Source organism: Hippichthys cyanospilos, chromosome 11 (assembly GCF_059441005.1).
Source record: "Hippichthys cyanospilos isolate Australia breed blue-spotted pipefish chromosome 11, RoL_Hcya_1.0, whole genome shotgun sequence".
Lineage (NCBI taxonomy): Eukaryota > Metazoa > Chordata > Actinopteri > Syngnathiformes > Syngnathidae > Hippichthys > Hippichthys cyanospilos.
Window position 1 is genome coordinate 3,927,414 of NC_142379.1, and position 288,358 is coordinate 4,215,771.

At 39.1% G+C, this 288,358-nt stretch overlaps 3 protein-coding genes across 10 annotated transcripts; 1 reads left to right on the forward strand and 2 right to left on the reverse strand.

The window, feature by feature from the left end:
• Positions 1-8,703: 8,703 nt before the first annotated feature.
• Positions 8,704-189,901, forward strand: cadm1b (cell adhesion molecule 1b). 3 transcript variants are annotated; one of them, XM_088427626.1, is made up of 11 exons: positions 8,707-8,852; positions 129,025-129,045; positions 136,856-137,002; positions 145,955-146,107; positions 149,585-149,722; positions 157,101-157,259; positions 159,212-159,308; positions 160,498-160,670; positions 172,051-172,101; positions 189,488-189,616; positions 189,726-189,901. In XM_088427626.1, exons 1-11 carry the CDS (start codon positions 8,777-8,779, stop codon positions 189,842-189,844), a joined length of 1,263 nt encoding a protein of 420 aa, XP_088283752.1. In that variant the 5' UTR covers positions 8,707-8,776; the 3' UTR covers positions 189,845-189,901. The 3 variants fall into 3 exon arrangements, with proteins under 3 accessions (XP_088283753.1, XP_088283754.1, XP_088283752.1); XM_088427627.1 differs by lacking the exon at positions 129,025-129,045 and having other exon boundaries at positions 8,704-8,852; XM_088427628.1 differs by lacking the exon at positions 172,051-172,101 and having other exon boundaries at positions 8,706-8,852.
• An 18,881-nt stretch (positions 189,902-208,782) lies between these two features.
• arhgap32a (Rho GTPase activating protein 32a) lies at positions 208,783-231,204 on the reverse strand. Of its 3 annotated transcripts, none has more exons than XM_088427977.1 (23): positions 230,955-231,204; positions 224,960-225,077; positions 223,490-223,586; positions 222,143-222,225; positions 221,917-222,001; positions 217,897-217,983; positions 217,684-217,821; positions 216,852-216,944; positions 216,586-216,708; positions 216,397-216,474; positions 215,808-215,889; positions 215,558-215,707; positions 215,045-215,147; positions 214,601-214,745; positions 214,322-214,404; positions 213,664-213,771; positions 213,451-213,596; positions 213,165-213,378; positions 212,916-213,064; positions 212,768-212,842; positions 211,927-212,244; positions 211,724-211,852; positions 208,783-210,747 (listed from the first exon to the last, which is right to left on the reverse strand). In XM_088427977.1, the coding sequence occupies exons 2-23, from the start codon at positions 225,046-225,048 to the stop codon at positions 208,916-208,918; spliced, it is 4,407 nt and encodes a 1,468-aa protein (XP_088284103.1). In that variant the 5' UTR covers positions 225,049-225,077; positions 230,955-231,204; the 3' UTR covers positions 208,783-208,915. The 3 variants fall into 3 exon arrangements, with proteins under 3 accessions (XP_088284103.1, XP_088284102.1, XP_088284104.1); XM_088427976.1 differs by having other exon boundaries at positions 213,138-213,378; XM_088427978.1 differs by lacking the exons at positions 221,917-222,001; positions 222,143-222,225; positions 223,490-223,586; positions 224,960-225,077; positions 230,955-231,204 and adding an exon at positions 219,692-219,959 and having other exon boundaries at positions 213,138-213,378.
• Positions 231,205-236,498: 5,294 nt separating this feature from the next.
• igsf9ba (immunoglobulin superfamily, member 9Ba) lies at positions 236,499-287,527 on the reverse strand. 4 transcript variants are annotated; one of them, XR_015867297.1, is made up of 21 exons: positions 287,211-287,527; positions 275,569-275,766; positions 270,008-270,154; positions 263,563-263,714; positions 260,712-260,829; positions 258,262-258,403; positions 257,594-257,739; positions 255,557-255,840; positions 255,367-255,486; positions 254,847-254,997; positions 252,542-252,665; positions 250,759-250,934; positions 250,152-250,378; positions 249,983-250,067; positions 249,269-249,430; positions 249,143-249,188; positions 247,480-247,566; positions 245,114-246,736; positions 243,704-243,746; positions 240,939-241,072; positions 240,088-240,101 (listed from the first exon to the last, which is right to left on the reverse strand). XR_015867297.1 is itself a non-coding variant. In XM_088428389.1 (20 exons), the coding sequence occupies exons 1-20, from the start codon at positions 287,272-287,274 to the stop codon at positions 239,899-239,901; spliced, it is 4,389 nt and encodes a 1,462-aa protein (XP_088284515.1). In that variant the 5' UTR covers positions 287,275-287,527; the 3' UTR covers positions 236,499-239,898. The 4 variants fall into 4 exon arrangements, 3 of the variants coding, with proteins under 3 accessions (XP_088284515.1, XP_088284516.1, XP_088284518.1); XM_088428389.1 differs by lacking the exon at positions 243,704-243,746 and having other exon boundaries at positions 236,499-240,101; XM_088428392.1 differs by lacking the exons at positions 240,088-240,101; positions 240,939-241,072 and adding an exon at positions 242,510-242,974.
• Between the last annotated feature and the right edge of the window lie 831 nt (positions 287,528-288,358).

The following is a 288,358-nucleotide window of genomic DNA, read 5'->3' on the forward strand; positions in this document are numbered from 1 at the left end:
TTGGACAAAAGGATGTGTTTTCTGCACAAAGGTAACTTGGACACTAATATCTTTTTTCATTAGCATGTGAAACATCTCAACAGTCCTTCCCTTTGATAAAACATGAACAAAAACAGCGTTTTTGATGTCAAAATAACAATATGTGCATAACTACATTACAACAGTGTTCGACTGGCTTAATATTAAGAGGAGAACTGGCCACAAGTGTCTATATCTATTCATTAAAAAATATATATATACAGTATATATATTTGATGAAAATTCTTGTCCATGGTACTGAAAGAGATAAGCTGATTGTGTTCAGTAATGTTTACACAGTATTCACATTGTGCAAAGTTACCAAAACAGGCATTGTTTAAAAAAAAAAAAAAAAAGGCTATAGGCGTCAAAGATCCATTTTGACCCTTTTTTATGAAGTATTGTAATAATTTTGGGGTATTTTTCTTCCACATTATTTTAGCCAAAGAATGACACACTTGTGTGATAACTTAAGTGGTCGTGCCATGTTGGACTTTGACATATTGTCACCATCTGGGTGAAATTTCAGCTCCTGAGAAGAAATTAAAATCCTTTGATGTAAAACTCACAGGATTGGACAAAATATTGCACAAAGGTTAAATGCATGTCAGTTTGCACGTTTTTTTGTTTTAACTTAAGTATAGGTCAGTTGAATCTACTCGATTTATGTGCATATTCCCTATTGCGAGGAATAAAAGAAGGCAATAGGAATAATGTAAGCACACAGTTCTTCGCCTAATTGCATCACCGCTTCATGAGGCGCTATGGCGCACAGCTCCACACGGGCGCAAATGTGACTGGCAGTGCTATGCACGCTCCTTGTTCATAAATTCTATGATTAATATACACTGCTTATAATCTGTGAAAGCATCCTGGCGTGAAGGATGAGGATTATATATTTTTTTCATCTCGCAAACTAATTGAAAAGGGCCAGCATGGTGCCGCTATCGCTCACGTCCTCAGCTGAGTTATTGCCAGGCTGAGATATGACTGACAGGGGAAAGGGGAGCTGGAAAAAAAAGGCAGATTTAATGAACAAGAGCGTGACTGTTGAATAGGCAGGTGCCGGACTGGGCACCTGAGCAGGTTTTAATAAAGATATGTGATATTAGTCGGCATTCATGCGTCCAGATAACACCTGCGGTGTGTTGCTCCTTTTGTTCAATGCTATTTGGACAATAATGATACGTGAGAGGTATACATCTAACAATTTGTTTATTATTGCAAATGTAGTGATAATGGGGCTATGAGAGAGGATTGGCCCGTGAGTACTGTTTTTTTTTAACACTAAATAACTCATAGAAAAAAGATAATTGCTGTATGAATTAATGAGATGATGTATTAACAGTCCACAAGTTGATTAAATTGTTAAATATAACCTGAAATGTAATAATTGTGTAAAAAAAAAAACATTAATTATATTATTACTCATTATTCAATTAGCTTTTCTTGTTTGAAACTTACATCACATTCTTTTCACGTCGCGAGTCAAAATGTAACAAATATGAAGCCAACTGCCAGGAGAAACGAAATCATATGTGATTCATAAATATAGAATATTCATGTTTATGAATACAGATATTCTATAACATACAGGATGTCAAAATATGCCTAAATATGTATATTAGTCCTCGTTGACATTATTGCTCATTTCGCTGACCTAATGAAGATTACTAGGACAGCATACCAGGCCAGTGCACACGCAATTTGTTTTCTTATATAATTAAGGTCACAGGGAAAACAAAAGCAATCTTTCATATCCTCTCCCTGTTGTCCTTTTAAAATATTCATTGAAGAAATTGGTGGATGAATACATTCCTTAACACACAGCCCATTTATAAGCCTAATATAATTTGTTGTAATCTAACCGTTTTAGATTGGTGTGGCAGTTTTCCTATATTCTCGAAAAATACATAAGACCAGAATAAAAGTCCTCATTTTAACATATATGATTTGGAAGTTTTGAAAGAGTACCTTTGAAAGTTTTGGGACATTTTCCCAGACAAGACATCGCGGCCTCCCGGCGGGTGCCTTTCATCTGGATTTTAGGAGATGAAAGCTTAGTTTATGCAAGCATTTTTCCCCTCTAATTAATATGCAAATGTTTCCCGTTCCATCGGGAATTTAATGCTATTTAGAGGAATTCTGGCTATTTCACAACTGACGATACACTTAGTCAATTCATTGTCACCACCCATGATGAAGTACCATATATTTTTTTTAGCCTGCTCTGAAAACAGTTGGTGCTGTCAGTGAGATGTCATAAAATTGCTAATTAATGCCTGTAGTGCATGGCTATAATACTTGTTGTTTGATTCTTTTTCAGCACGCTTGGTATTGTCATTTTTAGAATAGTGGGAGAGTATTAATTAACATCTATATCTATCTATCTATCTATCTATCTATCTATCTATCTATCTATCTATCTATCTATCTATCTATCTATCTATCTATCTATCTATCTATCTATCTATCTATCTATCTATCTATCTATCTATCTATCTATCTATCTATCTATCTTGCTAGCAAGCTCACTAGCTAATTCTATAATTAGCTAGCTCTCTATCTATCTATCTATCTATCTATCTATCTATCTATCTATCTATCTATCTATCTATCTATCTATCTATCTATCTATCTATCTATCTATCTATCTATCTATCTATCTATCTATCTATCTATCTATCTATCTATCTATCTATCTATCTATCTATCTATCTATCTATCTATCTATCTATCTATCTATCTATCCATCCATCCATCTTGCTAGCAAGCTCACTAGCTAATTCTATAATTAGCTAGCTCCCGCTCTCTCTATCTATCCATCCATCTTGCTAGCAAGCTCACTAGCTAATTCTATAATTAGCTAGCTCCCGCTCTCTCTATCTATCCATCCATCTTGCTAGCAAGCTCACTAGCTAATTCTATAATTAGCTAGCTCCCGCTCTCTCTCTCTCTCTCTCTCTCTCTATCTATCTATCTATCTATCTATCTATCTATCTATCTATCTATCTATCTATCTATCTATCTATCTATCTATCTATCTATCTATCTTGTTAGCAAGCTCACTAGCTAATTCTATAATTAGCTAGCTCTATCTATCTATCTATCTATCTATCTATCTATCTATCTATCTATCTATCTATCTATCTATCTATCTATCTATCTATCTATCTATCTATCTATCTATCTATCTATCTATCTATCTATCTATCTATCTATCTATCTATCTATCTATCTATCTATCTATCTTGTTAGCAAGCTCACTAGCTAATTCTATAATTAGCTATCTCTATCTATCTATCTATCTCCATCTATCCATCTATCCATCCATCCATCCATCCCTCCATCCATCTACATATCTATCTAAAAAGCTGAGCTGAAAGATTTCCTCGTTCTTGGAGAAAAGATTGTATTAAATGTAGCACTTATCTATTTCAGGATACATTTTATTAAACCATCCCAGCATACATTTTGCGATACTTAATGCAAATGTACCACATTGAAACAGGACTGGTAATGTTGGTGAGGAGGGTGTACTTGACTTTATTTTGAAAGTGGTGCATTTGAGACAGAGATCTACTGTCCTATCATAGTTTGTAGAATTAGATGGGCCACTTGAAGCAATTACATGTGAGGGTTGGTGGGAGGCAACAGGTCGATAACAGTCCTGATGAGCACCGAATAGCTTGGAGAGGCCTAAAAATGCAAAGTGGAAGTCCTAGACGGTTCTAATGCTCAGTAGATGGAATGACTGCAAGCATAGTTTGGATTGCCCATGTAGTATATAGCCATTGATTTGCTCGATTGCTAGTGTATAGGAAACTCGAGTATTTGTGCAATTAAAAGGGGAAAATGTGAGCCTTTGTCATCAAAATATGCAAATAATGTAGCAGAGGTTTTCACACAAATGTCACTCAGTATGCAGGTACTATACCTCATACGGGTGCACGTGTTTTGCACCTGAGAGGCATGAAGAATTAATGACCTATGTTATTTTGGGAATATCATTTCCTGTAATCATTCACCAATATGGTTGAGATGAGTTGAATGATTCTATATAAGCTTCTTCACTGTAGTATGTAGGAAAAATATTCATGTGACATTTTTGGTCCATTTATTCAATTCTATGAATGAACAGCACACACCTTATATATATGTATAGTGGCTTTTGAGTGTCTGTTTTAGGTCATTTGTATGGTCTCTTTAATCTTTTGTGCAAAAATTGATTCTGAAAACAAAGACACATGGGCCAGCTCATTTGTAAATGATTGGTTCTCAAATGGGGATGCATGTACCCATGGTGACATGTGAGGACATTTGAGGGGGTACGTGACATTTTAAAATGGTTTCTTCGGGTATCAATAAACCAAACTTAATGCCTTTTTAATGGCGTGACATGAACAGTGTAGTTTTCTTTCCAAATTAAGAACAAATAAAGTGGAACATGAAACATTTTTTTTTTCCTCTAAATTGTATCACAGTAAGTCTTGTGCAAAATGTTGGATGCCTTTATTTAGGTTTTACCCAGGTACACAATTTTCAGGGAAGAGAATCAAGAAATAAAAGCAATTTTACACTTTCTAGCTCCTGAAGTTGCTAAATGAAATATACGTAGAGATACCATCAGAAATGTAGTCCAATAAATCCATGCCAAGTATTTTTTTTCTGGGAAAAATACTGTAATTCACATGGTGTATGCTATTGAAAAAAGGGATTGAGAATCTCTGTAGTAAAAACTGCAAAGAGATGCTCACACAAAATGCAGCACTGAATCAAAATAATTGAAAACATAAATAAAAAAAAATGGCTCAGTATGGACCCTTGAGGCACACCAGCACCTTTTGAGCACTGTGTTAATGTTCAACTTTTTATTTGTGCATTATGCTATGGTATCTACAATAATTATGAATGTACTTTTTAGCAGTAAAAGCTCTGCTTTGTCTTTTTTTTTTAGGTACATTTTGAAAATGACTGCTAAATGCTTACTTAGCGAGAGTATCATAAAATTGGCTGGATTTGCAACTATAAATGTCTCTTGTAAATTGAACACACTCATTCCTGGGAGGGGGGGGGGGAATTGGTTGGGGTGTGGGTGGGTCACTTGCAAGGCTCTGATTCAATTATTCTTCCCTTCACAACAGGAGGAAAACATTTTCATGGTGAACGGTTTTTGCCTAAATAGATTAGCATCTCAAATAATTCAATTTCCGCTAATTTGATTGATTCCCTTAGCAAGAGCAAGAGGGGATGCGGGGAGGAGGGGGGGGGTGCGGAAGAAATCTTAATTTAAAACCATTGCATTTCTAATCAAACATTAAAACCAAGAAAGCGACCCGCGCCAGAGAAAATCTTTTATTAGCACTTTTCACGCAAATTGAAAAAGCGAATGCTGACGGGAGCTCAAATTAAATAGCCGCTAGTGTGCGTGGATAGGCTATGAAAACAAAACATGGGAAAAACAAGCTGCTGTAATGACTGATGGCGCCTTCAACAGTCAGGCGACGACATTACAGTAGAATCAGACGAGACGCGGAGGCGGGACTTAGATTAGAAAAAAAAAAAAATGTGTCGCCCAGCGAGACGTGACACATGCCGACAGTAGAATGGAGCAATGGATGATTTAATATTCGATGAGAACCACTAAATAAAAATAATCTTTAAGCAACTCTTTTAAAAATACAATAAAACACTGAAATCACTAAAACACTGATATCAATCGGTATCAACATTGGTATCAATATTGGTATTAATTCACTTAAAAATACAATAAAACACTGAAATCACTGAAACACTGATATCAATCGGTGTCAACATTGGTATCAATATTTGGATCGTTCCGCCCATTGCTTTTGTTAATTTTTAGCATTTTTTTTTTTCTGCAGGCCACCCAGCCAGCCTCTAATAGTGCACACACTCACTCGAACATAAAATGTGCGCAAGTGTGTGTGGTGGGCCATTACTACTGAGGAGCCAGATGAAGCAGTTCAGTCATCTGATCCATTCTTATCCATTATTCATCCTGCTGGGTCCAGGCACCCAATTCCTTTTCTCCTCCATTTTGGAACAGGAATTCAAAAAAAGAGAGAGAACAAAACCAACTGTCATATTTAAAAAAGAAAAAAAAAAAAGAAGAGCAGACTGGTTCTCAAGAATACTTTGGAGCAGCATGGCTGGGATCTGCATTACAATTACATTGATACTGAATTTGAGTGATATTTTTTCCAATTATCTGTGCTTGACATGATTCTTTTTTTTTGTAATCATACATATGAAATTGAACGTCTCCACTTTGCACTATTAACGTTGTCATAACACATCTGCAATATTGGCCAATGATAGCAAGGTTCAACACAAGCTAGCTCCAAAACGGTACACAATTTTGTTTTTTTCTACAGTTTAAGTGGTATGAAAAAAAATGAATAGAATTATAAAACTCTGAGATGTTATTATAAGTTGTTAGTTGGTTATATAGAACATATGCATATATATTATGTGTTTATATTTCAGCCGCGTAGTTTATGCATATACAGGGTGTTATATGAATTATGTAGCATCTTGTCATATCTGTAGGAATATGTATGTAGCTATATTTATGATTGTAAATATATTTTTATAGTTTTTTTTTATAAAATCTATACACGTGCCATATATGTTTATTTATATATTGCTATTTATACCGAATTATAATGTATTTATATATACAGTACATAGTGTATATCTGTGTCGCAATACTAACATAATATTATACAAGAATACCTAAAAGTAGTAGGAAATGAAAAAAAACAAACTGTATTTTTGGTTCTTCCTACTCCCTTTTGAACAGAGTATGATTTTGTTGATGTTTGGCTTTACTCTCAATTTTATCCTTCTCTTTTGTATATACCAACAGTATACTGTAGTTTTATATACATATATATATATATATATATATATATATATATATATATATATATATATACACAGTATATGTTCGGGATTAAATCATTCATACTTTTTTAAAACATAATACATGAGCACATTTTAAATTTTCTACTTGTTACTTTTACTTAAGTAAAGGAGTTTTAGTCAAAGTATTTGTACTTCTACTCAAATAGAAAGCGGGAGTACTTTTGCCACATTTAGCTGTGTGCGTGTGTGTAATGTTGAAAACACCTTGCGGAGACATTGATTGTGTGAGTGGCAGGCAGAACTGGCAACTGGCAAGCTGCCACAGATAATAACATCTGAAATAAATTTGATGGGCGCAATTCAATCTGTATGGAGAGAGAGCGAGCGAGGGAGAGGGGGGAGAGAGAGAAAGAGAGAGAGGGAGCGAGCAGTGAACTTGTAAATGCTATCTGCTCATCCATGGAATGAGGACTGACACGGCGGGCCCCGTCGAATAGATTGCGCAATTAGCGGCCTTTTGTGGCGTTTGGATGCGTGGAGATCGTCACGCTCCCCCAACGTTTCCAATTCCCAGGGTGCTAACTTTTATGAAAAGAAGACACATTGTGTTAATTATTCTTTTGGGGTTTTTTTTTGTTTTTTTTTGGGCAACTCTACATGAATGTCTGCTGTGATCCAAGCCTCCGCTTCATGATAGGACTACAGTAGTATTACATTTTTAAAGTGCAATATTCCAGTAAAAGACAGGGGGCAGTCTGTAGTAACATTGAACATGATAGAGAGCCAAGGCAAACATCTTTTTATTTCTACCCCTTATTTCCAGTTTCAGCTCTTTCTTCTCATAAAACACGAATTTGACTGTAATGAATCACACATAGTCACTTTTTCTCGATGAAATGATAGCCAATACAAACATTTTTGATAGAAATGCTGAGTTTTGAGTGCCATTACAGTAGCACATGCATTATTGTGGCAGCTGTCAGTATTTCATGAATATATGTAACGTATATGTGTGCTATACAGTATATGTATGTGTATATACAGTAAATATGTTTATAGGCATATATTTTTATATGTATGTGCATAAAAAAATCAAACAGTATATATGTACGTAATCTACAGTATGTTTACTTTATATTATATGTATATATGTGTGTGTATCGTTGGATATTATTTGTGATTTTTGCACAGGCAAGTTACTATTCAAATAAAAGTTGTAAAAGCAGCTACAGGTGCACTCACTGTATTTTAAACATTGAAATTTTAGTGGAAAGGTTTTACACCAATTCCAGTTATAATCCGCCTGTTCCACACGCATGCACACATATAAAAAGCTTTGATCATAATTGGGGAAAAATGTCCAGAAAGTCAGAAATTAAAAATAATGTCATGTTTAATTTGAGAAATTTGAGATTCTCCCAGTCATACAAATTTTCACGCACGTAATTTCATTGAACGATATTCGCCAAACATTGAAATAATTCAAAATATGTTGATATTACTTCTCAACTACATTATATATGTAATATTTAATAACTATGATGTATAATAGATATCATAACGATGTATTATCCCAACTTACTATTTACATTTTCATATATGCGTTGACATTTTACCTCGATCCATGAACATATTTTCTGTACGTCCAAAAACAACGTTAAGCGCGCAATGCCTGCAGAGTCCCGCTTGCCTTTTTCAACATAATGCAGAATGCTTGATGATGGCACGCTCAACGTTTGATCCCTCCCCCTCCCACCGGCCGTCCCCTCCTCTCTGCCCTCCCTCTCTTCTCCTCATGGGTGCACATTTCCATCCCATGGCCCGCTCTAGGTGATCGAACGCCGCCAGTCTCCAGCAGGTGTCCAACATGGCGAGCTCTGCAAGCGGATCTCTCGTTCTCCCCCTCTCTCTTGTCGTGATTTCTGTCGCCTTCTTCCTCAAAGGTAAGTTGGAATGCATTCGCGATTGCAACGTTTACGACGCAGCCGTTTAAAAAGCGCAGGGGGGGGGGGGGGGGGGGGCATGGAGAGAGCGCCAAGGGGGGTGTTGGCACAAGTTGTTTGCGCGCAGCGATGGCGCACGAGAGTCCTCTTGCTTTTTCAGCGTCTTTCTCCTTTGCACCCTTCCACGCCGAGATCGGAGTCAGCGACGAAAATATGCGATTGTCACAGCACATAACGCATCCCGGTAGCCGATCCGGCGTTGGTTTTAAAGGTGTTGTCAGTAGTTCCGGCGCGATGTGTCAAATATGCGTGGGGAAAGTAGCGCACGATTGAGGGTGCAACAAGAAAGTAGCGCGGTTTGAATCAAGTTGGACGTCCTGGAGCATGCGGTGATACTACAATCCTAACTGTACACGCAGGCGGGAAAACACGCATTGCAGCTGTGTTTCCACTCACCGTGTCTTCCTTTAAGTGTGTGTGTGTGTGTTAACTACTGACATGTCTGCGCACGAATGTGTGTACTTTCGCTGCCTGATCGTTTCCTTGCAAAAGACATTCGCGGTTGCAACAGAGTTGCATGCGTCAGTCTATCTGTGTGTGTTTAGTGAGTATGTGTGTGCGTTTGCTTGTGAGATACCCCCGCTGACACCGGTGGCGCATATACAGCGGGTAAAATGTCAGCATGCTGCTGGGTTCGATCTGCCTCAGCGGTGTATTTTGTGTTGTTGTTGCTGCTGTTGTCACTTATTGGCTTGTGTAAAAATGGAACGTATATAGTTTTTTTTTTCAGTTGAATTCAAGTGTTTGGGGGGGGGGGGGGGCGGCTGCAAATGGTTCAGTGAACGCATCAACAAGTCCACAAAGCACAAAAAAAGTGCAAAACAAGCTTGCCAAACCTGAAGTACATTTTCACCATATGCTCACTTTTTGTTCCAGTTTTCACACATTGACTTTTATCTGCTGAGCAGATTTGTACTATTTTTGCTCACTAAGAGAGAAACACTTCAACCGATACCATGTACTGATACCTGTAGTCATTTTGATACCTTCCTGAGACCCAGCTTATTAATTTGTCTCTGTAGTGAACATTATTTTTTGGTTTATACCTTTTTGACTCATTGGACATTAAGTCCTAGTGTGCTCAGTTGAGGACATAGTGGGCTTTTTAAGGATGTCTCAAGTGGCTGCATGCAATTAACGTTGCTGTCTTACTGAAACAAAATCAGGAGTGCGGCAACAACAAAGAGTACCAATACCAGATTTCTCAAACTGCTGCAGTCTGGTGCCAACTACTGGCGAGGAGGACTTACTTAGATTTTTTTTTTTTTTGGGCACCTGTATCGGGGACTGGTATTGACAACTTCCACAAGACCTTGATACATTACAGCAAATTGTTCATCAGTCCAAAATGGCATCTGTAATCCATACTACCCCATTTCAAATATAGACAGTTTAAAATATTTTATAGTGTGTAAATATGACATATTTGATGATGATCAGCATTACTTTCGTCTAACGTTTTGTCACTTGTCAATTAAATTCACTGTTTCCTCAAATAGCCCTCATTTTTCCCTTGAAGGGAAAAAAAGATAATAGCAGTCATTATGTCTGATGTGCTGTTGTGCGTTCATGTTTACATACTGCCCCCGTCCTGTTAACTTCGTGTTTCATTAATCCGCTGTCACTTAAAATCACTTATCACTTGACTAGTAGTTACCATATCTGCTTCACAGTTCTGTGGTTCTGGGTTAGAATCTCAATTCTTCAGGTACATATATATATATAATATATATATGCTGCATTGTATCTAATGAATTGCTCCGTAGCTGGCTGTGAAGCTTGTATTTCACAGTTCTTGATTGTATTATTCATTGAATTGGAGTGGAACCGCATTCGGCATTGTCTTCCCCTCCACGCCCCTCCTCCCCATCCTCACGTTAATTTAATTAACCTCATAGTCAAAGGGAATAATATATTGTGTATGCGTCCTGGCACTCAGTAGATGACTAGCATTCGGACTTGCGCCAGCTGGAATGCGGATGGAAAAAAAAAAAAAACAATCTTTAAGCCAGAGGTGGCAAAAGTGCTCACACTAGAAGTGCAGGGAGTCAAGTCAACTCGCTTTACAAGGAGCAGCAATGTGTCACATAGTGTTGTAAACAGTTCTTCTTCAAAGAAGGCTTGAAGCTGTTTATTGTTGCTCCCGGTTGATTTTGGAGGACACAAACACACAGGAAAATTGCACACAGTGGATTCAAAGCAACCAAAACTTTGTCTCATTTAGCTTATTGATAATAATGAGAACGCCAGAAAAAGGCTGGCAAAAAGCATCACTTTAATGGACCAATATTTGACCACAAATGGTGAAGCAACTTAGATTGACAGACAGTATAATTGGGCTCAATTCCGATACTTTGAAGAGTAAATATTCAGATGACTGATTGAATGAGCAAATAATTTTGTTGGACAAAAAAAATATTTTTTAAATGTACAGTTAACAGTTAGAATAATGAAGATATGAAAAAGAGGCAGATCATGTAATTTTTTACCCTACTTTGTCCTATAACAGGGGTATTCAACAAGCCATTGGTGTGTGTGATATGAATCTCATTAGATTTTGTCTTATGTTATCATGTACTAATGTGTTTAAAAAAAAAGACTTAAAAAATGTAATATTAACCAAATAACTGACTATAAATAATTTAGTTATCTATAAAATTGTATATACCTAAACCTGCATTCTTTTAAAACTTAAAAGAAAAAGCAATACAAATCAACTTTCAACAACTGTTAATTATTTACAACAACGTTTATACGGGTTACAGCTTAGTCTAAAACTGAAAAAAAGTGCTTCATAGTGCCTGAAACTTCAAATAAAATGATGAAAATTCTGATTTTATTGTAATTACGCTTCACATGACAAAAACCATTCCCTGGGGTCATCCGCGCCCCCCCTGGCATCACCTCGTGCCCCACTATTTGAGAAGCGCTGTTTTAAAGGAAGACCGACCTATTAGCATAGCATTTTCCCCCCAAATTCTTCAAAAATGAATGGCAATTTTCTAGCAATTCGTGTCCGCTGCCATCCTGAGTACCGATACCGAGACGATACCTTGTAATAAAGATAACAAAATCAATCAAATATCTATACCCCCCTTCTTGCTACCGCTGCCTTAAACTGATACCGACATTGGATTACGGGTGACACACACGTAAAAGTGCTTAATACCAGATTACGATTGTTAATCATGTGCTTATCATGAGTCGTCACGACACATCCTCCCCCCGGGGGAGGGGTCTCGGTATCAGACGGCTTCACGCGAGAAAAGGTAGCCCACTTATTGTCGCTTTGAAGCCATTCGTCAGGCCTGAGCGATGGCGAAGTGGATCAATGCGGAGCTGTCACCGAGCCCGCGGGCGCTGCTGAGGGACGCGGTCTCAGAGAAACAAAAGGAAACATACACTTGTTACGGGCGGGGGGTGGGGGGGTTGGTAGCCCCCCACCAGCCCACCGCTGCCTGGCAGCCAGCAGTTTGCCAGCGTGAGTGATCGTGTTGTCCGTCTCTCTATTCTGTTCTCTCGGTGATGATTTAAGTGTTGAGATCGCTCAGATTTGACTTAGTGTTGTGGTGGAGGGGGTCGTCAAAAGATTTTTTTTTTTTTTTCGTCAAAGGCGCACACGCAGTCGTCTGCCATTTTATGACCAATCATTGATTCTAAACTGTGTCAAAATGAAACAAGTGAACCAGTTTTTAAAAGCCGTGCAGTACACTCTGATGTTCTGAATTTCTGGTCTCCTTTGCCAATATTATAAGGATTTGATGGTCTGATCCAGCGGTTCTCAATCTTCTTTGTGATGTACCCCCCTGTGAAATATGTTTTCAGCCAAGTACCCCTTAACTAGTGCACACACACAAAAAATGGCGTGATAAAATATGCATTTTATTTTACGTAACCGTCTCTAAATTCCCAAATAATGACTCCAGAGGTTGAAAGCTATTTGAAACACAATAATGTTGTGGACGTGATTGCTTATTGCAGTCTAGTGCCAGAGGAATACATTAAATATGTATACTTTAAACGTTGCTGCATGCACGCTAGACATTGTGGTGTGGGGTTAGTGTGTTTCGTCATAAGTTTGCCAAACTAATAAATGGGGCAAATTAACCATAAAAGTTGAACCACAAAGGTTTTTATGCATGTATGCACACTTGATGGATTTGAGTGGAGTGTAAAGGAACTAATTCTAATTCTGATAGTCTTTTTATCAAGTGGTAATTGTGTGTTGACGCAAATGGAGCTGAGAAAAGGGATGTCACCTGAAGTGCAGAAATAGAAAAGTGTGATTTGAAGGCGTGATTTCTTTATTTTATTTGATCAGGGATGAACTCCTGAAAAAGTCTCACTTTCTCAGGTTTGAATGCTCAAACATCACTCCATTCATCAGAGGAATGTGGAATTTTAATTGCTTTTATACGAATACTTTAGAGTTGTAGCCCATCCGTGTAATGTGAAATTAGTCAACCTTATTTCTGTGATTCTGAAGCTTGCTGAGGGCGAAGGTGGCCATTGTCAAGCGGGCAAACTCTTACGTCAAAGGCAACATGAACAGAGTGACAAACACAAATTAGCGTTAAAAAGCGGCATGGTGAGTATTGGCTCATTTGCATAAGACAAACCCTCCCTCTCAAACCATGATCATCTCAGTGATGCTAGAGAAAGCGGCTAAGGGGAGTAAGCGCTGTATTTTTATTTATTTATTTTTTAAATCTCTGGCACATTTTTAGCAAATCCCAGGACACAGAGGAGCTTTTTCAATCATGAAAAATGGTCTCCTTTGAATTAAAAATTGAAGTGATTTGTCTTGCAGTCAACAAAGCCAAACACAACCAAAGCAACCATGTCACTTAAAAAAAATGACTTTTTTTATTTTTGCCGTCAGTTGGTTAATAATTCACGCACCTTACTTCATAAAAAGACTTATTCCAGCAGCGCGCCGGAGAATGATAATAATCCTGCACTTAATGGCCCGTTGATAGTGCCCACGTGTGAGCCCTGTGCATTAGATCACTCCAGTACATCATTTGTAACAATAATTCGCTCTTCTATTTAAAGAAATTGAATTTATTGCTCATTAAATTTACATTAAATGGCTTAATAAGCCCCCCCACACTAATTGCTAGATAATGCATGGCTCTACTTAATGTGCTGCTAACTAATCTTATTATTGGATGGGAGCTTCGCATTGAGTAGTGTCACTGACTGGATACTTGGTCAAGAGTCATTTGGGCCACTTCCATTTTCTTCATCACACTTTACATGGCCAGCACTCCTTTGTTCTTGTACAGTGTGTGTGTATATATATATATATATATATATATATATATATATATATATATATATATATATATATATATGATGCACACTAAAACAGGCCTTTATGTCAGCGAAAATTGAGATGAATATAATACAATTCTTATCAAAAATTCAGTTAAAATGGTTTATGATAAATGGCGGTGGCTCAAAAAAAAAAAAATATATATATATATATATATACATGTATATATATATAGTATATGTGTGTGTGTGTGTGTGTATATATATATAATTTTTTTTTTTCTTTTTTTCTGCCAATTCTAGCCCTTGCAATTTGGGGAAAATGCATATTACTACATTAGCTTTTAGGTGTGAATATAATTTATTGTTCAGCCCAGAGCATCACTCCAAAAAAAATAAAAATAAAAATCATAAAAAGTGGACGTGGGTTAATTATGTACTTAGTAATGGAAGTTCTTATTCTGCACAGTTCTGTGGAAAATAATTTCATTATTTTTTTAAAAGAAAGTTAAAGGGATTATTTTACAGAGGGCTTAAAAAGAAAATGACTCCCCGCATTGTTTAGCATCTTTTAACCAGTACGCAGGGGTTATAAAACCACAAAGAAAAACAAATACTCATTCGTTGTGCATTTCATTCACAACATAGCTCAATATTCTTCACATACTGTAATTAAAAGGGCAACATTTAAAAGCAGTGCCAGTCAAGAACAAGATTTTTAAAACGCCGTGTAAACCCTTAATCATTGGTTTTGGAAAGTAGTATTTTTTTTAACGTGGTTTTATAAATCAATAATTTGAATTGATTTGAATCCTTCTGATAAGAAAAGATACCTGGGAAACAGCAAACGGAATCATACAAATGAACAGAGAAGAAATTACATTTTCACGGGTGATTTTGGTTGGTATTATACACGGGTCCATGTTATCCGTGGAATTTCCCGATCTAAATCTCTTGCATAGTCAACTAAAGGTGCAATAATTAATTTTCAAACCAACCGAGTGCAAATTTCCCACCGAGCACCTGATGATCTCTCGTGGCGCACTAGTTGAAAATCACTGATTTACACCAGAAGCGTGTCTGTACTCTCACGCAGAAATCCAATAAAATTGATCTGGGGAGCAAAGGTTTCTCACCGCTCAAAGCAAATATGGAGTTTTCAAGCCGGCGATGGTTGGGTGGAAGAAAGTTTGTAAAGAAGGGGTCTTTACAGGGGACCCATGTGCAGGGGTGGGTGAATGTGAAAATATATTAATTTCCTACAAGGTCAGGCAAATTGCGCAGTCATCTCTGAATCATGTCGCAAACATATTAAAAGGGAAAAAGAGCTGTGAAACCTTGGGAAGCATTTTTTCTGAAGTAGAACTGTAGAAAACCTTCAATTAGGACAAACGTAGGATGACGGCGCCTTTTAATAGCGACGTGGACAGAAGCGTCCATTCATAACTACGGTCTTCAGTGTTAATGAGGAAAACGAGCATCAATAGCACATTCTTTTCCACTTGCTCTCATCCCATTGGCCGGGGTCGCCGCAACGCTAACAATCGGGAGGGAAAACCCGAAATGGGACACACAGGCCACATTAGCATGGCTGATGGAGCAATCACAAACCGCCATTAAACCCGAACGAGATTACTATTTCCCCTTCCGTGTTACACACCAAACTCGTTTTGGGCTTTACAAACACGCCATTGGATTCCGCCTCACGTCCCCGCCGCTTATTTTAAGGAATGATTTCCGCGCTTTACGGATGGATGCGTTTCAGTCTGCGGCGCCGCGGCGGAGGCTACAATCACACGCCTCTCGTTGCGCCGATGGGCGGTTTTGCGCGGAACATTCCCGGTATCTCAATCTCTGGCTGCCGTTTGTGTCGTGGCAAAATCACAGCTTCTGGACGGCGGGTTGTCAGCGCTCGCCGGTGCCCCGCAAAATAAACTTCCCGGACTGACTCTGGTTCATTCAGTGGTGGCGTGTAATTTGAAAATCCTGTAATTTTTTTTTTTTTTTGGAGATCAAGTTTCTTGAGTTTCCAAAACTATGGCTAGCAAAGTTGTAAATGGTGTCTTGAGATATGAATGACTCAACTTAAGTGCAGCATAAGCGGTTTCAGTCTGTTTGCTGTCATCGGTTCAAGTTTAATGTTAGACCGAACAAAAAACGATTATGTGTTGACTACTGGCAATGAACACATAGCTTTGCGCTTCTTAGCTTCATGCTAACACACAATGTAAAATGCTATTAACAAGTTAATAGTTGGATCGATAGTCACTGTTTTAGAAGTTAAACACAAATGGTGTAGCAGTACAAGTAGACATAATTCAACAATCCTGTTATATTCTTGATCCTCAACAAAACAATATTACCGTATTTTCCGCACTATAAGGTGAACCGGATCGTAAGGCACACATTCAACAAATTATCCATTTTAAAATCGTTTTCATATATAAGGCACACCGCATTATAAGGCGCAAAGAGTAGAAGCTACATCGGTGGCTGGGGTTGCGTTTTTACAAAATCCCACTTTTTTTTCGCCCCTTGTTCCCATATAAACTGCGTTAAAATTGGAGCAGATAATACATACAAAATTTCAAACAGGGTGGTATAAAAATTTAAAGGCAAAAAAATACATTTTGAACTAAAATGCAGAGGTATTAATGGAAGAATTTACATGATTAAGGCAATGAAGTTTTTTTTTTGTCCCTCAAAAATCAAAACTAGCATCACACACACACACAAACACATATATGTATGTGTAAATATATATATATATATATATATATATATATATATATATATATATATATATATTTTTTTTTTTTTTTAATGAAGACTAATGTTCACAATTGATTAGTTCTACCCAATGTCTAGCCCTTCTTCCACCTTTCTTCACCCTTCTACATTTTTCACTCTGCTTTTATTGTCCCTTTATTGCCTCTTATAAGCATTATACGCTTTGCTTACTCTCTTATTCCACTTTGTTTTATACCCAACTAAAACCAATACGCATCATTGCTTCTGCCCAAATGAACGTAGACTCGCTCTGACCTTGCTCTCTCTCCTCACTCCTTTTTTTTTTTTTTTTTTTCCCCAACCACAGTCGTAAATGTTTCTGGCACGGGCTATCATTCTATCATTGAATTCAAGGGAACCTTTGCATTACAGTCACATGGCATGAGTTAGAATGATGGCTTTTGAGTGAAGCTGAACACTTCATCAAATTCACATCGACATCACAATGTAGTAGGATGCAATTTAAAATTCCAAAGGCTGTATTTTGGGAAAAATGTATTTTGAGTAAATTCTCTCTCTCTCTCTCTCTCTCTCTCTCTCTTCATATATATATATATATATATATATAGAGAGAGAGAGAGAGAGAGATCATATATATATATATATATATCATATATATATATATATATATATATATATATATATATATATATATATATATATATATATATAGAGAGAGAGAGAGAGAAAACTGCGAAAAACGGCCGAACGAGGTTTTTTTTTTTTCCCTGATAAAAACAAAAATGTAGCTGCCATTAGCTTAAAAATGTAGCTGCTAAAATGAATCGATTAGCTGACAATGAACTAATCGACAACTATTTTAATAGTTGAGTAATGGCTGAGAGCCATTGTTTCACGAAATTGTTCGAAATTGTTATTAATTCTTCAATATTATCTTTTTTGTCCAAACAAAATAAGACTCTTGCAAACATCTGCTTTTTCTTCGAAAACAATTACCGAAGCAGTTACTGGATCTGTTTCCAAAAAGCTTAGTGAATACAACATTAATTCCTCTCATTTGCTATTGTTTACTTGTTGTTTAGCAATTATTCAAACACTAAACAATCCCAAATAAAAATAAGTTCTTGTTAAATTAACAGGAAGTAAAAAAAAGTGATTAATACACTGTACGCAAATCTACTTTTATCTGATTATTCAATTAACTGACGGAAGAATCGGTTCAAGAATCGAATATAAAAATATTCAATAATACGTATTTAACCAATCTGAAATCTGTGATTCTGCAGCAAAGTGCTGTAAATGGGTTCACAAAATCAAGCTAGCACACTTAATGGCCAAATTATGGTTGTTTTTCATTTTTAAAGCGCTATATGTATTTTCTTAGTGGTTAGCTCGACAACGAACGTAAGTGGGAGTGGCATTAAACAGCAAGAAGCCTCTCATTCGCGGAATTTGCTAAACTGCCATTTGACGACCAATTTGCCGAACCCCCGGTGTTAAATTGTTCATAAAATGCATAATACGTAGTCACAGATAAACCTTTACATCCCCTAATAGAACAATAACGTGCCGCAGCTGTCACTCTCCGATAAGAATAAAAATGAAAGATGGAAATCAATTTGTGGACCTGATTTAATATCTTGTTTTGAAATTTAAGGGATAGGTAATGTTTTTTTTTTTTTTTTCTTAACACCTCTCCAGCCAGAGTGCTGTTTGCCGATGCATTTATGCGCACATATGAAACGTTATTCGCTTACGCGGCGGGATGTGTGGAAAAAACACGGGGGCAACATTAGAATAACCGCGTCCGTCCGCATTACCGTTCTTTTTTCTCCTCCTTCTACCCGCGGTTAATGTTTCTCGAATTTAATTTAAACAGCACTCCTCATGGATGGAATAAAAAAAAGTCGAAGTGGATCCGTTAAAACTACAAAACTGAATTTGAAAAGCTTGTTTTGTAATTTGGTTGGTGTTTATTTTTATTTGTTTGCTGATTGTTAGGATTGCTGGCATAAAGTTTCAAACTCTCAAGCGCCTGCCATAAAATGATGAACATTTTTTGTACCTTCGTTTCATAAACTTCACACCCGACTGATTAATTGTCCGGCTGATTTAATTGGCCGATATTAACGCTCCTATAACCAGGAAACGTCAGACGACTCTTATTCCAGTTCTTATGTTGAAAGGTATTAGTTTTTTTTTGTTGTTTTTTTTTTTGAGTGTAAAATATCGCTACCCAAATAATTACACATTTAAAAAAATCATCAGATTTTTGCATATTTTTCAGTATTTTAAAGTTAAAATACCTAAGTACAAAGCAATGTAGAACACACACATTTTTTGCCTGTAAGTCCTACCATCGTAATGGTTAAAAAAAAAAAAAAACTGTAATTGAGCGCTCGTGTGGATATAAAAAAAAAATTCTCTATCATTGTTGTTTATATTTACGAATCTTTCCGAAAGTTTGGAACTTCTGTTGTGCGCTAGCATTGATATCATTGTTTTTTGCCTTCTTTATGTTGAGACCAAGTCTACAGCGCCTCTGCTGGTAGCAACCAGGCAGCGCACTCTATTTTGACTCTGTTTCTCCGAGACTCGATTAATGGCAACTGTGACTTATCTTACTTGAGCAGATAAACAAGATGCAAGGCCAGCTGTCTCCCGCGCAGTCACCTGACCTTTAATCTTTATCTTGGAAAGATGAAGTGACCAAAAAGAGCGATTGCGAGACCTTTGGCTGCCTCTCGGTTTGCCCCGTCGGAATATTTTGCTCTCGCTTCGGGCTGATGATGTGTTTAGGCTTCAAGGTATATTCGGGTTTTTTTGTTACACTGACATTCCTGTTCTGGGTTTGAATCTTGTTTGGTTGTTTGCTTCTTCTTGCATAGACGTTCATACTGGTACTCATCCTCTACTTTGGGGTGTAAAAATGTGAGAGCAGGTTTTGGGGGTCAACTGTTAATATGCTGTTTAAAATAGGTAAATAAATACATACATACTTCCTTGTTGGTCCTCTATACAGTATACCCCAGTAGAATAATTGTTTTTTAAATGTCACAAAATTTTCCATTTTACATTGTCTCTGCGCTCTTATTTACATATTTTGCATTTAAAAAAAATATATTAAAAATTAAGTAAAAATGATAATTTGGGCCTTTTTATCGCTAGGACGTTTAATCGGTCAGGCCTCGCTGCAAAGGGTTCCTAGTTTTACATTTTACACTTCTGAAAATCTCGAGAGATCTCAAGTCTTTGAAAATACGTAACACTTGTGTGCCAATAACGAGAATTCTCGTCAAATGCGTTGATTTATTTTTAAATGATTAATAATTACCGTATTTTTTTGGACGATGGGTCGGCAACATCAGACTGAACATGTCTGCGTCTTTATCACCAAAATATTTCTTGAAAATGGATGAATGGATGGATTTTTTCAACAGAATACTGCAGAGTTAAAACAGCAGCTCAAACTCATAATCAATGTTTTCATAGCGTCTTCTGAACGTAGTGAACATACTATATAACATTACTCAGACAGTAATTCATATATACAATGTTTTATATATATATATATATATATATATATATATATATATATATATATATATATATATATATATATATATATTGGTGTACTTGTTTCATACTTTTGCATACAACGCTCTTTCCGAAAAACACAAAGGATTACGTCACCACTATAGGAACTTAACCCCGTAAAGTGAGCCCCCACCGTACGAGCAATCAAAAAGTCACTCTCCCATAATACAGTATGTCCTCTTTAAGCGGTTTTGCGCCGCCCGCCTCGGGGACGTTCTGCTCCTGATTTCATCCGCGTGACGACACACCATCTTAATTACTCTCGGACGTGGCGCCCCAATCCGTCTTTGTCAGGCTGATCGGGAGTGTGCAGACCAAGCACAACGGGCCCGACCGGGATCCTATTGATTATTTCTTATACTTGAGTCATTGCACTGCATGCGCGCACACATATACGCACGCGGGGAGGCAATACAGCTAATGGAAGGGGAAAGTCAAAGTCACATTGTTTACATCGCGGATGACAGCTAAATGTATTTGGGAGGAAATATGGAGCTGACGTGCCGGCTCTCAAATGGCACCGCGTTTTGTATCTAACAAGACGCTGCCGAACCATCGACTGGTCAACTCAAAACATGTCATGTTTCATCCATAAGGACGATAATATGGATCCGTTCATCGTCCATCCGTGTACAAAAAGTCCAAATATTGACGTATGTGTTTACAACATCGGGCAGCGAGACTGAGCCGATAGAGAGCAGAAGTCTGGGATAACCGGACATGTGGAATCAATAATTCTGTACCATGAACCTATGTTCATAATAATAGGGAGACTCAACGTTACCCTTTTTTCTTTTTAGATTGACCCCCGCCATACGAAATTTATCCGTTCCGGAGTTGGGATCATAAGGCGAAATCGTAATATGGCGGACAATAGAAACCTATGATAATTAATTGTGTATACATATTAAAAATTGCTAACAAAATAGTATAGTAAATGCTAATTATATATAATACACATGTATGCAATAGAATAACATGAATAAAAAATATATAAAGGAAAAATGACATTTTATTTACCTTTGAGTGACATTGACTTGAGATTCTTACGGCCATAATCCCTTGTGACTGTAGCCTAGCCTAGCCTTCTTCGTACTGTATTTCTTGATTATCTCCAGTTTCGTTTCCATACTATCATCTTTAACATCACTAGCAAGCTTGGGACCCATGGCCAACCAATTAAAGTTTGAATTAAGCACTAAAATGCCCAATAAATACAATATTGGACCACTCACATGAGATCAAGTCTTTAGCATATCGAAATATTAGTGACGCCGACCAATAGCATACCAGCATCTTAGTGACGCCATGAAATTGGCCCCGCATGCAGGCAGTTTTACGCAACCAGAAAGTAAGATCAATTACTTAAAAACGGCTGAAGAGGGAGGCAAAACAACATAAACACAGCCAACCTCACAGGTCATGAATTCTAATTCAGTGGAATATTAAACTTAAAATGTTCAATCAAATTGCAATCAAACACCTTAAAATATATTGTTTTGTTGATTTAAAACATAAAAGGTTCTGGATTTATTTTGTAAAATTGTGCTTTTCCTCATGTAAATCGCTTCAAAATTGGAGCATATAGACCGCTTAAAAAATATCAAACATGGTGTTATCAAAATTTTAATTGTAATAGATACATGTATCGCTTCAATGCAGAGGTAAAAATTGAAGAATTTACATGGCGATTAAGTTATTTTTATCATCCTCCAAAAATGAAAAGTAGTGGTTTATGCACCGTATAAGGCGCACCGGATTATTAGGCGCACTGTCGTTTGTGAGAAAATGGAATGCTTTTAGGTGCGCCTTATCGGGCGGAAAATACGGTAAATGATCTCAATGTTTTCCCAGACCTAACCTTTTGTTGTTTCTTCTGTATACACAACAGTTGATTGTTCTCTGTTATGCAGCAAGCTTCTAAAATCAGACGTAACCCCACAGTGGTTTGGCAAGTAATTAGAGGCTAATACCATCTCAAAATCAGCACCAGTTTTTGTTCTTTTTCCATTCTTTCTTTCCTCTGGGGGTGCTTTTGTTGGGTCCTCCTTAATGAGCTATGGGCTTTATTCCACATTTGACTGAAAATGTTTTGTTTCTTTTGTCGTGCTTCTGGACTGGAAGCTTGATCAACTTGTGGAAACAAAAGTCTAGCTGGATAAAAAATGGTAAAGTCTCGGGGTGACGTGTGATTCTCGTTTGACGCGAAGGGGTGGGTAGTTACAGCTAACTCACAATATTTGTTTTCAAATCTTGTAATGTTATTTTACTTTTGACATTTTCACAGAGGTATTTTTGATTTGTGTGTATGTTCATCATTGTGCCTGGCTGATAAAAGTGCATTTCAAATCTCCAATAATAAAAAAAATAAAATAAATAATACACAGTATTTACAACTCTAGATGCACCTATTTTTGATATTCAAATATCCTGCAGTATGAATTTTCATGCATGTGTATGTGGATACCTGATTCATACAGATTTACCTGATATTACCTGTATTTATACTTTATATAAGGCAGTAGTCTCACATAGAGCAGCGGTTATATTAGCGGCCCTGAAAGTCTAATTAGGGTGAAGGTTCTACCTCAGCAAACATGATAACAATTAAAGTTTCCACTTGAAATTCCAATTCATAACAAAAGAAATCTCGGTAAGAGATTTACAACACTCTGCAGCTTTGCACAGATCTCGGGCACGCCTACAAGACACGTGATTGGCTCCTGGCATGACCATGGGAGTTGGGGTGGGAGAAGATAAATCATTGGCTGATTGCAGGAGGTCAGGGCAGGAGTTGAAATCTACTCCCGCCCCAACTCCCATGGTTGTTCCAGGAGCCCATCACGTGTCTTGTAGGTGTGCCCGACAGCTGTGCTTCCTCAAAGTCACACACGCTGTGACAGAGGCTCCAATAATTCTAAATCTCATACCTAGATTTCTTTTATTATAATTTGGAATTTCATCAATCACACTAGCCGACACGGAGCCCACAAGCGCCGCTAGCTAGCGGCTAATTCATGCTGGGTGCAGCTCTAATGGTGGTCGAGCCACCAGTAAAAACTGGCAACAGGTTCCATATTTTAATGTCATCGGCGTTTGTTCTCCGCATGTGATTCCAGAGCGGCGTTGCGCCGTTTGTATCGGGACTCAGAACCGACTTCAAAATAAAAGTGTACCAAGCAACTGACAGTTATTGTTTTCATGATACAAGCTTTAATACTAATCGACCTATTGATTGATAAGCGTAATTTTATTGCCATCTGACCCCAAAAAAAAAAAATCCATATCATTGAGTCCCAACTTATCTGTACACCGCATCACAAGTACGGTACGACGCCATGTGCCAAGATATCAGTTCAGTACGTTCTACTTTTTCCGTGCGGAAAATGAACTTTGTTCAGCTCTCATGCTGTTTATCGAACATATGGATTTTTTGCCCCTGCAAGTCTGCACGTCGGGGGTGGAAAAAAAAGATCAGTCTCTTTTGTGTAAGCTTTCTCCGTTCGCTGTAAGCGCTCTGCGCTCCCGCCATTCACTTGTCGTCAGCCTGTCGTTTGAGCGCTCCGCTTTGATTCCCGGTTTTGTGCGCGTGAGACAATGCGCGAGTCTCTGGTTAGAATCGTCATAACAATTCCTCACTCTACACATTTACCGTGTACTGTTTTGCTTCCAGTTCAAAGCCAGTGACTCACTGGAAGGGCTAACTGTATAACCTTAGTCGGTTTGTTTAGGCTCCCTGCTATTGGCACTTGTGTCCCACCTCGTGGGAAAAGCTGCTGTATCTTGTGTATATATGTATGGATGTCACGACCAGAGAGAGGCGGATGCGGCCTGAACCACTCTGGCTAAAATGCTCATAATGGCTTCCGTTGTTATTGAAGACCTAATGTCCTTTGTAAACGGCCAAGCTACACTTAGGTGTGAGACCATTACCTTGAAAAAGCTCCGCGAAAGGTTTGTTTCGGGACACGGCGCATTAAAAGACATGTATTTATTCGTCTCGAGGTGCGGCTGCATTTTGTGTGTTTAGTTGAATTACCGTAAAAGAAGAAAAACACACCCAAAGGAACAATAGATATAATATTTCTATACATCAGCGATTCCCAACAACTGTGACCACTATATGAGAGATCATCAGGCGTGTCAGGAGAAATGAATTTATTGTATGTATTTGCTCCTAAATTATGCACTGCAAATAATGTCTTTGTTTGTATATTTATACCAGCGACATACAGTGACAGTCGGAACAATGAAATTCTCTAGATAACACCATGCACAATAGAAATTCATTATCTCAAAACCTTTAGTCTTTTGAGTAACATTTTGGAATTTGTAATTGTCATACACAGACTAAGCGCACAAACCGTGAAGGAAAAAGCACCACACGCATTTTATTACCGTTTTGCAGACTATGAGCTGCAACTTTTTTCTCATGATTTGAGCCTTGCGGTTTATAGTCCAGTACGGCTTATCTGCAGGTTTTTTGAGGGGGGGGATTTGCCCCTAGGAGACAATCCACCGCTAAAGTTCAAGTATCATTAAAAATTTACAAATTACAGTATGTATAAATTAAATAATCTTTTCAAGAGTTTTAAATAAAAATTGCCAAATAGATAAAAATCTGATGTTACAAACTTATAGTACAGAGCGGCTTATCCGTGACAGTTTTTTTTTTTTGTTTTGTTTTTTTCAGTTTTTTACCAGTGACTTTGTTTTATTTTTTCATTTTTTTATGATTTTCATCATTGAAAAAGGTTGAGAACCTTGAAATCTTGAAGTCTTTTTATTGGGTTTGATTTGAAGGGGAGTTTGACTATAACTATCGTTTATGGTTTTTACACAAAAGAGAGCCTGCATACACGCTGTGATTTATTTATTTATTTCTGAATAAAAACAAGTATAAACTAATTTTACGACTTGAGTCTGCTTCGTAGCTTGGAGCGTAAAACACGTCAATACATGTAAACAGAGCTCATGAAAAAGAATAGCTTTTTCCGGACCTCATAAAATGGCAGCATATTGTTATTGTGAGGAAGCTCGCCAGTGGAGTTAATGCCTATGAGCACTAAGATGACATCCATCAATTCAGACGTTTTATTGGAAATGCTGGATGGGCTGCTCGAGAGATGTAAATGGTTTTGTTAGCGTACGGCTACGCCTGAACGGGCCTGGAGGTGCCGTGCGACGGAATGAATGGGTTTGACCCGAAGGCTGCTGTATTGCTCTCTATCAAAATATCAGTCAACATGTCACTCGGGATTCATGGAAAAGTTTCGCCATTGAGTTAAGAGTCTTGCCGTCGCTATTCCCTGCCCTATACACCGATTTTCATTTTTAGATTTTATTCTCGATTTTTCTTTTCAATTCTTTTCAATTTACCCCACCCGCATCAATTTAATAAATCTGTCAGTCATTGTGTTGATAATGTTAAGGGATAGTTTTTGCCAGTGCAACGGTACAGCTACTCACGAACGACTCTTGTTACGAAAAATTCAGCCTCGGCGGAGAAAAGTTGTCTCTAATAACGAGAGAGAATTCAAGGTACAAAAGGTGACATTGTTGGCATGTAATATAGACACTAGCGGTTGCGCCAAACATGCCTGTAATGTAAAACGTTATCGTAACCAGTGATGTCTACCATATTTGATACAGTTCATGATGCATATTTATCATTCGTTAATATGCCGGTTTGCCCACAAAATAGTTTTCTGCATTGATGTTTACTGTGGTCTTCCACTTTTCATCTTTACTTGTTTCATCCACACTTCCCACCAACAATTTACACCGTAGAACCAATAAACATCAAATTTACAATAACTACGGCTAACATTATACATATTCACATAAAAACACTTATGTAACATACCACTTTGGTCTGATGTTCGCATTGTTAGCATGTCACTAACACTGACATCACACAGGAAGCACTTTGCATGACCCCAAAATAAACTTAAATAAACCAACATACTCAAAAAACATATATATATATATATATATATATATATATATATAGATAGACCAGCATGTCCTCGACTGAGGCCATTATGACATAGTGGGGTAGCAGCAATGAGTCAAAAGGTATAGACATATAGATATAAATAAATACAAACGTCCACAACAGTGGACAAATGAATAGGCTGAGTCCCAAGAAGATGTTTAAGAGAATTTTCCTAAATCCTTCTTTTTTTTTCCACTCAATAATGAACGGATTTATATCAAATCCCGGCATATGCAAGAGCTGGGTAAAAATGAAGGCGTAGTGATCCGAGCCACGATCATCTCAGCGTCACGCTTGTAAAAAATGTACAACATGAATTCTATTTGTCACCTTCATCAAAACATCTCGTAAAGTTTGAGCTGATTGTTTCTCACCGGGAGTGCGCAAACGGTTCTTTTATTCTCCAATCACGTTCCCCGCCAGTTTAACTTCCCCTTCAGAATGACGTGACATTGAATTGCAAATGACAGCAAATGGAAAAGTTTTTAACAAGGTGTGACAGCAACCCGAATCCTCCCAATTAACATCATAATCCATTCTGATTTGGCGCCAGGGGAAAGTGGGTGAAATCCCTTCGCTGGTGTTCCGCGAAGATGCTTCGACTCTCGCGCTGGTAAATTTGCATACAGCTGTGTATCATTTTGACACACCCCCAACACCACCACCCTTTTCACTGTATCTCATCTACTATTTATTTAAATAGCGGCTTCAGCCCAGTGGAGGTTAACGCTGCCTAATCCGTCAGAATGTTTGATTTCAACAAGAGAGCGTTTGGGATTTTTTTTTTTTTTTTTTCCCCTCTGAGTAGGGCTGGATCATTTTCAAAACTCATCTAATGGCAATTGCAATGTAATATACATTTATTTATTTATATATTTTTAAAGTCTTCTTGTATTAGTACGTATGAGTAACATAAGTGGCCAAATTTCATCGCTTCAAATTTCCACGCTCATCATATAAATAAATAAATAAATAAATGGATCTGCCGATACTGATTCCTGACTATGTGATTCATTAACTATTTCAGTACCGAGCGTTATTGGAAAAGGAAACATCTAGAGAGCCAGTATATTTAGCACTTTCATTCACCTGCTGCGTTATGAAAGCCTTATGAAAGATTGACTTCCATTCTTCAGTTAGAATTGATAAAGGTAATAGCTGTGTTGTAAGTGTGGAAATACTGCCACCCGATGGTCACACTTATCACTACAGTGCTCAATTTGCTTATACTCGGGAATCATTAGTCGTGTCAGCTCTTCTCCATTAAAAAACGTCTTTGATCAGAATTTTATTATTTATTGTTGTTATTACTATTTTAAAAGACGAGGATTTTTGTCCAAGGTAAAAATAAATAAATAAACCATCCACACATTTTTTTTTTATTCTTAAATTTTTTTAATTGTTTTAAAATGTACAACATCTTTTTTATTGCTAATGAATCAGTTTAAAGCAAGTCGCCGAATAAATTTAAACGTTTACCCCGCTGGCTGTTAACTTACCTGGTTTTCGGCTCGGTAGCCATGTTGTGTATAGTACACACAATTTTATTTATTTTTTGCTTTTGGCGATTTATTCTTTTGACAACATCTGTGTACTTTTTACCCCCCTCCCAAGAAAAAAAAAGTAAAAAACAATAAAACTCTGATCAGCTGAAAATAATACGATCGGTCCAATTTCTGGACATCTCTAATTTAAATAAATAAAGCCAACAGACCAAATAGAAACATTTCTTTTCCTACTAAATTTCAGACATTGCGATATGCAAATCACATTCTACTACATTACCTTGAAGATTTAAATTTGATTGCTCAGTCCTGATGTTGAATATTTTCTGAAGTTTTTGAGCGTTGTCAACTTGAGGCGCAAACAGGTTGAAATTTTAACAACATATTAATTGTTTATGACCTGAAATTGCCATTCTCCTCTCACCTCATTGTGTGCGCGCCTCGGGCAAGAAAATAGAATAAATAATGAATTGTTTTTCGATAGGAGGCATGAAATGAGAGCGCTAAGGTGTATTACAAAGTGTAGCCAATCTATTCGGATTGGTATTTCGAGTTTGTTTTTTTAATTTTTCCCATTGCGGTTACGTTTATTCACCGTAATAAATAACCTTATCGCTCTTTAAGATTTCCCCAATGCAGAAGCTGCTTTTTGCGCTGCTGGCGTTATATATTATGACTTTTATCGGGGTTTAATGTTAATATACTTGACTTTAATAGATATGCATAAAACGTTGTAGACAACATTGAAACGAATCTTTTTTTTTCTGCCCTTAATGCTTGCTTTTACATAAAAAGTACAGACCGAGCTATCAATCAAAATAAGATGGCACGGATTCACGGCAGTCTCCATTTGTCCCTCTGAAATATTGAGCGGAATGAAGACAGATGGCTTTCACCGTGCCGTTTTAATGGCGTAAAGCGCACAGCGTGGGGCGTGTCCATCTTTTTTAATATCTGTGCAGGAGGTGCTCAGGTTATGATGGTTTTGACGGTTGAGGTTTCGCCGTTACAATCGGTAGGCGGCCGTCTGGTTTGCCGCTGTACTTAATGATTTGGTCGGTCCACATATTTACTGTCTTTTTTAATTAAAATATGGAAGTATTACTAGTCAGTCGCGCATTTGCCCGGAGACAAATTTTGCAGTCAAGTCATTTTCTTTGTGACGCTTTTCATTCATGGGTCCGATTGTGACCTTGTGTGTGTTAGGAAGAATGGAAATACTTTTTGGCATCCGGTCTCAAGGACCAGTGAGGGACCCAAGTGGAAAAATGAATCAAGCGGCATTTTCTAAGATAAGGTCACAACATTTACCCTTAATTGAGCTCGGGCTGTTCTTTGTAAGATTCATTAAATGCAACCACAGTTGTTTTGAGATGACAATGGACATTTTTTTTGTGCCTTTGCAACGCTAGATCTTAATATAAATCGATTATTATTCTTGGAATATAAATTGCGGTATCAATGAACAGTTGTATTTTGATAAAATTCCATACATCGGGTATACTGAGCCATAAAGAGCACCATATAAGGCGTACTACTACAAATTAAACTAAAATCAAGTCAATACCCATATATATATATATATATATATATATATATATATATATATATATAGAGAGAGAGAGAGAGATTTATATATATATATATATATATATATATGTATATATATATATATATATATATATATGTGTATATATATATATATATACTATATATATATATATATATATATATATATATATATATATATATATATGCTTTTTCTTCAGGCACTACATTGATGCTTATTTTCGGGTACGGGCCTAGGATTAAAAAAAAAAAAAAAAATCCCATATCCAGTCAAGACTGATAAGGATGACTGGAACATCGTCAGTGAAGAAATATCGCTGCCTCAAAAGTGACCCAAAATATATTCTTGGCAACCATAGATCAAGTTAAGGCTGCTATTTTCTGACGCCCCATTCGGCCATCCATCAATAATATCACATAATCTTCAGTCAGGATATATATTTCATCGTTTCATTATCTCCTTTTGTCACACCGCTGTTTGTGATTAATCGTGAGCGTTCCCCATGCCAGGAGGGCAAACTTGTCAAACATATGCGTAATGAGTGTGTAATTGTCTCAATAAAACGCGGTGACGCTTTGCCGTCGATCATGTCGGAATCGGATTAAAGCACTTTTCACGGCGCAAGGCAGAAAATGCCTTAAGAGCAGGAGATGATCTATGGTGGCGGCTGTGGCCCGGCTTATAACGCAGACGCGGGGGTCCAAGGACAATCTGGGCGCAGATAATGCCCAGCTGAGGCCACACTGATACACACATTTACACGCACACACTCACACCTGCCCACAAACACTACTAAGTGCCTAAGACAGATAAAAAAGTATTACAGGAAGAAGTGAGTGCAGTGAATATTTTTATGTCTACATTGTTACAAGTCAAAATCGGTTACTAAGATAATTAAAATTGAGATTTGCCTTGGCCTGCTACAATGTCAGTTAACAGTTTGAGCATCACACTTGGTAAGGTCTTAAAAGAGGGCTGCGACCCACAATTAGCCGATTGAGGAAACAAGATAATTTTAATTTCCATACCTTTATTAAGAAGATTTCAAATTAACTCAAGTTATTTATATTTCAGGTTCTGGTTTGGTTTGAACACGTCATTGTTTTCCAAAGGGAAAGTTTTATTTTGCTTCAACATGAATTGAAAGCAGAAATCGGGTTTACCGTTGAATAGATGTAATTTTGAGCAATTAGCCAACGTATCCTCATGTTTGCTTGCAAGGCTAGAAATATTGGCCCTGGGTCACTTTGACCCTGAGATGTAGTCACCCAAATGTGTCAGAAATGGGTCTAATCCAAATCTCATATTGTATTTTAACCAGTAATGTATGATCACTTATCAAGAAAACCAATGATATCTCCGGGTCAATATGACCCAGTGGTGTGTGCATTTATCCAAAAGTGTCAAAAACCTTAAAAACTACTGACAAAGTAACACAGGCACTCAAATTTATACCCTGTTACATTTGTTTCTATGGAATATAATTAACATCCTGGGTCAATTTGACCCGGTGTCATGTGTAATTAATTGTCCATAGTTTTCTGGAACCTGTGTTTAATTTTGCTGACTAATAATTTGTCAGAAAAAACAGTAATAATCTTGGGTCCCTTTGACCCGTGTTTTGTTGATCTATAAAAAGTTGCAACACTCAAATTTATACCCTGTTACATTTGTTTCTTTGGAATATTAATAACATCCTGGGTCAACTTGACCCAGTGTCATGTGTAATTGTCCAAAGTTTTTTGGAAGCTGTGAGTAATGTTTGCTGACTAACAAATCCTATCAGAAAAAGGAAGAATAGTCATGGGTCACTTTGACCCGTGTTTTGTTGATCTATAGAACGTTTTAAAGTGTAAAAAATAACCAAAAAAAAAAAAACAAACCCTAATAATAACCCATACAAATCCCATGTTTAAATGCAGTTGATTATACATAAACTATTTTCAACTTTTACGATCACCTTCAAATGGGTCAGCTTGACCCACAACATAAGGATTATTAGGATATTAATAACAGATGAATTATAATTCAGAATTTGATAGATCAGTTATCATTGCACCTCCACAATCAACAAACAGGAAGTCAAACGACCGTAACTTTGTAATAACATTAAGAACCGAACAAACGCTCCCTAACAAACGCTATTTTAGGAATTTAAATCCAAGACGATCAAAGTAAAAAAATGCGTTACCGCAAAAACGAAAACAAAGCGTTACAAAACTTTGCAAACTCTCGGACGTTTAAACAAGCGACGGCGTGCCGCCTGTATACCAATGGCGATACATCACGACGACTGTCATCCAGCTGGCTGGAGTGATGATGATTTAAAAGGCTGGCTGAGAGGAGACAGCTTGTCTGAAAGCCTCTCGCGCGTCTGACGCCGCAAGAGTCACCTTCACGTCTCCTCTTTTGACGGAAAAGGAAGCCTCGATGGCTCTCGTAAATAAACGCCGACGGTGATTATGATTCGCCCAACAAACCCACTGGCGGGCCGTCCCCGCTCGTGTCAACGTGACGCTTTAAAACTCGGTAATTACGCCGTTGATGGCCTGAACCGTTCAGGGTTGGCGAAAAGTAAATAGCTCCATTTTGCCGTAAACGGCGTCATATGAGCCGATGAATATGCAGAGGTGACCGACGCATGGCTAAACACGTGGCAATTTCCTTGTCTGACATGTGTCTGTGAGAGCATTTAACAAGACACTTATCGCACTAAAAGTTTGTTTACCCACAACCAAGGCGTCGTTACGGGCTTCGTCGTGTACGCAAAGTGAGGCGACGGCAGGCTGCTAATAGTGTCACCGGCAATTAGAATAAAGTCTTGACAGACAGGTGTTGACCTGCCAACTGTCATCCAGGTACCCGTGAAAACTCCTTCTGTTAAAATCCACTTAGCAAAGAAATTCCAAGTCAAAGGTATTGCACTTTTCTCATTATCACGTTTAGCGTCAGCAGTGTTAGTGACAGCATCGGATAACTTTGTTTTTTTTTTTTTTTTTTTTTTATTACCCGAGTAATATCATGAATTATGTTCTATGTTATTTAAATACGCACACACAAATATATATGTATAATATATATATACATATTGTGGTGATTTTTCAGAAATTTGACAATAAAAAGTACACTACAGTCCTACTGTGTCTTTTTAAAAATCTGATTTGTGATTAAGTGGCAGTTAATTGAAAATATACCGTATTTTCCGCACTATGAGGCGCACCTCAAAACCTTAATTTTTTTAAAAAAGCTGACGCTGCGCCTTATAGTGTGGAAAATACGGTAATTCATAAAATAACATTTTTTTTCCTGTTTTAACGGAACAGATTTAAACTAAAGGCTGAAAAGATTTTTTACAATACTGCATTCTTTAGTATTTAACTTTACGACTGCAAAACTGGTAAAAAAAATTGATCATTTTTTCAGCATAGAGTTAAAGGGGATTCTTGAATGTTTTTTTTTTCCTTGTAGTGTGTTAATGCGTAAAAATAGTGAACAACAGAATGGGCGGATTTTAAGAGAGCTAGTGTCGGCCAATTAATTTGACCGATTAATCGGTTGGGCCCTAAAGCATACTCAGGGTGTAGATTAAGAATGTAAAATGAAATTAAGCAGAGGTTAATGAACCAGGCACATTGTTGGGTTACCCATATAAAGCCTGTATAGAGATGTATTAACCAAGCAAAAAGAGCCTTCTTTTGTATATTCTTCTCATTTTGTTAAAAAAAATGCCAGTCTATTTCAGAAAATGTTAAATTGTAAAGCGACCATGCGGACACTGTCACGTTTGAGTGGATGACACGCCCACTTGGGACATGGCCACTTTCACTTTTGGTTTTTAGCATTCAAGTCAGTCTTCAGTCAGATTTCCAAACGCTCAGCATCGCAAATGGAAACGCTGCCAGGATGACCGAAAACACTTTCGGCTTTAATTTCGCCTAAATCGAGACGAGCGCGGGGCGGCGGGATTTGCAATCACGCGGAGAGACGTCGCCCTTGGGTTCAAAGAGCGATTCGCCATCGTGGAGTGGAACAAAAAGCCTCGGCCCTTCAAAAAAAAAAACAAGTCCTCACCTCAAGGTTGCGAGCGACGAGGCTTTGTGCGCCAAATGAAATACTCAAGGAAGACATAAGTCTCATTAAGACCCATAAAGGACATCCCTAATAAAATTCTCATCCTGACATGCAAGAGCTCTCCAGTGATGGCTGATTAATTGCCGGCGCAAATGAAAGCATGAGAAAAAGCCGCTGGTTGGGAGGCTGCAATTTATCCTCGGCTGTCCTCTCGTGCCCCCGTTGCCTGGGGTGGAGATCGCCCGGCTAGACGAGGAGGGGGCGCGATGTGACGGGGGGGCTGGACAGAGACTGGGAGGCCGCCTCCGGAAAAATGAAGCTCAGCGTTCTCATATTAAGTGCAAAGAAATTCGTTAAGTAGGCGGAGGTTTGTCGTTATTGACGTTTGTTTGCGAGCAGGATTACGCTCAGGTGACTTCATCCAATTTCCATTCCATTTCCGTTGTGTGTGTGTTTGTCCTCAAACAAAGCGCTTCAAGAGTCAAGATTCAAGAGTTTTATTGCCATATGCACAGTAATACAACACGGGGAAATTCTTATTCCGTTCAATTCCCCGAGCAGACTCCAATTCATAATCGAGCATATAATAAAGTAGGCAATAAAACAAAAAGAAACAAACAAAAAAACAGTAATAGAGCAATAAGGGCAAGGATAATCAACCACTAATAAATGAATAGACTTACATTCTGATCATATCATTGAACGGCCAATGTTCAGCTTTTACGCAGTTTGGGATCTTTTTTCTTTTTTTTTTTTTGAAACAAAACATTGTCATTGTATATACCAAGCAGGTCGTACCTCATTTCAGAAATGAAGGCTTTCTCTGAAAATATTTTTCTACTATGACCCCACAGAATGAATAAGAATTTGTGCTTTGTTTGGCTTGATCTTTGTTTTTTTGGCGCCGCCTCTGGTCATTGTTGATATACAGTATATATCTCCCTCATATATATATGAGGGATAATGTGGTTTCAAGATCTGTCAGTTAATGACGTACACTTTGTTTTGTCTCTGCGAAACTTGGCCCATGACTTTTATTTCATATTTTCTATGTAAGAACGTTGATGTATGATAATATGGCCCAAAATAGTTTGTTGATCCAACAACTCGTGACTGTGGATAACATGCTAGCTACTATTAGTTGTTATTGTCGTCATGTTATATAGTGCATGCGTTTAGCTCGTTTGCATTTTCGTTTGTGCAATGTATCCAATCGTAATCTCACCGAGTCTAACAGAATGGAATCATTTTGCACCCCACGTATTGAAAACCAGATTCCTGATGAGGTGTCTTTATACCAGCTGAAGAAATTGACCACGTTTCTGTTATTATTGTATACGGTATAACCTATTTTTTTATTGTAAGTCTCTCTAAATTGTCATCCTTTTCAATTACAACTCGGTCGATACTCATAAAAAGTCTGCGCGGTCAAAATAGGGCAACAAAGGAAAAAACTTAAAGCTATCATGTCCGTTTTTTATAGTCCTGTTGGGGATTTTTTTCTGATGGCTGAAGGGCTTTTTGTGTCTAAACAACAGCAGCGGCTCTGCAGTGAAAGTCTCCGAGTGGGCGTCACCCAGTTAACCCCTAACCACGGGGTAAAAGGATATGGAGGCCATCTGGTTGCACTTTTTCTTTTGGAGTGCGGCGTTCAGGCATGGTGCCCACGTGCGCGCTACCGCAGGAGTCGGGTGACGGTCATGAAAGAGCGAAAAGGCTCCGAAATCTCCCAGTGGGGCAGCGACATGAATATTCCTGCTCTTATTTTCTAGGCCGCCTAGATCGTGACCCCGTCGCATCTGTCCGCACGGTTAAACATTTATGACCTCAGAAAAGTTTTATTTTCAGGTGCACGGGCAAGGATATATAAATAACGTATTTATGATAAGTAGGGCACCTTAATGGGCTGCCACAACAACGAAACCAAATCAATCCATCAATGCATAATTTATTTATACCACTTATACAGCGTGGATAGATTTAGCTGATCCCTGAATACTAGCTAAAAAAAAAAAAAAAATCAATATGCATACACACACTGCCATGAAGTAGCAGTTTTGATCAGAATCCAATACTAGCAATCTATTCATTCGGAGTTCTGGCAAAGGGGCCACCTTCATAGTCGGTGAACATAGTGTACCTCACCTTTTCAATGATAATAGCCTCTGGGAAATGGAGCCGCGTGGCATTTTTCAGTTAAAAGCAACTCCCATTAGACAAGGCCATTTATAGTAAACGTAAGATACGCATTTGATAAGCTAGCGGCGTTGCGCTTTCCCTTTGTTCTGACGAGAATCGCTCGATCCGGCGAATCCTGTCATACAAATCATTTTCATGCCGGCAAAGAGAAACTAGTAGCTAACGTTAATCATGACAAGAAGTTCTCGTGGCTCGGCATTATGAAGTGAAAAGGCATTCAAGAATCTTCAGAGCCACATTCAAATGATTTAGCTGACTGTCTATAGTTGGGCCCGTAGGTATAATTTGGAGAAAATTCATAACTTGTTCGTTCCATTCTTGCTTTAAAAATCATCCGGGGTGGAAGTTGTAGGGCTCATATGCATCTCAAAATACCCCAATCGGAATGATATTATGACAATGGTGAGTGTACGTAAACATTTAAGAATATTTTAGCCTGTTGTTTTATTGCTAGCCCCTAACATTTTATAATAACACTTTTAATCCAGGCACCAAAATAACTGGCTTCAGATAAATACAGACTTAACTGGATTAAGATAAACTGCCTCAGTTAGTCAAAAAAAAAGTTGAATAGATGTCACCTCTTCCTAGCTTGCTAGCAAAATATGGTTGTAAACCTCGAAAAATAGTTTGCTTGATGTTATTTTACTGCTAACATTTTACAATAACGCTTCTAATTTAAATACCCAAACTAGCGGCGTCATTTAAATAGCAATAACTGCCTAAGCTAATAAAAACTGGTTAAACAAGTAGCAAACTGATGAAGCCAGCCCTTCCAAGCTAGTTAACAACACATGACAATGTCAGCTCTTTCTAGCTAGCTAACAAAGAACTGGTTGAACAGTAAATGTTTTGGTCAATTCAAAATTACCTAGCTAGATTATGCTCCTGTTTTGAAACTCGCCAGGGGTACTTTGTGTGAACAACAATTAAAACAATTCACACGGTTTGACACGCTAACTCTTGCTAGATAACTTTTGCTAGCTAGCAAACACAAAAATCCCATTTGGGCTATGTCGCTTCAGTAAAATATGGTTTTGTTTTAATATGCACGTAAGTCCCATTTTTGTCCGGCTTGAGCTCGTCAAGTGGAGCAGGAAAGAACAGAGCTTGGCTCCTCAAAAGCATCAAAATTGGATCAAGTTGACTTTGAGCGCTGTGGCAGCTCAAAATCAATATTGGACTTCGGCAAGCTATTTACAGTACCTTGATCATGTTTGACAGAGGCTCTCAGTGTGAGCAAATCACTGGCCAAATGATTTTTTGGGGAGGGGAAGAACAACGCAAAGAAAGAGAACTAATCTCAATGTTTTGAACCAAAAAAAAAACGCTTTATTTGATTTGAATCTATGAGACCATCAGGTTTTTTTTCTTCATATTTAATCTAATAAAGCTGCCAGACAGACCACTTATTGTTTATTGACTTATTTCTCCTGAAGCTGTTAAATACGCTTTGAAAAAAGTCTGCAGAGTTGGACAAAGACAAATCGTGTCGCAAGATTCTGTTTTCACATCATCTAAGATCAAAGATTGCCATTTGCTGTACTTTTTCGATTATACAGTATGCCGGTCTTGAGGATCCCCAATTTTACCGCAGTTTGGGGGATATTTACAAAAACCCGTCCGGGTGTAAGCCGACTCCTGACTTTAGCGGTTACATAAAAAACATGAATGTCAAAAAAAAAAAAAAAAAAAAAATGCTCAAGCACGATTATGTGAAAATCCTTTGAAAATAATTACTGAATTATTTAAATCTCTGTTCAATATTTTTCCGTGGACAAATATTTATTTATAATTATTTCTTTTTGAGAACAGGTCCGACACTTATGTTGATTTTATTTTTGTTGTTGTTGACTAATATTTATTTATATATATATATATATATATATATATATATATATATATATATATATATATATATATATATATATATATATATATATATTTTATTATTTTTTTTTTTTTGAACAGATCTTTGCTGTAATCCCAAAAAAGGACATTTTGTTTAATATCTTTCTCTGGACAAATATTTATTCATAATTATTTCCTTTTGAGAACAGGACCGACAGTTTATGTTGATTTTTTTTGGTGGACAAATGTTTATTAATAATTAAGATATTTCTTTTTGGTACCAGGTCTCTCCCATGATCCAAAAGAGGACACTTTGTGTTGATTATATTTTTTGTGGATGAATATAAATTTGAAAGGTTCTAAAATTTAATCAATCAGACACTAATGGCATATTTTATGCTCTTTTTGTTTGTTTACGGGGTACTTGGCTGAAAGCATTTTTCACAGGGAGTACATCACTGAAAAAGTGTGTATTTCCTGTATATTATAGTGTATTTTCATTCGTATGCTGTTTACTAAACTTTTATTACTGCAAAAGAGGAGCTATTAATTTATTATGTTGCTGCGGAGCTGTATTTACCGCCCATACGACTTATTTCACAGACGTGTGGAGAGAATTGGTCTGCTCTTTGAGTTATGCGATTATAAGTCTTATATGGGGGTTGAAACTTACGAAAAAAGAGGGAAAAAAAAGTATGCTCTAAAATTATTTATATATATATATATATATATATATATATATATATATATATATATATAAATTCAATAAAACTTTAATATATTCAGCGAAAACAGTTAAATAGCTGAAGATATATTTTTTGCCTGAGTAGAACCTGGAGGACAATAAGGTTTTGCATCTTTAAGCAAATTAATTTGTAGTTTGAGGTGTGACAGCAGTTAGAAGTGCAAGTGAAGGAGCGAAAATAATGAAATGACTCCAACCTCGGGATTTAATAAGCCAGAAAGCACTCATTTCACCTTTGAGTGCATGTGCGCTGTGTTTAATTCCTAAAGAAAATATCCTACTTTCCTTTGAGTGCACATCATGTCTGTATACAGCATAAGAGCTAAAAATGATGTTTCATTTAGGCATTCGCTAATGACAATATTTATCTTTCAAGTGTGAAAACACTCACAAAAAAAAAGTCTGGAGTAGCGTTGCTTTTTCTTATAAATGTTCTAATACGGTTGTGAAATTGGTAAATGCATGCGGGCCAATAGGAGGGAACCAAGTGGTGAAAACAAAATTGCACAAAGCGAGAAAAGAATGAAAAAGAAGCGATGGCAAAGTCGGTGAATTGGTGTTGACGCTATTTTCTCCGAAATTCAGTTTTGAAGGGTGAAATAGAGAATAAAACTGACTATTATGTTGCAAAAATGTGTTTAACATTTTTCACAAAAGGAGTATGGAGTTAAAAAAATCATAAAAATACACAAAGCAAGATTTCGAGCTCGGGTTTTCCGCACGTTGTTTCTCTGTATAACAAATGAAAAAAAATTCCCACAAAAATCGCAGATTTTTCAATGGTTTCTCTATTAATCCGTACCAAAATAAAGTTGAGTATTTTAATATTTTTCCTTTTTAAGAAGCATGTACCTGTAAACCTTTCCCTTAGGTTTTTGTCATCAAAATTCCACAAACCTTTGTAAAACAAATAAAAATAAAGTTGTAACTATTTACATACTACTAAAAATAACTTGTAATAAGTAGCTTGAACTTTTGAGTGCTAAAATGTTACAGTATCGATGTGTCAAAAGGATGTCTATTCTCTTTTTTACGCTGTTCACGCTAAAATGAAACCTTGCACATAACTGAAAAAAACAAACTAGGTAATCACTTTTTTCACAGACGGCTGATAATTTTTTTTTAATGTGTGCTAACATGCTAAGGCTACTAAGCTAGCTGCTATGTTACAGACATATATTAAACAAAATAATTATATAAAATGCATACATTTTATAATCTTAGCACCATGTTTGCTGGCCAAGTCTGGCTTTGTCGCCCACGACAACTTCAGCATGAAAACAACACAACAGCCCACGCCAAATAATGCTTTTATATTATTATTTTTTTAGCTTAGGGTTTTTGCAGTGGTGCCCATATCCATGAAGAAGCATTTTAGGCAGTTAACTTTTAATCTAGCATCATTTTTGCCTTCAGATAGCATTTCTTGGCAATAGGCTAGCTTTCACCAGAAGGATATGGGTAGGGGCCAATAGGAAGGGACCACCTGGTGAAAATGCAAATTTTACAAGCGAACGATAAAATCCCACGTCCACCGAGAAGCGATCGTAGATTGTTAAACTGTCGGTTAATTTTTCACTGTATTTTTTCTGAAATACATTCTTTTGAATTGTTAAATACAGAATAAAATTGTTTATTTTGCAAACGCTTGCTTTGGGTTTTTCTCAAAGTGGATTTTCCAGCTGCTATGAAGTTGAAAAAAAAATCATATAAAAGTTTTGGTTTATATTTCATGCTATTTTCTATGAAATGCACTGTTTTCAATTGTGAAACAGAATCAAATCGGCTCTTACGTTGCAAAAGTTTGCTTTAGGTTTTTCTCAAAATGGAAGGTCCGACTGCTATGAAGTTGAAAAATTTAAAAAATAAACGTCAGTTTATTGTTCTTGCTATTTTCTATGAAATTCGCCGTTTTGAATTGTGAAATACATAATATAATGGACAATTACGCTGCGGCAGTTTGTTTTCATTTTTTTGCTCAGAATGGTTTCCGCAGCTATTAAGTTAAAAAAAAAGAAAATCATAGAAAAATACTGAAATTTCAATCTCAGTTTTTCGCATTCTCCGTCTTGTTTCTCTGTACAAAAATAACCCAAAGAGCACAGAAATTTCACTTTGCTCCCTTTCTAATGGCCCGTAACCAATATAACAATAATAATTTGTGCTCTTTCTTCTTTTAGCATTCTTTTAAGCTCTAGTTTTGTTTATTTATCCACGATGTAGCTCTTAGCTAGCATCTTTTAGCTAGGTTCTAACCCCATTTCACTCGCACGAGCAGCGCTCACGTTTTGGCTTAAAGTGATTTATCCCCCAACAAATAGCATTGTGACACTTTTTGACGGGAAATCTTTTCCAGCTAAGCGTTGTTTCCGCCCCATTCAGCACACTACTTCCTTCAAGTATTTCTCATTCAAGTCCCCGAAAATCATTTCGCAAAGTGATTCCTTTTCTTCAGCTAAAGCTCTCATGATTCAGCGGGCAAATGAAGGAGGCAGAATAACTTTGACTTCCCGCTCGCAGCCGCCTACCAGCTGCCGGAACAGAAATAGTAATGTATCATTATGTCTTGCATTGAGGGAAAACACCCTATGTTTTAGCTTTTGCCGGAGGTGTGGCAATCAGTGGGTGTGTTCGCGCATCGCATTTTATTTCAAAAAACATGCAGAATTAAATCTGGCAGCCACACTGTTTTTGCATCTTCCAATTGTTTCTTTTTGTTGTTGTAACACTGAAACAAATGAGCTTTGACTTGCTAACTGTCGCGCATGGAGGAATATGTGTTTAAATTTAGGTGTTGTGTCGTCGGGCAGTCTCATACGCACACATGCTGAGCCGGCTGCAGGTTTTTGTCTGGGATGAGCCCGACGACTGTGTAGAGCGCCCCCGCATGACGCAATGCGCGGCAAGTCGGCGCGCCTTTCAACTTTGCCTTTCAAGCTTGTCCGTCGGTTGTTTCTTCTGGTTTGTTTTGTGTTGGTTTTTTTTGGATTCGGTATTGAAGAAGTTACATTTTGTCGACTTCCCTTTGTCATATCAACAAAAGTCTTTTCATTGGCTGACTCTATTAATCACTTATCACTTATAATCTTATCACTTATCCGCGCCGATATTTGACACTTTCGATTATCGGCATCCATTGTTTTTAAAAATTTGATGACCGATAATTCCGCTGAACTAGGTAACACTCCGTTTCTTTCGGAGGACTTTATTTACCGTTTTCATTTCACTGTTTAACTCATGCCGATAACCCACAAGCACCTATAAATAAAAAGTTATTTTATTGTATTTTTTTAATGAAATTTTCGAGGAGTTAAGATGAGCTGTTTTACCGAGTCGAAATGACTTCAATGGACATGTTATGGTTGTGAGAGGCTCAATATATGCACATTTATTTTTTCCACAAATGTATCATGGTACTTGAATGCTCTACCTGTGCTGCTGTTTTGGTTAGCAACAGCTGCTTTTATGTGCATTAACAATAGTGTCTATTATCTGATTGCTAATTAAAATGTTTAAGGGCATCAGTTATAGTAATAGCCATACTGTAGATATTATATACACATTGTCTACTTGTTACTTCTACTATTCATACAGTTCTCATTAGTGGGCGTGTCTATTTCAGGAAACAACAAATCGAGTGGTAGCAGGTTTCCGTATTAGGCGACTGGGTCGTAATTTGTGCGTTGTTGAATCAGTGGTGAAGCTATGTTTATAAAACACAGGACAGTATATTTTCATTATATCTCACACTTGGTGCTTTAATCTCCCGATCTGCTGCGCAAATAACAAAAGACAACACAAACGCGGCTGAAAGAACGTAACACTGCAAAGAGCTTTACTGTAGACATCTTTGCCAGTGAGAAAATTGGCCCTTTTAGTGGATTTCCCATTTGTACATCTGACGTTCTCCCCTCTAAGAATAATTTGGCTTCATTGTGCTGTCGAAGTGCGGTTGATCATTAGTTTGTCCCAATTTCATTCTTTTTCTTTTTTTTAGTCCTGTATTTAGAACAAAAAAAAAATCCCCAACAGTCCTGACGAATTCTTCGGATTGAATCAGTAAAGTGGCCGGAACAGAAGAAGAAGGAAAAAAAAACAGCATACAAGGTTCTGATTTATAAGTCCTTTTCAATTTTCACCAAGCAATTGGGCAGATTTATACCTGTATTTAAAATAAATGCATTCATAGATTTGTTTATCAATGATGTAACCGGCTAGGTGAGTTTTAATGACTCGCTGTCTTGTAAATGTAATTGATCGTTGTCCACCGCGTTGGCCTCCCGTCTGCCGCTAGCAAAACGTTTATAATCTACAAAGGCTTTTTTTATTTTATTTATTTTTTTCCCAGGACTAGCTTTTATCCACAGGACTGCGTTTGTTTTTACAGTGTCTATAAAACCATATTGAAAATAGGAAAGAAGGATCGCAAAGGTTAACTGAGTGAGACAAATATATTCACTTATTGGGTTCTGCCATCGGATGATTTTATTTTCTGGTACAAGTCACACAGCAATCGGGATTGTGTGGGAGGAGAATTGAACAAATGGTCCATAATTTTAAAAAGACAAAAGAGTTCTGTTTAATATGAAAATATTCTCATAGCAAGAGATGCTTCAAAATGATGCATGGGCAGAGGGCCGGAAGTGCATCAGGAGCACGGAGGATCTGATAACTGAAAACGGCGTACTGTAGAATCGGCTAATTTTTCACAGTCTTGATCATTAAATACATCAAATCAGGAACACTAACGGCATGATCCATCAAAAGTTTGGAGACACCCTCAAGTCCATCTAGCCAGCCATATCGTCAATCTATCCATCCAATCATTAGCCTTATCATTCAACCATCTTCAACCCTTATATTCAAATGATTTCGTAAGACAAAAACATTATAAGGAAATACTCATAAAATTATTTGTAAACAAAAACGAAAATGTTCCATGAAGAAAATAGTGTTCAAAGTGTTCAAATAATGTCCAAAGTAGTCCTCAAGTACTGATAAGTACAAAAGTAATTACTTTATACATTAAAGAAGTAATTTACTACTGTAGTACCTAAAAAAATGGATTACCTTCGTCATAGTAGTATTACCACAAAGTATTACCTTGGTACTTTATTGCCTAAACTACCTGATAATGTAAGTACCTAAGGTAATCAAATTTTAGTACCTAAAGTAATCAATTACATCTTAATACCTAAAGTATTTGATTGCTTTGGTACTTATCTACCTCAAGTAGTACTTAATTCAGTCCTAATTAAGTACTAATTAGTACTTAATGACTTACTTCACCCTTATGCAGCATATTGTGTAATCGTTAAATCTTTACATCATAGGCATATCACATCAAAGAGAAAACAATAAAAGAAGGCACTAGTAGCTGAAATTTCACCCAGATGCTGCCAACATGTAAAAATTCAAAATGGAGTCTGCCACATCTCTCACTCTCTCACTATATATGTATATATATATATATATATATATATATATATATATATATATATATATATATATATATATATATATATATTAGTGAACAAAATAATCTTATTGGCTATTGTAAGCAACCGGAAAACCAGAGCGCTGTCTGTTTGTGAAAAAAGGTAACAAATCGGACATTGTATGCTTTGTGTTTCTTTACAAAGTGACATCGCCAGCTAGTGGCCTATTATAAAGCACACAGCCGCCTTTTTCCAAAAGCAACATGGAGAGCAGCCAAGGGAAAGTGATTGACACTTGTGGAAATAACCGCAAATGTGCAAAAAACACACTGACCCCGATTATCACAAACCAGGCCGACACAATTTACCTGCCCGAGCAAATAAAGAAGACTGGAATTGGATGGGAAACTTAGCGGCGTCTAAATAACAAGAACACAACATCTTTAAAGCAACACGTGTGGAAGTCTTAATCCTTTCCCAAAGAGGCTGTTCATTGGTTGGTGAGGCGTTGAAGCGGCAGCTGGACGCCTGATATGGTGAAACATGAACCGCAGTAAATACAAGTTGGCTTCTCCTCAAATTGGGGAGGAATGGAGTTTTGCTAACAGGGTGCTTGAGGTTGAATAAAGTGCCTCTGAGATGTAGAGAACTTTGGGGAATCCATTTGGGAAATTGATGAAGTTTTTTGAAAGTTTTCATCACTAACTTGATTATTATATGACGAACGGTCAGTAGCGGCGGTAAAATTATGTCGATGGAATAGTCATTTCAAATAAATCTGGAGGGTTTTTTTATGTAGAAATGTGGATCGAAAGTCGGATTGTCCTAGATCTTAAGAAGTGGCAATAACTGCAGAAAATCGTTTAGTGCAGTTTTCATGGCCTAAAAATGGCAAGTAATGTACAGTAATCTTTCCGAGATTTATCCAAACTTACCTAGCCGTTTGCTCTCGTGATGTTATCATGTTTTTTTTTTTTTTCATCACCGCTATCGAGAGAGGCTTGACAAAAAATCAATGGTAAAATACAGTGGCTCTTAAATGTGAGACTTAACAGTTTCTGCAGGTACCAGCAAATCTAATTTCATGCTTTTATGTGTTTCCTTTTTCAAATTGAGAGCAAATGAATTAGAACATGAAACAACTTGTTGTCTGTGACTCTTTCGCAAAATATTTTTTTTACCTTTGTTATGTTTTATATGACTGCACAGTCATTGTCAACTTTTTGGCTGCCATGTACAGTATGTCCATGATTACTTCATAGCTTTAGTGGAAACTTCGCCCCTATTAACATGGTGACCATGTACAGTATGTCCATGATTACTTCAATACGTTTGGTGAAATCTTCGGCCCCACCAACATGGCCGCCATGTACAGTATATCCATGATTACTTCAGTACCTTTGGTGGAAACCCAACAACATGGCTGCCATGTACAGTATGTCCATGATAAGAATCACTAGCTGTAATGGAAACTTCGGCCCCACCAAACATAGCCACCATGTACAGTATGTCAATGATTACTTCAATACTTTTAGTGGAAACCTCGCCCTCCCCATCATGGCTGCCAAGTAGGCTCTACTGCTGGCTGTCTTGAGTCGGTGAGCATGATGCAGAAATACCATATTTTCCGCACTATAAGGCGCACCTAAAAAGCCATATTTTTTTTAAAAAAAGCTGATGGTGCGCCTTATAATCAGGTGCGCCTTATATATGGATCAATATTGAGATTGGTAGATGGGGAACGAACTGATAAAGTAAGCTTTACCTGCTTCTTTTGTGTGTTTACAGTTGAACAAGGTTGCTCATATTGACATTGAGTTATTATGCTTTTGAGAGATATTATTTGAGTTATTATTGTTATTACTTTGAGTATTACTATATTTTGATTGAAAAAGTTTTAAAATATGTCATTAATTGAGGGTGCGCCTTATAATCCAGTGCGCCTTATAGTGCGGAAAATACGGTACATCTTATTGTATTAACTGAAGAGAATGAACCCGACGCCGTTCTCCATCAAATCCTGTTCCCGACGATTTTGAGTCCGTTGACTCCAGCGAAATTAGAAGACCGTTGGTGAATTAAAAGTTTTGAAAGAAGAAAACTATTATACACAGCACATGAATTGTGACAATAACCCCATCTGATATTCACTTTCTTTTCTCTCCGGATAATGACTAAAACAATCATCGGCGGAGCCAATGAAATGTATACCCCACTTCCCTCCGCTGATGATTATCTTGTTTAAGGTACATCAGCTGGAAAATACACTCCCGTCATTTGAATGCCAATGGTTCCGCCGCGTGTGCGGAGAAAACACAATATTGTGCGCTCTCGTATTGCTTTTTTATCTCGAGCGATGCATTTGCAGTTTCCATTCAGAGGCTCACGACTGTATGAAATGTGCAATTAGACGATCGTCGCACCTTTGAATATGACCTTTACCGCGGGAGAAAAGACGTCTGTGTGTGTGTGTTTAGTTTGTGTGTGTGTGTGTGTTGCTCGTTCTGTTGTACTTACGGGAGGTTTTTGGATAGCCTCGTCATTGGCCCACAGCTCTCTGCGCTCTGCCCGAGGCTTTAATGAAGATGGCTAAGTGGTGAGGGGTCATCCCCCCTGCATAAAAGCAAAGCATACAAAACCTTTTCTCGGCCATTATGTTCATTCCGACCTGCTTTGTAAACATTACTTGGATGTAGGCTCGCGGAAGTGGTCTTCCTGGTTTTTGGATGAGTGAATTTAATGTATTCGGCCCTTTCGGCTAAAGCGCAACAATGAAACGAATGCAGGAGATGGGTAAATATTTCGAGTTTGACCGTTTTTGTTAACGTTACCTGGTTAGTGGATTTGTAAATTTAATGGATACACCCTTTTCTGATGAAAAACTAGCACACGGGGGAGAGACAGAAAATTTGCCAGCTGATGCTTGTCCAAGTGGGGGGGAAAGTCGACCAAGTCGGGTCTGTCAATTTAAACAGTATGTCAACTAAAAATATCTGCCTTGAGGCTCTGCCGGAACCATTTTTGTGCCACCGTTTTCTACACGGACATTTCTCGCACACTTACACAATGTCGCAATATCAGCAAGGGAGAAAGAGAAAAAGGAATATCTAAATTTTGGGATCAGTTCCAATACAAAAAGGGACACATATAAAATGTTCAATCTTGCAAAGTGGAAAAGGCAGACCACAGAGGCAAGGGGATGAGTATGCAAAGACCATCTTGACGTACACCTCCTAGTGGCTGAATGGCTGATAGTATTTGTGTGCATAAAAACATACTGATTTGGTAGTTAGTAAGCGTTCATTAAAGGCAATATAAGCAAATGCTTTAGGTGTTTTAAACAGTAGGGGGCAGTAAGTCACAAACTGTTCCGACTCTGCTTTTCAAGATAAAGAAAATGCACATTTGTTGACCTAGCTTACAAGTTTACAAGTTTATGGAATATTGCATTGCTAAAGCGCCATCTTTAAATAACTTTAAAACATTCTACATGTATAATATAGATATTGTATTATATATGTGTGAACTTTTATGGTAGTTAGTCCTTGTTAATGTCAAATAGTCATTTTTTTTTTTTTTATTTTAACATGCTAATGCTAATCGTTATTGCTAACCGGCTAGCATAGGCAAATTTTGTTGGCCTAAAAGGTTTTATGTGTACACTCAAGTAAGGTTCACCTTTAGTTGAACATAAAAAATTGTGTGTTGGCCTGGTTACGATTACTCGATTATTTGATGGAATAATCGAATGGATAATCACTTTTAAAAAGATAGTAGCAGCCCTAAACCATATAAATGACATTAGTCTTTTGGTCTATCGTATTATTTTACCCAGGCGTCCGTCAACATCCGTCGACGTTTGTCGTTCGGCATCCGTCGGTCCCTAAAAACTACCCCCGAAAACTCAAAAGCAGGATTTAGTAAGAAAAGTTGCCCAATTTCCCCATTTTTGTATTTCAAAAATGTGCTGAATGTTTCCTTTTCTTATTTGGGTTCAACTAATTGTTCCTAATTGATCTCAACGGGAGATTTTAGTTTTGAAAGCTGACCAAATTGAACTTCAAGGTACCACTTAGGGGAAGCCGTGGCTTTTAATGCTCCCCTTTCCCGATTTTTTTTTTTTCTTCCCGAGCTCGTCCGCCATGAAGGATGAGCTGTTAAAACGCTCCGCCGAACGCTCCAGCAAGTCTAGCGTTCCCATCAGTGATGTTTGGGCCTGATATCTCCCCTGCAGGATAATTAAGGAACATTAATATTCAGTTGCGATAACCGCCAGCCTGTCCAGTTTCTGCATGAGCGCTGCAGAGATAAGCTCGCGCTAACTTCACCGCACTCTGTTGGAGTCGAAATGAAAAAAAGGAAAAAAAGGACAAATCCGTCCTCGGTTCTGCTGGCGGGAACTTCTGGAGCGAGATAGACAGATGGTTATGGCTTTTAGATTTCAAAGTGACAAAGTAAAACCAACGCCAGCTCTAATTCTTTCATGGCGGCGAGTTTAACGCGAGCGGGGCCCCTTGTTGGTGACAACAAAGAGGATCCGCCGCCACTCCGCGCATCAGCCCGCCGAGTCCGAACGAAGCGGGCTTTCCGCGCTCGACTGCTTCTGCCTTGAGGCTGCCGGAGCCCTCGGTCCTGAGAGGTAAATGGATGAATGGGGGCTTTATGGAGATGAGGAATCGTAATGGTACTCTCCCCTCAATCCCCGCGGCTGGAACACTGGCTCTCTGTGTCTTTTATCAGACACATGAAAGCAGGACAATACGCCACTCTGCTATCAACAATATGGTGTCATTTGAAGCAGATTATCCCCGTGTTAAAGAAGCGGCAGAGAAAGGGAAAAAAAAAAAAGGCCAGCAGCACAAAGGAGCCGGACGAGATTTCGCCTCCCTGCGAGGAAATCCGACGTTCCACTTGATCTTGAAAAATCTAATCTGCCAAAGTGGCTGCTCATTGTCAGTCTCATGAAAGACTTCTTTGGGCTTATTTGCCTTCGGTACACCTCAAATTAAGCGTCGTGGATGCGAACGCTATCCAATATATCTTCATCTGGAATGTTTTGAACGGGGAATGAATGTTAAACTGCAGCCATTAAAGCTGTATAGAGATTTTGTGTGGGAAGAGAAAGATATATGGTGGATGGTTGCACAAGTGGAAACTGAAGAAACAAAAACAATCCTATGACTCAAAATTAGCGCTGCGCTTGTATTTTAATGCGGTGATTTTTCGAAAACAAAGAAAAGTACACCGAACTGACGGAAACTCAAAAGAGGCTCGGTTATGTTCTGGGGCTGCTTTGATACACCCAGCACTGGATGTACGCAACGTATTGCTCGTTCTGGGATCAAAGGATTATCGAGCTGGTTGAGCGTTGTTATGACTATGCTTCCGGGAAGAACTTCAAAATAAAAGCGTGCCAATGCCGTTCGAATCATGTTACTTTTTAAGTACAGTTTATTTTGAAGGATTAGCTGAGGTCCTCAAAATGTTTGGTTTTGACGACCGTACAGTGGCTTAATAGGCAGCAGATCATGTCCCAAAACATTTTTTATTCTGCAACAGGCGGATTTTTTTCTTTGCATGAGGATGTAAGAAAGAGGGAAAGTACAAGCTAGCTACTGCTTTTAGCTACTACGGTGTCAGTAATTTAATCTTCTCTCTTCTTCCTCTTTCCTCTTCATCTTCCTCTTGTTCTCTTCCTCTTCTTTCTTCTGTTCGTCTTTTCCCCTACAACATATTTTTCTTCTGCCTTTGTCTTCTTTTTTCATAAATCGCCAATCGGCCACTAGGTGGTGGGCCAAGACAAGCAGTCTGTCAAGACGGAGTTTGCATACATGTTTTTTTTAAAGCACTACTGTGGTACACCTTTCGACTTTTCAATCATTTATTGAAATTATTTTATGATCCCAAATTTGTGATATTCTGTTATTTGGAGAAGTCCTTTCCCCGTACATCTGCAAAAAAAAGGTCAATGTAAAAACGTTGGTGCAAATATGTTTGAGTCTTTAATCGCAGAAGTCTGTATGTTGACAGACCCGATGTGGTCGACTTTTTTCCCAGCTCAAATGATCTACTGTAAGTTTTTTGTTACCAAAGGAATCAGTGAAAGTCCTTCAAGATGATAAGTTAACTTTAATCTGTTTTCCAGAGATCGCCAGCACTCATTTCACATTTTGTTGTCTTTACCTTTGGGTCAAACACAAAGTTCAAGCATCTTTCATGACCCTTTGTCTCACTTGAGGGAAGCCTTTCACCCCGGCAAGTCTACTTCGAAATAAGCCTGCGGCTGCCAATGTTCTTGCTTCCTCCGGGTCCAAGTGAGACTGAGTGACAGAGCAGTTGTTTTTTTTTCTGTTTTCTTTTTTTTAAACATTGACTTTTTCAGCTTTAGCCCTTCCAAATGAAATCATGGCCAGTGTCCATGAAACAATTAATATTTTGAGGCGAAAGTACTGCTGCATTTTTAATGCCACATCTGGCTTTTGTGTCTGTGTTTGATAGTGACCATGAAAAAGATGCATAATGCTGTGCTAAATTTTTAGATACATAGGTACCTTTACTAAATTTTGAGTTAGTTACCGCTTAATTCAGTGGTTCCCTTTATTATTTTGTTTTTCAGCCTAAACATTTTAGGATGAAAATAAAGGCTTACTAAGTTTTGCAGTTTTACTGGTCTGCTATTGGTCGGCGTCACGGAGTCACTAAGATGCTGGTCTGGTCGGCGTCACGGTTTCAAGATGGCAACATGTTAAATACTTATTCGCGTTTGAGTGCTTACAATATCGTATCTATTGTGCATTTTAGTGCTTAATTCAAAGTTGAATGGGTTAGCCATGGCTCCCACCATTGCTTGTGATGTTAAAGAGAAGAAGATAATTAGTATGGAAACAAAGGTGGAGATAATCAAGAAATACGAAGAAGGCTAGGTTAGGCTAGGCTAGGCTACCCTTGCTAGGTAATATGGCCGTGTCACGTCACTGAAAAGTAAATAAATCCTTTATACATTTTTTATTTGATGTTATTTATTAGTATACATGTATATTATATATAAATAGCACTTAATATTCTGTTACCAATTTCTAATATGTATATACAATTTTGATGTTTTTACCAGGGGTTTTACACGTATTAGCTAATTACCATAAGTTTCTATTGCCTCCCAAATGACGATTTCGTCTTACAGTTTCAACCCCGGAATGGATTCAATCAATCAATCAGTCAATCAATCAGATTTTATTTGTATTTAATCACCGAAGTCTCAAGTCAGATGAAGAGGCCATGTCGAGACTTATTTTGAAAAATTAAGTCATACAGAGACATTTTTTTGGTGTAAGGTACACAACAGCTTTCAAAGATCCCAGAAGGGGAAGGAAAAACTCCAAAACCCCAATTTGGGGAAAATCAGAAACCTTCAGAAGGGACCACAGGTGGGAGGAGCCCCATTCCAGGCCCACAGGTTGAAGTGGATGCTGCATGTACCAAATACAGACAAATAGATACACATTACAGACATGTAATGGATTAATTTCGTATGGCGGCGGTCCACTGTAGTTTTCTCCAACAGGACGTGGAATCAAAGGAAGTTTTCTTTTGATGCCCTGCCCAAAATATTTGTCAAATTGGCCTCACTGTTCCAATACTTTTGGAGTGGAGTGTAAGCATCTAGTAATTAACCAAACTGAAAGAGTACAAATAAGAAGAAGCGTAATTATTGGTAAGAGGCCAAACTTGGGTTCGCCATAGTTACAGCCCACACTCGCTTTCCACCCCTCCCTTTTAGTTTCTTGCCGACATTTGCACCATCACTTAATTAAAGCCGGGGAGGGTGTTGCATTTTGGTGTGACAGCAGGCCCCTCAATGATTTGTCCATGGATTGCCGCATTTTTATCTTCTGCTGCTATGACGCCGGCTATAATACCAAATTGAAAGTGTGTTTAAAAACAAAAAACAGAACAAAACTGTTTAACAAGCGAGTCTCTGCAAACATTGATGCAGTTTTTTCAAAGGCCCCCCTCCTAGTGTACTTTATACATAATCCATGTTTTTGTTTTGAACTGGCGCCCCGCTGTCTGCATAGATAAAAGTAGCGGCTGCAGCAGTAGGAACCTGGTGAGGAAAATAAATAAATAAAGCGGCACTGTGACAAACACAGCTTTTAATTGGACATCACGGCGGACGCAAAACCGAGATCTTCCTCACTTTGGCTGATTAACGAGCAAACTTTTTCGTTTTATGTAACATTGTCCCCATAATGCCACTCGAGAACAAGGTCACTGTGATTTTTATTTTCTTTTTTTCCGGAAAAAAACAAATTAGCATCAGGAATGGATTCCAAGTCGGAGTCTGATTTACTGCCCTGGGTATTATTTTTTATTTTTAAATGGAGGTGCTGTGTACAGTATGTCTTAATCATTCAAGGTTAGCAGCTGTAGGCAGAAAGCGTTTAGCCCTCCTACACACACGCGCACACACACATCCGAATGAAATTGCTAAATAGCAAGCAAGTTACAGGCCGTTAAATGAAAAAAAAACTATATATTTTGGAATAGTGCCGATCAAGATTGGACCAAGTTCTTTTTTTTTTTCTTTACCTCCTCCAGGGTGATACAGTTGTTGTACATGGAGATGAAACACAACCAACATTGGTTTTGTCAGACCTAGGCATAGGCCAATATAAGTTTCTGAGGGTATGATAACCTTGAGCAAAAATAACACGGTATGAAAATTACAGCTCTATTTTTTCATTGAATTCAATTTTATTTATTTTTAAAGTAAATATTGAATGTTTGGCACACTGAGAAATGTACACCGAGTACAGAAAGGATCAATAAATAAATAAATACATGAACATTCTTCTTCTTTTTAAATTGTCACGGCTCTGTCACTGATACGCTATTTTCAGGACATTGCAATGTGCTTCCATGAATGTCCACTGGGTGGCACACTACATTTAGGAAACATCCTCAAATGATAAATTCCCCAAATTATTTCGATTGAGTTTACCTGTAACCCTTAAAGTTATACATAAAGCTAGTTCGTTCGAATATCTTGAGAACACATTTGTGTTTTTGACTTACATTGCAGTGCATTTCCATGAATGTCCACTGGGTGGCACACTACATTTAGGAAAAATCCTCTAATGACAATTTCTCAAAATAATTTCGATTGCTTTCGCCTGTAACCCTTAAAGTAAAGCTAGTTCGTTTTAATATCTTGAGTATAAATTTGTTTTTGACTTACATTTGAAGTCACGTTTTCTGAGCCATCACAAGTTGCTTTTTGTATGGTAAAGCTTTAAAACTTCGTCCAATCATCTCCCAGAAGTGGGCTACATCAAAATTCAGCGTGCTAATTGGTTTACACACATGCGATAATGTGTCATGTCCTTCAGTATGCTGCGTAGGTCAGAAAGGAAATACTGGAAATGTAAAACTTTTGTTATAGTGCGGAAAAAATACCATATACCGTATTTTCCGCACTATAAGGCGCACCCTCAGTCAATGACACATTCTAAAACTTTTTCCATATATAAGGCGCACCGGATTATAAGGCGCACCTCCAATTAATGACATATTTGAAAACTTTTTCAATCACAATATAGTAATACTCAAAGTTATAACAATAACTCAAATAATAACTAAACTCTCAATAGCATAAAAAGTCAATGTCAATATGACATTGACAAAAGAAACAGGTAAAGCTTACTTTATCACTTCATTCCCCATCTACCAATCCCAATCTCAATATTGATCCATATATAAGGCGCACCTGATTATAAGGCGCACCATCAGCTTTTTTAAAAAAATTAAGGCTTTTAGGTGCGTCTTATAGTGCGGAAAATACGATAGTAAAAAGGCGATATACCAAATACATTAAATCACTATATTTTAGGGCTGTCGTTTCAATACCGCGACACCGTGATTTCAGCTGAAGGTTATCCAACTGTCAGAATCCGATATTACGACCCCGAACCAAAGCGTTTCCGTCTTCATTCATTCTCATGCTGTACACGGGCCTCAATCGGCCGCCAATGAAATGAAGCGATCCCCCGAGCAGTTCCAGGACTTAACCAGACCGGACGTCCGACTCCATATGCCTTTTTCTCCGCCGCTGAAGCGCTGCCAGGCCTGTCGGAATTGCACAAGAGACAGTGTAAAGCGGCCTTTTGGATTTGTGGTTCCATCCCGCCCGCCTCCGCTTGCCCCCACCTCGCTAATGGACTGTCCTCAGCCAGAGGTGCTATCCATCACACGCAGTAGCTGAAGTCTGGAGCCTCTATAAAGATTAGGACTGTTAAGAGAAGATGGATGGCCCTTGTCAGCGCCCAGCATCATCCCACAAATGCCTAAATTAAATCTCAAAATTCTCCAGGGGGGGGAGGAAGCTCAGATTAGCCCGGTAATAGCGGACACCGGGCGGGTCCTGACGTGCCCTTGCTATCATTACCTTGGAATATTTATGAAAATTGTCAACATTACCCTGATGCGTCGATTGAATTTTTGAGAGAACATCTTAAATCTCCGCCTTTAAATCTCCCTCGCGTCTCGGCACGGTCAGGAAGTCAAAGCGCCGACCGAGCGGCCTTTTTTTTCTCGTCTACGGGAGTTAGTCGCACGGTTGTTGAAGTCCATTTTTCCTCTGACCTTTTTGTCTCTCTCTTGTTTTTTTTTTTTCCTGTTTTTCGCCGGTGGTCTTTAAAAGGCTTGTGGCTCCCGTGGCCTTTTAAAGGCCGTGCTTATGGATTTATTTGCCCTCGCCGAGACTGCTCGCGCAAGGTGGCGCGCTTTCTTTTCTTGTTTCTTTCTTTTTTTTTAAATCATCTGTCGGAAGCCCTTAGAAGCAAACACAGCCAGATTAATAGACGCACAAAACATCCCCTTTTCTCTGGCTTTAGGGGAGTGTAGCAACACCACTGTGCTGTCACGTTACTTCGACTTGACATGCTCAACTGGAAGGAATACCTTTTGCTCCCTAATGGGAATGTTTTCAGCAAAAGCCTATTTCACGCTGAATACAGCAGAGCAGGGCTTGCTAAAATGTACAAGGGGGAAACATTCATCCAAGAACCAGCGCATATTCCTAAGTACAATGTAGGGCGGGACAATAAATGTAATTTATTTGATTCTGTCATTTTGAATAGGAAAAAAAAACGACCATTTTAAAAGGAGGTAAATAGTGAAATTGAGATTTTAGAAAAGTGGACTAATGCTGGATGACAGGTTGACAAGTTATGTTTACTTAATAGCCACTATCCACTTTCCTGTTATTATTATGGACAGTGCTTCTCTTATTTGTTGAGTATACCTGAAATTGTACCCTTTTACCCCTAACAAACGGATTAAAAAAAGACATTTAAATAATCTCATAATCGTCCACCAAATGTTAACTGTATTGTTAATCTTATCCAGGTTACAGCTCATCTGAATCTAAAAAAATTGCGTAAAAAGCATCAAAGTACATGAAATGACAAAAAAAGTCAATCCTTATACCACAATTAACTGATTTATATTACCGTATTTTCCGCACTATAAGGCGCACCAGATTATAAGGCGCACCCTCAATTAAAGACTAATTTAAAACCCTTTTCCATATGTAAGGCGCACCCTCAATTAATGACATATTTTAAAACTTTTTCAATCACAATATATTAATACTCAAATTAATAACAATAATACCTCAAATAGTACCTCTAAAGTCTCAATAGCATAATAACTCAATGTCAATATGACCAACATTGTTCAACTGTAAACACACAAAAGAAACAGGTAAAGCTTCTTTTATCACTTCATTCCCCATCGACGAATCTCAATCTCAATATTGATCCATACAGTATATAAGGCGCACCTGATTATAAGGCGCACCATCAGCTTTTTAAAAAAAAAAAATTAGGGCTTTTAGGTGTGCCTTATAGTGCGGAAAATACGGTAATCTCTTCTTTCTTAGGCCTTGTCTACATGTTACCAGGTTGATTTAAACCCGCAGTCTCTCCCCCTTTTTGTGTGTAAAAATAAAAACAAACAAAAAAAAACACCATCCACACTGCTTTGTTTATTTAACGAAATCGTCGAAAAAAAGTAACTCTTCATCCATTTCTTTTCGATAACAGATATATTTGTAAACGTTTGCTGTAGTTGGAGCTGGTTGCTTTGCATTTATGTGGTAGGCTAAACTTGAGATGTTTCTGTGGAAAGCAAGCTCGTTTGACACATCTTCATTTTTTTCTAAATTCTTTCACATTGCCAGAGTAATATCCTCATTAAGTTTACTGTAAATTGAGGCCGAAACAGTAAAATTGTGACTTGTGTGACTTGCACCTCGAAAATCCTGTTAATTTCAGATGAATCCCTCCCCTGCGTTGAGTATCCATTTAACTTCACATTTAACCATTAATTACCACTTTCAAATAAGTTCCACCCAAGATTTTGAAGTTGACTTGAAACCTTCCAGAAATTTACTGAAAAAAATCCTCCAATTCTTGATTTATTAGTCCATAAATCCTTATTGCCGGTTGAACTGAACAACCAGGGTCGAGATGCGTTCAGTGTCCTGTTCTATGGTTATCATCACTTTCCTTCTTTGCGTTCTCTGGAGAAACCATTCAAAATGTAAATGCACTTGCAGAGTTAATCTTTCAATTAATCCTTAATTTGCTAATCCAAAATTCCTCATTGTCTCTAACTTGTAGTGAGCAGATGGAACAAGTTGCGATAAACTCAGGTTCCTCTTCTATGGCTATGATCACAGTTTTCTTCTTCAGTAGAGTTAATCCGCGATTCATTAATCCTTGATTCCTAATTACCTCTTGAGTTGAAAGGCTTGGACAGTCGTGTGTTCTAAGTGTAGTTTTCTGTTTTATGGTTGCCGCCATACTTTTCCAATTTGCCATCTCTGGTGAGGGAAAAAAAAAATCACTTGTGGAGTTAATCCTTCAATTATTACTTAATTCATTTATTCCTTGTTGGCACTCATTTAAGATCAATTTGGCAATAAGTGCAGCTTCCTGCCTCTGGTTTTTGTAACCTCTGGTGACAAAAATCAAATTCAAAGCCACGTGGACATAATCCTTCACTTTATTACCAATTACCGTAAATTTCAGATGATAAGACGCAACTTTTTTTCTCATGCTTTGAACCCTGCATCTTATAGTCCAATGCGGCTCATCTGTTTTTTGTTTTTTTTTTATTAGCCATAAGAAGGCAATCTCTAGGTAATCAATGAGCGAGAGAAAAATACCCCAAAATTACCTAAAAAATACCTCAAAATTGTTTATTTTGAGATTTGAACTGCTCTTTTACATGCCACAATGGGACACTGCACTAGTAAATGCAAACACGGATGTTATTGTTATGTTGGTGCAGTATTTTAGCAATCCAAGTGTGTTGGTGTATTGTTGAAAATATGTTGGTGATGCTCTTGTTTCTAAACATGCTGGCATGCTCAGTAAGGGTTGAAAAATTTCAAAAGAAAATTTTAAAGTGACACTATGTAAGATTTAGACCTTTTTCATTTAAAAATGAATACATTCAAGTCTTATAAATTAAAAAAAAAGCAAATAAATATGTTCTTAATGACCAACAATATGTTTTAAACATAAAGTCTAGTTATCATTAAATTATATTAAATGGGGGTGGCACTCCTCCGGAGGTCGCCATGTCTGTTATACGGAGTAGGAATGTATTTTGCTATATTTACCGTAATACCCCTAAAGCTTAAATATCTGATGTTAGAGCCTTCAACTTCTAGTCGGTGCGGCTTGTATGTTGACAAAATCAAATTTTCGGTTACATTTTTGTCAGTGCGTCTTATACTTGCGATTTATAATCCGAAAAATACGATAATCTTTTATTCCGTGTTGGTGCTTGTACCGAGCACCTGCAACAGCGAATATATTACTTGAGAAGTACGATTCCATCTTCTATGGTTATCATCACACATTTCCTCTTCACAGTGGAAGGAATTAAAAAAAAGAATAATTTAATGAGCTCATCCTTACGGTGCCAAGGAAATCACGTCGGCTGTGCTGAATATCCACTCGGTGACGCGAATTGAATTTCTGTCCTGCTCCGGATGTTTCGCTACATTTGATAGTCAGCAGTTGTTTATTAAAGGATCAATAGTGCAGACGCAGCCATCAATTAATCTTGCTATTTTTTTGTGTGTAAAACGCTCCGTGCGCGTGTGTGCGTTGGTGCGTGCGCGCGTGCGTGCATAAGAGACAACATCCAGCTCTTTGCTTGAGGCCCAGGGGAGAGTTGCTGCCAGTCATTTGGAGTTTGAAGTGAAATGAAGAGCCACCAATCTTTCCTCCGCGCTGTCTGCCATTACCTTCAAATCCAGCATCAAGAAGCTCACAGATGCTTGACGTTTTTTTTTATTTTTTTCCCCTCTGAGGAGCGCACAGATAAATGGAAAAATGCACTTTGAAGTTATTCCGCTGTAATTTCCGAAGCAGGCCAAAATCAATCCAAAAAATTATATATTGCTGATGTATATCTGTGAGGCTCAGGCTATTTATTTAGTGTTGTGTCCCGTTTTGTCATCGGACATTATTACAAACGCCATGTACTCGAATGAACACATTAGGAGGGTAGCGCTAATGATAGACATCAAAAACAAAAGTGAACACAAATAAATAAGCATGGTCTCAGGAAGATATTGTAGAATTTGTGATTTTGGGGTGACCGTATTTGTTCCGTCTCTGCACTGAGGAAATATCAACGTTCAAAAGTAAAAAAAAAATAATTCCAACTGTCCCGAGCTGACATTTTGTGGAGCGAAGTACTGTTTTTGTTTTCGGGCTAGGGTTTGTCTCGTTCAGCTGCTTGGTAATGCAGCATGGACAATATGTGTCTATTTTTATGCTGGAACTGTTCTTCTCCTCAATATTTGAGTTTGAGATACTCCCTCTGTGGTTATTTATATTCTGATGAAATGTTATTTGAAAATTAAGTTAGAGAGGACGAGGGAGGAAAAAAAAAGCAAAGGCAGTACAAAAAATACATGATATAATTATTAGTTCCAAACCAATATTTATTTATTTTTTTATGTCAATTCCTTATTTGGTAGAGTAAAATTCCGAGAAGGAATAACCAACCAATTACCGTAATTCCCGAAATATAAAATACACCTGTGCATCTGGAGAAATCAGAAATCTCATGAATCTAGATGATTTATCAATGTGTTGGTCAGTCATTTAATCTTTAAATCAAAGGCATTTTACACCAACAGGAAATCATTGAAAGAAGATACTAGGGAGCTGAAATTTCATCCAGATGGTGACATCACATTACAGTTTGGAATGACCAGTTTAGTTAACGCTCTTCCAGAAAGTGGCATCTCTTGGCTAAAATACTGAGTTTAGGATGTTTAAGAATGTGTTCAAAAATGAGTTTTTTTACCGTATTTTTACCTTTATCTTTCTACTCCTGGGTAATCTCATTCATATCATGCGAAAATAAGAGATCATTGAGCTAATAACTCCTAATCTTATGCTATCAAATTTGCACTAACGCTAACGACCCTGGCTTAGCTCCTCTCCACCATACAAAGGTCTCCCAGTCAAGATGCATCACTTTAACTACTTCCACTTCCTTGAATCATTTACTGCTACAATAAGGCTTTGGTGCCAGCACGTGTCGTAGGTCACCAAAATTGGATGCCAGCCTGCAAACGGCACCCGGGCCGTATTTTGGACACCGCCTTTTTTCAATATATCACAAAAGTCCTGTTCTAATACGGAAACTCGCAGCCCCACCATGCGTATTGTATCTGAGCGGGAAGGGGTGAAAAAGAGTAGCTTTTCTCATTTCCTTTCGCTGTTTTTTGAAAGTGAACCACATTAGCGTGGCGGGAGAATACGGCGAGACCGGTAGAACATCCCCGCCTCGGCGCTGTCCAAATGAGGGATGCGCTGAAGCCCCCACTGCAGATGCATAATGATGTGACAGGAATATTGAAAACGAGTCCCGTGTCGGAGTTTAGACGCACGCTCCTGTTTTAACACTTTTGTCTCAGCGGCGCCAAAGCACTTGCTGGTTTACGGCCGTCAAGCTGTTGTAAGTTAAGTGTTGCGTACCAAATTACTGCGTGGAAATTAATTTGGGATCTGCGGTCGTGCTATTCACTTTAAAAAATAAAAATTATGTACTATATATATATATATATATATATATATATATATATATATAATATGAATAGTATATGAATTTAGAGGTGGACTAATGTTCAATTTCCTGTACAATATCGTAATAGTGTCACACACGCAAAATCACACAAACACACACACACACACACACACACACACAATCATATAGGAAGCAAAATTTGAGTTGAATTTGTTGAACCTTTAAAAATCTATTTAAGATTCCATCTCCAAAGGAAACTTAACATTTCAGTGCGTATATATATATATATATATATATATATATATATATACACCTATGTATACTGAATGCACAGATTCATACATATTTGCACGTCTATGTAATGTATATGTAGTACATACACACACACATTTTTATATATATATATATATATATATATATATATATATATATATATATATATATATATATATATATATATATATATATAATATTTACATTTATTTACTACACACGTCTATAACATATTCACACATGCTACACTAGCCATCTAGCTAGCTATCAAATATAATTCAGCATGGGTTTCAACAATACCTGAGGTGTGAAACGGTCGAATATCATCAAAGCACTAAATTCCAATTCCGGTCGTAAAGTCGTATGAATTTTTTTTTTTTTTTTTGACACTTTAGAACGCTGTCGGCGCCCGCAGGAATATTAAAAAGAACGACTCCCGCGCCGGTGTTTGGGCGCGCTCTCCGGCCGTTTGCCGTTCGAACGGCCACGTCGGTGCCAAGAGCACTCTGCGCTTTTTACGGCGGCGGCGGCGGTCAAGCTGTCGGGCATCAAGTCGCGGGGACGGCGGGGGCTCCTTGGCACTGCCAGCCCTCGCGCCGAGACGCGTCGGGGGAGCGGACAACGCGCCATGAAAATCCATGCTGTCCTGACGGCTACAATTAGTGTCAGCTAGGGTATTGAGTCTTTAAAAAGGACTCCTGGCCTTTTGGCTCCCAGCCTGTCTGGCTATGGATGTCTCTAATGAGTCATTAGCCGCATGGCCTCTTCCTCTCATGAGCCCACCCCATAATGGCACACCTTTCATCTATTTTACAGAGAGCCTGTCGTTGGTCATTAGTACAGCTCTGAAGTCCTATTACCTTTACGTCAATGATGAATGAATAGAACGCGGCTGCCAAGAAACACAATAGCCCTTTGTGCGCCCGTGTAGTCGGACACCGGTCTTTTGAAAATTTCATTCGTTTATAGTTGAGAGAATTTAGCAACATGTCAAGAGAAGGCTACAAGAGTGACATATTTTTTTCGAATTTTTCATCAATTAAGAACACTTTACGGACTTAATAGCATGCCCGGGGTATGCTTGTGTTAGAAATCCGGGATCAAACATCCAATATTTCCTTTTGAGACGGTCCTGTATCATGCAAATGAGCCACTGCTCGCCCCGCCCACCTCTACTCCAAGGCCGGTTCCAACGACAGCTTTTGTTGCCATTGCGTCAAGGGGTGGAGCTGACTGCGAAGCATTGATGGTATTTTTCACCTCAGCACTTCACTTACACTTTTGCCCAGAAACGAAATCCCAAACCTTGGATTGAAACCCTATCCCCGGCCAAATTCGCTTGAAATCCTAATACTTGTTTGAACTCCGAACTTCAAATCCTAACCCCATCCTTGGCCTGATTCAAAAGCAATCTTTGGTCAAAAATCTATAATCAGGCTTGGAACCTTAATTTGAAACGCTCAATTTTGTACTCAAGCCCTTGTGTTAAACACTAACCCCAAATTAGCTCCAGTATTTAGTTGAAACCCTGTCTTGAAACCCTATCATTGGCCTAAAACCCCAATTTGAAACCTTGATTTTCATTCGTAACCCCAATTTGCTCTTAAAACCTCAATTTAAGAATTTGTTGGCATGGAAACCTCATTTTTTACACTCTGTGTCTTATATGGCAAATAAACCCACAGTTGAACTCTAATTTTGGATTGAAACCATATCCTTGTTTTAAAATCCTAATTCAAAACCCCGACCTTTGTTTGAAAGCCTTAATTTTTCAATTTATGTTGCTGTTGTTGACCTGGAGCCTCATTTTCACTCTCTAGTCCTTGTATGGAACATTAACCCAAGTTGCATCTTTAGTTCAAACCCGATTTTGAAACTTTGTATTTCGCTCAAAACGCTCATTTGAATCCCTAACCTTTGCTTTAATTGTCAATTTAAAAACATAGTTTTTCTTTGACAATTCGCTTTTATATTCTACCACTCAAGAACCCTAATCCATAGATCAATTTTCAATCTTGGATTGACATCCTAATTTTGAACCCTACCCTGGACTTGAAGCCCAGGAAACTCAAACAAAAAACCCTAACCTTTGCTTGGAACCCAATTTTGAAATAATTGTCCTTGTTTGAAATTCTAACTCAGACTTGAAATCTGGCTTTTAAGTTTGGGCTGAAATCTGAATCTGTGTCTTGAAACCCTAATTTGAAACCCAATACCTTGATTCAAAAAAAAAAAAGTTGAAAAAGTTGAAAAATTCATGTTTGTTTCAAACACTAACTGAGGTTTAAAACCCAAACTTGAAACCCTTGCCTTGTCTTCTCAAATAGAGGGGTGGGGGGGTGGGGGGGTGATGCCAGGGGGGGCGCGGATGATCCCAGGAAAAAGGCTTTGTTTTTGTCATGTGGAATGTAATTGCAATAAAGTAATAATTTTCATCATTTTCTTTTAGTTTCAGGCACTTTGGTGCACTTGCTTCTTCTTTTTTTCCGTTTTAGACTAAGCTATAACCCGTATAAACGCGATTAAAAATAATTCACAGTTGTTGAAAGTTGATTTATATTGCGTTTTTCTGTTAATGTTAAAAAGATACATGTGTAGGTATACATAAACAATTTTTGTCAATAATAATCTTATTTATATTCGGTGCATCGACTGGGGGGGGGGGCGAAAAGGTTCCTCTTTTCTGAGGGGGGCCTGGCAAAATATAGTTGAGAAACACTGCTCTAATTTAACCCTTACCCAAACCCTAACCCCACACATAAAACCCAACCTTGGACTGAAACCCCATCCTTAGCTTCATACCCAATTTTGAATATCTATCGAGCTTAAACCCAAGCATATTTTTCTTCTAAACACACACCCAGACCGAGAGAGTCTTTTGGCAAAAAGCCCGTTTTAATGTGTGCCGTCCCAGATGAGAGCCTGACATGATCCATTGGGCGCTGCAACCATATTTGAGAGAGAAGCCCTTTTAGTTTAATAAAGTCTGAGCTGCTTAAAAAACACACAGCCATCTTGTTTTTGCCGCTCGGTATCATTTTCCATGCCCTTGTCTCTCTCGCTCTCTCTCTAAAATGATTCACCTCTTTTTGGGTTGTTGTTTTGCTCTCGTGTCTGCTTGACACAAAGATTGACAACCACAAGCAAAGTGCAAAGTCACGGGTTCGCATCCTGTGAGGTTTAACGCGAAATGTTTTGCATCGCGGCGCCTGAGGTAATATCCGAAAAACACAAGCGCACTTTGAAAAATGTGATGGAATTGTGAAAGGAGTGAGATCTAATCAAGGCTTTTGCGGTATTTTGTCCAATCCTTTGATCTTTACATCAAAGGCATTTCACATCAAAGGGAAAGCATTGAAAGGAGACACTAGGGAGCTGAAATTTCACCCAGATGAGGACCACGTATCAAAGTGTAACATGGCAGGATCGTTTAGTTATCACGCTACTAGGAGAGTGTAGAATGTGGAAGATTTTTCTGCCAAAAAATGGACACAATACTGCACAAGATGACTGACGACTTAATGCGAAATGTTTTGCATCGCGGCGCCTGAGGTAATATCCGAAAAACACAAGCGCACTTCAAAAAATGTGATGGAATTGTGAAAGGAGTGTGAAATCTAATCAAGGCTTTTGCGGTTCTTTGTCCAATCCTTTGATCTTTACATCAAAGGGAAAGAATTGAAAGGAGACACTAGGGAGCTGAAATTTCACCCAGATGAGGACAACGTTTCAAAGAGTAACATGGCATGATCATTTACTTATCACGCTACTAGGAGAGTGCCATCCCCTGGCTAAAATACTGTACGTAGCTTGTGGAAGATTTTTCTCCCAAAAAATGGACACAATACTGCACAAGACGACTGACGAATGTGGGTTAAGCAAAAAAATGAAGTTGCCCACCTCTGCTTTTGCTAATGTAATGGTTGACATAGCAGACTGGCTTGTAATCGGTCCAGAGTTGAGTCATTCGGTATAAACAGCCGATGCCGCCGGAAACTTGATTAGGATGAATGAATTGCACTTCATCATTCGTGGCGCCGCGTCCTATTGCCGCACTTGTTTAACTTTGTTGCGGTTGGGACCTTGGCTGTTTGTTTGAAAGTCACGCCGCGATTACTTCGTAAAGCTGCGCAATTAAACGACTGCTTCATCAAGGTTACCGAGCGAGGGAAGACAAAGCGTTGACAGCGACGCCGCTTTGCTTACAACGCAGCCATCAGCTCACGTGCTGCAAAACACAATGCGAATGCTCACTCTCTTCGCAGGAAAAAAAAAAAAAAAAAAAACTTGCCACGCCACTCGAATGAGCAGTTGGCAGTTCTTAGCGAAGGGAGACCCGCTAAGGTGGACAACCTTGAACCGCCTCCTCCTCCGTGCTCCCGGTGGCTGACAGAGCGAAGCCTTCTGATTGATTATCAGTAGCCGTCTAGACGCGAGTGCTTTGGCCTCGTGTCTGGCTGGCATTGTGTGGGCTAGCCTGTCCGTGTCCTGTTCTAGTGGCTGTCACCTCGCAGCCAATTTAAAAGACAGGAGGGAAAGCCTTCCATGGTGCACCTGTGACCCACGGTCCAACGGAGAAAAAGTGGCCAGCGCTACCGTTTTAATGATGTCCAGTCGAGCCGGCGCCAAAACAACAGTTCGCTCTAGATGTTGTTTTTTTTTTTTAAACCCATATTTTTAAAATGGAAGTCAACCACAATGTTTTTATGGGACGAAAATATCTTTAATCCTTATGCAATAATAGTTAGCGTTAGCATGTTAGCTAGCATACACGCTTGTGCAGTATTTTTGAGTCATTTTCTTCCACATGATTCTCACTCCTGGCAGTGTGATGACTACGGTGTTTTCTGCACTATAAGTCACATCTAAAATCCTTCAATTTTATAATCCGTTGCGCCTTATATAGTGCATTCATTTTTGGGTAACGGAAAGATAAAATGTCATTGTCATGTAAATTACCTTTGCATTTCAGTTATAAAAGTATTTTTTATAATTAAAATTGTTATAGCACTCTGTTTAAAATTCTGATTTGATGTTTAATCCTTATGTAGTAATAGTTAGCATTAGCATGTTAGCTAACGTACATGCTTTGGCAGTATTTTGACCATTTTTGGATCGTTTTCTCCCACATGATTCTCACTCCCGGTAGTGTGATAACTACCATATTTTCCGCACTATAAGTCACACTTAAAATCCTTCAATTTTATAATCTGTTGCACCTTACACAGTGGATTCATTTTTGGGCTACGAAAAATTAAAATAACTTCATTGCCATGTGAATTATCACATGGTTATAGAAGTATTTTTTACAATTAAAATTTTTATAGCACTGTTTTTGAAATTCTGATATGATATTGAACCAAACTTTTTTGTAATCGTAAGGTATTTTTCTCCATTCTTCATATAGTACTTTCCACACATCATATTCATTCTTCATTTCTGGTTGTCTATTAATAAAACTTGACTGACTCATCTGATAGAAGCCACTACAGTAGATAAAGATATGGCATGGCTTTTTGTGTAACATATGATGACAGCAGTGTTACCCGAATACAGCGAGTAAATACAGATAAAAAGTTAAAATAATCAGCAAATATCGGCTGTTTGTCTGATGTTTGAAGGACCTTAATCCATAAGGTTGAGCGATAAAAAAGACATTTTCCCACTTAATAGAAAATTGCAAGTAGGAAGGGATTCCTACAACTCTTGGGGAAAACCAAAAAAAGAACAAAACACATCAGCGTAGGTGTGAATTCGCAACAGCCAAACAGCAACGGTGCAAGTATCGCCTGCAAACATCGCTGGACGTATAAGGGCGACCTTGCGATAGCGTGAACATGTGTTTAAAAATAAATGAGCCGACGGCCTTTGAATTCCATTTCCACAGCTTTCATTTGGCTCTTTTGCTGCAGGTTTCCCGCATAATAGCCACTTGTCCGTTCCTTTGCCACGATTTCACATCAAAAGCGGATGATTGATCAAGAGCCCATTCAACGTGCGTCTCGGTAGTCTTTTAGCTTTTGTTGCTGATTAGCCTTGTTTGTGCGGCCGCTTGGTTGGCGCTTGCCTTGTGGGGTCCTCGCACTTAAGCGGCTACAAACAGGCACCGAGAGCGAGACAAGAGGGTGTGAAGAATCACGCTGCGTGATGTAACATCCGGCACTGGAGGACATCCTTGTCCTTTGAAGACCGCCGAGTAACACTTTACGCCGTGCTGTGCGTCGAATGCCGCTTTTCTTAAGAGACGCAAACTGCGTTTTTTTCCTGGGTTTTTGTTCTTTTCTTTCAGGCTTGGCACAGTCGCTGCTGGATGAGAAAGGGGGAAATCATTAGCCAGATCAGCCTGTACCAAGCCAGCGGTGTTTGTTTATTTATTTATTTTTAACTCTTTCGGTGCCAAGCGTTATCCGAAAAGGTGCCGGCCGATTTTGACGGATCTTTCGAGGTCGAGAAAATATTGCGTCTTATGTCTATGTACGCATATTACCGTATGAAAGATCGGGTTTGTTTTTTTACCTCGAAAAAGCAAGTAAGATTGTAACTTATTCCGTTCTTGAGTAATCACTGTTTGAAAATAGGTCATTTGAGTGACACTAAGCTATTTTGGACTAAAGGAGAAAATGAGCTTTTTGTGGAAAGATGTTTTTCTGCACAACAGTGACTTTGACACTGATATTTTTGTTTGGTGGCATCTGAAACATCTCAACAGTCCTTCCCTTTGTTGAAAACATGAACAAAAACAATGAAAATGTGTTTTTGATGGAAAAAACAGTTTGTGTTTATATATACAGAATATATTTATATTACTACAGTGCTTGATTGGCTTAATATTAAGAGGAGGGCTTGCCATAAGTGACATCTATCCATTCATGAAAAATAAAAAAAAAAACATGTCGTCTTGTCACTGGCACGCAATGAAGTCTTTCTAATTATTTTACATGACAAAATTTCTCGTCCATGGCACTGAAAGAGTTAATCGGGAGTTTTCAGACCATGCCAAACCTGATAGCAGGGCTCTCAAACTTCATTTTTAAACTTATTTAAGCCTTGTGCGGTATTTTGACCATTTTTGGGTCATGTGCTTCCACGTCATTCTCGCAATATTTTAGCCAAGGGTTGGCACACTCCTGGTAGTGGTTATGCCATGTTGAACTTTGACATGTTGTCACCAACTGGGTGAAATTTCAGCTACCTAGTATCGTCTTTCGATGCTTTCACTTTGATGTGAAACGATGTAGATCTAACGATTGAACAGAATACAGGAAAAGAGTTAAAACACTAACAAGATGAGTTAAATGCACTAAATTATTTGAATCTTAGATAGGAACAATGATGTGAATTTTTTAACGTGTCAGTGGGAATGAATAGGCAATTTTGGGGGGGATTTTAGTGCTGAAAATTTTGAATATTTGGTCCGGTGAGCAATTTCTTCCCAATGTGAAGTGAATGACCTAAATGTTTTGAATTTCAAGGAACGCTGATGTTACATCACAGGTATCAAACTCTGGCTGGCTACATCATTTTGTGTGGGCCACGAAATGCTGATTTTGGCTAAAATACCTCATTTGCAAGTTGTCTTCAACTTAAAAAAAAAAAACAAAAAAAAACGTTTTTTGTTCCCAATCTCAATTCTGAACAGTTTTCACCAGCCTCTAATTTCAAGGTACATTTGTGACAAACACACTTAAAATAGTCACTGGGTGAAAACTAGGATAACTCGAATGATTTCAACATTCACGCAATGATTTGTGGGAAAATGTAATTTTTGGGAACTAATAGCCTGGGGGACATGAATATTTGGAGGATCTTTTAAATTAAATGATGTGAAGCAGATGAAATAAGTAGGAGTGATCCCATGTCAAAATAGGCTAAAAAGAATAGTAACTTGACTTATGAATGAATAATGTATTCAACTGTGCAGGGGAAAAATAAAGAAAATGTAATGCAATTTGGGTGAACTAGACTATTCTCCCATACAGTTACCATAAAATATAGTCCCATCAAAATCCCGATGGCGGAATATAAATATATAAATAAAACTGACTTAAGGAGCTTGCGGTGATGTTATATAAAAGAGGCCAAACAAACAAACGAATACTGTTTTTCTTATTTGCATGCAAATGTCAAAAACTGATTCCCCTTGCATGCCTTCTTCTGGGACGGCCTCATTAATCTTCATGAATGGAAAAACACGATGATGGCAGCAAAAATGAACACAAAAGTCCACAAAAACAGTGTTTGTAATTTTAAGGAAAGATGCGCACGCTTTCCCCCCTCAAAAAAGATTTCATAAAGACCTCAAGTGGACTTTTTTTGACTGGCCGTATAAACTAAAATATATCAGACTTAAACCCCACAGAGTATGCTTGTTTTGGAGACTAATATTAAAACACAAATGGTGCAACAACACATATAGACAGATAAGAATCCTCAAAGGTAGGGAATTCCAGATCACATAATTTTGCGCTTATCAGAAATAGGGGGGAAAGATCAGGAGTATAAAAATGTATTTTTATTTTACTGAAATTTCTTTTGGGATTTTTAAAGGCTGGAAAAGTACACAGATATTGCTAAAAGAAAAAAAATAGCCTGGAACGCGACTATTTAACTAATAAACTGCCACGTAGTGGCCAGGTTTTTTTTGGGGAAAATAAAAATACTGAAATATTGCCATTTCATCTCATCAGTGATTTGGGCATCCTTATTCACAGGCATATATTCTTTATCCCCTGCAACAAAAGACTACTTGACTAATAAAACACCACCTAGAGGCCACTTTGCCTTTTGGAAAAAGGAAAAAAAAAACATGCTGAAATATTGCCATTTTATCTCATCAGTTATTGGGGCATCCTTATTCACAGGCATATATTCTTTATCCTCTGCAACAAATGACTACTTGACTAATAAAACACCACCTGGAGGCCATTTTGTTTTCCTTGAAATATTGTCATTTTATCTGAGCAGTGATTTGGGCATCCTTTTTGACAGGCATATATTCTTTATCCCCTGCAACAAAAGACTACTTGACTCATAAAATAAATAATAATAAAAGAAAATAATAATAAAAGAAAATAAAAGAAAATAATAATAATGATAAAATATTAATAAAAATAAAAATAAGTAATAATAAAAGAAAATTAAACGCTGTCCAGGAGTGTCATCACTCCATTCATATAAGTAAAAAAGGAAGTGTTTCACGTCAAGAATTTTTGTCGTTGGCAAGGAATAAGTTAATAATCTGCCACCTAGTGGCCATTGTAAAAAAAGCTGAAATATTTCATCTCATAGGTCTTTCATTTCAAAGCAAAAAAAAAAAGTAATTGGCCTCTCTGTTCCAATACCTTTGACGGGAAAAGAAAACATTCAATTGGCCATCTTGCGGGTTCTGCCGATCCATATGGGCTGGCTCCACGCGAGCGTGAAGTGGCCCGCGCTGCCTCCAAACAAGACGCCGAGCAGCGTAACAAATTGGCTAATCTGCCCTCGCACCGTTTCAATTACACTCCAAAGGGTAGAAAGTCCATGTCGGCGTGGCGCTCAAGAAGGCCAGATTGGCTAATCTGTGGAAAAGCAAGCCGCCGAATATTATGCCTCCTGATTTCATGTCCTTTTCTTGTCTTTTCTCCTAGGTAAGCATTTTCCGGCCGCCGCGTCTCGGGGGATCGCGCACGTGCGCGTGTGGCGCGGCCGTCCGCTCGCTTGTCTCGGCTTCGGCGGCGACGTGACCGATTGAGGTGATGTACTGCCGTGTATCCACAACGCAATTGCTGGAGGGGGGGTGATTGCACAACTCACTCTCTCTCTCCCCGGTAGCGCAAATGTAAAGCTCACAGTTGCTGGATGAGTCGTTATTTTGGAGGCCACAAACGATTTTAGCGTGAACGCGTGCTGACATGCTCTTTGCGCTAAAACAAAGCGCGTGCAAGGCATGAACAAGGCAAATGATAATGTTCCACAAAGGGCCTTGTATAATTTGCCAGATTCAAAATGGATCACTTCCTATATATTTTTTATGGGGGTTAATATTGGAAAAGGTATTTTTTCACCTTTTGATGATAGTATTTCCTCCAAGCGGATTTCTAATGGCTTGAAACGTTCGGCAGAGGAGATGGAAAGGATTCCAAGAGGCAATTAGAATAAGAAATCATATGAAATGGAATCGTGCTTTTGATTGAAGCTTGTTGAAATGCCCTAGAAAGGAGGAAAAAGTGGTATTGTCAATGATGTTATCAAAAATCTATCAACTTTTATGGTTGAACAAAAACATGCTGCATTTCCTATGGTGAAAAAACAGATATTTTGAGACTTTTTTGGGGGGGTGCGGTGCTTCAATTTAAGGGTCATCTTCAAAATAGGAACTGCTTGTTTTATAAAAAAAATGCAGATTTTTATTCAATGTTTTATTCTTGATGTATTTTTGAAAGTTATCTTGCTTGTTTTATGGTTCAACAAAAACATGCCGCATTTCCTGGGGTGAAAAAAAACAGATATTTTGAGACCTTTTTTGGGCAGGTGCGGTGCTTCAATTTAAGGGTCATCTTCAAAATAGGAACTGCTTATGTTTTAAAAAAAAATGCAGATTTTTACTCACTATTTTATTCTTTATGTATTTTTGAAAGTTATCTTGTTTGTTTTATGATTCAACAAAAACATGCTGCATTTCCTGGGGTGAAAAAAAAACTGATATTTTGAGACCTTTTTTGGGGGGGTTGGGTCATCTTCAAAATAGGAACTGCTTATGTTAAAAAAAATGCAGATTTTTATTATTTTAATTCTTTGTTTTTTTGTATTTATGTATCTTTTTTTGTTAAAGTAAAAGTTGCATATTTTCAAGAAAAAGTGTTATATATATGTATATATATATATATATATATATATATATATATACCATATTCATATCTTTATTGTTGATACTCGTTTCATCATACTTCATTTTCCTCTTCCAAATACCAACATCGGTTTCCGAAAAATCCATATGGGGCGGGAACCTAGTTTGGGCGCTAACTCTCAAGTGACATCTGCCCTTGTGTTGCGCTATCGACGTAAAAAGCAGCAGTTTATATTCCAGCAGCCGCTCGGTATTGACGCTGGAGAGAGAGCGAGGGCGGTTGGGGGGCCGCGCTTTCACGCAGCGGTTGGCCGAGCCTCCATTATGCATGAGCCCTGACCGCCCGTCACCAGCTGTCACCGAGCAGACCGCCGAAACCCGCCCGCACCCTCGGGGTCAGCGCGGGCCGTCAGGGGAGGCTGTAAGTTGAGTCCGCTGGCTCGGAAACTCCCCGGCTAGGATCTCACTTACTTCCAGCCCCCCCCCCCCCCCCCCGGTCAATAGCGCCGTGGCTGGCTCCGACTCGCTCTCGTCGCTCCTCAAAGGCTTTCTGATCTCGTCTCTCGGCGGGCAGCGCTTGTTTCTCAGAGTTGACGTGACAGCGCGGAAGGATTGAAGACGCGGCTCCGATTTTCAGGCTCTGATTTGTTTCGACGTAGTCGTAATGAGAGGCGAGCTTTTCAAGCTGGCGTACAAGGAAAGTCAAGGTGACTTAAGAAATGCTTTACGAAGGTAGCACGCAAGCCCAATTTTTTATGGGAAGGGGGTGACGAGCTCCTACGTTCTCCTGATGTGGGTCTCACAAGGAGTTCAGAGGGTGTTTCCAAACTTTTGACCGACTTCTTGAGAAAAGTAACAATCATCCGTTGTTACTTCCGACTATATAGTGAATTTCCGTTGGCAATAATGCAGAGATTTTGCCGTGATTTGTTGATATTTTGCTGACGACAACACCGACGATTTTGAAATGACGTTTTTTTGGCCACAAGTGATTGGCCAAAGTATCCGGACATCTACCGTTGGCATGACGATTGAAGGGATGCACGTATATCAGTGATAGTTTTCCTAATCAGGCCATTATATCTGACAGCGACGCCAATTATGATGATGCAGCATCTAGTTTTTTGACCCCACGCTTCCCTTGTCTGCAGCGATGATGTCATCCCGCCGCTAATGCCGACTTTATTGTCTATTCAGCGCATCTAAAAGTGGCCCACTGGAGCAGATGGTGCTGGAGGCAGGAGACCAACCCTTGTCTCACCTCAATCTGGACAGCAGGGCTCATCGCTCCCTGGATGGAGTGCTAGCGAGTTTTGCTCAAGGCGGACAGAATAAAAAAAAACAAAAAAAACACAAACAACAGGCGCCTGTCTTGCGAGACTCCTAATGGTGTAAACATGTGGCAGTGCTACCTTAAATGCCCCAAAAGTTGTACAATTTTAAAAAACTTTACGAATAATAGTCATTTGCCTTTATTTTAAATGTTATTTAAGGCAAAGCATTCATGTAAAATAAATCTGATACTTATAAGTTATTGCCTGTGCTTGGTAAAAAAAAAAAAAAAAAAGGGAATAGGATAGAAGAAATAATCACATTCAAAGGATGTTTGATACCACGTTTTTTTTAAACCGATACCAGGATGGATAATCTACTTTTGAGAAGTCATCCATAGGGCCTGACTGATTATTCGTTCTGCCATTTTAATCACCTGATTAACAAACAGCGGGGCAATCAACGAAATCGCTGATATTTGCTGATTATGTTAATTTTTTTTACCATTCTGTACTCTTAAGCATTTACAGCAAATCAACATTAACGAAGAAGAAATGTAAATTGCTGTTTACATAAATTCAACCCCAATTAAGGTTATTTTTGGTAGAAAATTCCACTGCAATAACTGTGAGATTTAAAAAAAAAAAAAATGTTGTTTTAATATTTAATAAACACAATTTAAAAAAACATCTTCCGTTTACACAGAAAACTTAATGGTGATATCAAAATTTTTGTCTTTTTCATTCATATCATACAGTAAATGAGTTTTCAGGCTTCACTTACTTATCTTTACATGAGGAAAAGTCAAACTGTTGTTTTAGAATTGTTCGTTAATTTAATACAGAAATAGACTTTTTCCTAGACTCCGCGCAGTAAAAAAAAAAAAATTAAATAAAATCAGCCTTTTAAAATACTCTAAATTTAACAACTATAATACAAAAACTAACAAACAATGAAAACAAAGCTATATAGAAGAAAAAAATAAACCTGTAACTACAAACTCACTCTAAAAACTACCGTAATTATCATACAATAAGCTGTAATTTATTTCTCGTGATTTGAGCCCTCCAGTTTATAGTCCGGTGTGGCTTATCTGTAGTTTATTTATTTATTTATTAATAGCAATGAAATTGCAATCCACTAATGAAGCAAAAGTGCGTGTATGAGTTCAAGTTATCAATTTATGGAACAACAATGGAATAGTTGGAATAGGAATAGAAAACAAAAGGAGGCAGAAGAAGATCGTATTGAAGTATTCATTTTGAGAACTGCTGAAGATAGACTGTTGAAGATAGAATTTTGCTGTAAGCGGGCAGATAAAAAAATAAAATAAATAAAACTTCCATATACCATTCTTTTGCATAAAAATCAGATGTTATACCCTGCCTGGTGCAGTTTATAGTCCGAAAATTACGGTAAAATTTTAGATAACAAACCAAAGAATTGAATTTAAATAGCAAACATCGAAACAAAACAAACATAAAAATCCCAAACCCGTAACGTTCGCGCGTTCATCGGTTTCTTCACCATCGTCTGTGTAATAATTACAATAACAATATAATTAGTGGATAAAATGAGTTACAAAACCAATTCCGACAGAATATATGACGGTCATGACCACACACTAAGTGTACATTGGGAGCGGATCTCCGCAAGGAGGAGGTGAGACCCTCCTTTGAGTCTATTTAAGGCGACGTAGCTGAAGTCGTGAAGAAGCCTATAGATTAGTGCTAATAAGCGCCCACTGTAGCTGCTCGTCTCGCACCCACCCACCCACACGCGCGCAGTCAGAATCTTATCAGGAAAAAAAAAGCCTTTGTACTGAAGCATCTGATTAAAGAGAATTGTAGGGGAGTCAATTATTGCCATGGCACCGCAGCTGTGAAGCTAATTACAAGTGTGACCACGCCCGTCAAACGTCTCAATTACGTTTTGGCCATTTTGCATGAGAAAAGTCTTTTTTTTTTCAAAAAAACGTTCACTTTTTTAGCTGAATTCTTATTGCTAAGGATTGATTATACAACTGTGAACAAATCGGAGTTGTTTTGCTATCAGGGTGTGATTTTTATTTACAGTATTTCTCGATCGATAAGCCACGTTTTTCTACGGTTTTGGCACGAATAAGACGCACCGGACTAGAAGTCGCAGGTCGTAACATCCGATAGTTAGGTTTTTTTAATCATTTTTATTGAAAACTTTTTAACTGCCTGCTTACAGCAATAAAACCTAACATGGATGGATCTTTTCAAAATAACACAAGCAGAATACTGAAGTGAACTCATTCAGTGCCACGGACGAGAATTCTCGTCTTCTAAAATAATAACAATACAAAATAAATTCTGGTCAAATACGTTTTTTTATGGAGCGGAGCTGTCACCCTTGACTAATGCTTATCTAATATAAGCCAATTGAGCACTGTAATAATAACTGCGACCATTGGATGGCAGTGTTTCCACATTTATAACACAGCTATTATCTACATGCAATTCAAAGTGAGGAACGGAAATCAATCTCTCATGAGGAACCACCCATATTTACGCAGACAAAACAAAATAAAAATAAGAAATGAAAAAAATAAAGATAAATAATAATAATCGAGTACAATAATAAAATATAATAAACATTTAATAAATACTAATAATACAATAAAATAAGAAAATAAAATAAGAATAATAAAAAATGAATAATAATAAATAAATAATAATAAAATAAAAATATTGATCCTCTCTCCTTTTTCAATAACGCTTGGCACTGAAATAGCTGTTCAAACTCAAAAAAAAATATTTCCATAATGACTTCTTCGATCTACCTTTGTTTAATTGATTATTTTTGTAAACTTAGTAAACACATTGTACATAATTCAGATATACAATCATTTCTACATATGTACAGAGATCCCTCGTTTTCCGTGGTCCTACTTGTTTTATGATGTTGAGTTGAAACAAAGGCTGCAATGTAAGGAGTTATGTGGGAACAATCTAAAAGCGCCGAAGCACGCTCAGCAAACAATAAACACGATAGCGCAGTCTAAATAATACATTACAGGGCAAATTGCACTCGTTTTCATTAGGATTATACAATGGGAGATCAGTCATATTTGGGATCATGTGATCAAGAGCCATCATAAAACCCCCATTAAGTGTCCAGGCAGTGGTTTTAGGAACATTTTTACATTGTGAATTGCCCTGAAAGTAATATCAATTAGTTAACAGCATGGACACACTCACTTAACTTTAAATGACACATTTGGAAGAGTAATAAATGTCACACATCCAATTGTGTTCATCAATAGCTGTTTTGCGCCGTAACATGAAATCAACAAATGTAAGACACCATAAAGCTAGCTCTTCATTTTCACAAACAGATGGACTTGAATGCATCACACCAATCACAATACAATGCTTGAAATTTATGTATATTTATTGTAGAGTACTTTTGTGAATTTAGGAGCAATGAATTTATTAATATTTATTCATTCCAATGATAATGTGGAATTGTTCGTTTCCAAGTTGGCCTATGAAGCGCATTGATAGATTGTTACGTTGTGTTACTTCGGCGCTTGGCATGAATACGTTTGCTTCCTCGTCTTCGGACAGCGTCCATAAAGATGGCGGTTGCTCCTTACGGATCACCGATGAAGTGTAGCGAAAACTGGCACTCTTGAACATTAACGATCTGTCGTTCAAAAATACTTGGACTTGGGCTCCTGATTCACAGTTTAGCGAGCCCACCGCTAGCTACATCATTGGTGCTTACAGGGCTCAAAAAAGCTGGATAAACAGACTCCGAGACTCCTTTTTCCTCAGAGCTTTTAATGCTCGGAAAAAATGCAAGAAAACACTGAAAATAACGATTGCACTCATTTCAAACTATGATTGTTTACACCTATTTATATATTATTTATTCCATTCATTGTTTATGCTGCATTATTAATACGCACCAATCGGAGCCGCGGTCCCAATTTTGTCGTCGGTTTTGTGTTTTGTGTTTTGTGTTTTGTGTATAATTACAAAGGAATTGTGTTCTGTTCTACAGCTTCATTAAATGCCCCTTCCACAAACAGAACTACTGGAATGCACATAAAATATTCACAATTATGGATCGATGTCATAATCAACCGATCGTCTTGGATGAAGACGTGTCCAGTGACAGTCGGAGAGTTCGCCGCATATGTCATGTGTCTGCCAGCCATTTGAATTTGAATCCCTATTCATCATTCTCTTTCTAATATTAAAGGTCATATTTGCATCAGCGTTGATAAGCATTTGGTATGCAGGGCTCGAAGCGCCGCTTATTGCTGGGGAAACCGCGCTTCGGTCAGCTGCCCGGCATTTCAGGGACGCTGCACGGCCTTCAACGTGCTAAATGCTCGCTGTGGCACATTGGCAAACATTTGAACAGAAATCCAATATTATGAGATATTTCAGACCTATGATAAAGCATTTTTCACTGATCATACCTCATATATATATATATATATATATATATATATGTGTGTGTGTGTGTGTTTGTGTGTGTGTCTGGAATTCCAGAAATGAATATTGGTGCCTAGCGTTTATGTTTTTGAGAACTCACTTGAAGACTTGATGAAGGTCCACTCTGCCCGCGAGCTTCTGCCATCTCGCAACCGCCTCCTCCAACAGCAAGACTGAGAAATGTAAATCAGGACGCCACTGCCCGCTGCTTTTCAGACGCCCGGCTCCATTTTACACTTCTTACAGCGAGCGCAGACGTAGATGATTGCTAAAGATTTTAATCACTCATAATGACCTGGCGTGGATGCCCCAAAGTCAATCTGATTTTTTCGTGTTAAAACCTGTGATGCAAGTAGGAATGGGATGGAGATAGGGTTACTTTGTTTCTGATATTTGAAGTTGGGAATGTTGTGATGTGCTTTGTCAGAAAGGTTCCAGGACTCAAACATTTCATTTCTATACAAACATTATTTTTCTTCATCACGTTCTTAAGTGCCCCTACAGTACCTCGCGATCACTTTTTTTTTTTTCACAAGAACCACCTAATTTTGAGGATCTGCCGATACAAAGTCAAAATTGTGAACCTCAGAAATGTTATGACAAGAAATAATCCAATAGTTGTTTTTAATTCGTTTTATTTGTTAGTTTACAAAAAATGTAGCACACCATAGATATGGATTTATATGGAACGGAAGCTGGAGATAATCAAGAAATCTGAAGCTAGCCTAGCTTAGGCTACCCTTACAAGGGAATACGGACATAACAAGCGCCACTCAAAGGTAAATAAATCCTTTCTATATTTTTTGTTTATGATGTTTTCTGATTGCATACATGTATGTTATATATTCGTAGCACTTACTGTACTATTTTGGTAGCAATTTTGAATATTTATGTACAATTTTGATGTTTTTACCAGGGGTTCTAAACGCATTAGCTAATTATCATATTTTTGGATTGCCCGCCATATGGTGAATTCGCCTTAGGAGCCCTACCGCGGAACAGATTAATCTTGTAACAAGGAGGCCCACTGTATTTAAATGACTGCACTGGGTTCAAAAGCATAAGCGCATGACTTGCAGTAGTCCAATCTGAGAAAGGACTATGGGCCGCAAATGGCCCCCAAGCCGTAGTTTGGATACCACTGCCTTTTTTTTGGGGAGTCATTTTTGAGTGTCGGTGAAGTCGTGTTGCTCCCAGCAGAGCAGAGCTTATAAGCGGAGGCTTTGTGTTGTGGTTTCTAAGCGATGGACGGCAGCAGACTCTTGTGTCAGACAGACAGTGACTGAAGCAGCACATTGTCATATTTGGGTTAACCCTGGAAGTAAGATGGATGGAGCGAGTTGACGGCGCTCCATCAAAACTGTCTGTGGAAGGCCTGATGGAGCTCGGGATGTCTGGCTTACCTTTTTGCATCATTTTTTTTTTTCAGATATAAAATTGCATACCGCCCCTCTATGAAACCTGAGACTTAATTAAAGCTACGTGGCAAAGATCCAAGGTTGCGCACATGTGGAGGCCCACTAATCAAACGGGACACCTGTGCCGAAAATGCCTTCAGCTTGGAAACCAATATGTTACAAGCTCGTGATGTGCATATTGATTATCTTTGTGATTTGGACTTTTAAATCAGCAACATCTCTTCCTGCCCGTAACCGAATTTGATCCGGTTTTGTGTTTATTTCGTTGAAACGACGCATGACTGAAAATTCATAGATCTTTAATAGATTAGGCAGTTTGTATAAATATTAGGTGTTGGGATTTGAACGTCCCGGTTCTCGCGGAATTGTTTACATTTAAAACTTTATGCTACACTTTGATACCAAGTACCGTATTTCCCGCACTATAAGGCGCACCGGATTATAAGGCGCACCCCCAATTAATGACATGTTTTAAAACTTTTTCCATATATAAGGCGCACAGGATTATAAAGGGCACCCTCAATTAAAGACATATTTTAAAACTTTTTCAATCACAATATATTAATACTCAAAGTAATAACAATAATAACTCAAATAATAACTCCAAACTCAGTCAATATGAGCAACCTTGTTCAACTGTAAACACACAAAAGAAACAGGTCAAGCTTACTTTATCACTTCGTTCCCCATCTATGAATCCCAATCTCAGTATTGATCCATATATAAGGCGCACCTGATTATAAGGCGCACCATCAGCTTTTTAAAAAAAAAAAAAAAAGGCTTTTAGGTGCGCCTTATATTGCAGAAAATATGGTATATGTGATATAGATGTGATGAATCTCGCAAACGCAGCCTATGTTATGGGGATTAGTTTTGAGTTATTGACATTTTTTTTTTGACGGAAGTCCATTTTAGGATTTCTACAATAACAACCTCCTTAAGGTCTCGACTTTCAAACTGCAATCAAAGTCTATGAAAATAAGGGAAAATTAGTACACCATGCGCACCATTAAAAGATGATTGCGCCAAAACGTTGAACTCCCGTCCACAAAAATGAAAAATACTGTGACTTTTTTTGTTATTGATTCAGAGTATTATGTTGACACACGCATACATTCATTTACACTTATATTTTTGGTGAAGATCGATCAAGAGTTTGAATGAGGAGATTTTTGTAGAGGTCACAAAGGAGGCTCGCTGGTTTGTTACATACGTTGGGCATCTTTTTTTTATTGTTTTTATTCATACTTATACAACTTGATGACAATGAAATTTCAGTGGTGTTCTTAAACTGCAGATCTGGAGGGTAAATTTTGAAGGGTATTCAATAATACGACCAGCCTATTATAATTTTTACTTGTCCTTCAGCCTGACCATCTATTTTCTATAGTTCTTGTCCTTATTAGCCGGGGAGCTGGAGCTTATCCCAGTTGACACATGGCGAGAGGCAGCTTGTACGCTGGACTGATTATGATTATAGTCTCAGTTCGAAGAAAGCATTGCTGCTATGTGATGATAACGGCTAAAAATTCGACCTCATCGGCGTGTATGCACCAACATGTCCGTATTAGTCTGCGATGCTCGAGAAAAAAAAAATTAACGCTGATTGCGTTAGAGTTTCTAAAGTCGGGAAATGTCTTGTTGAGGCAGGTGACCAATTCATTTCATTTGCTCGTGTTTTGTTTTTTTTAAGTTCTTTTCATTCAAAACCTCACCCGCTAATTGCTGTGTTTCCGACTCATCATGTCATGCATGGATCATATCCAACATTCTGCTCAAAGAGCTTTGTCCTGTCCTGACACGTTCTATCGCGGCAATGATCGTATTAGTACGGAATGTGATGCTCGTAGCAATCTGCAGTGTGTAGTTGTCTATTGGTAAAATCTCCGCGTGTGGACGAGGCTCCTGATAGCATCAAAATTGTTATTAAGCAGATGTTGATGCAACCATCATTTAGAGCCAAGTATGTGTGCATATATTTATAGCTTATATTTCTTTATATATTATATTATAATCGTTATGTACCACATTTTCCGCACTATAAGGCGCACCTATAAGCCTTAATTTTTTCAAAAAGCTGATGGTGCGCCTTATAAGCAGGTGCGCCGTATATATGGATCAATATTGAGATTGGGATTTGTAGACGGTGAATGATTGATTAAGTAAGCTTTACCTTTTAGTTTTGTGTGTTTACAGTTGAACAAGGTTGGTCATATTGACATTGAATTATTATGCTATTGAGAGTTTAGAGTTATTATTTGAGTTATTATTGTTATTACTATATTGTGATTGAAAAAGTTTGAAAATATGTCATTAATTGAGGGTGCGCCTTATAATCCGGTGCGCCTTATACTGCAGAAAATACGGTAGTTATAATTATAGATTATTTATTGTACATTGCTCTTGTATTTTTTTTTGGGTGGGTGCTATTGCGTATAGTGCAAACACACAACATTGACGTTGACAGTCTATATAACCGGTGTCAAACTCAAGGCCCGGGGGCCAGATCCGGCCCGCCGCATCATTTTATGCGGCCCGCCAAATGCTGATTTGACTTCCAAGTTTCTGGTTGAAATCTTGCAAGTTGTCTTCAAATTTCTGGGAAAAAAACTGCATTATTTTGTCCCCCAATGTCTCTTTTTTGAACAGTTTTTACCAGTGTTGATCTTAAAACTAAGTGTGTGATTAACACACTCAAAATTAATCAAGAGTATTTCAGCTTATTTTTTCACTTGGCAGTTCTATCGTTCATTCCATCAGATAATGGAAGCAGATTTTAATTTGCTTTAAATCACAGGTGTCAAATTCAAACCTCGGGGGCCAGTTTCGCCCAGCCGCATCATTTTATGCTGCCCGCCAAATGCTGATTTGACTTCCAAGTTTCTGGTTAAAAGACCAAACTTACAAGTTGCCTTCAACGTTTACAAATTTTTAAGGGGGGGAAAAAAAAACATGTTTTCTACAGATGCACATTAGCATTAGCTACCCTCTAGATTTGCTAGCGATACTACTGTGCATTTAGTTCCAAAGTTTCAGACACAGAGGGCATGTAACCGTTTTAAGTCTTTTTTTTTTTTCTCCTCCAAAAAAAAACATACTTTGACTCAGGTTCCACTCGACCGAGACTGTTTATGTGCCTTGGTAGGTGCCGTTGTTTTGGTTAGCCTCTATCCATTTTCTATGTAATTTTGGTCTCATTTGTCTTTGGGCAAGAGATGCGTACGGCCACTCTTGTTGCACTGTTAAATGTAGATTTTAGTTAACAAAAGAGCAAAAACTAAAAGCAGGGCTCCTCAATCCTCGCGTGAAGAGAGAGGTGCGTATGAGTGACTCCTTGGCCGCAAACTGACTTGATAAAGAGTGTCTGGAAAGCCAGCTCATGTCAGTGTGTGGTCACTCATGAAACCCCAAAATTCCAAATGATCCCAGCGGTTATCGTTGGAGGATCTCCATGAGACATTTCTGGTGTGCAAGTGTGTCTTTTTGAAGCTATTTTGGGTGCTGGTGTTGGCAGGTCTCCTGTGCAGCGTAAAGCTGGTAAGCCCCAACTATCCAATAAAATACAAGCCGAACAGCATGCCGGGTGTTCCCCGAGCGTTCGCTGCTATAAAAGGGACAGATGTCTTAAAGCAGCCTCATAAGAAACACTAGAAGTATTCTTGCTTGGTTGGCAGGAGGAATTTTGCTACAGGTCACAGATCTGAGGCTTCTGTGCGGAGTTTTCGTCAGGGTTGAGTAGTTGAGTTTTTGGGTTGAGGATAATAAAGCGTATTCATAAAGGGGAAAACGACTAAACTTGAATCATATGAATCAAACTCAAGGCCAAATCTGGCCAATCACATCATTTCATGTGGCCTGCAAAAATCAAATCCGGAGCGTTTATGAAAAAATACCAAATTGCAAATTGCCTTTAAGTTTACTGAAACTGAGAATCGCAATAATTGTTTGTTAGATCATGTTCTGGACAAATATTTGAAGATGATTTTCAAAGAAATTTTACACCAATTTGTTGTGTATTTATAACAATATGAGGGAATTACACATCACAGCCACAACCAGAGTTACCGCAATCTAATTTTTCCACTCGTGATATGAACAGATGGTTTAGCCTAGAGTATTGTCCGATCCTGATATCAATCCGATATCAGCAGGAATGCTACATGCGTCTCTTCATTTTTTTTTTCTATGAAACGTGAGAAGAGATCAGGTAACACTATTCAAACCAAGAACATATGTGAGAAAATATGACTCATTTATTCCCAAACTGAATATGCTTGCATATGAGTGCGAGTATCTGAGATTATGGTTGTAGAAGGATAAACGTTTTTGTTCTGATATCAATATCTCATTGGGAAAATAAACAAAATAAATCTTTCATCAGTCAGCTGGGATAGGTTCAAATTTATCCGCAAACCGAATGGGGGTTAAAATCTACAGAAACCGGATTGGCTTGGACTGAATATGGACCACAACATCACATTACATGAAATAGATCCCACACTCGAATTCACTGGCGAGACAGTTTAGGAGCTGCTAATTTGGTTAGCAACAGACTTCAAACGGCGGTCTCTCATTCACCAAATCAAATAAAATTCCAGAGTGACTTCAGACGTATTCGAATCCGATTTCCCCGAAGATCTGACATGCCCCAACGCAAACACACATCCTGCTTGTCAAACAATGACACACTCAGTCAAACGTTTTTTTTTTTTAAACAACTCAACTCTGTCGGATGTGGCAGAGGTAAAGTGGTTATCTAAGATAAGAAACGTCTATCCTTCAACTGGAAATCACATTTCCCACTCAAAGGTTTTATCTGCGAGGGCCACCTGTGGCAATAACCGCGAGTCGAACGGACGGCGCCGGGACACGAGAGGGGGCATCGGCGCCAATATCCTCTTGGATCCGCGGCGGGGGACACCGCTGTGCATGTTTAAAAAATCCCACCTGAATGAGGCGCTTGTGGCAAAAAGTCAAACGGTCTTCCAGATGGTGATACAAACTACCGCAATCCCCAACGCGCTGCTGTCTGCTCAAGTCAAAGGGTCATCCGAGTGAATCCGCAATGCCCACTTCACTTGTAATCATTTCAAACCGCTCGGGTTCTGCCGAGACGTCCCAGACTGGGCTAGCCTGTATTTAAAGCAAAATAGTCTGTTTATATGACTCCTGCTCTAACTATCTTTGGAATTGAAATCAGATTCCTTTCACTGCTAAATTGTCAGGTTGCTTCTGACCTTGGCCAGGCGATGCATTCCCCGTGGATCGCATGAATTTGGCTCTTGAGCATCTGCGATAGAACATTGCTATTTGCAGATGGCGGGGTGATGCGGTACTCTTTTTTTTTCACCTTATTTGGATTTCATACATAGTTGATCATTTTATTTGATCGGGATGAGTTGTCGCCGAGGTTTTAGCATGAAGCTCGACGTACTTTTGTTTTGTCGTTCTGGAGCTTCTTATACGATACACTGAGGTTTACAGTTTCGTTTGAGCTAACTACTTTGAAGATTACAAAAAACAAACTTGATTGAAAAACTGCACACAGAGTATCAAACCTAAAAAAAACAGAAATTTCGGACAAACTACAGGCTCAGGAAAATTCAGGAATCGAACTCCCGAACAGACAGCAATAACCACGTCAACTTCGAAGATGACCCCACAAGAGCTTAAAGGAAACAGGAAACTAAATACACTCAAATCTAACAAGACAACAAGGAGCACCTGGACAAGACACAGTTGGAACAGGGATCTGATTGGCCATCACAAGGAAAGAAGGTGAACTCTGATGGGTGGACGCAATCACACTAACAAGGGAAACGAAAACATGACCTAATATGAACTAAGGACCAAACCACCCACATTGTGAAAAGACAAATCCAAGCCCAACACAGACCCAGAACAGAAAGAAACAGAACCCCGGCATTAACCAAAACACAAAACACTACAGAACATAACACTCAGGTTGAACGTAAGTACGAGGAGAAGCAACAATAATTTTTTTTGTCTGTTATTTTGAATGGATAGAACCACTCATTATTTATGCTCTCAAAATTTGCTTATGCTAATTAATTATTGATCCGGATTAGCATGAATGCACTAGCAGTTACCATTTATATAACATACATCATGTTATATGTGTTACACATTTAATAGTGTCCTTAAAGTCGCTTACAGACCATGCTTCACCAATTTTCCATGAGTAATCTTGCGAGTGGAGCTGCGCGTTAGCTACTATGTGGTCAATAACTTCCTGTTCTTTTTTGGCTTCTTCTTCTCATTATCATTATAATTAGAACATTCGATACGAATAAAGCAGCAAAATCCAACCGTCTATAACAACTGAAGGCAGCGACCATTTTGTCACCCGCTGTCGACTGAAAATGACATCACATTGCTTAAGGTAGCAATACGTTCGTAACAAGGTTCCACTTATAGGCTAGTTAGTTACATAAAATTATTTAACATTAATACAATGTTTTTCCCTCATCGTTGATTGGCCCATCTTCTATTTTTTTTCATATCAAATCAGGTTTTTGAGCATAAAGGTTTGCCCACTCTTGCCCTAACTGCTCAATTTCGGGGAGTTTCTCGAGTGTGGCAAAAAAAAAAAAGGCTGGATGTTGTTCCTGCTAGCATACAAAATCGCCTGTGAACAAGATGAATGCAGATGCACGCTCTTACTGCCTCATCTGTTACTATTGCTTACATAAATATTGGCACCGGTTCCTCCCACTTTCTCCTGAGCTGGCAACCCTCGAGCATACAGAAGGGAAGAGAAAACGCGGAGATCTCTTAATATTTGGCAAAGTCACCCGCGGCGGTAACAGGGGGGGGATACTTCGTCATAGTCACGGTCCCTGTCAGGTAGCGTAGACCTTGCCAGCTTTTTCAATTTCTGCTCCCCTCCTCTCTTTTAGAAATGTGCCAAGGCGGGAGAAATACCAATTTGCGTGTAATCTTATTTGTATAACATAGTGAATCGAGCCTGCGAAAATCGTGCTGAAGGACACCCGCGGTGATATTGAAGGCAGGAACGTGGCGTAAGGACTTACGAAAAGAAACCGCATCTTGAGGAGGAGGTCAGCAGATGGCATGAAAGTCACCGCTCCTGATCCCTGATGGACTGTGGGGAGCCTATTTAGCACACGCTTGTTTATCTTCTCATGTTAAATTGCTGGAAGGTCTTTGTCATCTGGCTCGCCACTTGAGGATGGTCACAATAATGTTTGAAAATATGTCGATATTTTTGACGGGGGCGAATGTTTTCCCATTCATGTCGTTATAGCTGACTGGCAATGCTTTTGTGTACCGCGTTGTCTACACGTGTCAGTGCAATAAAGTATCGAGCCGCCGTTGTTGACCAATAACACCGTTTAATGTTAGTGCCCCGTGTTCAGGACTTGTTGTCCATCTATCAAGGGTTTTACCCCAGAAAACCCGCTTGCTAAGGTGATCAGGGATGGACTGAGAGTTTATTCGCCGCCAAGGGCGAGGGTGCATGCGCTTCATCTGGCGGTGGGGGCAGGAAAAAGCCTGGCGGGGCGCCAGGTTCAAAATACGCTGCGGGAAACTGTATGTTTATGGAATTATTTGCTAAAGCAAGCACGTTAATCAAAGCATTTTTTTTTAATAAGTCTTCAATGTATGCTCTTTTTTTACACAGCTTACAACAGCTTTGCACATCTAAGTCAGATTTATGATGGGGATGATGCTTGATGACCTTGAATCAAATCATGTGACACAGTGGGTACGGGATTAATCTGTTCCGCCGTTGGGATAGTAACACAGATTCTCCGTATGGCGGGCAATCCAAACCTATGTTAATTAGTGTAAAACCCCAGTTAAAAAATCTAAATTGTATAATTGGTAACAAAATGGTATGGTAAGTGCGACTTATATGTAACATACAATTAATAAACGTAACGTGAAATCAACGTAAGGCAGGGACGTCGTAAACCAGGGGTCCACTGTATATACATTTATTCTCACATCAGATACGTTTTTTTTTTTGTATTGTTTTAGGCTATGAATAACCAACCGGTGACAACAACGCACTAATTCAACATAGAAAACAAGGAGTAGAACTAATTAGGGTTCGCACTTTTTGAAAACATGTAAACCACATTGAAGGGTAATCTCTATTGTTGATGGGTTTTTTTGTACTTCAATTTTGCAATGTGTGCACTTACCACACACTGAGATCCTGAGTTTTCGATATTGCTCACATCGAACTTTTGTTTCGTCGTCATGTCGCATTTCCTGTTCCGTGTCTCTCCTCGCACTTTCCCTTTTTGCCGTCGCCGCTACACTTCCGTGCACCGGTGTCACTCCACTGGACATCCTGTAGAAGGGAGTCTCTTATCGCTCGCCGAGGGGTTGGAGTCCTTGCCAACCCCACTTCACCCGTCACCGCTCCTAATGGCTTGTGTTGACTTACCCGAGGCCACGCTTAAACAAAGCAGAGCGCCGTGTGCCGTCCCGCTGAGAGTGTAACAGAGACAAAACACAGGTCCAACACGGCAGACGTGACCTTCCGCCAGCCTTTCAAGTCACCGCTGGGAGCTGACGAAGAAGGAAGTTGACCATCTGCTTGAAACGGCCAACTGGGAGGCCGGCGTGCCGTATACCGGTAGCAAGGCTTGAAACCATAAGTTCACTTGCAGCCAGCGACATTTAATGACTTTACTTGAGGCGCTTTTTTCCAATCGCGGCGTCTCAATCTTTTCCATTACTCTTGCTCTGTTAATTACGCTGTCATATTTGTCTTTATAAATAACGCCGACGATTAATTAGTACCCCGAATAACAACGTGTTGACTCGGTAATGGTGTGACAAGTGATTCAGTCGCTGAAGACGGGCAACGCACGTATGCCGGCATCCACACAGACGCTTGCATGCGCCACGCTTTCACCTCACATTTCAGAAGTGTTTTTTTTCCAGTTTTATCAATAAACAAGACAGCGCACCGTTCTCACCTCCTTCGCGGTTTGTCGAGCCACCAATCGCACAGTTGGTGGTACCATATTTATACAGTTTTTTTCAAGAACTAAATATGCGATCGAATGGTAGTTCAAGTCCAATGTCTGTGATGTTTAACAAGAAGGATTGCCATGTGAAGGATAAGATGTTTACCGTATTTTTCGGTCTACAAGCCGCACCGGTATAGAAGCCGCAGCAGCAAAACATGAGCAAAAAAAAAAAGATTTTTGTCACGGATAAGCCACACTGGACTATAAGCCACAGGTAGTAACATGAGATATTTACGCAAAAAGATGCTACATGGGAGTTTGTATTTTTTTTTTTCATTTTTTTTATGATTGTCTGCCAACAGCAACATCCTCTCTTTAACAGACTGAACATGCCTGCATGTTTAGTCCCAACATATTTATAGAAAATGGATGGATGGAAATTTTCAACTCTAACAGAATACTGATAGTAAATTAGCAGTTCAAAATCGAAATCAATACTTCAACAGAAAGTTCTTTTTATCCTTTTTTATCCCTTTTTATTTTAGTGAACATTAAAACACATTGCACATAATTCATATATCCAATCAAAAATACATGATTAAAATCATATATACTGTGTAGCCTACTGTATATAAAATTTACATGTCACAAATTTAACAAAAAATTTATACATTATCTTATTCAATTTTAATAATGTATTTTTAAAACTCTTTGCGCACAGCCATTGATTAACACCTTTTCAGTCATAATTCATAGTTGTTCCATAAATTGAAACCTCGAACAGATACACACATTTTCTTGGTGGCTAGCAAAGAAAAAAACAACAACAAAAAACCCCAGATAATCCACTCTGAGCTATAAACCGCAGGGCTCAAATCATGAGGAAAAAAGACGCATCTTATAGTCCGAAAAATACGGTATATTAGCTTCTTGCGCTTGCTAGCTAACAACCGGTTAGCTGCCACAATGCGTGTCACTTGTAAATAAAAGTTTGCGCATTTGCGCTTAGGTTTTCCATTAGAATGACTTGCTACTCGATCCAAGTGAAACTAATCCTCCTGACTGTATTTCTATCGCTCACAGTGCTGCCTTCGGCTCTATCTCGATGTGTTTTTATTGCTGTGCTTGTAATCAGACTGCTGTCCTTCTCTAGATTAATAATGGCTGCCGTTTTTGCCACGCGCTACTTTGTCCAAGATGTCATTTGGCCACAGAGCATGAACCAGTATTGGGATGAACGACTGCATATCCCATTAAGCTCGCTGTGCTACCCTCGCATTCTGTCTTCTTTTTATGGAGCCACGCAGGCTAACAAAATACTAATAAAACAACAACACAGCAGCACCAACACCGTTTGAGCATTTTAATTATTTCTCATTTGAAATAGTACAGCGCGACATGGAATATTTACAGACATGTTTACAAGCCAACTGTAAGCATTTTAGCTTTCAAGAAATTGTCATTACCTGACCGAATATATGTTGCATACGTCTGCCTTTGTATGCTATGTTAGTATAGTGGTTCTAAAATGTGAAGGAACTTCAGGGGGTACATGAAATTTTAACAGAGTTTCTGCAGGTATCAGTAAATCTAAGTTTCAATGCCATGACACCTGCAGTACAGCTTTCTTTCAAATTAAGAGTAAATTAATTGGAACATGAAGCAACCTATTGCGAAATTGTTATAGTGACTCCTATGCCTTTATTTTGTTGAGTTTTACACACATGCACGTTGCAATTAGTGACACAATTTTCCAGCATACGAGCCGGAAATAAAAAAGATGATTTTACACAATCTATCTTTTGAAACTGCTGAACAAAGTATGCCTGGAGATACCTCTACAAATGTAGTTCCAAAGTTTAATTATTCAGACATGGATGGCACAGAACTCTGTTTTAACTCATCTCCCCTCACCATCCAAAATTGATCGGCGCCGGTCTTGGCTGGAAAAAATATTTCACCGCGTACATCATTCAAGAGTGGTTGAGAACCACCGTGTCCGTAAGAATGTTAGCATTTTATCAATTCCCGCGAGAAATGATAGCCGGCTACAGAACAAGATGTAAAATCCTTTTTGAGCTGTCTCGACACTTCTCTACTCGCGCTGCTCTTTTGTTTTATTATACCACACCATCTGGGAGCATTTTATGAATTTTAATTTGAATTAGGACCAGACTCCAATCCTCATCAATCTACATGTGCACGTTCTTTCCTCAGATTATCTCGTTTCATGCTAATATGAAATTAGCGTTTTTGTACTTCTAATTCGAAGTAGTAACGGGTAGGATGTAAATCCTGGTTAATCTACTTAAATTATTCAGTGCCAGGGATGAGAAATCTCGTTTTTTTAAAAATAGTAATAACAATAATAAATAATAAAATTCTGGTAACGTGCTGGTTAGCACTGTAATGCTAACTATGACCATCGGATGGCAGTGTACAACACAGCTAATACCCGCATCAATTCTAACTGAAGAATGGAAGTCAATCTTTCATATGCCAGCACCCATATTTACATAGACATAGCACACAATACAATCCTCCACAATGGAGGAAGAAGGAAGTGGTTTCTGTTCCCAGATTGCTATCTTGCAATTTGTAGACCATCAATTGTTAGCATTTTGGAAAGTCTTCTTCGAAATGCTACGTGACAAACAGGCAAGGGGTTAGCACACTAATAGTTATTGTTTTATCAATGATCATTGTAGTTACTACTGGCTACAGTTAGAGCTAACGTTTCAGCATTTCTTAGTAGATACGCTTGTTTTGTTGCCACTCACGCTATTGCTAAAGGTGGAATTAACATTCTGTCAGTCCTGAGATTATTTCGTTATCTATAACTCCTCCATATGTCTTTTACGTTAATAATCCCATACTGGTTCATTCTTTTTCCTCCCCCTTTGCGTCAGAGAGCATTTGCGCGCGAAGCAAAAGTTTGACGGAACAGAATACAAACAAAAACAAATGCAACTCACTATAATACTGGATGTAGTTGTCGTAATTAGCGGGAGCTCTGCATTTATTTCTCTTTAATGAGCTGGTCCCATCACAGGGCAGGCCTAATGAGAGACAACGATACCCGTAGTGTGTTCCTTATGTCCATTCTTAGTCGTAATTTTGTTTTGGCTGGCTTCACAGCTGAGTCACAAAGAAAGAACGTTGGAAATGGAAGCACTCAGAACACCGGGTTTCTACTTTTTAACGAACGTCACAGAGATGAGTAGTTTGACGTTTGTGCGGAGGCAAAGGCGGATGCGCCTGACTTCTTTCAGACTCATATTCATGGAATAAATGTTTTTGTTCAGCGTCTCCTACTTTATCCCGCGATGTACCGCATACATAGAAAATAGATAAATGGCATCTTTTTACCATTCACACCTCGTCCTTGTATAAGCTTAAAAGCTTATGGAACCTACGTTAGCTAACCGCTAATGGACGAACCGACTGAGGACTAAAGAGCGGCGGGGTAGCGCGGCCACGGCGTCCACTCACTCAGCTCCATCTGCACGTTGTGTTTGCCCTTGGAAGCAAAACACGGCGGCCGGCGCTGGTGAGTTAATGAGCGCTGTGGAAAGGTTAAGTAAACAGGAGGGGCTGGCCTAACTGGAAAATGACTAGCGCCCTCCATCATCAGACCATCGCCGAGCAACGCTGGCGGTGTTCTCGTGTCATTCATCAGCTCTGATTTTAATGATGCGTGGGTAATACTTACAGCGGTATGCCAGTTGAGCATATTGGCACCCCCCGCTTGCGCAAATGCTTTGAGGCCTAATTGGAGTCCGTGGCCGAGGGAGCCGGCGAAATAAAAGCCAATTTAATTCTCCTTGGAAGCATTTCTTGGACTGCGCGCGCGACGGCGGGTGTAAAGCGAAATGGGTGAGGTGTTTTTAGTCTCTCTATCCTTCATAGTTTGGACTCTCTCTCGGAGTTGCATACCATGATGGATGGCCGGATTGTGATTCAGCATTCGGCGCCGCCCCGGTGCCGAGCCGCTGTCTCGTCGGACGACCATTGTTCTCCGGTCTGCTGGAGGAGTCACCTTTATCCGATTGAAATAAATGGGATATACTCAAACTGAGACATTAATTACAAAGTTTATCTCCCGGCTAAAGTACACTAATAAAGGACTCTAATAAGGCATCCATCATAGTTGCACTCTACGGAGAGCGGCTAAGGGCACCGGCCAGAGGTCATCGAAGTTTGATGAATGAAACATACCGAGCCACACAAGACTGTCACGAAACGTACCCTGTGTATGCACATCACAGTCCTTAAAATGTTCACTGCAAATCCTGTAAAGTCCCATGTAAACAATCCTCCCCCTGAAAAAAATCACCCTTAAAAATCTGTTTTATTTCCGTACCTGTGTATAATTCGATGCCCCGGATTACTGGTTTCCTTTGTTACACGTGCCATGATTTTTTTTGGTTTCGATTGCCAAAATATTGTCATACTTTCTGAGGGTTTAGGTTTTTTTACTTTCGACACGTCTGATTATGTATACTTTTGGACTATGAGATGAAGAGACATCAGATCTAAAGTGCTGAGTTGGAAACAAAGCCCAGTTTGTCTAAAAGTGATCAGTAGAAACGGCAACTGTGTCGGGCCTTCAACGTCAGTCTACAGAGACGTTTTTTATGTCTATTAAACAGCCTTTGAAAAGCGAAACCGGCAGGTTTTCTCCTCGGGCGGTTTTTGAAACTAGTCAACGATTCTGCTGGAAACTACTTCAAAATAAAAACCTGCCAAGGCACTCCATCCATCCATTATCTGTAGCTGTATTATTCTAGTTAGATTTTTTTTTTGTTTGTTTTTACCGGTAAAAGTCTTTTTTCAAATCTATGTATAATAACAGTCGGACGTTTTTGGATCATCTTAAATGGAAACAAATATGGCTTCTTCACAGAATTTTACAGTGGTGTTTAAATTGTTTATTGTGTTTTCGGAAATACCCACTGGGTAAGGTTTAGGAACATGGATGTGGATAGTGTTAATGATTAGGGTCACGACTTGGTGAAAGTTATCGATAAAGACAGGGTTCAGAATAGGGCTATATAGTTAAATAAAATCTTAGCATGGGTTTCTGGTTTCTTACTGTGAGTGTACATAAGGTGCATGAATGTCAAAATCCTTTGGATAAGCGATTTGCAGGGGGTCCAAAAATGTTGATTTTGGAATACAGTGTACCACTAAAAGATGCTCGAGGCACTTCTAGAGCGCCAATGTCAGCGCTACCGGTCATAGGCTGTTGAACTTTGTAATTCTTGGCAATCTTGGCATTGTTTCATTTGTGAATGTTTCTCTGGGGATAGGGACTTAATCGGGGTTAAGAGAGACGTTAAAAATCCGGATGCTTTTATTGACATGCTGTAGAATGTTTTCTTTGGTGAAGAACTATTCACTCCCTAGTCACCAGCTTCATTCCAGGGATGAGCTTCTCATTGTCACAGTGTTGTCTTCCTTGTCAAAGCACAAGTGTAAACGCTGTTTTTACACTCTCGCCCGCAGTCGATGGTGACAAATGTGCTGCCGGTGGCGTTATATGCCAGTCGCTGCAGGCCTCAGTTTATCCTGTTGATAAACAAAACGGGCCTACGCCAAAAAGCACCCGCGGAGAGGATCGCGGTTCTTGGAAGCCAATGGCGTCGAGTGACCATCAAAGGTCATTCGATTGTTCCTTGAATACCTGATTTGAAGGCGTGACATTTTCATCCTCTCGCTCCGTCAGCGTGAACGACTTTGAGCTTTCGGCGTATTCCCTCCTACCGCGAAGAGTGTCGAACAACTGATCAAGCTGCATATTCAACATCTTTCACCTCTCAGATACTATTTTCCTTTTTACGGCTTGAATGTTTGATTCGCCCCTAGCTTGTTGAAACACTTGATCTCGAGAGATGTTCAAGGTGATTACCAATGTATTTCACAAGAACACACGCCTCTGTTCCGAGACGAGTAACGCGAAACTCAAGTTTATTCCAACACAAAAAAAAAAAGTTTCTGCAGTGGTGCGGTTCTATTCTCCAAAGCTCTGTCAAATCTTTTGTTCAATGTATGGATTCATAAAAAGAAATCATCACCTGTCACGTGAAGTCTTCGACAGCTTTCAAAGGGTTTTCTGGGACAAAGCAGCAAATTGACCATGCGAAGTGCAATTTTTGCAACCATATTGTGGCTTTTGGCAGAGACTCAGAATGGCTGACATCTCCGCTGCTGTTCCACTGTGCTAAGATTGCACCAGCTGTCTCCCATTTGCTTTCTAATGTCGTCTTTGTTAACGTTTAATCAGTCGTCTGATGGCGGCCTGACTGGAGGGCAGCCTCCCTTGTGCGTAGAACGCATACGGCGGAATGGCAGCTCCACATGTACTGGTGGCTGGAGTGTGGGGGTAAATGGTAATTAGTGTAGTAGGACAAACATTGCGTCCATGTTGGTTTTGACTCGGCCCTCACGTTGACCAGGTCTTGGTCTTACCTCGACCTGACATTTCCTCATATTTAACCTTGATATGGTTTGATATAGGCTCAGTCTTGGTCTTGACTGGGCTTCAGCTCAACTCCTTTCACACCAAACAGTCCAGAAACGCTGAGATCCTGGTCGCGGTGGTTTCGGTTCTGAAGTTCCTGGTCTGTGGGCCACACGTTTGCGTTCATACCGAGGGACAGCGAACGGGGTAGCTTATTCTAATCGGGCTGATAACGTGAAGCAGGGGAGGGTGGGGGGGGACTGCGCTACCTCTCCTGTCCAGCAAGTGGGTCACGTACTAGCTGCTGAGCTCCAGCACCCAAAAAAAAAAACCACCTCACCAAGTTCAACCAACCAATCACCGTTAGTTAGCACAACACGCCCCCCTCGAGCTAGCCTGGTAGTTAGCTGCAAACCCTAGTCGTGACCACGTGCTAAGATAGTTCCTGGTAGATGTTTGGGGGCACCTTGCAGAACCGGATTTTTTTTTTTTGGTTTGAACAGAAAGGGGAACTCAAGGGTTTACATGACTCGACCTCTCAAAGTGTCCGTCTCCAATCATCTTGACTTTACTTCTTTTTTGGTCTCGGATGACTTTGATCTTGATTTAGACTGCGTCACATTGACTTGGCCACGGTATGGACCGCCTAAAATTTGCTTCAGTTTTGGTTTTGACTCAGTCATGCGTTGCTTCAGTATTGACCAGGCCTTCACGCTTACATTGCTTTGTTCTCTGTCTGGGCATAATGTTTATTCTTCAAAGTTTTTACCTTTTCCTCAACCTGCCGTGGTCGCGTTCCTTATTCTTTCATCTCATCTCAGTTTTGGTATTCATTTGTTCTCAATAATGTGGTTTCTACAGCAACGCTGACGATAAACGTAATACTTGCGCATCCTCATGAATAAAAACATAGTCGATGGTTGAGGGAATTGGGCTCATAAGAGTTTGATCTAATTAGCTTTTAATGCTTTGTGGTTTTGATCTTAAAGGGAGCAGAAGCAACGCACGCCCTGCCCTCATTTGCGTCGGCTTTGCGTAAGTATAAACGTCCAACCACATGACACATAATGAGCTCGAAGAAGACATAGGGCAAACGCATCTGTGGTCAAAGGCGTGTCTTTTAATGGTGAAACAGGTGTCATCCTGCACCACATTGTGTAAACGTTAATGCGCATTCAGTGATGATCTTCTACCGGTCTGCAGAAGAATAGCTTCTCATATGCAAAGCAGCCCTTTTACTCTTGAAGATCTATTATTCAGCCTCTTGTTTGCAGAGCACATTGCCAAATGAGCTTTGGCTAATTCAAACAACTCCAAAATAAGTCCACATGGAAACAAGAGACAAAAAATAATAAATAATAAATAAAAAAGCGGCGGCAGGAGCAATTAGTCGCATTGAGACAACAACACAGCTCCTCGTCTCGTCTCTCGTTTTGTCTCCCTTTGGTGCCATTAATCACAAAATCTGTGGACTGTGATCCGCGACCATCATCCAGAGAAATTTAGAGCTGCTTTTGTCTAAAAAAGAAGAATATGAACTGCATCTGTGGTACACAGCTGTCACTTACGCTACATGGTTCAAGTGACACGATTACATCCCCCCCCCTCCAATACTTCCAATTGGGATATAATGAGAAAACAAAGAAGATATCTGCAGATTTTACTTCGGCTCCATCTAAATGTGAATAAACGGCAATGTTGTACACATTCAAATGGGGCAAGAATCTGCCTCGGCCCGAAATGGGCAGACTATGGCCCCGGGGGCCCTTTTTAATTCGCAGTGCTTTAAAATAGTAATTGATAGCATTTTTTTCAAACTGTATTTTGTTCATTCAATTTTCCGTTATTGGAAGAGTAATTTCAATACAATTATCCAATTTAAATACATGGGACTTGAATAATCATAATTTATTACTAAAGCACATCGGGTTTTGTTCTCTTATCAGGTTTATTATTCAGGTTATTCTGGTTTGTCAAAATTTACAACTCTTTGCAGCGCTTGTTTGCCCATCCCTGGTCTAGGCCTACAATCATTGAAAAAAATTGAAATCACGATTATTAATCCGGTTATTCATCAGCTTTGGTCAAACATTTATGTATTGCCCTTTTTTAAACAAGTAGAACACAAACAAGGCTTCAAGGCTTGATACTTACAAATGATAATAATCTAAAATAAATAAAGTAAATAATTCAAACAAATGGCACACAGGGCAACACGGCTAACTTACTTGCTAAGTGCAAACCAATGAAGAAAAAATGAAGCCTACTTAGATCCAAGCATTTTGTTTACTTAAAAACAAATTTGAATCCCTTAGCAGTCAAAATGTCATTTTCGGTCTTTTCAAACTGAATTTATTCCAATTTTTGCCAATCCAATTTTTCAAAATGGATTTCCATTGACAGCTAGCACTGTATATATTTGGTAGTAGGTTCGAAACTCGATGCCATTTCACACTGGTAAATATAAGACTGAGAAAACCAGATGCTTTTGTCATGCAAACATGTGACAAACATTGCCCCCTTGTGGTAGGATGACAAAATGTTTGATTTGACATGCAGTGTCGCCGGCATTGTGTAAGTTTTAGTCATTAAATCATTTAATTTTAGGCATACCAATTCAACCTGGTGGTCTGCCACACAATTTTAAACGGGTTTTTGTAAATCGGCTCTGGAAGGTTTCATTTTCTACCCTTGCTTTTCTGAGTTTCCTCTGGTTGTTCAAAAACATGCTCCCCTTGACCAAAGTCGGCTAGTATGGGTTTCAGCTTGCCGGGGACCCGAATGGGTATGCGCACCATAGAAAAATGGATCAATGGATCGCGTCATTGATTTTTACACCAAAACGATCGGCACATATTTCCTCCCGGCCCAAGCGTAAATCCAGTCTGTCCTCGATGTGATTCCGACAAGATAAAGCGGCGCTACCATCACAACCGCCTCCTGTTATCGCCCGCAACGCACGCCGGGGCGGCGTTTTAAGGCTTTTGAAAGGACACGTTTTAAAACCAAAGTGTCGACGCTCGCTCTTCATTCCGCCGGCATCACAGGTTTCACCCCCTGCAGGCGGACCAAAGCTCTGCGGTTCGCCTGGGGGCAAGCTGTCGCGCTTCCCGCCTCGCTGGCTCCGCTGTCATTGGCCGGAGCCAAAATCTAGCCGATCTTTGCCTGCAGACTTTTTAAAAGTCTCCGGCGAGAGGTCATGTATTGAATTAGAAAGTCGACGGGGGGGAATATATATTGGTGCTGGAGCAAAAGCAGAGTATTAAACTGCATTTCTGTGGCCTGGAGCGGTGCATGCCCTGTCAGTCTGGCCTCGGCCCGCTGAGTGACTCTGCACTTTATTTCCAAGGGGAGAAAAAAAAAATTTAAATATCAGGGTCAAGCTCTCTATTTTGTCCAACTCTCAATTAATATTGATAGTCAAAGACCGGGGCAGAAGTAAAAACGCCCGTATTTGTCTCGGAGTAGAACGGCATACAAAATAGTGCAAAACGCAATCTGGAGAGAAGCCACCAAGTCCCTTGCAAACACCGTGAAGTGCGCATCATTTATCTTGGTAAATGGCTACAACGGGGAACACCACCAGTAGCAACCTCAATAGAGTGGAGTTATGAAGGCTTTATGGCCGCATCTACACTAAGCGCGCTTTGACGACCCCCGAGTTGTTATGGGAAATCAGCGCGCCAATAAAAAGTCTCTTCAAAGTTACCCGTGTTCCGTCGGCACACGTGTTTTTGTCCTAGAAATAATGAACACAAAAAGACCTTTATGTACATTTTCCCCAATTTCACAAAATAAATCATTTGTTATTGTCGTTTTTACAGCTTGGAAAAGATTGCGGTAGAAATAAAGGTTATTCAGTTGTTCAGAAACACAAAAGCGAACGCGTCAAAATGAAATGAGAGGCTTCAAAATGCCGATATTGGGAATACAAAGTGCCAACATACTATATCTTTAAATAACTATTAAAGATTCGCTAATGAAGTGACGCTTATGAATTGAACATTTAGTGAGACGTACTGTATATGTACATTTGATTGCGAGCTAAAATGATCACATACTGGTAATTGTTATCATCCAAATGCTAAATTAATATCAATGTTATAACAGCCGCAGTTTCACACAATTTAAATTTAATATTAATTGTTGCCTTTGGTCAGACCTTTTTTGTGTGGATCGTAATTTGAGCTAAAAACATCCATTTTAAACAAAAATTCCTAAAGGCAAGATTCATACAAAACTAATGTTTGAGGTTTCATAAAGAATGTATTGAGCACAACATTGACCGTGTAAAAGAATTTGCTGATAAATTAAAGGCTTTCAACTTTAGCCCACATTTCTGCTATGCTTATGCTAATGCTAAGCCACCATTTTCTTTTCAAGCCAAAAAATTAAAAATGTTGAAATGAATAACACTAAAGGTTTTATGAGGACATCTTTATATACAATGTTTAGTTCCACTTAAAATTAAAATGGGAGCTCTATAATCACGTCATAATCTTTATTTCATGACGCTACAATGGTAAAGGTAATATGAAACCAAGGATTTATGAGAACCTCTTTATGTGTAATAATGGTGAGCAACAGTCTTTAATTGGATTGCTAATCAAGCTAGGAAGGTCGTTCACATTTTCATTTCCTAATAAATGTGACCTGTGCGGAAAGAATCGAATTTGGATCAATTCAGGGTGCAGTGTGAACGTAGCATTTGATGCTAACAACATGCTCAGTGCTTCCATATCAATGCTGACCTCATTTAGTTTCGACAATAGATATTGAAATATGGCTCAAATTTAACACTAGCATATTTTAGTAGCTATGATTGAAATTAAATTAGGTTATAAAGGTTTTATGACGCTTTATATTTACTGGTTAGTGACGATCTTGAGTATCATAAATTGATTTTTTTTTAATAGCTTTTGTTTTTGTGTCAATGTATTGTTAGTTAGACAGTTAGACAAAGTTGTTTTGACATTATTTTTGATGTGGAAAATATGGATTCAGATGGTTCAACTCAGACAGAAGAAGTATGTTGTAAACAAGTCTGAATAAATCAGCTATAAATTTTTGCTCATTAAAACCGGAAGCAAGTGGAAGGTTGCGAGCCTCTTCGTGATTACAATAACTTTCCGGTCATTATGAATTTGTGACATGAGGGTCAATCTGAGTTTGTGCTTGAAATCTTCATTGTGTTGATTGAACGCGACTCACCCTTGGGGAGAGAATCTAACTTTTCTCATTTAGCGCTACAAGTTCAAATGCGTAGTTTGAAACTCTATAAAATTAGTCCTAAGGGAAACTTTGTTTTTGCATAAGTTATCTCCCTTTGTCTGTCTGGTTGATGCTGCCAGATATTATTTTTGTAATATGATAATGCATAGTTTTTCTGATTATTTGCCGCTTGGCCTCTTGCCCACATTTAGCTTAATAAAAAAGTTTCATGGCATTGGGAAGTAAATCATAACCAAAGTACTGACCTGCAGCCAAACTTCGAGAGGATAAATCTAGAAAGCTCTTCAAGTTCTTTTAATTTGAATATTTCATATTTGTGTAAATTATGGCCACAGGCATTGAAAGTTTTTACTTAGGGCAGTGGACACTTCAGGCTTATTTATATTGAATGACAAGGCCAGCTAAGAGATTTTGTGGAGTGCTCTGGTGTATATATATATATATATATATATATATATATATATATATATATATATATATATATATATATATATATATATATATATATATATATATATATATATATATATATATATTAAGAGCATGGAAAATGTTTTACTTCGGGATGATGACTTTTAGTTGGTGTCATGCCATTTGATTTGAAGCAGACATTTGATTGGCTTTTCAAAGACAAAGAAGAAGAACAGGAAGTTATTGACCTCAAAGTAAATAACAGGTAGCTCCACTGTCAAGTTTATTGTTGAATCATCGTCATTAAGTGATTTCAGTGGCAACATTACATGTGCATGTACATATGACACTATGCATGTGCGTTTATTAGCCTTGAACGTAATCGCTAGCGTGCTAATGCTAATCACAAATGGAAAATGTTTTTTTGAAATAAATGGGTGGCAATAATAGTAAACATACTTAATGATGGTTTATCACTCCCAACGTACGTATGATACATATTACGGTAATGTTGTCTGATTGGTTTATCTCTGCTAGCGTTCATAGTGTGATGTGTTCCTTTGCTTACGTGCCTGTGTCAATTGTAATTGTTTGGAAAGTCAGTAAAATCTCGTTGCATAATAACATTTTTACAGATTTTGCGCCACCAGATTGTAGGGCGCGCTGTCAATTTTTGAGACAATTAAAGATTTTTTGTAGCACCTCGGGGTAGGGAAAAATCCGGCGCAACCAAATTTTAATCATGCATACTAGACAGCTGAGTGGTGCTATTTTGTGATTATTGGTCCACCTGAACAAATTGGAGAATGTCCACTGGGCTATGTTGTGCTCATCTACAAACATATATTCACTGTGGTAAATAGCTTGTTGTTTTCCCCTCCTGAATCATCACAAAGCAACGTGCTTTGGCTTTTGCATTCTTACGTTGAAGGTCAACAATCTGTGTGTGTGTGTGCGTCTGTGTGTATGTGTGTGTGTCAGATTGAAGAAGTAATCACATTTCTGTCGCCCGTGCCTGGACGGAACGACAGTAAACCGAGGATGATGGGACAAAACATGTCGAGGAAGAAAAGAAATGACGTGCAAAAGCGGTCCAGTCAACTCCCAATGATTTAAGAGTTCTACATAAGAAAGACTGATGATTACAACAAGATGGCCGTGGAGGAAGTAGCTCACAGCTGGAGCTTAACTTTAGCTAAAGTTTAGCTTTAATATCGAATAATAATTTTCAGACTAATCTAATAAGATTTTTGACCCTCTCGCATGCTAAAAAATCAAAATATTACAATTCTCTTTTAAAAAAAGTTATGTGAAGCAATTACTGTTTTCCAATTACAGTGGACCCCCAGTTTACGACGTCCCTGCCTTACGTTTTTTTCCCCTTACGACGTGGACTGCAAAGTTTTTTTGTGCCCTCTCCACGCCATTTTTTTTCGCCTTACGACATTTAAAAAATAAATAAATACAACTTCTTAAAAACATGGTGGTCAGTGTGCTATTTTGATAGCAATTTTTAATATTTATATACAATTTTTACGGCAGTTTTATCGTTGTGCCATTTCTTTTCGAAGTTACTGCCTGTTATTTTGGAACTTTTAATTCTTAATCTTCATATTATATCGTGATTACGAAGATGACTATCATAATTATTTTATATGTATTTAGTTATATATTTATTTGTTCTTTTTTTTAAATGTTGCCAAGTATCATCATCCTAAATGACATTCTGACATGAGCTACTGATATCACCCACCTCTCAAAGCCGTTGCTATTTGAGATATGTATATCCATATTATCATAAATTATCATATGAAAGCGCTCACCCGCAGTTCCATGTCGAAAGGTTCGCAGGGAATGAGTTGATGAGTAGCACGTGTGCATCCCTCTTGCTTGACACCTGACACTGAACATGCGTGTTTACACCGAAGATCTTGACGCTTGCCTGTTTGTTTGCGACTTACGCTCAAATCATATACAAAATCACGGCGGTACATAACGTAGAAAGATGCGCCCGAATACGGAATCAAAAGCATCTAAACTTTTTACTTAAAGGGCCAGGCGGCAAAACGCTTCTCTCGTTTCAACCAAACTTTGAAGATTGAGGCTAATCCGCTTCTGTTAACTGAGCCTCGGCAGGTTTAAATTTAGCCTCCTTTAAAAATAGATGCATATTAAAAAGCTGTTGTTTCGACAAACTCGTGAGACTTGAACTTTAGCGCGCGTCATTTATTTACACGGCAACCGCGCAGCCTCCCTCTCTTTGCGGCCCCGTCGTTTGCGGCGAGGGGAGAGCGCGTTGCATTAATCTGACTAATGAGCTATCACGCCGCATAAATAAATCCACTGCAACAATAATGTATTTTAATAAGAAATGCTAAAGGCCGCTCGGATGAAAAATTACCTCTCAAAAGTCATCTCTTGCGGAATAAATCTGACTTTCTTTTTTTGACGAGTAGAAGTTGATTTTAATAATTGATCAGCGCAAAGTGCTGCGAGAGAGCGTTGCTGATAAGCAAAAGAATAAAATTCAGCATTGAATCCTTATCGATCCACTTTGAAGAACGCTTAGTGGAGGAGTCGCACACTCTGGGATTATTTATGGAGCCTACTTGACCCTGCAAGACTGCGTTTAGGGCCTCCCTATCGACTGGCTGCTACTGTATATGCACACATGCATTGCATACTACATCTGACCTGACAGAGATTAGCATAGTAGAACGCTACGATACGTAAACTCAAAAACCATTTGACAAGAGTTTTCTGCCGCTGAAACCAGTTTCACTTGCCGATGTAAAATTCAAGCGTCAAATTGTCCTTCTGTCCCCCCAAAGAGGATGGAGTCCTTCATTTGAGACTGTATAGTGAGCTTGAGCGCTGCTAGCTAGCAGACAAATTATGCTAGATGCAGCTATAATGCCCGAGCCACTGACAAACGCTGGCAACAGGTCTCAGATTTTTTTTTCGTTTGTTAATTTGTTGTTTGCTGCATCTGCAATTTTACTTGCGTGTTTTACACTCATAAGATGGATGGATGGATTTACAGATGGATGTAGTTTTCTTTCTTTCTTTCTTTCTTTCTTTCTTTCTTTCTTTCTTTCTTTCTTTCTTTCTTTCTTTCTTTCTGTCTGTCTGTCTGTCTGTCTGTGTGTCTGTCTGTCTGTCTGTCTGTCTGTCTGTCTGTCTGTCTGTCTGTCTATCTATCTATCTATCTATCTATCTATCTATCTATCTCTAGCATGCTAGATAAATAAATAGAAAGCTAGCTACAAGCTAGCACTGAAGAAATGCTAACTATCTGTCAGTCTGTCTGTCTGTCTGTCCATCTATCTATCTATCTATCTATCTATCTATCTATCTATCTATCTATCTATCTATCTATCTATCTATCTATCTATCTATCTATCTATCTATCTATCTAGATAATTAGCAACTAGTTAGCCAGTTAGCATGATATATAACTAGCTAGCTAGCCAGCTAGCATAATGAATAGCTAGCTAGCTAGCTAACTAGAAACCAAACTTGAGAGATCAATAGATGGATTGCCAAATCTTCTCTATAAGTAGACCCACACAAAAAGCCAACCATTTTGGTCTCAAGTGGCCATTTTAGTTTTTTGTTTTTGTTTTTTTTTGTCCTTTCTCCTTCAAAGACAAACTACCGATACAGACTGACTGATTGCTCCCGAATTTGAATATACTATACAGATACAGTGTTATACAAAACAGGCCGCGCCGAATGACAGAGTTTTGGTGTAGTGTATTCTCATCCCACCTTCTCAACACCTTAACATTGATCGAATGTAGTACACTGGCGACAGTACCTCGAAGCTTTTCTTTGTGCATTTTTTATGGTTGCTGAGTTTCATATTTCCTGCATTATAATTCTGGGAGACATTTTCCCAGGTAATTTTGCCCTGCATCGTGGCCGGCTGCGCTATGTATTCCTCTCTCGTCATTATCTCTTCATTTACCTCAATTTTCCTTCACTTCGCTGTTTGCACAACCTGTTGATTTTAAGGGGTCGAGCCCTGAAACAAAAGTGGTTTTATGCACTCCGCCTGAGCCAAACTCGTACGCCGCTGGTGCACTTTGAGAAGAGGGAGCAATCACAAGAAAATGGAAATTTGAGAGGCTTAAAGATTAAGCTCATTTTCCCCCTCCTCCCCCAAGAGCTTCCGAGTTTTCTGCCAATAATTAAAAAAAAAAAAAAATGTGATTCCCTTTTTCTCCTCTAGCACATGACTGAGTTTCAAACTCACTGGCATTATTTTACGCCACACAGCCGCATTGTTTTACCGCCTACAATAAATTTTAGGTGAGTCCAAATGGCAAAAATTCTCTTTAGACAGCAACATACTAAATTTTTACTTTGCATATGGTCAGGGGTTTTTTTTGTAATCTTTTTATGCGGACGAAATTATTAGGACATGACTGAGAGTTTTGATAAAAAAAGCAAAATCTATGATATTGTCTGACCAACATTTGTCCTAAAATTGCCCCCCCCAAAAAACAAAAACATGTAAAGTAAACGCCAGGATGTTTTTATAAACAAGTACATCATCTGAACAACATCTGGCCTAGAAAATGCCTAAAAAAGAAAAACAAAATATCTATAAAGTGAATAAATGCAGAGATGCGTTTAAAAATAACGTACAGTGGAACCCCTGAGATACGAACGCTTCTTTACATGAAATATTTACGAGTAAAAATTCGGCCATATTTTTGCCTTTTAATACAAGAAAAAAAAAATTCAATATACGAGCGAGAGAAAACTTGAAATTCCCCTACGCATTAAAGGCACCATACTACTGCACCAGTATCCTGCTCTCCCTTTGGACGTTAGTAGGAAGTGCTACCACAAATTTTATTTCAAATGCAATAGAATTTTTTTATTCCAATCATTTCTTTTACTGAATATCATTTTGCGTATTTTTTTGTTGCTAAAAGTAGAATAAACAATTAAACTTTTTATAGTGCCCAAACGAATTAGCTCAAATTTAGCTAAAATTAGCTCCGTTAGCTAATATATTTTAAGACACGCTTCATGCCATGTGCTAATTTTTTAATTTTTGCTCTTTAATCACGTTTAATTCTCCGCATATTTTGTGCGTGTTACCGTGTGACGCGGAAAGAAAGTGTAACATATTTAGTTTCCCCACCAATAAAATGTAACATGTTTGATGCTATGATGACAAAGACGTCTGTCAAACATTTGTTTGTTCTCCAACAAGGACTTTATGTGGTTTCCTTAAACTTTGAACTTCCCAAACAAAGTAGGAGCGTGGAAAAAAAAAACACTTTGAAGGTACAGCTTCTTCTGCAGTTTATTTAGGGATAAAGTTGGGAGTTAGTTAGACCTTTCAACTCGAACGGCTGAGGCAAGAGAATCAAAGAGGCGCAGTGATGAAAGAGTGAGACACATCCATGTTATCACAGCCGAGCTGCTGCTGATCTTTGATGACGCAGATTTATTCATGAGATAATCCCTAAAATGTGTGTGTACATTCACCTGAATCGCTACAAAGCACTTACAAGCACTTTGGAGTTAATTTCACCCAAACACTTAAGGAACTCTGAAGTATGACATTTTACTTTTACAGCATGAGGGTTGATACGCCAATGTGAAAAACCTTAAAAATTGCAACATTTTCCGGGGGAATCACTCAAAATCAAACAATGTTGCTTCATTTTACAATTAATTTGCTCTTAACTTGAAATGAATGAAGTGTTCTGTCAAACCTTATAATTAAAAATTGCAACATTTCCCAGAGGAATCACTCAAAATCAAACAATAAGTTCATCTTACAATTAATTTGCTCTTAACTTGAAATGAATGAAGCGTTCTGTCAAACCTTATAATTAAAAATTGCAACATTTTCCAGAGGAATCACTCAAAATCAAACAATAAGTTCATCTTGCAATTAATTTGCTCTTGACTTGAAAAGAATGAAGTGTTCTGTCAAACTTTATAATTAAAAATTGCAACATTTTCCAGAGGAATCACTCAAAATCAAACAATAAGTTCATCTTACAATTAATTTGCTCTTAACTTGAAATGAATGAAGCGTTCTGTCAAACCTTATAATTAAAAATTGCAACATTTTCCAGAGGAATCACTCAAAATCAAACAATAAGTTCATCTTGCAATTAATTTGCTCTTGACTTGAAAAGAATGAAGTGTTCTGTCAAACTTTATAATTAAAAATTGCAACATTTTCCAGAGGAATCACTCAAAATCAAACAATAAGTTCATTTTACAATTAATTTGCTCTTAACTTGAAATCAATGAAGTGTTCTGTCAAACTTTATAATTAAAAACTGCAACATTTTCCAGAGGAATCACTCAAAATCAAACAATAAGTTCATCTTACAATTAATTTGCTCTTAACTTGAAAAGAATGAAGTGTTCTGTCACAATTCCTGATCTTTACACCAAAGGCATTAAAAAAAAAAAAAAAAAAAAAAAAAAATATATATATATATATATATATATATATATATAGCCTTGTTGCTCGTCCCATTACGGTAATGATTGTAAGCAAGAATACGGTCGATATAAAAATACGCATCGGTGTGTCAAAACTCGGCTTATGTGGCTGACAGATCAATCTTCCTCTAGTTTTTAATTTCCCGTTTACAGGACGCACCCGTACTTTCAGCCTTATATTTGGGGCAAAAAAAGTGTGTCTCATATTCGGGGAATTACAGTAAGTAATTATGCAGAAATAAGGCCACTAATATAGATGATCAGCATCATATTCAAGCTCCTGCAGAGCTTTCTGGTGAGCTAATCACTAGACTCAGGTGTGTTGGAGAGAAGAACATGGAAAACATGCCGGTGCTCAAGGACTGGAGTTTGACAACAAAGATCTAATATCACCGTTTTAATGACATGTAAAAAATAAAAATATACTATTGTTTAGGGTGATAGTTTTGGGGAAAAGATATCATCCGTAAACATTTAATTGTGACACAAAGATTCAGGCGTACATGGGATGCTGCGGGGGTGTACTTGCATTAGTTACAGGTGACCATGCATGTCTTTTAGCATCACAAATTTTCTTTTCAAGCTTTGCCAGTTTTAAGACATGGCAGCCCGCTAATGTAGAACCACGCGCGGTGAGCAGCTATTTCTTGTAGATGAAAGCATCTGAACATCTATCAAAGGGCGAAAAAATATGAAAATGTTTGTCGGAGGGGGGGGGACACACCGGTTCACATGTATTCCCGCGCAGCTCAGCGTGAGCCGGTCGATTAGGGTTAACGAACGGCGGCGTTAACGACTCCAACGTCGCCCGCGTCCTGACCGAGCGGGCGTGTCGGCGTCTTTGACTGAGCGCTTGTGTGTTCTGCAGCCCTAATGAGCTTTACAGTACGTGTCGGCAACTGATTGGTATGCGGCGCCCGCCTGTCTAATTGCTACCCCGCTCGCCCCCTCCCTCCCCACGGTCCCGCGGCTCCTCTGATTTGGATCCGTTTAGCCCGTATTTTCCTTCATTATGCAAAGCCCGCATTGTCGCCAGGTTGTGTGTGAGGTGTTTTGGATTGATGGAATTGACACTGTAATTTAATTTAAAATAAAAAGTCATCCCCGCTTCCCGCGCGGCGCTGGAATACAAAGCAGAGCGGGGGGGAAATTTAAGCAGATTGCTTTTTGAATTGCTATGTGTGCAACTATTTTGGCTGGAGTCAGTGGACCTGAAATGACACAGAAAATCAAATATCCTCCTGTCATTGTGTTTTATTAGGCCCCTAGACGGCATAAGCTTTTTTTTTTTTCTCTCTCTCTTCTTTTTTTTTTTAATAATTCCCTAATACTGCAGCAAAAAGCAGCCGAGTCCCAAAGTGGACTCGCCAATGAAGTGTGCTGCCTTTCATCTTGTTGACAAATCAACTGTGAGAAGCAGTTGTGCAGGGCTGGGAGTCGCAGCAAAGAGCAGCGAGGGGCTTGTGTAGAGCTGCACTCCAGTAAGCCGAGGGATGAAAACCTTCTCTGATGCTGATCCCAAGCAGCACCGACACAGCCCTGATCTTCCTCAAACAGACAGACTCCATGACACGCCATGTTGGGTGTCAAGCAAACCCATGTCAAGCATCGCTGTCTCTCTTGGCAACCGCACGATTTCTGTGCGCGTTAATATGCCTGCGCTGTGGGTAAACATGAAGTTTGTTTACATATTTGACAGGAAGTAAACAGCAAAATGTACCTAAGGGCTGTAATTCCCGACTAGTGGGCCGTTGTAATAGGCAAAAAAATATTAATAATCAATGTTCTTCTGTAAAGTGCAACAAAATTCCTTTTTTTTTTTGGCTGGTCAGACAGTCGTCAGCGCCCCGCCCACTTCCGTCAAGCCGAATCAAATTGTTGTTAAAACCAAACGTTAACTAGACAGCGCCAGATCACCACCGGACCAGCCTTAGATTTATATTGCGGACTGCGGGGGGGGTGCTGCTGGCTGCTCTAAAAACCACATCGCCTTCCTCACTATGTATGTAATATCAACAGCGGCCAGAGGGGGCGCCAAAAAAAACAAAGATCAAGCACAAACGTATGAACTGTTAAACTAAAGCATCTGCAAAACATTATTTCGGGTGCCCGGTACCAGTTGATCCACGGACTGGTACCGGTCCGCGGATCGGGGGTTGGGGACCACTGATCTACATGTTGTATTGTCTTTTTGTTGACATGTATGAGAGTTTTTTTCCAGTCTTATACAATGCCCTTGTTATGGGGCATTGCCCCAAACTTTTTTTTTTGTCCTACTGAGCTTCCTGTAACTTTTTCCAGCGCCAAGTGACCTCGTGTTGGGTAGCGTCGGGCCTTGCCGTCTTGGAGCTCATTAGGTCAAAATTTCATTGCCTTTATTTTCATTACACCTGCGCATGTTGTGACAAACTGGTCAATGGTCAAAATGGCGTCGAGTAATGGCGTGAAAGAGTCAGTTGCCACATTATGATGACGATTAACCAAAATGATTATTCTTACCTTTCGCAGCTGATGAGATAACCCTAAAAAAAGGTGATGGGGCTAGCTAGCCTTTATAATTATTTCAACCGCCGTCTCTTCTTGTGAATTTTGCGGTGAATCCTGTTCAAATTTACACAAGCGTTTTCTCTTGCCGGTGGGTTTACTGAGAATGATCTTTTCCAGTATTTACACAATTATTTACACAATTCTACACGCTAGGTGTGACTCACAGATTGACAAGCATTTACATTCATGCCATCACTCAGTTGGAAGTGAACCCATGCAGAATTTACCCAGTGACCGTTCTTATAAATAAGAGAGATGAGTCCTGCATTCATTATATATGATGTTTTTGTCTTTTTGGATTATTTCTCAGAGTTTAACATCTCTATTGCGATATTGGCGAGCGCCTGTGGTTATTAGTCATAACTCGGATGACCAGATTATTAAAAATTTATAACTGGAACGCTACAATATAGCCGAAACTTAAATATGCAATAAATTCTACCCAGTATCTATTTAAATTTAATTTATTCACATCAATCTATTGACTGGTGCTGATGGTTGTGTAATATTTAAGCTAATGCTAAATGGTTTCTTGGATGACAGTACAACAGTGGGAAATAAGTTCACCGCTATCCAAATTGTTTTGCTTTGTTGGAAGAAATTTGTTAATTTTTTAAAGTGGTTTATTAAAAGAGTGGTTCTCAAACCTTTTTTCAGAGCAATGCAAAGCATTTTGGGGTTTCAAAATAATTATGAATAAAAATTTATCCAAAGAAAAATTCAATTTAAAATGTCCTCATTTGGGCTGATATTAGAGATACAAAAACAAATCATGAACTTGACAGGTAACGAGAGGTGGCACATGACAAGTTGGGTCCAACCATTCTAGTATGGGGGAGAATCCTATAACTTAAATGTTTTCTGAAAAAATAATTATTTTAGTAATTATTTTTAAGGATTTTTGCATGTTGGTTTGCTTTATTTAAATTCTGAAATTCCTGAAGTTCCTTCAAGTACCCCCAGGGGTACCAGTACCCCCATTTAAGAACCACCGAATTAGAATATGAATCGCCATGACAACTGATTGAGATAGACATGCTCCAAATGAAAAAAAATAAAATAAAAACAGGATTTCGGGCTGTGACCTACATAAAAGTGGGACGAAACAATGGGGCTGGCGAAATCCATCGGATCGCAAAGAACCTGGACTTTTCCCGGTTAAACCGGGACGCCTGGTCTAATTAGTTCGCGGAGCCGTTGCGTTCGTTTGATGAATTATTGAAAAGAGCTTTCTGATATTTCCGATCTGCCCCCCCCCCCCCCGCCTTCTCTGTTTGGTTAGAGTCCCGAACTGTGTTTAAAACTTGAACCATCAATTATTCACGTGGCTAATCCCAACATAATGTATGGCATAGAAAAAGGAAATGCATAAGAGGCCTCCTTTAAAAGCCTCTAATGGTTTAATAACTCAATGATAATTCACTACGTGTTCTGCGGGAGCGACTCGCATCACATGCAGTCGTTTGTCTTGTCCATTGTTAATATCAAATATTGATCAATGGTGAGTTTTAAGCAAAGGATCTTCCATCATTGTGGACAAACTGCATTATTCATGTTGTCAGGGAGAGCGCATTATGTTCAAGTCACACAAACGTCGAGGCGGCCTTGTTATCTTTTGCCGGGAGAACAGTTGTTTGTTTTGATCGCACGCTGTTCGCCGACTGAAGGTATAGGCCCGGTCGGTCGCCGATACGAGCGCGGCGGCGGCGGCGCTTCCGACTGCGGGGTGGTCCGCCTGATTGGCGAGGAGACTTTGATGCGGCGGAGCTAGATCTGACGCTCTGATGTGGAGCTCCACACAGATGATGACATTACGCGAGCCCCCCTTGGCACGCACAAAAAAAAAAAAAAAAAACGCGGCGTTTCGGCCCTCGCCTCGCCCGCGTTCTCATCCTCCTCTCACAAATAAACAAATGGACTCCTGTTGGAATAAACGCGGCCGGGTTGACTTTAAATTGACAGCGCGATGCATGCTAACGTCGGCGCTCCAAAAGTAGTTACAGAGGTGTCATGGGTGTTTGGCGAAGATGTAGAAAAGCCATTACACTTTTGAACGCCGCAAATTGCCGCGGCCCACCGGGACCAACTGAGTCGTATTTGTGTGTGTCGCGCTAACAACAAAGTGAAATGAAACCGCGGCTGCGTATAAATATTTTGTATGCTTGTTGTTGTATTTCATGGCACCCCGCTTGAACCCACGCATAAAGATTACAGAGGTTACTCGGACCGATGAAAGCTCGTCAGAAACCAAAGAGCAAACGGGAAACGGTGGAGAAAACAGATCCGAGGCGCGACTGATAACGCCGACGGAGTTGCAAGGTTGTGTTTTGTTGTTTGGAAAATGGAGCGACAACCGTGGTTAACGCAAAGTCAAAGGTACCATCCGGATCCGGTCCGGGTTTGTAACTATGGTTACTTTTTCAAGAACGTTTTGAAACATAAATCAGTTTGAATGTATAACATATTTAACATACTCATAAAAGTGCTGGAACAACTGATTTTTTATTTTATTTTTTTTTAAGGACAGTTCCCGTACCGCTGGCGCTTAAGAGATATTATTTAGGAGTCAACATGTTTGCTATGAGTCCTGGCGCTAAATTCGTTAGAAACTTGCAACGTATCTGAGGAAAAAATTATGGCATTTAATCAAAACCATCAAATAAAATAAAAAAAATAAAAAATATTTAGTCTCAAAGACTGTCTCATGTTGAATGGCGTAACAACATTTTTTCTTCTTCTAGTGTCCTCATATTTACGTATCTCCAAACTTCTCACTCCTTGTTTTTTTTTTGTGCCCATTATTTTTTTTAACGTGCGGTCAAGCAACTTTTTAAAGCGAATCTTCTCAAAGTTTTGCTTGCATCGAGTTCATCTGCCACAGGAAATAATTACAACTGTGTAGCTCATTTTTTAACCCTTGTTCAGTATTTTGTCCGATCCTTTAATCTTTACATCAAAGGCATTTCACCTCAAAGGGAAAGCCTTAAAAGAAGACACTCGGGAGCTGAAATTTCACCCAGAGGGTGACAACATCTCAAAGTTCAGCATGACATGACCACTTTATTATCACACAACCAGGAATGTGCCATCCCTTGCTTAAAATCTTGCGAGAATGATCTGGAAGAAAATGATCAAAATACTGCACAAAAGTTTTCAAAACGTTATGAAATTGAAATTAATCTCCAAAATTGTGTGTGAGTGTGTGTTATCTCTTGTATGTCTTCGCCTCCCCCTCTGCAGTCCGCAAATAACGATGTTGGACCCAAACTCCAAAAAGAGAAATATGGTGGCCTTCAAGGGCCAGAAAGGTAATAAAGTGAACTTATCTTGAGTTAGTTGTGGCCATTAGAAGATTTATCTCCAGGCTGTTTGGCAAGCACCTTTTTTCTAAGGTTAGTTTTAATGCATTCAACACATAAATAAGCAGATGTGCTTTTTGCACACTGCGTAAGTCACTGACATCCTGAAAACATTGAGAAAGAGACTTGGGATCACGTAAACATTTTTTAAAAATGCCAGAAACAAAAATCAAAGCAGTATGTTGTCTTGTGGGCATTGTCGTCTTAGATCTTCTGGAAGATCTCGGGGTTAACTTGTAGCCAATCACAAGAGGGAGTCATGCCGTTCACCTACGACTGCGTCTGGGTCATTTCAGCGCGCTGCGGCAATTTCTTTAGCACCAAAAGCAATTGAAAATGTTCGTATGATATAATCGGTTACTATATAATCGTATCAAATAATCGGTTACTTTAGTTCTTATTTTTCGAAAGTAATAGATTGAGTTTTTAATGACCAAATTTAATTGAATACTTTAGTACTTGATTCATTTCGTACCAGACATTTTTAGACCCTTTTTTAGTCATACATAAATCAGTACAGCTGTAAAAATATGTTTTATGGGTTGAATGAGTTAAGTCCTTTGCTCTTTACATCAAAGGCATTTCACATCAAAGAGAAAGCATTGAAAGAAGACACCAGGGATCTGAAATTTCACCCAGCTAGTGAGATTTCAATATACCACGACCGCTTAGTTATCACACTACAAGTTGTGTGCCATCCCTTGTCTAAAATACTGCGTGAATGATGTTAAAGAAAATGGTCAAAATACCACACAAGAATATTTTGTCTCATCTTTTGATGTTTACATTAAAGGCAAAGGGAAAGCATTGAAAGAAGACACCAGGGAGCTGAAATTTCACCCAGATGTGGTCAACATGACAAATTTCAACGTAGCGCAACGGATTGGTTGTCACAGTCAGGAGTGTGTAATCCCTGCGAGAAGAATGTGGAATAATGACCCAAAATGGGAATAAAACTGCACAAAATGGATCACAAAATGGCGTCTTTGGTCGTGACCGCTACAGACATCCCAACGAGTGTTCTACCAAACGTACGACGGTAAAAACCCTCAAATTTAGCACACACAGCCCAAGCGATCCATTCCACCACCATCCATTAGACACCACCTGCTATTTCCAGAATCCTACAGGACAACTCAGGCCTACCTCGTTCAACACATCGACGTTCGCGAAGACCACAGCGAGCCTCTCCGTCACCGAGGCTAATTGGAATCCAAATATAGCATATTAAAACATGTGCATTGCCCACACCAGCGGTCGCCATGGTTATGTTCCTCCTCGGGGGGCTGAGTCTGATTGCCGACACCGGCCTCAGTCATTGCGGCGCCGCTCGTCTCCCCGCTCCCTCCCCTCCCCGAGTGTCGGCGGGTAACCGGCGGTCCCCGCGGAGGGAGGACTGACAGGTAGAAAGCGATCAAAGAGACCTTTTCCCCGTGTTTCACGTCGGCCTCGGAGAGCGTCGCATCTTCGCCGCCGCTTCTTTTAATGGGCTGCTGATGGCTCCCGCGCCCCGAAACGCACGCGCGTAGCCGTCACGTTTGACAGCCGCTAACGCGCCTCTCGGTTTCAGTCGGCGCTCTCACCTGCCACTACCGCGCTTCCCTCCCGTCTAATAAGATGCCGAACTCTCGCCGGGTGCGTCCTGACTCTTGAGTCTTTGGCAAAACTGTCATCTGAGCCGCGCGGCACATCCATAAAATATCAGCGGCACCCCGCGGGGGAAACGACGGGCAAAGACGCCCGAGTCGGGCTGTCTGTCAGTTTACCCTCGCCGAGCTCAATCCTCGTAAGCCGGGCTATCTCGCCGAGGCAGGTGCGCGTATCTCAGCTTCCATCTTGTGTCCACAATGGCCGACGGCCACGCGGTCAACTCTTGCTCCCTCGCCCGATCTCTTCAGCTTGTTCAGTCAATCGGAGCGATCCCGATTGTGTTTGAGAGAGGGGCCGCATCTCATTTCAGGTGGAAGTTTTTGTGTTTTTTCCCCCCCCTTTCCGGGAATGAAGTGTGGGTAGAAGAAGAAGAGAGAAAGGAAAAAAAAAAGAGGCTTCCTCTTGCCAGTAGATTAAAACTTCAGGGTCAGCGCGATGGCTTTTAATGAAACTGTCAGGTAATCAGAGGATCTTTACACTCGAGTTTGTCACGCCGCCATTACAGGTGCAAGTGCGCTTTGGCGCTCTGTGAATTAATACGCCATTCGTCGACTTGCAATCGGAGGAGCAAAGGCTTGTGCGACTGCTCTGAATTAACTGGTAATTAACCAATGTTAAGCATTAGGGGGTGATGTAATCAAATAAGCTGATTGAAAGCCGCTAGGCCAAGTATGTGGATCTGATGACATGGCTTTGAACACGGAGCCCATCGATATAAAGTATTTGGTGATCGCTGATTTTTGTTGTTGTTTTTTTCTTTAAGCTTCTTGGTCTATGTGGACGATAAAAGAATGTTATTTTTGGCATAACCCATGTATGTCCAAACTATGTGCTGTTGAAAGTGACGCGTTTGCATTTTTTAACTACCGTACTGTTTTGCGCACTATAAGGCGCATCGGATTATAAGGCGCACCATCAATTAATGACATATTTTAAAACTTTTTCAATCACAATATGGTAATACTTAAAGTAATGACAATAATAACTCAAATAATAACTCGAAACTCTCAATAGCATAACGCAATGTCAATGTGAGCAACCTTGTTCAACTGTAAACACACAAAAGAAACAAGTAAAGCTTACTTTAGAAGTCCAATCTCAATATTGATCCATTTATAAGGCGCACCTGATTATAAGGCGCACCATCAGCTTTAAAAAAAAAATAAGGCTTTTAGGTGCGCCTTATAGTGCGGAAAATACAGTAATTTATACACTGAATTTTGATTATTTCATCACTTCTGGAAAACTTTACCAATCAAAATCAAGTTAACGCTCAGCACGCACTCAGTGACTTTTCTTGGATCATATGTAAATATTTGTTTTTTAATAAAAAATACAAAATAATGCTCATGCAAATCAAACAAATTTTACAAGTCACAATAACATTATTCAACGTTATTTTGAAAATATTTCACATCATTATCTTAGCAGGTTTTTACAAAGTCTAGTGTGCCACACAGTGGACAGTTGTGGGAGTGCAGTGCAGTTCAGTCATACAGTATTGCTAGTGCTTGCAGAGTTGACTCAAGCTGCCTCTGAAAATAATCAGATGGCAATTGCCATCCAAGGGCTGTCTTAAAAATAACTTACCTGTGACGGAGCACTGGGTAATAGCTGTGTGTTTTCCAGTTTTTAAAAAAAGGAATGAAACATTTAATAGAAAATTTATGAAATGAAATTTTCCTATCACTGACCTTTTTTTCCCAGATTATAGTCTGCAGAAAATGGTGCGATCGATCTGATTTCTGATCATGTGATCGGGATCTGGACATCCCTAACATGTTATATATTATGATATTATATACATATTTTCCCAGCGTATGCTAACTGCTAGCATCATAGCATTTTTTTTTCACTATAATCACAGCGTATTGACTGTTCCAAATATGTTTAAATGACTTTAGCTAATTCAAATGACTTAAGTCCCGATACCAAGCATCCACATCGGGTCGATACGTGACTTTATTTTAAAACGTACGTTTAAAACGGACCTTTTCCCAGACTGGCATAGGATCCCATGCAAGTCAACAGAATTCCTGACAGAGCGAGCGGACGAGGATCCGGAAAAGCCGGGAGCGTGATTGATAGCCGTTTGTTTTTTTTGCTTGCCTAATACAAAATAAACCGGGCAGCCGATTTATCACCTGAGAGAAGGCTGTTTTTCACGGCGCCTCGGCGGAGGCCCCACTCAAAAATAATTCATTTTCCGCCAGCGTGAGGAGCCAAGCGCTAATGTTAAATATTCATGCTGGTCCAGTCTAAATGATGTGGCCATTGGCACGCCGCAAGAGTACACTCTACGGAAGGGAGGAAATGTCAAGCTGTGAATAAATGAAAGCGGGGAAGTGGTAGATTACCGTGACCGTGTGAATTCACTGTAGGCGCCATTTTGTACTGGAGATAGGCACTCATAAAAATGTGCTTGGATCGTTGATCACGCAAATGACATTAGATTTCTTATTCATGTTCTTTTACTCTGGGAGCCTTGGATGGCAACTCAAAATATTCAGGCATGAGAGAGAGAGCGAGAAAAAAATTGGCCTTTTTTTTGAAATTCTGATGGGCAATGATGATTTTCTGTTTTTTTGTTTTTATTCAAAATTAAAACATAGAAGTGAAATTTTGACATTTCTGTTTCTTTGACATTTCGGAAAGCATGAGACTATATTCGGACTGTAAAAAAATACAAGGAGCTATTCCCTTCTTTATGTTTTTGTGGAACTTTTTGAGGCATGCCAATAAAATGGGGAGCTCCCTGAATTTTATGAGAACCCCCCCCCCCCTCCAAAATATCTAAAATGACAAAAAAAAAATATGTGAATCAAAGTTGTTCATTGAACATAATCTTAAAGAATTTGAAACCAAGTTGCGGTTTTAACTTTTAGAACTTTTAACTGACAGACACCAATATTTTCCTATTTACTACCAATAAAAAATAATAATAAAAATAAAAAACATCAACCTATCTTCAATTACTCTAACTATATATATATATATATATATATATATATATATATATATATATATATATATATATATATATATATATATATATATATATATATATATATATACATTAGAGCTCTCTAAGTTAGTGTTTAGGTCTAATATTAATTTAAAATGTATGAAAAAAAATTGTAAAGTTATATTAAAAAAATCAAATCAGTTTTTACAAGTCTTTCAAATAAACGTTCTTGATGTTTTACATTAATTCTGAGGTTTTTTGCAAGCTTCATAAAAAAATACTTGTTATAAAATGTGATTGATTGCAATAAATTTAAAAAAATATTGTACAGCCAATATATACAGTAAATAAAAAAGATTATATATTTTTTAATTTACTGTATATATATATGTATATATATATATATATATATATATATATATATATATATATATATGTATATATGTATATATATATATATATATATATATATATATATATATATATATATATATATATATATATATATATATATAGTCACATTATTTACTGATGTGCGTGCTTCATTACTGCGTAAGAGTGTTTCAACAGTGTGTGTGTTTGCGTGTGTGTGCGCATTAAACGACGTCCCTGACGGGCTCTCATATACACCAAACATGCTAACATTCACACAGATTTCCCTTTTGCGGTCAGACTAATGAGGCCTGGGTTGCGGAGACGGTTCCATCAAAGAAGCCGCCACCCCCATCGTTGCCGTGTTTCCCTCCTCGCAAACGCTCGGCGGGCTCACACCTGATTGATAGCAGCGATTTGACTGAGGAAAAGGGAAATGGGAAATTGAAAAATGGTGTGGGAAGATTGGAAACAACGCGCTGATTATAAAGCGGGCGAAGAAACAAAAGGCCTCCCCTCCGTCTCGCTTCTCGTCTTTGGCGGCGGCGAGGCAGCAGGTGTGTGTCACACAGGTGCCTGATTGAGGCGCACAAAAGGACATTACGAGCGCAAACAAATGGACGCGGTTAGCGTCCCCGGATGCGTTTTGGGCTGATAGAGGTGATTATGAGCATATGAGCAGAGGCGGGACAGAAAATGGGCCCAGGTGCTGGAAGGAGGAGGAGGCGACTTTGTGTCATGATGATATTAACCCATCCTTCCAATTAACCGCGCGCATATAATGTCTTGTAGTCGGAGTTGACGGGAAATGAATGAATCCATTTCGCAGTGATTCAGTCATTACGAATCATTTGGGATCATTTCATGTTGATTTCTTGGAAGATTGAGCTGTTCTTTGGTACAGATGCACCAAATCTGACACGTGCCGTACACGTTCTTATAAACAACTCATTCAATGGTTTACATTCAGTCGAATCAAGTTATGAAAAATGTAAGCATTCATCTCCTAATCTTCATCTTCTACTCAAAAGCTGTGCTGATCTCAAGTCCGAGAGACCAGAATGAACTCTTTCAGTGCTTTTAAAAATACTTTCCAATTTGAATTAGGACAACCATGTTCTTTTTTCAGGCAATTTGACGCACTTTTAGCTATTTTCCTTTCACATTCAGAATAAGCTGTGTAAACCCTGTAAAAAGTAAACATTTGCTGAAAGTTGATTCAAATTCAGTTTTCTTTTACCTCGTTAATGTAAAAAGGATACAATTTTAAGTATATTTATTCACTTACCATAGATAATGGGGGGGCTTACCAATGAGTTCACATGTTTGGGTGGGATGCAATTCACTTCACTGTCTTACTGAGACAAAGTGGACACAACCGTGGACACAAATGAATGCACAACAATGCACTTTTAGCGATTTTCTTTTCAGATTCAGAATAAGCTGTAGCCTCTATAAACCTTGTAAAAAGTAAACATTTGCTGAAAGTTGATTCAAATTCAATTTTCCTTTACCTCATTAATGTAAAACAGGATGCAGTTTTAGGTATATTTATTCAGTTATCATAGATAACGGGGGGGGGGGACGCAACAGTGGACACAAATGAATAGGAGGATCTGAATCACTTGCTGCTTTCTCCATATAAAATATCAGTCTATAACAAAACTAAAGCTTTGCCTCATTGTTCCAATACTTTTGAAAGGCGGCGTGGATCTATTACCCCTGCCTTTACATATATTACAATTTAGTAGTTAACAGCGCTGCTGGTAGTGTAATAATAGCGCCTCTTTGGTGGCTGAAAATGAGGACAATTTGTAAAAAGCAAGCTTGGCATAAATTAGCCGCTACCTGCTCGCGGAGGGTGGGGTGGGGGTGGAGGGGGTGGGGGGGGGGCTTTGTTGCGTCTCACAAACGAGTCTTGGCCGAGGCCCCGCTGGTTTAATATTCTCCGAGCGCTTCCAGACAGCGAGTGGCCGCGCAGCAGCTGTCTCTTGAACCCGGCTTTTGGACCCCTCCTTCACCACTTAGCCCCTCTGACCGGCCTCCTTTCCACCGGGCCGGCTGCGGAGATGACAGGCACTGTCACGGCTTTTTCCTAATGTCCTAATTACCTCTCTCTTTTTTTCTCTCTCTCTTTTTTTTTTTTTTTTTTTGGAACCTACCTCAGTGTACACTGAGGCAATTGTGTGCATGTTCTTAGTGAGTAAGCAGATATGCAGGCGGACAAGCCCCCCCCCCCCCCCCCCCCCCCAGAGAGACGATGCAATCAATGCATCCTCACAGTAGCAAAAAGAATCATCTGTTCAAGGCGTTTTTAGAGCTGACTTGTCACTCACACACACTACTAAAACACATTTACTAAAACACTCAAGGCACATTTCTCAATTCACGTGAGAATGCTAAAGGGCTCATGCAGTATATAGCGAATCTAATTTTACATATATTTAATGCTGTGACAGGAACAATGCACTTGTTTTTCAAGTAAAGAGAAAATTAATTGGAACATGAAGCAATCTATTGCTCGATTGTTTTACATTGAGACCTTTACAAAATGTGTGTGTGAAAAAGAAACAAAAGAGTTGACGTTACGCGATCTGTCCTCTGGAGATGCTAAATAAAATACGCTTAGCGATAGCATTACAAATGTAGTTCCAATGTTTAATAACTAAATAAAATAAAATAATAATAAATAATATATAAATAATAACAATAATAATGATGATAAAATAAGAATATAAAATAATAATAATAATAGTAGAAAAATAAAATACGTTTAGTGATTGCATTACTAATGTAGTTCCAATGTTTAATAACTGATATACGGATGTCACAACACCATTATAAGTTTGTCTTTTCTTCCTATTTTAAGTTTGTTTTAGGGTTATTTAACCTGACGTTAAACCAATAATGTTGCGTTAATCCAAATTTTTTTGTTATTTATCTAACCCAAAACGTTTGGACTTATGTAAACCCCAACAAATCAGATGCTTTTTTTTTTGCACAAAAAAACACAAATTATGTAGTGTTTTTATGCATTACTCTTTAATTATTAACCTCTTTTTGGCATAGTTTGCCTCCTTTTATGTTTAAATTTGCACCCTACGCTGTAAAATCCCTTTGTCTGTTCAATAAAAAGGTATTTTTAGGCAATTTTAGGCATTTTTTACAGTATATTACACATTTTTGCAGACATCACTTGTGGAATTTGTGTCTTTCCTATGCCATCCTTATTTTTTAATTCATATATACACATATATTTATATACACACTCTTAAGACGTGGTGTAACCCAAATTTCAGTGTAAGTCAGAACACCATTCAAATAATAACTAAAATATAATAATCAACGAATAAAATAAATAGATGACTCTATACATTACATACAATACTGTATTGTACAATTGTTCGGCCCTTTGTTCCTGCACCACATTTTATTTTGTAGAGAACTCTTGTTTTGAAGGGCCGAGCAACCGGAAACAGCACAGCGGCCATTTTTGCCCTGGTGCGTGTACCATTCTGTTACAAGCCACGCAAACGGTCTCTCTTGCGCGCAACGTTCGTAGGAGTTTTACTGTTTTTAGACTGCTTGATCATATCTAATTTCACTTCCATGGCGATGGCCAATTGTTTACTGTGCGCTGTGTGTATAGCTGCCCAAATGTTGTAATCAAAGTGTACGAAATTAAAAGATTACCATGCACACCTTGCAGAAAGTCTTCGCTCTAATCACTCGCAACTCTTCTTTTAAACTGACTTCCTCTCCCGCAGTGGCAACCAAAAAAAAAAAAAAAAAAGAACAGACTGGCAGAAAAGAAGCGTTTGCAAGGAGAATTTGCAAAAGATGGAAGCGTGGCCCGGAATAGACAACGTGAATGAAATGTGATGAGTCACTCGGCGGCGGATGGTGGCGACGGCTTTCAAGACGCCGCTCAGTCAGCCGTTCTTGTTAACACAAGAGAGCGGCGGCGTCTGCGGCCGGCGGCGGGGAGAAATCATTGCAGTTCTCGCAGGAAATGCGCTCGCTCTCTAGCTCGCTCGCTCGGTGATTTATGGAGCTGTGAAGTCACTGCATTTGTCACAATCAGCACTCTTAATAGTGTGTTGCTATAATTCACTGTCGGCTTCCTATCAATGTTTATTTGAGACATCCTGTCTGCGAGAGAGCTTTTCTTTCATTTTGTTAAGATCACTTTGTTTTTGGTGCTTTGTGACTTTTGTTTTGGGGTGAGCCAATGTGACTTCTGTCATTTTAAGGCAGTGATTCTTCATTATTTTTTGCAAAGACCCCCAGGAAAGAGAAAACCTTTCATGCCCCCCACCCCCAATCAATGTGCTGACTATAAATAAGATTATTACCTATAAAACGTGCATGAGTATACCTGCAACTGCATTCTTTTTTAACATTAACAAAAGAAAAGCAATATCAATCAGCTTTCAATAGCTGTTTTTTACAGTGTTTATTCGGGTTACAGATTAGTCTAAAACTCAAAGAAATACCAGGTGCATCAAGTGCATGAAATTAAAAAAAAAAAAGGATGCCAATCCTTATTTTAGCGCAATTACACTTCATGTGGCAAAACAATAAAACAAAGCATTTTCTCAAGTGCACCCCCCCCACAAAAAACTTCTATTTTTAGTCTGAGCTAGCTATAGATAAGCTAAAAACATTGAAAAACTCAAGAAGGAAAAAAAAAATTGATGACATCGAACACAGAAGACTTAAAAAAAACATTATGTAGTAAAGTTAAATTAGATTTCCAAATGTCCTAGAAGATTGCACTGTTAAATTCATTTTAAAATAATTTTTTGAAATCCTTAAAGGAAAGTGTGTAAGATTTAGACCTTTTTTTGTTAATTAAAAAAAGAATAAAATAATGATTGTAAATTTCAAAAACTTGTAAATGGATGTGTTCTTAATGACTAACAGTATGTTTTAAATATCATCATAGATCTAGTTATCATTAAATGATATTACATGGGGGTTGGCACTTCCCCGAAGGCGGCCATGTTTGTTATGGCTACAGTACGAACAATAGTAAATGCAGCATCTGCAGCACCTCCTGCTCTCTAAATCTTACATACTATCCCTTTAAGGTAAAGTATTTATTTAGGTTATTTCAGCAATAAAACCGTAATATTTAATTGATGCATATTTTGAAAACGTCATCAATTTTCATATTGAGCCGGGTGAAACAGACAAAAATTAAATTATTTTCTTTCAGTCATCCTGGATTACAGTTTTAATCTATTTAAGTTAAATAAAACCAACAAACATAAATTTAAAGGTCTTTATTTTATTATTATAGAATACCAATGGGACAAAAAAATCCCAGGGCCTGCATCCTAATCTATGGAAGTGGGAATTTTTTCAACTAATTTTCCCTGTATTCTAGTCTCATAGGTTTTATGTTTTTCGGGGCAAAGAATGGGTAGTGAAAGGGTTAAAGGCACGATTCACTACTCGCTGTCAATCATGGTAACAGCAGCCAATCATGATTCAGCTTGATTGCCAAAACAATTTCATGATTTAGCTTACATTCCAATTGTAACTTTTTGAACTCAAGTTCATTTGAATTATCGTCCAGCTGAATTTCATGTACAAGTTCTACCAAGAAACGCACATTTTGACACGTGCCGTTTCCATATGTGTGCGTCACAGCCTTTGTCGGAACAACAACGCACTTATCACAAGATTCGAAGAATAATAGAAAAAACACCTAGCACCCTACCTAACAGTATGAAAGTCCTAAATGCAAAAGTATTTTCCTGTGCGTGTGATGCCCTTCAGCCTCCCGCGTTTTGCAACGAGGCTTCACGGAAGGTCATGGGATGGATGTTTACAACGTACATTTGCACCTCCTGTAAATCCGTTTGATTGCTTGAGTGGACGTTTACATCCACTCTTCAAGCAACTCATCAGTATGTTTTTGCTGCTGATTGCACATGAGTGTTTCTCGCTACGTCAGAATGCAGCTGAAAGGCTGAAAGGGCGCATGATGGCAGTTAAATTCTTACCGTGTGCAGTCCAATATGGAGAAATCTGTTGTCAAAATGAAATAACTTAATTAATAAATATGTGTCCACAGAAAAATATGAAACATAAAGCCTCCTCTTTTTGACAGAAGGAAGCAGTTCACAAAAATAAATCATGAACGTGACAGGTAACGAGCGGTGACAAGTTGGGTGCAAGCGTTCTATTATGGGTTTGGCACAACTTTGGACAGCCAATCGTATTCCTGTAGCTCTTGGGGCCTATTAATTTTGTCTCCTCCAGTAGACGTGCATTTTTGCTCTATAGATTTGAAATAATTAGAACTACCGTATCAATTCCTAGTGTGCTCAGTAGAGGACATCCGGTCTGTTCCGATGTTATCTCGTGTGCTTGAGTGGGATGCAGTTAATGTGGCTGTCCTACTGGGACAAAATGGACGCAACGATGGAAACAAGAATGTGTTTGTTTATGTATATGTACGTAATTATGTATATTAGGGATGCTTTAGGATTGTTTCCGCGACAAGTACACAACTCTTGAATCGTATATGCGTTGTTTTTTTTTTCACCTCATTCACCAGACTCCACCAAACTCACAAACAACTGTGATTCGGCACAATAAAATATTTGCTGCCCCTGGACATGACAATGTGAATCGTGAATGGATTTAGTGCAGAGGGTGCAAAGGAAGATGATTACACCTTATATCTTCTGGTTGGCTTTCCATCGGGCGTGTTACTCTTGTGTCGGTGGAGTATTCTAACAATCTATAGATGTGCTGGTTGCGACTTTTATTTCTAATCGTGCTGGTATGTTAATCCGAAGGCAGGAGGTTACTGGAACCGAAAAAAGAAATGCATAAAAATGGAAATTTAAAGCACTTTCTTGTCATTTCTTTTTGCATAAATATCCGATGGTACAACCTACACCGTATAGTCCGGTGTGGGTTATACATGTTGTTGTATATACTGCAGTCCTACACTAAACGCTTATGGTGAAATGAATCCCTCTCTGACAGTGTCACTCAAAACTGAGCATTATTACCTTTGTGAAGGCATTTTCTTTTATTCAGCTCTTGCATGGAATCTCATTTGTGCAGGTGTACACAACAAAGTGATTGTTGGAATAAAGCTGGAGAGGAAATGAATCCAAGGCGCATTTGCAGTTTTCCCCATTATTTGCACTGTCTGGTAATCAAAGTGTTGCATCCCTGAGGACTGACAGATTGATTATCATTTCAGCTCCACGTGGTTGTCATGGAGATGGACCATGAACTGGATGCTGTGGTTGAAGGCTGTGCAAAAATATAAAATAAATGCAGCAGCGGCTGCAACAGTAATAACAATAAGTCAACAGCACCCCCAGATAATATTGGACTTATTTGAGTTGCATGCTTTGGCTTGAGCCACCATGTACAAGGAGTGTGTAATGGCGTTTTTGTGTTTTTATTTTTGAAAGTAGAAACGTCACGATCGGTCGGGAGTCCACTTCGTCTGATTTCCACGGAGGGAAAAAGGCCTGATCCCTCTAATCAAATGAGAACAAAATAGGTAGCGTGTAGCGCGGCTGAATACGCCGCGTCAAAAGCAGAAAACGAGGTGACGTTTTACCTGCGAGGAAGAACATTAAATTCAAATGCGTGGCACCGGTACTGAGAATACATGTGGGCTCATTAGTGAGATTGAATAGCGCAAACAGCGAGTCATGATGGCGGGTGGCGGTGGTGGGTGGTGATAGTGATGCTGGCGGAAGGCGGTCTGCGCTACGTGTCGCACACAAACATTGACGCCATGTCAGCACAAACATGTTTAAAAATGTAGCAGTTAGCACGTATGCATCACAGTTCTGGCGTTCTGGGTGCAAATGCCAGCCTCCCGGATTCTTCCCACACTGGTGTTGATGTTGTCAGCTTGTGTTTTAGGTTGTTTGGGCATCTGCCTAAAAGTTTGATAACTCCAACTGTGATATAAGATTGACAAGGAACAAAAAAAAAAGTTCTTCTCTCGCTCTTTTGTGGACATAGTCATAGTGCCTTCATTTGATTGAACACAAAAGCTAAATCAGTCCACTTTAATGATGTACCGTATTTTCCGCACTATAAGGCGCACCTGAAAGCCTTATTTTTTTTTTTTAAGTTGATGGTGCGCCTTATAATCAGGTGCGCCTTATATATGAGATTGGGATTCATAGATGGGGAATGAAGTGATAAAGTAAGCTTTACCTCTTTCTTTTGTGTATTTACAGTTGAACAAGGTTGCTCATATTGATATTGAGTTTAGCGTTATTAGTTGAGTTATTATTGTTATTACTTTGCATATTACTATATTGTGATTGAAAAAGTTTTAAAATATGTCATTAATTGAGGGTGCGCCTTATAATCTGGTGCGCCTTATAGTGCGGAAAATACGGTACGGAACAAAGGGGAAAAATACTGTTGAAAGGGTGAAATCAGCTGAACAATGTCTACGAATGTTGACTTGATTACTAAGATAGTTGGCGATTAACACTTCGAGTGCCGGTGACGTGAAAGGGTGTCAACGGAAACTCAACAAGTGCCATTGACGCAAAATGCTGTCAAATTTTTGTTTGCTTTTTTTTTTCTAGAAATGGCAAAAGAAATCTCTGGGCAAATTACGCTGAAAAGGCCAAAAAAACCCAAAACATTATGATACCAAAACACTCAATATTTTATTTAAAAATGGCGAGCATTAAAAGTTAGTTTGGTATTTTTTCCACCTCTACTCATAATGCCATTTTTGGCATTTGAGACTAGCATGAAAAAACATGAAATGGTCTTTACTTAAGTATGTCAAAGTCTACATTTGATGTCTCGCCCAAGAAATATTGCAGGTTTTACACATTTTTTTTCAGTTCTAGTGTGATGGCAAGTGATGATCCTCGTTACAAAATAAATTGCAAATGTCGCTCACATCCGCGATGTGTTTCCCCAACGCAAATGCCTTTGTCATCCGCTTGAACCTAAATCGCCGGAAAACAGAGAGAGAGGGAGAGTAGATTGGGATGAAAAAGAGGTGAGGAGACAAGGACAGACATCATTGGGAGGACGCTTGGCCTGCCCGCTCTCATCCGGCGTGATTGACAGATGGCTGCATCGGCGGCACTCTCGCCGAGGCATTTTCCCGCCCCGAAATCTGTCCATCAGCGCTTGCCTAAGCAGAGCGACAGCCATGACATCTAATCACAGGCTAGCCGGCGCCTCATAACTTGTGGCTAATGCGCTGCAGGTAACGCAGGAGGGGACACGGCGTTGCCGCCGTTGCCGCGGCGCTATTAATAGTCTGGATGGCAGCGGCTGACAGGGAGTGGATCGCTCTGATGACCAGGGAAGGTGTCGCCAGACTATATCACAAGTCTGTTTGGGTTGAAGTCTCATCAAACTCGACTGTGTCCGTGCATTTGACCTCACAAAGTGACTGGGGCCTAACATTTTATTTCCGACTTGTCACTTTGGCTGCCTGAATCACCTTAAAAAACCCGGGTTTCGCTTGGAGGAATCGATGGAGGACTTTGTGGCTTCTTAAATGCGAGGAGTCTCGACGCAGCTGGGTTGAGGGGAATTAATAGGATCAAACCGATTAATTGGTCGACAGATGAAATCTTCTCATTTTTTTTCACACGTCCATCCGTAAACCAGAAACCATGGATCCATCCACCAGATCCATCCATACATCCATCAGATCCATCCATCCATTCACCCATCAGAAACCACAGATCCATCCATAAGACAGAAACCATAGATCCATCCACCAGATCCATCCATCAGATCCTTCCATACATCCATCAGATCCATCATCTATCCATCCATTCATCCGAAATCATAGATCATCCATCCATTCACGAATCAGAAACCGTAGATCCATCCATTCACCGAGCCACCAAGAAACATCAATCCATCCACCCAACAGAAACCATTGATCCCTCATCCATTCATCTAGGCATCTACCCATCAAAAACCATCTATCGTTCCATCCATCCATCCATCCATCCATCCACCAGAAACCATCTATCCCTTCATCCATTCATCTAGGCATCTACCCATCAGAAACCATCCATTCCATTCAATCCAATCCCAATCCCCTTTACTTTGCCGCCATTTTGCATCTTGGTGTCAAAGAACTATGTTAAAGTGTGTTGAGGAGATTCATGCTTTGCTTTTGTGCTGTCCTGTGGCATCTTGCTCTAGAGTATTTATGTTCTTCATATAGTGTTGACATTCCAGGGCATATTAGTGTTGAGGAACTATGTTGAAATGAGTTGAGGAGCTTAATGTAGTGCTTTGATGCTGATGCCACCTTTTGACATCTTACTGCATTGAAACGTGAGTTGATAAAGGTCATATAGTGTTTTGTCGCCATCTTGTGGGCTCTAAAGGCAGATTAGTGGTTCTTGGGAAGTTTTTTTTGTGTGCATTAAGGTTTGTGTTTTTGTCAATTTTTACCTATTCAAAATGACAAATTACTTTTTGAAAATGTATCCGCTGCATGCACCACATGAATGGATCTGCACATTGAGTGTAATCTGGCAGTTTAGTCCTGACTCCACGAGTGTTGTCTTTTTAGGCTAAGGGCTCCAGCAAGTAGCCACCATACAGTGGTAGCTAATATACATTAAATAGCCCGCCCCCACAAAACAGGCTAATTTCAGCGGAAGCTCATTCATTCATTCATTCATTCATTCGGAATGAACTTTTGACTCAGTGTGTTGGAACATCCTGCGCGACGTCCGCTCACACTTTGTTTCCTGTCTGTCATGTATGATTTGTCAGTCGCGACTCTTTGTGACAATCCCCCCCAACAGCTCGGGGGGGAATTGTTGTCATGCCGGCAATGCGCGAAAGACGTGGAACAAGGACATGTGTCACACCTTGCACCCTTATTACGCCACCAATGACAAGTGAGACAAGCCTCCTACTTAACATTTGTGCTGCGCGGACGCGTCTATTGCTCCAGCCGAGCTCACTTTTCCGCCCGTTGCGCTGCTACAACTTTCTTAGGCGGGTTTATATTGCATGCAGAGCAGCGCTTCACTTGCTATAAGTTATTATAATACTACCATTTCTACTTTGATTACTTCCGCAATATATTAGTATTTCTATAAGTTCGCGCTTTTCAAACTGGGTATTTGTCGTTTTAATTTGTCCGTTATGCATACAATACAAATGTGCTACAGCTGTCATACTTTAGTGTTCGGAATCTTGAAGAAAAAATATATTTACATAGTGGTTATCCGGATAATAATTAATGTGTGTTTTTGTTTGAAAAATATCTATACATACACAGGCTCACTTACTGCCAAGTTTGAATTTTGTAAGTGTTGTTAGTCCTCATTGGGCCACAGATCGCAAACAGTTCCTTAATTCGGTCTTTTGAGGTTACACTTTTTTCTCTGTAAAACTAAAACAATACAAACACACGAAACGTTTAAAGACATAAAATGTACCAGCAAATATGCTTGTCACACAAAGAAAGCAAAACTTAACTCGGCTGCAATCACAGAAAAACCCAGAATGCGCAGATTGGTGACACCAAAAAAAATGCCTGAAGAGGGAGGCAAAACAACATAAACACAGCCAACCCCATAGGTCATGACACTTGTTGAGGCCGTAAAGTGGGAAAGATTCGTAAAGAAGGGATAAAAAAAAAACTTTGTATTCCACTTCATAACTTGAAAAAAACATAAGGATGCCGTAACCCAAGGCTCAGCTGTACAACATCAGTAAATTAAAGTTTTCTTTTTTTAAGAATAAACACTTGTTGCTGAAGGTAGCTTAACTTCTTCCTGACAGTGAACACTAAATAAATGGTGACTCGAGGCAGAAAAAACTCAAGGATGCCATTCACTTCGGATACACATTACATAATCAAACACAGTTGAGTGTTGATGCCTAGCAAACGAAAAGTGACATCATCTCCCTGGAGGTTATTCTTCCATTCCCTCCCGAGTTCTGCTGCGGGATCCTGGGACTGTGCCCGCCTCCGGTGTTGTGTGCAAGGTGCCAGGATGGCTGGGCAACGTTCTGGGTGGGTGCACACCTGTCTAGCGTGTCCCATGAGATTTTGGGGGGGCGGTGAAATATAGCACTTTTTTTACATCGATTAAAAAAAAAAAAAAAAAGGAAATGATGGTGCCTTGTTAATGTTGAGACTAGAGTATAAATGACCTGTTTTTTTGTAATCTGCCCTGCGATGTCTTTCTGCTTGCTTGCATTCTACTCCTAAACTGTCTTCTCTTTTCTTCCTGGCCTGCTGCATCAGGAGCTGCTGAAACCATCACAGGTAAAACTTTTCTCTTTTTTTTTCCCGCTCCTCTTTCTTTTCTTGTACGTGACTACCTGCTCATATCCGCTTATTAACATTGGACCTTTTTTTGTTGAGAAAAGAGGCGATAGACGCACGCAGTAGAGATGGAGTTGCTTTCAAAATGATTCTATCAGTCAACATTTCTTTGTCTTTGCAAGGTTAATTGGTTGCCCTCTTCGTGGGTTGTGTGGAGTTTTATATATCTATTTATTTTAGCTCATTACAAAGTCAATAAATCGTCAAAAATACTCAGCTGTTTAACCGGTTTGTGGTTGAGTCTCAGTACCGGTGTAGTTGGTCCAGAATCAAACAAATATAAGTATGATTGCGCACAAAAATTTGAATTATGAGTGCTAGGTAGTGCCGGAAAATTTTACAAGCAACAGTTTGCCCAATTAAAAACATTTTTCATAATTGGTCGAAGTTTACTGTTAAATGTTTATGATGAAATTAAAAGTAAACAAGGAATTAAACACATTTAAGTCTTTCAGAGCCATGGATGAGAATCCTCATCTATAAATCATAAATAATAAAATTCTCGAATGTTTTTTTGATGGAGGGTAGCTGACACCTTTGACAAGTGCTAATTTAATATTAACCCATTCACAATGAAAAACATCATAAAAAATGCCGTCAAGCAATGGGTTAAAGAACAAAAAAAATCCTGTAGCACAATTACACTGACAATAATAATCAATAATTGGAATTTTACCTTAAAAACGAAATAATTCTCACTTGAAAGTGAGAAATCTGACTTTATCTTCAATTTTAAAATGACAATCCTGACCCTCAGAATTCTCAGTGAGTATTCTGACATTTTTCTTAGCATTCTCACGTATTGAAGTCACGATTCTGATGCCGAATCTGTATTCTGACTCATGTCATAACTTTGAGGATATTAAATCAGATGTCTGACTTAAAATTCTTAAATCAGAATTCTTATTTTATCGACTTTATTCTCAGTATTTTAAAGACGTTTTGAAATTTTCACTGTATTTTCAGTGAGGATTTTATCACAGAATTCTCAATTTATACAGGATGTTGACATTTCTTCACAGATTTCACACTAGTCAGAATTCAAACTATTCTTAGAATTGTGACTTATTTTGAGAATAAAATCAGAATTCGATCTTAAAAGTGAGAATTCTGAAAACGGTCAGAATTCTGAGTGCGGTGCTCTACGGATGTTTGTGTTTCAGAACATGGTCATTGGTGACACCTGGTTGTCATGGTAAAGATAAAAGCGCCTGATCGCAAGCCAACGTTGCAACACGGCAATTTTATAGCTGCTAATATTTTCAAGTTTACTCTTTCCCCTTGAACTTATAATTGATGGTTTTTCCCGACTTTTCTTTTCATGTGCGTTTTTTTTTTTCCCTTCCATGATGATGTGAGCTTCTCTTAGCTTGAGAAAAACAACTCGGCGCTTTTTAATTCCTTTTTGTGTTAGCCGATCATTAAACAAGAGTTTTACACGGAGAGAATCAAGTCGGTCAAATTAGTCGGTCTGACACTTTTTGAAAGCTCCTCGTGCAAAGGTTCCAGAAGTTGTAATTATACCCTGTAAGACCCAAATCCCCGTTGCTTGTGAAGGAGCGTTTCATCATGAGCGTCGAGCTCTAATGACCGAGCGGTATAAAAAGACGAAGGAAGCGCGAGCGGAAAAGTTTTATTGTTAATGATGTCCCGTAGTGCCGCTTGTTGCTGTCGGACGTGCTGACTCAGGCAATTGGATGCTTTTGATGTTGCAAAATACAAGGAAAAACACAATCGAATTGAGCGTCGTCTATGAGGTACCAGAAACTGGGATCCTCTTAGTTTTGGCCAAAATTGGTCTGGTTTACTTCTGCTGTCCGATGAGAAGCATGTTTTTCTTTTGATCTTGAAAAATACAACAAAATAAGTTACAAAATAAGCTCTCGCCGTTGGGAGTTGAGCTAGTTGAATTTTACGAATTATCGAAGTCCAAGGTTAAGGTCCGAACGTCGGTTCTTGATGATCAACATGTATTTCCTGTTATAACGATGAACTGGTAATATATACGTCAATGGATGCACCTGATATGCAATATTGATTGCAGTAAAGCTGACGACATGGCACAGCTTTACGTTTTCTCCCAAAAATGCTACGATGAGACGATATCACCAATACTACTTCACCAGCATGACAAATATCTTTCCAAATACTTTCAGGCAAACATGGATGACGAAAGACTTTCATTTCATTTTCATTCATTTACAACAGAAAGAATAACATCCGTTAAATTAAAAAAAAAAAAAACTCAAAAGTATACATATATATTAGTGCTTTCAGACTTGTTTCAGGATGACAGCATTTTTTTTTTGCAGTAGATAGTTTGTGTTATCAAACAAAATACCTTGCCTACTTTTGTAAAGCAGTCACCATAACACAATTTAGCAAGAAGTTGTTTCATGTTCCAATTGATTTGCTTTGAATTTGAAAGGCACACTGTTCGTGTCATGGTCTTAAAAAGCAGTAAAAGCCATCAAAGTCGATCTCGATCTCGTTGATCCGTACACTTCTAACAAAAAGCATTAAAAAAAACACCAGGGGGTGAAAAAAATCACCATAGATCATAGATGTGGAAATACATTCCTCGAGGGCCGGTATCTTGCATGTTTTTCTCTCCCCAATACACCTGATTCAAATAATTAGTCTATCCACAAGCTCTGCAGGAACATGAAAATGATCCTAATCATTTGAATCAGGTGTGTTTGAGAGAGTAGGTTGGAAAACATGCAGGATGAGGGCCTTCGAGGACTGGAGTTCAACATCTGTGACTTGTCGTAAATCAGTTCTAAAGTCATCGATTACTACTTTTGTGTCTGAAGTAATCAAGTATTTTACTCCTCTTATTGGCCAAGTAACCGCTTAGTTTAGTACTTCATCCCCTAAATCATTGGCGTCAAAGTCCAGTCCTTGAGGGCCAGTATCCTGCATGTTTTCCATGCTTCTCACTCAAACACACCTGATTCAAATGAGGTGGATCATTTTCATGCTCTTGCAGAGCTCACTGATGATTTGAATTTGGTGTTTTGGGGAGGGAAACCTGGAAAACATGCACCGGACCTCGAGGACCCCGATTTTGAGGTAGAGATTGAAAACAGCACCGTGTGCTCATTCCCACATGCTTGCAAATGGAATCGATTTGATGGCAAAGTTTCGATCAGGTATGACCGTTGAAGGGGTTGAATTAGGTTTGCTGATATCTTCGGAAACCCCGTCGGAATGTCACCTACCCCCCAACTCCGGCTTCACGCACCCGCATTGGGGATCCGCTGCTCAAGCTTGTTTGCATTGGCTCGTTCAATCAGATTGAACAGGTGGCAGATGCTAATTTTTTGCTCCTCTCCCGATGGAGGCCGAAAAGCGAATTGTCTCCACTTGTGCTGAAACTGTCTTTTGACGTCTGAGTGCCAGGGCCCTCCATGTCAGATTGCGCCTCCTCCTTGGCTGCGCGTCGGCCTCGCTCAGTATGTTGTGATGCGGCAAGAGGCAGGCAGCCATGTGTAGACATACAGGCACTTTACTCTTCCAGACAGCTGCTGGAATGAGTGCGCATTTATCAGCCAGTCATCTGTGGCCAAATCACCCCCCCCCTCGCTCGCCACGACTAGCGGCACCAGCACCACTACCACCCACCATTCGGGATTAATGACTGTCTCTCCTCATTTGCACCCAATCATGAGCGGGATGCAGAGGCAATTGAAAATGTTTACTCCAATCGCCAAAGCCCTCCATGTTGCACAAAGTGGCCCGTTTTCACTTTGATGGGATTGCTAATCACGGCCGTGTTATTTATGTGTGTTTTGAATTGGAGATGAGCCTAGGCTAAGAAGGATGCTGGAACGCCACCAACCTTGCTGCGGGCTGCCGAGGATTTATTTACAGTTACTTTCTCTGCGACCGGCAGATTGGGAGCGGAGAGTAACCTTGCCTCGCTCTGCCAGATATTTCCCACTTTTATATCTAGGAATGAAACAATCCATTTTGCTTTTCACAAAACATCAAACGCCGCACGATGCGTTTGCTTCACGTTTCTGGGACTCGGGCTATCATCAAAACTGCAGTGGCGGGCCTCGCATTCGATACCTTAGGCTAGCAGATATCAAATGCGGGTAGGAGTACCCCTGGGGCTACGTGAGACTTTAACAGGATTTCTAGCAAAAAGTTAATCTAATGCATTTTAATGCCGAGAGAGGAGCAGTGCATTTTGCTTTTCAAATCAAGAGCTATGTAATTGGAACATGAAGCAACTTCTTGATCATTTTAACGACTCCTTCGCAAAACATCGGATTTATTTTCTGTTGAGATTTATACGGATGGACATTGTCATTAGTGAGGTAATTTTCTAGCAGACAATTTTTCCAGGAGAAAAATTTGAGATAACATTACAAATATATTTCCGACATGTACCGTGTTTTCCGCACTATAAGGCGCACCGGATTATAAGGCGCACCCTCATTTGATGACATATTTTCAAACTTTTTCCATATGTAAGGCGCACCTGATTATAAGGCGCACCCTCAATGACATATTTTAAAACTTTTTCAGTCACAATATAGTAATACTCACAGTAATAACAATAATAACTCAAATAATAACTCTAAACTCTCAATATCATAACTCAATGCCAATATGAGCAACCTTGTTCAACTGTACTTTACTTTATCACTTCATTCCCCATCTACCAATCCCAATTTCAACATTGATCCATATATAAGGCGCACCTGATTATAAGGCGCACCATCAGCTTTGTAAAAAAAAAAAAAAAAAGGCTTTTAGGTGCGCCTTATAGTGCGGAAAATACGGTAATTACTCAAACACAGATGACACACCACTGTGTCTCAAGTGTGTGTGTGTTTTTGAGCTGGTGAATAACCTATGGTGAGTTTTGAGTTTTCATTCAACCCATTGCTCCTCTATAATATTTTGCAAAGCCCCTTTTGGAAAAGAGAAAAACTTTCGCCCTCCCACTCGCCGTGCTGACTTGAATAACTTAAATATGACTTAAATATGATTATTATCTATAAAAATCAGTATATCTATAACTATATCCTTATTAACATTAACAAAAGAAAAAAGCATCAATATTCAACAACTATTAACTACCTTTTTAAAGCATTGTTACAGATTATGAATTACCATATTTTCCACACTATAAGGCACACCTAAAAGCCTTTAATATTCTCAAAAGCCGATGGTGCCCTTTATAATCCGAGGCGCCTTAAATCGAAGGGTCCATCCTATACACGTGCGCATCCTATATTTGGGGAGTTACGATTAATCGGCCCAGCCTTACAAAGATGTTTTTACAGTCTGAATGACTTACTTATTTCCAAAATCAAAACCTTTCGATACAATACGCTCCAAATGGTAACTTGATATCTCACCTGACAGTTTCTAATTAATATTAGATGTCTGAAAGCCTTTTAGTAAAAGGTGAAACGTTGAATTCAAAAAATACCTCGTCTGGATACCGTCGTTGAATTTGACGTTATTCCCCCGGTTATCTGCTGACATTTTGTTTTCACCCATCACCTCGCTTTTGTCCTGAACCGACGAGCCTGGCAGCGGGGCGGAATCAAACGGGCGTCTCATGGCGCCGCACGATCGGTCCGAGGAGACGCGCTCACGCGGGAGGTTAATTTCTTATTGAGGGAGTTCACGGTGAATCATGTTAGTTTGCCTGTCTGTTCCCATTATCTGGAAACAAACGCGCGGCCCCTCTTTTATTTTTCCCTTTTATTATTCCTCTCCACTTTGTAAATGTCACAAAGCAATCGAGGTTCGCGTGACGACTCGGGCATGTAAATGCGCTTTTGATGTTTGCGCCTGCGTCTGCGGCTGATAGCATTGCGCCTCCGCCGGTGTGAATCTGAGACATTCTAATGTATTCCTGGCTTGGGTAAAAATAGCACAAGGTGACTTTAAATTCTCAGCAAAGGAAGAACAAAAGGCTTTTTTTTTTTTCTTTTCTTTTTTGGTGCCTGAGAGAGGTGTGAGTTACGACGACAAGGTCTGGGGTCTGTCTCGGAACGGCGCTTGTGTACCCGGAGCCTCTCCGAAGCTCTTTTCCATGCCAAGAGATAGACGACAGCACACTGAGCACACATTGGTCACATGGACGCTCAGATGGAAGGCTCTGATAAAGCTTAGCCCATCAACGCCATGCAGCTCCGCCTCCCCCTTTCCTTTTGAAGATATTATCTTGTCAATCAATATAGTGGAGAGAAATACTCTGATGCGCTGTGACTTCTATGAAAGGGACGGAGAAACGCATTAAGGCAATATTTCAGAGGGTAATTTGCGCAGTTATTTCTTAGAATTGATTACAGGTACAATTTAATTTACCTTTACGTATAAGCCTTGTAATAAGGTAGACTGTGCAATCTTGTCAGAACGACCGTCATTAAAATGCAGCAGAATAATACGAGAAGGCGTTTTTTATTAATACTCATGCTCATAGCAGTACAATGATAAATCATTAAAACGAATCGATTTTATGCTACTTTTTTTCAATGTACAGTATGTACCGTTGCTATTGGAAGGACCCACGTTACGCTCAGTAGGGCAGGACAATTCATTAAGATCAAATCGATAAAAATCAAACTAAAATCTGTTCTGTATTTTGCCCTTGAAGGGCGAGGGTCCACCATGTCATCATTAAAATGCCACATATATATATATATATATATATATATATATATATATATATATATATATATATATATATATATATATATATATATATATATATATATATATATATATATATATATGCTGTTAAAATCGTACATACAAATAAATTCGATACCCATTTTCTGGTGTCGGATTCGATATACATCAGAAAAAGTAACTGGAGGGATTGTCATAAGTTACGTGTTTTTACTCATGTAATAGGAAAGATACGAACACAGTTTTAAAATATACTTCGGTTCTGTATAAGTCGGGGAATATCATATAATGGAGGAGATTTCAAGATAACTGTGTTTCAGTTATCGCGGCTTCAATCAGTCGTGGATTTTGAAAAAGTACCAAAAAAATGGAAAAAATTACAAATTCAACCTCTACGACTTGGATTTTCATTTATTACCATTTCTATTGCTTGCTATTTTTATTGATAGACGAAAAAAAACATGATTTTATGTAAATGAGAGAAACAACCAAAAAAGTTAACAAAATCAAAGATGGTAAATGGAGTTTCGCCTATATAGCGTTTTTCTACCTTCGCTCCACTTTTCACTGACAGATGACACGCCATTAGTCACAACTGAGGGTTCAGTCTCTTGCTCAAGGGTACTTCAACATGGCCACAAAGGTCGGGAGATTGAACCTCTCAAAAGCTTCAATCGTTACTTCGCCGATTTCGGTTGCTGCAGGTATTTTCCGTAACACAAACCCCTCGATAAACTAGCGAAAACCGTACGTGAAATATAGCAAATTTTGCTAGCGTTTTTCACGTCTTCTAGTTCTTAACATTCCTTTGTCTCCTAGCTGCTGCTCTCCAGCTTCCCTTCGTGGGCAGCCGAGCTTGCAGCCCATCTGGCGCTGACTCACGGGGGCCCGGCACTTGGGGGGGGGGGGATCAATAGTGACAAACATGGCGCTCTTACATTAAACGGATTAGACTGCGGCGGCCCAATTTAAACGAAGCCTGTTTGCGTCGCCTCGCGTCGTTGCCTCGCGTTGACCGTAGAGGCGCAAATATTTGCGAGGCAGTAAATATCCAGACGGTAACGTGCGTGTTGTGTGTTTGTTGAAGTGGAAGGTCAGAACCTGGCGACGGACAACGTTTCGGTGGTGGAGGGCGAGATGGCCACCATCAGCTGCAGGGTGAAGAACAACGACGACTCGGTCATCCAGCTGCTCAACCCCAACAGACAGACCATCTACTTCAAGGATGTCAGGCGTAAGTCGGCGCCGCGACGTTTGGCGACCGCCTCAAGGTGGCGATGATCGCGCGCGGCGGAATATGCCCACCCCGTCATCCCCCGCTAATGAGCCGTGTTTAGCCCGATTGCACCATCTGCATCTTGTACTCATCTCATTTATCGTCATTGGCGGTGATAGATGCCATTGGTCCGTTTTTTTACAAAGCGAAAATATGGTCCATTTGGGCTGGCGGTGAATGAGTTAACGAGGACTGGGTGATTATGAATAGAATGATGTTCATGATTATTTTGACTGAAAACTGAAACGACGAATAATAAGCCCATTTATTCATCCATCGCAAATTGATTATATGTTCATTGATTGTAAATTATATTAACTCATTCAATCCCCAAGACATATTTATGTTTCTTTCTAAGAGTCCAGACATTCAATTCCTGTTATTTTCTTTTTTTACTTTTTAAGTGCTCATTAATTGAGTACTTAAGATACTAAAGTACTAAAGTAATTGTTTATTTTACCTATAGAAAGCACTAAAACAAATTGATTACTTTAGGTTTTAAAATTTCCACAGCAATTGATTGCATTGGATACTTTAGTACTAATGTAATTTAGGTATTAAACATGCTGAAGTAATTGATTACTTTAGTTACAATACTAAAGTGACTATGAGTTATTAAGTACTTAAGTAATACATTATTTTAGATAACCAGTACTATAATAATTGATTACTTCAATACTTAAGTGGTAAAATAATTCTTAGTTTATGTTTTAAAAGTTCTACAGCAATTGATTGCATTGGATACTTTAGTACTAACGTAATTTCGGTATTTAATATCCTGAAGTAATTGATTACTTTAGCGACTAAAACACTAAAGTGATTCATTACTATAGGTAATTAAGTACTAGAGTAATCAGTTACTCTAGATAAACAGTGCTATAGTAATTGATTACTTAAGATACTTATGTACTCAATTCATTATTGTATGTACAAAAGTAATAAAGTAATTGATTACCTTTGGTATTTAATGTTCTACTGCAATTGATTCCTTTGGATATTTTAGTACTAAAGTCATTTGAATATTAAATGTTTTAAAGTAATTGATTATTTGAGGTACCACATTACTAAAATGACCAATTACTTGAGGTAATTACGTAAAATAAACGATTACTTTAGGAACTCAAGCACTAAATTGGTCAATTGCCTTAAAACCTAAACTAAAGCATTTCTTAATTAATAAAATAGATAAAGTAATTGATTACTTTAATGTATAAAGTGTATCAATCACTTTATACATTAAAGTAATCTTTTGTACCTACAATAATGACTTTATCGACTTTAGTTCTTACCGACCCAAACACATTCATTGGCTAATAATAACTGGCTCAGAAAGGTTTATTTTCTTTTTTTTTTTTTTAAATTAATATTTCCTCAATGAACACTGCAACTTCATATTTCATTGCGACTAAAATGGCAGCATAATAACTGTATTGTCTTTAGGGGAAGAGCAGCTCACGATTCTTGTCTGTTAAGCGACTACCGATTTATAAGTCGTCTTATTAGTTCGTGAGTTTGAGCTTCCTCCTTAATAATTTCTCGCGAAAGGTTATCACAGGCCTTATGAAAAAAAATTATGCCATATTCCAACTCAACTTGGGCATATATTGGCGCTGTAATGGTTTCACCGGTGGATTTGCATATTATTGAAAGGTCGTCCTTTATAGCCTTGAGCTGACTTTCTGCCTTTATTACAGACTAGTCAATTAATTTTCGAGAATTTAGTAGGATTATTGTACAAAACTGTCATGAGTAGACTTGACTTTTTGGTCTTTTTTGTGTTTAAATTAGAATCGCATATAAATATAATGTAAAAAAAAAAAAATAGAAATAAACAGCAAAAAATATTGCATAGAAATATTACCTTGTGTGAAATAAAATAATGTGGCAATATGCGTATTTTAATTTCTGTTTATTTGCTGCATAGACTTGTATGCTTTTTTTTAAATATATTTCTCTAACTCATTTAACTGTAACTTCAGACGACAACAAATAAAAGGCATTATGTTGCCCCTTAAAAAATCCATACAGCAAATAATTTTCGGAAGCGACCAATGACAAAGTTGATCACTAGGCTAATTATTACATTATCGCCATCTTGCATAAAAGGGGAAATAATCAGCCGTTTGTAGATTTTCATAAAGTCTACTAAATATTATTGAAAACATACGTTAAATTTTGGACGATAGTCCAAATAACATCATAATAGTCCAGTTTTAGGCGTACCTATGTTTTTTTTATTTTATTTTAAACTAGCCACCAGGGGGCAGTCTCCATCGATAAACAAACACAGAAAAAGACACTATAAGGGTCTTAATTTTAAATTTGACTGATAATTTACCCGCCACCAGGGTCCACTCTCCACAAGTAAAGGCAACCAGGTGTGTTACTGTTGTGTTGATGCAATATTCTCACAATTTGAGTGCATCTGTGTTAAATTAAAAAATATGTTGGGACTGCTCTCATCTCTAAATGTGCATGCATGTTCAGTCAGGCAGTTTGGGGGGGAAAAAGTCGAAAAAAAATGACAAAACTTTCATGTATCTTATTTCTGATGTCACAACATGGGTTTTATAGTCCATTGCAGCCTATACTTAATTTTTTGTTTTGTTTTGTTTTATAATCTGGTGTGATATCTATTCCGAAAAACACGGTACATAAAATCAAGACAGAAAACTTAATTTAGTCAAAAACAAAGTGACAGATAAATATTTGAGACGGGCTGCGTGTGTTTGTCGCGTTATATCAGGAATTGCCAGTTTTTGCTGCGCTTCACTGTGGGGTGTCGCGCATCCAAACAAAACTCATGCCGCGAAATAGTCCAATTTGAGACTTTATTTTTATCGCCAAATTCTCACGAGGATGATAAAACATGCAAATAGTCTTGATGAAAAAAATCAAATGCATCGCCTAGTTAGTGTACATGTAAGCTTGGGACGTATTCTTCTTTCCTGTCCACGACGACATGGTTTTAGTCGCGAGATTCATATCGTTTTTGCAAATTGGGGATCACTTCGCAAGATATAAATGATTTTTAGGTCATCCGTTCGGCGAGCAGCTGGAAGTCTTCCGGCGCCCGTCTTTTTTTGCGTGGTATGCGTTCAAAACGTGATTTCCATCTGTCCTTGACGTTTGCCACTTTACCACAAGTCATTAAGCTCAGGAAGCGACGAGATTAATATGAGATAATTCTCTGCCGGGCCATAATGGGAATACTTTTGTGTCCTTGTCACTGTTCGATTTTACGATAATCTCTTAGATTAGGAGATTGAACGTTATGATTATGCATGAGCATATGGGCCTCGTCTACTTTTCGCTTGTTTTTTTTTTCTTCCCTTTCCCCCGGTTGCGCTTCCTTCACTCGTTTGCGTCTGGGATACGAGCCAGCCTTCAAGGTGATGGAGAACGTTTCTGCCTATACCGCAGCCCAGCTGTTAGTTCGCGAGTTTCGCTCGTAAAAGACGTGCGCCGTCTTGTCCTGGTTTCGCGAAACTATCGTGGGAGTTGAAGGGTATATCTTTAGAACAGTAAGAGTCTGTATTTTGCTTTTTACAGATTTGGGACAGAATATTCTGCAATTCCTCTGCTCTTTTACAAAATGATGCGGAAAGCCGGAGGTGTCTGAAGTGAAAGTTTACGGGACAATTATAGCAAAAGATCGCGACGGAGAGAAGCAATGAAAAAGAAATGAGAGCTTTTAAATGCCAAAAATATAGCTATACCAATTTGTTTTTGGTTGGTTTTTTTTTTCAGGCCTGATACCAATTATTAGTAGTCAAGATAGATAACCAATATTTGGAGCCATTTTTTGGTAAAACGTAAAATTTAAAACGTTTTTTGTTTGTTTGTTTTTGACATACATCATTAAAGTAAAATTCCAACAAATAGACACAGCCCAATAGGAGGGGACCTTTTTTTTTGCGCTGATTCCTATTAAATTTACTGTTTTAAAGCCTGAAATACAGAATAAAACTGGGTATTACGCTAGGAAAGTTTGTTTTGTGTGTGTGTTTTTTTTTATCTTTTCAAAATGGCACTTCCTGGAGCTATGGAGTCCCAAAAAAATATTTAAAAAAAAAAAAAGAAAAACAAGAGATTTTGAAGTGAGGTTTTTGGCACATTGTTTCTCTATAGAGAAACAAACACGAAAATGGAAAATTTCACCAAGTAGTCCCATTCTATTGGCCCGTAGCCAAATTCAGGCAAAAATTCCCTAAGACAAGATCTCTCATAAGATTATGACCACAAGAATGAGATGCGACAAATTGTCTTTTGTCTTATTTGACAATATTTTACTAGGCTTTTCCTTACCACACAGGTGATTTGAAAGTAATCAAAGCATCCTGTATTATTCATTTGGAGCTGCAGCTATTGAGTATTTTGATATTCAGATAATGAAAGAAAAACACTTTTCTTTGCCTTTCGAAAAACGAAAATACAGAAGACCAAATAACACATTTACGCTTAATAATGAGTAACCAATTTTTATATTCTTTGACAATCAACATTTCTTTATTTTACATAAATATAAACCGAGCTGTCCGAAAACTCTTCATAGATAATGAATTGAAATGATGACCACAAACCACCTGGATTGTCAAAAGTGATCAGTACAAACGGCATCTGTCAGGCTGTCAGCATCAAATGGAGTAGTTTGCATATATTACCATGCTAGCATATTCCCCTGTGTACCGTAAGTCAAAAACAACAACCGAAAGGAAATAGATCTCGTGTTGTTCTAATCTCATGAGATCTCGCCATACAAGATCTTGTCCCATCCCGAGTAAGTATGCATTCATTTAACTCACACACACACACACACACACACACATTTATTGCACTTTTTCTGCAGCTAGCGGATCCCTGGAACGGAGTGTTGTTCTTCCATCTTCTCCTCCCAAACGATCACCAAGTCGGTGGTAACGTTAGCTGTCAAATATGGCGGGAGGACACAGTAAAAAATAAAAATTGACTAGTAGCGGCGGTGACACGGAGACCGCACAGAAAGACAGATCCACACAAAGAAACATTGTCATGATCGTGTCTTCACCCCCGCCCCTTAGGAGCAAATAAACACATTCGTACTGCTTGGAGTAAATAAAAATTACTTTACAGGTTGAGGCTGGGACAGTCTTGTTGAGACGAGGCGTTTATTCGGTGAGATCTATGCGAAATGACATGCAATTTGGCAGAGCTGACATCTGTGATGGGAAAAATGAGGGTTTATCCGAGGGTCTCTGTGGATGAGGCGGCGCTGTTATTTATGCACTGCGGCGCGCTTCTGAAGGCGACTGACTTTGAAAAAGGTGGATTTTTAAATGGCTGGAAACCTATTTCCAATCTTTTTTCAAATGCTTCTGTGTGACCGCAGAGTAAGTCAATTGGATATTCGGTTGTGATTGACAACGCAAAAATAAGTTCACATTTTTAGATAGAAAAAAAATAGCACAAATTATAGATGATCAATTGAGAATGTTTAGCTAAAATAAGTGGTTCTAGTAATGATCCCTGTGGGACACCACTCCGATTCCTGTTTTGTTTTTTGTTTTTTTAATACGATGTATTTGTGAAATTGTCGATTTACATCAATACTTAATACACGTAATCACATTAGCTAGCGGCTTAAGAAAAATTGATGTATCGGAGAGTTTATTAATAATGATGAGTAGATACCTGAAGGTCTGTTATCTGCTCCATGATTTTTCTTTATATACATTGTCAATTGAAAATTGTCTAAATGAATGACCATTGTGTAGAGAATTATATTTTTTTTTTCATTGAAGTTGTTATGGAACGGTTTACGCTTGTCCCAAAATGTCAAAAAAAGAAAATGTCTGGCTCTGTAATTTACCAGGTAGTAGCTTGTAAACAAACCATTTTAAATCTTTAAAACTAATGAATTAATGATATTACATCATATTTCAATCTAAATATCAGTTGAGACCTAGCCTCTTCATTTGTGTTCATTCTAGTGGAACTTTGCTGACATGCTGAGACAAATAGGACACAACAGTGGACACAAATAAAGGAAAAAAAAATAAAAGAAAAAAAATCCAACATCCTAGTCGATCATAACGCTTCAAAATTGACTTTAATGTACAGTTTCCACAGAAAATAATCTACCTGAGAAATAGTTAACGTTAATTTGCTAATGCTATGAAAATATCCCCCAACACTACGCATGCAAATATTATTATACTGCGTTGCAATACAGCCTGATGGCAGGAACATCAATTTTTAAGTGCACTCGTTAGCACTTTACCACACGAGTTGTTGGTGTTGTTTAATCTGCGCCCGGCGTCTCGGGGGTGTCAGGATTTCCCTCCCTAACAGGTGTTGTGACTCTCCAAGTTACAAGAGTGCCTTTGTTCCGCTCCGAGTCCTCGGCGAGAGCTCTCAAATGATATCGGGGGAGGAGATGGGATTTCGTGTTGATGCTGCCCCGAGACCTTGAGTAATGATCGCGATAATAACCGCCGAGCCTGACGGGAATACCAAAAAACGTCCCTCGTGTTTTAAGCGACGGCAAGGAGTTGGTTATCTCGGCGAAGGACCTGATAAAGGAGGCGAGGTCAGAGCATCAAATGGAGCCTTCGCTGATCAAATCAGCCCAAGGTGTTTATGTAGAAGAGCGCTCCGGGATGAAAAGATGGTTTCAAGCGAGCATTAATGAGAATTTAATTCGTCCTAATGGACGTTAGTCTACTATCATTGGGTTCAAGGCATGCCCATAATAAAAAAATACACATTCCTTTAGCGATTAATGACTCAGGCCTTTATTGGCTGTTTTATTTACTTATGCCAAAGACAGCTTGCAGAAAAGCCTCTCTTACCCTTCCCGCTTTTTATGTGAGTGTATGCCCTCCCTCTCACGCCAGCCCTTACTTCTAAGTGCAATGTATGCACTCCTCCATCGCTTTCTCTCACATTTGATATTAATCAGAACATTACTGTATTCGCTCCTTTGCACCCCTCCTCCTACTTCATCGTATTTGGGATTGTTACGGTATGCACTCCCTCCTAGCCAATTTTCACTTTATTTTAGTAGTAATGTGTACCGTGTGCACACCTTCTTGCTATTTTAATCCTAACTCCCGCATCTCACACTACCGTATGTACTCCCCAACTCCTCCCCTCACACTTAGCATGTGCCGCATGCACTCCCTCCCACCCTTCCCCTGTACATGCGAAATGTACAGTATGCATACCCTCACATTTGTCTTATTAGTTAGGTATAGCATATGTACTCCCTCTCACTCTTCTTCCAACTTTATCCCATCCTTTTGTCTTATATTCAAGTGTAACATGTACACTTCATCCCTTACCTCTCGCGTGGAATATTAATTAGAACGTGGGCTGTATTTACTCCTTTACACCTGTTCTCTTCCTCCATCTATTTGGGATAGATACTGCATGCGCTCCCTCGTATCGATCTCTTTCTTGATCCTACTACTAATGTGCACTCCTTCTCACCCTTTTAATCCTACATTCGACACGTCACGTATGCACTCCTCCCTGCATCCACTGCATCTTACACTGCAAGTGACTTCTATTGTATGTACTCCCCAACTCTCTCCTCACACTTAGTATGTACTGGATGCACTCCCTCCCACCCTTCCCTTGTACATGTGAAGTGTATTGTATGCACACCATCACATTTGCCTTCTTAATTATAGTGTATGCACTCCCTCCCACTCTTTTTCACAATTCAAACCATCCTTCATGTCACTTTGTTTTATATTTAAGTGTAATGTGTACACTCCTCCATCTCTTTTACATATCAATTGGAATGTGTACTGTATTCACTCCCTCTGATACCACCTCTCATTCGGGATGGGTACAGCAAGGATTCTCTCCTACACATTGCACATTTTCTTACTTGTGTTTTGTGTATTGTATGCACTCCTTTCCTACATATTCCATGTTATGTATGCATGTTTTTTAATCCTCTTTTGTATTGTGTTTGCATGTTCATAAAAAACAAACAAACGTCAGCCCTCATCTTCTTAGGTGACTTGTACCGTATGCACTCCTCTACCTTCCCATCTCACACTTTTAACTTGTACTGCATGCATTCCCTCCAACTCTTCCTCTGTACACGCGAAGCGTACATTATGAACTCACTCATATGATTTTGTTTTCATGGGTGGCGGACACATTACCTTTTCACTCATTATGTGAGGTTTCTGATAACAACAGTATGCACTCTCCCACCTCTCCTCTCAGACCCGATGTTAACAGGAACATACAGTACACCGTGTTCCTTCTCTCCCACCCTTCCACTTAAACGCATTAAGTTTGAAGTATGTGTACATGGCATGGATGTACTGCATACATTTCATTTAACAGAGACATTTTCACCCTTTTATACTTTCAGCTGTCCACTATCAGCTGTTATTTAAGGCTTAGGGTGCCGTGCATTGCTTGGGAATGAACTCGACAGTACATGAATGCGTTTTTATGGACTCTCAAATAAAATGAAAACCCCGCTCGTATGTTTAAAAAAAAAAAAAAGACTTAACGTCCAGTTTCTTTAATTTACCCTGTAATGTATTCGGGATTTTCGAATTTGGAGTGTAAAGCAGCCATCCGTGACAAGGAGCAGCAGGCTGTTTTAAGAGTTGCCGGCTTGTTAGGAGTCCTCATGAGCGCTCCTCGCACTTTCCTGTCTTGGCGAGTGCTTCGCCGACTGTGAAGCTACTTTATAAATCAACTCGTATGAATCACTTTGAAGCCCACTTTTCTTTGACTCAATTAAGGAGAGAGCTCGCAAAGCTACTTCCACTCCTCCCAATCTCATTTTCTCCTCCTGCCTCCTTTGTCTTCCGCCACGCTAGCGCTCATTCTCAGCCTTCGCGGTTATTCGAGAGACTTGGGCCGGGTCCTCATTGTCTCGCTCGTGTCCCCCCGCAGCTCTGAAGGACAGCCGCTTCCAGCTGGTGAATTTCTCTGACAACGAACTGCGGGTGTCCCTGTCCAATGTGTCGCTCTCCGACGAGGGGCGCTACGTGTGCCAGCTCTACACTGATCCCCCCCAAGAGGCCTACGCCGACATCACCGTCCTAGGTGGGTGTGAGGCACGTGCCTCACTTCTTTTTTTTCTTGTGAAATTTCAAGTATGTAGCCCGCCCTGCTCATTGTCTTGGACTTTTTGTTTTGATCTTACTATCAGCAATTGTTGGTAACGTGTTTGAAATGTCACATACAAGCCGTAGAATTATTTTATTATTTTACTCTCCTACCTCTAACATCACCAATACCGAAAATTTCAGGTTATATGCCGCAACGGTATAAAAGAGGCTGCAGCAAAAGGTGAGAAAAAAAAGGACAGTTTTTGTCTCGGAAAAGTACCAGACTATTGATTTATTGTTTTAATGATCTTTTATTGATGTTTTTATTGATATGTATTTACATGTACCTGTGTATGTATGCATGTACATACACACACACACACACAGTGGACCCCTTTGTTACAGCGTCCACGGCTTACGTTTTTTTCATGTTGCGATGTGGAATACTGGGTTTTTTCGTCCCCTCTTTACGGTATTTTTCCAGCTTTGCGACAAAAACAACTGTCATGACCCTAGGGGGTTGACTGTATTTGTGTGTTTTAGCCTCCCTCTGCTTGCGTTTTTAGTTCATTGCACTTATTTACTATTACCGTCAAACTGCTTCCATGCAACGCGTGACTACAATGCTGGTCTGCTATTGGTCGGCTTCACTCGTTTCAAAATGGCTGAACGGTAAAGCTTTGTTCGATTGTGAGTTGTTATAAATCCCTATTTACAATGCATTTTACTGATGTATGATGTTTTCTGATTCTATACATGTATATTATATACAGTATACGTAGCACATACTATACATACTATACTATTTTGGTCGCAATTTTCAATACGTATGTACAATTTTGATGTATTTACCTGGGGTTCTAAACGCATTAGTTATGTAACATAGGTTTGGATTGCCCGTCATACGACGAATTTGCCTTACGAGCCCAACCGCGGAACGGATTTATCTCGTAACACGGGGGCCCACTGTAAAAGACGATAATTTGCGTCCATTGAAAGAGTCAAAGGGTTAATTCCAACTTTATGCAGAAATTTGGGTGGAAAAAAAACACGCTTGTAACCCGAGGACTGCGTGAATTGCGTCCACTCCATATTGAATGAAATGAATAAATACATCCGTAAAGTAACTGATTAAAGTTGTGCCATGGAGCATATGCACTCGTACGCACTTCTTCCCAGTCATCTTTTTAGCTTTTGTAATCCTTCCCTTGACGTGTTCCACATGTGCTCACTCCCATCCTCCTCTAAGGTTCCTTTTTTCTTTTTTTAATCTAGCCGCATTATGGATAATAGTCATCTTTGTTGCCGTCATCTTTAGCAAGCGAAACAAAATGTCAGCCAATTAGGGCCCCTCGGTGCGAAAAAGGAGCAGATGCTCAAACCGATGGCGTCTGCCGCGTGGGTCTTGGCAGCTGTGTTGACTGTGAATTCCAGTGAATGTTGACTTGGCTGTTCCCGAACCGTTCCCCTTTTGAGAGTCAGCTGCGCCTTCACTGTGATGCTTTGCGCTAAAATGACGCTAGTTAAGCTTTATTATATACGCCAACATCCCGGCGGGGATTGAAAGGAATTAAAAGCACTTTAAAGTAATTGCTTTACTTGTACAATGGAGGCCCACGGTAGCAAGCGATTTTCTCCCAAACTGAGGGTTGCATTGAAGAGTCCTCAGAATCGACTCCCCTCTGACTTTTGGCTTTCAAGCGACTAGGGTTCAGGCCGATGACTAATTCGCGGAATAAGGGAAGAGTATCCTGCTTTCTATGTATGGAGGAGTTATTTGGCCTGATGCGAGAATGCCTTTTTTCATATTTAAATCTTGACTTATTCAGCCTTTTCTCCGAGTTCTGCTCCGGAGCTGAAAGGCGAATGTGTCAAACTTTTCCAGCTTGTTTTGGCCGCAAAACCACTCTAGAGAGAAGTTACAAAAAGAGTTTGTACTGGTAACTTTTATGCAACGTTTTTCTATTTACTCTTCATTTCGGACTATAAGGTGCTATTTCATTCTCACGCTTTGTACCCTGCTTCCCATAGTCCAGTCTGGTTTATCTGCAGTTTTTTTTTTAACTGGCCACCAGAGGGCAGTGTCCCGGTAAACAAAATAGAATCTTTGATTTTGAGTTCAAACTGCTTTTTTTTTTACGCATTACTAGGGGGCACTCCCCCCTAGTAAACACAAACAGGAATGTTACTGTTTTGTTGGTGCAGTATTCTAACAATCCGAGCATGGCGTTATGTTAAAAATATGTTGGTGCTGCTCTTGTTTTAAACGTGCAGGCATGTTCAGGCTGTGTTGAAGGTATGATATTGCTGGAACCATGAACCATCTTTCTGCTTCAATATCTGATGTTATCTGTTTTTGCGGCTTAAAATATGGTATCTACAAATGAGTCAAATTCATCGCAGCGGTTCTTACATGGGGGTAAATGAACATGAAATAATCTCACACTCTTCAACGCTGCTGAAATTCTTTCCGACACTAAAAACAGTTTAAAAATTGGATAGAAAAGGGCATCGACCTGACTTTTTGGGTAACCTACTCTAGTGGTTCTCAAATACATGAAGGGACTTTAGTATTCGTGAGATTTAACAGGGATTCTGCAGCTTTTAGCCAATCTAAATGTGTGCATTTTAATGCCATGACAGGAACAGTACATTTTAATATGTATAAAAGTATATCTTTAATTTTATCCTTTTAACAATTAACAGAAAAAAGCAATACAAACCAACCAAAACCCAATATGAACCAACATTTAAATCAATAAATAATAATACATGTTAAGTGATGCGGAACATTAAAATTGTGCAGATTTTTTTTTTGGCCAAATCACATTAATAATTTGACTTAGAAAAAAATGTCATTAATTTTATAGACCTTCTGCGGTATATTGGCCAATCTTTTGATTTTTATATCAAAGGCATTTCATTTCAAAGGAAAAACATTATAAAAATACCCTAGGGAGCTGAAATTTCACCCGTGGTGACAATATGTCAAAGTTCATCACGGCATGCGGCTATACGCATGTAGTTTGAGCAAAATTAGTCAAATGAAAGTCTTTCCAATGGTTTTTCACCAAGCAATAAAATATATATTTTTATTTTTATCCAAATTTGTGATTCCAGTTTTCTGTATGATATCAAAACATCCAAAATACTCGATTATTGTCGCAATATTGTTTCAAATCTAACTTAGAATAACTCTCTAAAAATTAAAATAGAACCAACAAAATTTGAATCGCCAAATTCAAACTGAAAATCCATCATTATTAAACTGTAACTCTTAAGCAGGTGGTTTGATTTTTCACTGGCCTGTGTTCTTAAAGGTCAGGCTGTAAAAAGATCAATTAAAATTGTCCAGGCAGTTGGCTGAAGGCCCTGCAATTTTCACCTATATCACATCATCCACCCTGTGTGTCATTGTCCAATCTATGAATGTGAGCGTCTTCATAACCGAGGCCATTATTTTGTGCACCAGTGCCCCCGGGAAGCCCGATCATCGAGAGCCGCGAGGACGTGGTCAGCGAGGGTAACGAGACGGAGCTCACCTGCACGGCCGCCGGCAGCAAGCCGGCGGCCTCCATCAGATGGATGAAAGGCGATGAGGAAATGACAGGTCGGTCCAAATTCCAGTCTCGACATGACTTTGCGCCCGCTTGCCTGCCGCTTGCAGCTCAGAACAATATGTGCCGCGCAGAACATACACAGCGCATGTTTTAAAGGGGCCGTAACATGAAAAGTCGGAGTTTAAGCTCTTTCTTCGTTGTGCAGCTAATTCAAGCGTATAATATGAATATGATAAATATAATTACTTTTCAACTTTTGTCAATATTCACATATTAATTAAACATATGTTACTACAAACATTCTTAAAGAAAGATATATTCGCTACACTGTTCGATTAGCAACACTTCAGGAGTTAGCTCTCGCCATACACACACACTACTTAACAAGCTAACGCTTTAGTAACTGTTACAACTGTGTAGAGGAAGCGACTCTAAACTGAAATCTTCGCACTAGAAGATGATTGGAGAAAATTTTACTCATCAGAATCAAGTTATGATGCTTGGCACGCCCTCTGTGCCTTTTTTTTTGGTCCTAAAAAAAAAAAGCAAACATAAGTGGTCGCTTTTGCTCAAGAATACGTCTTTCTGCTCATGCTAATCAAACGAACTTGCTTTCTGTATAAAAGGGTCCCATGTGATAACATTCAAAGTTGAAATTATATCTTTCATTATTGTACAGGATTTTTTTTTTTTTTCAAAGTGTGCCTTTGCAGTGGTCTTTCATGGAAACCCATGCAATTTCAGAACAATAGGACTAGTGATACGGTATCACTAGTGCTTGCAGAGTTGACTTGATGGGCCACTTCTTTGAAATCTTTGAAAATTTGATGGGAATGGAAGTTTTCAAGATTAGCGTCCTAGTTTGAAATTAGGTTTATTATTGAGTAATATAAATTTAGAGTAAAAATATGTATCTCTATTAGAAAATGTAAACACAATTTAAAGTATTCCAAACACAACCTAATGTATTTAAAGTTCTGATTTCACACTTATTATAATCATTAATTTATTGCAAAAGAACTGTAATAATAATAATAATAATGCAATTGGAATATTACAGAAAAAAATCTTAAATTCATGAAAAAAAATTGTTGCTGTTACTCTACATATTTTGGGTAATTTTTTATGTGCGACCACACAGCGCAGATCCCTTCAAAATCAAGGTTCCGGTCTTTCACGGTGCACTGTTCAATATAGGACCCTGCTGACTCGGTCCAAATATTAAAAGCTGAGATTTTACTGTTTTTTATGTGTGTCGGTTCGTTTGTTCGGTAGCACAAAAACAACATGGAGTTTCATTCCACTTTGCAGTGCGCTGCTGTGTTAACGGCGAATCCATTTTTACTTTTTGTCACTGCGGTCCACTTCCATTGGAGCCAAGAGGGGCAATGTTCAATCGCCTGACGTAGATAAAGCCGCACGGGCGAACACCTTTCGGATTGTTCGGCCTCGACTAAGGCCTTGGCTCCCCATAGAGCCATTTCAGTTTATTATTTATTATTTTTGCCTGCTCAGCAGAAGAACGCCGTGATCAAGCCACGCGTTAAGAGCTTCATGTTTCTCAATGTTTCTCATAAATCATCAGCCTCCGCGGCTGCCGGCGTGATTTAAAATTCCCCAAATATTTACTCTCACGGCTCTGTTAAACAAGTTGAATGCTGATGGAATTTTCACGGCCGTAAATCTATTGTGTCGCCTTGAAAGAATCTATACATAGCAAGCTCTCACTCACCGTTCGGAATTCATATTTGCGCCTTTTGTCTTCATTTCCGAGCCGGGGTGTAACTCGGGGTTGCGGAATAATCCTTATTGCCTCTGAGTTATGATTAAGGGTCATCAATTTTTCATTATCGTACAGCGAGGGGCGGATATTCCTTTCGTATTTACCCAGATGGATCTGCGCGGGACTGTTGTCAAATTCTATGCGTATTAGAAAAAAAGAGGATTCGCCCATGTCGTCGTGAGATGAAATATTTAGACAAGGGCCCATCTGACGGGAAATATCATCGCCGCCTCCGGTGATCTGTCTTGGAGTCCGTATTTGTTTATGAAGAGTTGATGAAGTGAGCCACCAAGAGTACTCATGATGCATAACGTAACAACAGCAATAATACCACAAAGATACGTAAACAGGTCAAATCGAAACCGATATCGACAAGTAAAGAAATAAGTAAAGAAATTAATATAAAGTCAGCACCATGCTGAAAATATTTTGGTACAGGAATTAATTGGGCTATCCAGAGTTATTATTTGCCTTTTGACATCCCAGCATCGATCTAGCCAACACTAATCCACATCGACAAGGGACGAGAAAAAAAATAACTGTAAGATCAATACCTCGTAGAGATCCTCTGACGTATGGAAAAACTCCATTTTCATTGTTGTAGAGAATCATAGCGTGATTAGAGTGCATTCAAAAAGGGTTTGGGGGTATCAAGATAACAGATAACGGATTAATTGTGATCAATTAATTCGTGGTGATTAAAGAATTTTTCATCTCTAACTTCACAATTACTCGTTTAGTTTTAATGCATTAGGCTTCTTGAACTTCGAGTTTTTGGGGGTTTACAAAACAAAAGGTCAATCACACCCTGAAGTGGAAACTGATTGGCTGTCATTGTGTTCCTTGAAAAACGAAAAAACGTGTTAAAGTTGCCGTAAATGTAATTTTAAAAACACTCCGACAGCAGCTTTGATAAAGGTAGAGTGATGTACATTTTTTTCTAAAGAGTTGCTAGCTTACCACAGAAGCAGCTCAATTTCAGCATACTACATAAATGCAAAGCATCCAGCTGTGAGTGGTCAATGTATTGTGGCTAATATAGACAGCCATAGCAGAAGCTCTTTGTCAACCTGAGCTTGAGCAAACCCTGCATTTGAGCAAGTCTTTTAAGATATTTTCAGGTTTATTATTTGGCAACTGACAAAAGAAGACAGCACCATTCATCCGGATTTTTGGAACTCAAAAGTTACAGCTGGAAATTGGCTAAAGTCTCTAATACTGCCGAAGGTCAGTAGTTACAAATGCATCTGTTAAAGAAACTAAATGCCTCAAGCTGCTTTTTTTGTTGTTTTATAACACAATGCATCAAAATTAATAAAAATATTCTTCGGGGGGGTTTTTTTTTCCAGAAATCATTAGATAAGATCAAAAAGTGATTATTCAGATCAGTAAATTACATATCTTAATTACGGTATTTCTCCAAGTTTTAGTCCCTGTCTTCCATTTTTTTTCATGTTGTAATGTGGAATACTGAGTTTTTCCATCCCCACTTTACAGTATTTTCTCCGCTTTGCTGACAACTGTCATGACCCTAGGGGGTTGGCTGTATTTGTGTTTTGTCTCTATCTGCAGGCATTTTTCGGTAATTGCACTTATTTTTAGTTGCCGTCATTGCCTCCATGCAACGCATCACTACAAGGCTGGTCTGTTATTGGTCGGCGTCTCCTCACGGAGATGCTGGTCTGCTATTGGTCGGCCTCTTTCGTTTCAAATGGCGGAACGGTAAAGCTTTGTTCTATCGCGCTATGTACATTTTTTTACAATAAACTTTTTTTTTATTAATATGATGTTAGTTTTTTGTTATAAATGAATGAATATATGCATGAACAACATTGGTTATCGATATTTTAATAGTATAGAATCATATTTTTTAGTAGTAGATGTGAGTGATATATTACCGATCGAGATTCATTTGTACATAGCGAATCACGTTAAATTACATTGGTAATAGTGTTACAAAAAGTATGATCAACACATTTCGCTGGCAGTTAACAACATTAGTATCCCCTCTGTTTTGGAGAAACATAGTTTTTTTTTTTAAATCGCCCGTATGAATTTTCTTTGTTTCGACAGAGTAGGCATGACAAAGAAATCTGCCGGCTGATTTAAGCATTAGAGTTAGTATCGGTTTTGCAATCAATAGTCAAGCTGGCAGGATTGCCATTGGCAGTTTCTGGCCCGGGAGAGAGAATCAGCACACAAGGTGGCGAAATTAACATAAATTACAGCAGCACAATGATTTAAATAATGTGGAAACGAGCTTGTCTGCTGCCGGTCTTTTACAGAATTGATTCCGTTGTTTGAATAATGTTTATAATTTGCGGGCGGTTATGTGAAACAGCCGGCAGAAAATGAAATCATAAAGCGTCTCCATTTTTTGCTCATTGGGAAAATATTAGCGCTTCATATTCGGCGCTTTGAATCAATAGCTGGGCTAGAGGTAAACGTATTACAAACATGGACTGTGCAGTTTTATTGTTCGAGACAAGGTAGTGTCTTCACTCTAGAGGGCAAAGCTTGAAATTTTTCGCTTGATTTAGGTGCCAACTTGGGGCTGTTTTTCCAGAGCTTTGATATGACGCAATGTTGGATACGAGAATGTATTTCTTTTTTACAATAGGCCTGATTGACTAGATGGCATTCATCCAAGATAAATGAAGACCTTTGTCCTGAGGACGGGCGTCACAATCACTCAATTACTTGTCGATTGTGTCGAGATTTAACGTTTGAGTAATTGTGTCTCGCGGCGGTTGGAGTGATATATTAGGGGTGTACGTCTCTAAAAAAGATGATTCGATACGGTTTGTGATATGTGTATGAGAAATAATTCAGACGGTTTTACGCGAAAAGGGACTTAGTGCGGTTACAATGTGATAAGGTGCGGCTTAATTTTAAATCGGACTTTGGTATCCCCTAATATATATACATATATACATATATATATACATATATATATATATATATATATATATATATATATATATATATATATATATATATATATATATATATATATTAGGGCTGTAAAATTGTACTATGGAGTTTAATTAGATAAAACGTTAAAAATTCATGTAATTCTAGGTCTATTTACTACATATGTGTGTTTACTATATACTACTTTTTTGTTTGTTTGATCTAATTGTTTTAGTTTGAATGAAGTATAAGGAAACGGCCAGAAATAAAAACAAACATATCTTGGTGAATGTCATGTTTTTGAATGAAATTTGGTTTTCCAGAAGTATTTTACGACTGAAGTCTTGTCAAAGAGACGCACATCAGTTTTCAAACTGTAGGATTCAAAGCGTTTGGTTAAAAAAAAAAAAAAATAGCAGCTTTTAGTCCAGAAATTATTGTTTATTTGGACAGGGTGATTTCTTTTTTTCTGTCGTAAAAATAAAATCAAAATATTTTCTTCGCGGCTTACGAACTTCAAGCGCATCCCCGCTGACATGCCCTGCTAACGCTTATAATTCAAACGTATTTTTAAGGCGCAGAATCGGAAGTCTGATGTTGGCTTCAACTTTGTCTGATTGCAAATCGTTGTCTAGTGCAAATAAACAAAATATTAACTGAAAAAGTTTGTCGGCGAGATTGGCGCGACAACGTCGTATTTACTAGCGCAACGTTCTCTGAGCTTGTTTTGCATACGCGTCATCTGAAAGGCCGTCTGATTTCCTAATTCAATATTCTGTTCAGACAGCGTTTGACAGCGGCAAGTGTCACCCCGGCAGAGGTTACGCTTGATTGCGCCGGGATTGATCAGTGGTTGATGCTCACAAGTGTGTTTTGATTAGACGTCTGTACCACGACACTCAAATCGAGTCCGCATTGAGATTCAAGTCCCTGTGACGGTTTGATTTGCGGCCGTCTTTTTCTTTTTCGTTTTCTTCATCTGCGCGCGCATGACGTTGATAATTGACAAGTCCTAACATTGATAAGAACACTCTCTGACCCTTGTCTTCAAAACCCGACTCAGAAAAGTTGCTGGTTATCAAACTCCAATCTGCATACCAGATGGAAAGACTTTTTTGTTTCTGCACTAATGCTGGGAAAAGTACGCCCACGTTCTGAGCTGCAATATTTGACGTAATGCGTTTTCGATACATTTATGATGTGGCTCTGTTCCAATGATTTTTTTTTTTTATCCTGAAAATGCTAGAATACTCGTAAACAGTTTATAAGAAACATGTACCATCATGCACAGTATAGGCAGGTATTATATATTGGCAATAATACATATATATATATATATATATATATATATATATATATATATATATATATATATATATATATATATTTTCTATAGCCGCTTATCCCCACAGGGGTCGCAGGCTTGCTGGCGCCTATCTCAGCTGGCTTCGGGCAGTAGGCGGGGGACACCCTGAACTGATTGCCAGCCAATCGCAGGGCACACAGAGACAAACGACCAATCACGCGTCTAATCACACTTAAGTACAATTTAGTATGTCCAATTCACCTGCCATGCATGTTTTTGGGGAGTGGGAGGAAGCCGGAGTGCCCGGAGAGAACCCACGCGGGCTCGGGGAGAACATGCAAACTCCACACAGGAAGGCCGGAGCCAGGGATTTGAACCGGGACCTTTGAACATATATATATATATATATATATATATATATATATATATATATATATATATATATATATATATATATATATATATATATATATATATATATATATATATATATATATATATATATATATATATATTTATTTATTTATTTATTTATTTATTTATTTATATTCATTTATTTATATCACCCAGCGCTGATTCCAAGTTACCTCAATGAAATGTCATTTTGGTTTATTATAAAGGTTTTCATCGCATGAGTGAAAAGTAAACTTTTTTTTCAATTATTCCCAAAGCAAGGTCATTTTTCCACGTATTGCTATTTGCTAATATGTCAAACCACTTAACTCCCTTCGCAATTTGTGCATGTTCTACTAATTACACTCACTAGTGTTTTTCCTATAACCGTACGAAAACCGTCTCAGCAATTAATACCTTGCAATGGAGCAGAAAAACGTCATTGATTTCTGCATGTTATTACATGATGTATTTGTAATAACCCCCGAGCGCACGGACCATTTTACAGATCTCGGTGCAGGTCATTAGGTGCGTGTTGGGAGAATATCCCTCCGTATTGTAAGTGTGTGTTGGCATCATCATCAACTGTTTTGGGTCCACCGGGATCTCCCCTTTGCGACCACGCCGGAATGAAGGTGCCAAGCAGGTCAGGGTGAGGTGGCGTAATTATTTCCCCACTTCATTAAGTGTCACACTCTGCACCGCGGCCCCCGTGGCATTGTAATGCTCTCCAAATGAAGGCCCCCTCCGACAGCTCCGCAGGGCCGAGTGGACGGCAGATTACTGCCAACTTGCACCCCCGCCCCGCAACCAACCACGCTTTGCCCTCACGCTGTAAAGCCGACTCATTATCAAGCTTGCGTGACCCGCATGCACCTTTAAGAATCGCACCTTTAAATCCTCCCTAATTCCACCACCAAATGTGCTCATCATGATTAGGTTTGAAAATGTTCTTTTTGGAGTTAGCCTCCGAGCTGCAAAGATTCAAGTTCGTTCCTCGAATGTCGAAGGTCTTCCTCTCCCTTTGTTCCAGGAGAAACAACGGTGGAAGAGACGTACGATCGGATGTTTACCGTCACCAGCCGCGTGAGATTTTTAGTCAGCAAAGAGGATGACGGCATGCCGGTGGATTGCGTCATCGACCACCCGGCCGCTAACGACTTGTTGGCTCAAAGGAACCTGGAAGTGCTGTGTAAGCATCTGACACACTGCACTGCAATATACAGTATTTATGTTTCCGTATCAGGGTTTCAATAGTTTGGGATTTTTTCTGGTATTTATTTATTTACATTCTGAGTTTGTTTGTTTGTTTTTTTAGACTTAGTTTTTAGACCAGATTTATATATATATATATATATATATATATATATATATATATATATATATATATATATATATATATATATATATATATATATATATATATATATATATGTATATATATATATATATATATATATATATATATATATATATATTGGACATTCTCAAGAAATATCTAAGAGCAAATCTGGTCTAAAAAGTCTAAAAAACAAACAAACAAACTCAGAATGTAAATAAATAAATAAATACCAGAACAAATCCCAAACTATTGAAACTATTGAAATATATATATATATATATATATAATCACATTTCACATTCCATAAGGTTCAACTGAAATCATTTAATTTTCTCAAAACTTGAGCAGCCCCAAAATTTGTAAAAAAAAATAAATAAAAATAATGTTTTTGTGCGACTTTGCCTGCATTTATATAACATTTTAAAGAGACCAGATTTGCTCTTAGATATTTCTTGAAAATGTCTAATATATATATATATATATATATATATATATATATATATATATATATATATATATGTGTGTGTGTGTATGTGCATATATATATATATATATATATATATATATATATATATATATATATACTGTGTGTGTATATATATATATATATATATATATATATATATATATATATATATATATATATTTATATATATAAAATCATATTTCACATTCCATAAGGTTCAACTGAAATCCTTTAATTTTCTCAAAACTTGAGAAGTCCCAAAATTTGTAAAAAAAATAAAAATACAAATAAAAATAATGTTTTTGTGCGACTTTGCCTGCATTTATATCACATTTTAAATTGTCTTGACATTAACTACATACATTAATATTCTCTTCTTTTTTTAACTACAAGTAATAATATTTTCACACATTTGTTATACCTAAAAATTGTACAAAAACGCACTTTTCATCACTCATCTTCGCATTGTGTCCTTTGCTAGTCATGACTATTTTTACCTGATTGAAGCGCTTCAATGAATCGTCATCAAAATAACCTCTCAAAATGTAAGGATCTTTGCATGAATGAGTTTAATATCATATATTATTTAATTTGATAAAAGATCCGTTTTTTCTAGACCGAGATCCTTGAGAAAACCTTTGACCCTTTTTCCAATGACCTAATAAATCGGTCGAAAACACAATTAAAGAAATATTCCGTATCCCGAACCAACTGCAATCCTTTCCCCAACCGTATTTACCGAGAGCGACTTCTCTTGGACTAATTAGCTAAATGGCTACCGGCCAATCAGCCAGCCTTCAACCTTTCCCCCGAAAAGCGAAGTCTATTTATAGAAATACTCCTCATCAGCTAATAGGTGGCGCCGTTGATGGCTGAAGGTGCTTTTCTGATTAAGCGCGACTGATAAATCGGACTGGCATATTGCACCTTAAAGGTTAAGTCACCTTATTGTAAGCGGTGTCGAATATTCATTTCGGTCCACTTTCTTGGTCTGACCTTTCAAGGAAAAACAGAAAGCTTGGCTGCAAGTGCTTGACATTTTGGTAATCTTTGGCATGCGGTGATAAGGGGAGAGAAATCATTTTGCTGTAAGCTACTATAGGCTGAGTAGATGTCAAATGTGCACATAGGATAATCCTTTTCATCCTGCACAAACCTTTCACTCCTGGCTATTTTTTTTTTTTTTTCATTTCCACGAGTTGTTGTCTCCCCACGTTTCAAGGGCCATAATAATTTTATTTCAGTTTTGGCTGCGGGTGGGAGAGGCGGTAAAAAGAGCTAGCCTTGTTAAGGGTATACGATACAAGTCAATAACTGTCTTTTTTTTATTTGGCAGATAAACCCGATGTGAAGATTGTGGTGACGTCTCCCGAAGGATTAACTCGAGAGGGCGACAATCTTGATCTGACGTGCGTCGCAGGAGGGAAACCGCAGTGAGTACACGTGTTATATGATACAGATGGGGCGGGGGGGCGGGGCTCAAAATCAAAGCCGCCGGTTTCGGACGGGAAATATGACTTCAAACGGAACGATCTGCCATCCGCGTCCGATTTAATAAACTTTAGGATTACGTTTGTAAGGGTCGCCTCTAGGCGTTATTTATTCAGCAACTCCAGAAAATACATCGTGCAACATCATCGGTTTTATTTTGGGCTTTCTGCTGGAAATTTTTCTCACTAATGACAATGCACACCCATATAAAACCCAAGAAAATAAAAGGATTGAAATTTTTGCATAGAGTCAAAATAACACATAGCAGTAATTTCACATTCCAATTACTTTGCTCTTAATTTGAAAAGCAAATGTATTCAAATTAGCATCAAATTAGCTTTATTGATACCTTAAGAAACAATTAACATTTCACATACCCCCTGAAGTGCCTAAACGTACTCCTGCATGAGAACATCTGTTCTAAAACAACTCCTTTTTGTTTTTAAATTGAAATACTAACATGGGGAAAAATCAAGACTTTTGACCATTATTCATTATTATTTCCTATTATTATTTTGGTGACACATAAAGTCATACATATTCAATTGATTGATCGTTTTTGTTGAACCCATTTCAAAATTTGACAACAAATAAAACACAAAAAAGAAGCTAAAAAACTAAATTGGCAGTACAGTACGTATTCAGTTCAGCGAGATTTATATGTTCAAAAAGAAGTCTGAAGAAATATAAACCCGATCTAGTCCTACTCCTCATATTCCATTTATTCAGATGTTAGTATAAAACAGACAGAACTAGTCACATTTATTATTTGTCAGCATTACATAAACAAATGCATAATGTAATTCTAATATTCAGTTGCATTTCTATATAAATATAGACATTTGTTATGACGTTTTTTTGTAAAATATTCTCATTTAAGTGTGTTGTTTTGGTATAACTCAGTATGAGAATTTGTACTACCAGACGATCAAATCTGTGACAACCCTAATCAGTGTTTACCCGTATTTAAGCCGCGTGCAATGACGTTTCCACCGTCTGGGTGAAATTTCAGCTCCCTGCTCTCCTATTTCAATGTTTTTCTTTTGATGTGAAATGCCCTATTTGCAAAGATCAAAGGATTGGACAAAATACCGCTCAAAGGTTAAGCCCCCTGCGCACGTGTGTTGGCAGTCCTCATCAGATCAACTGGCTGAGGGTGGACGAGGATGTGCCGCCTCACGCGGTGGTCACCGGCTCGGACCTGTTCATCGAAAACCTCAACAAGTCCTTCAACGGCACGTATCGCTGCGTGGCTTCCAACGCGGTGGGCGAGGCCTACGATGACTACGTCCTCTTCGTGTATGGTGAGTAGTCACTGCACAGCATTAACCTAAGTCAGGTTTGCAAACCCTCCCCCTGAGAAAAGATCAAATATTTTGTGCCCCCACCAACCACATAGGAGATCATTATCTATGAGATGTGTATAAGTACACCGTATATTCCGCACTATAAGGTGCACATAAAAGCCTTCATTTTTTTTTTAAGTTGATGGTGCGCCTTATAATCAGGTGCGCCTTATATATGGATGAATATTGAGATTGGGATTGGTAGATGGGGAATGAAGTGATAAAATAAGCTTTGCCTGTTTCTTTTGTGTGTTTACAGTTGAACAAGGTTGCTCATATTGACATTGAGTTATGCTATTGAGAGTTATTATTTGAGTTATTGTTATAACTTTGAGTATTACTATATTGTGATTGAAAAAGTTTTCAAATATGTCATTAACTGAGGGTGCGCCTTACATATGGAAAAGGGTTTAAAATATGTCATTAATTGAGGGTGCGCCTTATAATCCAGTGCGCCTTATAGTGCGGAAAATACGGTACCTAAATTGTATCCTTTTTATTAGTAACAAAAGCAAAAAGCCATTTAAATCATTTTTCACCTAATTTAATGGGGCTTTACAGTAAGTATTCTCAAGTAAGGAATCCTATTCCTTGTAATGAAAATTCCTTATGATTGAAACAATGGTACATGTCCTGCGTACATGTTAACAAAATACAGTACATGTGTAACAACACGAGCAATAAAATGCAAAAATAAATTGTTAATAAATTGATCGCGATTAAAATTCGATGCAGCCCTACTATCGCGTAAATTTAACATTTATGCAAACAAAAAAAAAGTGCTATGCTTAGCTTGTTCTTAACTTGCTTAGATTTCTTTCAAACTCTTAATGTCACGATTTTAGCTCATTTTAAAACGGCTAAATAACTGAATTTGTGCGATTCATTTCCCAGCCCTACCTGCACGTTTTCTGTATAAATTTTGCCTCACTGGAAATCAGAGACAGTGTCATACAGCAAACCATGTTGGAAATATGTCTATATTTTTCATATATTTTGCTTGTTGAGGGAGATTGTTGGATTTGGGCGCCGAGCACGGCGGTGTTATTCAAACAGCAGGATGTGAAGGGAAAGCGCTGTACGGCCTTAAAAACAAAACCTGTTGTTGAGACCGAGCCTTCTGTTGGCTTTTATGAGATCTGATTGCAGCTTTCATGACAATGATATTGTTTTGATTTGAGCCGGGCCGCCTCATTTAAGTCGACTTGACAGCCATTGTCAAAAAGCAACAATGTTACGGTTTGTTTATCTGGCCCGCCAGCAAATTATGATGACAGCTGTTGAAAATGTGCATTTGTGCACATAAATGAAAAGATGTTGTTGTTTTTTAGTATGATTTTCTATTTTTTCCTTCGCGTCTGGGCCGTCTCACCAAGTGTTGCTGGCAGCTTTTTCGTGAAGGAGCTTGTGAAGATTTCATCAATGTCTGTGAATTAAAAGAAGAGGAGTCATTATCTAACTGTCCTTGAGAAGGCATTAATACTTGGTAATATTCAAATATTTTGATATGAACTTTTCCTGTTCATAGTCATAGCGGGAATTGGATTTTACCGTAACCTTGCCGTGATTCTGTAAGTGAAAACAATGTTCAAGACACACTCAAATATTAGCAAAAAGTACATTTTAGAGATAATAACTACAGTACAGAAAATGAGAACGTGAATAAATATAATTGAGTTAAGGAACAGACACATAAAGGTTAAATATCATTTTATCATTATTGAAAACTATTCAAGGCTAATGAATGAACCTTGGGGAACGCCATGACTTGTCTTGACTTTCGACAAAATCTCTCTCTCTCTCGCTCTCTCTCTCTCTCTCTCTCTCTCTCACCCTCTCTTTCTCTCCACATATATATATAACATATTTTTCACTCCGACAGAATACTGCAGTTAAATAACAACCAAAACTCAAAATCAACGAACGATAGTGTCGTCTTCTGTCTCTCTTTGTATAATTGATTATTTTAGTATAACATATAAACACGTTGCACATAATTCACATATACAATCATAATAAATTTTAAATGTCACAAACCTTCAATTTTATATATTTAATAATAAACTTGGATTATAAACCGCAGGTCTCAAATCATGAGAAAAAAGTAGTGATTTATAGTGAAGAAAAACCAGTGTGTGTGTGTGTGTGTGTGTGTGTGTATATATATATATATATATATATATATATATATATATATATATATATATATATATATATATATATATATATATATATATATATATATATATATATGGTGGTGTAACTTTCAGACTAAGAAACTGGAGCTCATAAAATAAATGGGAAAATAGCTTAAATGGTGTGTGAAGAACTTAGACATAGAGGGAGCTGAAGTATTCCAAACTTTATTGATGTTTTTCTGAAATGACCTTCGGAAGGTGTGAATGGTTCAGTGTGAATGCTGTTTGTGTCTGTTTTCTTTCTTTTTTTTTTTTTCTTTTTTCGGGAAGTGAATCTGTGGAGAGAGAATAGCCTTGGTGGGTACAAGGCAGATCTCACACCCTGGCCTCTACACACACGCGTGAAGACACACACACAATAGTACCTCGCTAATCCAAATCTCTCAGGTGAGAACCATTCAGTATTCCGGTAATTACTCTCGAAGATAGTTGGCGCTGTTTGAGAAGTTAATCCTGCAGTGAAGTTAGCAAAGCTGCCTTTTGGGTCTTCGCATAAGAACGTTACAGTCAGTGTAAAGATGGCGATGCAGCGGACTTGGTGTTTATCAAATTGTTCATTCAAATGTAATTTAAAGTGAATCACCCTCCCGTCGACGATTTCAGGTGTGCGGCTCTGCTATTTTGCCGATTTTCTTTTGTACAGGTCCAACTCTCGTTATATGTGTAATGTATTATCATTATTATATAATGTGTAATTCCACTGTATTATATAATGTGTAATTCCACTGTTGACCACGATATAGGCGCCACATTAGGTCAGACGCGGTGTAAATTTGAAAGAATAAGTGCGGAACAGAAAGTATTTCGGTTTTATTGCTCAAAATCGTCGTCTGCAATCCTACTGTTTATGTGTACGGAAAGCTCGATTTTCAAATTGACTTCCTAGGGCATGTTTATTGATTGTGATGTTCAATACCATTTATTTATTAATTTTTTTCAAACCGATACCGTATGAGTGCTCTTTGAATTTTGACAACCCTGAAGAATCGGAATGATTATATACTACAGGTGGGACGAGATAAACCGGAGTGATGTCACGTCAGGACTCACAGTATAAAATAATTAAATGATAATGTATAGCGGTTATGATATCAAGTTCACTTAATTGTTCAAGGTACTAAAAATGACTTTTTACGCTAACATTTTAGTGATGGCAGCTGTTGCCAGGATTTAGCTTAGCGTCTGTAGCATACAGTAAATTAGCTACTAGCTAGCAGTACTCGAGCCCGCGAAAGTAGTCGGATTACTTTTCAGAGGCAGTTTAGGGAAACAAAAATGAGTACACACTTTGATGCAGACATCCCGACTTGGTTGCTGTTGCTTCGAATCAATTTTGAACATATCATGTCAAATGTGTCTGTAAAAAATTATGGGGAGGAACTTGTCCACAATTGCACAGTTAATAATTCAAAATTTGATTTAAAAGAAATGATTATCAAGTAATCAAATTATTATGTAAAGTGCCTCTCCTGTTTATGTCAAAATTTACCCGCTAGCTTAGTTTTCTTGCGGTGTGTTTATTTAATTAATATTTATTAATTCAATTAATATTGACCAAAATCTTGTCTCGTCTCATGGACTCAATCTCGTGAGACATCCCGTCTCGTCAGATTTGTGTATCGTCCCATGCCTATTTTGTGGTAAATAAAATAAGGCTTCAGTCTTCAATAAAATAAATAAATAAAAAAGAAAAGACATCCATGCCATTCTCTTTCGCTGTGAAACGCTGAACCCATAGCTGCTCAGCTGTCAACTGTCAATCACATCCCGCTTCTTTGACCTGGAAAATGGATGCTACTTTGTCTATCATCTTTCCTGTGCCCACTCATAACAACAGCCCTCTCCATTTAAAACCTCCGTTGGCTGGAATATATCCTACAAGGTCACCGCGGGGCTTTTTCAATGAGGCGCTCCAAAGCAGCCAGATACTGCGTAGTTAAACACGGTTCAACGCTAATATTTCCACTATTCAGATTCCGGCAGTGAAATGTATTAGAAATTTCTGACTATAAGCTGCAACCATTATATGGCATTTTTTTTCCCATGGATAATTAGCAGGGTAACATTAGATATTTACACAGAAAGATTTTTTACAGCAATATCCTATCTTCAACAGACTGAACATGTCTGCATGTTTAGCACTAACATATTCCCAAAATACTGATGGAATACTGTAAAATAGCACCTGCTGTGGATTTTTTTTTTTTTTAAGATTTTGACAAGATCACCAACATAATCTGGAAAATAAATTGTCTTTTTTTTTTAAGCTTCCAAGATCCAAGTCTTAACACAGCAGTCTTTTATACAAGATCTTATTTAGCTTATATATAATTTTTACATATTTAATACTAATATATATATATATATATATATATATATATATATATTTTTTTTTTTTTTCTGTTTCATAAATTGACAACTTGAGCAGATGCACACGTTTGATTTAGCGGTGGATTGCCCCCTGGTGGCTGGTAAAAAAAAAAAAAAGCCGCATTGGATTTTAAGCTACAGGGCTCAAATCATGAGAAAAAAATTGTGGCTTATTGTCTCGAATTTTAAAAAAAGTCACTGAATACACTGCAAGAAGTTTTTAATACAGAATGTCGCCAAATGATAGAGCAAAGCTGCAGTGATAAAAAGGCCATTAGAAGCAGGTGTTCCAAGTTCAGATTTTTTTTTTTTTTTTTGGGGGGGGGGGTCTAAGATCCGCATCCTCCTCGCCCTGTTGTCCGTTCAATTAGCAACTCGCTGTGCACATATTTTCGCAATTTCCATTAAACAGCGTCTCTCTGGCGTGGGGACGGACGTCAGCCGCTCGGCGGCTTCAGCCGGATTCTAATGAGGCACAGGAGATTGGTAAAAAGGTGCTCATAACCGCTTATAATTATGTCTGCGACTCCCACTCCTCTTTTGCGCAGGATTTAATGCCATCCCAAATCATGTTGTGGTCCGTGCGAGGCTTTGTTGTCCCAGAGTAATCACGCCCGCTACAGCGGCTTAATTAGTGTGTTTGTGCACTGCAGATCGGCCCTGGTGCGATAACCTTGTCCTGCGTTGTCTCCGTTTTTGCAAAACGCCGCTTGGTGTGTCGGCCATTAATTTCATTAGCATGTCTGATCAAATTGACGTTTTTACGTTGATGTCTTTTTGTTGTCTTTTGTTTGGAAGTGTCTTCTTGCGGCCACTTATCCAATTATTTTGCAACACGCTCCCGCTTCGGAGTTACCGCTGTGGTCAGTCACAATCTCTTTAGCCACTTTGCCAATACCCGCATTACGCTTGGTGCAGCCGGGCTTCTATTTAGATCCTTCTTATCTATAAGGCTGTAATTTGGCCCATTTCTCATCGCAGTTTTCCCATGCGGCCAGCGTTCTGAGTGATTATCCGATCTGGCGTGCTCTTTAACCATTTTGTCCATATTTATATTTTCTGTTATTTTACACAACCATAATAATAGTGTTAATGCATTTATCAATACAAGCCCATGGTTTTCAACCTTTTAGCAATTATTCATCTCTTGTGAAAATTTGGAGCCAGATATGCTCTCACTAGCACAAGGCATTTTTTAGATATATAAAATGAATAAATAAATAAAACTCAATTTGAAGTGGCATATTTTGTTCAGCAATTATGTTTTCATATATAAGGCACACCACATTATAAGGCGCATAGAATAGAAGCTAGTGTACTGGCTGCATTGTGCAGCCACTAGAGGGAGCTGTGCTAAAGGTAATGTCAACAAAACAATCAGCTAAGTCAGTCAAATGTTTCAATCGGAAATGAATAAACATGTTTTGTGGGAATTTCTATCTGAAGAATAGAAAAAAATACCTCTTGATTACTAGAAAATCTAATTTGCAAGCACTTAGGAATGTACACATGGTGCCGTTTTTAGCTTCTAAGCTATAAACATTTTACCTCCTAGTGTTTTACAAATGCTATTTGTTAGATGTGTCAAGATCAATGACCCAAATCGGGTCAAAAATGACACAGAGGGGCCAATAACAATGCGCATCTGTGTAAAATTTGACAAAATAAAAGCAGACAACATTTTGAAAAGGATTCATTAAAACATAATTTAGAGGTAAGCTGATTCATGTTCCATTTAATTTTCTCTTAATTTGAAAAGAAACATCTCCTGTTCCTGCCACACAAGAGCATTAAATTAAAGCATTTTTTTTTTATTCATACTTTTATCCAACAGGAGCGTCAACATTATTCTTGATATGGAATTAAAAGGGAGTGGTTTCATTCTAGCGTGTTTCTTCTCTGCATTTACTGACATGAACGGAGCTTTCTATCCGTACTGCTATTTTTTCTGTAATTGTTTATCTCCCACAAATTTGTGCCTATGGACCAAACATTGCAGTACCAGCATCAACCTATGGGGGCAATGTTGACATCAAATTTCCTGAAATGATGAAATAAAACGAGGCATTTTTTTGAAAAGATATAAATATTAATTGACTATTGACAGTCAAAACGAACCGTCAAAAGTTATTTTTTACCGGGCTTCAGACAGTAGGTGAACTCATTCACTCCCAGCCCTGTTAAAATGGATGTTTTGACATCTATAGTCGCCAATGGCAGTGACAGATTTAAGCTTTATGCTTTTCTTCGTATTTGTGAGCTTCTGGGTTCATTTCCATGTCAATTACCATGAAATCGGACACATGGAATTCTAGGAGCGGTGGCGTTTTTCTGCCATCCTCTGAGCATAAATGAGCTTTGAAGAGATTTAAGGTACCGCACTGGCTACCAATGCTCATGCCAGGCCCTGTGCCCAACACTATTTTAGAAGAAGTGATGACCTTTCATTGTGCGCTTGCCCAGTCAGGTTTGTGTGCGTATTGTGGATGTAAATCCTCATCAAATCAAATCCTGTTTGTATTGTGTGCGGACGTTTGTCATGCTGTTCTGCAGAGAAGAAGGAAGAGGCAGACAGAGGAGCATCTTCCCTTCCTCCCGTCTCTTCCTATAATTCACATCTGTGCTGCCTTCGTCTGCTCACTGTTTATCCCGATGCTGACTTCTTTGACCTGTAAATCCTCCGCGGAGCAAAAGTCAAAGATTGGCTGTATATTTACGTCGGATGTGCAGACTGCGCTCAAGGGTGTTACTATTTTCATGATGTAGAAAAACTGTCAACACAGCTGATGTATGGCTAGATACATGGATGAATAAATGGAAAGTCTGCACCACAGTAACTAAACTTAAGCTTAGATGGGAAAGGCTGCTTTTACAAATATATATATATATATATATATATATATATATATATATATATATATATATATATATATATATATATATATATATATATATATATATATATATATATATATAAATAAAAGTAAAGGAATAAAATGATATCGTCATGCTAATGTTAGGGGTCTGAGAAGGGATCCTTGTGGAACACCTGTCAAGGTAAGTAGATTAATAGGATAAAGACTAAAAGGACAAAATATATCGTTTATTTTGGCTCCCTTGTATTCTTCCTCAAAAACTGTTTTGTCACAATTAATAAAATCAATGAAATAAATGTTAAACAAAATTTGATCAATTCCAATACCAATACGAGTTCCCTACTTGATTAGTCACAGAATACTGATATCAGTATTTTTGATGCAAAACATCCCTGCCCCTAGAAATCTAGGACAGATATTTTGAAAAAAAAAAAGACCTATCTATTCCAATCAGGTGTTTTCCTTGAAATTAATCGCAACATTTTTAACAATAAATAAATAGTTATATTTGATAATGAGGAAAATTTTGTAATCTCTTTCCAATGGCCAATCTGAACCAAATTTGCTTTGTGTGTCCTTAAGAACATTTTGTGAAACCAGGTTTCATCTTGTAAATATTTTAATCCACAATGACGTATTATACAAAATGTTAGATTTCATAAGATTGGCTTCCAAGATGTTTTGAATCTTTTTATTTCATCCTATCTAGCTTTATATATACAGTACCTTGAATTCAATGTGCTGTATTTGAGTAACGCAACTGACCAGTCAAGGTATAAAGAACAAAACCAAAGAAAACAAATACAAGTAGGTACGGTGTAAACAAATTTCACACTTTTGCTTGACTTGGTGGTCAAATTCTATCTTTTCCTTAGTGCTTGACAATATCCCCCCCCCCCCCCCATACCTGCGCCTTCATAATGCAAAGGCTCCAAGTCATCCAGCCTGGAAAATTGCCCACGGAGAATTCCTGTTTGCCTTGATATTATATGTGCCACATCCCATCACGGCCTTTGTGAAGACCCTCAACCCCTGAATGGCCAATTTCCCCTTTTTCCACACGCTGACATTTCTGCTATCAGACCGCCTTCGGTCACCGGGAGCGGAATGGAGCCCACCCTCTTCTTCAAATGCTGTCAGAGGGGAATCTGGCCCCCATCCCATGATACCTTCGCCGCCACCGCCAACCCCATCCCCGGCGGCGGCATTACACCGTCCTTGATGTTTTATCATTAGTTTGGAAGTGTGCGCTCCCCTGCTGCTGCCTTTTGATGGAATGCAGACAGTAACAGCGCAGGGAGACAGCCAGCCAATTTCCCCCCGCTGTGACTCTCCCGCAGCAAGGGGTCGCGCTATCTCTCTCTCCCCCGGCCCCGTCGTATATCCTCCTGATGAGGTACCTGGCGGCCCCCCTCGGCGCCACCGCTTACCTCAATCGCCCTCTGACGTCCGTCTTTTTTTTTTCCCCTGATGATGTACGCCGGTTAACGACGGGCCCTAATCGACGCCACGCAGGCAGTCCCGCGATTGGGATCACCTGGGTGGTTTCATCGCGCATGTTGACTTAATTACCCGGCGAGGTGGCGAGAAATCGTTGGACCGGAGCATAACTGCGTCTCCTTATTAAACGTGGTAAATTTCAAAGATACGACTCGAAAATCAAACAATTCATTGAAATGGGCCATTTATTGGATGTTAGTATATAGAAGGAAATATTGTAGCTCTTTCCTCTACTTCCATTCTCCCCCGACGATAGTAATGATTTTCTGCCATGGTTTATGACATCCCCATCAGCGTTTATTTCTGTACTGTACAAACAGTATGGCTTGGAGATCAAACGCTTGAGAAAATGTACATTTTCTCAGCAAAAACGACACCGCGTTGAAATCTATTAGAGTGTAAGTCGCCTCATTACGCGCCGCTATTGTCCTGCGTGAAGCTCGCTGACGACCGCAAAAGTTGCGCGGCATATCAGAGAAACGCACGACATCTTCCGTTGTTGTCTGGAAACCTGTTTTGGCGCCCTCCCATGTGGTCGTCGGAGCTAATCTGGTGACGCTGGATAATTAGCATTGATTTAAAGTTGACACCATTGTTATTAGCTGGAACATAAGCTTAGTCTCGGGAGTTTTCATTGTGATTTGTCTGGTTTGTGTTGTGGGGGGTTTAATGAATGGATTTAGCTTCTGTATTATTATTGTTATGCTATAGCACTGGTGTGTATGTGGAATTTGTAGTTGCTGATGCAATTACTGAAGAACCCAAATGACTAAAGTTGGAAAAGTTGAGGAAAATGTGATGCGAATTAATCAAATCCGGTCCTGAAATAATTTACTATGTTGTTAGTTTTCACAATAGTAGCTGATAATCGTTTTAGGTTGTAGTAAGGATGGGGCGAGACATAAATCGCATGAGACAATATCGTTTACAAGATGAGATTTGGGCAAAATATATCAAATAAAACAATGCTCATTATAAATTTTCCATTTGACTTTTTTCTTTTGATTGAGAAGACTGTTTAGACATGAACAAGAGAGACACTTTTGTTGCAGGCTCATTTTTTTAGCGACAGCTGAGTTTAAAATGCACACAGCTGGTGTTCGTTGCCGATATTTCACCTTTCATTTCTTTCAATGGTAAACCAGAATAATGTCACACAGGTGATTCGAAAGTAAGAATTGACTCGGGCATTTCTCCTATAGCGCTTCCTTTATTATTATATTGGTATTGGATGAAAATAAGAATATTTTTGTTGTTTGGTGAAAAACAATAAACACACAAGATCAAATAACATTTGCACTTTATAATAAAGGATCAGATTTAATTACGTTTTGATAATCAATATATTTTTTGACAAATTTGAACTTTTTTTTTCCCAATGAGACAAGTGACATTAGGCCCACAGAAGACACATTTGACAGCCTGGTATGTTCAAAAGTGATCAGTAGCAACAGCAACCATCTCAGGATATCAGCATCGTAGTGTGCATTGGTTAATTTATGCCAATATCCTGCTAAGTCAGTGTTTCTCAATTATATTTTGACAACCCCTCCAGAAAGAGAAAATATTTTGCACCACCACCCCTCCCCCCACCACCACTCAACACACTGACTATAAATAACAAGATATAAAAAATTTTATGTATGGCTAAAAATGTAATTTTTAACAAACAGAAGAGAAAAAGCAAGATAAATCAACTTTCAACGACTGTTAATTATTATTTACAGCGTTTCTTCGGGTTAGGGTTAAGGTTACAGCATAGTCTGAAACAGACAGGAACAGGAAAACAGGAAAAAAAAACAAGCCCATGAAAGTTCCTTATATAAAAAAAAATTCCTCTTTTATTGCAAATACACTTCATATTACAAAAACAAAGCTTTTTTACCTGGGTTCATCTGTGCCCCCCCCCCTGGCATCACATAGCCCCCAACCCCACTTTTTGAGAACCACTAAATGCTTGCAACAGGCATCGTAATATGATAATATGACAGCGTAATTTAGGCACCATAAATCATTCAGTATGGTAAGGTTTATTTTGAAGTGTTGTCGTGCCTTTTCGCCACATTTGATGGAGTGTTTTACTGTCATGGAGCACCTTCTGCTATGTAACAAGCCAAAAAAAATAAAAAATAGATCGTGTGCAGGAACGAAAAACCACATGGCGTTTTAATCTACATCCCTAGTCTGTAGTTGTTTTTAATATTTCATCATGTACGATACCATCTCTATAAACATAGCAAGCTTATATCTCGCCACTACCTAGCTTCCGCCCTACTTTTGTGTAAAGAACTCAAACCTGTCAGTTTGAATAACCTCCTGTGGCCTTTTGTCTTCTTTACTCTTGTCTTTCTTATATGTGTTCTTTATTTTTTTTTCTTTACTCTTTTCATCTAGATGCTCCCACTACTATCCCCACACCCACCACCAACCCAGTCAACACGCAAGGTACTGTACGCCCCACCACCGCTGCGCCCCTCTCAATAGTGGATGTGTGTGTGAGTGTGTATGATGATTGTGGACAGGTAGTTCTCATCAGATAGTCGCTGATGGGTGACATTGAGGACAGGATGCAGGGGGGGCCCGCTTGTGCACCCCAGTCATGTGTTTGAGCGCCACACTTTGTTATCTTATCAGCATCTGCAGCTGTATCTCGCCACCTTCAGCTGTCAATCATATGAGAAAACCCTTTACATCTCACATAAAGCTTACGTTTTGTCTTTGTGAGGCCCGGAATGGAAAAACATCAATAATCATTTAAGTAAATGAAAGATCGTTGGCCGACGTGCCCACACACAATGCTGTGTGTTTGATTTGGCTTTGAAAGGTTCTTAATATCGGGCGCTTTTTAAATTCGCCGTCAAGGCTACACATCCGGCGAGGACGCCCTGGGAGGTGGCATTTGGATATGCCACAATGTGACATTTGCAAGGAAAAATAAAAAATAAAACATGCTTAAAGTACAGGTCACTTTATCAGTATGTTCAAAGGATTAATATCGCAATATGTGCACAACTCACTTATTATATGGTCAGGCCATAATATGTCAGCAATATTTGAAATTCATCGCAATAACATCGCACAAAATAGAACGCACCTTCTAATGTTAAAATTCTATATTTAAATTCAGGAAAAAATAAACTTGTCACCGTCCAACTAAATTAATGTATAATGAATTAATCTTGGTGAAAAATCTGAAAAAAAAAAATGCCAATAATTTACAGTACATATGAAAAGTATTCCCCAAAAATTGAATTTTTCACATAATTTGCGTGGGAGAATTTGAATTTTTCGCCTCATCACAACATATTGATTAGTAAAACTGAGAAAGAGTCGCCAAAATGGACCCAAAAACCTTCACTGAGGTGGTCGCCACCTTGCTAGCTCTTTGCTTCTTACACCGTGCCAGCTAGCTAGCAATAAGCTTCCACGGACTAGTGCAATGACGAATTACATTACGGAGTGAATTGTTGTACAGTAGTTCAGTTTAGTGTTGAGTAAGATACGTTTCTCACAAGTATCATTCTCTCAAAGGGATGACAAGAATATGCAGGGAAGCCATGCTAATTGATAAGCTAACCGATTGATTTAGCTAACGTGTTTAACACAGTATTTGGACGATGAAGAATATTTTTCATAGACGCCTGGCTGGAATGTTGTAAAAGTGGAAAACATCCAACGCCGAAGAGCTAAATAGCTTGCAAATGAATTAGTGTGTGGACCGGAGAGATAAATTTAAGATACTCACGAAATGGAAACGAAACCATTTATGACCAACGAACATGAGCTTGATTTTCAAATTTGGCGACTTATAATTGCAAGCATGATAATGAAAATTTGTAGTTATGAAGATTTGTTCAGCTCAAACACAATGGTGCGTTAGCTGGACTAAGCTAGCATTAGCGCTAGGAATAGGCCCATTATTTGCCAAGCTGATTATCAATGACAATATTTTGCATTTTGACGAATATCGGCATCTGCCTTTTATTTTTAATCTAATGGTTAATAATAGATCATTTTAACATGGTCAACCTCAGGGAACTATTTGAATTCACAGTTAACTCAGATGTTCTGTTCTGCACCTTTTGTTTTTGTTTGAAATTAAAACAAAGATCCGTGTTTTGTTATCATATGTTATTTGGACATTTTGGAACCCTCTGTTTACTATAAAACCATGGGGAGCTATCGTTTAAGTTTTATGTAAATTTTTAAGACATTTTGATGAGCCAGGAAGTTTCCCGCATTTTTGTTAGAATTTTATGCTGGCTAAATTGTTTTTCTGAAGATGAATATTGACTACTAATCAGTCAAATCAATTTGGCTTTGGCGTCAAATACATAATGGTCTATCTCAACTGTAAACAAGCTAATGACTGCTATGCTAGCCGCATGACATATTTGTGATAGTACATCTTTTAAAATGATTTATTACTCTGTTTTGCCTGGCACGACAGTTTCACGTTTCACGTTTATTTTTCTCTTTCTCAAGCCTGCCTTCTTCTTAACCGTTTTTTCTGCTCTTTCCATAACTAAAATGAAGGCTAATACTCATTTTGCATTACGCTGCACTTTTCCCAGTGTGCCCTCCTCTTCCAAACGTGAGCCATCATCTATACTTTCTCGGTTGTAACATCATGAAAGAGGAAAGGGATTTAGCGCAATTTAAGCGGTGCACGCTGGGAGGATGTAATTGAGCCTTGTCGCATTTCGCGACTCCTCTAAACGTCCTGTCACAGGGGCCACGCTAAGCCGCCTGGCGCTAGATTGCTTTGCAGCACCTTAATCAGCATAACGCCGCAAAAATAGTTAGACTGGCTATAACATAAAGCGCAATTTTCATTAAACAGCCAATGCGTTCTCCCATCCCCGGCTGAGATCGAGCTGGGTTTGTAATCACAAGGCCGCCCGGTGTGCACGCCGCAGACGTATTTGTAATTGTCACACGTACAGTCACAAAGAGATGAAGCCGCATGTCGCGCACAAAGAGGCCTTTTAGTCGTGTCAAGTGTCAGTTGTTGTGTCGTATGCGCTCCACTTTGAATTTGGGTGACAAGGCCCCTTTCTTTCTTGTCGTTGCAGCGCGGGAGCAAATGCCACGAAAAAAAAAAAAAAACGCCTGCCGTGTTGTTTCATGTTTGGGAGAAGTTTCAAAAGAGTTCAAATTGTCGGGTCTCAAAGGGTGTTTTTGTGGGTGTGCAAGCCTCACGGGAGCGAGAGTTAAGTCAACCTTTCAAAAGAGTACTTCTTCTTTCATGTGTTTGAAAGTTTCTCGCGATAAGTTGTATATTTATAAAATAAAAAATGGCATACGAATACAAACAGGTCAACTTGGTCGAATACAATCATGCATTTTCCATAGTGCTTGTCTTCATTAGAATTATGGGTCAACTGGCTACAGAAAATGGATGGATAGATAGCGGAAATATAAGTGCTTTATAACAGTAACTGTTAGTGAGAAAAAAACTTCTAAAATATTTTTTAAAAAAAAATTTGAAAAACAATCTGGGTGAAATTTCAGCTCCCTAGTTCTCAAAGGGTGTTTTTGTGGGTGTGCAAGCCTCACGGGAGCGAGAGTTAAGTCAACCTTTCAAAAGAGTACTTCTTGTTTCATGTGTTTGAAAGTTTCTCACGATAAGTTGAATATTAATAAGAATATTAATAATACGAATACAAATATGTTGTCAGCTTGGTCGAATACAATCTTGCATTTTCCGTAGTGCCTGTCTTCATTAGAGTTGTGGGTCAACGGGCTACAGAAAATGGATGGATATATAGCGGAAATATAAGTTTAAAATAGTAACTGTTAGCGATTGACATGGAGTCACCATCTGGGTGAAATTTCAGCTCCCTAGTGTTTTCTTTCAAAATTTCCCCTTTGATGTGAAATGTATTTGATGTAAAAGGATGATAGAAAATACTAAATATGATTAATGCTGCAATGTTTTTAGCTTGTATTTTTCCTGTAACTACTTTAACTGTAACCTTCCAACAAACGCATCTCCAAATCTTGAGATTTTGCACGAAGCAAATGGGAATGGGAACGGGGGAATGAATGATTGCGAACGGCGGTGTTTAACGAGGGCAGAAAATACCCAGAATCCTCAGCTCGGAAACAGGGTGAGATAATTCGCCCGAGCCGTCAGATGCTCGGAGATGATCCGAGGCAGGGACATCATATCCCGGCTAAGCCTTCACTCGACACCCTCGCCGCATTTGGCCAACCCGCCTCCATATGGAACAAGGAATTAGGTTGTCGGGTTGATTGAACAGAAGACATTCCCTCGGATTGGCAGCCCGGGATTGGCTCACCTCCCTTGTTCCGGTCTTGTCTGAAGCAGCCCAAGGCAAAATTTGCAGGTTTTCTGAGGTCGTGCTGGAAATAGCGGGGGAAAGACAGGACATATATACTGTATAGCGCTGGGCAATTGTGGAAAAAAAAAAAAAAAACAACAATCAGTCTTCGGAATGGTCTAGCCATGGTTCTTAAAAGCAAGCGGTAAATGTCTCAGGTTTGCCCTATCTGTGATACGCGGCTATTTGTTTTGTTTTGTTTGTTTTGTTTTCATTAAAACCAAAGGTCTCTAAAATTCCGACCAAAGTAAAGATTTGCCAAATTGTCCGGCTCCAAGTTCGCATGCAGCGGTCATTAACCAGAGTTTTATATCATCTCTACGCTTTTTCCCGCCAAAGACTTCGATACGGGTGACATTAGGAGATGGAAGTTCTTTCTGATTGGACAGAATTCGGCGAGGCCACTACCGCCGTGGCACACTTGTAAATGAGTAAAACCGCATTATGCGTATTCATGTACCTGCAATTTCATTTTTTTAACAAGCAAGGCCATATGGAGGGATTTTTTATTTTACATATAAAGAGGAGAGCATCTTCCGTGTTTAAATATCCCTGGTGACGTGTAAACTAGATCTTAATTAGCTTGATGTTGAAAGTCGGGAGCCAGCTACCAAAACTCCACTATGAATATAAAATAACTTATATAAATTCACTTGACAGGCTTCATTATCGCGGCGTTTTGAAGTCCCAATTTTGTTACCAATTCATATATATATATATATATATATACTTTGTATACACACATACAGTTACAGCTTATAGTCCAGTGCTGCTGATCTGTGTTTTGTTTTGGGTTTTTTTGTTTGTTTTTGTTTGTTTGTTTTAGTTTTTTGCTCAAAAAGTTCAAACAATATATTATTTAAAAAATATATACATTTCTTAATTTAAGAAGAAAATGTAGAAAATTTTGGTAAATTTGTGATGTGTAAATTTTATATACAGTTCACAGTATATGTGAACTTATTTATGTATATATGATTGTATATGAATTATATAGAATGTGTGAGTATGTTCACTAAAATGAACTATTTACTATCATACAAAGGTAGACAAAAATGATGCTATTGAAGTATTGATTTTGATTTTGGCATGTTTAGTCTGTTAAAGGGAGGATGTTGCTGTTGGCTGACAATTCCCAAAAAAATGTAAAAAAAAAATATAAACTTTATATACCATCTTTTTGGGTAAAGCTCTGATGTTATTCCTTGCGGCTTATAGTCCAGTGTGGCTTAACCGTGACAGAAATCATTTATTTTCCTCATATGTTGCTGCTGCGGCTTATATACCAGTGCGCATATATACACACACACACACACACACACATATATATATATATATATATATATATATATATATATATATATATATATATATATGAATTTTCCCCACTGTTTTCAACACTAGCATGTTATTGGGATAGGTGCCTTGTTTTCCTATGTTTACTCACACTAGCACATGGGAGTGTTTTTTTCTTTCCCCCTCCTAACAAGTGTGGAAATCACACACCAGATGGAGTGTGAAGAGTCCATTCTTAGCAGGTTTTTGTGCCTATGAGCCGTCGACATGTTTCGTGGAAGTATCGGAGTTCTCGTCGAATTTAACGAGAGCTCCATCGACTGCGAGGTCTTGTGCCGTTGCCTTTTCACAGGAAAAATGAAGGAACTGTTCATAAATGGTAATTATTTTTTTTTTCCATTTCATACCTTTGTGTAGAGCTATTCCCAGTTGAATATGTGTAGTTTTTGCTTAATAAAGAAAGTGAGTGAGTTTTGTTTTTTATAATTGGTCCTGGGGGAGAGACAGGTTAGGAGCGCCAGCCCAGCCTCAAGCGGAGCTTCATTACGCTTATGTTGGTTTCTCGTAGAACAGTTGCCGGCAATTACAAAAAAATCCGGATTCCGTGTCTTATGAAGCCTCAAAGATTCTCCTGTCCGCATTTTCGAAGAAGAAAAAAAAAAAAATCATGTTTGCCCATGGTCTTTTGGCGTCAACAAGATGAGGATTTTTTTTTCTCAAACCGTCAATCAACTTAGAGGTTCACTGACATATTTTTCATTCACAGCCACGTTTACTTATTGCTGTCAGACCTTCAACTTTTTTTCTGAAATCACAACATTTGTGCGTCGACGGATTATCCTTGGTTCTCACAAAGATGACGAGAAATCTATTTAACAGGCGAGCTGGCAGCAATGAAAGTCCAATGTCGTGGTGCTTGATTACGGTGTTCCGCAAAGGATTTGGTTAAAGGTTACCCGTGCGCGCGCACGCCTCTTCTCGTTGGTTTTTCTTTCCTTTTCGAAACGAACACAATAGACATTTTTCAATTCTGCTCCGCAAAACGGCTGGAGTTCATCGCTTGGAGTTCATTGTCAACTGATGCTTCATTATACTACTCAATGTATTGGCTAAAGGATTTACTGTACCTTTTCATAAACATATACAGTACATATATATATATATATATATATATATATATATATATATATATATATATATATATATATATATATACTGGACTATAAGCCGCAGGTAACCCTAACCCAGTGTTTCTCAACTATATTTTGCCAGCCCCCCCCCCCGAAAAGAGAAAGTGCCCCTCCCCCACCCCCTCCGAAAAACCCAATCTAAATCTACTTTCAACAACTGTTAATCATTTTTATCGCGTTTATACGGGTTACAGCTTAGTCTAAAATGGAAAAAGTGCACCAAAGTGCCTGAAACTAAAAGCAAATGATGAAAATTATATCTTTATTGCAATTACATTCCATATGATAAAAACAAAGCCTTTTTCCTGGGATCACCTCGCGCCCCACTATTTGAGAAGCACTGCCCTAACCCAAGTGTTTTTTCATTGTATATGGTTTTTAAAACTTTTATAGTAATATCCGATCTTTAACATACTGAACAAGCTTGCGTGTTTAGCACGAATATATATATAGAAAGTGGACGGATGGATGAATATTTTTAACATAACTGACAGAATACTGCAGTTAAATAACAATACAAACTCAAAATCAATATTTAGATAGCATCTTTTCTCCCTTTATTTAACATAATATTTTAGTGAACATATAAACCCAAAGAACAGCCTCAATAACTTGAATTTATATAAAAATATTTTTTTATTTAGTCATAACTCGCGCGATTCAGCCGAGTAACAAGTGCTCCCGTAAATATTTGACATGATGCAGAGAAGAAGAAAAATACATGTGATTCCATGTTTCAAGACAGCGCCGGTTAATTTCACCTTTAAGATGTGACCTATTTTCCAAATAGACTTCACTGGCATCCGGATCCAAACGAAAAATCCATGCTCCAGGAATTACAACCTCCCTCATACTTCAATCGATTTTCTAACGATTCACGAAACGGTAATTGGATGACGAAAGGAAAACCGTACGTAAACAAAGAAAAAAGAGAGGTGACACGGCAAAGTATGCGTTGCGGAGCTGCTTTCTCCATCACCCAGACGTGTGCATTACTAGCAAATCCCCTTTATCCCCCCCCACCCCACCCCACCCCCACAGCACCACCATAAATCCCCGCGGCCTGCTCACATCCTGTCAAGATGCCGTCGCGGGCATGTCAGCGCTCCGGCACGGAACGCCGAGCGCTGGCTGCCTGACAACGCGGACAAGCGGCCACATTACAGACATCATCAAATTGTGCTTATTACAAGAGGGAGGCAGGACACGCCGCTGTCTGTTGCAATAATATATGACATTTGAACGCGACACGAGTCGGGATATGTATGGCGCCGGCGTCTATTTATTGAAGCTCCCTCGGGGATCCGGCTCCTGATCCCGACACGATCCTGCCTTGTCGACAGCGGGCGCGAATTCGAACCACCGACCCGGATGAGTCAGAAACCTCGTCAAACGGGAAAGGCAATAGAAGCCCCGGCAAACCTGCTTCGCCGTCCTCGCTGCGATCAACTCTCAAATTTTAATTGCACTCCGGAATAAGTACGCTCTTCGCGCCCCTACCCCGCCTCACCCACTAACCAAAATTTTCTATCAGCCCCTACTACTCTAAACACGGATTTCTCATTGTTCCAATCATACTCCAGTTTGCTTTTTCTTTTCTTTTTTTCAGGTTTCTTGCTAAAAAGCGAGTCTAAAAATGGCTGGTATCGAGGACTTACTTACTCTAGGCAATTAAGTGCTAATCAACGACTTGAAGTACTAAGCGAGGAAGTAATTACTTTACAATTACTTTACTTACTTTATAATTACTTTTTACAATTACAATTACTTTACATAAAACAACAAAAAACTAAAACAATAAGTTAATCGTGCCAGCCATTTTTAGACACAACTTTAGGCCAGTACTTCTCATTTATATTTTGCGAAGCCCCCCCAGGAGAGAGACCCCCCCCCCCCCCCCACCACCACCACCACCACCACCTCCCGCTTTCCATGCCGACCATAAATAAAATAATTATCTATAAATTTTGAATAGGTATCCAGACTGCAACTAAAAAAAGCAATATAATTATTAAATATAAAACTTTCAATAACCGTTTACTTTTTTTACGGCATTTATACAGTTTCAAGGTTTGTCTAAGACAAGGGTGTCAAACATAAGACCCATGTGCCAGTTCTGGCCCGCAAATGGGTTTAATGCGGCCTACAATATGATTTTGTAAAGGATAAAAATGTATCAAAAATGAGCTTTTTAATAAATAAAAAAAACTTGAAATATTTTATGATTATCAGTAATGTTGATGTTTTATTATTAATTGTAATGGTGTTCTTTTACTATTTTGGACTGTAATAAAAAATATTAATAAATTTAATAAAGTTGTTGTTTTAGAGTTATATAAATACATCCCATGATTTTATTGGTCCGGCACAATTGGGAATAGATTTCCTTCCATAAGACCCGCACGCTTAAACGAGTTTGACACCCCTAAGCAGAAAAACCCCAAGTGCATCAAATTGCCTCGAAACCCCCCCCCCCCCCCCCCCCCCCCAAAATGCCAATTCTTATTTTATCACTATTATTTTTTTTTTTGCTTCAGTTTGAGAGCATACAGAATGCTGTTTTTTTTTCGTCTACCTGTTAAAATAACTCCCCCTATGTGTGCAGAGGCATGTTTTCAGGCGGATGTGTCAAACGAAAGACGGTAGGGGGCAAGGTGAGGGCAGGGGGTGGGGGGGCGGAGGAGAACCTGGGGAGTTTTTTTGGGATGCTGCCGACAGGACGGCGCACATGGATGTTCATTAAAGTGCAGCTTTTCCGTTTCCTCGGGGACTTGGCCGTGCTTCCTGGCATCCCCCGCCGCAGTAAACACACAGCACGTGTTTCATTTCAAGAGAAAGGGGGGGGCGCTCAGGCGGAACCAAACTCCACAAAAACGCTCATTAATTAGTTTGACCGTGCTCGCATTTATGACAAATTACACTTTTTCAGGATGGCCGTGCAGTCTTTTTACAGCAATTACGCACTGTAGTGCCACATTAGGAGCGGTGCTTACTAAAACTCTGTGCTGAACAAAGACTTTTTTTGTTTTTTTTGGGAGGTTTTTTTTGGCGTGATACATTTGCCAATTTAGTGGGCAGAAATGAGCATGAGGTTTTTTTTTATTTGTAATATGTAACTTTTTTTCCCAGCTCTTTTTCTTTCTAACACGTTGCCAAGGAAACACCTTAAAGCAGTGGGGCCCAACCTTTTTATCACCATGGATCAGTCATTTAATTAAAAAAAAATTATATATATATATATATATATATATATATATATATATATATATATATATATATATATATATATATATATATATATATATATATATATATATATATATATATATATATATACACACACACACACACACACACAGAAATAATTTTTTCCTGGGCAACCCTTGATGGCTGGCACCAGTTCATAAATGGACAGGTACCAGGTCGCGAACCAGTGGTCAATGGGGCCGTATCATGGATTGTTTTTAAAAAATTTTCCCCTTCTCAACCTCTTACTTATTTTGCTTCTATGTGAGTGACATTTTGGTTCTCAAGTGACCAAAACATATCAAAGAATCTGGTCATTTTTCAAAGTAAAACATCTTTCAAACTCAGATAATACAAAACATGGAGCTAATTAATTATTTTGGCTCTTGCACCTCAATTACAGTTGATCCATGGAAGGGTGGATTGGTGGTTGAGGACCCCCTGCCTTAATCGACAAAAAAATAATCGGAAAGAATCCAGTCATTCTTTTTTTTTTTTTTTTTTGTACTGCCTGTGCCAGAGTAAATACACACCCACCTTACCCAAAGAGCCAATCACATTTTTCTTTCATTTTTACTCCAAGGTTGGGGAGAAGAGAGTTGGCCAGGTAAACATCAATTTTTGATTTATAAGTTACAGTTTTAGCGTAGAAAATGTCCAAGTGGCAAAAATGTGTGTCAGGGTGCACACGGACTGACAATCAACGTTTGTGGTGAATAATCCACCCACAACGGGAATTGTTGTTCTCAGTAGTGGTTTCCCGAAGGGATTAGTTTAATAGTTAGCTTTTCATTGTTGTTTCATCATGGCTTTAAACAACTTCATGAAGAGGGCGTGGCAGCCCCTCGCCGCGCGGCGGGGTTTCACTTAAGCTGTTTCACTTCCTGGTTATCCACCAAAAAACTCATATTTAATAGAAAATTGAACTTGAAAGATAAGATTACATCATTTATATGCATTTATTTGGTTACCTTAAAATTCCATGATATTGGCTTTGATATTACTATCTATTTATTTCCATTAACTTACATTATCTATATTATGTGTATGAATCCGACGAACTTACTGAAAGGAGATGCACATTAAAAAGCTTGTACAATTATAACCAAGAATACGCATAAGAATCCCTCAACATTCACACAATTCGCTCTCCTTCAAAGTGTTAGAAAAGTCGCAGCGGTCCGTCAATTCTAACCTGCCTACAACGCGCTTTATAAAGCATTTCTAAATTTAAAGTGCGTTTTATCCTTTTCACGGATTTTAATGGCATTCACAGCTCTCTGGAAAAATTCGCATTCCTTGATTTGAAGCCGGTATGACAATCACACCTATTTTGTGTCTCCGCGAATGTTCCCATCTTACACCTGGTGGCTGTGTCACAAGTCTGGATAAGAGAATATGCGGCAAAGAAAAGTTTTTTTTGTTTTTTATGTGCCACACTCCCACCCGCTGGATTGAATAAAGCACTGGTACACAATCATTGTTACTCGGCAGTTGTTCACGTCTTAAAAAAAAAAGGCACATCATATTTTTCGAGCATTTTTTTTCAGCTTTTTGCCTGAAAGAAGGTCTAAAAATGAATGGTGATGAAGTACAAAAGTTATTAATTTTTTTAAGTTATCAAGTACTAATGTAATCAATTACTTTATTACTTGATTAGATTATTTATGTACTTAATTGTTTACTTTAGGTAACTATTGTACTTACCTAAAGTACCGTACTTTAGTACTTAAATACCTAATCAATTACTTTACCTAAAGTAATCAATTACTACATTTATTTAGTACCTGCCATTTTTAAATCTTCGCTTAGCCCAGTGCTTTACATTCACCGTATATTTTGCCAATTGCCCCAGGAAAGAGTAAAACAACCCCCCCAACTCAATGCACTGAAGAAATATGTATCATTTTTAACATTAACAAAACAAAAATAAACAATATTATTCCATTTCCAACAACTGTTAATTATATTTTACAGCGTTTGTACGGGTTACAGCTTAGTCTAAAACTGAAAAAAATAACCAAGTGCATCAAAGTGCCTGAAACAAAAAAAGAAAGGGAAAAAAAAAATGAAAATTCTTATTTTATTGCTATTATATTTCATATGACAAAAACAAAGTCTGGGGTCATCCTGGCCCCCCTGACATTACCTCGCACCCCTCCCAGGGTCTATTTGAGAAACATTGCTGTAGCCAAACACTTAAAAAAAAAAAAAAAAAAAAACGTATTTTCACCGGCATTTTATCATACAGCGCCTATTGCCAACTTTTAGTGCCGTTTCCAGCATAAATTAGCCGCTAGCTTGCAGCGCTTACCTTAAAGTCCGATTACCTTTCAGGGGCAATTCGATATATCCTCCCAAAACCATCTCAGCTGCAGCTGAAAAATGAGTCTGTAACAAATGTAAATCTTTTATTGGTTTACATTCAAACACAAAACTGTTCATTTTCTAGCAATGTTCTCAATTAAAGAAAATAGAAAACGGGACATTTTTTATTGAGCATTATTTTCTCAAAAAATCTTGTCATGTTCTCGTGAACAGAATCTCGTTAGGCATCTCGTGGGGTTTGCGGCTTGTCCCATTCCCACTAATTTTTTCTTCATGTTTCCTGTTTCTACAAGGTTTCTTGTGGACATATTTTGACGGTTCCCTTCAACAAGCTAGTCCTATCTTCGGGTAATCATTTTTTCTCAGGAAAAATAAAACCTACAAAGGCTTTCTTTTGAAGCCTTTTGGGAACATTTTTGAAGTGAAATCACCCCATGCAATACAGTGAAAAAATCTGCTAGCGCCGATATAATCAGTCAATGAACATGACTGCAAAAATGTTTGTAATATTAGACTCGCAGCACCACACTAACTTTTTGGTTGAATCTTTTTTTGTGCGCAGAAGCACAGCGGTTGGGGATCCGTGCTCTAGATTATTCAAATCAATTTGCTTGTTATTTTGATTATTTGATTGCTTCAGCTGGAGAGCAGAGCTTTCATGCAAGAGTTAGTGGGAAAAAAATTAATTTGGAATTACAATTGTTGTAATTAGTGTAAATGATTTTGTCATTTGTCATTTTTTTCAGTCGGCCTTGATTTGTCCAGGTAACAGTTTTATTATTTGTAACACCAACCTGGCTGTAAATGAGAGAAAGTAAAACAGTTAACAATTAACTAAGGCTGCACGATTATGTCCAAATTAATAATCACGATTATTTTGGTCAATATTGAAATTCCGATTATTAATCAAGATTATTCATCATGTTTGGTGTCTATTTATTGCCCTTCTTTTTTAAAGACGTGGTGTATAAACAAGGCTTTAAGGTTTGATTCTTACAAGTAATAATAATAGCTAAATTAAATAAATAAAGTCAATAATAATTCAAACAAATTCACCCCCAAGACATGCTAAAAACTTGGCACACAGGGCAACACAGCTCACTTACTTGCTCAGTGCAAACCAATGAAAAAAATTAAGCCTAATTAGAACCAAGCACATTATTAGAAGTCATTTTTTTTTCCGTTTTCAGTCATTTAAACCGAATTTATTCAAATTTTTTGCCAATCAGATTCTTCAAAATGGGTCTCAATTGACAGCTAGCACTGTATAGATTAGGAATCGGGTGATAACTCCATTTCACACCATATAAAATTGCATCAAAATTGTATATATAGCAGATCAACATTTCAAACAGCAAAAGAAAATACATTATAACTGAAATGCAGAGATAAAAATTGAAAATTTACATGGTGACTAAATTACTTCATTTTTGAGTCCCCCAAAAATGAAAACTCACGGTTTATGTGCTGTATAAGGCGCACCGGATTATAAGGTTCTCTCTCAAAATTGAAGGTTTTTACTGTGGGTGTGCCAAGTGCGGAAAATACGGTACTTTTTAGAGGTATTTTGAACTCTTACCTACCCCCATTTGTGAACCGCTTGTCTAGTGGTCTTGCCAGTAAACGACGAGTAGAATTGATGCGTTATAGTTATTTTTGCATTATAATTTACATTATTACATTATTACGCACTGTGATTAGAGGTATGAAAAACCCGGAGGTGGTTTGGCTTGCATATAGTCCCTTATGCAATCGGTGCTCCATCCTTTTTTTTTTTTTTTCGAAATAAAATGTAAAAAAAGAGAGACTCAAAGATATTGTTCCTCCGTTGTCACTGCTGGTGTCTTTGAGCGGGAGCTTTCAAGTGGAGAGCATGACTAGTGAGATTGCGGGTAAATTGAGCTGCTCTCTCATGCAGCAAAGAACGTCGGCGCCACTGCGCCCCCTCCCACCCCCGACGCCCGCCACACCTCCATCACTCCCGTTGCGCGCCCATCGCAGACGATTGATAAACGCCTCGGAACTATTCTGGGACGGGAAATTTAAAGGCTTCAAATGTTGCCTTGTTCTTTCCGGGGTGCGGGGGCGCGTGGGATAAATGTGCCTTAATGTGAGAGCGCGATGCTCCGTGACACCTGAGGCAGCCTCACATTTCTCCGCCCGGGCGCAATTTATCTGCCGACTGGCATCTCTGTCTTACGTGATGGAGCTCGATATGACTTCCGCAAATGGCCTCTTATGAAGCACAATATATTTTATTGCGTGTGAACGCTCGCCCAAATTGCAGCCGGCGTCGACTGTTTCAAGGAGTAATAACGTTCTTAAAGGGCCCGTATCATCATATTTTCACAACGGAATGTATAAATGTAAATTACATTGGGAACACTTAATTTCTTATCAAATGTGAGTTTTACTGCTACTTGTGAAACGTCTCGTTTACTGAAGCTGCTCCTCACCGTGTGGCCGCCTGGCCGCATTTATGACATCGTTCAAAACATCCATCCCTCCCTCTTGACTCCTTAATCTCGCGATGTTCAACAAGCGCTGGAGATGACCCCAGCCGAGTGAAGGAAGCGCCAAAACAGGCGTTTTATTGACATTAACTCATGGACGAGAATTCTCATCTTTTCAAATCGTAATAACAATAATAAATTATAAAATTCTCCGTGTTGCTGACACCCTTGACTAATGCATTCCAAGTATAAGCCAGTTGAGCACTGTAGTGATAACTGTGACCACTGGATGGCAGTGTTTCCACACATACGACAAAGCTATTACCTACATGCAATTCAAAGTAAGTAATGGAAGTCAATCTTTCATATGATACCACAAATATTTACATAGACATAGCGCAGAATATTCTGTGAATGAAAATGCTAAATATACTGGCCTTCGAGAGGTTTCCTTTTCCCATAACGCTTGTCACTAAAAGTGCAAAGTGCACCAAAGTGCAAAAACCGGTCACACTCACTAAGAGCCGTTCCTCTTATCATATCGGTCACTGTGCGAACCCAATATTCATAACAATCGTTCCGCCCGCGGGTGAACCTTTACTACTGACCTTGATTGTCCGAATGTGTGCTCCCAAAAAAATTTTCACCACTTTGCTATTTTCTACAGTAAAACACCGTACCTAATTAACGAAACATTGCTATTTACTTGGCCGACTCGGTGCAAAATCTCCCCTCCTCCAGTTTTATGAACTTATATTATCCTGAAATGAAGTAAGTCAAAAATTATTTTTCAAATTATTTTTCAAATCTGGAGTACCCCCTGAAGTTCCTTCAAGTTCCCCCAGAGGTACAAGTACCCCCATTTAAGTACCACGAGTCTAAAGAAACAGATGTGTCAGCGCTGATGCTAGTGCTAACACAGTATTCCATGTCATTTACCTTTATTTAACGCTAGCACAACATGAGAGCTGAAAATGCTTTGTGAGAAAGCTACCATGATGAAATCAATATGTTAGCACCTATGCTAGCGCTTACACAACAGGTGTCCTGGCTGGCCTACCAATATTTAAAAAAAGGATTGTTTGGGTTGTTTTTTTTGCGTGCAGTTTATGTTCACATATGTTCCCGCTGACACAAGCAATAACACAACACGAGAGGTGTCCTAAATGGACCACGCATTTGTTTCTCATACGTTTTGCAGGGTTACCTTTTAATCTCCTGTGGTAAATGAATATAAAAAAATCTGATGCGCAGTGGAATAGATGAGCTGGTTGGTCCAAAAATTTTCTAAAAGAAAACACTTTCTGTCCTTGTATTCACTTCTTTTCTCCGTTGCTATACCAACATCGTTAGCAATCGATTTGACCCAAATATTCCAAGGTAGCTATTTTCAAGCCGTTACATTAGCTTCTAATAAATTCCACATTGTTCCTTTAATTTCAGTCATTTAAGCAGCTCATTTAACAAGAGTTGGAGTAATTCTCATCCTTTTAATTCGGCATTTCTTTTAAGTATGAAGAAACATTCCGTTTGAATGTCCTCATACGCAATGGAGTGCACTTGATGCTCTGAAAAGAAGCGCGAGTGAAAAGCTTCGTCGTAAACGACGGCACTGTGCCATTATCCAATTGCTGTATGTGTCGTTAAGTAAGAACAAAAGGCTGTAATCGTCTATTTGCGGGCTCTTTAGTTAAACCATTTACCATACACCTCCCCCCCTGCCCCCTAGGGAGCAACTGGTGCCATTGTAGCTTTTTTTTTTTTTTTTTTTTTTTTGCCACAGTAAACAACAAAAACCGGCGCTTCTCCGAGGCAAGCTTCCTTCGCGATTAGGTCAAATGACCATACATAGAGAGAAAATAAGCCTGTTTTGTTTATCACGCCAGTTTAATCATTTATTGGCATTCACTATTTAAAAAAAACCTGATATATTTACGGCACAGGATTTATTTCGCCCACGATGAAGTGAAAGATGCTATTGAAATCTTGTTCCGGTTATTGCTAGTAGTTCCAGTGACAAATGTACAGTAATCCATCGCCCCTAAATATTCAACGTATTTGGACTAATTATTGCACATCTAAATACAATTAAACAATTAAACTACATTGCTTTTAATTAGCATACTAGCAAAAATATAGAATAAAATTGATGGTATTTCACACATGGTCACAACAGATGTCAGTGATCATTTTTGAGCGAAATTATGACCATATTTGATAGGCTAATACACCCAAGTTTTAAAGGACAACTTTTGGACTTTTGAACGATTTTTGGACTACAGTAAATTTGGACCCCATTGGACATGTTAAACATGCCTGAATGATCACAGATTAGTTTTGGACTAAATTAAGATCATATTGAATAGGCTATATAGATTTTCAGTGACTATTTTTGGACTAAATTTGGACCACATTATGAAGGACTTTTTTTTTTTTATTTACTAAATTTGGACCACACCGAATGTTCTAAAACAAAACCCGATTTTCAAAAACTACTTTTGTTAAATTTGGACCCCATTGGATGTGCTAAACACAACCAAATGATCACAGACTAGTTTTGGACTAAATTTAGACCATATAGAATAGTCTATACAGATTTCCAATTACTATTTTTGGACCAAAATTTGATTTTTATTTTTTTTTTTTTTACTAAATTTGGACCACACCGAATGTCCGAAAACACAACCCGGTTTTCAAAAACTACTTTTGGACCCCATTGGACGTGCTAAACACAACCAAATGATCACAGACTAGTTTTGGACTAAATTTGTGCCATACTAGATAGGCTTTATCAATTTTCAGACTAAATTTGGACCACAATGGACGGGCAAACTATAACCCAGTTATGAAGGACTTTATTTTGGACTGAAATTTGGCCACACTGAACGTCCTTAATCAGAACCCGGTTTTCAAAACAAAAAAAATGTGGGCCCTATTGTCCGAGCTAAAGTTTAAACGTTCCCGTTTTCAGACTCTCGAGCGGGCGAGGGCGCGCCACCCAAACTTGACCACGCCGTCATCGGCGGGGTGGTTGCCGTGGTGATGTTCGCCATCCTCTGCGCGCTCATCGTTCTGGGTCGATACTTCGCCAGACACAAAGGTAAAACGCAGCCAATCGCACTTGACCATGAACTCATTCCGAATGGCTTTTGTTGTGGTCTGATAGGATTGTCTAGTGTCTTTTTTTTTTCCTTTGGGTTGACGCGCAGGCACTTACTTCACGCACGAAGCCAAAGGGGCGGACGACGCCGCGGACGCCGACACGGCCATCATCAACGCCGAGGGCGGACACAACAACACGGATGAGAAGAAGGAGTATTACATCTAACGTGCGGAAGCAAGGCCGGTGGTGCTATGATTAAAATCATTGTTTGGAAGGGTGGGGGTGGGGGTGGGGGGTGGGGTGGGGGGGATTTAGGGAGGAAACGAAATTAGGACCGGCATGGCCTCGTGTTGAGAAGACGCCGAGTCTCCTGTGTCGAAACCTTCCTGGACTGCTGGGGCCTAAACTTCTGTACACGTTCTTTCTTTTACAGACTATTTTGTGCCTTGTTCTATTTGGGTTTGTTTTCTTCCCCGCCGTCCCCGCCCACTCACGTGCTTGTTGGTTTAGATATTTGCCTGTGGACTCCAAGATGAAAGTGGCCTGTTGTGCGCGTGTTAGCTTGTGCCGCCGAGCTCGATGAGGATGCTCATTGCCCGTTTTTTTGTTTGTTTTTCCTGCTGTAAACTTAAAGGAGACATATTATGCCATTGATACCCATTTTTAAATGAATCCCAGTACCTGTAACTTGTCCAAATTCCCCCCCCCCCAAAATTCACACTTTTAGTGCCATTGACGTGAAAGGACGTCAACGGAAACCTTACTGAGGAACACCATCATCGTGAATTCATGTCAATTTTTTTTTTGGTTATATGGAAATGGAAAGACAAGGTTAAAAAAAAAAACACTACAGTGAGTCAGAATGCTCAAAATTAATTAATTATAAATGGCTGGCATTACCTCTCTGAGTCAATTTCGACCTGATTTCGGCTATTGATCTAAACGCTTCTAACAAAAAGAATTTAAAAAAAAAAAAAAACACCAGGAGGCTAAAAATTACAATCGTTCAAGGGTGTCAAACTCGTTTAAACTTGCGGCCGCATGGAGGAAAATTTATTCCCAAACAGACTGAACCAAATATTAGAGATCGACCGATTATCATCCGGGATGATATTTGGAAACTTGACGAATATCGGTGTCGACCTTTTTTTTTTTAATCTGACCCGCTGATATAAAGAAATCAATGTAAATGTGTTGCCTTGAAGGCTGATTCAACGGGATGTTTTTTTTTTTTTCAAATAATAAATAATAGTTCTGCTTATATTGCGATTTCATCTCCTAAAGTACGTTTGATGCTGTTGGTTTACATATGACTGTCACAGAAAAAAAAAGAGAATAAAATAAAATAATTTGCCACTTTATGAGGGACACCCGATCAAAACTGAACGAAGGTTATTCTATGCCCTCCAATCATAACCCCGTATTATTTTTGGACCATGTTTGTGAATGGTTGAGAATTTTTCTATCCCAAATCAACCATTTATATGTTTTTTGTGACAATTTTACAATCAAAGTCAAATTCCTATGACAAAGTGGTAGTTTTCATGAAAAAAAGTCCTAGTTTTTGGAGAATAAGTCACATAATAAAGTCAAAACCTCAAAAAAAGAAATCATAACTTTTGGGAAAAGTTCAACTGAAATTATCGGCCGCATTCAAACTTCACAATGCAAAACTTCCAAATTACATCAGAAAGTGATTCTTTTTTAAGTTAATTTTTTTTTTTTTTCAAAAGTCACTTGATGATGGTAATGGGTTGACAAAATTATTATACAAATTATTCATGAGAACAAAGTCAGATTTCTACGGTAGTTTACATAATTATGTTGAATGAGAATTCAATCAAATACGTACAGTAAACATTTGTAAATGTGTGAGGAAAAAGACTATGTGAATAAAGTGGTAATTTTTACAAGAAAAAAGATCATTTAAGTAAACGAGTCTAAGAATAAATAATGAATTTCAATAGCGTCTGTGTTGTGGTTCCTTGAGATCCAACCAGACAAGTTCTAATAAACGTGTGTGTATATAGTACTGGATTTTTATTAGCAGGTCCGCAGAGGTCCTCGTTTCAGGCGTGGTGTGTTTGTTAGTGTGGGAATTTAGACATTCATTGGCTAAATCACAACTCTTGTCATTTTTAGACTTATTTTTCGAAATAGAATGCGGGCCGTTCTTAAGGTATGGTGTGCCTGATAAAGTGGCTTTTTTTTTTTTTAAATAAAAGTCGCCTGATTATGTGTCACATACTCAATATCGAGACGAGTTAGCATTGATGTGAAGTTGAGTTTGATCATAGCTGATCAAATGTTCATTATTGAGTAGATGTCAGTTAAGTTGGATGTTAATATTCATGATTTTAAAAAAAAACTTTTTAATCTTACATAGTTTATCTAAATTTGTGTTGATTTAGTTGGCTCGTTTTGTTTAGAATAAAAAAAACGGATGACCATTCAAACTAGCATTACGCTCATGCTACGCTCAAAAAGTTAAGAAATGTGAACAAATACTGTAAAAAAAAAAAAAACATTCCTGAGGAAAAACTAAATAACTTGACCCTGTTACTGTGTAGTTGGTTACTATGGTAAAAAATAACAATTTTAAACTCCTTTTAAGCTAAATTTTCTTGTTGCCACGCTTGCCTCATGATCATCTCCATACACATTTTTTTTAAGTTCCTTTGCATCATTTAATCATTGGAATTTATATTATTTGACCCGGGAACTAGAGTGACAAAAAATATTATTAAAGGCCCTATGTGTTTAGCTTTGGAATAAGAAATAGCTAGCATTAATATTGGCTAGCATGTTTAGCTCAATAGTTTGAATTTAGCATTAAAATGACTCATTCCCGAACAAAGTATTAATAATTCGACGCCCTTTTAGTGATTATGTGTGTTTTAATTTGTGAATGTGGTAAGGTAAAAAGAAAAGTCGACATTTTTAAACTTTCTGTGCTAAACTTTGTTTGTTAGCCATCTTCCATTCGGATACAAATGGTTCTATTTTCTTAAATCTTAATCGCAGTTTTCTATAAAATCTCAAATGAACCGTTTTATTTAGTTTTTGCCCATGATATATGTGGAGAAAAATTCTAAATGTATTGTTACTGGAGACTTTTTTTTTTTTTTTGCCTAGCATCAAAAGCAGCCGGCATGACAGTAATGCTAGCTTAGCTCAACAATGAACAGTTTTACAATTTACTGTACTTCAATGATTTTTTTTGTACTTTTAATACCCGTTTTGTGCTAAACTTGACAACTAGCTTCTATTGAGATGAATGCGGTATAATTAAAGAATATACGAAGCTTTTATTATTTTCTTAGATTCTAATGTTAGCATTATAGGCATTTTCCGATATAAAAGAAAAGGGAAAAGGGCTGTCTATTTCTTGACTTGCAGTCATCCGTAAGCAGTAAAGACAAGCCTCTTCAAGTGTTTTTACCCTTGGGCCATCTTTGATTGGTCTTGAATGGACGATTGCGCCATCGTTACAATTTTTTTCCCTTACTTGTCATCTAACAGCCTCAAAACTTCATTCAAAAGCCTTTGTTTTGTTACCTAGCAACAGAAACCCAAACCCAGTCCCGGATAGTTGTGCTATTATAAAACGTAGAGTATACACAAGCACTGCCTTAATACCACCGCCCGATTACTAGTAAGAAAAAGTCAAGGACTTCATGTAGTGCCTTGTTGAGGCATATCGGTGAAATGTTTTTGCACCGCATCTCCATTGTGAGTTCAAATTCACTCAGATACAGACCATGCCCGTAGTTTGCCAGCAAATTTTGAGCTCTTTGCGACAGGAAAAACGAACAAAAACAAATTCAAAAAGACCCTAGACTGAGGGGTGAACGCTCAGTGTTTGTCGAAAGTCGCCAGAGGTCACCAAAATGTCGCCAGAGGTTACCAGAATGTCGCCAAAGGACCTGTACTGCTTTTGTCACAAAGAAATTTTAAACATCTTCTAAATTTTACTTCTGTTCCCTCTGGTGACTTTTGGTGACCTCTGGTAACAAAAAACCTTGATATTGGAAAAAAAAAAATGGCTGCTACCTTAGCAGACACAAGATTTCGCCCTTCAGTGGTCTTTTAATTTCTCCAACAAAAAAATCGATCACTCACGTTCGCTATTCTGTGAGACTTGGGCTTTGATTCTTAAAAAAATTACAACTATTATTTTCTGTGATTCCGTTTTTTCTTGAGAAAAAATAAAAGTTTTGTCTTGTAATATAAGTTTTTCAAGGAATTACAACTCTCATAAAATGTCAAAACGATTCTCGTAAAATAAAGTTTGTCTCGCAACAGGTCAATTTAACAATTGTTAAATAGTGATTTATTTCTTTATTCATATCTTTAAAATTTGCGACTTTTGTTACTAGGGATGGGACGAGACACAAATCCCACAAAACGAGATGTCTCGCGAGATATGGTAACGAGACTAGATGAGATTTTGGCAATACTTACATCAACATAAAAACAAACAAAAAAATATCGTAACAATTTTTAGGGTCTGATGGAAAACAATTATAATCATAGAAGACCAAATATCAGTAAAATGTGATCAGTAGCAACGGCAACCATGTCAGGATGTCAAAGTGTGCAATTTTGATTGACGTGTATGACACTGCCTCTGAAAAGTAATGTCCATCGCTGCTATGCTAGCTTGCAGTTTTTATGCTAGAGGCTGCGCTAAACGCCGACAACAGATTCCGTACAGCAAAATTTAAGAGTAACAAAGTCATTTTTTTAACGCCCTGAATTGGCGATCGAACGTGATTTCAGAACGACGTCGTTTTGTTTATTTGATCGGGTGCAGAGAAAAGTGACATGCATTACCAGGAAGTACTTCAAAATAAAAGCGTGGTGTTTTATTGTCATTCTGCTGTGTATTACATCGCATTTGCCCCAAAAATTTTGTGGAGTGCCGGGACGGTAAATCTCGTGGCGTTTTATCATCGCGAGATCTCGTCATACGAGAGCTCCTCCCATCCTAGTTTGTGACACATTTTTACCCCGACGACTTTATTCTCGGATGATAACGACTTATTTTCTCAAAAGCGACTTTTATCCCGTAACAATACCACTTTATTCTCATAGGATGTAAACTTTTTTTCCTGTTCGATTACAACATTTTTGTCTTGAAAAAAACAGTTATTTTCACGAAATTCTGATTGAATCCTGACGAATGATTGATTATTTTCCATAAATGGGATTTTATAAAAAGTAGAGAGGATCCCCTAATATGACGGAGGTTCCTCACCCTCGCATTCAAGTGTCATCTTGTATATTTGTTTCTAAGTGGCTCGACGCGATGTTCGTCCGCGTTGTCGGTGACTGACGCGCAATTTGGGACTGTGGCGTTGATGTTGTACAAAAGCTTGGATGGTTCCAGATGTTGTATTTATTATGTAATATTAAATTTGGTGATTCCAAATGTTTATTGGAGAAGTATTTCTTATTTATGGGGATGTCCTCTGCAAATGAGGTCGGAACACGTAGCGATCAGCCAATCAGGCGGAACGACAAGCGGGTTATCATAAGTCAAAACGCCCATGTTTAAAAAAAAAAAAAGAAGAGGATTTTGTTTAAAAAAAATGAGCATGATAAATCATTCCAAAACAAAAGTATTTCTTTGGTTTTTCTTAAACTTCAAAAACTTTTCTGCAGAAAATTGCAAAAAAAATATTATCATTATATATTTTCTCATGTTATATGTGTTATTATTAAATATTTTCCCATGAAGTTTGCAATTTTTTTAACTATACAACAGCTTAATCCTAATAAATTTGAACAATTACTTACGAGGTGCAATGATTAATTAACAAGTATTTGCTCACCAAATTAATTATACATGTTTATTGATTATTCTTTTAAAAACCTAAAATAGTCCACATGCTCAGATTTTCGTAGTCGTCTATGAAAGCCGACTGATTATTGTTGTACTGAATCAAAATTCATTTGCAAACATCTATGACTTTGAAAAACAATGACCAACATTTTTTGCCCAATTTCTGATGTTATGAACCAAACCGGCAACCAAATTATATTAAAAAACAAATCGATTTTCATTGTCAGTTTGAGCAAACGCCTTACCTTTAAAATAGCGATTTATCAACGAAATAAACGATTAGCCAACAAAATAATATGACTTACATAACTCAAAAGAGAAAACGATTTTAAACTAAAAAAACTTTCTCTTTTCATTTTTTCACTTCCGTTAAAAATTACAAAATGGAGTATCGGTATTTTATAGGGTTTGCATATGTAATTTTGCAATGATTTGTCATGTTCTACATTGTAAAAAAAGCTTCATCAACGGTTTACTTTCATAATGTCGACGCTTAATAGAGAAATCAACTGTAACGAGTACATATTTGTGTATACGAGACTTTTAAATGGTGTCATCTCCATGATGTGATTTTGCTTGATGACACGCCATTAAACTAAGGATTACCACCATTGTGCTAATTTGATATGTTCTGACCCCACCCGCCCCCAACCCCACCCCCGCATTTGATGTTTCTCCTTCTTATGACGATCAGTATGTTTGTGTTCACTCTCTCAGGTGTATAGTTGCTTTTTTTTTTTTTTGCATCTCAGGTAGAATGCCAATGTAAAACAAAAAGAAAAAAATACCCAGACTCCCACCCGACCAAGTATATATATATTGTACCTATTATTAGCGCAGCAGCAGCTCTTCAAACATGGATTTCTCAACTGTGTGTATTCTTGATGATAACAGTGCACCGTCACACTACTTATAAGTTTGCATAGACCATAAGGTTACCAGAGTAGATTTTTCCGCGAGAAAGTGGATCAGCACCATGTGTACAGTCGGTGTTTCGAAAATCTCCTCCTCGGGTATATTAAGTTGTAAATGTTTTGCATACATGATATGATGTATTTCCTGTAAAATGTCCGCGAGGAGAAAGAGCCGCTTTGTGTTTTGCTACCCCCCCACCCCCCCACCCCCCAAATACTTCAACATTGTCGTTTTGTTGTTTACTTTGATGTAGTGAACACTTAGTTTGTCGTCTGGCCATGCATCTTTTGTATTGGTTCGCCAAAATTTTTACAAAAGAAAAAAAAAAAAAAACAACCTGAGTACTTGTCTTAATAAAAAATATGTCGTATGTCCTTGTTGTGGTGATGCATTGCCTCTATATATAGTAACTAATGTAATGGATTAGTACTTCAGTACATGAAGTAATCAATTAAAAGTGAAAAGTAACTTTACTTTCCATATGTAAGATGGATATTACTGCATATTTGCTTGAATCTTATATTGTTAAACCTTATATATTAACTGTGCTGTTGTTCCTTCCGGTTTCCATTTCCTTTGGCTGTAGTCTAAATAAGAGCCACAGTTATATTAAAGTGAAGCCTATAGCTGACCAAACACGATAACGTTTCCAGCTTACTCTTGAAATTGCAGTTTATTACAAAAGAAATTTTGGTAAGAGATTTATAATGCTCCATTTGTGTCTCCCTCTTAGCGTGTGTGAATTCGAGGAAGCACACCTGTCGGGCACTCCTACAAGACACGTGATTGGCTCCCGCCGCGACTTACTTTATCTAGTAATCTAGTTCTTTATAGCATAAACTACTTGATTACTTTAGTACTCAATTCAGCCAAACACCTGAAAATCTAAAAAAGTACATGTAAAACGTGAAAAATATTGAATTGGGATTTTATTTTTAAAAACTTTTTCAGGCTACAAAATTCCTTCCTAATTGGCTTGGGGCCTGTGCCTGATTCCACTTGGTAATAAACCCCAAAGGCTTTGGTGCGACTGAAGATGGACGTGGAGGTGTTCTCCTCACGTTTGCTTGTCAAACTGCAAAGCGTTGAAAATATGCAGACGCCGATGTGAGGCCTCATCATGAAAGGCGCGTGCCCGGACGTGTTTCCCGTCACATGATGACTGACAAGGACAAGCTCACCCGGCTCCTGGTTCGGTATTCCCGGCCCAATCTCCGTGTTTTGACAAATTGATGGGCTTTATTTTATTTTTTTTCCACCAGCCCAAGAAATGAGGCCTGCTGCCGGCCGGCCGGCAGCTCATCACGCTGTCAGTGCGGCCCCGCTTGAAGTCCAGACCGGTCAGGTAAAGGTCAAGAACATATTTTTCTCTTTTAATGGGAGCACTTGGACTGGACCAACCACACGCTGACTCAAAATCTTTCGACAAACTTATTTAATATCGTTTGAGCATAGTATAGGAAAATCAAGATGGCCTCAGTAACATTAACAGTCAAATGTATTTACAAGATTGAAATTTTATTGAAAAAACAAACAGCTCTTAAAGATTAAATGCAAAATTATTGTACTTTAAAGTGAAACATAACTAACCTGTAAGCAGTGAGTCTCGTTGAGAATCGTGTGGTGATGGGCTGTTAAAATTTAATATTTTGTCATCAATATATTGCCTATTCAATCAGATAATTGACCAAAATTTTAGCAAAAAAGTGTATTTAACTCTATCTCATCTAAAATGGTTGTGTTTGCAACTTTTTATAGATATAGATAGATAGATAGATAGATAGATAGATAGATAGATAGATAGATAGATAGATAGATAGATAGATAGATAGATAGATAGATAGATAGATAGATAGATAGATAGATAGATAGATAGATATCATTGTCTTCAGTGCTAGCTTGTAGCTAGCTTTCTATTTATTTTGCTAGCAAGATAGATAGATAGATAGATAGATAGATAGATAGATAGATAGATAGATAAGTAGGAAAGTGATCAGTAGCAACAGAAACTGTGCCTGTCTGTCAGCATCAAAAGTCCTTCGCATGGATCTCTCCAGCCTATATAGAGCCCTCGAGGGCTGCTAGCTAGCGGCTAATTTATGCTGGACTCAGTAAAAATGGAGCCAGGGGTAAACACTTTATCAGCAGATTTACCTCATTTGTTTACCTGAACTGCCTTTTTTCCTCATACATAGGAAGCCAGTTTACAGAGTTAATTGATTAGAAAAAGTTTGATACTTGGAAAAGTTGAAGATCACGCAGTGTTCCAATTTGGACCTTCCGTTGGACATCGGACCAACCCAATGTGTGGGTTGATTTCAGGTTCATTGAATCACAGGCGATGTTTTCCTCGTAAGACGCGGCTATTTCCATCCTGAGTGTTTAATTTTCATTTAGAAGGACACGTTTAGGTGTAATTAGCACAATGGGGAAATTGCGAGCGTACAAACGTGTGCGCTGTTCCTTAATTGCTTGATTGAGATTGATAGAGGCTGCGTCGCGCCGTAATGACGCCGTGTGGGAACAAACAAGGTCAAACGGCATCCGCGTGAACATTTAAAGACTCACACGTTCATTGCGCTCGTTTGCTCGCTCGCACGCGGCAGCAACAGGAAACAGCTCTTTATTGCGTTTTTTTTTTTTCATCTCGAGAAACGCTCACGTTAAAGGAGGCCTGGAGATTGCGCCAAGATATTTATAGTGCGCTTGTGTCGCTTTGAATCCATTTCAATTACAACCAAAAAAAAATGTTTGTACTCGTTACAGCTCTTGCGACAATCACACTTATGTTGTATTGGCAAAAAAAAAAAATAACTCCATCATTGATTATACATATACAGTTCTAATCCCTTGAGAAAATGTGAGCTGGGTTTTTTTTATACTTTTTTTCCCTCTCACATTAAGTGAATAACCTTTAGCTAGTTTAAACCAGATGCTAACACAATTGCACTTGTGAGGTTTTATCAGGAAATTGTTAAATATTAAAAAACTAAACAGTTACATTCTTACATATGTTATTGGACTCAGCCATTTTCTTTATTATGATTATTATTTTTATTCTACCCGTTTTTTGGGCTCGCTTCTTCCTCTTCCCAAAGTTGAATTGTGGGAAAATTTTCAATCCTGAGAAGAGGAAAACAGAACTCATGGAATGGTGGGTATCGGGGGAATCGGTTAAATTTGAAACGGTTTGAATAGGCCAATAAATGAAGACGATACAAGGGAAAAACGGAAAAAAGTGAAATTGTGGGAAAATTTTAAATTCTGGGAAGAAGAAAATGTAATTCATGGAATGGCGGGCATTGGGGGAATCGATTAAAGTTGGGGCGGTTTGAATCGGACAAATAATGTAGAAGATACAAGGGAAAAACTGAAAAAAGTGGAATTGTAGAATTAAATTGAAATTAAGTTGAAAAATGTATTTTCTTTTAACATATTACAAATTTTTAATCTTGAAAAATTCATCCAAAATGCATTATCTTCTGAATACACATTTCTTCAATTGAATAGGTCATATTATTCATTATTAAATAGTACTAAGTATTAAATATATTCTTTATCCTCCGCATGAAACAGTTAAAGAAGATATGCTTAGTCTATGCTTATACTAATGCGGCCTTGTGAGTCTAATATACTATATATTTTACTTGATTTTTTTGTATGTATTATTCATCATAAAGTATAATAAAAAGAATACTACGCAATTATTATTGATTGCTGTGAGCATTTTGTTGCATTGCGCTGGAGTCTGCGATGACATGAGAACTGTGAAAACCATCAATGTGCCTGTGCTTGCGTCCTACAGAGCAGCTGCTATATATAACTGTGGTTAAAAATAATAACGATAATAATAAATTGCTTCATAAAGGACTTGACAAGCACCCGCCATGCGATACAATAACAATTATCCCACAATGCAACTGAAGCAGGTTTTATTGTATGTAAACTAAATTTTTTGGGGTTAGGGCAGTGTTTCTCAACTATATTTTGCCAAGCCCCCCCTAGAAAAGAGCCCCCCCCATGCACTGACTATAAATAAGATTATTATTGATGAAAATTGTTTTGTTCCTACACGTGTATCCTATTTAACATTAACAACAGAAAAACGCAATATAAATCAACTTTCGACACCTGCTACTTATTTTTATCGCGTTTATACGGGTTACAGCTTAGTCTAAAACGGAAAAAAAGAAGCAAGTGCACCAAAGTGCCTGAAACTAAAAGAAAATGATGAAAATGACTACTTTACTGCAATTACATCATCCACGCCCCCCCCTGGCATCACCCCGCCCCACTATTTGAGAAGCACTGGGTTAGGGAACAATAAAAGCGTCCCACAAAATTGTATTTCATAAAAAATTGTGAGGTTTAAATTTTTTTTTTTTTTATAAAATCCACAATTCTTTTATTTTTTTGTGAGACTGGCACGGGCACAAGTCGTTTAAATTCTGTCTCTCCTATGAAATATCTCAAAACATTGCCCCATAGAGTAAAAGAGAGAAAAAAAAATAATAAAAACACATTTTTCTAAAAATTACCAAATTTTACAAAAAACTTTTGAGATAAGTCATAAGTGTGTTTTCTTAAAATATTTTTTTTAAAAGAGTCTGATTCTTCTAATAAAAATGTTTGTTTTAAAATGTGTTTTTAGCTTTACTAAAAAATTGTAACAAAATTCTTTTATATTTCATGTAAAATTTATAATTGAATGTAAAAATCCTTAATGTATATTTCAAAATTTGTGATAAAATATATATATCCAATTGAAGTTCCCGTGTTAAGTCTAAGTCAGGGGTGTCAAACTTATTTTTGTCGCGGGCCATTTTGTAGCGAGAACTTCCTTCATTGGGCCGATATGTTGAGGAAACCAAGTCGATTTTAAATGATCTCATAGTGTTTGTGTACACAACAAATTGATGGCTTAGTTGTTTTGAAATCAGAAGTAAAGCATTCTAGTTAGTTCATTTATTGTTTATATTACTGTAACAGAACGAACCAAAAAATCTCAACTTTATTTTTCATTATACAAGCTAGAGTTTAGCAAGGGTCATGGAAACGTACATGATTTGCTTTCGCGGGCCACATAAAATGACGTGGCGGGCCGGATTTGGCCCCCGGGCCTTGAGTTTGAAACCTGTGGTCTAAGTGATGGTAAGTATGTGTTTTTTAAGAAAATAGGATTGTGAGGTTTTAACATATGTCTAATATTTTATTCATAAATATTTGTGGAATATATTTTATCAAACAGTGTATCAATTTTCTATTGAGATAATGAAAGAAACTCTTAAGAACAGCTAAAAAAAGGAGGTTGGGGAAAAAAAAATTATGCATATATACATACATATATATATATATATATATATATATATATATATATATATATATATATATATATATATATATATATATATATATATATATATATATATATATATATATATATATACATATACATACAGACACATATATACATTCCCTTATAAAAATACTGGTTATGGTTATTCTCAGTCCCCGCAGATTAGGTCTAGTCTAGTCTAAAATTGTCATGTATAAGTTAGGGTAAGGGTTTGGCCCACTGTTTATATATCGGTATATTGATGTTATCGCCCAGCGCAAATGTATAATATGTCATTTTAAAGGGAATTAACTGTTGAATTAGATTATATCCAAATATGTGTAAAAAATTATCATTTTAAAGAAGATCACGATTGACTGCTGTTCAAAACGTCGGGTGTGTTTGGAACTAAGATTGAGGAAACGGTCAAGCGGAGGTTTTTGGGGGTCTGGATCGGCAACACAATTAAAGAGCGGGTCTCCACAGAAAGGTTAAGCATCTCCGGGAGAAAAGGTGTAATTACGACAAGGGCCGAGGAAATCTGGAAGCGTGGCCCTGAGCGGCAGCCACCCAAGCGCCGCCAAGGTGACTCAACCGCACGAGAACTTTGCCAATTTGGGTTCGCCGTTCCGCTTCACGGGCGGCACCCTGACACAATAAGCACATTTCTTATCGTCTTATTGCCTAATCTTCCCATCGTATTTACTATTGTGGATGCATAATTCATTTCCTTTTCATTTCAAATGCTGTCATTATCTGCCACGTGCGGAGGGGAAAAACAAAAACAAAAAAATCTTCATTTAGTCATTTTTTTCCGAATATGAAAATTGTTGGCTTTTGCCTTGAAGCGCCGCCATCATTTATCAGTCCCGCTCCGTTTTTACTTATCAAATTAATTAGTTAGGTAATTAAAAGTTACATGTTTTAATTAAAATGCCGGCGGATCCACGCCCGTCACCTGGAAAGTGAAAAAGACGCCGCGGGGGGATTGGAGTCCAATGTTTTCAACTTTCAAAATGGAGGGCTTTCCATTTTTGGATAAAACGGACGCTTTGAAATGTGCAATTTGAGAATGTGTTTTGTTGACGTGCGTTTTTGCAAACGGTACCGAAAATTGCCGAGAAAATCCAAGGTGTAGCAAAAGAACTGCTTCCAAAATACTCCATTAGTGGATTGTAAAAATAGTGAGCGGTACAAAGTTGGCCAATTAGCTTGATAATGACTTTTCCGACACATCATTACATCTCATCTACATCTATTTAAGAGCAGTTGGAGCGACCCATTCCGTTTGTTTGCAACGCGTGAAAAACCGCTGGTGGTAATTTGATGGCTTTGTGCGTGGCAGGGTTCATTATTTATCTGTAATTAAACACAAAGACGACAACGATTAAAAGTATCTTTAATTTTGCGCAAGTTTGTTTCGTGATGGTGTTGTCAAAGCAAGAAGTCTTTCGATCAACGATGAGGAACTTGAAAACGGAGTCCAAAATCAGAGATTTTTTTCGACGAGGACCGCATTCACAAAAATGGATGGATGAAAGGGGCCCATTTTTATTTATTCATTTATTATTTTAATCTATCAACCCCACTAAGATCAATCAGTCAAGATTTTCTTATAAATTCGGGATTTTACAGGATTCAGGGAATTTAGGGCCATGTAGCTTTGCTCTGTTTAGTATAACGAAGAAAAAAGTTGTTATTTTAATTGGAAAAGATTCATTTGTGTCATTGCATATTTAAAAAAAAAAAAAAGCTATACAGTGTATTTAAAATATCTTATTAGTAACATATTTAATTTTGGGGTTATGCCGTGGGCCACTCAAAAGCGTCCAGAGGGCCATAAATAACCCCCGGGCCATAGTTTGGACTCCGATGGTCTAACTGGTATTTAGTTCTTTATAATGGGTCTAGTTCTTGTTGACAGTATTAAAGCTAAATTACCCTAAAATAAAGCACTATAGTAAAGGAACTCACAATTAAAAACAAAAAACAGAGGGCCGTAAATGACCCCCGTGCCATAGTTTGGACACCAATGGGCTAACAAGTATTTCATGCTTTAAAACGGGTCTTGTTCTTTTTATCAGTTTAGCGAACTTAATTACCCTAAATTAAATCACTACAGTAAAGTTGCAATTAAAAATAAGAACAAACAAAAACACATTTAAAGTTTTTTTTTTTACTCTATGTCAGAGAGATAAATGACACCCAAGCATGCTTTTGTTTTTTTTTTGAGCTGTAAAATGTATTAAACGCTAAATGAATACATTAAATGTTTGAAAGTGGACCCTCCCTTCGCCCCGGTTCTGCTCCATTAAAGGACTGAATGATGTCATTAATATTCTCCGCCCTACTGCCTTGCTAACTTAATGATGACTTTGAAGCTTGGTGTCATTCACGCTGGTGCCACGATGATTTTTTATTTATTTATTTATATTTTTATGCTAACCTGAACTGAAGGAGCTAAAGAAGCTAAATGAAATAAAGAAGAGAATCACAGATCACCAGATTGATAGCAATTTAATGTTTTAAAAATGGTTCATAGTGAGCTCTTATTACATATTTCATTTTGAGTAAAAACGTGTCTCAATTTTCAGTTTTGAAGATCTGGTCACTGGTAACCCTGTGTTGTCTTTTGTTATGTTATGCTAGCTTCTGTGTTAGCATAGCCATGTTAGCAAGGGTCAAGTCTATGCTGCGCTAGTAATAGCCTTGCAATTTCGAAGATTATTTTTTTATTACGTGTAACTGTAAGAAAAAAATCAGTGATTACATATTTAATTGCCTATTTTGAACAACAGAAAAATAGATGTAAAGCTCACGTTTTTTTTATTTTTACTGATTAAATGGTAAAAAAAAAACATTCGGGTAAATATTGTAATTACAAGAATTCTCGTCTCTTAAAATAGTGATAATAATGAATAGTCAAATTTTGGTCAAATATTTTTTTAATTGAGAGGAGTTGACACCCTTGACTAAAAGCCAATTGAGCACTGTAGTGATAACTGTGACCATTGGATGGCACTGTTTCCACACTTATAACACAACTATTAGTTACATGCAATTAGTAAGATATGGAAATCAATTTTTGATATGATATTCCCCATATTTACATAAGCATAGCAGAAAGAGATAAGTATTTTTTTTTCTTCTTACATTTCTGAACTTAGTTTTTCAACCAGCATTGTGGTGCATCTCAAAATATATTCACAGCATATGGCGCAGGCCGCAAGTGGCCCATTGGCTGTAGTTTGTCCACATTTGGCCTGGAACCCAAAACAAGACCTTACATCCCTACTGGATTTCAGTGATAAAACCGACACAATATAGCAAAGCGAGCTGAGAAAACCTCAACTTTCAAAGGTCCAAAGTTGCATTCACAGTTGAGGTTTGTTTTTTTTGTTTTTTTTTTGCAATGTAAGCTCTTTATTTAGTTATTTTTTTTAGCGGTCTGTTGAGTCAGCACATCCACATCCACAAGAGATTTAAATATCTTCTAAAAATAGCCCTAAATTGGAAAAAAAAAAATAGAGCGCCACATCATCTCAGTTATGATGGCGGATGTGTGAGTCATCCGAGTGCAGCAGCAACAACGTGTCAGCCCATTTGCATCAGCATCAAACGCTGACTTTTGCTAGTGTGTGTGTGTATGTGTGTGTGTGGGGGGGGTGTTCTAAAACCGATTTATTAAGTACAAATCCAAGCGTGAGCATTAAATTACCTTGATGACTGGCTCAATCACCAAGCATTGTGTCCTCATTGTCCTCATGTTGGCTATTTAAAAGGCGGCTGATTTGCCAATTCAGAAATAAAATAAAATAATTCAAATAATAACATGGAGCATGTTCAAATATATATATATATTTTTAAGGAGGCGTGGATTAAATCAAAACTGCATTGTGGTGGTAAACACACCCTAACTGCAAGCTATTGGACAAGTGACGTATAAATCAGGCGAGGGTGCCACTATTTTTAATTTTTTTTTAAAATAAAGCTGTATATATATATATATATATATATATATATATATATATATATATATATATATATATATATATATATATATATATATATAAATAATAGCCCTATTTTAACTTAACCTGACAAAAAAAAAAACATGTATAGCTGGGCATTTTTTTCACAAAAAGTGACCATGTGTAGCATGTTTTTGTTTTATTTGTGAAATATTTGTGGTAAGGCTTTTTTTGCGAAAAAAAAGTACAATGAAAAGTAAGATTTTTTTTTTTTTTAAAAGACATGGCAGTTGTTGATGCCTTAAAGTGGGAAAAATGCTGTAAAGAGGGGACGAAAAACGTATGGGATTCCACTGCATAACATGAAAAAAACGTAAGCCAGGGACACCATAACCACTGTACACCTTTTGAAATCATAGGTATCGAAAAAGGATATTGGTAACAAAAAGACATGTGAAAGTTGAAGGAAATATGCAAATTTGGTATTCGAGCGAGAAACTTGAAGTCAAATTTAGCATTTTGCGGGCCACATAAAATGATGCGGGCCAAATCTGGCCCCCGGGCCTTGAGTTTGACAACATTGATGTAAGGCTTTTCTCTTATCCATCATTCATTTTCTTGTTCAAACGCACAAATCTCAGAAAAAATAAGCAAGTTCATCAGTATAAAATCTACTTTTCTAACTTTTCCCAACAATCCCCAAGACTGTGGAGAGACTGTTTGAAGCCAATGAAAAATAAGACGCAATAAAATAGAAAAACTATAGATGGCTGTCAAGCATGTGACTTTCTCTTTCCTGAATAACGCATGCGCTGCATCTGGCCAGCCTATAGAAAAAAAAAAAAAAAAGATTGCTTTTGAAAATTTGGCTAGAGGCCCTGTGCCGTTTGTTCCAGCGCGCCATAAATAATTTGCCTTCAACCTTCACTGGCATGAAAATGGAAACGTGTTGCTTATGAGACAGGAGGAAGAGCGAGCATGCGCTTTGAATGCCAATGCGCGCACGAATTCAACAAGGCACAACTCCCGAGGAACTATTTAAAAGCAGTGAGTCATCCATGATCCTCTGTGCACAGCTAGATCAAATCAAACCGCGGTGGGCGGTAAGGCGTGATTCAAGTCCTAAAGCGCCATCTAGTGGCGCTCCCAGAATAATATTAAATCAGGATTCAGTGTTCCCTCGCTCGAACCCGGTTCACGTTTTGCGGCTTTGCGGATGTTTTTTTTTTTTTTTTTTTTAATCAGTGTCATAAATCCTTTTAAAAATGCATCTCAAAAGTTGTAATTATAAGGATTTTATATGGTCCAAAATTTGGACAACGATTATTTTTGTAGATAAAATCTCCCACATCCAGCTGAAATCATATAGAAATGCAAAACATGTTGCATTTTTAAATGTTACGTGTTTTATTTAGATGCTGGAAAAGTTTTTCCCCCATCAGTTCTTTTATGATATAAGAAAATCAAAGGAAATTCCATAATTAGTTTAACATGGGTTAAACAAGAAATCCGAGGAAATATTAATACCTGTCTGAGAAAATTATAACCTGTCTGTTGAGGGGTTTTATGGCTTTGACACATAATAGACGGGGAAAAAAATTAAAAAAGTCATCTCTGTGACATTATCCTGGTTTTGTGAAAACACATCACATATATAATTAAAAAAACCAAAACATGCATATTAAATGAACAGAAAATATTGCCAATATTTTGTAACAGGGGAAAACTGAATGAAATATACAGCGGTCACTTCTTTAGGCATGATAATATATTTATTCTCTTTGAAGACAAGCACTAGAAATAAAATGGAACAAGCCTTATTAGAATAAACGCCTCTACATAACTTAAAAGGCATAAAACACAGTTTTAATAATAATTTATGTCAGTTCCACCGTTTGTGTGACAAAACAGCAATAGACAAAAATAGACTTCTTCTCACAGCGCAAGGTAGCCAGCCAATAAAACATCAAAGACGTTGAGGTTGATTCCCGTTTTTAAAAAGTGCCCACGTTAGCATTTAGCGGCGAGTCCAAGCGAGCGAGCCACACAGAAAAATATAGCAAATGTTTGGAAAAGTTTCGAAGTAGACGTCACGCCAACGCATGGTTAAGACAACGTGTTTTCTCTACAAAGTGCTTGCAGTCTGAGTAATGTTTTTGTTCGCTGCGTTTTTGAGCTTGAGATCCAAATCCACGTCACCTTGTGCAAAACTAAAACATGACGCCCGTTTTGTCTGACCCAATAAAAGAATAAAGCAGAGATGTGGAACCGTCCTTCGGGTCCTTAAAGTTTTTAAACAGTCCTCAAATTAAAAAAAAAATATATATATAATTTTCTAATACGTTTATCATAATTCAGGTACAGGTATTTTTTTTTTTTTTTTTACACGTTAAAATGTGAAAAAAAAGTTACTTTTGTCATTAAAAAATTATATTTTTTACACAGTTACACGCTTTTTAAAGTGCAAATCATGAAAACAAATAACTCAACAAACAGAAAGGAAAATCAGAACAAAACAAAAAAAACAAAACTGCAAAATAAATATCCCAATCAAAAAAATTAGGGGAATAATAAATGAGAAGCAAAAATAAAACACACAAAAAAATTATTTACAAAATAAAAATCACAAACGGAATTCAAATACTTAAAAAAATGCTAAAACAAAACTAGGAAAAAAAGTCAAAAAGGAAAAGAAAATGAATCACAAACAGAAAAAATACCTTACAAAAGACAAAACAGGTGCAAATCGCAAACATTTTGATTTGCTTGATTTTGATTAGTTTTTTGTTTTGCTCATTTTGTTCTTTACCATTTTTGATTGGTGGTTGCATTTTGCATTGTATTTTTTGTTCGCGATGGATTTTCTTTTCTTTGTTATTTTCCCTTTGCTTTTTTGTTTTTGATGATAGTTATTTGCTTTTGTGACTTGCTCTTTTAGAGCGATTTGTAAGATTTGAGATTTGAGAGATTTGTAATGTATTTTCAGGATTGCATAATGGGCCATGGGTTCCACATCTCTTCTACAAATGCAAGACTGATCGGTGAAGGTGACACTAGCAGCATGCGACCCCCCCCCCCACCCCCCCCCCCCCCCCCACCCTAGTGGCACCGTTGGGCAGCTCCACTTAAAAAACAGACAAAAAAAAAGTAAACAGCCGGATGGTCTGGCAGAGGATAAAGTGCTGTTCTCCTTTGGCCCCGCTGTGCATCGACATAAACAGTGGGCGTCACTCACGGACGCCGGCATGCGTCCTGACTGCCGACTGATAAAAAGCTTCCTGAGCCAAAGTCTTGGACAGCAGCCTGCGGCCGTGGGGGGCGGGGGCGGCGGCGGCGGCGGCGGAGGAGCCGTCCGCCGGCCCGGCTTTAGTGGATCTCGTGGCTTTAGGCCTGAGGGCGGCGTAAAAGCCCCCCGAAACATGCTCGTACTGCGCGGGCCGCGCTTTCGTGCTCTGAGTCCTTCTGTTGGGCTGAGAGGAAAAGGCGGCGGCGCGTTGGCCGTCCGCCGGCGATTTGGCAGGGCGCTGATGATGTTGCTGGCGATTCTCTCGGGTGCTCTGCGAGCGCTCGGGCCTCCTGAGGACGCCGGCGCGGGCTTTCCCGAAAGGGTCCGCTCGGCTCAGCTCGGCGAAACCCCTCTCGGGCAGCGAGGGGATTTTACGAAGCGGGGCCCGCTGATGCGAGGCGCCCTCGTTGACGCGAGGCGAAGACTGAGACGGGGGCGACGCGGCTTTAGCGGCGCTTCGGCCCGGCCGACCGCCGGCCGACAGCATCCCGTTTCCCGGATCCGACTTACTCCTTATGTGCATGATCTCTCTTCCCGTCGAGCCGTCCGGCGAAACCGGACTTTCGCGGGGAGGCGATTTTTCACTCTCCCGCATTTGGTAAACGAGCGAGTCCTCGCTGTCCAAGAAGGGACGGGTGTGGCGCGGGGAGTAATAGAACTCCTGAGGCCCTCTTTCCTTAGCGGATCGCGTCCTGTAAAGATGAGCGTAACGTTGGTAAGGATCGAAAGGATATGGGTTGCTGGGGCCGGGGTCCGGGTACGGGTTATACAGCACTTGTTGTACGTGAACGTCTTCCAAGCGGGGCAGGGGCGACCTCTGATAAGCCGCCTCCCGCTCGGGATAAACGTCAGGGGGCGGGACGTTGCCGGCGACCAGCTCGTAGCGACTAACTTGCGGGGCGTGGAAGGAGCGCGCCCTCCTGATGGCGGGGCGCAAGGCGAAACCGTCTTCGGACCACTGCCAGCGGCCTTGCGGACGCCGCCCGCCGCCCATAAGGTCTTTGTAGTGGCGTCGGTACTGAGGCGAGGGGGGGGATCCGAACCCCGAGGATGTGCAGCGGCTGTCCGAGGGCTGCCCGTACACGTGTCTCGGGCCGGAGAGGTGACGGGGCAGCGCGTCGGGTCGAGGGCAGCGGGCGAGTCGTCCCGAGTGGATGTGGCGCGGGGGCCGGCGGTAGCGGTAGATGTCGTCCAGAGGGCCGAGCCCCCTGTAGGCGTAGTGGCGAAACGCCGGCGACTGGAAAGGGCGCGGGAGGACCTCGTCGACGGAGGCGGGCACGGAGGTCTCGGCCAGGACGGCGCGGAAGTTGAAGATGTTGATGGAGTCGGCGTTGGCGTACACCGGAGAGGTCAAGGGGCTGCGCGGGGAGCAGATGGGCTCGGTGGGTGTGGACACGCCCACGCTCTGATAGGTGGGCTCCTCCGGCGTGGCGTCGCCGTGCCGGGAGTCCAGGCTGCCCGAGCCGAGCGGGCTGACGTTGGGGGTGAAGTTGCTCTCCGGTCCGTCGGAGTAGAGGTGTGGAGGCAGTTGCCACTGGGGGGCGCCGGCGTACGCCCGCGGGCACACCTGGAGATCGAGGGCCGAAGGGCGGGCGGGTCTGTCCTGAGCTTCCTGTCTTTGGAGAAGGCGAGCCGGGTGGTTCCTTGGTCTCTGCGATGCGTCGCTGGCCTTTTGCGCCGACTCGGCCAGCGCCAGAGCCAGCTTGCGTGCGGCGCTCGTCGGGGAAGGGTGAGGAGGGAGAATACACACTGAACTCATAAGTTTATCTGCTCCTGGGGGGGCAGAAGACAAACAACGCTACAGTATGACAGGACAAACAAAGCTGGTAAGACGTGATGGGACAGGACACAAAAGCTTTCATAAGAATCTACGTTACAATGCTAACTGCATACAGGGCAGGCGGAAAGTATTGCGAGAACTTCACTTTTCCCGCGTTTTATGTCACAGCCTTGTTCCGACGTGGAATTCTCAAAATTCTAACAACAACACCCCATGAAGACAGAATGAAGAGGAAAATAATAACAATACAGAGCAAGGACCAGTCTTCAAAATCAGTTAAAAAAAAAATGAAAAAGCTAATTAAAAAACAACATATAAATAATTAAAAAATAAAAACCATGATAAACTCTAAGCATAATAAATGAAAAAACTTAATTAAAACAATTACTTCCCAGATTTCACTTCTCACAGGTGTTTTTGGGAAGGATAACCCCAGTGATAAACGAGGGAACACAATAGCGCCAACTACAGCCTAAGACGACGGACTTGGTCAGATTGTTTTTGTTTAAGTATGTGAACTTTCATGTATAATCGGTACCTTTATAAATGCATTCTGCCACTTGCTTTTGTACATAAAACATAATTTAGTCACCAAATAAATTATAGACAAAATGCTATTTTTTTACTGCTGAAAACTATCCCTTAAATATAAGGCTGGAATCGGTCTGATCTTGAACTCGCCCATCCTTAGATACATGCATAAAAAAATTAGAGGAGGGCTACTCATTTTTTTGCGGTAAAATATGGAAGCATTGTTTTTGTTGACTACATTTCCAAGTACCATATGGTGTTGCCACTTTTCTAGTTGGTAAAAAAAAAAAAAAAATCTTGAAGTTTAAATTTTTTGGGGGGTAGGGGAGGGGTTCAACTGAGGCTAGACATGACAGAAAAAGTAGCAAAAGTGAAGCGCTGTCAGTACTTTCTGCATGCGCTGTACCAATGATGGCTATAAAGGAGAGTTCTACTGACCTGGATCTGGCAGGCTCTGCGCAGAGTCCGTTAGCGCTGATGCCTGACTCGCTGGGCTGCGTGGGCCGCAGTGTCGGTAAGGCCCTCGGGGCTCCTTCCCATCTGCTGTCAGAGCTTCGCGCGTCTCCGCTGTGAGAAGAGAAGACGGGAGGAGCGGAGGTGAGGCAGATGCTGGCGATTTCTTTCCCGGCCGACCTTTTTACCTTTCCTAAGCTGCGCGGGGCTGCCGACGTCTGACTCGCCTCTCCGAAATTTGGGCCCCTCCCGGTTGCGCGGGGCCCGGGGAGTGGCGGAGGCCAGGCTGCACTGGAAAGACATGGGGTCAAAGTCCAGGGAGGACATCCCGGCAACGGGCGGGTAGAGCTCAATGTCGTCCTCCGGCAGCGGAGGGGAAAGTTCTTCGGTGCCGTTCTGACTGAACGGAGGTTTGCTTCTGGTACTGAAGGAGTCGTCTCTGCCGGATGCGGGCACGGCCTCGCTGGTGGAGCGGGGCCGGAGATGCTGGTACTTTGGAGGCTCTCCTGGAGGGGGGAAGATCAACAAAAATCTGGTTAGTTGGAGTATATGTGTATGAATGTTCATCGAATTTCGCATTACTCAAAATTTTACTCAATTTTGTCTTGGTATTTATAGCATACCAAAAAAGGTTGCAATAGTGCAACAAAGCTATTTGGCAAATTAGTAGTAGAAGAAAAGCATGAATCTTTTGGCAATGTCACTTTTTGATATTATTATTGTCAAGGTTGAAGTACGGTATTTATCAGTATTTACCAGGACTACTGGCTGTCGCTACAGAAAGAAAGCAGATATGTTAAGAGTATAATTGTATAGGTAAGTCAATGCTTTGGCCAAAATGTGACTTGGGATTGTAGTTAAAAAAAGCATTTTTTTTTTTAATTTGCCAAAAATCCTTTTCCATGGAGGAAGTTTCTTCCAAGCAGAAACCGCCAATTACACTCTGAAAATGTCTGTTTAATTGTCAAGTGCGGAAGACTTAAAAAAAAAAAAAAGCACACGTGGAATTAAGATGGAATCTATGATTACCTTCCAAATTTTGCAAGGAAGTGAGCGATTCTTCACTTTTTGCCGAGCGCAATGTCCCGCTGTCACCTCTCCCTCCTATTTGAGCAAGGAAAGTCAATAAAAGCCGGACTTGAAAAACAGGTTGTGATGCGGAGTCAGTGAAGCCCACCTGGCAGTGCGATGCTCTTGATCTCGTTGGGCTCGCTGGGGTGTCGCTTCAGTTTGCGCTTGGACACAGAGTGGGACTTACCCAAGTGGAAAAAGGACAGCCAGTTGCCCACAGGAGACTTTTTGGCTTTGCTCGGAGCCCGCTTGACACTACAAAGGCGGAATTTCAAAACGGGGGCTATCTTAACAAGAAAAACTTTGTCTGATACATATTAAATATTACCACGGCAGAGACGGTCCTCGAACGCACCTCTCCAGCGGCAGCTCGATGACCGTATGGAACTTGCCCATCAGCGCCCCGGGCCCGTCGCCGACCTCGATGTAGTCGCTGTGGCTGAGGCAAGGCGTGGTTGCTGGGGAGCTCAGCTGAGCCTGAGTGCGTGCTTGAGCCTCCTCTAGGGACAGCAGCTTGGTGGACGGGGAGCAAACCAGCAGAGATTTGGGTCTGGATAAGGTGTTGCTACCTAGGAGGCAAATGCTTAGAGTCAGCGCCACTTTGTAAACAGAATGTTGACCTGCGTGGTTTCCGGACTCACCGGCACCGTCCCGGATGACGGCGTTGAGCTTGGCGCTAAACAGCGCCTCGGTGTTGTTGAGGATGAACTCCACCACCACCGATTGGATGCGAACCTCCATGAACGCGGCCGTGCCGCTGAAGCAGGCCGACTCGATCTGTCTGGACCTGACAAGGGCGGCCGCGGTGTCACAAGCACTTGAGTGAGCCGGTTCTCAATTAACGTTTGACTCACCTGAGCAGGTTTGGTGCCCACACGATGGCCAAGTTTTTAGTGTGCATGTTAGTGCTGGAGCTAAAGGTGGCCAAACGGGACAAATGTCTCATGAGGTACTCTAGTGTCCTGAGCACAAAAACACATTGGCGTTGAGCGTCATCATTAGTAAAGTAGAAAAAAAAATCCACATGAGCTATCATAGTTCTAATGAGACAAAAGATTTGAGACCAACTACAAATGACCACTAGCTGAGTTAATCTAACTTGTGTATTCACATAACAGTTGGCCAAAGTTAAAATTAAAAAGAAAGAAAAAAAAACACTGAAAAAAAACAAACAGTAATTCAAATCACAGCCAATATTTTTCTGATTTGACCTAACTTTGACTTCAGCAAATTGGGCCACCTGGATCTATTTCAACATTTTTTTTTTTGCCCCAACTTTTTGCATGATTTTTTCAGCCCAAAAATTTGGGTCAAATAATTAACCAGCAAAGCACAAAATACTAATAAAAAATAAATACTAATAAATACTAATTAAAAAATGTCACATGTGACGTTCCCTTTTTAACCCATAGTTAATTTTTAGAGCGTTGTTTTACAAGATGCCGCTTAAATTATCATTTGTGAGTTCTATTTCATAACCACCAGAGTGCGCTACCGAGCTGTGAAGCAGACCTGTAATGTGGAGGAGGCAGCTGCTGGATGACGTTGTGGATTTTAACCAGCCTCTCCTCGTCTGTGGCTGCAGACACAGCCTCCTGTGAGGATAAAGCAAGCCAGACTGAGAGGCTTAAAATTCTATTCAATCGATTTTTTTTTTTTAACATTCAGATTAGCCACGTTTGTTTGTTTTTTTTTTAGCTTTGCCAGCACAAAACTCCCATTGCTTCTTGTATAAAGCTCCCCACATTTCTTTTGTAGTAAAATCAGCAAGCATTAAAGAATGACACTCACTGAGAATCTGTCGTACAGCTGGTAGGTGAGAAGAGGGTTGGGAAGCTCTCGGAAGTACAGCTTGCAGAGGGAGCCCACAGAGTGGATGTCTTGTCGAAAGACATCTCTGCTCAGGTCGGGAATCTGCTCCGAATCAAACTCGTGCCTGAAAATGGATGCAGGAAGGTCATGAGATAAAATACAGAACGGCGTAGGTGCCATTGGGCATTTGAATGCTGGGCAATTATTGTTTCTGGGTCATTCGAAGATAAATTGTAGATGGAACAAAAAAACTCTCCAACTCTCCAAGTTGTAGAGGTGCAATGAATGACTCCATTAATCAATATCAAAAGTTAAAGTAATTGGCAAATAACTAATAATAATTAATGGCAGATGTTGGAAGGGCCACAATCATTTTGCCCCTACCAATTTGTATTCATATAAGTATTAAAATAACAAAGCAACCTGAGTTTCTGGATATTGGAGGAGATTCCAGACAGCCTGTATATTCCGTCCACCACGCCGTGCTTCTCGATGAACTCGGCGCAGCTCTTCACAACCTGAGGGACTGAAGGCCAAAACGAGCTATTTCAACCCAGCTTGAACACAATACAGTGACAGTTTTGCGTTCACGCAACACAGCAGCATGAGGCATCAAGAGCTACAATATTTCATTGCACTGATAAATCCTGGTAAATGGATGAGCCTGGCTGTGTTTTTTTTTTCTCCATCTCACTGTGAATAAATCCCCTGAGAGGATTAAAAACAGACATCGAATTGATCTGACTAACACGTGCGGGATAATGCTGCTACTCTCGTTTATTGATCTATATTTCATTGTTGGAATTTATAGTGACAAGCAAGTGCTTCCAATTTTGTGATTTATTTTTGTATTATTGTTTCGCTATTCTCGTTTTAAGGTCAAATCAAGCACACGTTATCATAAATACACTAGAGCGCGGTTTTGCATCATTTCACCTTCGTGTTCGGAGCCGTGGAGGTGTTCGCCCAGGTCGCAGCCGAAGACTCGCTCCTTGAGGATGCCGCGCTGGCGAAGCTTCTGCGGCGGCGGCCGCGACTTCATGAACGATCTCAGGAAGGTCACCAGCTTGCCGTGCTTCTTACATACTGTCCATCGTGACAAAAACACTCAAATGCAATCTGTCTCGTATCCCGGGAGAAAAAGATTGGAAATAAATAACGCAGGAAAGCGAGAGATGCATCGTACCTGGTTTGGGAACCGAGCTTTGAACGCTGGGAGGAAGCTTGTCGTTTATCAGCTCGACGCAGTCGCTCGGGAAGAAACCGACCTGCCAAGTGATAAGCCAAATTTATATACTTGGAGGTTTCAAGGAAAGTCTAGCTATTAGGCCATCGATGTGGGCAAGTGTGGGTATATCAAGTGAAATAGGTCAGTGAGCACTGAGGGTAACGAGGTGCTTCGGGGCAGAAAATGTCTAAATGTCAATGTGGACAGCGTCTTTTTGGCCTGGTCAGCCATGATCTTAAAAATATTTCACCAAAAATTACTGTCAGAAACAGAAACATTGTATTGGTTTTGATAAACGGGTTCAATTTGAGTGACGTGAAGTTATCTCATTCAATACCAAAGACATATTTATTGCAGAACACTTGATCGCATGATCGAATTACTTTTTTCAAATATTGAGGTAAAAGAGTATCTAAAATAGTTAGGTTTCTCATTTTTTTTCTATATTTCCAATCCATCCTACATTATCATTGCAAAAAACAAAAACAAAAATTTGCCTGAGTGACAGTGTATTGTAAGGATAATTCAAATAATAAAGCTATTTGACCTGAAAGCCATGTTTCCCCCTCCACCAGCCTGTGTCCTCTTTGGGAGGCATGTCGATGACTGAGACTATGTCCCCTACCTGAAACAGGAAGACATAATTACACCTACATTAGCCCGTTAAACAGTAGCGTACTCAAGTATCGATAAAGCAGGTCGATAAGAGCTAATGACACATCTAAGGTGCTGTTACCTCAAAGGTCAATTCATCGGTGGCCTGAGCCGTGTAGCGTTTGGTGACGTGGGCAGCAGCGATGGCAGGGACGTTAATGGACGCCTCCTCGGACACCAGCAGATGGTTTCCCTTGTTGTCAATCTACACGACACAACATTTGACCACGGTCTTGAATCATGCTTGACAAAATTAGACAAAAAGCCACAAAGTGATTTGACAGTTTGATTTAAAATAAGATGACACATTTACAGTTCATTCACACACACAAAAAAAATCTTCACTACCTCCATCCATGTTAGAACTGGACCACAGTTGATTTTGTTGTCAGCGATGACGGAGAAGCGGGACAAGTAGGTAGTCAACATTTTGTTTACTGACTGAAGAGAAAGACAGTTAGTGTTAACCCTTTGACGTCTAGACTAAGAAATGCTCATCTAATTCCTTGGATTTCTTGATTATCGGGGACACAAATAACAAAAAAAAGACATTTTTCTCTTTCTTTTTATTTTCTTTGATAGGTTTCTGGATTGTGATCAGTCTGAGAAGAAAAAATATATCAAACCTCTAAAAAACATACCAGGGACAGTTTTAGGCAAAAATAAATAAATAAATAATCATCTTTCGGGGAACCCTACTTAAAAGTGCATAACACTGCCCATATAAGATTGTAAGTTCTTTAAATGCATAACATATATACTAGAAGGTTTAATGAGTTGAAGTTCACTTGCAAGCACATGTCTAAAGCGTAAAACATTCTAAAGTTAGTGTGCAAAGTGATTATGGTGGCCATTAAAGGTTTAAGATTATTTGTGCAACGAATAATTGACCATAAATCCATAATCATCCATTTTGAAGAAGCCTAAAATTTTCCATCGCTTCAGAATTTCAGCCTGTCAAGAGTAACTGTTAAAAGCACACACACTGTTGAATCAAAGTAAGATAACGCTTTTATTTTGGAAAGCAATGATCAATATCGGAGCCAATTTCATGACCAAATCAGTATCTGAATCATAAACACTGATATTACCGCATTATTTACACTATCACTTTATCATCCAACTAGTTAAATACCAATACGAATGTTCTTAAAAGAGAGGATCAGTAGATGTACAGTACCTCGACAGTGTCTTTCCCCGGGTCGTATTTGGGCAGCTCAGTGAGTTGTGAATAGCGGCGGTCATAGATGCACAAGTGCAGATGTTTGTCAAGCACACGAAAGTCCTCATAAGATCTCTTCACCAGCCAGTTTCGAGCCTGGAAGAAAACCGAAGCGTTGTTAAGGACGTTGAAATCTCCATGTCAATGGTCAAAGGTAAAAGTCAAGAGGACCTGGCAGGTGATCTGGACCAGAAAGAGCAGTTCTTTTGAGTCCTGGGAACCCTTTGGGCCTTCACTCTGCCCTTGTGCAAATGCCAACTTTAAAAAAAACAGAGAGAAATAGGGGTTCAATACAAGGAGCTCAGAATTTGAATAATTGACATGCTTTGTGGATATGACCCGGAAATAAGAAAAATGCCCATTCTCTTTCTTGATTGATTGGTAAAACCAATTTCATAATAACTGACGCAGAAAACTCAGAATGAATCGGTCTGAAGAAGTCTGTTTAGCCACTTTTACTGAATAATTGTCTATTAACAGCCATTATTTAGATCGTATTCATTCTAAATTCATCGTGCAGTCAGAAATATATAATTGATTCCGTAAGATATGACAAATATGGGCCTTTTGAGAATTTGTTCTCCCCACTCTGCTCAAATCAAACGTCCTCTTTAGCAATGCTCTGTGTGTAAAGAATAAAAAAACTACTGTTTGGGAATACATTGGCAGATGTGGAAGCAATGAGTCGAGGGAGCCTCTGGTTATTTATAACAGTTTGAGGCACATTGAAACGGGCTGTTACACAACACACGGCGACCCAGTTTACTGCTACGAGGTGGTGAAAAGGAGCAGACTAAATGAGACACGGCTTGTCTGTTTTAAGTAAAAAATATTTCGTGTTTTATGCAATACTTGACAGAGCTCTGAGGGAGTCTGATGAGAAATGGGGTTGAAACATCAACAAAATCACTCTAAAATAACAATATGTGCGCAAAAAGTAGTCTCTTGCAACGTTATCGAAAATGTCTAACACAATAGCAACATTAGAAATGACAAATTAGAGGAAAATAACATTTCAATTAATTCCAAGAAATCCAAATGAAAATTATATATTAAGACTTTCTCTGAAGTGGTCTTGTTTCATTTTTGGGGGTGAAATTCTGTGTAAGAAAAATATCAGTATCAGTACGATTTGAAACCTGATTAGCGGAGAAACCTTGAGTGTGCCATTCAATGGCATCCAAAAGAGAAGAGGAAGCATCCACAGGGCCTATCACGCAAAAAAATCTATGACAAAAAAGTTGATGCATGTCCACCATTCAATGCATATCAATGGTGGGTATCACGACGCGTTTACTACAATTACTAACTACTTTTGTCTTAACATTTTACAAAGAACCTATTTAAGAACATGTCAACCCACTTTTTAAAATGCTTTAATTAAAACCATAACATTGTGTAAAATCTTGCAATCGCCCAGAATGTCTGACACACACACAAAAAGCATTTTGTTTTGACCATATCTCGCCGCATACTTCATATGAATTGGCAAAAAGATCAAACATTTTGGTTTCAGCCCCACCAAAAAGTCAATTTGTGAAAATCCCTGTAGTGTTGTGTACATTAAGCCTCTTAAACAAACAAAAAACAAACAATAAAAAAGCCAAATGGCAGTTAATGAAAACAACCATGTTATACTAATGTAAATCTAAAGTGGTTGAAGAACCAAAACTGCACACACTGTTGAAGACCAAATAACAAATCCCAAATTTTTACATTTACTGGATCATGACTAACATGTCAGTCTTTGTTGGCCCAGCTTTAGAGCCATGCATTATTCACAGACAATATCAGAGCATTACAGCACAGTTTGAATCAGTTCTATTGCTGTTTTTGGTGAATAATCCCACAAACAAGCAAGAAAAATAACATGCAAAAACAAAGTTCCTGGCAAAGGTTTCCATCAAAGTTTTCATGAAAGCGATCCAGGAGCATCAGCACAAAGGCTAGCACACGTGCATGTTACCTGCTTTGAATTCTGGAGGAAGCGGTTCTTTCTTTTATTCTTCTCAAAAGCTCCCCAAAAAAAGAACAAAAAATGTGAAGGGTTAAATTTGATTTCTGGATGACGCTCCTCACAGGCCGGATTGTGGCGCATCTACTCCTATTCCAAACATCAATATGAGACAGGGATGCTGCTTCGCACTGTGTCTCACCCCCTTTCAGACTCCCCTCCTCCCTGTCCTGTGCGCTGCCTCCACCGCGCTCATCCCTGCCTCCCCTTTCTGAACAGCGCTCCTTTCTCCGGTCACAAAAGGCGGCTTGGCAGGAAACGAGCGCGGATCCTCCTTTCGGGCCGGGATGGTAAGACCTGGATGTGACTGCCGTGAAAGCGTCATTGGCAGTGTCTTTGGGGCTTTGCGATTGGATATGATGGGGGGATGGGGTGCTCAGGCGGCGTGCGTCCTCGCTGCCCTTGTCCTTGGCTCTGAGAGACCTGATCCTTCCACCCCCTCCCCCATGCTGTATTCTGACATCACAGCCTTGTTTGCAGCGTTCTGGTTGTACTTCACACGGCTTTACTATAATGTAAAAATCTCACCATTGCCTTGAGTTAGTATTTTTTTTAAACAGTGGGGGTCTATTGGAGTCATTCATTCCAGCCTTTGGCAGCATAAAATTGCTGCCCTCTGCAGGCAAATGACCTGTGTTACAGAAGCGCTTGACTCAACTGCCACTTCCACTTGACTGCGTCTGATCCAAACAACCGGGGCCCGCTCTTACACACCCACAAAAAGGTGACTACAACAGTCCAGTCAACTCGCCTTGACTGACATCTCACTAACTCTCCCATTAGCTTTGTCAAACCTGCTAAGGAGAGACAAATTGCAAATCTGGGGTCCTTTAATATACACAGTTGGGTGGTCTCGTGTGGGCCTGATTTTCACACAGTCCAGACAGACACAGTGTTTGCGTAATAGTCCTTCAAAAAGCATCGCTTTGAGGTGAATGTGAATATCAGAGTAAGTGGCAGGCAACACTAGCATGCAAATGGATTGATATATCATGGTAGGATTTTATTACATGTCACAAAGCATTAAGCTTCAGATAAATCTGTTTTGGAAAGCTATTAGGTTTAGCTGAGACTAACAGCGACTTTAGAATCAAATCAAATTGAAATACATGGATATCATGCTAGGTAACCATAATAGGGTCAAATTTTAGCTTCTTTTTTTTTTTTAAGCATAAAGTCAGCAAAGGCAAATTGGCAGATGACCCTAAATGCAGGGGTTGTGAAAATAACAGACTAATTGCGATTTTTTTTTAAACTTCTTTGTATTTTCTGCAAGTTTGTATGTCCTATAGCACTATGCTACCACTCCCTGGTCAGACTTGGTACTACACCAGATGACTTCGCTCCTACAGAAGAGGGGAGACTGCTTGAGAGACACCCGCAATCAGTTATTATCTGAGCTGCACTGCTGTTAGCATAGCTACCACCTAAACTTTCTTTGAATCTCACAGACACACTAAAGACGCCGACTTATGAATTCATAAGCTGATTCCATGAGGTTTATTGTCAAACTAATAGGCGAGATCACGGGTTTAAAGCGCTTGCTGGAGCTGGATTAAGAGATTACAACTGAGAGTGCTAACAAATTGGTGGGGAGTGGGACCAAACAAATGTGTGTGAAATACAGATATACAGTACGTAGTGTATTATACATGGTATTTGTGGCCCTAAAGGTTTTAAAAACAAAAAAGTGCTATACGGAAAACGTGGGCCTGGAAGGGGGCTCCTCCCACCTGTGGTCCCTTCTGGAGGTTTCTGATTTTCCCCTAATTGGGGTTTTGGAGTTTTTCCTTCCCCTTCTGGGAGCTTTGACAGGGGATGCTGTTGTGTACCTTACACTGAAAAGATGTCTCTGTACGACTTCTTTTTTCGAAAGAGGTCTCCACATGACCTCTTTTCATCTGTGAAGCCCTTTGAGACTTTGGCGATTTAGGGCTATACGAATAAAATTTGATTGATTGATTGATAAATAAGAGTATACTCTTATTTATCAATCGATCAATCAAATTAAGGCTTTTTTTCATTAAAAAATGACCACGTATAGTAAGGCTTTTTTTCATAAAAATACAACCATGTTTAGTGAGGCTTTTTTTTTTTCATAAAAAACGACCATGTATAGTGAGGCTTTTTTTTTTCACATCCCAAAACTTTTTTTTTTTTTTTTTAAGGTGGCTTACCTCAACGTTTCCAAAGTCAGCAGTTTCGTAGTGGAAGTGGGCGCACTCTGCCAGACGGGGAAAGTGACCTCTGGGAAACGTCAGCCTACAAACACAAAGCATCGCGGTGTCACCTCGTGCTGTGATGGAGGAAAAAAGCGAAGAAGCACAACGGGGGCCCCCAGCTCATCTTACTGGCCTGGATAAGAGGCCTGGTTTGCAGCCCGTAATAGCAGTAAGCACCTACTTTTTCATGTTCTTGACCTTCATGCTCGCCGTGCTGACGCAGGAGCGCAGAAGGGGCTCGGCCGTGATGTCATCACTCCGTGCCTGCCAAACAAATAGGGAAAATGTAGACACCCGTTAAGCTTGAGCTTCGATAAATCACGCAGCAGATATCATATTTTGTGTCTTTGTGGGTTCACAAAAATATTACACGTTTTTTTTCTGAGATTCTGTGTGCGTTTGGGAGGACCTGTACGTGTTGCATATCTTTTTATGAAATATTTTAATTGTTTTGTTTGTGTATCACTTTTTCTGTATCATTTTTATTTATGAAAAATGCTTTAAAATTTGTTTAACTGACTAGTATAATAGCGTACAAAATCCTCACATTTTGGTGAATTTCATATTTTTTCAAACAATTATACTACTGATTAGTCCACATGTGTGGGTGTTCTTTTCACAAATAATAGATGTGCTGATTCTAAAGTGAAAATTGCTTGCTAACTTTCACTGTGCAATGATAATGGTTAAAGAAACTTGGCGTCTCTCATTTTTCTAAATTAAAATAAAAAACAAAAACATGCAAACCCACTATTTTACATCTGCAATTAAAGATCATTATAACAATCAATTAATCTGTCAGTAACCAATACATTTGAGTTTGAAAAAATATGTTTTAATTTCCATCACTTTATTCGAAACATGTTCATAATGAAAGATGTTTGGAAATGTCCTGTTTTGATTTGACCCAATGATTACACAGATGGAAAGAAATTTGAGAATATTTCAAACATCAAAAATATTTATTGATCCGTTTATCAATTAAACTTTGCACCTCTAAAGCCCTGTGTACCAGACCGTTGAAGCAAATATTAAAAAGCTGCTAACAAGCAAGGCATCTATTTGTGTTTGCAATAAAAGTCATTTCCTGCAAACTAACTTAACAGGCCTGTGCTATGATAAAGTTTGAATATTAAAATCAGATGTAAAATGCATGGAGCTGGTCTCGTCATCATATCCTCAACCAACTGGATAATCTCGTCCACAAAGAAATGCAGACGCTATTGAGATCTGAGTACACTTAGTGTTATTCCTTCCAGCGTAACATTTCCATCCAAGCCTCTTGACTTAAAAAGCACTTAGTTAACAGACAATAAAGGGCGATGACGTCACCTTTCAAGATAAATAAGAAAGCGCATCTTTCATAAATGAGCGGATTTTCATAAGGCATCATGTCAGTGGGCCACATGTAAATGCACACCGGTTCACACAATCGACATGTGACTTGCATGACATCCGCATTCTGTTCATCTTCGTCATCGTTATGTTGCGAATCACCTGGCCACAAAATGTGTGTGTGTGTGTGTACCTGCATCTCTTGTGGCTGTCTCTCGTCTGTGGTGTTGCTGCTGGTCGCTTGAGGTAAGACATCGTCTTTGTTGGCCTGACTGAATGGTGCTGCGTCTCTGCGGGGAAACAAAATGGAGATGAAGGCTTTGGAGAGAAAGCGGTCTGTCTTCCCGAAGCGACATTTAACTTTCTATTATGTTTTCATTATGTTTTGTTTCTCAGCGATTACAATTACCTAGCTGGTTTCTATTAGGGGGGGGCACGGGCCAAAAGAGAATTTTCATTTTTAGGTAGTATTTTTAGAAAAGATGAGGCAGCTAATCAGCCAATTATGGTATTTCAAAATGGCCGCTTTTTGCCAATTATTTTAACTTTTTACCAAGTCTTTGCAAGTAACACTGTTATTTTTTTCTTACACATGTATCTACACCCTAACCTTGTATCCTTAAATATATAGCAAAATATTTGTTGGTAAGCACATTCTGCAGACCTGTCATTCAAAGCAAAGCAAATTTTAATTCTTGCAAGCAATGTGAACAATGCAAGGAAGTTATCCAAAGAATTGACCTGGATGTTGCTCACTACATTACACACAAAACTAGTCATTTTGTGTAAAAAAAAAAGGAGTTAAGCATGCCTGTCTTAAATATGACAAACCCATAATGACACAAAGAAATGTCCTTCAAGAGTTTTTTAACTTTGAATAATTCATTTTCTGTCATTTGTAGTCACCAGGCTGCACATGAAGTGAAACTGCAAATAATTGACACCTATTGAAGTGCATTGGGAGGAAACAGTGCTATTTTTTTCACAGTAGTTTTAAAATTAACCAGCAGATCGATAATCTGTCATTTTTTTCAGCCAAAAATTGGCATTGATCAAGAAAAAAAAAAGAAAAGAAAAAAGTTTGAAACCGCGTGGAAATCTGGATGGATGAAACTGAGGCGCTTCCACCTGACATAAGTGCAATTGTCTCACATACAGCAGAGGGGGCAGGTGAGTCGACAATGTATGTCACCCTCAAATCATGACACTGCACTAGCCTAGAGTCATTCGCCATGTGACAGATAAGATTCAAGCAAAACGGCCAGTAAGACTTGACAAAGCGGAGAGGAAGTGCAAGCCTCTCTGCGGCTTTTGTGAGCGACCAGCAGAGTGAAGCTCACCTATTGAGGCGGCCACAAAGGCGACCGACCGCGAGTGGAGCGCCTGACAAAAGCCCGACTCCGACTGTGACTCAGTGACTTGGGGTGGGGGAGAGGGTGAGGTCGACGAGCGGGATGGGCGGGCCGCGGCGTTGTCACACTTATTCAGGGAGATGAGCTCAGTGACACGGGAACACGCATTGCTCATTGCAACGTGAAGTCACGCTGCTTGTGGCCGCAGCAAAAAAAGACTCGACATGGCTGTGCATGCATAAACATTTACTTGTCTTGACGCTGAGTCCATAAGACTTGTTGTGAGCGTGGAGAATAAAAGACGGTCTCACCCCTCAAGGACGTGACTACTTCCCGGGTCCCTCCGGGGTCGTGAGGCGGCATTCTCGATCACCGCGGCAACCACGCAGCCAGCCTCCATGATGCCCCGGTTCTGCGAGCGCACGCTGCCTGAAACGTGAGAGGAGGAGAGAAGGAGTGTACGTTACGGCAGGTGGCGGAGGGAACAAGGGAGGGTTTTGAAAGAGTTTGCCGACCCACTCGGGGCTGCGGCGCGCTCGGCGAGAGGGCTCCGGCTGTAATATGTGATGATGTCATGCTACGATGCTGCCAGCTGACACGGTGATGATGCACGTTGGGTTGCACTGTCGGGGGGAGGGGTCTAATTGCTGAAGGGAGTGGGCTGTGTTGACTAGCAAACCAGTTGTTGAAATAGTAGAAGAAAAAGACTGCACTCTTGCAAAACAGTTCTGTGTCAAAAATAACCCCATTTGGCACGCACTTAGGTCAATTTGACAGAACTCTCTGGGTTTGTACGTTAAATTGACCAGAGTAGTGGATCGGTCCATTTTTGACTCAAATTATAATTATCTGACCCGACTCTTTTTAGCGTGCCACAGTCAACCACATGCTTTTTCATTTTTGACCAAGTATTTAGGTAAATATATTATAAATATATGATCACACAGAATCACATGAAATATTATATGAAGTGAATAAATAAAATATGCATACTGCACATGTACTAAGTTTAAAATGAAGCAGCATTTGCATTTACAACACTGAGACATTGATACTATTGTTTAATGTCCAACGATCAATCGACAAATGATAACTGCAATTTATTTTTCCATCATCGATTAATCTACAGCTATTAATCAATTAGTAGACAACTACCGGTAACTGATTTCCAAATTAATCAATAACCATTTTTGACAATGAATTAATCATTTTGAGTTTAATTTAAAATGATCCAAAACCTCCGAATTGTAGATTCTTATGACTAAATGTTCTCATATTTCTGTAGTCCACTGTTTAAGCAGTGCATGTTGACTTAAAGTAAAACATTTTCAAATATTTGCCTTTGGAGAAAACATTTCTGCCCATTTTTCCCATGTTAAAGGCTAAGCCAGTAACTGAATCTTAGTTTATATTTTATCACACTGTCAATTTGACATTATGTACTGTTTTGAAAAAAAAAGGGGGGTGGAAGTTAAAACTTGTGTTTTTAATCCGATTCTTTGATTAATCAACAAAATATTAGATGGATTCATCAATGATTACACTGTCAAAATTTCAGCCTCTCGACAGTTAATATTCACGGATTTCTTTCATCTTTGATGAAGCAGTCTAATTATCAGTGTTGAATCTAAATAATAATTTACATATGACTGCTTCTACTTTGGAAACCATTACCGAAATTTTAGCCAATTTTGTGACGTGTTACCGACCAAACCAGTAAACGAATCACAAGCAAATTTAAAAAAGACAATTAAATAAGGGGATGAAAAGAAAACATTTTTAAGAATCCAATTCATTGATCAAAGACAAAATAATGTGCAAATTAATCAATTACTTAAAAACCATGTTAGTTGCAGCCCCATATTCATGGTTCAGCCCTAATTGAAACTAGTGTAGCTCTTTTTACGTGATACCAAAAGACTTTCTGGAGCTATTAGCCGACTGATACGCTCTCCATGAATACTACTAGTCTCTTTATGTACTGTAAACAAAACAGAAGGAATGCATTGACACAGTGAAACCAGACTCCCTAATGGTCCGCTACACAATCTTCCCATAACTAGTTTTGCGATGACTGCTTGGCGACAAACAATGAGCGCATGCACGGGGGCACAAAAAGCACCGAAGGGTCCGTTACATTTCAAGGATGAAGTTTGAGGTGCTCACTAATCAACATCGAAAAGGTCGGGGGAGAGGCCAGATCACCAGTGCATTTTCCCACCAGGAACGCCGCCGGCTGGCCTCCGGCCTCGCTGGCTGGCTGTTGCCGGACTTGCACTAAGCCCGATGACTCAGCAGAATGCGAGCGCGCGGGCAAGACCGGACTGCAATTCATTTTGTACTATCTGCTCTATAACAAGCACTGTAAATACCTTAGATGTGTCGTTTGAATTAGAGGCGCGGGGCCTCACCTTGGTTTTATCTTTATTTACAATATCTTGTCTACGTGGGCAGAGTTATAGCACATTCCTCATGGGAATTCCATGTCGGAAAAATGCAGCATACGAGTCTGATGCTTGGTCTTGGAGGACATGCTGTATTTTGCGATGTGAAGGTTAACTGCATGCTAAGAATGCTAAGATTTGAATGAGGCCTCCAAACTAAATACTGTACATGAGGTTACTGCTTCTCTAGAAAAAAACATTTGGCATACCTGTCATGTCAAATAAGATTCATTTATGCTGAAGGAACACAGCAAGCAACAATGATACACTGTAGCTATTGTGTTCTTTGGTGATGAACTGATTGTGTTTTGCGCCAAACATATCTTCTGGAATTAGGCCCAAAATGTTCACCTTTGCTTTCATCGGACCAGAACAAACGCTACCCGGCGAGTGGAAAATTGTGTTATGCTCTGACAAGACAAAGGTTAAAGTTGTTGGGTATAATCATAATAATAATCATTTTGCCTGTTTTCTGACAACCAACCAAATCAAGAAGTGAATCATAGTTCATTTATGCTTGTGTATATTCTGAATTTTCACTTTAACATAAGCTGTAAGTATGCTTTTAATAAAGACAATGAAATCGAAGCATTTTTTAAAATCGATTGAACAATTAAAAAAATATCGATTATTGAGACATTTGTTAGTTGCAGTCCTAATAGACTACTATTCCATTGTGATCATTCATGATCTAACTCAGTAGTTCTCAATTTTTCTTCCACTGATGATGAAGATAGATTATATAACATTTTTCTTTTTTTCTTTTTCATATGCCAGAAAATTGCATCACCAATGACAACACGGAACCGTACAGAACTGGAAAAATAAAGATACAATTGTTTTGCAAAGGAGTCGCTATTTAAATAATTTGCTGTCAATTTGAAAAGAAGCATGTACTGTAGAAATTACATTCACTGATAGCTGCATATACTCTGTTAGAATCTCACGTATTACCATTTGAGAATTGCTTTTCTAACTTTTCTAATTAGCCCATTATAATTGCTTTGCTGCCCAAAACAGCAGCACTGTCCATATTAATCCGACACATGATGTCAATGAGTTCCTTGAGCAATTTTACAGATGTTTCATAAGATGTGAGACAGTTTCACTAATGAGGATTACCATTTGGGTCACATTGTAGCAAAATTGACTCATAAAATTCCACTAATTACAGGTGTAAGGCAGAAATTTAGATACAACTATTCAATAGGATCGAATTCTCTTGTGCTAAGGTACCAAATGCAATGGCTGAGACGAGACTTAGTTGCATGCAGATAAAATGGTTCAAGCAGCAATAAAGAAGACAGCCTACCTGGAAGAAACCCTTTGAGGTTCCAACATTAAAAGGCATTTTTTTAAAGCTGTATAAAAAAAAAATAGACATCAAACTGATGGCCTACAAAAGAAATAGGACAAGCCTACTCCATGCGGAATGAGCTTCAGCTGCTCCTGTCTTGACAGGACAAATGTCTGCCTACATGTTGTCTTGAGGTAACCATAAGGAGATGAGTCTGATTAGTCACGGATAATTTCCCCTACATTCCACCAAGAAAGTATAGCCAAATGGTCATCAGTACTGCATAGTGATGTAATCGGCGTAGGAGTCTACAGGAGTCTTAGTAAAAGTTGACTTTGTGGTCTATTTTTAGAGCTTGTGGGATTAAATTGTCATCCCGGGTGAGAGACGGGAGTGTTGATTAAATATTTCTGGCTTTATTGTCCCCAATTTAATCAGAGCGTTCTTAATCGGCACGCTCTCTGGCCCTGGTGTGACGGCGAGGAGATTGAGCCGCCGTGTGAGACGACATCAAGTTAATCTGGCAGATTTGGAGGAGATTACGTGATCGGACGACCCCTCCCGCAAGTATTCCCTACGTTCACTTTAAAAGCGGCTAAAATGGAGGAGGGGCGCAAGGAGGCCCCGCCTTGGGCAGATTGAGCGAGTAAAAAGGTTCTTGGGAGGCTTATTTTCCTTCTCTGACCACCTCATCCTCAGTCTGGAGTCGTCGGTGTGGACGGGGAGGGGTTGCCACGGCAACCAGCGGCCACCAAAGGCCTGTGTTGACTGCATTCCGCGGCGCAACAATGCACTCTCGTTCAATGACTGCGTGCTTTTAATTGGCTGTACATCACGTACATACACAGTCAATCGCTACCACCTGGTATTGATACACTAGCTTTGGAATACAGTCCAAGGATTGATGCCGAGAAAATGGGGTGGGGTGGGAGCACAATTCATCCATTGGGACAAATTTGGGATGGTAGCATTCTGAACTTCTGTTATGTCAGCAGTGACAAGCAAATCTAAAGTTCAACTGCTTCAAAACTCAACAATCAATTTCAATAATCAGTAATTACATTATTAGAGTATACTTTATGCTCCATCTTCCATGTCTTGTTGAAATCAGACTATTTCCATCCTTGGGTTGCGCAAGTGGGCAACGTTATACTACAAGGTGTATACTGCTGAGCCATTGACTAATCTTTTGTTACAAAGACTACGAAGCAACGTTTCAGTTTCGACTCGCGAACTCACTATCAAAGAACAAGATGAAAACTATTTGCTGACAGAAACACACTTAAGCATGAAAGCAAAAAACATGCACATCTCAATCTATCTTTTGTTCAAAAGTGACAAGCATAAACTCACTTGCTAACCACTTGCTAACCTCTAACATGAGAAGCTAACAACGATCTACATTTTCACAAATTTCTTGTAAACGGCTCAATAGATGAGTGCAAACTCACACAACAAGCCACACTTGTCTCTCCGAAAATGAATATTGGGATATTGATATATTCCTTTTCGAAGCAAATAGAACACGTGGAGCCTATTCAAAAATCAATGAAGGTACAGCAATTTTAATGTTGCCAAATTGAAATCCCTAGTTTTTGAGAAAAAAATGATGAAGTGCAGTATATGCAAATTCATCTTTAAATTGTGTGCTTCATCTTGCTCATCCTTTATTTTCATAAACTCTTGTGCAGTATTTTGACCATTTTGGGGTCATTTCCTTCCACATTATTCTCATAGTATTTTAGCCAAGGAATACACACTCCTGGAACTGTGATGAAGTGGTCATGTCATGTTGGAATTTGACATGTTGTCACCATCTGGGTGAAATTTCAGTCCCCTAGTGTATTTTTTGATGGTTTCCCTTCAACATCCTTTTGATGCAAAGCTCAAATGATTGGAAAAAATAAATACATTGCACAAGAGTCAACCTTTTGGCTGCTGGGAAATGAAAATCGAGATCTTAAGGTTGTTTTTGTAAATCCCGAAATGGACATCTCAGTGTGAAAATTCTTATTTTCGTGAACGACTCAGTTAACAGTTGACATCCCCTTTAATTGATGCCTCTCTAGTGTCGATTAATCGATGTACTGTTAAAAATCGAGCCCCTATACTAGTCACATGCATTCGAGTTACAAACATTTGGGCTAACTAAGTGTTGTGTTCGTTTGATAAAACTTTACTTGTGCAGAATACCTGTTAGTACATTTGTCATTTTACGGATAAAATAATATACTCAAGCCACTTCGTTCATAGCGGGCTTGCATCTGTACTAGAAAGCTCTGCTGTGCCTAATCATACGTAACACTGCAGACATTTACACGATAGTGGGATAAAACATTTACCAGTAGCAATTTAGATGTCAACTGGTCGTTGTCAGCTAACTGGGGTAACTTCTCTCCAGGTGGACTCTGACCTGGAGTAGCACCTACGCAACAGCTGCGTGTCCGCTCCAACCAGCACCACCATGCACTCACCTTGCCATACTTGCTCTGACACCGTGCGGTGCAACGTGTGTTACGCGATGTCATGATGGAAGGATGAGGGCGGCTTCGTGAGTCCTCCTACCTGCAGCGGCCGGGCGTCCTCAGCTGGTCTAAGCCGCGGACGGGAGCAGCTCCTCGGCATCCACCAGCATGTTGTAGGCATGGCACTGCATCGACACCCGGATTGCATGCGACTCCCCTCCCTGATTTCCAAAATGTGAATTAATAAATAAAAACAAAAATGCAGAAGCGCGATCTCGTGCCTGGCTTCGGAGCTTCTTCTCGATGTGCTGCTCGCTGCACTCGGGCACGGGAGCGCGCACAACACCTCCTCCGTGCCTGCGCCTCAGTAGGATGGCGTTAGCGAAAGCGCGGGTGGTGTTTCCCACGCTGAGTCACAGCCAAAGAGCCAGGCAACGAAGGGAAATAAAAGGCGTGGGATATTGCGTGGGACTCCCTGTTTCGTAAGGGTCCACAATACCGAAAAGCCCCCCTTCCGAAGGGGCCCTTCCTTCTTCATCCATTCGACATGAGCGCGCACGCTTATGTAAGCGAGTGTGTAGGTGGGAGATAGCTAGCACTTATGCTAATACCAGCCATAATATTCAATTTGGTTGCAGTTCTTTATGTCTTCGTTAAATTATTTTATACATTATCGCATGAAAACGGTTTTTGTGCTTCAAAGCCAACTTTAAACTAATAAATTGGCCCTTAAAAAGAACGTCAAGCAACCAGCTAGCTCCAATTCACCAATGTGAGAATCTACTTCTGCAAAAAAACAAACGTAAGAACATCTGGGGTCACGTGGTATGTTGTACCATTGGACACTCAGGTGTACGGAAGAGAAGAGCTTCAATATTGACCAATAAATAAATCAGCACATGATAGTCACGCCCACTGTTGACAAAACCCGGAAGTCATAAGCAAGTTTATGTACGTACTGTACTTCTGTGCTATTTACACTTTTTTCAAAATATTTTTAAATTGGTTGATTTATATACAGTAATCTTTCTAACGTTATTGTTGAAAAGTTTGTTTTACTGGGATCACGTGGGAGAATAATGATTTCATTGTGTATTAATACTATACGTATGATAATAAAACTCTTGAATCTTGTTTTACCCTGGGACACCTGTTGCCAGGTAGCGTTGGGAAGGAAAATTGGTTGATTTATATACTCTTTTTTTTCTTCTTTTATTATTAAAAATGTTTTTTTTTCTAAGTTCCAAAAAGCGTTTGAAAGTTGAGCCCTTTTATTTAGACCTCTCCATGTTTATGTAATAACAAAATACAATATCGTGTTAAATAACTGTAATTTGTTGAAATAGTGATACATTTAAATATATTTCCACTTCTATCTCTAATATTCTTTATGCAATTTCGAGGCATTGTTTTGTTTTTATTTGAAAAAAAACGTCAAGAATTTGGGACTTTATTTTGCTTATTAAAGAAACTAAATGGTCATTACGCAAGTAACACGTTTGATTCAGCAATAAAAATAAAACATAAAATAAACATTATACTGTACATCTGTATGTTAAAATATCATTTGGTGATAGAACTCCCATTTCTTAATAACACTTTTTTTAAACATTACTGTAACAATGTTACGAGATTGCATGTTCATTGAGAATAAAGACAGAATGTCCCTAAGTGTTTTTCAATGTTTATCTAGTAGATTAACAGGTGGTTACCCCAGGTGTATGCACATGCTTGTTCTTGTGTTTGTCTCCCAGCATGCCCCTGGGCTCGAGAATTATAAGTAAAAAAGTGCAAAGGTCACTCTTTCAACTTATTTGCTTTTCTTGTTCCACCCAGGCCTCCTTGCAATCAGCATTTCCTTTAGAAGAACTTAAACATTTACTACAAATGTTCCTATACTCGTTTGCAGCCAGGCAGTGAATTGAAGATATTTTAATTACTGTTTAGCTCTTAAAAGTGTGTTGCTTTGAAGGTCATGTGGACAAAATTGCCCAACACCTACACCCTGTGTCTTGCATGTGAACTACAATTTCTTTAGGGACAGAAACAAACTATTTGTGAACAGTATTGCATAATAGGAACACAAATCTACACAGACAGCAAAATAAAACAATGCATAGCTTGACATAAAGAAAAAACAACAGAGAAGACCTCTTTTGTCTTTTTTTTATTATATCAAAATACAAAAATTTGAGAGAAAAATTCCTTATGGGACTAAGCGTTGGACATGATATGGTGACATGAATGTGTTCATATTCTCGCAGGAGGACGAGTTGAGATGGTGCGCTCAAGCCGCCGTAACCACTGCCTGTGGTGCTTTTTCTCCCCTTAAAAAGGCCGGGAGGGTTGGAACCAGGCCAGAGTGAGTTTTTTTTTTTTTTTTTACATTGTAGCTTGTTCCTGTTTCCTTCACACACACACATACACTCACACACCAAAGAAAAATGACTTTACAGATGCCACTTGACAGCGGTGAGAAAAGTAATACAAATATCATACATAAGGCTTTGGTACAGCACCATACAGTATGAGTTAATTGCTCACAATGTGTCCTTGTTAATCCTGATGACAAGACAGAACAACAAAAGAGTAAATCAACATGTTCGTTGCGCTGAGATATTTACAAATGTGGATTTTGTACCCAAAGACAAAATGTAAACATGTGATGTAGAGCACGGTCGGGTGGATGGATGGCGAATGGAAAATGTACATGTTCTTTCCTTTGAAGCACTACGTGGCTTGTTTGCTTGATTATGAGCATTTTACGCTAAGACATTAACAATGTAGTGCTTTTTTTTATTGTAGCCTACAATAATAAGAATCATAACAATAATAACAATAATAATAATACATTCTAGTTCCTCAGTGCTGGTACACATGAAAAAACAGAGAATATAGAAAATACTACATATTATTCTAGGTTTCTGTCCATTAACAACCAGCTCAGATGTCCGTGAATGATTGCTAATTGTTTGTATTGTCTCTACATGCAAGATTAATACAATAAAAAAGAATTGTTAAAGTATCACTCCGACAGGAGCTCATGAAGCAGAGTTGTGACCCAAAAAAAAACAAAAAAAAAAAAAAACAACGGAGCTAACAGTACGTCCAAAGCAGCCCTCTTTAACACTGTACATGTTTCTTTTTGAGAATGCATGAAAAAAAAAAAAAAAGATTTCGGAAGACGAAATCCATTCCTAGAGGGAGAGAATGTGTGAGCTTTGTTGTGTTACAAATTGTGGATAACTGGTAAAGTACAACAAGGATTACTAGGCCCTTTGCAACATGACGTCAGATCATTTCCTCCTGTGGTTAACCTTCACTTGTGCTAATGACGTACGCCACCTTTGTCTGGATGTTTAACCTTGTTAAAATGTTTTCATGTATTTGTTTAGGGTTAATGAGGGGCACTTTATATGCCGGCAGGTATATGCTGACTCCCATTTAATTTCAATTCAAATGTGATCTCTGGTTACAAGCAACCACATTTTCACAGTTTATTTTCCGTCTCGTAAATACATATTTCTTCAAAATGTTCCATTGGGGTGTAATGCTATGGATAATCCGACAATTGGTGCCGATATTTTGGCATCTGCCTTTTCTATTTCTGAAAGCCGATAATGAATCGATTTGAAACCGAATGGAACTATTTATCTAAATTCTTAGGGAATTTTATAAGAGATTCTGCGTTATTTAGTTGTTAAAACACTTCTGAAATTTATTTACTGTAGAAATTATGTGGATTTATTTACATGTTATAGTTTTGAATTAAGTTTTTGGGATGTGGAAGACCCTGGGAGCGTCCTGAACCTTTGCTTAGAATTTTACAACAAAGCTGTCAACTGCCATTGACGTGAAAGGATGTTGTTATGTTATGCTATGTTTTTTTTTAATTTTTTTATTTTTAACGGGGATGGGTGGAGAAAAGGCCTGGGCAGCTCTGCTTTGGTTATTAAGAACAGGAAATTAAAATATTAATAATAGCAATAATCATACCAATAATAATAATAGTGCGCAGTCAGAATGCATGAAATTGGCTGGTATTTTGTAAAAATGACTTGTGTTAAAAGTAAAAAAAAAAAAAAGAAAAAAAATCAAGATTTTGCAAATCTGAAAATGTTGAAAACAACAACATTTTTTTAATGCCATATAGTCTGCAAATACTGTTGGTTTTTTGGCCCCTTTGACTACTTAATAATAGTTATTGGCTCAGAAAAAAACCTTCTCATGCATCAAATTGTTGAAGTATTTTTTTTTTTGGTGCAAAAATCTGTCATTTAAACAGGAGTGTGTAAACTTTTAGATCATATTTTTTTTTTCTGAAGAGAGGGGGTGTGATTTTTTTTTTTGAAAGCCTGCTTTATTGCAATTATTTATTTCAAGCGCAGTGTTTGTTTTTTTGCGAAAATATGGAAGTGATGTGACGTCAACGTGAAAAGGTCCCAAGGTGTGTCGAGAGACGTCCCTGCAGTGATGTGCTTGAGAAAACGTTGTTGCTAACTCTAGATGGTGGACCTACTGGTGATTTACCTCATTTGCTTTTGGCTCACACTTTCAATATCGCCTTTACTTTTTCGAGAGGGTTCCTTGGAAGCACAGACACGCACACACGCTATAGAAACATGTTGAGGTCATTTGAAGGTAACACATCTAATTGTTTTTTTTTTTTCCAGAGGTTTCCAAAGAGTACACACTATTTTTTTCCAGTATGGTCTAACACCACCATCGTAATTAACACGGATATGATATGATAAGAGAAACGGCTCTAGTCTCAAGCAGGGCACCCCACCACTTACCCCCCTACCCCAAAAAGAGCCTGTATTTTTCTACTCTACAGCACCACAAAGTTTTGAACGTAGCACCAAGTCGTAATGCTGAGAAGCTTGCTAACACGCTTGTAAACGCTACGTAATGTACACGGACTTCAGCCAGGGGGAGATGACGTTTGGTAGCTCTGGGTGGCTAGTCAAGCTCCCTTTTAATGCGCTAACGGTTTCTGTATATGGAGTCAATTCGGCGATTTCTCAGCTTCGGAGGTAGTGTCGGAGCTGTAACACAGGTGGCATTAAGGGTTTTCACGAAGCACTCGTGTCATTCGTCCTGTTGTGTTGAAAGCAGTGGCGTGTCATACAAAATGTTTTTTTTTTTTTTACTATGACATATGGCAGAGAGAATTTGTATTTATTCATTAGGATATTTTTTTTCTAATAAGTTTTGTTTGTCTGTTTTTGCTATCAACTTTAAATGACGGGTAGAATTATCGAACTATTCCAGATGTCAGAAAATACAATGGATCTATGGAATAGAATATTATCGCTGTGTTAAACTCGTCAAAATTTTGGCTTTGAGAGAGTGTTATGTGCTATAATGTATTGTACTCGTATAAAATAATATACAGTAATATATATTACTTTCCATTCAAGAGAGGCTAAAATTCCAGGCGTTTGGATGATTTTAGGTCAAAAACAATTATTGATTAATATGGTAATCAATTATAATATATATATATATATATATATATATATATATATATATATATATATATATATATATATATATATATATATATATATATATATATACAGTATATTTAACTAAATTGATACATATTTTGATAATTAATCAACCGTTTGGAGACGTATAACTGTCCAAATGCTCAAATTGTCAGCCTCTCTTGAATGAAAATAAAACATTTGCAAACACCTGCTTTTGCTTTGGAAAATAATCAGCATTTTGGGCAATTTTACAACATTTTACGAACAAATGTTTTTTTTTTTTTTTTTTTACATATTAGTATACTTTTATTCAATCTATGTTGAATGGCTGAAACTTTAAAATGACATCATACAGCTACACATATGAGTGTCATCTTTATTTGCATTTCCTCCAAGTGAAAGGGAAAGATTTTGTTGTAATTAGAAATAGGGAATAAATTTGACTTTAAAGCCTTATTGCCCAGCCCTTCTGTCACAGCTCTGATGCGGGAAATTTGCAGCTGAAGTCTGCTTAAGATTTTCACGGGTTAAAATATACACGCAGAAGTAATACATCATACAATGCTAACATTATTACGTTCACTCCTCTGGGGGTAGAACCATGTGCGCTAAAAACGTGACCGACGAGGCACCTTAAAATGTTTCCACTTAAAGCCGTACTGTAAGCAAATACTTTTTTTTTCTGTTTAATATATATATATATATACTGTATAGAATCTAATTTCTCTCTACGTCTCTTGTCATTTTTGTACATCCCCATTACAAGAAGGTCTTCCCGTAAAACACGGTTTCTCTTTACAAATACGATACATGTACAGTACATAACAAATATAGATTTTTTTTTTCATCTTCTTAAATCACCGTCTCATATACTGATTTGCACGGGCGCGCTCTTTCAGGCAACCAACAGCTTTGACTTCTCATCTCTCCCTCTCAAATTCCTTGTCATATTTGCATGATTGAAAAAGCATCGAAAGCAAAACAGAGCTTGTAAAGGGGGCTAACAGTTAGCAAAAAAATTGGCCTGGATGCAGGCTGCACCTTAAAAACAGAAAACGTCAGCGGTCATTCAATGCACTGCGACATCGGGACATTCATTTCCTGTACAGCGAAAAAACATACATTCATTATCGGCTAGTTTCAGAAAAACAACAAACATACAGCTATAAAGTAATATACATTTGTTAAACAGTCATGGTGTTGGTTGGGGTTGTGTACAGTGGACCCTCGGCTGCCAAATGTAGTGTTCAAGGGGTTTCGTGTGTTTTCTTTGGCTTTTTTTTGTGCATATCTATACTCCATAATTATAAGCCAAAGAGACCAACAACAATAGAACTAAAATTGAAACATAGCCACGTGCACCATTCATAAAACCAAAAGGTGAACAGCGCAAAATATATTTGGTAACATTGTACCAAGATCCCTTATGGAACGTGAGCAACGGTTACTTTCTTGCGCAGTACATGTACTTTGTGTACAAACACAGTGCAGCTCAGCCTTTTGACAGTGGATGTTGTGGCTAGCAAAATGCAGTACTTAACTCATTTGAAACTGCATCATGCCAATCCGAATATCAATGCATGAAGGAAAGACAAATCAAATTGTTATTGCACTATGCTATTGAAAAGAAATCAGCTATTTTATTTAAACGCTCATTTCTATGTGATTGTATACAGTTTTGTAAATCTTTCTCAACTTGCAGTTTAGATATTCTTGATAGACTTTGTTCCTGTTAAAGCAAAATATGAGAAACAATTTTAAATTCCTGTTCAACCTCTAGAAAGGATTTAAGTGATACTCCTAAATCTGAATTTTGCAAAAAAATAAAAAAGGAATAAAAACATGTCCTGAAAGTAGCATAACAACTTTTACATACGAAAACTGTATCTCATATATCAACCAGCATACTAGCCAGAATTGAGCGAGCTGATGAGGCACAAGAGACAGTAACACTGCTGCTAACATTAGCTGCTAGCGCTAGTTGCTAGCAAAACCACTATTCTGCTAGCTTCTAATATTACCATCACATATCTAGGAAAATGAACATGGACGCACATAACATTGAGTCCAATGCTAGCTTTAGTTGATAGCGCTAGCTACTAATGAACTGCCATCCAGCGAGTGTCTTTGTTTACTACCCTGTTTCTATATTTCTAGGGGCATGAACATCGATGAACACAAGATTGTGGGATGCTATATGTCTTTAATTACACCGTCTCCACATAATATAAGCTCATAAATGCTTCCACACTATTTCATGAGCGACTATGTGCGTTGATATTAGTATGAGACTATTTTGGTTGGTAACTGAAGAGACTTTGTCGAACAAATGAGTTTTTCAGTCATGTATATCATTTCTTATGGGGAAAATAAATTGAATAACCACTTTAATGTTTTAACTGTGTTTGAATCCCGAGGGTCCACTGTATTGTATTCATTGCTTTTAGCACTTTCCAGCTTTATGAGGCATCGTATGCTTGTTAAGTTCCTGTTTAACATGCAGCACCTTTATTCCGTCTGCATCAACTTTTATCTATTAATTTGTTTATTTGCCTTTTTTTCCCTTTTTTTTTAGCCCTGTGCATTCTGCATCTACTTTTAAACGCGCAGCCGAAACTATAAAAAGCTAACAAACAAAACAGACAGGAGTCATGCTTTCTCTCTGGCAAAACAGAACCGTAATATTGGAGTCCTCCCCGACGAGACTAATGTGAGAAGGCGACGGAAAAGGCAAGTTTAAGCTAGAAAAAAGTCGAGCGCAAAGGCAAAAAAAGGCACCTCCAGATGTGCCACGCATCACAAGTGAAATTCATCCAACTCAATATTTTACGATTGGTCACCCTGTTCGTCTACAAGCCCCCCCGAACCGTCGGTGAGTTCGACCTTGTAACATCGACACATTAAGACACAGTCTTAGTGGATAGTACCGCTAAATAAACACAAGCTAATAGCGAGAACCAAACGCTAGCTAACGTGTCGAGAGAGAGAGAAAAAAAAAAAAAACGAGCACATTGCGTGATCCGAACCTTATTATTAGTTTCTTTTTTTTCTCCATATGTAAAAAGGTCAAGTACATACAGTATACCACAAGAATTACAGCAACTCTGCGTTTACTCTGAGGTATATTTGGTGGCAAGAACCCTGTGTTTAATTACTGACACTATTTGTATTGTAGGAAAAGTGGGTGAGTGGTCGTACCCGGCATAACAGTACACTGTATCACTGGAAAAACATATGGACCCTTGCCCACCCCCTCCCGCATAAATGAAAAAAAAAAAAAAACATGTTATTATTACTGTAGAATGGAACTTCACTCCCTTGTTTAGACTATTTATATACATTTTCTTTTCAAGTGAGATGGAGGGAAGCCAAATCAATTGTTCATCTACTCACGTCGATTCTTCCTCCGTTAAACCCCCATCAGCTCGAGAGATGAGGAAAGCTTTCAGCTTGATACTAAGATCAGGTTGTGGTGGTGTGGTGGGAGGGGCTGGAGGTGGAGCTTAGGTGGCCTTGAATCGAGTTCAATGGCTTGGCAGGCCCCTCGGGTCAACGGAGGGTCCCATAATTGAGGCCCTCCGAGTCAGCGCCGGTCAGGATGCCCGTCTGATCGTCCTCGGAGCGCCTGCGATGCAGCAAGGAGGTCAAATAGAGATAGGGGTTCTTGTTGCTTTGCCTTTTCCTCGTTCTGCTTAGCACCTCGTCCCGGCGGGTCGGCTGATGTGGCTGCTGGGTCTGAGAGGGAGCTGCACCTGAGGGGTGGGGGAACTATGTCAAACTTGAAAGGAGGAAGATGAAGAGGTTTACGCCATCATTTTTGTCTGCTTGCAGTGCCCTGACATCTCTAAAAACATCCATAGAGAGACCCACCTAAAATTCAGAATCAAAGAAGGGTTTTAGAGTTATTATGAAATAATAATTGCCCCAATCTTTGCGGATTACCATGACCCAGTAGACAAAACATCGGCATAAGTAGAGGTCCCGTGTTTCTATCAAACTCCTGGTCTCGGTATGTTATCAAACAAACTGAGGCCCGGTTAGTATGTGATGCTAAGGCCATCCAACCTGCCGTGAACCTCTGCCTACTCGCAATTCTCAAACTCTTCCTTTTCAGTTGTTTTACTGTTACTAGACTGTTTCTAATAACAGGCATGTCTTTAGCATGTTAGCAGTTAGCTCCAAGACATCAGATAGCATTCGAGCGAAGATCCTGCGTTCAAGTCGAGAATTTTATATGGATTAGGGCCCATGGTTTTTTAGGCCAATCGTTTGGCCAATTCATTTTGAAAGTTATCGAATAGCATGCTTCCTCTTAATGCGTTTTAATATCTGTCAATTACATGCATATTTTCACTATTTACGCCAACCCGGTACCTATTTCACATAATCGGACAATTTATTGAAATTATAAGGTTGGGCCATAGTATTGGTAATTAAGTATTTTTGGTATTTTATCTCCTTTGATTGGCATGTGCTCAATTAAGGATGTACACTTCTCAAATTAGCCGAGACAAACTCCAACTTCTTTCGCAATATCTCTTATCACGGAAATTAATCTAGAAAACCTTGGAATGGAAATGAGTTCTTACTGTTTCTCCTTGCAGAGGTCGCGTTGTTATTATTGTTGGTGGCCACTCCCTTGGCTTTTGTAATACAGTGGTGTAGCAGTGCCGGTAGACTCTCAGACCCAGCGGCATCATCACTAGCCCCACCTAGAGGCTCCCTGAGGAGAGCAGACAGAAAAAGAAAAGAGGTACAGCACACGGCGTCCCCGTATTAATCCAACACTCCATCCCAAAATAGAGGAAAAATACACAACAATGGCGGCACATCGGTCGCACTGCTACCGAGCGGTCTGAAAACTCCACATACTATATTAGCACTGATGGATGATAAGCGTTAGACACAATGAGATAGGACAGGAGAAGACAGAGTAACAGCTGACACACTTGAAGCAGTCATCACATGTGGGACCCAAGTCCCAGTCACTTGCTTTATTTCAGTCTGCATACAGTACTAATTTGGTTCAGGTTGGTTTCTGTTCATAAAATCAGAGGCAATTAATACACAATGAAGCTTCCAGTCTTCACATAATGACTGCTTCAGAGAGGCAAAAATGCATCAGTTTTCTTAATGAAAAAATATTGAATATATCTCCTAACAATATACGGGGGTGGAAGAAAGGGGTTTGTGGCACACCCCAAATGTATTACATCCTTGACATTGGAATTGTATTTATTAAAAGTTTCAAAAATGGAAAAAAAGAAATGTCTACTCTAGTGAAATCACGACATGGGGGCTGGCATCTAGTTGGCTTGCATTGCATTGTGGGGTGATGAATAGCTGATTTGCTTTGGATGTCCATGTTGAAATACATTAGAATAGGTCTTTTGTCTGTAGCTATAGGTTTTGCTTGAACAAGAATAAATGTTATAGCTGGACACTACAAAGGAGGATGTAAAAATTAATGCGTAGATGGATGAAACCAATTTCAGTGTGGTACTGGATGTGGAAGGGAAAAATGTCTTTTGGGGCTGCTTTGCCAACTCAGGAGCTGAACACGTCAAGCTACAGCAATGCAGTCGCCTTAGAAGGCTTTTATTTTGAAATTGGACTTGGTAGTTGTGTGGCAGCTAGCTTGTCTGCATCCTTGCAACTCCTTAAATCACATTTTTATTATCATCACACCGCCGTTAAAACCGAAAGAGAAAATTATAGCTGCCGATTAAGGAGGCAAAGAAAATGTAGTCTGGCATTTTAAACTCAGACACAAAAGAAGGTCCTTCAGAGCAATGAAGATTAAAGACTGAAAATATAGACAAAAATGTTGGCTTGCTATCAATTTATATAAGATGGTTTGTTACAAGAAGAATGATGGGGGAGTAATCACTTTGCTATTTTCCTCAATTACAATAAACGGTCCATCTAGTCAGTTACGTTTGCGATACCTGATCAAATTATAGGTGGCCATCTTCTTTTCTAGTGTCTGGTATCAATAATAAAGAATATATGTATGATGTATAATTCTGATAACGTTTACCACAAAGAAATATTTATAATGAGTCGCCTTCAAACAGGCATTGAAATAAATACTGAGCAAGAACATTATACAGACCCAGAATATAGTTTTAATTTATTTTCATCAGTCATACCCCCTGCAATGTGCCCACGTATGTCTGGTTGGGGAAAAAGAGCATTGGAGGACCTATTCCAAGGCAATGTTAAGGGCCAAACATGATCAACCCGATAGCCCAGTCAGCATCGTATGCGTGATATTAAAAATATTCCCTTTATGTCCTGTTCTGCTCTGATGTCCCATTTTACACATTACAGGGCAAAAAACAAACTGCAAACCAACAAAATGGCTACCCCTATGTCCTTAAAAGCTGATCCCTTGGAACACAGAGACTACACTTTTAATAAGTACATTTCCATTCTTGATAAGTAAGGATCGAGTTTGCGTATTTTCGCTTAATTAGAAACATGTTGTTGCAGCCCTCCTAGATAGTTGCAACGTTTAAATCGAGGCCCAAAGTGGAGCCAAAGGACCTCATTGAGTGTTGGGTGAGGTCAAGTTGTGGAGCCCCACATGGATTAACTGATCTTTGATGGCATCCATTGCTTGCTGCTGAGAAGAGAGAAAGTGAGAGGAATTAACGGAGAGAGGGGAGGACAAATCTGGAGGTGGGGGGGGGGGGGGGGTGCTAGCTTCAAAGGCCGCACGTTTTCCATATAGACATGAACACGGTACAGCACACGTTGATCGACATGAACACTGCGGCACAAGAGGCTTCACCATGCCGACGGGAGGAGATGGCAGGAAGAGGAAAATGGCCGTTAAAGAGGGACGAGTCACATGACGGGAAAGGAAGAGGATGGCCATTAAAAAACGGTCACATGACAGAAGGAAAGAAAGCACAAATGTGACAGAAGTCAAGTTTTTCTTGTTATTTGTTTTGTCATATAGAGAGAAGTTTAAAGAATGCATGCATGGCATTTTGCACATGGAACAAATCTTTAAAGGGGAATACTCCTTTCTATCATTCAAGTGCGTCCTCTATTGATTCAAGGCAGTTTTTTTTTTCATCATTATTTATGCGCATGGAAACATGTCAAGCAAAGTCACTCGCAAGCCTTAATGGCTGCAGCATGTGCCGCAGCAGGCTTACGAAGCCTTAGCCCTACTACTGACAAATTCGTCCGGCGGCCGTGATTACAGTATGACCATAAATGGCGCTCACTTGAATCCAGCACAGAGGCACCACCCAAAGCGATTCCCCTTTAAAGGAGAGAGTGATTCGAGCCCTCCACCTGCTGACCCCCCTCCCCTCTCAAACATGGGTCCGACCCTTACCTATTGCGGCGTGGGGGGCCGGGTCACAACGCTGCCCAGATAGCTGAGATCAATCAAAGACAAATCAGGTAAGACCCTCGCCCGCTAGCAAACGGCAGTCTTACACACTGCTACCACTTCCCTTCTGGGGGCCGCTGATGTACACCAGCCACTCCTGGCTTGAGGGATGGCGATAGGGGCCACAAAGCATACTGTATACACCACAATTTTTAATTTGATTAGCGCGTAAGGGGCCGCGGATGTATTAACGGAAAACGTCAAATTTGTGGAAGTGGTCATTCCCGTAGGTGCACTTGAAGGCACAGTTCATTTGTTCTTGTTTATTAATTATTATTGATATTTTGATACACTATAAAAATAGTTGTGCAAAATAACCCAACAAAGAAACAATGTTTTTTGGGAAAGAAAAAAAGAGTTTATATTCAGAATTTTTTTTAACCCATGCCCCCTTTATGCTCTTAAAACAAGTAAAAAAAAAAAAAAAAAAAAAAAAAAAAAGGACCGACTCACTTGAGTTTTGAGATTTACCAAAAAAGTTGAATAAGATATAAAATGAAATTTTGGGGTATTTTTTCCACAGTTATTTGACAAACTATTCATTTGATTGATATGCGCAAGATTTTCAGTAATTCATTTAACCCCAAAGGCATTGGTTGGTCCTCTTTTGACCCAATTTGGGTTATGTTTGACCCAACTCCTTTTAGAGTGTAATTTTTTTCAACAGTGGAATTACGAGCATTCATTCAAAAACCGAGCATTTCATTGTTTTTATGCTTTAATATGCTTTATTGTTTTAAATTGTATGACTTTTAGGATTTTTAATTTATCACGTGAATCTTATTTGGAAAAAAACGTTTATATATACTCTATCATCCTAAAAGCCAGCCTATTCATTTGTGTCCACTGTTGTGTCATATACATATAGACAAAAAACATTGAGACAAAACGCAAATGTCCACTGCAGTGGACACAAATGAGTAGCCTGGGTCTCAGGAATGATATGATGCCCCATTACTTCCTAGGGGAACACATTTGTGTTGACTTTTACTGTATTTCAAAAAAGACTCCATCTAAAACAACATCTGTCTGTGTCAACTGCTAAAATAGAGACGCTGAAGGCTTCACTCCCAAAATTATTCTGTTCTAAAGATGTTTGATAGTTATGTATTGTAAATGACTATTTTATGGCTTAATCAAATGTACATTGTCAGCAAATGGACTTTTCACAAAACAAAGAGACTAATTAAGATACACATATGTGTCCTCAATGCTTTTACATGCCTTCTGCACATTCAGGAACAATATGCACCCTAATTACGTCTTCGCGGAGCCATTTACGTCATATTTACTTGGAATATATAGAGCAGACAGGGAGAGACTATTCTCTGGCGGAATGATCCGATCACCTACCCTGAGGCTGAAACCTGGAGCTGGGAGGGCTCTGAGGGTAGCATCTCCTCCTCTGTCCTTCTCTGGGACGGCCTTTGCCCGAAAACATCCCTGCCCTCCGGCGGGGGGGAGGGGGACTGCGAGGGATAACTGGCTGCCGTGGAGGCGTAGGACATGTGGGCCGCGTGGTAGCCGTGGGCAGCCTGCTTGCCGCCCTGACTGGGAGTGGGAGAGCCAGTCAGGGAGGACCTCCGAGAGAAGGCGGCCGAGGGCTGCAGGGTGAGCTCGGGCATCTCCAGAGACCGAGAGGTGCGGAGGATGCCGGGGCGCGGGGGCGGGCGCACGAGGATATCCGGAGAACCCGGCTGGGTGCTAAGCGGGCTTTGGGAGAGCGGGGACAAGCGGGAAGGTTGGAGTACTAAGGGGGGCAGGCTGGGGTCGGCTCGGCGCCCCGCCCTCGGGCTGAGCCAAGACTGGGGGCTACTACTGGGGGCTGTGCTTGGGCTCCCTGCGCGGGCTGCCGGGTCAGGGTAAGGCAACACTGGTACGCCCACTCCGTGGGCCGTGTGTCTGAGCTGGCCGAGACTTTGGGCCTGTTGCATAGCTAAGCGCCTAACCGGAGGGCCCGGGGGCCTGTCTCTGCCTGGGGGAGCCACAGGGACCTCCAGCTGCAGAAGTCTCGGGCTTGTCGGATCCGTCAGGGGGGGGAGGTGGAGGCGACCGGGCGGGAGCGAGTGCGAGGAGTACGAGGGCGGCTCGTGCATGTCCGGAGGAGGATGTAAAGGATGGCGAGGGGGGAACATGAAGCGTGGACCCTCCAGACCCAGGAAGGGTAACGCGTGAGGCTGCCAGCTTTCGGGCGAGCGAGGAGGGGTGCTGTGGGTGTGAGACAGAGAATGGCCGGAGGCGGTGTACTGATGGTGCTCCATCTCTCCGCTCTCCTCGGGGATGGAGGGATAGCCAAAGGGCCCCTCGGCGGTACCCGGCGGCGAGGACAGAGCGGAGCTATGCGGGCTGATGTCGGGCATGTAGAATGGTGGTGGAATCCCTGATTCGACTCGGCTGCCTAGATACCCATAGAAGGGGCCCTGGGGGAAGCCCCTGTAGCGGGCGGACGGGGCCTGCCCTGAGGCGTGAAGTGCGCTGCCCTCTGCAAAGCTCATACCTTCCATGGCCCTTTGCAGGTGGGGGCTGTAGGTTGGGGGCTGCGTGGACTCCAGGCTTGAGGATGTCGGGGAGAGCTGGGGCCGCAGCGTGGGCATGATGGGCGGCAGAGGGCCGGGGTCGAAATCGTTCTCCTCGTCCGACTGCCGGAACTCGGGGTACAGGTCCGACTCCTCGGCGAAGGGGAAGCCCTGGATGCGGCGTTGCGGGGGGCTGGTTTCCATCACGAAGCGGCCGTCGGGGCCTCTGCAAATCAGCTCAATCGGTGTGGTGACTTCGGCCTCGTGCTTGGACACGCTGTACTTCTTGCTGGCTATGGCACGCTTGGTTTTCTTGTAGAAGGAGAGCTCCTTGTCCTTTTCCCGCTGTGGACTGGGCAGCTTCCTGACGTACAGACCGGGTCCGTGGGAGCCCTCGGAAGAAATGGAGCGAGGTCGAGATGGTGGGGAGCTTTCCGGGCTAATCTTCCCTGACGACAACCTGACATACAATAGGACAGAGACAAAGAAACATTAAAAACGTGGAAGGACAATGGCAGAAAGTCTGTGGCTAGATTTGAGCCCATTATCCCTTATGATCAAAATCAGTTACGGCCAGATTCTTGGATGTTTCTGATGAATCATCTTTAGTGATTATCTCGTGCTGCACGACCCCTTTTTTCCTCCATGATCCGATCCGCCAAGTATAGTAACTGTAAAACCTTTCTCAATACCTACAGAGACTTAATACAAAGGCAATTGGTATTCCACTTTTTTTTTCCACTTTTCAATAATGGATTCTATTGGTCTACATCCAAAATCCCTAATAATAGTAATCTGTTTTAGTCCTGCCCATTGTTGTTCCCACCATGAAACGAATTAAAAAAAAAAAAAAAAACTTGATTTTTTTTTTTGTTTGCACTTCAAAGGGTCTCAGTTGTTTTCAGTGATTTTTTTTTTTTTAAAGAAATAACAAAAACATATTTTACAGACAAGCATATGACTGGAGCTTGTTGGTCAGCACAGCAGCTAACAAACAAAGCCGGGATGAACCACAACCAAAAGACAAGCTTAAACCAGGTCTTAAACTGACGAAACCTGGAGCAGTATACCTATCATTTAATCACTGCGCATGCATATTTCACACTGTCACCACATGCAAAAAGGAGCACAAAAAAAAAAAGCCACAAGGTCATGTCTGTATGAAAGCATGCATGCCAGGCCAGTGCAGTGCAGCACACTCACAGGGGGCTGGCGGGCGGGGGCAAGAAAGTGCTCCTGGCAGGCTCGTCCCAGCAGGGCTCTACCCCTGGCAAGGGGGTGAGAGGAGGCCTGCGGCGGGAGACAAACAACATGGGCCTAGTTCATCTTTAACTGTATCAGGAAGGTAGAGGAGGCCTGCTTTCATCCTAATCTCGCAAATGAGCCTGTTTTTCTCCAGTTGCAGTTATGTCTACCTTTTCTATTGTTTTTAAACACAGACAGATGATTACACAGGCACACACTGTACAGTAAATGTGCAGATAAACAAAAAAGTGTTAAACACTGAAAGTCATGCAGAGAGCGAACAGTGTTTGAGGTTAAAGAACACACATGGATATACAAAATCAATACACACACGCACTGCTGCTTGGCCACTCGGGCTGATGTGCTTTAAATGCTGACCGGCTTGCTTTGAACTTCTAGTCTACCCGAGATTTGCACATGCTAACCTCTGTGCATGAGATGCATCTAACAATGTAACATTGTATGTTTCTACTATTTTTTTTAATTATTGAATGACTAGTGGGTTTTCTATACTGATATACTTGTATATACTGGGAAAACCAAAGCTTGACAGCCTGCTATGCATAATAATCAATAAAGTCTGGACCATCGACATTGCCTTGGATTAGGTCCTCCAATGCAGTGTTTCCCTATCAGTGATACATGAGCTTATTGCATGGGGTATGTAAAAACTTATTAAACCTCAGATGACCGGTGAAACTGTATACTATAGAGCTGGATGTCATTTCGTTCAGTATTATAACACCTGTTTAAAGGGGATTAATTTAAATAAAATTCAGAATTTTTTGTGGTAAATGTTTTTGGAATTATACATAACAAAAGCAGGTTCATGGTTTTTATTTTTTTTTTATTTTGATTCATTGGCATACCAACACTAGAGTGGAAGATGGTGGCTTACTCATTTTTCTGTGTATTGTAGACATAAGTGATATATAAATAGCACCATAATTAGCATGAATACATCCCATCATTCTACTTGATATATCAGATTCGGTAGATTGATAGAAAGTCCACATTTATGGATAGATATTTTGAGTTATTAACATTTAATGCCTGGGTGGACTTTTTATCTTTCTGGATTTGCACTAGCCAGCTAGATTTGATTGCACCACATGCAACACGTTAGCTAAATGAAGCAGTCGCAAGGACGAGTCAAGTCTGCTCCTATGCCACACTGCTGCGAAGGCTAACTTTAAAGTGTAACCCCTCTAAAACTATTGTACCAACATGCATTTATTATTTGGTATGTTTATTTTAAAGTTGGCCTTCGGCGCACATTGGGTGGGGGGTGGGGGGGGTGTTGCATTATGTTGTTGAATCGGTCGCAGTATCAATTCTAGAAGTAGATAACCCCAAGCGTTAAACGCTGATGTGGAGAAGTAAGGTCCGTTCAACCCCTACAGCGAGTAGAACGAAGTTAAACCAAGGAGGTACAGCGCAATGGAAAAGGGACAAAACTGTCCAATCAGACTGCACTGAGATCATCGCCTATGCTCCTCATGGCCACTAGGTGGCATTTCTGCATGGTAGCTAAAGATTGTGATGCTTTGCTGTGCTGCGATGAAAATATCTGGTTCAAAAGATGCACTACGAACATCAGCATCTTCTCTGCGCTACTTACGGTGATTCCACGCTCTTCCTGAAGTGTGTCACGGACAAGGGAGGATCTGAACAAGGCAAAGATATTATTGGTTAACATTTTGTGCCTTTAGACACTCAGCACAGCTGACGTTAGTGGCAGACGGACCAGGTTTTCGTTTGAGCTTGCGCCGATGCTGCTTGTTGACAAAGCACGCCGCCAAAGTGCTGAACAAAACGGCTGCCGCCAGGAAACAGATAGTTGCCACCACGCCCGCCACTACAGGACGGGCCAGCCCCTCGTCAGCCACCTCTGCGGGCGGGAAGGGATCTGATGGATGCAATGGTCAAAATCGTTATGGTCTGCATTTTATGTCCTCCAGCTAACAATAGTTATATAGATGCTAAAGTAGCCAGCCATAACAAAGCTTTGCACCAAACTAGAGTCAAGACCAAGAGCAAGTCTGCGATGACCAGGATGGATGATGTTTTATTTTAATAACCCCTGGATGTCAACCTGATTTGAAACATCAAACAAAAAGTATCGAAAAACAGTAGGAGGCTAAAAATTACTAAAAATTGTCAAAACAGGTAGAGGTTCTAAATGGCACCATGTCTTCATTCCTAAATGCTTGCAAATGGAATTTATTTGACGGCAAACTTTGACCGTATGACCATTGACACCCAGGGGATTCTGTATTATTTTGTATTTATTTGACAAAAAAAAAAAACACAGAATTCCTCCTGGTAAACTAAAGGGTACACAACTTGGGACTTATCTCAAATACAGCAGCAGATAAATGGTTGCAATTGCATAAAGTCTCTTTTATTTATTAATCTTTTGATCTGCCACAGTAACACTATATTAACTAATATTACTGACCTGTGCTGGACACTCCTACGACATTACTGCTCTCACTGATCAGGTCTTCCATGACTGCCATCACTCGGAACTCATACCAGGACTCCTGGTGAAGACACAAACGACACAAGTTGTTTATCTGCTCATAACCGTTGCTCAACTAAAAAAAAAAAAAAACACTTTTTTTCACCTGAACCAGGTCTCTGGCGACGAGTTCGGTCTCTGTGGACGGGATCAAGTCGTCCAGGGTCTCCCATCGCTCCCCGAGACGGAACTCCATGATGTAGCGGTTGATAGGAGAGGAGTGGTTGCCAGGAGGAAGCCAGGTGAGGAGGACACCGTGCTGCGTGCGGTTGGCGGTGAGGCACCGTGGTGGGGTAAGAAGCACCAGTGGTTCTGGGGTACCCAGGGGAGAGCCTGGGCAAAGAAACCAGACCGGATTAAAAATCTTGGGTGTGCGGGAAGTGTAGTAGTAAAAAAAAACAAAAAAAATCTTCCAAAAATCCTCAAAGCATTCCATAGAACTTTTTTGTGCCACGTGCTGTCAACTGAAAATGACATCACGGATGCTCAGGGCTTTGGTAGCGACCAATCACAGCTCAGCTTGTAAAGTTTACATAACCAAACTCTGACAACACGTAAACGTTGTAAATGTGTGTCGCTTTCGAAGGTCCCTGAAAATGTAGTAGCGTTTTCATTATGGCAAACACTAGGGGGCAGTATTTCACATTGAGCTTTCACAATAATAACTAGTACAGTGTGTATGCCAACACTGAGAGTGTGAAGCCTCAGCCCACCTGCAGTGTTGACTGTCACAACTTCGCTGAATGGGCCTGTGCCCAGCTTGTTCTGTGCCAGCACACTGAACTGGTACTCTGTCCCAGGCTCCAGCCCTGGCACCAGCAACCACGTCAGAGCACCAGAAACCGGCATGGAATGCCAGTCGTGTGGACCGAAGTCCACTCTCTTTGACCTGCGCACAGCATAGGAAAATGAATCCCACTTTACACTATATAAATTGGAATTATAACGTTTAACACGCAGTAACTTGTTTCTCGTGCTTGTCATTGCAAGTAATGTTTGGCTGGGTTTCTTTTTTATCATTGCCGTGCGTAACAAATATAAGTTGGATTGTGCACACAAGTGACCTACTTACACTGATCCACCTGGGAAATAAGGTCAGTCAAAAAGGGGAAACAATATTACATTCACCTGATTACAATGTCTTTTTCTTCCAGTACTGTAATGAAGAAATAACGTAACCCTCAGAGGAATATCAAATTCTTTTTGTGCCATTATCTTTTATTGTTGCGGTAATAGCAACAGCATTATGTTTGGCAATACAAAATATTACGTCATTTTTTCCCCTCAGATTATGCTGCAAATTTATAAGGTGTTATCAGATGGAGAAAAATAAACACCTTCCTCAAATAGATGTCTGCCTTGAAGAAAAAAAAAACAGACAGTGACTGAGGTTTACCACATGTTGTAAATGTCTCGCTCTAATTAACTGAATGTGTCAAGTGCAAAAAAAGAAAATGAACTCCTTCAAATAAATCATCTAACAGATAATGTGTTTATTTAACTGCTTGGTACATAATCCACTTAAGGAAATTTTTTAAAAAATCCTCAAGGAATGGATGCTTTTCATCACGTTTTGAACATATTCATTATGTTATTTAATTAGTGGGTAAGTTATATAAAAAAAATAGAAATAGAAAATGGTAGTAACAGTTTTACTGAATGTTGTAAATTGATTTTCTGCTCACAGTTAATTGCTGGAATGTGTTACCTATTTAATAACTAAATAGATAAATGCCTTCCTCAAATAAGCAGCTCACTTTTTCTATCAAGGAAAAATAATAGGCGGTGACTGTTATTACATGTTGTAAGCAACATGTGCAACAATTAACGTTACCTAAATGCCACACTGAAATAGACACCTCCCCTTTTCCATCAAGAAATTTAGCAGGCAGTGTTTGAGATGTTGTAAGAAAGTTCTATGCTACTAATAATTTTATGTGTTATCTACTAATTAAAAAAAATGCCTCCCTCAAATAAACACCTCCCATTTTCCATCAAGAAAAATCCTAAAAAAATCCTAAAACATATTATGAGAAAGTTCTGTATTTGTAAAAAAAAAATGTCATCCTCAAACATCTGTTTTTATTTTTTTATTTTATTTTATATTATTTTTATTATTACATGTTGTGAGCACTTTCCCTGCTACAATTAATATTATTTACTTAAAAAGTAAATGCCTCCTTTAAATACACCACTTACTTTTTGAAAATAGTAGTAGTGACATATTGCATGATGTAAGAAAAAATCCCCTTCCTTAATTATTGTGTCATCGACTTAGGAAAAACAAACACCTCCCTCAAGTAAACGCCCTTTTTCCGACCACAAAAAGACAACTAGTGGAATGAAGGTGGTAATTCTAATGATCTTAATTCATAAATCTAATTGCGCACACATGGACATTCAAGTCTTGTGCTCGTTCTCACTGCGCTGCTGCAGTTGAGTAAATAAACATACAGAATTGCACACACAATAGTCCAGAAGTAGATGAGCACTCACACTGGACCGTACCACACGGAAAAAGTTTGCTCGAAGCCGCCATCGTAGCCAGCTTCCCAGGACACATTTGCAGAGGTGGTGGAGGGCACAACGTTGATGTTGCCGGGAGCATGTGGACTGGTGCCTGAATGGTTTACACATGCACACACACACGAAGCTAAAACATGAGGGAAATAAACAATACCTCGTAATCATCAATCCAGCGAGTCATGAAATAATCAGCTGATTACTGTATTTTCTGTCCTATAAAGCATACTACAAGGTGCACCTTCAATGAATGGCCTATTTCAAAATTGTTTTCATATATAAGATGCATCGCATTATAAGGCACATAGAATAGAAGCTATCATCATAATACAAGAACACATTTGAAATGGTAAAATAACCCATCCATTAAAAAGTGTCATTTAAAAGAAAAAAAGAAACATTTGACAAGAAAAACAATGACAATCAAAGCATATTTTAATAGTATTCATAAAATTGTAATTTAACTAGGATGAAGTCACACTGATGACTAGAAGACATTTGTAATATTATGATGCTGTTGAAGGAAAAAAAAATCCCAGACTATTATTGCTGCTTAAAATGCAAAGAAGGCAATTTTAAATCTACTTGTTTTACATTAATAACAAAGCAGTCAATAGTATTTTGATAGAAGAGATCATCTTGACAAAAATAAATGTATTCATAATGAGAATTAATTCAATATAGTATGACAGGAAAAATCACAACATTTTAAGAAAACAGCAGCTGTTTTTACCCAAAATTGTATTAATTTATTAAAAGTGTAGAAATTAAAAGATATAATTTTGTACAATGACGGGACAATGAAGCCTCACGAGCCACGTGTAATATCCTTTGTTCCTCTAGATGGCACCCAAGGATAAAGGCTAGTGCAAAAGAAAAGTATAACGATTCTACTTCATCTTTAAACCAGGAGTGCCATCTAGAGGAGCAAAACATCATTACAAGTGGTTCATGAGGCTTCATTTTCTAATAATAATTTGAAAGCAGGATGTCCTGTTTATGTTGAAGGGGACCAAAGTTAGCTTAGTATTAGCGTTGCACTTACTGTAGCTAACATTGCAAACTATATGATAAGAATGCTACATTAAAGGAAAGTCGCGCTGATTTTAAAGGCAAAGTCACTGCGCTTCATCCTCAAACATTTGCCGACTCCTCAATGTGATGTGCGTTGCTGTGAATGGATTTTTTTTTTTTTAATTTTGCAGTAAAGACGTCCTTGCTCCACTGGCCGAACACACAAAAGCAGCGCCGCGCTGTGATTACAGAATGAGCCTTCAAATGAGGCACATAAAGCTATTACAGATAAGATGAAATGAAATTTTAATGACGCCCACGGCCAAATTGGATAGAGGCGAGCAGATTAAGCGATGTCTATTGCTCGCTGCTTGGTGCGAATCACACAAAGCACATGGCCGACAGCCATGACAATCAACTTCAAGACAGGACGCTGATGACTCGTGTGTATGTGTGTGTATGTATGTATGAGAGTGCATTATGGAGAAGTGAGGACATTCAGGCCAGTCCAGTCCAGTTTCAGACTTTTTTTTTTGCATTAACTCAGCTGATGTCCTCACAAGTGAAGGTATACAAACGTGTGTATGTGTGTGTGTGTGTATGTTCCTGTACGACTACACTTGTGGGAACCAATTTATGTTTGCGACCAACAGGGTGAGGACATTTGAGAGAAGCGCCTCACTTCTTCAGACCTCTTTTGAGGGTCATGACTTGCTTTTAGAGTAAAGGTTTGAATCGGGTTGGGGATGAGATTAGGAAAAGGGTTAGCGTTGGGCAATCATTTCTGATGGTTAAGGTCAATGGGTGTCCTCACAAGTACAAACATGTGTGTGTGTATGTGTCTGTTCCTGTACGGCTACACTTGTGTGCACCAATTTGAGTTTTCTACCGACGTCGGACATTTTGGAAAAGTGAGGATATTTAAGCCGGTCGTCACTGGTTCAGACCTCAGACCTCGGATAGTTTGAAGGGGGGGGGGGCACGAGTTTATGCATGGGGTGTCGTGTGAAGTGCAATTGCAATAAACTAAAATTTTTCATCCGTTTTTTTTTTTGTTTCAGGCACTTTGATGCACTTGCATATTTTTTTCTATTTTAGACTAAGCTGTATAAACTCTGTAAAAAATAACAGTTAGGGGTCAGTTATGGTAAAAAGGTTAGGCAATCATTTCTGATGGTTAAGGTTAGCGGTTAGGAAAAGCATTATGTCAACGGATGTCCTCACAAGTAAAGCCGTACAAACGGATGTGTGTGTGTGTTGGTACCGATGACCAGGATCCTGGTGCTGGCAGTGATGCTCGTGACCACGTTGGTAGCGACACACTCCCACTCGCCGTGATCCTCCTTGCTGAGCGACACAAACTGTAAGCTGCCGCTAAGCAGGATGTTGTGCTTGCTCCGGCTCGGCTTCCCAACCTGCAAATGCGTTTGAGAAGCACGTGTATTAATATCAAAGATGGAAAAATAGACAGGAAAAAAAGTGCAGAATGACGTCCATGTTTTACGAGAAAGTAGATGCATAAGAAGAAAGGTGTTATCTTAGATGGGGGGGAAAGCCATTTTACAATAAAAAAAATATGAGAATAAAATTAAATCTTGCAATGAGGTCAAATGTAAAGTTATGAAAATTCATAAGAAAAAAGTACAGCACATTCTTACGAGAGCGATGGTAATTTAAGAGGCTAAAAAAACTTCAAAAAAATCAAAATATTGTGAGGAAAGTCAAACTATCGACAATTTAGTCCCCAAAAATCTTTTTAGTATGAAGAAAAATTGGAGTCTCACCTTTCTCCAAGTGATGCTGGGAATATCGGGGTCTCCAGAAGCAGCACAGGGGATGACTAACTCTCTGCCGGCCTCTTGTCGGTACTCCCCCCCAGGCCTCACGTTAAAGTAAGGGGGATCCTTCACGTCCAAACACAAACGCCGGCGTCGGTACGGGCCGGGGTATACGCGGAGCGCGCCCGGGTCGTACCTTTAGCACCAGAGTGGCGGGGGGGGACATGCCCATGGTACCCAGGGCGTTGTAAGGCACGCAGGTGTAGGTGCCCAGGGAGTCTTCGGTGGCCTCAGCTACCCGGATGCTCCCGTCCGCCGTCAGGCTCCAGCCGGGGTACTTCTCCACTCGCAGGGGGTAGCCGTCCTTCTCCCACTTCACCGACGTCACCGGCGGGTTGGCGTCGGCCGGGCAGCGGATGGTGCCTGGCAGTTTGCGGGGGACGTAGATGACCGGCGGCATGTTGATTACTCGGGCCGGGTCTGAAGGAGAAGGTGCAATTCCAGAGAATTTTACACTAGTGAAAGTAATGAAACTATGAGGACAGATATGGATAAAAGAGAATTTATGTGGATAAGTTGGAATTTTACAGGAATCCCAATGGTATAGTAAAAAAGGTTCTATTTCGAAAGAAACTTTACAAACAAGAAAAAGTCATTTTAGAAAATTTACAACCCCCCCCAAAAAATGTAATTTTAGAAAAAAATTTTTAAGGCAAAAATATACATAAAACAAGAATAAAGCTAAAAATGTCTCAAGGCAGGAAAAATTAAATAAAGAAATAAATTTACAATTTAAAAAAAAAAGAATACAAAAAAACAATGTTATATATTTAAATATATGTATATATGGGTATAATCGTAAGATTAAAACACATTAAAAACAAAAAAATTGTAATTTTAGAAACAAAATTTTACAACAAAAATGTAGGTATAACAAGAAGAAAGCCACACACTTTTTAAGGGAGAAAAAAATATATAAAACAAGAAACTATAATCTAAGAGAAAAAAAATTAAGATTGAAGTCACTATATATATATATATATATATATATATATATATATATATATATATATATATATATATATATATATATATATATATATATATATGTATGTATGTATGTATGTATGTATGTATATATATATATATATATATATATATATATATATATATATATATATATATATATATATATATATATATATATATATGGTATAATTCTAAGAGGGAAAATCTTTAAATGCATAAAAAAAATCAAGGAAAAAATTAATCTATAAAACAAGAAATTTATAATTCTAAGAGAAAAAAATGAATATTTAACAAAGTCACTATGTGGCCTCCGCATTTTGAGCGCCTGTGGCTGCAGAGCCGTCAATTCCCCCTCGGCCGTCCATTCCAACATAGCTTAGCGCGTTAATCAATGAATGGCGGGAGGCGACCGGGGAGCAAATTAGCTTGGCGCTCAGCGGATAACGATGAAGGCAGCCTGCGAGTGACGTTCTCTCTCATCTGTCTGAGTATGTGGCTGTCTTTGGGCATGGGAATGCAGATAGATGCATCGTGGATCGAAGATGGCTACCTTGAGGAATCAAAATGGCTACCTTGTTAAATGAAGACGGCTAACTTGTAGAAATGGAAATGGGTAACCTCATGAAAAATGGCTACCTTATAACTAAGATATGAAAGGAAAAAATTAAATTAAATCCCAAAGATATATGTTAGTTACTAAAGTAATTCTTTACATTAGATGTGAATTGATTTCCTCATTACCTAAAGTAATCCATTACTATAGTACTTGATGCCTTTAATACAAGCCATTTTAGACCCTCGTTTGGCTAAACGCTTGAAGAAATTTGAATAAATAACAGGAGCCGGGAGTGAATGCTTTGACTTGGAAAAAAAAAGAAGTAAAAATACGTCTTTGGGATTGAATGAGTTAATGAAAATAGTCAAGATAATGAAAAACAAGATGGCTACTTTATGAAATGAGCAAGGCTACATTATGACATGAAAATGGTTGTCAAAAATTGGAGATGGCTTCCACGTTTAATTAAAATGACTAGCCTTAATAAAATGAAAAAGGCTACATTATGAAAGCTCATCATGTGACCTTGAAATTGGGCGAGGTGACTGTGTAGTAGTGAGAAATACTAGAGCAGCCTCCATGCTGTTTCCCTCCTCCATGCAATCTTCCCCCCACCCTTTCCCAGGCGGTTGCCACGGCAACACTCACATTGAACGGTCAGGTAGGCCGACGCTGAAGGCGAGATGCCCAGACTGTTGCTCGGGCTGCACGTGTATTTTCCCGCGTCTTCGGGCTTGACCCGGAAGATGATGAGCGTGCCGTCGATGAGGATGCGCACTCGCAGCTTCAGGTCACTGCATGGGACACACGCATGTTTGTGTTTCAACACACACACTCACTGGCTCAGACATATGCTGGTAGCGTGTTGAGTTACATGAAGACGCCTTAAGAGGGCAGCAGAGAGTCAAGCAGTTTAGCAGGACGGAGATCACAGTACAGTATCGTGTACTCAATAAACACATTAGAAATTACTTTCAATTCAAGCTTATTTAATAGGAATACAAAATGAGTTGAGTTTTTATTTTTTTTTAAAAAGGTATAAGGTTTGTATGGTTAGTTTTAGATAGAAAAAAATGAGTTTCTTGTCGTTTTAATATTTGCTATAAAAAAAAAGTAAAAAATTAAAAATTCACATGCTTTCCCCTTTAAGTGCTCAAACAGGAAGAATCTAGACTACATTTGTATTAGATACATCTGAGTTCTCCCAGCCAATCAGCAGAAAGTAAAGTTCTGCAAATAAATACACTTGCAAGAGTGATCTTTACAGTTATGATAATAACACAAAATGTTGACTGTTATCTGGACTAGCTCTTTACTTCTTGAAATAGACGTTTTCATCCTCCCAGAGCCAAGTGTAGGTCAGATTGCCAGGATATGCTTCGGCTTGGCAGGTGAACAACGCATTCTGGGATATGTTGACGGTGACGTTTTCCGGCGGGGAGACGATGAACGGGGGCCCTGAAACACAAAGCGGAAGCTGAGTAGCATCTGTGTTTCACCAAGTTTATGATTATATGTACATGCCAAAAGACCTCAATTAATAAACGGCTCAAATAGAATACCTTTCAGTGTGCTCTAACCGGTGCACTCTTAATTAAATCAGCTGGAGACATCATAACTTTTACATGAACCTCTCCGTTTTAGTATTATTCCTGCGTGTGAACAAGGATGGACTCGGACAGTGGTTCAGCCTGCTCGCTTCTTTTAACACGACCTGCTTTTAGCTGCAACAGGCACTTTGCTGCGAACAGCCAACTGACATCCCCCTCTAGCTCGTCCCATAATTATTGTGTCTCCAGACACAACATGCAACATTTCCACTCCAAATCACTAGAGTGATGACACAACACAGTATGGCTGTGAAGCTAGCGCGTGCTTCACATTGCAACCTTTTCATCCTCTCGGGAACTCACTCCCTTAACTCTCCGTTTAAAAGAAAAAGAGTGGGGAAAAAAAGCAGAAGCCATGAAAGGTAATATGTCTTTTTGTGAGCGGGCCAAGATACAAAAACGCTTGCTGCTTGCGCATAAAAGTGGACTGACGGGCACAGCGAGACACAATTGAATAGAAATTGAGACAGGTAGAGCACTTAAAGTGAACATCCAGAGGCCTCAGTTACATTAGCCAGATCTTGAATATTGTTCGACATCAATAGAAAAGTGACAGAGGTGAACCACATAAAATTTTGAAGCCTGAACCATTGGGAGAAATTTGAAATAAAATTACCCTCAATGCTACCTCTACTATATGAGGTGTGTATGAAAAATTATAAGCATCATGTACAAAAAGCATTGATGCAGGTCCCAAAGTTCTTCTCCACCTGGATAAAAGTCTCCTGGATGGGGACCTGGTTGAAAAATAAATGTTCCAAAATGTTTTTCTGACGCTTAAAACATTATATACACGTCTCGTATATTAGCATAACAACTATTAGCATGCTAGCATATCAAATCTTATTAGCTATACTGTCCAACTACAAGATAAATTGTAAAATATTTTTCAACATGCTAGTTTGCTATGTTACTATAGCAAGCTAGCTTTGCTATGCTTGTATGCTAGGTTTGAATCAAATCTCATTTGACCTATTCAGTCATTCACACAAACACTGAAAGTTTGAATGTTGTAATTGTTGTTGATGTCGTAAAGCGGGAAAATTCCAAGCCTTGAAGAGAGGACGAAAAAAAACAGAATTCCACTTCATAACGTGAAAAATAACGTAAGCCAGGTACACCGTAACCTGAGGGTCCACTGTATAAGATATTTTTCAAGATGCCTCATTGTTAGATCCACTCAGAGTGCTAATATGCTATCTGTTAGCATGGCAAATATTAGCATGCAAGTTTTGTGTGAAGTCTCGCTAGATCTACAATACAACTACAGAAAGACATGCAATATTCTTTTGAATACGCTTGAATGCAAGCTCCACTCATGCTCTTATGTTATATGTTAGCATAGTAACTATTAGCATGTTAACATTGTATCAAATCGTATTAGACATACTATACATGGAGAAAATAAGATACTTTTCAATATGTCTCATTGCTAGCTCCACTTAGATGCTAGTTTGCTATCTATTGGTGTAGCAACTATTAGCAGGCTAGCTTTGTATAAAAGATCATTTAACTTACATATACAACAACAGGAACGTGTAAAACGCTTCTTGCTATTAGCATAGCAACTGTTAGCATCCTTTCAGCATTAGTTTCATTGCCATTGTCTCGAGGCCATAGGTTAAATTCTTTGCACAATTCCAAGTCGCAATAAATCTGTTTCAGATTTGCAACAAATAGCATTTAAAATTTTAGCAGGTATTCGCTGGGGCAAAATTGGATTGCGGATTAGATACCACTCAAAATCATTAAGACTCTTGTCGTAACATAAGACGTGATACATGAAAGTTTCAAGACAGCCGCTCGAGAGAGAGAGAGCGTGACTGGCAGAGCGTTGACAGGAGAACCTTGACAGGCGAGGCGGACGAGCCAAGAGAGCGTCAAAGAATCTACCAATTCCTTTGTTGGTGTATTTTAAAGACAAGACCTGCTTGTTGTTGACGTTACTTCGACCCTCACGGGAGCTGAGCTGCACATGTCTACAATATGTCGGCCTATCAGAGTTAATGGAGGGAAAAGAGATACATGGACTTTGTCTAAAGCGAGCGATTTAGATGTGGTGAAGCAGCATGTGGATCACCATTTAAGGTTATTAGAATGTTTGTGATCATATTCAGATTTAATAAGACACAAACTCTTTTGGGGCCTTCTCGTACCTTGCACCAGGAGACGGGTGGTGTGCAGCACCTCCCCCTGGTCGCTGTAGGCTCTGCACGTGTACGCCCCGCGGTCGTCGCGGGTGATGCCGAGGATGGTCAGGCTTCCCTCGTGCACCTGAGAAATAAATAAATAGAACTCAAACTGCAATATATGAAAAAAGTATGATTATGCAAGCGGTAAACGATAATGTGCGGTATGTTGTTTGCTGAGCTTGCTCAATGAGAGCCAATAAAGAAACACACGAGAACCCTTTGCGACCTCCCGCCATAAATTATGCAACAGGTTGTGAGGCCGCGTCCATTCAAGTCACACGCAGCTGTAGTCGGTGCATTATGCAGCCGAGGGAGAAAAGAGCTAACCTGGCGGAACTTGGCCAAGAGGCGTCACATATCCTCCGTCTGACATGCTGTAAGCGACTGTACGCTCACAAGATGAACTAACACGTCGCGTTCGCGGCGCGACAGCCTGGGAGTCAAAGTGTGAAGCAAACAGTGGAAAGCTGTGAAGTAGACCCACTCCGAGGCATGGGAAACAATTTATGGGGAAAAAAAAAGTAAAACTTGAGACCTTGACGTTTAGTCCTCATTATTCCATCTTTTACTCTCATATTTATTTCAAGGAGGCGTCTTTAGCGGGGAGCTCCAGAGAGTGCCAGGCATTTATTTATAGGAATAATCGAGTTGGGGGAAGAACATTATTAGACTCAACTGCAGAGAGTACTGGGCATTTTTTTGAATGAGGTGTTATTTGGGTAAAGGCATTTATTTACTCAAAGTTCTAAGCATTCACACATATACGAAGACATCATAGACATTTACTTTCTAGTCTGCAGAGAATATTTGGCATTTCTTTGACTGAAGTGTTATTTGAGGCGAGGTATTTGTTTACTCAACTGCAGCGAGTACCAGGCAATTCTGGAGACATTTGTCAAAGGAGGCATTTATTTCTTTTTTGTCAAGTTTACATAGGGAAAGTTGTTTATTCTTGTAGCTGCAAACAATAGTAGGGATTTATTTAAGGTAGTAACAGTTTGAGGAGGGACATTTTTTTTTTACTTGGCTGCAGAGTACCACAATTATATGTGAAGGCCTTATTTAGCCAGAGGCATTTATTTACTGATCAGACGAAAGGACCAGACATTTATTAATGAGGCTTTTCTTTTGGGAAAGGCATTTATTTATCCAGCTGGATAGGCTATGAGACAATTATGAAATGAGGCATTTATTTCGGTAAATATATTCATTTACTCTTCTGCGGGGAGACTCAGGAATTCTTTGACAGAGGAGTTCTTTGATGGAAGGCAACAATTACTCAAGCAGAATGTAACAAGCAGTCACACATACATGAAGGTGACATAATTTGTTTATAGACATTTACTCACTCGCCCGAAAAGAGTATCAGACATTTCTTTGACGGAGCCGTTATTTGGGGGGAGGCATTTATTTACTCAACTGCATAGTGTGAGACATTCATTTAAAAAGCCATTCCTTCAGGTACCGAGAATTAGGGAAATCCAAGATATTATTTGGGGAGAGGTGTTTACTTTGGTGCAGAGAGTGGTAGCAGGCTTTTATTGGAGGAGGTATTTATTTGGGAGAAGGAATTTTATTTACTCATGTATTCGAAGGGGGTGTTATTTGGAGAGAGGAGTTCATTTACTCAGATGCAGACAGTACTAGGTGATTGTTGGCAGGAGGTGTTATTTGGGAAGAGGCGTAGAGTTTTTTTTTTTCAACTAAAGAGCATTATTTGGAGAGAGGTGTTTATTTGCATATTTTCAGAAATATATATATTTTAAGCAAGGTCTTATTTGGGGAGAGGTGCTTACTTTGGTGTGGTTGCAGTCTTTTACTGGAGGAGGCATTTATTTGAGAAAATGAATTTTATTTACTCATATATATATATATATATATATATATATATATATATATATATATATATATATATATATATATATATATATATATATATATATATATATATATATATATATATATACTTATTTTTTTTATAGGATGCCTTATTTGGGGAGAGGCATTTATTTATGCAGCAGCAGAGTAACAGGTGACTCCAATCACTTCTACTGAATCGTAAGGCCTCATAATGCTGTCAAGAGTCCCAGTGAAGGCTATGCATCAGATCAAGCCACAAATCACACTTACGGGCTAGTTACAAGCTCGCATACATATGTAGGCTGTTTTGTGGAGCATCTTCATTGTATGGACCCTTTTCCCCGCGCGTATAAATAAAGCAATAAAGTTAAGTAAAGCGAGCACCATGACGATGGCCCCCACCCGCCTTCCCCATCTCGTCCTCTGCAGCTTTTGTCTGACACATTCCAGCATTTCTCTGGAGGTCTCTGTGGAAGCGAGATCATGCTGGTGAGCAAACGAGCCAGCACACACACGCACACGCACACTTGGAAGAGTTTCTCAGCAAATATTTCCCGAGAAGAAAAATATCAGAGGGCAGCTGATAAGCGCTCAGCTCAGAAGTGGATTTTTTTTTTTTTTTTGGGTCATTTTTACCTTTTAAGCAAAATGTTCAAATAAAGACGTACAGATGCTCGCAATTAATAATGAATCAAGATGATGTCCAATGATTTAGCGAAGTTCGGCGTTCAGTGAAAGTGACTCGCATTGCTCGTTTCTGAGATGGCCTTCGAATGATGATGACAAAACAACACGCTTAACTGATATAAGCCAAAGTGAGTGATCAAAATATACTTAGGGGCAGATGGGTGCCATCTGTGGTAGGGGGGAAAAAAAAATACTCGCTTCTGTAGTAGCGCCGGCTCATAAATCTGAACTGCAGCCATGATCCATTTTCTTTTCTTTTTTTTCTTACCGAATATTTAGCATTGGTGGCAAGCTCCTCCCCCTCCCTCAGCCAGCTGATTACGGGTTTGGGGTTTCCCTGGGCAGAGCAGCTGAGCAGGATGCTGCCACCTTCCTTTGCCTCCACATACTGCGGTGGCGTCGATGTAAATGTTGGTGGCGCTGTTGAGAGATAAAAAACAGACGAAAATTATTTCAATCTACTTCAAACTTGATAAATGGAGTCCTGAAACTGCAGAGCAAAGATGTTTATATGAAGGAGGCTTCGATTTTTCTAAGCTTTTTACTCAAGTGCTAGTAAAAAAAAAAAAAAAGTTTGGTTCAAGGAGGCGTTAATAGAGGAGAGGAATTTATTTGTTATTTATTTCAAAGTGGTGTTATTTGTGGAGATGCTTCAAGAATTTGCCACGCTTGTTTAAAATGCAAAAAAAAAGCCTCTCTGCCATGTCCTCGCATTACCTCTGATGCTTTTAAGCTTGACCAGCCAGCCACCGACCCGGGGGCCAATAAACCTTATTTTTTTTCCCCTTCCCCTTTGAGTATTTCAATTTAGTGATGATAAATAGTGGCTGCGTGCTCCTGTTAAAGAAAGACGATGACAAGTGGGCCACTTGCTCGCTGTTGGGAATGTTGCCATGCGGCGTCAAAACAACTAATGGTTCACTTACAACGCTGTCTGTCCCTCCATTTTTCTCACTAATAAACACGCTTTAAATATACTATAAAGGTAGATGCAAGCAAGGCAATTGAATTAATCAGACTGCAGGGGCGGAGCTACATGGCCAAGCCTGCAGAAGCTCCACCCAAAAAAAAAAGCCGAACGACAGAGACCCCCATATTTATTACGTAACCACACAATTGCCACACAATTTTGTTCTCTCGCTACTTTTAATCCTAACCCAAATTCTGTTGCCTCTTGAGAGAATGAGCGCGGCGTGACAGCAAACAAGCGGGTACATCGGTCAACTTGGGACTCCATTGTCAGGTACGGCGAAAAACTGCAGTTGCTCCTCTAAAAAAAGTAAGCCCAGCGTCACGACGTCGTCCTACTTGCGGCAGGCAGCCCGTCGTCAATTATACACATTAAAGAGGTGTGCGTGGCATTGTTGTGCTCTGTCGGAGGCATGCAGCCTTGCCCACACAATGTGTTCTTTGAAGGATCGCTCACCCCGGAGTGATGGTGTCTTCAATGCGTTTCGATGGGCAGCAAAGTATCTGTCCTACACAAATAGTGGGGGGTCCACTGTGTAACTGTGGTTCTCAAATGCAGGGGCGAGTAGCCCTGTGATATGATATTTTAATAGGGATTCTGAGGGTATCAATAAACTAATTTCATGTATTTTTGCAAGATTTGCAACCATGCAACATTGTAGCATGTTTAAAAGTTTCAAAAAGTTGACTTTTATGATAGGGCTCTTTTAAAAACATTTTTTGGCGGGGGAGGGGGCTGGAACACATGAACCCATGTGGCTTTATGGTACAATTTATGGAGATTCCTTTGTTTGTTAGGATCTCGTAAAAGAATCTATGGGGGAACAAAACACGAAGGGGGCTGAAATTTCCAGCAGATGATTAAAACATGTAAAATTTCAAAATGCAACGATTCTGACATTTTTTTTTGTGATTGCAGCTGGACGTGCGAGATTTTGTGTACAAAAATAATCATTGTCCAAATTTTGGACCATATAAACCCATTATAATTACAATTTTTGAGATGCATTTTAATAGGATTTATTACATTCATTTTCCTGTAATTTTCGCAACATTCCATTGAGCGGCAGTCAAACTATGTCAACAAACAGAACATTCTTTGTTTCTTGTGTTTCACCTCAAGACAGTAAGTGGCGGTAGAGACCAGTTAATGGCTAGGTCTTAAAGCGTTATCATCACTTCACAGACTACAAAGACAGACCATACCATTTTTCAAATTTTTGTGGGTGTTAATAAATTTTACCTACATATATATGGAGTGCACTGATGCCACTGAACAATTTGACTGGTTGAAGGAAGAAAATATTCATAAATTACTTTAATTACGCCTTTGGAAGCATTTACAAAATTAGAAAAAAAACATAATTTGCATAGTGTGGGCACACGGGTTAATGGTGTTTTTATTTACTTAATAGGGAAAAGATGATTTTGAGAAATTCAGAATTTAAATTTCCATGCAGGGTGAATGAATTGAACTTGAAAGTCAAGGTACCTCTGTTTTACTTTTCCCCATGGTTGATGAAATTAATTCCAGTGGTTACTTCTAATAAAGATATGCTAATAAGCTTCCATCTTGCCCATTAGTGTTAAAATGGCAGTCAAAGCACATGACACAAGGTCTGTTATTTTTTTTAACGCTGAATGTTGTCTTGATGTCTTCGAAACCGAGTGATGCGTGAAAAGCGCGGCAAAGGGAAGCACCAGGCAGACTAGACAGGAGGAAGACGAAGAGGAGACGGGAGGCGGGAGGCAGACCGGAGGGAGACTGGCCTCACTGTCCTTTTTCGGGCACAAGGCCTCGCCATCTGACACCTGCCACTGAGTGGGCACTAATGCGCCGTCCGCTTGGCAGGAAGCGAAGGCCGCCGAACAGGAACTCCAAAGGAGGAGTGTGTGTGTGCACGTGTGCGCATGTGTAAACGGGCGGGGGCGGGGGGGCAAAAGGATATGCGGACGAGGAAGGCACCTGCTTCCCTAAACGCCACTTCCACTCACCGCTTGTTTGATGTGTGCACTCTGAACCAGTGCCAACATTGTCATATTTTTTTGAAGGCGTCTTCAGAGCAGCCCGATTGGACTTTTGAGGCAATGCCATGACATCGTTGCTGCCCTGTTGCTTTTGTGATCGTATTTCTGATTGAAGTAGGAGGCGAGGAGTTTGGACTTTAAGAAAAGTGAGAAAATCTATGAACTATTTTGTTATGATACATTTACAGTACATTGCAGAAATTAATACGTACAGTATGTTGATCAGTGTCATTTATTAACTCAATTAATTGAAGGGAGGTAGTTACACGTTTTTTAAGAGTCTGGACATTAAATAGCAGACACTTAAGTATTAAATCGATACTTAAGCATCTGGGATTGAATGTCTGGACTCTTAAAAAAATGTGAAAATACTTCCTTGGCATTGAATGAGTTAAAAAGGCCAGTAAGAATTTTGATGATTGCCAAAGATAGCTAACCCAGGGGGATAAAAAGTTGTTGTTGTTTTTTTTATTAATCTAACATAAGCATGTTTTTAAAAATTGGATTAATCAATTAATCAACAATCGACACTAAGGCTGCAACTAACTTATTTTATTTTACCAATGATCAATGACCAATCTGTCGAATGGGTTGGATGTTAAAAGTGAATTAATTTCCATTCTTTTAATCAAAAATATGATTATTTTCTTTTTTTAAATAGTGAGTGCAAAAAAATATATGGTCCATAATATGTCAGAAAATTGGCAAAAAAAATGTTCATTTTCACTCATTCTTTTCCAAAAGAGAAGCTTTACATTTGTAAATATTTACTTTTGGTTCAACACAATGAGACACAAAGAGGCTGGAATTCTGAGAATCTGGACAAATTTAGCTCACTAAACACTCGATTAAAAAAAAAAAAAATCATTATCGAGAAGTTGCCGATTCATTGTTGCACTTTTAACCTTTTGCAACATCATTCTGGCAGTATGTTAGCCATGGGATGGCCCAATATTTGACATATTGTCACCATCTGGGTGAAATTTCAGCTCCCTAGTGTCTTCTTTCATTGCTTTCCCTTTAAAGTGAAATGCCTTTGATGTAAAAATTAGCGGATTGGACAATATGCTGCACAAGGGTTAATGATCGTATTCCTTGATTATTAAAATACTAGTTAGTTGACGTATTTATAGCATGGGAACAATAAGACCGATCCACACATCTGACCTGCTCGATTTCCTTTTTAAAAATCTGCATTAACACACAGTAGAGTGAAAACTTGTGAATGCTTGCTTCTCGGCGCCCGCACAAGGAAAAGTCTGAAAGTAGATGACGTTATGGGGGATATTATTAGTTTCTGTTGAAAGGCCTGACAGAAGCGAAGAGCTCTGCTGGAGGAAGTTGAGCGTGAATACTGATGAGGCAAAGCGACAGAGGTGCAGTATGCCTGCGCAACAACTAGACATTCATAAAAGCGCGCAGGTGACGCCCGGCGCAACAGTCTGGCCTATTCACTCCCCATGCGGGACAAAACCTCTCATATGGGGGACGCTCATATGACGGCGCCGTTGATGTAACGAGTGCCATAGAAAAGAAAAAAAAAAAAAAATCAGCCTTCACACATCAGCATGTTTTATCCCAATGTGATTATGCAGGACTGCGGGCTTTATAAATGGTCCTCTATAGTATACTAGTCCACATGCAGCACCATGTCATCATTATTCAAATAGGGAGCTCTGCAAGCCGCTGTAAAACGTACGCATAATCACATTTCACACACCAGGAATATACGTGTGAATGACACAGGAGGTTAAGAGAGCTGTGAAAGATTGTGTCAAAATCAACTTTCCATCTATTACTTGCGTCAAAGTGCTGCAAAGTGCAAGGGAAGACAGTTTTTTTATTGTTGCAGAGCGCACATCTGCAACCGAAAAAAAAAAAAAAAGCTTGATAGGAAAGCTGGCTAAAATGCATCTCTCACATAAAACTCTGTATGCTGCATAGAATTTACTGATGCACTCGGGGGATTGGCGGGGAAAGGCAAAGGTGCAGATATGTTATTTTCCCACCCAGTCATCACTTTGATAGAGTCGCAGACGACGCCTCACAACTGCCTTAAACAAACCACAATCAATAATGCAGGCTCGCTCTAACTGGTCTCGTGAAAATGCTCATGAAATCACGGCAACCTTTGCCACATTTGAAAAGAAAAATGCAAAACAACACCATAATATTGTAAAGTATGCCAATTTGTGATAGAAAATGTGTTTTCTCCTGCTATTTTCTTCAATATTAGTAGTACCCCATTTTTCTATGATTAACCTAGTGTGTCCAAACTACGGCCCGGGGACCATTTGTGGCCTGCCATGTACTTTTCAGTGGCCTGCAGCATATATTAAAAATGACGAGGCAAGCAGGAAAAAAAGAGAAGGCAAAGTGTTCAAATCTGTGCCACTTCTACCGATAAATTGTATTATACACTTTTAAATTATAAACTGCAGTTTTATGCAAAGATAATGAACTAGTTATTGGTTTTAGAAGCAAAAAAAAAAAAACATTTCTGTGTCTGGGTCGAATGTATCCAATGTGACTGTTTTAAAAAATAGTCTGCTGACTACAATTTGCCATTGCTCTGGTTCTGAATATGGAGATGAGATTGGGTTGCTCTTCAGTGCAGTGCACCCAAAAATTGCAGTAGTGGTGGGTAGTGATGGTGCAAGTAGTATTAAGCATATATAGGTCAAAAAGTATAACAAGCCGTCGTGGTGGTGCTAGTGGTAGTAGCAGTTGGCATATAGAGGCCAGAAAGTAAAACAGGTAGTCGTGGCGCTGGTGGTAGTGGTCGTAGCAGTCTTGGTAGTGCTGGTAGTAACGGTGGTGGGTAGTAGTAGTAGTAGAGGTAGGTATATGAGGCCAGAATGTAGTTCTTTTTGTGGTCGTGGTAGCAGTAGCGGTAGTCATTGTAGTAGTAGTAGTAGAAGTAGTGGTAGTAGAAGCAGTCATAGGCATATGGAGGCAGAAAGTATAATGAGTAGTAGTAGTAGTGGTGGTGGTAGTAGTAGTAGTAGTAATAGTAGTAGTAGTAGTAGTAGTAGTAGTGGAAGTAGAAGCAGTCATAGGCATATGGAGGGCAGAAAGTATAACAGGTAGTTGTGGTGGTGGTAGTGGTACTAGTAGTCGCAGTAAGTATATCAGGGGTGGCCAAGTTCGGTCCTCAAGAGCCACAATCCAGCCTGTTTTCATTGTGTCTCTTCAACTAACACACCTGATTCAAATGATTAGCTCATCAGCATGCTTTGCACAATCCTGATAACGACGCTGATTTGACTCAGGTGTGTTGGTTGAAGAGATACATTGAAAACAGTCTGGATTGTGGCTCTTGAGGACTGAACTTGGCCACCCCTGAAGTATATGGTGGCCAGAAGGTATCACAGGTAGTTTGTGTAGTAACAGTAGTAGCAGTACTTATTGGTGGTAGTCAGAGCTAGGCAATCCATGGTAAAAGTGACATCGCTGAAGGAATGACCCCCTTCGGCGAGCACTTCTGCGTTTTCGGCATCCGTTTTATGATGCGAGGCCATGAAAAAAATACACGGACTGAGCACCGATTGAAGCAGGGTTGCATCCGCCGTTCAGGTTCAGTACAGAAGTTCCGTCTCGGTCCTGTGTTTTCATGAGGCTTCGCATCGTGAAGCACTTCTCGAAAGTGCGCTGCGAAGGTAGGCCTTCCCCTAAGCGACTCGTAAGAAGAAGGCATACCGCGGTCGGGGACTCACCGTTAACCGTGAGATGCACCCAGCTGCCGTTGTGGAAGGTGTCGTACTGTTGCTCCAGCATCAGGACCCGGCACTCGTACCAGCCCTGGTCCTCCGAGCGCACCGGATCGATCTGCAGGGAGGCCTTCCCGTGCAGGGAGGCTCGACCTGCGGACGCACGGGAAACGCGAGAGTTTTCAAGGGGTCAAAAATAACTAAGTCATTGGGCACATTGTGGAACGCAGGGATCGATTCCTGCGTTTGATCAGTGACCAATCCAGGGTTAGTCTGCTTTTTGTCCAAGGATAAACTGCGACTGAACGGCAACCGTTTTAGGGTGTATTTTGCTTTCAACCACGGTCAGCCGGACCAAACTCCGAATGACTACCGACCAATCGAGGACGTAGTCTTGTTTTGGCAAACAGACATCAGAGCCTACGCAGGCTCATGACGCCCTCAGAAGTCTCAGCTTATAAGTGCGAACAAATATATTTGAAATTGGGCAACTGGCCGGAAAACAGAGCAGCTGCTTGTAGCAGCAATTCCTGGAGGCCACATTTTAAGCTGAATCAGAAGTATCTGCGCGGGTGGAAAAACAGCCTTCCATCTCAAAGAAGGCATACGTTTCACACGCAACTTGTCCAGTCCGACCCCCCCTCCCCGTCTTTTTCACAGTTCAGGATAAATTGGAATTCAAACAGGAGCAAATCACAAGGGAAGAGAGGAGTTGAAGAAAGCGAGCCAGAAGAAATCAACCGCCTCTCAGCTGTCTGTCTCGCAGCTTTGGGCCCGTTGCTCACGCGGCCGCCTTTGACAGCCCGACAGACTAAAACGTTGGTTCCTGCCGGGCCTGACAAGTGTTCTCAGATAGAGCATCTTTGCAAACTTTGATGCGTAAACGTAATATACCACCCGCTTCTCGTTCTTTTTAGCGGAGGCTGCCGAGGAGCCGTTGCGGAACTTGCATACGTGCGACGTTTAGACGGGTCGCCGCTCGGGTGGAAAACAGACATTTTTTTGTTAGCAGAAAATCGATGGAGTCGCGGGGAGGAGAGAGGCGCAGTGACTGCAGTCTTGCAGATGGAAAAGGGGGGAAAAAAAAAAGGCTGTCTAGAAAAAAAAAAAGTCCGTTCTATTTTTGGGCTGGCCATTGAAGTGCTGAGTCGGAGCGGGCGGTGTCTTCTAGAGATCAAGGGAGTCGCTGCTGCTCAAGTAAACTGCAATGCATCTTAATCATCATTTTAGGCCTAATTAAATCACCATTTGGAGGGCTTTCACATACATCAAAAAGTACCTCCAAAAACTAATTTGGTAGCACCTCTTCCAGAATTATTTGAAAATTCAGACCTCAAAGTCAGTTTCATTCCGTCCCATGGAGGGGCGAGCAGCGGCGGGCGTCGGGGAAGGTAGTGGCTCTTTTGATCTTGTCAGGGTTCGTTCAAGGTTGAAATCGTTTGCCAGACGGCGGGCAGACGTTTGAGTGTAGCGCTCTTGTCGAAAGGAAATTTGGAACATGTTCAAAATAGTAAAATAGTAAAACAGGTCAACGTCTGACGGCATTTACTTATGGCTTACGAGTGGCAGGGCATTGTGTCTGAACGATTAAAAATCAAGAAGAATGTTAGTGTATTTATTTATTCACTTATTTGCGCTAAACATGGTTCACGTTTCTTACTGTGCCAAATATTCAATATTATGTTTAAAAATAGAATAAATTGTGTATGAGTAGATTGTTTATGAACATTAAACTCTCTTTTCATGTCTACCATGACGACCCAAAAATAAGTCTCATTGACACATGCCTAAAAAGACACAAAAAGATTTTTCGTCCGGTTGACACTTTGCTATTTTGTCTTCTTCTAATTTGTGCCGTGCGAGTGACCGGCAACCAATCCGGAGTGTAGTTTGTCTTTCAGCCATCCAGTTAGGACTCCAACTGACTGCCATTCACCCACAGTCAGCTGTGACGGATTCCAGTGACTGTTGTCTTGTCTCCATGTGCCCTGCGATTGACTGACAACCAGTTCGGGGTGTCCTCGACATTTCCTCCGTCGTCAGCTCCGACAGACTGCAACTGACTGGCAATTTATCCAGAATGTCGTTTGCCTTTAAACCGGGACGGACTCTAGTGGTTGTACCGTTGGTTTGTCTCTAACTACCCGGAGTTTGACTGACAGCCGGTTAAGAGTGTGGTCTTCATTTCGCACATCGTCAGACGCCGTTGACGGTATGTTTATTTTCATGTACCGTCTGGCTGCTACTCAATTACAGGACATAGCATGTCTTTGACCCTTTAAGAGAGGTCTCGTACAGGATTTGCGCCCTTATTGTGAATCACAGACCCTTAGACGAGCCTTCTTAGTTGTCACGCGGGCTACCGTGTGGAAATTGCATGAAAAAACATTTTAAAAGTGAGCTCGTCTGGGATATCCCGAACACCACGGGAGAATCTTACGCCAAGACCAAAAAGTTAGAGACATCTTTAACTGCCTCTTTGCTTGTCACGTGGGCCACCATGTGACAATTTCCAGAGAAAAAGAGCAAAAATAATTCAAAATACAGATCATCAGATTTAAAAGCCGTAGCAAGTATCATACCCCTCAACCAACAACCAGCGAAGAACTTTAATCAACCTTTACTTGTCACATGGTCTCCTGTGTGACAATTTCCGAAGAAAAACCCTCTAGAAGAGGGTTCATTTGGGATCTCTTGCTCTCTGAGGAAGAATCATATCCTCTGACCAACAAGCCATGTCAGACTTATGGTAGTCTCCTTACTTGTCGTCACATTGTCCATCGTGTGACAATTGCCAGGAATGTAACAATGGTATATGGTGATATTTTTTCCCTCGGTCTAAGATCTACTGAGTGCTATTCGACTTTGTTTTGCAGTCAATCAACAGACAAATAATCTTTGGCCCTGCCTCAAAACATCATTTCAAATCTACAGGCCACACGCATCACTCGGAAAGAGTTGTTGAAAGATATATGATCTTTTTTACGCCGGCAGCTTGTCCCAAAGCCTGCGAATCAGACGCTAAAAATCTCACAAGCTGCGCGGCTGAATTATTGATGGAGTCTTTGCTTTGAGTCTGCACAAAAATAGATGTTTTTAAATGCTGTAATTTCCATAGAGCCGCGGGACAAGCACGCGCGGTAATGAAGGAGCGATAATATAGTCTGCGAGGGGGTGCGCAAAGTGTATCGTTTAGCAAAGGGAGATCTTTTCATTATGGATGATTCGAATCCAAAGTTGGGAAGAGTCACTGAGAATTTTTATAGCCGATGAAGGCTGGTAACATTCAATAGGTGCTGCTGTTTTGGGTTAGCAACTGAGTTTTCCTGGTGGGAAAAAAGGTAGGGAAACTTTTAATTTGACACCTTAACACTTCCAACACAACACAACACAACAAAATTTCATTTTAAACAATAACATTAGCTTCTGGGATTTTTCAATAAGTTGGCCTTCTTATCACCCAACTTATTATCATCAGATATAAATATAAAGTTACTTTCAACCCCTCAAAATATTCAAAGGGATCAGCCCTATTCATACATATATAATCTTTTTGGGGGAATCGAAAAAGGAATATTTATTATGTCAGAATTAGAGTATTATGACTTTTGAAGACTTTTTCATTATGTGAGTCCAGGCTAAGCCAATCATCAAAGTCATAGAAAAGGATTGCAAATGTCATAAATTTTCCACTAGCGCCATCCGGTGCCAACACAAAAATTTCTATTGCTGCTCGTTCGCAAGTTGCTGTTGAAAGGATTAATGCAAAAATCGGGGAAATGCATGATATAACTTTTCAACATGTCAGAAATGGAAAATATTTCCTAATTATAATGGCAGCAAATGAGCTCGACATGGACTAAATTTGACACCTGTGGCGTGTACCTCTCCTGTTTGCAAGCATTTAGAAAGGATGGCAGCATGGCATATTGAAAGTCGTCATGTTTTGACAATCTGTGCAATATTTTGGCTTCCTTGTGTTTTTTTCTATGCTTCTCCTTTGATATCACACATCAAAAACATAAAAAACCCAGAGTTGGATCAAATTTTCCCACAAGGGTTCGGGTAAATGTGGAACTATGAAACCTTAAAATAAAGCCCTAAAAAACCCAGTTTTAAAATTCTGAGTTTCAAAGTGTAATAGTAGCTGGTTTTTTTTTTTTTTTGTGGCACATACAAAGCTCTGTGGCCTATTGGCAGAAATTCTACCCTCAGAATGTGACATTGAAAATTCAATTCCAATTCATTTGGCTCAAATGTGTGTGACAATCAGTGTTACGTTAAACCTTCAAATAAAGGCATAATTTTGCAAAGGAGTCACTGTAGCACAATTTAGCGAACTGTTGTTTCCTCTTCCAATTGATTTGCTCATAATTTGAAAAGAAATCCGATCCACAGCTTCAAGTCGACAGTGACACACTCTTGTTAGAATTATCACTATGGAAGGGATCCCCTAAAAAAATGCATTTATTTGCAAGTTCAGGACTTGAACTGCAGTCATGCTTTCTCTCACTTTTGACAGCATATTAACAGCTGAGGGTGGGGTTTGCGACGCGGTAAAGAAGAACCAACAGGAGGGGATAAATGTGACCCCATTCTGACAACTCGCCATCTTGTCTCTCACACACACACACAACATCAGTAGAAGCAATTTCCTGCTGCGTCTAAGGAAGCGCAGAGACGTATTGACTAAATCAGCACAGGAGGATTTTTTTTTTAAGGTTATGATGCGATTCATGCAGCGTGTAATGCATCTAATAGGCGCAACTTTCATTCTCGCTCATCCGTGTGAGTCACAGATCAATCACATAGCAGCACAAGTCGTTCATGTGTGTTGGAAGGGGTCCTGGAATTCCATGGTGGGTTCTGAGACGCATGTGTGCAATGTGGACACACGTCCTGCCCCATAATAATAATAATTTTAAAAAATCAAATCAATGTTTATTGGTTAATTCCTTAGCATATCATCTTTTTAAATCAAAACTGAAACCCCGCCTTCAGCCAAGTCCTAAAAACCTTAAGCTGAACTATGTACTAAAGATTAGTTTGAAACCCCAATCTTGGCTACAAATGCAAAGTGCTGACCTCTAATGGTAATTTAAACAAGGGTCCTCCAATAACTCTAATATGAAACTTTTCTAGAAACCTAATTTTACCAATAGCACCAAATTTGTACCCTGAACCTTGGCTTGAAATCATCCCCTCAAGTCCAAATTGTTTCCATTTTCTGTATTATCTGAGTCCAAAAGTTATTTTAGCTTTAAAAACATTTTATTCTGACCGTATTCTCTTGGATTTGTTTCTGTGAGTTGTGCCAAAATTTCACTCCTGAAGAAGTAGAATGGGTCTTTGGGAAGGGGAAAAGCACCAATCAAGAGACAGGTGACGAGCCTACACTTCGAAGAAAAACAAAACAGGCAATACCTACTAATTGGCACAGGCAATACTTACTTAAAATAATGATTTCTGGCTGTAAGGACTTAATTTGGCATTAATGGTGAATTCTTATTTTACGTCTACTTTATATTGGACAATGACGATTGGCTGCTGATATGGTGTGTGCTCACCGGTGTATTCTGGGTCCACATGTGGAGGATAGAAGCGGAAGTTGATGAAGAAGGGAATAGGCACTCCGAACTTGAACCACTCCACCACGTAGGGGGGCTGCTGGCCGTCCAGGGGAGGGGACACGTCGCACCCCAGGATCACGCTCTCTCCGGCGCGCGCCGTCACAAACCGAGGCTCCTCTCTCACTCCGTGGGCACCTGGGGACATAATTAGACACTTCGATCAGCAAACGGACTCCAATGCATTAAAACCACATTCTCTTTATTGCACAAGGACAATAAAGTGCATGTGGCGTTCCGTACGGGAACGGACGCCGCCAAGCGCCTCCATTGATCTTAGCCGGCTTCCATCGGACCTGACCGCGGCCTTTCTGCCTCAGCAGAACGCTCACTCCAGGAATGGATTTTCTCCGCTTTGCCACCCCCTCAGACCACCGTTTCATTGAGGCGCGGCGTCAAGGGACATGCTGACATTTCACTCAGGGACAACAAAATAGAAACGGAAGCATTAGGTAGTAGGATAATTCTTAATGAGATCATTATTGGAATCAATTATTGGAATCAATTCAGTCCATCAATCTGTTCAATTTGACGTGAAGCTTTAAGTGGACAAGAGCATTGAGACACGTGGCCAGTAAAGATCGAGTCAACGTTGGCTTGTTAATACACAGAGGGTTCTTAAAAATTTTAAAACACACTGTCTGAAATTTTGATATGCTATAAAAGCGATTTATATGGGGACAAGGCGCAAAAATAAAACGCGGGTGTTTGTAAATTAAAGCGCGATTCTATAAAATAAATCCCGAAATTGTTTTTAAATCAATAATACAATATATTTTAGTTTTTTTGGTTGCACTTTGATGAAAAAAATAACATTTAATTGGCTCATAAGTATATTCTTTTTTTTAAAAGAATGATTTTGACATTGATCTAAACAGTCTTTTAAACTACTCCAAATGTGTTTTTTTCTCGTTCTTCAGATACTACTTTCCACAAATCATCTTTATTCATCATTTCTGATTGTCTATCAATCAAGTTTGACTGATGTATCTGATTTTTTTTTGTTGACATTGCCTTTAGAGTAGCTCCATCTAGAGCATAGCATCAAGTAACCCTAGCCACCACTGTAGCTTCTGTTCTATGTGCCTTATAATGCGGTGCGCCTAATAGTCCGGAAATATCGTATTTGCTTTTAAACCCAACTTTTTTCTAACCTAAATCAGTATAGGACCAATATCCAGCCTTAGTTTGTTTTATTGGTACTCACAATGGTTGCCCATACTGGTATCAGCCCTCTTGTGGCCATTTTACGACTGGGAACTAAAGGCTTATATGTCTATTTAGATACATCTGTCATTGTTCCTTTTTACGACCCCCCAAATTTTACCCCAATGTCCAGCGAGCTTGTTTTGACAAATTATAATGAAACCTCAGCTATTATTTCCACCTGCGTCTCTCTATAAACTAAAGCTTTGACTCCATCTCTGAACGGCCATATGGATCATTTAGTGAGTGTGTTTATCATTTTAATCGGCATTATCCAGTCATAGAGTTAATCCACTTTGGTTATTTCAACTGATGCAGATTCCACTCTGAAACAGAAGCAGATTAAATCAAATGATATATTTTTTTCAGACTCATCTGCTGGAATCTGCTTTGCTATTGTGTCACTTGACCAAAAGAGTCAAATAAAGCCACAGCGTCTTTTCTATGTCCAACTATCTATCTAGTGAGTCAACAATACTTTATTTTAATGCTCTCACTGGGATTTTGGTTGCTATGGACAGAATACGATTAGACCGTAACAAGCTAGCTAGAGTTAGCTTGAAGTGTTCAGTAATCCCTTTATTTTCAAAACAATGAACAATTCAAACACTGTTGAATGAAAGTAAAATGACCTGAACAAACAAATAAAAACAAGTTTAGGTGCACTGGATTGGATTTTGATATGGGGTAGCTACTGTATATAAGGTTGGGGGCGGGCACCCATTAATTACTGTTTGCTACAACTTTTGGATTTTAACATTCAATAATGAAGGGGAAAATATTTTGAATTTATAAGATTGATTATTACAGTGTTGTATTTTTAGCACAAAAAAAAAAAACAATCGAAAACTAAGACGATTAAAAACACTAACAATGCTTAGCTTAGCCAAAAGATAGCTTAAGCAATTTTAGCAAATTCTCAAATCCCCAGAGTGGTGATACTTGATGAGATAAATTTTAAATATATTTTACTTTTAATTTTAACTAAGTCAATTATTAAACACTGGGTTGGAATTGAATTAGCTAAGAAAGTAAAGTTTAAAATTTGGTTAAAAAGTCTGAATACATCAACAAAACGACTAAACTTGTTTCTTTCACACACTTATACTGGATAAATCAGTACTACAAATACTTTGCTAAAACATAATCTAATTGAATACAAATGACAAAATACGTAAAATCCATGTAGCAGTGATGCTAAAATTGAGTTTCTTTTGCAATATTTTTGTTTTAATCCAAACAAAGGGTGTCTTAAATTCAAAAAATATTTCGGTATATTTGGTTGAAAATTAAGGTGTAAACTAGCTAGCTTTAAAAAAAGAAAAAAACCTTCTTTAGTACGCTAGTTAGCGAGTCGTTGTGAGCACAGATTGTCTGTTTTGATTGATGAAAATAATTATTTTGCAGTGCCTTAATATTTGAAACGCCACTGAAAACGTTTTTGTATGTTCAAAACTTCTATCAGCTAAATTTACGCAGTATAAGTAATTATTTTGTCAAAACAATAGCATAGCCTTTTCTAGTAAATAGTCAATAACACAAGAGTGCATCCTGATGTTTATACAACAAAAGCCCATAGCACAAAAGTGTTGCTGGTTTCTTTTGAAGGTAGGACATATTTGTACCGAGCTTAATTTGAAATGCAAAGCGGTGACATTAAACAGTTTTTTTTTTCCCCCGTCGCTATGATTAAATGGCCGATAGATATCAAAGGCTTTTAAATTCATGGCCCTCCAGACTGCTTCAGATTTCCTCTGTAACTTCACACTGGCCACATTGTTTGCTTTGGCTAAGTAGAGTCACTTGACGTCAGGCACAAACTCAAACCCGCCAGTGAGGGAGGGGGGGAAAAAGAGATTTAAATAAATAAATAAACAGTTCATAGTTTTCTGTTTGCTCATGTTCAGGAGAGTTCTGGTTCCAGGCTGGAAATGATTTTTGGATTTGCGAAGGTTAATAATTGTCCAATCTCATTAGGGGATCCTCAAGGGGGCGCAATCAGCAGTGGCTTGATCATAGCATTTAGTAATTTCATTTCCTTGATGCATTCATGATAACCTCCGCACGGTCTGTGAATTAGCTTTTTACTGGCTTTTTTACAATAATGAAATTGAATAATCCACAGAACATAGAAAGGATTTTTGCATGTTTGCTTGTATTTAAAATCTCGAGTACCCCCTGAAGTTCTTTCAAGTACCTCCAGGGGTACTAATACCCCCTTTTGAGATAGTCTTAGACTATCAAAAATATGTCTTTGGAATGAATGCGTTACCGATGGACCACGTCAGTGTTAAAAGGGAAGTCACACCCCCCCAAAATGCTTTGAAATAGGATGTTCCATACCGCATCCTTTTAAGAACATAACACCTCGTTTCATTGTGTCTTTTTTTTGGGCCAGGTGTTGAATAAATACATCTGATAACCGTGCAAAAGGAAATGAAACTTTCTGCCACACAAGAAAAGGTCTATCAGTGCAATAAAAGTCATATCGAGCTACACGGAGGCCAATGCTATTATTAGCATGTAGATAAATGTAAAGCTGCTAATGACTAGCTTCGAAATGCTAAATTAAGCTTACCATTCACAGTACTTTACATGTCTACTGTCTCAGTCTGTTTTTTTTTAATCTGTCAAATTTTGTCAAATGGGGATTTGTTGATGTTTGATGTTTGATTTTTGTCTTAACGGTGATCTCATTCAACTTTATAGTTTCGAGATATGCTATTACTCAAAACATCAACTGCATAGCTGGAAGCACGTTAAACCAAGGTCAATAAAAGTCTGAATTTATTTGCTCTGCAAATAACAACATATTTTCCCTGTTGTTGCGATGATCAAGAAATGAAAGACATCTGCTCAAGATCCATTACCGGTCGGCTGTCCGTAACAACGGCAACCGTTCGGGCAGAATGTCTTGGGTGGGGGTTCAACTTGTTTTCAAGTGCATGTAAACAACATAAAAAGCATCCCACTTTCCACTTGACTAAAAAAGCCAATTCTGGGCTACAATGGAGTCCAGCCAACCCATAAATAAACCAACTTGTGTAACATTTATATTTGAACAGGTAAAATTCCAAAACCGAGCAAAATCCCAGCATATCTCGTGAGAAAGAATGAGTAGTTGGATACTTAATACTCCCGGTTAACATATGCTCATATGATCCTGTCCCGCCTACTGCATAAAGCGTCGCAAAGCTAAAACGAGAGATGATTGTATATAAGCTTGCGTTGAGTGCAATGTAACGGCACGTGCTCACCGGAGGAAACGGCTGCAGAGAGCCTCTCAAGGGCGTGCAGCCACTGGACTGGATGGGTCACTGACAGGGAGGTAATTGAATGCCAGGCCGCATGGCTGAAGGTCACATCAGGGAATGTGCGTGTTTACGTGCAGAGGGTTATGGAATTGCCAAAACCCTTGCCTTTGTGTCATTACAACTCAAAATACACGGGGATGTTCGATAACACTTTTTTTTTATATTGATATCGGTATGTGTGCTCGATTTTTGAGCGATACTAAGCACCTATTCCCCCTTCAACAAAAATTGACGGATCATTTTAAAGACAGACTGATTCATACCAAGTTGATATTTCCGTTAAAACTTCAAGAAAATGTCAATTTTCTAGTTATTTATTATATATTGAACGACAGCCACAAGTGGGCGAGCGATACTTTTATCAGCTGCTGTAAGGAGTACCAATGCTTTGAATAAAAGGCTAGTATTGGCACCGATACTATTGCCTGATATCAGGCACCGATACTATTACCCTAGAGCAGGGAGGGCATCCTATGACATTCAAAAAGCCGTTTTGACCCGGTTTCTACAGATAAGTTGTCCCACATTATTTTCATTAAAAGAAGCAAGCAGACTGAACCAACGTCTGAATCCATCCACGTTTACCCAGAGGCATTAACATGATATTTATTCGGCATTAAGAATTCATCAAGCTCTCCAATTTGCATTTTTTACTTATCTGTATTGTCGTATTTTGAAATATTTGCTTTTGCCACACTGTATTTCCTGTTTACCTTCTCTGTTCCTTGTTTAGCTTTTAGCGGCGTTTGTGTTAGCGGAGAAAGGTGGATTTGAACTCGAGTCTCTGAACTGTGAGGCGGACGTGCGAACCGCTGCGTCACCGAGCGACCCTGACATAAATGCATAAATGCAGCTAATATAAATAACTGGCAGTTGTCAAGGGGTATTTTAATACTGCAAATAAAAATGTCAGAGAATCAAAAATTTTACCCAAGTGTGGGAGTGACCAATAGTGGCCAGTCAGTGACAAGGGATGGTCATGGCCTCCCCTATCTTGCTCCACAAGATTTTCACGGTTTTCCAAAAAGGTGGCTACTTTTATTTCATGTATATTTTCTTATAAAGGAGGCGCGTCAGATTTTGCAACCCCCAACAATGATGACCCCCCCCCCCCCCCCCCCTCCCACCCCCTGGATAGCTCTCTTCATTATTTAATTGCCGAGCAGCGTGCTCTGATGCGCCGTGCTCAGTCAGGGATGCCGCAGATGTGCTGACACCCGCGCAAAAAAAACTCCGGTGCAGAACAGAGAAGGAGAGAAAGCGAAAGATGGCGCTGGTTTTGCCAAAGGCACAAAGGGCGAAGCAACACAGTGCAGCTCCCAATTGTACATTATGAGAGGTCGCCAAAATATGCAATGATATGGCCAAAAATAGTGTCTTAAAGGGCTGATATTGTATATTAAACTTTCCACAATGCTTATGAATTTGGCATTTGACACACTGCCAATGTAATTTCACATTAGTGATGTGTTTTATGGTATTTCTAACCAAGAGGTGAAAGGTCTTGTTTACTGAAGCCGCACCTTTCACTTCATTCTTCCATCCATTACTTTGACCAGTGGAGCGCTGGTGTGAATGAAGGTGCTAACACGGGCGTTTTACCAACAATAAAATGCTAAATTATGTCAAGAGCCATTCGTCCTTTCAAATAGGTCCTGTGGGAAAACAGGAATCATAACAACAGTTCTGCCCGTGGGGGAATTATTTACTATTAAGGTTGATTGTCCGATTATCGGCAAAACCAATTTTTATTTACAGCAACTCACACACACCAGTAACAACTCTCCACCTCGCACACATCTGCTTCTTTTTTTTTTTTTTTTTTTTTTACTAACTTGCTTATACAAAAGCTGGGATACTTGGAAATAGCACAAACCATACCAAAATGGCCGCTTTGAAGCCAAATGTCAGATTTCCCGTCTTTTTGGTAATGGATTCTTGGGATGTTTTTGTCTGTATGTTCCTGATAGAGATGACTAAAATTTAAAAAACTATTGGTGTGGCACCCTGGAGCATTTTTTTAATTTTTTTTAGTTATTGAGCCTGAGCGCGTACAATGAACATGATCACCTTTCAAACGTGGAGCAATTTGAGTGAAAAGTGACATCTCGTTCTTGGAAGCATCAGCCCTGCTATTGTGCTGTAGAGATGAAGGAAATCTGACACCGCCAAAGCAACGCTTGTTGTAGTGATGCAGCGAGAGAAGGGAATGTTCGGAGTGCAGTTAATGTTTGTGACCTTGCTTCCACTGCTTAATGATTTATTTTGGTGAAAAGATCTCTACTGTAACCCCAAAACAGGACGTTTTATGTTGAAAGTTTTTCTGTGGACAAATATTTATTTGTAATTCTATTTTTCAGAACATGTGTGACACTTTTTATTGATTGTTTTTTTTTTGTGGAAAATATTAATTAATAATTCATTATTACTTTTTGGGGTGGAAAGTAATAATTAATAATTGATTAATTTCTTTTGGAGAAAAGATTTCTTCTATGATCCAAAAAAGGACATTTTATGTTTAAAATTTTTCTGTGGACAAATATTTATTTGTAATTCTATTTTTCAGAAGAAGTGTGACACTTTTTATTGATTGTTTTTTTTTGTGAGAAATATTAATTAATAATTCATTATTACTTTTTGGGGTGGAAAATAATAATTAATAATTGATTAATTTCTTTTTGAGAAAAGATTTCTTCTATGATCCAAAAAAGGACATTTTATGTTTAAAATTTTTCTGTGGGCAAATATTTATTTGTAATTCTATTTTTCAGAAGAAGTGTGACACTTTTTATTGATTGTTTTTTTTTTTTTTGTGGAAAATATTAATTAATAATTCATTATTACTTTTTGGGGTGGAAAATAATAATTAATAATTGATTAATTTCTTTTGGAGAAAAGATTTCTTCTATGATCCAAAATAGGACACTTTAGGTTGATTATTTTTTTGTGGACCAATACAAATAAAGTTTGAAAGGGTTTAAATTTCATAAATAAGACACTGACGGCATGATTTTTTTTTTAACCCAAAAAACTTTGCACTGTTTAAGGTGTACTTTGCTGAAAACATATTTAATTGAAAAAAGATTGAGATCCACTCTCTTAGAGGAGAGGTGTGGATTATTAGCATTTCATTTTTTTTTAATTAAACATCTATACAATATGAGTGAAAAGAATAAAATAAAATAATAACCATTAATAAAAATTGGGAAAAAAAAAAGAAAAATAGAGTAAAATAGATAGTAGAAGTAACAGTTCAAAAGGAGGAAGTTAAAGAAGGAGGAAGTTAAAGAACTTGTCAGGTCTTACCCCTTTTTTTCACGTGGTTGTTACATAATAAATAAATACTAGTTAAGTTATATAGTATATAGTAAAGTAATATATCTCATAAATAGAACACAGCAGAAATATACACCTCTTAATTACAATTGTCTACGGAATAAGAAATGTTATACATGATTCACATATTTAACCAAAACCTTTTTTTAAAACTTTCTTAAGGGGCAGTGTATGATTCACATTTTTTCAGATCTATTCCATAATTATTCCATAAATGAACACCTTTAACAGAGACACACATTTGTTTTTGTCCTTGTCCTGTACTTTTTAAAAACACTTGTGCCTCTCAGATTAGAACGTCACTTGATTCTGATAGCGAAAAATGTTTTTTTTGAAGGGTTTTGCTTTCATAACAGCGGTATCAGCCCAAACAAAAAGCATCATCGCACTAAATCCAAACTCACACAATGTCCCAGACGGATACAACAGAAGTCAGGACGATCGATCAACCTGAGGCACAATCTCAAATCTCCATAGACGCCTTTGAAAACTTGACTGACGGTCTCCGTCAGTCTCCGAAATACAACGGGTCTCCATGTTACTCTTTCTTTAAAAGAGCGCCTTCGCCAAGTTTCCGTTCGCATGGGATTTCCGGCAAAAAGCAAAAGCTGAAAATAGTGGCCTTCAAACAGCAACGCTCTGCCAGTGTCATTTCATTACCGCTTATGGTGCCACCCGAGTGGCTCCCTCTTCACCTTGATTGCTTGCCAAATCACCGTTGACTTTGTTGAAGTGACCTCCGCTGTCCCGGACCATATGCTACGAAACTCCGCAACCCAACTTCCCTACTTGGCACTAAATAAGCAACTTAATAATAATTAAAAAAAAAAAGACTGCTTGACTGCAGCTGAGTGTTCCTGCCCACTCTATTTTTGTGAAGCTGTAGGACACATGAGTCAATAGATTTAAAGTTTAGAAAATTTCAAATTTCATATATATATATATATATATATATATATATATATATATATATATATATATATATATATATATATATATATATATATATATATATATATATATATATATATATATATATATATATACATATATATTAGTGCTGGCAAACAATTGAAATATCCCAAGATTAACTAAGATTATTCGCATTTTTCAAGAATTATTTTCTGCGTAAAATATCTACCACATTTATTATTTGAGAGGAGAGCCACTGGCACAAAATCTAAAATTGGGGCCCAAAAAAAAAAAAAGATTTTAGTGAGTATCTGTAACAAGCTTTGTAGAAAATAGTTGTTAAAATGTGATTAATTGCAATTGATCTTAGAAAATTCGTTATTATTCAATTTAAAAAGTTTAAGATCTTGACAGCACTGATTATATATATATATATATATATGTATATATATATATATATATATATATATATATATATATATATATATATATATATATATATATATATATATATATATATACTCAGAATGGATACATATATGATTATTTTGAGACAAGTACCAAAGTATTGTGAAATAGTCAAACGTTTTGCTCTTAATTCATATCTTTATTGTTTTGAGCTCAAGGGACCAAAAAACTCATATTTTTTGTTCATCTGCCAATTAATCTGTTTTATTCTGCCAAATATTGAAATGAAAAAAACCAACTTGTTAAGTCAAAACCTTTGCTCGCTTACAACTGTAGCATAAGCATCCATTGCCAGACATTTCTTCTCCGATAAATCAAGAGATGCGCATGTTGCATATCAAGTGAATGCACGGAAGCGTGCGAAACAGAAGGGATGAAAGGAGAAAAAAAAAAAAAAAGGGCGCAGATGCTCAGCAGTGGACTTGTCCCGGGGCTTAAAGCGGGGTATCGTTCGCCACTTTGCACAAAACACCACGTCAGGACCATCACGTGAACATGCAACACAGTTGGTCGCTTCACACTAAACATGTCAACTTCATTCCCTGCCTTTGGCTTTTCCCATTGACTGACTTCACCTTTCCATCTTCTGGCACGCTGTCGTCACCGGGACGGGAAAATCATCATCCCGGCTAAACTTGACCCATTTACGGTCTTGGCAGCTTTGATTTACAGATGACGTGAACGTGCGGAGAGGACTTGTCACGTAATCTCCGCGTTCGAAAGATCGCATTTCAAGTTAGCTTCAAGCTTTGCTTCACATTGGAGAGCAGCATGGGGCTTAACACACAAAACAGATGCTAACGAAAATAGCATGTAGCTCAATATTCAGAACGGTGTATGCGGAGCATGGGAATGACCCAAGATTGCCCAAAATAATACCGCATTTTTCTTACACCCCCCTCCAAAAATTGTGGTTTTACTGTATTTTAATTTTATCATAAAATTTTTAATTTGCATTGTTACTTCTATATATTGAATTGAAAATGTATTCTAATGATTAAATGAGCGTGATTTTAGGGAAGAGAGTGATGAATTGTCTTCACATTCATATTATTATTATTATTATTATTATTATTATTTCCTTCTACTTTGCGGGCATTATTGTAAAAAGAAAAGTCATGGAGTAAAAATAATATGCTATAGAGTTGTAATCTTTTCAAGTATAAAGTTGTAAAAAAACAACTTTTTCTTTAATTGCTAAAGGAAATCTTTTTTAAATCTTTTTTGAAGTAAGTGTAAACTCGTGTATTTTATTTGTCTATTTAACTTTAACAAAAATGAAAATTCATCATTTTCATATTTTCTTTTTTTAAGCAGGCAGAATTTGAGCCTGGAAAAAGTATTAGTAAATGCCATATATTTTCCAACATTTATTTTAATCTTTTAAATAAAAACAGTTTTTTTTCAATTAAAGGTTGTTGTTTTTTAATTAATGGAAATGTTTTTTTTTTGTCCAAGAAAATATTTGTAGCTTTGCATTTGTAGATTGCATTTCCCCCACATTTTTTTTCATTGTCCTTTCCGGACTGGCCCTAATGAACGCCTCCCTCCAATAAACGCCTGGCACTCTCTGCAGTTAAGCATCTGCAAAGCCCCGCTAGCTCTTGGAGAAAATCCACCAGTCTGTCACCTTCACTGCAGCAAATCCAAACAAACTCTCGCAGCACAGCAAACGCTTTAAGACCCGACTTTTCTCCAGACTTGACGCCAGACGTGTGCTCGCAGGGCACTTTGGACTGGGATGGTTTTGCGCGGACGTGGGGGGAGGGCGGGAGTCACTGGGATCAGTTACCAGGCAACAGCTTGGCCCCTGTCTCCCTCGTCTGGACATGAATGGAAAAGCAAGGTTAAGTGAGTGCATCTGTCAATGCACATGGACCACGACTGGAAGCCCACATTTTTTTTAAGAGGGTGATCGGGGGATTTTAATGATGTTACACATAATTTATGCACAATCATATAATAATGCATATCGCAGGCTCCTGTCAAATCTACCAGTGCGTTCATCTAACATGTGATGCATTATTTAGATACTTGCTCCATCCTTGGAGAGGCTGAGACGGTCACACCCCTCTCCGAGGAGTGTGGCACCTGCCCCGCTATGGTCCCACATGCATTCTACACACTGAATGAAGCATGATCAATCGCGCTCGGGGTAATCCATTGTGTGTGTGGAGCTAATCCTTTTTTGAGGGGGGAAAGCGACATCTCGTGTGAGGAAAAAAGAAAAAAAAGAAAAAAATGCCATGCATGTCTCAAGGTGCAGCGGCGGCACACACGCTCTCGCGCGCGCTCACGCACGCACAGATGGTGTGCAAAAATGCATTATATTGCACTTCGACTCACCTTGAGCGGCCGTTCCTCTGGTGCTGAATACACTTGCTATCAGAGTGGCCACATACCAAATCATAGTACTATTGCCAGCCAGCTATCGCCACGCTGAGTGCCCCGTTCGTTCGACCACGATGGCTCATATTCGACCTTGCGCCTCCTTATCTAGCTCTCCTCTCGCCTCCTTCTTCTTTTTTTTTTTTTAGCGACTTCTCGCATCCGGTGTCGTCTCCCCGGCGCGCTCGCCTCCCTTCGTCCCTTCTTCCCTCCCCCGTCCTTCCATCCGCATCCCCGATGAGACACAGCACCCGCACCGCCGCCGCCGCGCTCGTCTCGCCACACACGGAGCCGTTTTTTTTTCTTTTTTTTCCCCCCCCTTTCCCTCTCCCCTCCTTCTCTCTCTCTATACGAGAGCCCCAGAGTGGGAGGAAGCGCAAAGCCCAGCCTCCCCCCCCCTCCCTCTCCTCCTCTCACTCGCTCCCTCCCGAGGCTTCCTCCTTACAAACCCGCCCACTTCCTCTCACCTGATTGGCTTGTCGTCGGGGCTGCCGCGCGGGGATTGGCCGAGTCGGCCGTGCGCCTCATTCAAGGTGAGTTGGAGCGTGCCCGTAGTAGAGTAGTGGGGGAACCGCAGAATCATGCGCACTGAAAGATAGACATGCCTCAGACATATTTCCACCATCGAAAAAAAAACATCATTTAAAAAAAATCATCTCGTGTAAATGCAAGATTTTCGTTGTTTTTATCATGTGACACGCATGTGTGTGCGCGTGAGTGACGCATGGGTGTGGCGACAGAAATAACGCGTGAGGATGCAGCAGCTTCCCTTCACTACACACATGGTTAGCCCTTGATAAGCCAGCCACTATCCACTACTACGCTACACACGGCTCCTCACCCCTCCCCTCGCCTCCACTTCAATGGATGCCTCTCTTTCTGCATGCATGTGCACACAAACACACACACACATACGCACAGACGGGGCTGCGATGATTACGTCGCTTTGCGCCAAGCAGGCAACCATCAAAGGCTCTGTTCTGCATATTTAACATATTATATCTACAGCATGGTGGACGAGTGGTGAACGCGTCTGGTTTACAACACAGAGATTCGGGGTTAGAATCTCAGCCCAAGCTTTCCAATGTGGGATTTGCATTCTTCAC

Bases quoted from the DNA above. Each gene is read 5' to 3' on its own strand.
- arhgap32a (XM_088427976.1), bottom strand. From the start codon at position 225,048: ATGGAGGCTGGCTGCGTGGTTGCCGCGGTGATCGAGAATGCCGCCTCA. The intron at 211,853-211,926 runs GTAAAAAGGTCG...CTCTTCTCACAG, and splicing joins CCCCGCGCAGCTTAGGAAAG to CGGAGACGCGCGAAGCTCTG. The intron at 210,748-211,723 runs GTCAGTAGAACT...CTGCCCCCCCAG, and splicing joins GCAGAGCCTGCCAGATCCAG to GAGCAGATAAACTTATGAGT.
- cadm1b (XM_088427626.1), top strand. From the start codon at position 8,777: ATGGCGAGCTCTGCAAGCGGATCTCTCGTTCTCCCCCTCTCTCTTGTC. The intron at 146,108-149,584 runs GTGGGTGTGAGG...TTTGTGCACCAG, and splicing joins CGCCGACATCACCGTCCTAG to TGCCCCCGGGAAGCCCGATC. The intron at 160,671-172,050 runs GTGAGTAGTCAC...CTTTTCATCTAG, and splicing joins CTACGTCCTCTTCGTGTATG to ATGCTCCCACTACTATCCCC.
- igsf9ba (XM_088428389.1), bottom strand. From the start codon at position 287,274: ATGATTTGGTATGTGGCCACTCTGATAGCAAGTGTATTCAGCACCAGA. The intron at 263,715-270,007 runs GTGAGTCCCCGA...ATCTCTCAACAG, and splicing joins GGTGCATCTCACGGTTAACG to CGCCACCAACATTTACATCG. The intron at 247,567-249,142 runs GTAAGTAGCGCA...CTCCCGCCGCAG, and splicing joins AGGAAGAGCGTGGAATCACC to GCCTCCTCTCACCCCCTTGC.